The following is a 288,358-nucleotide window of genomic DNA, read 5'->3' on the forward strand; positions in this document are numbered from 1 at the left end:
TGTCAGAAAACCATAATGTGCCCAGGCCTTTAATCCCAGCACTCATAAGGCAAAGGCAGGCAGATCTTTAAGATCAAGGCTAGAGTGAGTTCCAGGACTACACAGAGAAACCCTGTCGACAGAGGGGGGTTGGGGGAAGAAGAGAGGAGAGAGAGACAGAGAGGAAGACAGAGAACCACAATGTGAAACCGAAAGCCAAAGAAATCTTTGTTTTTATGCTTCAAACACTGCCTTTCTCAACCAGCCCCTTTGTCAAGGTATAATTAAATCTTTCAAGGCACACTAATCAAGGGAGCTCTTTTTGTTGTTTGTTTTTTGAAACAGGGTCTCAGTATGTAGCTCTGGCTGACCTGGAACTCAGTGCTAACACCCATTTCCACCCAGTATGCATTTATGCCAGTATCCATGGATTTCCCTGTCTGGGCATTTTATGTAAACAGAATAATACGATATGTGGTCCTTTGTGGTTGCCTCAGTAGGGCATTTTCAGATGTGGAATTGTTCCCTCATATAATAATGTTTTACCGTTTGAGGAACTGTCAGGCTGTTTTCCAAGGGGCTGCCCTGTCTATATCAGCAGCACATGAGAACTCATTTCTCTAGCTACATCCCTGCCAACACCCTATGTTGTCTTTCTTATAGGCTATGAAATAGCATCTTTTCATAGACTTGATTCGTATTTCCTTGATGACAAAAGACGTTAAATAGCATGTCCTTATTGGTCATTGTATATGTTCTTTGAAAAAAAAAAATGTGTTGTCAGTCAGGTGTGGTGGTACATGCCTTTAACCCCAGCAGAGGCAGACAGATCTCTGTGAGTTGAAGGCCAGCCTGGTTTCCACGGTGAGTTCCAGGCCAGCCAGGGATATATAGTGAAACCCTCTTCCTCTCTCACACACACAGAGTCTCCTCAGAATCTGCCCATTTTACAATGGGTTTTACTGACAGCATAAGTACTTTCTGTATCCTGGGTGTCTGTCTCCCTTATCTCTGATTGGAGAAGTTCCTCCAGTCTCCTGAGGCCTCTTTACACTTCTTGGTAATTGAAGGGTCAGTCTCTGCTCAGATGGAGTCACTAAAAGTCAGGGAAGAGTCAACACCTCCTGCGGCTGTTTGAGCAGACCTGAGTGTCTGGAACACCAGATGACTCATAATGGAGTCACAGCTAACTGCAGACCCTCTAATTTGGCACCAAAACCCAGAGCGTTGCCTGCTTCCTGCCCTTTGTCTGAAAACACACTGCCTGGACATACTGAGCCCTCCCCCCCACTTTCCCCAATATCCTCACATAACAGGGGTTGTGTGTCATTCGGACAGATTGGACAGCAACTTGATAATATGACCTTAACTGATTGGGTAATGTATGTATATATGCCAGTGAACATACACATTAAACCAGATCTGCACATCGATGCTGGTCTCTGGCGTCTGCTTCCATGGAAACTTGTCATGGCTTTTTCTCCCTCCCCCCTACAGCCACCTGTGAGAGGGAGCAAAACCACACAGGTAATTCCTTTTGAACATGAATTTTTAGTGTTGATGAAGTCTAGTCTATCTATTATTGTGTCATCCTTGTATGCTTTCGGTATTCTATCTAAGAAAACTGCCTAAGCCAAGATCATGACTCTTACTTCCACATCCTAAGACCAGAGAGTTTTTAGTTCTTACATTTAGGCCTATGATTCCTTGAAACAGACTCTTCCGCTTTCAAACTTTATTTGGTGTGTGTGCCCTCTTGCATGTGCTTGCATCATGAACATGCAGGGATAAGAGGGCACTCTGCAGAGCTCTGTTCTTTCCTTCCACCTTGCAGGTCCTAGGGATTGGACTCAGTTCGTCAGGTTTGGTGGCAAGTGTCCTTGCACACTGAGACATCTTTCTGGCCCTAAAACAGACTTTTCTTACCTGAAAATAATAGAAAAATAGAAATACTTAGACATAATCTTTTGAATTTCACTGTTCTTGACCTTATTATCCTTGGATATTATAAACACTCCCTGTGATCAATAGTGTAGCTCATCATGGAGGGGAGTCTCCAAAGACATGCTGGTATTCACCAGCAATCCTCCCCAATTTCTCCTATCACTGAATAAAGGTCAGATTCCCAACTAAAATTCCCAACCAGTTTGAGAATTATTGCATAGTGTCATGTAGCTATGAGAGTCTCTTTTTGAAAACTATTGCATAGTGTCATGTAGCTATGAGATTCTCTTTTTCCATTCTTTTTTTTGAAAAAGGGCCTCTGTAGCACAGAATGGCCTAAACTCACCCTCACACAAGAGCATTGTGACAACGCTCTTGCCTCAGGCTCTAAGCACTGAGATTACTGACCTGAGTCACCATACCTAGCTCTTTATCTAACAAGGGCTACCTATATGTGATATATGCATGTTCGCATGTGCACATAAGTGTGTATGTGCTGTGTATGTTCGTGTTTGCACTTGTGCACATGTGGAAACTAGAGGTTGGTATTGGATGTCTTCCTCAGTTACACCCTGCCTTATTTTGAACAGGGTCTCTCTCTTTCTTGAACCCAGAGCTAGCCACCTATCCTAGGAATCTCCTGTCTCCACCTCCTGAGCACTAGGATTTACAAAGTGGCCTCCACGTCTGTCTAGCATTTTTGAGGCTGGATGCTGGAGACTTGGTTCACTGTTCTCTTGGCAATGATTTAAAGGATTATCTCTACCAAATTCAGCACTTTTACCTCTTCATCTTCTAGTCTCCACATTCAAGCTCGGCTTGTCACTTTTATGGAAACCGAAAGTTCCTTTCATTATGTCTCAGGTCCATATAATTCATGGGGACTTCTGGCTGAACCCTGTCTGTCCACACCTGATACTCTGTATCCTTCCAGGATGGCAGAAACATGTCTCTTGATCTGACTGGTAGTCACATAAGTACACACATATGTAAGAATTTACCAAACTGTGCAGTCAAGATCTGTGTACTTACTGTATGCTTAAAAAATTTACATCGAGGCAGGTGGATCTCTGTGAGTTTGAGGCAAGTCTGGTCTACAGAGCTAGTTCCAAGACAGGCTCCAAAACAATAGAGAAACCCTGTCTTGAAAAACCAAAAGAAAAAAAAAATATAGCTGAGTATGGTGTGCCTTTAGTCCCAGCACTTGAAAGGCAGAGGCAGGGGGCTGGAGAGATGGCTCAGTGGTTAAGAGCACTGTCTGCTCTTCCAGAGGACCCTGGTTTAATTCCCAGTACCCACAAGGCAGCTCAGGATCCAGCACCCTCATAAAGACATGTCTATAGGCAAAACACCAATAAGATTAAAATTAAAAAAAAAAAAATACCAGATGATCATTTTACTGAGCGGTGGTGGTGCACGCCTTTAAACCCAGCAGCACTCAGGAGGCAGTCAGGCAGATCTCTGTGAGTTCAAGGCCAGCCTGGTCTACAAAGTGACTTATGAGTTCCAGGATAGCCAGAGCTGCTACACAGAGAAACCCTGCCTCAAAAAAACAAAATAAAACAAATAAACAACAACAAAAAAAGTGTGTGGAGGGGAGGCCCTGGAGTGATGGCTCAGAGGTTAAGAGCACTGGCTGTTCTTCCAGAGGTCCTGAGTTCAATTCCCAGCAACCACATGGTGGCTCACAACCACCTATAATGAGTGCTCTCTTCTGGCCTGCAGGCAGACAATTGTATATATAATAAATGAACAAATCTCTAAAAAAGAAAGAAAGGCAAAAGTAGACATATCTCTGTAAATTTGAGGTCATCCTGGTCTACATAGCAAGTTCTAAGACAGAAGCAGAGAAAATAACGAACCCTGTCTAAAAACAAAATGAAACAAAACTTTAAAAGATAGAATGGATGGTAAACTACCTGAAACTGAGTGACCCATCTTGCTGAAAATAGAATAAAGGCATATCAGTCACTTGAGAACATTAAATTATGGAAATCTAGAGTTTCTCTTCCAGTGGGCCATTTAAATAGTAAATTATTTGCATACTACTCAGCTATCCTCGTAGAAGAGCACACAAAAGCTTATTTTGTTTTTTTTCCCCATATGTATGGTGTAAGTACATGTTTACATGGGTTTGGGCAGATGTTCCTGTGGAAAGCAGAGGCTGACATTAGGTGTCTTCCTCATGCTAGACTTTATTTACTGAGGCAGGGTCTCTTGATGAACCTTCAGGGATCCAGTGTCTCCCTCCAAAGTGTTGCAATTAAGAGTAGTCAGAGTAGGCAGGTCCCCATGCCTACTTAGCTTTTTCTGTGCATGTTGGGGATCTGAACTCTGGTCCTCATGCTTGCACAGCAAATGCCTTACCCACTGAGTCATCTTTCTAGACCCCATACAAAGCTTCATGATATGAATACATGGCCTGATCAGTAAAGTTAATGAGTGAAGTTCACTTTAAGCAGTTTAACCACATCTTTGAAAAAGAATTTTATTATGATCTGGAGAGATGGCTCAGAGGTTAAGAGCACAGACTGCCCTTCCAGAGGTCCTGAGTTCAATTCCCAGCAACCACATGGTGGCTCACAACCATCTGTTATGAGATCTGGTGCCCTCTTCTGGTGTGCAGATATACATGGAAGCAGAATGTTGTATACATAATAAATAAATAAAATCTTTAAAAAAATTAATTTTATTATAAACTATTATAAAGTTGAGCATAAGTCAAGTGGTGGTGGCACCCACCTCTAATCCCAGCAGTGGGGAGGCAGAGGCAGGCAGAGTCCAGCCTGGTTCACAGAGTGAGTTCCAGGACAGCCAGGGCTACACTGAGAAATCCTGTCTCCAAACAAACAAACAAAAATGAAAAAAAATTAAGGTGAGTATAAGAGAAATACAGTTAAAACATATACAATTTTATTATAAGCTATTACATGATAAATGTAATTCCCAGAGCTGGCAAGCAGCTGTTACCAAACCTGACTAGAGTTTGATCACAAGGCCCCACATGGTTGCAGCAGAAAGCTGCTCCCTGAAAGCTGTCCTCTAACCTCTGCTGCTACCATTACAAGCACATGCCCTTGCTCCCACCAATAAATAAATTAAAAATGGGGGTGGGATCCAGGCATGGTGGCACATGTCTTTAGTTGCAGCACTTGGGAGGCTGGGGCCAGCAGATCTGAGTTCAAAGGCAGCCTTAAGTTTTGGGCCAGTCATGGCTGCATAGTGAGACCCTGCCCAAAAATAAATAAATAAATAGGGGGGAGTTAAAAAAAATAAAAAAGAAAGAAAGAAAGAAAGAAAGAAAGAAAGCAACTCCAGAGCCAGTGTGGTAGTGCACCTGTAATCCCAGCACTTGGGAGGCAGAAACAGGAAGACTGCCACAAGTTCAAGGCCAGCCTGAACTTCATGAAGAGTTGGAGGCTAGACAAGGATATAGCAAGACATTGCCTCAGATAAAATCTAAAAACAAACAAAAAATGCAATCCCAACTCATAGAATTCAAAGTAATTCTTTATTGACAAACATTTATACTAGCATTAGAAATGTCAGTAGAAAAATAAAATTTAAGTAAGTTTCTAATGTACAAAGATTTGATCACTTGGACTATAGGAATTAAGTGCAATAACCTAATATAAAAAGTTGAGCTGATTTTGGTCATAACCAGCCTTACATAGTACACAAGAAAGAAATACAACTTCACAAAACCTTCTGCACATGGACCACTAATGACGCAGGGCTTCACATTCCAGGAAACAGTTCCTTAGGGAAGTTTGGCATGCCCTGCAGTGTCACAAGGACTTACTGAAAACCAGAGCAGTCAGGACATTGGAATCAAAAGCTAACATACAATTTAAAAACCTAAAGGACACGGGAAGGATGCCATTATTTGCACGAACTGATTCTCATTACTCCCAGCATTAAGTCCTAAGGAGTATCTTGCTCCAAAGGAAGTTAACAGCCCAGGGACACAGATTATTCACATAATAATCATTGCACTTTTGTACATGAACTTAATTTTTACCCCCAAATTCACCAAGGAATCAAGAGATCAACTTTTTGGTTGGGAGTTGCCTCCCTATCTCAGAATTTAAAAAGAGGGGGTGAGAAGCAGAAATATAAATTCAGGAATCAGGGTCCAAGAAAGTCCTTATCTAGAGAAAACTACTGAAGAAATTGTATAAGGTGATGTGTTGAACACAAATCATGGCAAATTAATAAATCTGCATTTGAGACAAGAGACAAGAGGAAGAAGACAAACAGGGATCAAAGTGGAAAGCATTCTTTGTTTAGCACTCAACTGGTTTCTCCCTGAAAGCACTCAGTCTGTAGAGTATACATTTATTCACAAAAGAATGCTTCACAGGCATTGAGATAGATGAAACACTCAGTAATTTGAAGATATATTTTACAGTTCAAGTTTTTGTTTTTTGTTTTTAAAAAGCAGATAAAACATAAGAAACAGATGGAAACAAACACACTCTAACTTTTGTGTCTTGGTTAAATTGTTAAAATAATTTAACATTTTAATCATGGATGAATATGTTCAGAAGTTATTAGTTAGGGGGGAAAAGTCCGCCACTCATTCATCTATGTGCTTACTGTGTGAAATTATATCCCAAGGAATGGTTAGCAAGCACTCCAAGGCGTCCTTCAGTAGACCCTTCCGTAGATGATGCTGTCATCTCCCAGATTGCAGGGTACAACGTTCCAATTTCTCTATCTGAAAGGATCTTTTCCCAATTCACAGCCCCTGAGACAAAAATGGAAATCTTGCCAGGCGGTAGTGGCGCACACCTTTAATCCCAGCACTCAGAGGCAGACAGGCAGATCTCTCTGAGTTCCAGGCCAGCCTGGTCTACAAAGTAAGTTCCAGAATAGCCTCCAAAGCCACAGTGAAACCCTGTCTGGGGGGTGGGGGGGGGGGGGGAGCAACAACAAAAAAAAAACAGAAAATCTTTTGTTGGAAGAAAGATTTGCTTTTTTTTTTTCTGGGGAATATTAAGGGCCATTTATCTGCACTTTAATTGCCTACTAATTTGAATTGTCACTACAGTTTTAACAAGTGGTGGTCAAAAAGAAAGAGCCAATTATTTTTGTGGCCACCCTTGCAATTTCCCCCGCTGCCATTCCTGGGCAAAATGACCCTTTGGGCTACTTTATCTCATTTTAAAAACTAAGTGTGTGTGTGTGGGGGGGGAGTGGCAGGGAGCATGTGCACATAAATGCAGGTAACCACAGAGGTCCTCTTGTTGACTTAAAAAAACGTTTTAGCCGGGTGTTGGTGGTGAACGCCTTTAATCCCAGCACTCGGGAGGCAGAGGCAGGTGGATCTCTGTGAATTCGAGGCCAGCCTGGTCTCCAGAGCGAGTGCCAGGATAGGCTCCAAAGCTACACAGAGAAACCCTGTCTCGAAAAACAAAATAAAACAAAATGTTTTAAATTACATGTATTAACTTATGTGTGCATGTGAATACCATGTGGAGGTCAGAGGACAATTTGCAGGGGCTGGTTCTCTCCTCCACCATGTGGGTCCGGAGAATCAAGCTCAGGTCAGAGATAAGTACCTGATGAACTGTCTTGCCGGTCCCCTCCTGACTATTTTTAACCAGAAACTGAAAGCATATTACTTGAAGATAAATTTATGCCCTCATAGGCTGTCAGCCTTAATCTCACAATGAAAATTGTCCTTTAAAAATGTCAGAGTTGGCCAGGCGGTGGTAGCGCACACCTTTAATCCCAGCACTTGGGAGGCAGAGGCAGGCAGATCTCTGTGAGTTCGAGACCAGCCTGACCTACAAGAGCTAGTTCCAGGACAGCCTCCAAAGCCACAAAGAAACCCTGTCTCAAAAAACCAAAAGCCAGAGTTAATTACCAGAAGCTACTTTGACAACAGGTATCAACAAGAACATTGTACTTTATACAAAACCGTTAAAATGACAAAAGGCACATACCTTTTTACACCCCTTTCCCTTCTGAAGGTCACAGTTTGCAGGCCTTTCTAATGAAAACCAAAGTTAGGCAGTCGAGTTAAAAATTAAAATAGCTAAAAATAAGTTAAAAACTATGTCTCTTTAAGGATATAAATTCTCTTGAATAAAAATAAAAAGGCCAGAGGAGTTGTATATGAAAAGGAAGTTGTAGGCACTTTCTGGGAGTTGATACTCAAATACTGCAAAGTAGGCTGATTAGCCACTGACAGGTAAACACAGAAGGAAACCAATAACCACTAACTCATTTCAGAAGCAGTCTACAAGTTTTGGAGTCATCAAATAAACTAAAATCAGCAAGAAAAACTGTAACACTCTTGCAAGTGTCTTATTTGTGCCTGAACGTCCAAAGAGTATATGCTATCTGGTTTTGAAGTTCAACTCAAGCCACTTAAGAAAGTCTCTGTATTTCCAGAGAAAGTAAATCAAATGGATAGCGTTAAAGGTGACAGGTAAAGGTATCATGCATATGCTTTGGAAAAAGAGCCTTAATTAGGCATGATGGTGGTGCCTATTGTCCTAGCTACTCAGGAAGCTGGGGCAGGAGGACCACTTGAGCCCAGGAGTTTGGGTCAGCCTGGGTAGCAAAGCAAGACCTCATGTCTTAAAAAAGAAAAAGAAAGAAAGAAAGGAAGGAAGGAAGGAAGGACAGAAAAGACATCTCAATTAGCTAGCTTATTTTGATCAAATAATAAATTCACATCTCTAAAAATATATTAAATAATCAGAGGTCAAGATAGTTATCCATAAAATGTCACATTGACAGTAGTCACCTACTTTTGACAGTGGAATTGGAGCTGTTACTTTGAATTATACTTCAGTTCTTCCTGTTAAGAGTCCACCAGTTTGTTCTCAGAGCGACACACCACCCAAACAAACTTGGCTTTACTGTGTTCCCTTCAAATTAAACAGCATTGTCCACTGTTTCTGTGAAACAGCAATGTTGCATTTTTGCAAATAATGATGCAAATTCTTGTTCGAAAGATGCAAACTTGAGGCATTGTTGGCTTAGGTGAAGATTGCATATAAAACTTAAGTGGCCACAAGAAAAGAAAGCCAAGGAGCTTGGTTTGGCTGAGAACGAGAGCTGTCTACAAGGGTCTTTGATTGCAGCTTCCAACTGAAGAAACAGCTGTGGTGTTCTTCCCATTCTTTGTGCCCCCAAGTTGCTTCCATTTGAGGAATGAAGAAACCATGACACTGCCCCTTCCTTTTGAGGAGTATAAAATGCAGGTGTGACATCACAGTGAACGGACATATGCTATAGGGTAGCCAAAACCCGCAAAAAAGAGACCACCACTACACAGAATGTCTGTCCAGTGCCCAGGGTGAGGGCTTCGAAGGGGATCATCTCCTTCCCTGCAGCTCGGTAAACCCCAGCAATCGCTGCACCTGGTTCAAATTGAATCATGTTAAAAGAGAAAAAAAAATTAATAAAACAAAATCTGAGATTAATGACATCACAAAAACGTACACTTAAAAATTTCACTGTTGGGAGACAGACTTTTTACATTTAATCATGAAAGACGTTTCATGCTCCCCGTCCTTTCTGGTGACCACACTGACTTTCTTTATGTGGCCTGCAAGTCAGCGTTTAGATTTGTGCTCCCTAAGACTGAGCACTTCTTACTGAGTGATCTGAGTGACAGTCAAGATGACAAGACAGCAATTCCGGACTTCTCTCTTCACTCCTGTGCCAATTAATCCCATGCCCATCATTGAACAGGCACCAAATACATTCTTGGTAATGAATGACAATCTACTGAGACAGATCAAGAAATGTTTCCGGGCCACAGGGACTCCCAGCTCCACCTTCCGTTATACTGAGGTTCCATGTGAGGAAGGAAGAAAGGAGTGAGAGAGCAACACAGGATTCTGAGCCATAAAGCCAGCTATTAAAAGGGCACCAGGGCAGAGAACTCAGGGTCCCTTCTGTTTCCCAGGTCACTGTTTTCCTTATTAGTCACCACAACCTCCTGTTGAGTGAAAACACAGCACAGAAACACCTGTGCGGACCCAGACACCCCCCCCATCTAACATTCTACACAAAAACCTGTGTGGGGGCTGGAGAGATGGCTCAGTAGTTAACAGCACTGACTGCTCTTCCACATGTCCTGAGTTCAATTCCCAGCAACCACATGGTGGCTCACAACATCTATAATGAGATTTGGTGCCCTCTTCTGGTGTGTAAGCATGCATGGAGAACACCGTATACATAATAAATAAATACAATCTTAAAAACAAACAAACAAACACCCTGTGTGGACCCAGCTACCCATCTGAGAGTCACAGAAACTCATAGAACATAGCTGACTCAATCAAATATCTACAGGCAGGCTGGGGGTGTGGGTCAATGATAAAATACATGCTTAGTATGCCCAAGGCCATGGGTTCCATTCTCAGCACCCCAAAACGAAAGGAAGACTACACATTTTTAAACTGCGACATGAGATATTTTAATGTGTTTTAACAAGCAAACAGTGTTAGATATTTGACTTTGCCTCCAGTGGCAATCAATACCACTAATGTCTCAGAGGGCTTGCCATGGCACCTCTGTCACTGAGCTTCCTTGAAGAGGAAAAAAAAGAAAAAGCCTGAGGACTAATCAGCATTCAAAGATGGGGGGGGCGGGCAGCTCATCCCTGCTTTACTGATAGGAAACCAGTCCCAGAGGCCAGAAACTCTGTGGGTACTGCAGCCGTAAGTAACACAGTTAGAACACAGAAACTAGGCTACAGTGCCTCAAAAAAAAAAAAAAAAAAAAAAAAAAAAAAAAAAAAAAAATGTCAAAGAGACCAATGCACATTTCTGCTCAGTGAGGGGTTTAAACTCACAGTGAAGCCGGGCAGTGGTGGCGCATGCCTTTAGTTCCAGCACTCAGGAGGCAGAGGCAGGCGGATCTCTGTGAGTTCGAGACCAGTCTGGTCTACAAGAGCTAGTTCCAGGGCAGCCTCCAAAGCCACAGAGAAACCCTGTCTCAAAAAACAAAAACAAAAAATAAAAAAATTCACAGTGAAAATAAAGTGACAAATTAGGAATGTTACATTCCTATGTTTTTATGATTATACATACATATATTTATATCCACAGCAAAATACAATCTGTGGCTGTTAATATACATATAATTTTTAATTTTATGATGCTTAAATTTTCATTTCTAGAAAATAATATGCTTCTATGAAATTATGAACTTAAAAGTGATTTAAGCTTATCATTTTGTTCCCTCTAATTGTGCTAGTGATATGAAACAAAAAAGATTAAAAAGAGAAGCAGGTTTGGGGCTGGAGAGATGGCTCAGAGGTTAAGAGCACTGGCTGCTCTTCCAGAGGTACTGAGTTCAATTCCCAGAAACCACATGGTGGCTCACAAGTATCTATAATGAAATCTTGTGCCCTCTTCTGGCCTGCAGGCATCATACATGCATGCAGACTGCTGTCTATATAATAAATAAGTAAATCTTAAAAATAGAAAAAGAAACACACCCTAAAGAGTGGAAGCAATTATCGAACCATTCTGCAAAGCCGAGTCAAGTCAAATTGGAACAAAAAGATGCTGAAGTTTCTGTGGCCAAACACTTCTATTTTGCTAGTGGCCTGTGGAAGCCAAAGAGATTAGCCAGGTAAGGGGCTTGAGAGTTTAAAAAACAAAGCAAAACCCCAAAAGGAATACATTTAAAAAAAAAAAAAATCCACACTTCAAAGCTCTTTAAAATTCGTTGTGTGTGTGCACACATGCAACACACACATACACACACTTTTTTTCCCCTCCCAGTGCTAGAGACCAAACCCAAGGCTTTGTGCTCACTAGGCAAGCATTCTCCCACTGAGCTGACTTCCCACCCACCCCAATCCACCCTTATTTCTAAAATGAGGTGGCCAACCACATTCCAAGCTTTGGACTGGTATTTGAATGCTAACATACTTGTCAAGACTCCAGCAGAAATTGGTCCCACGATGCCCATCATCAGGATGCCTACAGACATGAACCTACCATATTTGTGATGTCTGAGGGTGAAGAGGGCCAGGAGTCCAGCAGGGACATGAAAGAAGACAGAAGACACAAGTGCCCACAGGAACACACCATACCACATCTCTGTGAGGGTAGAGAAAGGCAAAGCTGGAGTCACACCATCTTCCCCAGTGAGGTCCTTCAAGGGGCCCAGTCCCAGCCACTGCACCCATGAGTCCCATTCTCACTAGCATTTAGTTGTACTCTAGTGGGTTCTGCTGTAGGTGTTTTTTGTTTTGTCTTTTTTCTTTTTTTCTTTTGGTTTTGGGAAACAAGGTTTCTCTATGTAACAGTCTTGGCTGTCCTGGAACTCCCTCTGTAGACCAGGCTAGCTTCGAACTCACAGAGATCCACCTGCCTCTGCCTTCCAGGTGCACCATCACTGCCTGGAGTTTGTTTTGTTTTTAAAAATAGGGAACCCTTTTTTTTAAATTAGATTTATTCATTTTATTGTATGTGTAAGTGTTTTGCTTGTATGTATACATATGAATGCATGTATGTACACCATGTTCCTGCTTGTTGCTCATGGAGGTCATAAGAAGGCACTGGATCCTCTAGAACTGGAGTTACAGATGGTTGTGAGCCACCATTTGAGTGCTGGGAGTTGAACCTGGGTCCTTTGCAAGAGTAACAAGTGCTCTTAACATCCTAGTCATCTCCCCAGTCCCTTGTTTTTGTGAGACAGGGTCCCATCATGTGGCCTAGAATAGCCGTACTCATATGTATCTAAAGCTGGCCTTGAACTCTGAACCTCCTGCCTCCTTTGAGTTGGTATTATAGGCATTTGCCACTATGCCAGGCTTTACTGATGATGTTTAAAGGGCTCACAAACTACCACTCACAGCTCATCTCTTGTTTCTGTATTGAGGACTTATTTAAGCTCATCTGTAGCACTTGTAGACATTGTAGAACCCACGCTTGCTCACTAAGTCCTGTCTATGAAAGCTCTCCAGATACATGGGCAAGGCTGTTATCAGTGGCCAACACCATAAACCCACAGAGCTTAGAAGATGGAAGTCTTCAGGCACTTTAAAGAAAAAGTTGACCAACCAAACAGGTTACATTTACTGTCAAACTAGAGGGAGAAAAAAAGGCAAGGCAATCTAGTTATTAGGTCAAAAGACCTAAATGATTTCTTGACTATGCTAACACAAGCCAATAAATATCTACAAAGTGAAACTGCTTCAAAATAAGTAAATAAATAGCAATTTTACCATCTCCTATTAATTAGAGCATCAAAAACTCTTTAAAATGTAAAATGAAAGCCTGGTCTGGCAGTGCAGGCCTGAATGTCTGCACTAGGGAGACAGAAACAGAAGGCTTATGAGTTCAAGACTAACCTAAGCTATATAGCAAGACCTTGTCTCAAAAAACAAGAACAAAAAAAACCAAATGTCTGGGTGGCTTGAACACAAATGGCAGGTAAGTGAAAAAGAAGGCTAGAAGAGCTGGGTGTGAACACACCTGTAATCCCAGCACTTGGGAAGTGCAGGCATGAGGCTAGAACTTCTAAAGTCATCTTCTGGGGCTGGAGAAATGGCTCAGAGGTTAAGAGCACTGGCTGCTCTTCCAGAGGTTTAGAGTTCAATTCCCAGCACCCACATGGTGGTTTACAACCATTTGTCATTAAATTTTGTGTCCTCTGCTGGCTTGCATGGATACATGCAGACAGAAAGCTGTACACATAATAAATAAATCTTTAAACAAACAAATAAAACAAACAAAAACAACAACAAAAAAAACCAAAGTCATCTTCTGCTAAGTTTCAACTTGGAGGCAAACCCCTGTCTCAGGTAAAACAAAACAGAGCTGGCTCCTATGGAGAACCACTATTCTTTTGTTTGTTTTTTTAGACAGGGTTTCTCTGTATTGCTTTGTAGCCTGTCCTGGAACTTGCTCTGCAGACTAGGCTGGTCTCGAATTCACAGAGATCTGCCTGCCTCTGCCTCTCAAGTGCTGGGATTAAAGGCATGTGCCACCAATGCCCAGCTCTGTTTGTTTGTTTTTTTGAGACAGGGTTCTTCTGTGTAATAGTCCTGGCAGTCAAGGAACTTCCTTTGTAGATGAGGCTGGCCTCTCGTATTTACAGAGATCTGCCTGTCTCTTCCTCCCAAGTGCTGGGATCAAAGGTTTGTTCCATCACCACCCATCGAACCATTACTCTTTTAAGATTTATTTTTAACTATGTGTATGTGTGTCAATATGTGCACTTGTTACATGGAGCCCACAGAGGCAAGAGGTGTCAAATTCCCCTGAAGCTGGAGTCACAGGCGATGGTCAACCACCTGATATGGGCACTGGGAACCCAACTTGGGTTCTCTGTAATAGCAGCAAGTGCTCGAACCCTGAGGGATCTGTCCAGACTTCAACCTTCAATCTTAAGATAACTCTAATTCAGATATTAACACACACACACACACACACACACACACACACACACACACACACACACTTACTTTCTGATGCTAGACATGGAACCCAGAGCTTCACGCATGCTTAGCACACACTGGCCAATAGTACTCAGTTCCCAGGTCTCCACAGAGACCAAACCAACCTGATCAAACATCACTGGCTTGACTGAAGCAGAATGTTTACAACAACACTGACAATGACAGTCACACAAGTGGATGGATTTCATCATGAGGAGCTCAGGTCTACATATGAAGTGTCCCTCTCAGGCTCAAACACTGAGGGCTTGGTCTCTAGCCAGTAGTGCTATCTCAGGAGATGGTGGAAAATAGGAGGTGGGGACTAGATAGAGGAAGTGTGTCGCTAAGGGTGGGTCCCTGACTTCTTCCTAGCCTGCTTCTTGGCTGCCACTGGGCAAGCAGCTCTGCTCCACCAGGCCATGGTGCCTCAACACAGGCCCAAAATTAGTGCATCCAGCAGACAACAGACAACATGTGGTCTCTGAAACCTTGAACCTAGGTCTTTGAGGGATGGATGACTTTTTAAAAATATTTATTTAATTTGAATGGGTGCTTTACCTGTATGCATGTGTGCAACATGCCTGGTACCCAAGGTGGCCAGAAGTCCCTGGTACAGGAGTAACAGCTGGATGGGAGCTGTCATGTGGATGCTGGGAATTGAACCTAGGTCCTCTGGAAGCGCAGCCAGTGCTCTTAACAACTGAACCGCCTCTCCAGACCCCTGGGTGATTCTTCAGAAAACCTCACAGATGCCCCATCTGGGGCTCAAAGCCTGTTGAGGATAACTAATAACCGACAGTGTTTGGTCTGGTGACTATCAGACAACTACAAAGGGTGCCAAAGCTTTCACAGGGACTCACACCATAGTCCCCAACACTTAGGGAGCTGAAGCAGAAGGATCACTATTAGTTGGAGGTCAGCCTGGGCCACAGATACTGTCACAAAACAAAGCAAAGCAAAATAAAACAATTAAAAAAAAAAAAAAACCTGTCAAACCATTTTTGAGATTTTTTTTTTTTTTTTTCTGCTAGATTCCCATCACTCTTGAAACTATAACTGCTAAAATACGGGGCCTGAGGGAAAGTTCTGTGAGGACTCTAAGAAGGCTGCTGCCCCACAGTGAACAAATGAATGTGAATCCACCTCCAGGAACTTACAGCAGTAACCACCCAGTTATGGTCCAGCACCACAAGGATGAGAATACCACTGACCTGAGGCTGGACCACTCTGTGCTGCTGCAGTGGGCGCTTCTTACTGGCTGCCCAGATCATGTGTGGTGAACATGGAGGCGAGCAGTGCCCTGATTCACCAGAGACAAAAAAGAGCTAGTAATTCCCTCATATGTGAGTCTAGCCTAGGTGTGGGTTGAATTGTTTTAACCCATATTCACACTAAATTTGAGAGCACTATTTTTGAGACAGGGTTTCATTATGTAGCCCAAGCTGACCTGGAACTCATACAGATCCGACAGCCTCTGCCTACTGAGTTCTGGGATTAAAGGTGTTCATCACCTTTAACTGTCTTATAAGAGGGAGATTACCCTCCCCCCACACACACACACCTTCCCCCACAGTAACAAGGAAGCTGCCTGAAAGGCAGGAAGTAAGTCCTCACCTTTACCTGACCCTGGTTAGCACCCAGATCTGACTTGTGGGCTCCAGACCCAAGGAAACAAGCGGCTGATTAAATGTCTAGCCTGTGGAACTGCTTTACAGCAGCCTGACTGAGACACCTACATACTCACTCATTGCTGCTTCCCTTGGAGCACAGCACCTTCCTAGGGAGGGCTACCAGGGTCCTGTTGACACCATTCTGGGCTGAGAGGCAGCAGCACACAGGGATGTACCACCCCATCACACCCTGAGCCACCTGTGTTAGCTACTCCAGTGCCCATGTATAGTGCTACTTAAAACACTGTGAGGGGAAAGAAAGGCTTTATTACATGAAATGAGTAGTTTATAAAAATACTCTCAGGGTAATTACAACACTTTAAAAGCTACAGCAAACTGAGATCTATAAAACACTTTAAAAAAAAAAAAAACTAAGTGATTTCTTTTTAATCTACTGCACCTCAATTTACCAACTGTTTAATGGCTATTTATTGATCGATGTGGAGTTCTTTTCATTCCCCTGGCTCAACACACGGTCAAAAATGTTTCCCTGTCTTACATTTCCTGTTCACTACTTCAAATGCAGCGCATTATCAGCTGTGTTTTCCTTGGCAGCTCTATTGTTGGGTTTTCTGCTGCTGTAACACAATCTTTTTGGCTCAAGGTTCTGTAAGCTGGGAAGTCCAAGACTGAAAGGCCATATCTGTGAGGGCCTTCTTTTTATTTTTTCCTTTGTGTGTGTGTGTGATCACATGTATATGGGCACATGTGTGGAGGCAGAGATTGCCATTGGGTGACTTCTTTGATTGCTCTCTTCCTTATATTTTGAGGCACAGTCTCTCACTTGAATGCAAAGCTCACCCATTCAGATAGTCTAGCTAGCCAACTTGCTCTGGGGAATCCCTTCTTCACCTCCCAGATGCCAGGTTTACAGGTAGGTCACCATGACCACACGACATCTATGTTGATACTGGAGATCCAAGCTCTGGTCCTGGTGGTATCAAAGCCCTGGGTTCAATCTTGAGATATATATATATATATATATATATACATATATATATATATATATATATATAGAGAGAGAGAGAGAGAGACAGACAGACAGACAGACAGACAGACACACAGACACACACACACAGACACACACAGACACACACACACACACACACACACACAGAGCTTTCAGACAATGGAAGAGCAAAGACTCATGAAGAGATGCATCCTCCCAGATGACACTGAATTAACTAAAGGGCTTGCTGATGGATAGATTTCTGCCTGAGCCATCTTGGCCCCAAGATCTCCAGTCTAGAAGAGCAGGAACAGGAGTGCCAGGCAGCCATCCTTTCACCTAGCTCTATTATGACCTTATGTTCCAGGTCAAACAGCTGAATAAACTCTGACAGCTCCTGGGTGGACCTTTGTAAAGCTGGGGCTGTAAGCAGACCACATCTGTCCTCCTGGGGACTACAGTCTTGTCCAGTGCTGTGACTCCCTGCTGGAACTAGGCTGCCTGGATGCTCCTCACTCCTTGCTTGCTAACTGTCTCCTAACCGCCAGGAGATCCATGAGTAGCCTCCCCTCCTCTCTAAAAATGACTTGCCCTCCTATCTAACAAGGACTACCAACTGTGGTCTGGCACACCTCTCCTGACACTACTTGACTTAGTAGGTATTCTATTGCTATGAAGAGACACTATGACCAAGGCAACTCTTACAAAAGAAAACATTTAATTGGGGGCTTGCTTATAGTTTCAGAAGGTCAGTCCATTATCACCAGAGTGCGAAGCAGATAGGCATGGCACTGGAACAGTAGCTAAAAGCTTCCATCCTGACCTACAAGCACAAAGCAGAGAGAAAGCACCTGATGTGGGGCTTTTGAAACCTCAGAGCTCACCCACAGTGACACACCTCATCCAGTAAGGCCACACTTTCCCAAAACACTTCCTTCCCAAAACAGTTCTACCAACCAGGAACTGAGCATTCAAACATATGAGCCAATGGGGGGGTGTGTGTGTCAATTCTTATTCAAACCACCACAATAGCCAAGGCTGGCTTTGAATTAGGATGTAGCTCAGGATGGTTGGCCTCAAATGCACAACCATCCTGCCTCAGCCATCCAAGTGTTATGTTTACAGGTGTGTGCTACCATAGCAGGCCGATCACCGTACGTAAAACTCTATCCCTTGACACACTTCAGCCACTTACTCTGCCACTCACCCTGTCTCATACTCATATGCTGTCCTTACTTTTCTCTATGTCTCTCCATTGGAATGAATGACCCATGTAACAGTGGCTTTGTTTTGTCTGTTAAGGCTTTTCTTACAGATACTACAACATAACCAGAAGGCTGGAGAGATGACTCAGCAGTTATGAGACAATGCTACTCTTGCAGAGAACCAGAGTCCACATTCTAAAACCCACATTGGGCAACTACCTGTAACTCCAGTCCCCAGAGATTCAATGTCCTCTTCTGACCACCATGAACATTCATATACATATGCTCATACACATAAGTAAAAATAAATCTTAAAAATATAAAAGCAGAGAGAGGCAGGCAGATCTCTATGAGTTCGAGGCCAGCCTGGTCTCCAGAGCCAGTGCCAGGATAGGCTCCAAAGCTGCACAAAAACCCTGTCTTGAAAAACAAAACAAAACAAAAAACAAAAACAAAAAACCAAAACAAAACAAAAAAAAAAACAGGGCCTGGAGAGATGACTCAGAGGTTAAGAGCACTGGTTGCTCTTCCAGAGGTCCTGAATTCAATTCCCAGCAACCACATGGTGGCTCACAACCATCTATAGTGGGCTCTGATGCCCTCTTCTGACACATGCAGGTAGAGCACTAATATATAAAAAAATAAATAAATCTTAAAAAGAAAAACAGGTACACCACATTCAGTAAATATTTGTTCAGTGAATGAATAACTAACTGACTTGCCTAAATTGGATCCATTCTTGACTGCAACAAAAATGTTGCTTAATTTGACATTACTTTAGTGAAATCCCTATCTTCAGAGAATGAATGTCATCCCTGATTGTGACAAATGACAAGTAAAAGCCAGTCATGGTGATGCAGGCCTTCACCTTAGCAGTAAGAAGGCTCAGGTTCTCTGGCACCCTCAGCTGCACAATGAGACCTTGTCTCAAACAAACACAAAGAGACAGCAAAAGAAATTTGAGCAAGTTAGAATGAGAATTTGGCAGAATCCTAAATGGCTAAATTGTAAAGGTGAGTTTTAAAAAAAAAAAATCAATTCAAAGCTTTTTAGTACAGAGAAACCACAGAATATTTTAGGGCAATGATCTGCCATGAGTTGGCATAAATTACAAATAACCCTTTCTGTGTGACCAAAATAGAGGAAATCAGCCTCAGGACCCTGAATACGATTCCTAGTAAGAGGTCTTTGGTATCTCAAACGAGGATCCAACTTCAAGTGCCCATTCTAACCAGAATTCCAAATAAAGAAGAGGCATTGCAGGAGGGGATGTATTCACGGCTGCTCACTGGTCAACTTGAGGTCAAGGGCTGTATGTACTACATTAGCCCTTATAATTAGCACATGAGGATTAATGAGGGCTTTACCCTCATTCATCTTTATGCACCCAGCCTGGAGCCCACACCGGACCAGATGGACACCTGATGAAGGAATGAGTCTAGGTAAACCATACTCTCAAGTCTTATATGCATACAAGGATAGAAGTAAATTCAAATACATATTGCAGATTAACATTTTCAGAAGGGAGTACGGAGGGATGGCTCAGCAGTAAAGAGCAGTTGCTGCTGTGCCAGGCAGTGATGGTGCATGCCTTTAATTCCAGCAGTTGGGAGGCAGAGGCAGAGGCAGGAGGATCTCTGTGAGTTTGAGGCCAGCCTGGTCTCCAGAGAAAGTTTTAGGATGGCCAGGGCTACACAGAGAAACCCTGTCTCGAAAACACAAAGAAAACAACAACAAAGCAGTTGCTGCATTTCCAGAGGACCCAAGTACAGTCCCCAGCAAGCTCCAGGTTATATAAAAACAAAAAGCTGAAGTAAAACACTTCAGCTGCCTGGTATAGCCAGGCAGTGGTGGCACACGCCTTTAGTCCCAGCACTCGGGAGGCAGAGGCAGACGGATCTCTTTGAGTTCGAGACCAGCCTGGTGTACAAGAGCTAGTTGCAGGACAGCCTCCAAAGCCACAGAGAAACCCTGTCTCAAAAAACCAAAAAAAAAAAAAAAAGCCAAACAACAACAACAAAAACAAACAAACAAACAAACAAAAAACACCGGTGTAAATGATACTAAAGAGTCAGGACAATCAAATGCAATGTGTAATTCTTTTTATTCCTGGCTGGCCTGGAACATGCTATGTAGACCAGGCTGACTTTGAACTCACAGACATCTGAGTGCTAGGGTTAAAGTTGTGAGCCACCACACCCAGCAATGATCAGCCCCCGACTTAGCAAAGCTTTTAACAGCCCTTTTCTCAACTCATTAGGCCATCTGCCTTTTTCTTTCTTAATAAACTGCCTCTTTCTCTCACCAAATGAAAACAAAAACAAAATGAACAACAACAAAAAAAAAAAGGAGAGATGGCTCAGAGGTTAAGAGTGACTGCTGTTCTTCCTGAGGACCCAAATTTGATTCCCAGCACCTACGTCAGATATCTCACAACCAATCACCTGTAACTATACCTCTGGCCACAATGGGAACCTGCACTCATGTCCACATAACAAAACACATACATATATTTAAAATAATATTTCTTAAAGAAAAAAGAAAGCTCAGAAAACAAAAAGAAGAAAGCTACTTGGTTAACTGGAGAGATTTAAAAAAGGTCTGTTTAACATCACTTTATCAGTGGTATTTTAGAAGTGGTGTGATTTGGGGGCTGTCCAAGAACACGTCCCTGCTTCAGAAGTTTTGAGCTGAAGAATCATACAATGTCATGACTTCTGCAGTACAGGAAGTTAAAATGTGATGTGTATACTCATGCACATAGGTGTGGCAGAGAAAGAGCAAGACCCAAAAGAGTCATGATTTGCATAATGAAATTTCCATCAATACAGGCCAAACATTCAACTGTGGCCCCGTAACTTAAAACAGCCTGCCATCTAGGCTTACCTAACTACGTGGGTGATGGTCTCACAATTACCTAATGAGCCCCAGTTTTTAAGCAGTGTGTGACTTTGACCACTGGACATAAGCATATGGGTATTGGTTATACTGTGTTCTAATTTCTCAGGTTTGGAAAATTCCCAAGTACTTGAAGAGAAGTAAGAAAACAAATAATAAAAAAAAAAAAACAGACTGATTTAATCCTTGGAGAGTAGGAACTCTTCTTCTTTTGGAAAGGGTCTCCAGAAAGAGGTTCGTGTGTAATTTTATTTAGTTTTTTTTTTTTTAAATCACTGTCAGGTGTGACACTAATACTTTTGGAAACAATCTGAGCATCCCAACTCTCGTTTTAGGCACAAGCTAACATCAGCTGCCTTAAAAATAGATAACCACTTTGTCAGCTACTACACAGGCAGGTCCCAGGTGTCCACTGTGAGGCGCCTGGCAGTCGCTGCCCAGTGGATGAGAATCACAGACGCCTGGCTTAACATGCAACCCTGCCCGTCTTCCTTTACGATGTCTCTGGCCCAGCTTCACGGTTTACGAAGTCCAAGTTTCAATTTTGCTGGGGCGCCCTAATTCCCCCTCTGTCGTACCTCCCACCCCAGTCGCCTAGCCTTCAAAAGTCCAAAACAAATAATCATGCTCTCCCCTGAAGGCCTCTATTATTGATCCCAGGGGAGGTAATTCTCCTCCCGTCAACTTTGTCAACTCTGGCAGCTCTACCGTGTAAACGTCACTTTGAAAGCTCTCCTGACAGGAAGCGGCAAAGCTCGGGTGGCAAAGTTAGAGCAATTCAGAAGTTGTGTCTAAGTTCAAGGTGTGGGTGGGAGAACCCGCAACAGGTCTCAGCAAGTGATTCCTACATAGACAAGCTGGAGGGGAGATAGATGGGTGTAGGACAGACTCAGAGGGCAGGGTCTCGGAGGGCGTCAGGGGCAGTCCCTTGCATAGGACTGGCGTCGCCCCAAGGCACCCGGGTACCACTCCGAGGCTGCCTCGGCCTCGCCCTGGCCGGGGCCGGCGACAGGTGCGCAGTGCGCAGGCGCGGGGCGGGGCGTACCTGGGAAGGAGCAGAGCGAAGTGGAGTTGGGGCACAGGGTCCCGTTGCCCACCCGCGGCACGAGCTTCAGGCTGAGGATCTGCTGCATGAGCCCGGCCGACCCGCTGCCGCCGCCGCCGCTCCCCTCGGGCTCCATCCCGCCGCCATCCACCGCCCGGAGTGCCGCGGGGCCCGGCACCTCCACCGCCACGGCGTCACCTTTGGCCGGCCCTCTTCTCCCGCCCACCCCAACGGCGCTACTAAGTAATCGTTTCCCCTTCCAATCACAGGGCGCCGCAGATGGAGGGGGCGGGGCGACGGTTGTTCCCGCCTCCTGGAGCTGCGTTCGACTGGAGACGACCCCCGCTTGCTGCGCCCCCTAGTGTCAAGTCTCTCCTGTTCCGTCTCGGTACGTTGGATTCTGCCCTCCACTTCAGTGTCATCTCTAAGTAGGACAAGTCCAGTGAGATGGCTCAGCCGCTAGATGCTCTTAACGGCCAAGCATGAGGGGGCTGAGTTCCATCCCTGGGACCTACATGACAGAAGGTGAGAACCAGCTTCCATGGGTTGTCCTTTGAACTTCACACGTATGTGAACTGTGCACATACACTTACATAAAAATACATAAATAAAAATGTTATAAAAATACAGCGCCAAAGATAAATACATAGATAAAAATAGTGAAATGGCCAATAATGCACTCAAATTTCTGTGTAGGGCTGGATATGTACTGACAGAGAATCAGCCTAGGGGCACAATAATACCCTGGATTCCAACCCCAGTTGCTTAGCATGTAAAAGGCTATAGGTTCAATTTCCAAACAACCAATAAACAAAAATAAGACGTTAACTGAGCGGTGGTGGCGCTCGCTTTTAATCCCAGCACTCAGGAGGCAGAGGCAGACAAATCTCTGTGAGTTTGAGGCCAGCCTGGACAAGTTCCAGGACATCCGGGGCTACACAAGAAACTCTGTTTCCACCCCACCACCACTACCAAAACAAAAGAAATGTGTTTTGGATTTTGAGTGTGTACTGGCTGGTTTTCTGTGTCAACTTGACACATGCTGGAGTCATCTGAGAGGAAGGAGTTAAGGAAATGCCTCCATGAGATCCAACTGTAAGGCATTTTCTCAATTAGTGATCAATGGGGGAAGGCCCAGCCTATGGTGGGTGGTGCCATCCTGAGCAGGCTGAGCAAGCCCTGGAAAGAAAGCCACTAAGCACCTCCCCACCTTGACCTCTGCATCAGCTCTTGCCTCCAAGATCCAGCCCTGTTTCAGTTCCTATTCTGATTTCTTCCAATGATGGACTATGATGTGGAAGTGTAAGCCAAGTAAACCCTTTCCTCCCCAACTTGCTTTTTGGCCATGGTGTTTCATTGCAGCAATGAAAACCCTAACTAAAACAGAGTATAGTATGTCTTTTCCCAGTCTCTCCCCTCCTCTCCTCTCCTCTCCTCTCCTCTCCTCTCCTCTCCTCTCCTCTCCTCTCCTCTCCTCTCCTCTCCTCTCCTCTCCTCTCCTCCCTCTCCCTCCCCTCCCCTCCCCTCCCCCTCTCTCTTTCTTACACACACACACACACACACAGAAAGAGAGAGAGATTTCAAATGGGGCATCAACTATGAATCAAGTTAAGAAACGAGTTTAGTGTGGACAAAAAAAGAAACAGATAAAATTACTTTAAAAGTTACACTGTAAAAAAAAAAGTTACACTGTGGCTGGGTGGTGGTGGTGCACACATTTAATCCCAGCACTCAGAGGCAGAGGCAGGCATCTCTGTGAGTTCCAGGCCAGCCTGGTACAAAGCTACACAGAAAAACCCTGTCTCAAAAACAAACAAAAAAAGTTACACTGTGAAAAATACTTGGCTCCCAGCTGGGCACAGTGGTCCATGCCTTTAACCCCAGCACTCAGGAGGCTGTGATCTCTGTGAGTTCAAGGCCAGCCAGGGCTACAAACAAGACAAAAGAATATGTAGTTCCTCATGACATAGAATTATCCCTGTTCGGTAGGTAGGCAGGGAAAGAAAGCTTACTTTAAATCAGAAAGCGTCATGTGCAGAATATACAGCATTTCCCTTCCAAGGACACTAGTAAGATGGCTGTTTAGCATCCTGAATCCTCCTGAAGATGAATTTTAGAATGCTTCCGGCCGGGCATTCGTGGTGCACGCCTTTAATCCCAGCACTCAGGAGGCAGAGGCAGGCGGATCTCTGTGAGTTCGAGGCCAGCCTTGTCTCCAGAGCGAGTGCCACGATAGGCTCCAAAGCTACACAGAGAAACCCTGTCTTGAAAAACAAACAAACAAACAAAAAAGACAAAACACAAAAACAAAAGAAAGCTTCCAATGCCTGTTCCATAATAATGCAGCTGTCAACCAGGACTCTTACCGAAACAAAATACTAAATATGTTAAAAGTCATGAACTAATTACTAAATGTTTGTTTTTTCCTTCAGTGCATGGACAAGGTTGCCAGAGTCCAGGTCAAGTGGTAGACCCCGTTATTTTGGGGTTACATGATAGCTGACTATGTACCAAAGCAGGAAAAACTATTTTGAATTTAGAATCCTATCACCAGACTATGACTGGAAGCTTATTTTTAAGGTTAACTTTATTTTTATTTATGTGTATATGTGTCTGTCTGTGTAAGTGTATGGCAGTTGTGTGCAGGTGTCAAATCTCCTGGAGCTGGAGTTACAAGTGATGGTGAACTGCCTGACTTGGGTGCTTGGAACTGAACCTGGATCCTCTGGAAGAGCAGCAAATGCTCTTAACTGCCGTGCCATCTCTCCATCACTGAGTTGAGAGATTCAAAGAAAAATACTAGATTCGAAGGATTCAGAAAATGTGTATTCTTATGCCTTTTTCTTTCTAAAGAAGTGTTTCATGAACTAGGGCAAAGGTTAAGAGTAGTGAATACTAAAGAGAGGGGCACAAGGCAAGAAATGGGGGATTTGGGGCTGGAGAGATGGCTCAGAAGTTAAGAGCACCAACTGCTCTTCCAGGGATCCTGAGTTCAATTCGTAGCAACCACATGGTGGCTCACAACCATCCGTTATGAAATCTGGTGCCCTCGTCTGGTGTGCAGATATACATGGAAGCAGAATGTTGTATAAATAATAATAATAAAAAAGAAATGGGGGAATTAGCCAGAATGTCACCACATCCTCTGTATAAAAGTCCCAGCAGAAAGAAGTGTCCTCAGGAGCATAATGAAATCACTTTCAGTCAAACAACGACATGGTTACTAAAATTTTAATGACTGGGAAAGGAAGGGAAAGAGAAAGAAAAAGAAATTGTGGGAGCTGATTGTTGGTACTCTCTCCTGTAATCACATAGAACTTAGGAGTCTGAGACAGGAAAGCCAACCAAAAGTTCTAGGCCAGCCTGGGCTCCATAGTGAGTTCCAGGCTAGCCTGGTCTACAGTGTGAGCCACTGTTTCAAAGAATAAATCGATGTGCCAGTGAGATGGTTCATTGGATAAACGCACTTGCCACATAAGCCTGATCAACTTGAGTTTGATCTCCAGAACCCACGTAAAAGTGAACGAAGAGAACCAACTCCACAACATTGTTCTATGGCCACACATGTGCCAATGCACACACACACACACACACACACACACACACACCTACACACTGTAATAATAGTTTGGTTTTGTTTTTGAGATTGGGTTTCTCTGTGTTGCCCTGGCTGTCCTGGAACTCACTCTGTAGACCAGGCTGGTCTCAAACCCAGAGATGCGCCTGCCTCTGCCTCCTGAGTGCTGGGATTGAAAGGCGTGAGCCACCCCACCTGGCTAATAACAGTTTTTTTTTTTAATGTGCATGAATGTTTTGTCTGTTTGTACGTCTGTGCAGCACATGTGAGCCTGATGTCCTAGAAGTCAGAAGAGGATGTCAGGTTCCTTAGAACTGGAGTTACAGACAGCTGTGAGCTGGCATGTGAGTGCTGGGAATCGAACCTTGTTCCTCTAGAACAGCAGTCTGCTCTAAACACTGAGTTATCTCTCCATCCCACAAATATTGGAGAGGGAGAGGGAGGGAGAGAGAGAGGGAGGGAGGAAGAGAGAGAGGGAGAGAGAGAGAGACAGAGACAGAGACAGAGAGAGAGAGACACAGAGACAGAGAGAGAGAAGCTGGGCCTGGTGACACAGGCCTTTAATCCCAGCACTTGGGAAGCAGAGGCAGATGAATCCGAGTTTGAGGCCAGCCTGATCTACATAGCAAGTTCCAAGAGAGCTAGGGCTACATGGAGAAACCCTGTCTTGAAGAAGAAGAAAAAGAAGAAGAGGAGGAGGAGGAGAAACCACTGGGAGAAATTAGTACTTAAAGCTAAATCAACTTAAAACCTATAAGGGAAAGGACAGCTCATCTCATTCAGGCATCCAGATCACAAAAATTGGTTGTAGTGACGCACACTCTTAGGATACTCTAAAGAAACAGAGGCAGGAGAATCACAAGTTTGATGTTATCCTGTGAGAAACATTTTGTGAGGCTTGGTGGCACATGCCTTTAATCCCAGCACATGGGGGAGGGGTCAAGGAAAGTAGATCTTTGGGAGTTCCAAGCCAACTTGGTCTACATAGTGAGTTCCAGGATAGCCAGTGATATACAGTGAGACCCTGTATGAATTTTTCTTTCTCAAGAAATTGTCCTGAGCTGGGCGGTGGTGGCCCACACCTTTAGTCCCAGCACTTGGGAGGCAGAGGCAGGTGAATCTCTGCGAGTTTGAGACCAGCCTGGTCTACAAGAGCTAGTTCCAGGACAGCCTCCAAAGCCACAGAGAAACCCTGTCTTGAAACACCTCCCCCCAAAAAGAAAGAAAGAAAGAAAGAAAGAAAGAAAGAGAAAAAAAGAAATTGTCCTGTTAATCCACTTCAGTGAAGTAAATGTGCTGGCTAGAAGATCCCCATTCAAGCTAAGTGTAAGGAACAGATCGGTCAGTAGAGGGCAGTGGGACAAAGGCCTTCCTGAAAAGGTAAATGTGAGTAACCCAGCTCCAGTCATTCTAGCCAAGATATAATTCCTTATAACTATGACTGCTGCTGATGGGAATTGATAAATTAAAAACTACTGGAGGGGCTGTAGAGCTGGATTAGGGCTGTAGAGATGGCTCAGTGGTTAAGAGCACTGACTACTCTTCCAGAGGAGCTGGGTTCAATTCCCAGCACCTACATGGCAGCTTGGGGTTGTCTATAACTCTAGTTCCAGCGGCCCCAACACCCTCACATAGACATACAAGCAGGCAAAACACCAATGCACATTTTTTAAAAAGCCCTGAAAGTAAGCATGAAGGCAGTTTATAATCTTGAATAAAGATTTCAGAGAAAAACACAAAATTCAGAAGCCATAAGGAAAGACTTTGCTTGGAACTTTGAAATTAGGTGACAGTTAATGGAATCTGAATGTGGAGATGTGGTGATATGACTTCATATATACAAATGTACCACCCAGTCAAATTTAATACTCCAAGTGCTCAGCTGGCATTTACCAGTTGAACCACAATATCACAATAGAGCTGTGAGAATTGCTCCTTTGGGTTTTGTTGTTTTGTTTTTTGTTTTCACTTTTTTTTTTTTAGCCTCTGTGAGCACAGCTTTATTGGGTAACATTGGCCAGCCCCGAGTGGCTCTGGATCACTAGTGTGACAGGATGAGATGTTGTCTCTCTGAAGATACGGAACCCTTCTTCATGTATAGGATAGTGACAACTGACACTAGATGACTAGAGGGCTTCCCCGGACCCACGGAAGAGATTACCTGTATCTGCCAGCATCAGCTATTGATGCCATTGCCCTTTCTTGGGTCTGTGGCTGTCAAGGAACCCACTGAGTGGGTGGGAGAAGTTTCTTGTGGAGACCAGTGAGGCTCACCTAGCCCCCAAACAGTCTCCCCATTGAGCTGCTTGAGAGCTGGAGGGCCATCAGAGGCAGGTTCATCACACTGTCACCCCAGTAAAGACAGACCCTGAGCCTATAGGAAGCTGAGTGCATCCACAGAACCCCGCGGAGCTGGCCTCAGGAGCCATCGTCACCTACCCATTGCTGTCCCAGGTGCCATCAGGACTGGAGCAGGGTCCTCTTCAAGTTCGGGCAGCCTGTGGGGGTCACCTGCAAAGTCCCAGTGCCTTTAGGATGGTGTCTTGCTGGGCGTGGCGACCCCCTCAGTCTTCTTTGATGCACCCTTCAGCAGTGTGAGCTTTTTTTTTTTTTAGACAGGGTTTCTCTGTGTAGCTTTGGAGGCTGTCCTGGCACTCGCTCTGGAGACCAGGCTGGCCTCATACTCACAGAGATCCGCCTGCCTCTGCCTCCAGAGTGCTGGGATTAAAGGCGTGCACCACCAACGCCCGGCTAGCAGTGTGAGCTTCTTAGGCAGGCTGGAGTTGGCTTTCATCACCACGTCATGCTCAATCCTCTTCCGGATCCCCACTTCCAGGATATTCTTCAGCTTTTGCTGCTGCACGATGCGCACCTTCTTGGGAGCAAATGACTCGACCGCCTTTCCTCGGCCCTCGGCTCCGCTCCACAGCAGCCACTGCCTGGCTTTTAGGTTTCTGAGCCTGGAACTTGCGCTGTCCCTGCACCATGTTTCACCACGAGCCATTGTTTCCACTTTTTAAAAAAAATTATTGTACATGGTGCATGCGTGTGTGTGTGTGTGTGTGTGTGTGTGTGTGTGTGTGTGTGTGTGTGTGTGTGTGTGTGCACCTGCCAGAAGCATTAGGGTGAAGGTCAGAAGACAGCTTTTAGTAGCTGGTTGTTTTCTCCTTCCGCCATGTGAGTGCTGAAAAGTAAACTCAGATCACCATGCAAGTGATTTTATTCACTGAGCCATCTGACATACACTTTTTCTAAAGATGTATTTATTTTTACTTTATCTGTAAAAGTAAAGTTTACTTTTGCCTGCCTAAGGGTGTACCGTGTGTATGCAGTGCCTGTGGAGGCCAGAGGACTTGAGATCCCCTGAAACTGGAGTGACAGACGGTTGTGAGCTGCCATGTGGGTGTTGGGAACTGAAGCTAGGTCCTCTGGAAGAGCAGCCAGTGCTCTCTCCAGCCCCCTACTAGGTAATTTAAAGCTATCCACTGGCCAGATTCCTAGACACATGCTACAGAATAAATACCAAATTAGCATGGCTCCAGCTGAAGCAAGGCAGTCTGTGGACACCGGGCTCTGGGAGCAAAGTGCCACTCATTGACTTAGGTGCATCAGCAATTGTAGCCCATTTACAAACTGGTCTATAGTAAAATGTGGTTTGAATAAATGGATTTTCCACACCAGGCACACAGGTGGTGCACGTACATCCATGTAAGTACTCACACATACACATGAAATAAAATAAACTCGTTTCTTTTTTTTTAAGATTTTATTATGTATACAACATTCTGCTTCCATGTATATCTGCACACCAGAAGAGGGCACCAGATCTCATAACGGATGGTTGTGAGCCACCCTGTGGTTGCTGGGAAATGAACTCAGGACCTCTGGAAGAGCAGTCGGTGCTCTCAACCGCTGAGCCATCTCTCCAGCCCATAAACTCGTTTCTTAAGTATAAAAATTAAATTTGAGCTGAAGGCAATTAAGACATGACAAATACCACCAGATGTGGTGGCACAGGCCTTTAATGCCAGTATTTGGGAGGCAAAGGCAGGTGTGGTGATATTTGTTTGTATTCTAACAAATAAAGCTTGTCTGAAGATCAGAGTGTGGAGCTAGCAACATTAGTTAGCCATAGAGGCCAGGCAGTGGTGGCACACACCTTTAATCCCAGCACTCCGGAGGCAGAGGCAGGCAGATCTCTGTGAGTTCAAGGCCTCCCTGGGCTACAGAGATTGATCCAGTCTAAAAGAGAAACAGAGCCAGGCAGTGGAGGCTCACACCTTTATCCCAGTGCTTCGAAGTCACAAGCCTTTAATCCCAGCACTAGGGAGGTGGAGACAGGAGTGATATGGCTGGGCAGAGAGAGGAATACAAAGGAGGAGGAGACAGGACCTCAGGGCATTTGGTCTGTGCTTTGTTGGGACAGGATTGCCCCTTTGGTCTGAGGATTCAGTAGAGGTTAGATGTCTCTCTCATGACTGGCTTCTTTACTTCTCTGACCTTTCGGCATTTACCCTGATATCTGACTTTAGGTTTTTATTATTAAGACCTATTAGAGGGGCTGGAGAGATGGCTCAGAGGATAAGAGCACAGACTGCTCTTCCAGAGATCCTGAGTTCAATTACCAGCAACCACATGGTGGCTCACAACCATCCGTTATGAGACCTGGTGCCCTCTTCTGGTGTGCAGATATACATGGAAGCAGAATGTTGTATACATAATAAATAAAATTTTAAAAAGACCTATTAGAACTTGTGCTATAGGCAGGTGAACCTCTCGGAGTTCAAGGCCACCTTAGTCTGCATAGGGAGTTTCAGGATATCCAGGACTACATTGTAAGACCCTGCCTCAAACAAACAAATGAATAAACAATGAAAAGAAATAGTAATTCCCACTGGGCCAGTGAGATGGCTCAGTGGATAAAGGAGCTTGTTGGGTCAGTCTGATGACCTAAGTTCCATCCTGGGATCAACACAGTGAAAGGAGAGAAAGGACCCCACAGCTGTCTTCTCAAAACTCCCTGCTCCACAAATAAATAAATGTAATAAAAATTGTAAATACCAGGAAAGCCTCCTTTACCCTCCCCCTTTTCTGCCTATAGACAGGGTCTCACTCCATAGCTCAGCCTGACCGGGACCTCATTAGGTCTTGAACTTGTAGCAATCCTCCAAACTCAGCTTTGAGAGTACTGGGATTCCAAGCATGAACAATGATGGACTCATGGGAATCTGCAAACAAACCTTACCCCATTCATTTCCTTCACAAATTTGTCTTCCCCAGAACCCCACCCTTGTAAGCCTGAAACTGTTTTTCTTAGGTCTGTCCTTTCTTTACAAATGCTTTTGTGGTTTCTAATTTCTATTGCATTTACTATTTGTGATAGTATGTATGTATGAAGGGGTCCACATGCCACAGGGAGCTTGTGGAGGTCAGTGGGTAACCCTCCAGAGTTGGTTTCCCCTTCCACTGTAGGATCCAGGGATGGAACTTACCAGGACAGCCTCCAAAGCCACAGAGAAACCCTGTATCAAAAAATAAAACAAAACAAAACAAAACAAAAACCATAAAAACAAACAAAAAACAGAGATGGAACTTAGGTTATTAGGCTTTGATGGCACATCCTCTTACCCACTGAGCCCACTTTGCTGGCTCTACAAATTTATTTTTTGTGGGGAGGTGGGAAGGAGATGTGGGAGAGAGATTCTAGGGCCTTGTGTAGACTATGCAAGTGTTCCACCACTAAACTGTAACCCGGCCCTAGCTATTCTTCTCAAACGAGCTAGCTAGTATTGTAAACTGACGCTTTGGGTTACCCCTTTTCTCCTCTGTGATATTTTCCCCCAGGAAATTGTTAATAACCTTATATCTTCATGTTAATCTGCCTTCTTGTTTATTTGCTAGACAGACCTTCCTATGTAGCCCAGGCTAGATTTTTTTTTTTTTTTTTGGTTTTTCGAGACAGGGTTTCTCTGTGGCTTTGGAGCCTGTCCTGGCATTCCCTCTGTAGACCAGGCTGGCCTCGAACTCACAGAGATCTGCCTGCCTCTGTCTCCTGAGTGCTGGGAGTAAAGGCGTGTGCCACCAATGCCTAGCGCCCAGGCTAGATTTAAACTCACTTTGCAGTCGAGGCTGGCATCAAACTTGAGGCAATCCTTTTACATCATCTCCCAAGTGCTGAGATTACAGGCATGCACCACGCACACTCAGCTTCATCTATCTTTTAACTACAGAGTCCCCAGCTGAAAATGTGTGATATCTTCTTTATAAGGTCTAGCCTGGGTACTGGTGTACTCGCCCTTATGCTATATACTGTACCAGCCAAAGCAAGTCAAAGCAATAGCCCAGATTCTGGATGTGAGTGGCAAGGTGGAGTAGAAACAGAAAGGCACATCTGCTTTGTAGCAGGAGCTATAGTCGTGTTGCAGACTGTGAATAGTCTCATTGCTGGTTATTCATTGGTTATGTTGTCCTTAACCATCCCACAGGGCACTGCCAATCAAGGCTGGGCAGTCTTCTGTGATGACTGCACTTTGGTAGACTGACAAGACACTTGTACCCAGCAACACAAATTTCTCTTTCTTCTGGATCCCCAGACTTGTCTTTTCTGTTCCTAGTCAGCCAGGCCACCTTTTGTCTTCATCCTGAACACCATCTGGGTTGATTTTGAAGGTTGTTTGGAACCTGCTGCTCACCCTGCGCTTGCTCTGAATTCCAGGGTTCACCCCAAGACTGTGGTGCTCTACGTGTGGAAAACTAAGCAGTTGTTGGGTATGTGTGGTAGCGTGCCCCAGTACCTCCAAAATCAGAGAAAAATGAAGGTGTCACATAGCTAAGCATGGAATACAGACGCTATTCATCATGTCATCACTAGAGCCTGTGACCTGAGCCATAGCAAAGAAAACACATGGGTTGCCACTGTCAGACGAGGTGCTGAACCGTACACTGGAATCTTCTGTTCTCAGCTCTGGCATCCTAAGATGCTAAATTACTTGTCTTACTGTGCCTGTGTGTACCATAACAACTAGGATGGTCTGTTCCTAGGCTGACTCTCTCACTTGGCAGTGGACTCCTTTAGGGCAGTGGTGCAGCTGGTTACTTTTTTCTGCAGTGGACAGCACAAAGCAGGAAGGCAGGTTGGGGAGGAACATGCAGTCAGGAAAGGGATTAAGCAGAGGGACGACTGCAAACAGCCCACCAGTAATTTTGGTTTTGGGGATATTTGCAGACAAGTGCTTGGGTGATTCTTCAAGGGACCATGCCACAGTCAAGGTCAAATGATATCACTTTCTAAGCCTATGGTGTGGTCCTCTGCTGTGGTCCACTTTCGTTCCTAGTATGGTTTACTTGCTGGGACCATTAATGTTGAAGTCAAAGCTGTGAGGGTTTTTTTTTTTCTTTTTTGTTTTTGACGTTTTGTTTGTTTGTTTTTTGGCAGGAGGGGGGAGTTCAAGACAGCCATGGCTGTCCTTCTGGAACTCACTCTAACCCATGCTGGCCTTGAACTCAGAGATCCACCTGCCTCTTAAGTTGTGGGATTAAAGACATGCTCCACTACCACCTGGCAAAGCTGTGAGTTTGAATCCCAGCTCATATATTGAGCTATATGGACCAAGTCTTTCTGCTGTGGACCCCCAAATCCATATGTTGCGGTCTTGTGCTGGGTGTGGTGGCCTGCACCTGTAATCAGGAAGTGAAGGCAGGAGACCTGAGTTTGAGGCCAGCTCAGACTACACAGTGAGCCATCAGAGAAGCAAAGAAAGCCAGAAAGAATAAATCCTAACTTCTAAGGTGATGGCATTAGGAAGTGGACTAAAAGGCTGAAGCCTTCACAATGGGATATGTTCCCTTACAAAGCAAGCCTGAGGCTGGGACAGTGGCACAGGCTTATAATACCGTTGCTTGGGAGGCATAGGAAGGAAGATTGCCACAAGCTTGAGGCCAACCTGGCCTACTTAGGTACGCAGTGAATTCCAGGCCACCTTAGGTGTTATTCTAATAAATTACAAGCCCTGATCTAAAAAATAAATAAGCCTGAGATAGCTGTCCTGTCCCTTCTGTGTCAGGATTACAGAACTAGAAGTACTATCTTTACGGAAGTGCTGTTCTTTAGACATTGCCAGAACCTTACCTGTGGTTTATAAATTACAGTCTGTGCTGATAGACCTTCATGGTCAAGTTGACTGGATTTAGGATTACCTAAGGGATTAGTAAAGCATGCCTCTGGGTGTATCTGTAGGGCTTTATCTAAGACCATTAGACCATGATGGCTCTGACCTAATGAATGGATGAATGACGTGAATGACTCCCAATGTGATGGAATTATTGGAAGGTGGTCAAAAGTAGGAGCTAGCTGGAAGAAGCTCATCGCCGGGGGCATGCCCTCAGGACTGTATCTTGCTCTGGCCCATTGTGTATCTCTCTTTTGTTTGTTTCCTGGCCACCACGTGAATTTGCTCTGTTCCACTGTAGTCACAATGGGATGGCACCACTGAATCCTAGAGCCATCTCTCCAGCTCTGGTTCCTTCCCCTGCTAAGTTGTTCTTTCTGAAGAGCTGTGAGAAAAGTGACACATATACAGTCTAAGGCATTTTGTTATGTTAGCCTAAGTAGACCAAGGCCATTTTTTGAGCAGCTCATTAATAAAATTGGGGTTTATCCAGTCTTTAATCCCAGCACTCAGGAAGCAAAGGCAGGCAGATCTCTGTGATTTTGAAGCCAACCTGGTCTATATAGTGAATCCCAAGACAGCTATGGCTATGTAGAGAGATGCCCTCTTAAAAAATAAATTAATTAATAAATAAAACTAGGGCTTTAAATATCATGCTAAAATTGTCAGTGTTGGAGAAACAGGTTTTTATGTGGCTTGAAGCTTCTAAAGCTTGAAAGATGAAGGGGGTGGGAGTGTAAATCTCAGTTGGTAACATGCTTGCCCAACATGTCTGAAAGTCTAGGTTCAATCCCAATACCACATATATGGAGGCATAAAACCTTTATCCCAGCACTCAGGAGGTGGAGGACGTGTAACAGGGCAAAGGTTTCTCCATCTTGTCTCAGCTGAAGTCATCTTTGGTTTCTGCCCCCTGACTTGAAAAGTCCTGTGGGAAAGCACATAACCCTGTTCTAGAAATTGGTAGTTAAAATGTCCCATTTAACTGTATATTCTTGGCTCTTGTTAGATGGCTTGCAACTGCAACTGCCAACTAGGCTGTAGTTTTCCTGTGTTTTTTTGTTTGTTTGTTTGTTTGTTTGGGTTGTTTTGTTTTTAAAAATTCCTTGTTTTGGGAGAAGTGTTTCTCTCCAGCCAGTGGCTGCCAGCGTAATACAGACTCTCAATTTGAACTTTGGTCATGCTGAGTTGTCTTTGGATCTCTACCCTACAACAGCAGGAGGATCATAAGTTCTAGGTCATACTTTGGAGATAGCTTAGTGGGTAAAAGCATTTGCTTGTGCTGAGGACCTGAGTTCAAATCTCTAGAACCCACATTAAAGCTGACCTATGTAGTAGGTGTGTGGTGTGTGTGTGTGTGTGTGTGTGAGTGTCTGGAATCTCAGGGCTCCTACAGTGAAATAGGAAGTGCAATCAGGAGACTCCAGAAGCTCACAGACTAGCTAATCTCATGTGTTCAGTGGACAAAACAAGAAAACAAGATACCCTGTTTCAAAGAAGATAGAGATGGCTCTGAGGTTAAGGGCACTGGCTTCTCTTCCAGAGGACCTGGGTTCAATTACCAGTATCTACATATTGGTTCACACACATGTGCATACCTATATTAGCAAGTACACATACACACACACACACACACACACACACACACACACACACACACACACACACACACACACACACACACACACACACACACACACACACACACACACACACACACGAACACTCCAGAGCTGAAGGTAAAACTCATGGAGTAAAGGCACTTGACACAAAAGGCTTATGATGTGAGTTTGATCCCTGAAACCCACAAAGTTGACCTCTGACCTCCACATGTGAGCTCCCAAACTCCCGTCATGCATACAGTGATAAGAAAGTTACATTAAAAAAAAAAAAAAGATGGAAAGAGAAGACACCCAAGATTGTCCTCTGATCTCTACATACATGCTCTGGCATGTGCGCCCACATTCATTCATGCACTTTGAATTGTGGTTTGAATGACAACGGTCCCATAGGTTCATACACATGAATACTTGGTGTTTCATGTTTGGGAAGGGTAACGAGTAGCCTTACTGGAGGAGGGTTGGGCTTTGAGGTTTCACTGTGTGGTGTGTGTGTGTGTGTGTGTGTGTGTGTGTGTGTGTGCGTGCGTGCGTGCGTGCGTGCGTGCGTGTGTGTGTGTGTGTGTGTCTGTCTGTCTGTCTGTCTGTCTTTCTGTTTCTGCTTTCTGGTTATGTCTCAAGAGGTGAGCTTTCAACTTATGTTCCTTGCTGCTGGAGACAGTGCTCTGTCAGGGACAGTGAAGGATCCCAAGATGGCTGAGTGTGAACTTGCTCTAAAAAACCATTGATTGGGCTAGGCAGTGGTGGAGCACACCTTTAGTTCCAGCACGTGGGAGGCAAAGGCAGGCAGATCTCTGTGAGTTCGAGACCAGCCTGGTCTACAGAGCAAGTTCCAGGACAGAGCTGGTTCCAAAGCTACACAGGGAAACCCTGTCTTACAAAAACCAAAACAAAACAAAACAAAACAAAACAAAACAAAAAACCATCGATTGGGTAGCTTCTGTGGACATCATACCCAAAACCAAAAGACAATTGCAAACTCCCTAAATCCTGAGATGAGACCCTCCATACCAGGTTGGCTAATCTGTCTGGGAAACCACCAGTGATTGACTGGGTTTATTACAAGGCCAATGTGGCCAAGGCTGGCTTGTTGGATGATTTTGTGTTTTTTTTGTTTTGTATTTCAAGACACAGTTTCTATGTGTAGCTTTGGAGCCTGTCCTGGAACTCACTCTGTAGACCAGAACTCACAGAGATCTGCCTGCCTCTCTCTTCTGAGTGCTGGATTAAAGGTCTGTACCAGCACCACCAGTCTGGTGGATAATTTTGGAAAGAAGTATAATGCCCTGAAGATCCTGGTGCCTAAGGATAAATACACCACCCTGGTGAACAATGAGGAAGGGGACCTGTGCTAGTTTGTGTCTGAACCCCAGGTCAGGATCCAGGAATATGAGAAGCAGGCTGGAGAGCATGAAGACCATCTTTGATCAGACGGCCATTGATCACTTGAATGAAATCCTCCCTCACCAGCCCATTGAGAACCTGTGGAACAGGCCAGGAGAGAGCAGCACCCCTGAACATCAAAATAAAACATTTACATAGTGAAAAATAAAAGGATGGGAGCTCTCAGCCACTGCTCCAGGGCTATGTCTGCTGCCATGTTCCCTGCCATGATGGTCATGGACTCTAACTCTCTGAAACCATAAGCCCCAAATTAAATGCTTTCTTGTATTGAAGAGGCCAGGTCCCCATTTTGGCAGCCATAACAGCTGAACTGGTACTTGCCTGACCTTGCCTTGGTTACTAGGAGGTCAGATGCCTGCCTCGTGGCAAGGAACCAATCAGAAGTTAGCTGGTGGTGCTATGCTTTACAGCTCTGGGTGTGTTTTACAGACAAGTGCACAGCAATGACTCACAGAGCATAGCAACCACCCTTGGGAGGACCTATGGGCCATAACAACCAGTTGACCAATTAACACAGGACAAATCCTCCGAGCCTGAAGGCACACCAATCCTGAGCCTGTGCTTACTGTACCTAGATACTCCCCTTACGCTGCCCTATAAGATCTCTATGCAGACGCTTTGAGCTGTCTTTCCTAGCTACCCACCATGGTGGGTGGATGAAAGACCCTAGCTAACATGTGTTTAGCTTGTTAAATAACTATAATAAAGCCTCGTGCTGTTTGCATCAAGCTTTCAACTCCGCCTGGTGATTGGGGTGACTACGGTCCTGGGCTGAGATCCTGGAGGCCTGAGCTTCCAGGGGTCTTTCAGTATAAGTTGCTTTGGTCATGGCAACAGGAAAGTAAGTAAGACATGAATGTATGCACAAATGCATACACATGTGTTTTAGGTCTTTTTTAGCTACATAGTTTGAAGAAAGCCTGGGCTACATGAGTCCCCCCTCACCAAAAAAAAAAAAAAGAGCCTAAAGTCTTCAAATCAGGCATTCTGCCCTTTGTCCTAAATTCCACCAGTTGTTGAAGGCCACACCTATGCTGAGAATCAGAAACTAGTAACCATGACGATGGTGACGTTGCAGCAACAATTAAGAGTTCTCGGATCAGTGTGTCCCTGTATGATTTGCAGTGCTCAGTGTGGACTCAAATCCACTTCCTTGTCCTCACCTTAGGAAGGAAGCCTGCCCTTCTTTTAAACATTTACTGTTTACTTTCTGGCTGTTGTTACCCGAGCTCAGGACTAAGCTTTCAGCATGTTCAGTGTCCCTTGGATGAGTCCTTTGCTGTCAGAGCTAGGTGTGGTTTGCCGGAAGTATGCTTATTCTGTCTTGAAGGACCAAGGCAAGGCAGAACCACCCTTTAAGCCATTGTTTCTTCTAAGGTCTTTGCAAGCCTGGGCTCCAGGAACCCCATGACCTGCCCCCACCTGCCTCCCAGACACTGACCCTGCCAATCTCACTCTGTTTGGCTTGCTGCGGAGACCTCCCTGGCTCCCTCCCTCCTCTTCTTTGTCTCCTTCTAGGCTCCTCCAGGTTACACTTGGGATTCTCAGCTCTGAACCCAAATTTTACCATTTCCTGTTTCCCTAGTTGTATTTTATATTGAACAAATGTCTAGGTATCATGCTGATAGGAAACGGATCAAAGCAACCCTGAGTCATCCCTTCTTACCACTGCACCCCCAGAGCAAATCCATTTCTCCTTTCTTCACCTTTAAAATGTGACCTTGGACAAGTCCTGTTACTTCTTGGGATGCTTTTCAAACATGGTAGGTTTTAAGCTATAAACTGGATCATACAGCTTATTTATGATATTTATTTCCATAATTAGGATTTTTACTTCAGGACAAATCAAAGACTCATTAAAAATTCATTATTCTCAGGCATGGGGTGTGTGCCTGGGCTCCTTCCTAGAAGGTCAGACAAAGACTCTAAGAGGAAACCACAAGAGGCATCCTCTCTGATTCCTTCTTGACCATGCACACAACTGTCCAAGTCTTTTATGGACCATAAGACTAGGGCCCTGCCACTAGGGAAATGTCTGAAGATCTACAAAGATGACACCAGCTAACAATCTAAGCAACAGAGGAGAGGCTACCTTAAATGCCCTCCCCTGATAATGAGATTGATGACTGACTTATATGCCATCCTAGAGCCTTCATCCAGCAGCTGATGGAAGTAGAAGCAGATACCCACAACTAATCACTGAACTGAACTGGAATCCAGTTGCAGAGAAGGATGAGTGATGAGCAAAGGGGTCCAGACCAGGCTGGTGAAACCCACAGAAACAGCTGATCTGAACAACGGGTTTCCAGACTGATAGCTGGGATACCAGCACAGGACTGATCCAGACCCCAGGAACGTGGGTTTCAGTGAGGAGACCTCAGAAATCTACGAGACCTCCTGTAGTAGTTCAGTACTTATTCCTAGCATAGGTGTAGACTTTGGGAGCCCATTCCACATACAGGAATACTCCCTGAGCCAAGACACACAGGGGTGGGCCTAGGCCCTATCCCAAAGGATATGAAAGACTCTGATGACCCCTATGGAAGGCCTCACCCTCCCTTGGGAGCAGAAAGGATATGTGAAAGGTAGGGTTTTAGTTGGGGTGAAGGAACCAGCTCCCATTTCGGCAGCCATAACAGTCTAACTGGTACTTGCCTGACCTTGCCTTGGTCACTAGGAGGTTAGATGCCTGCCTCGTGGCAAGGAACCAATCAGAAATTAGCTGGTGGTGCTATGCTTTATGACTCTGGGTGTGCTTTTCGGACAAGTGCACAACAATGACTCGCAGAGCATAGCAACCACCCTGGGAGGGCCTATGGGCCATAACAACCAGTTGACCAATTAACACAGGGCAAACCTTCCAAGCCTGGAGGCACACCAATCCTGAGCCTGTGCGTACCCCTAGACACTCCCCTTACGCTGCCCTATAAGATCTCTATGTAGTGGCTTCGAAGCGCCTTTCCTAGCCACCCATCATGGTGGATGGATGAAAGGCCCGAGCTAACATGGGGTTGTTAGCTTGTTAAATAACTTCAATAAAGCCTCTTGCATGTTGCATCAACTGGACTGGATATTGAGATCTTGGGCTACTGTCCAGGTTGGAGATTCCTCAATCTGAGGGTCTTTGGTGGGGGGGGTAGGGGAGGAGGGGATAGAGAGGGACCTGGGATTGACATGTAAAACAATCTTGTTTCTAATTCAAATAAAAATATTTCAATAAAATACCTATAATTAAAAAAAAAAAAGACTAGGGCCCTGGGGTGAGCAGAGATCTGGGTGAGCAAATGAGAGGCAGGTGCACAAATTTAAGTGCCAGCCTACAGCAGTACCCTTTCACTCCTGACAGGGCCTGGGACACCATTCTCAGCCATTGCATGGTATTACTAAAGAGAGGAGAGAAAGTAAAAAGGAAAGGTCATCTGGGTCTGGCTGCTCTCTGGCCAAAAGAAGTGGGCAGGGGTTTCATTTTCCGTAAGAGAGTGCTTAATGGGAACCCAGACCCTGGAGGACTCAAAGGAAAATCATTGAAGGGACCAGCCAAGTGTTTTGGCAGCCATGACAGGCTGCAGAAAAGACATGTAGGCCTCTGACTCAGCGTATGTCTGACCTTGCCAGGTCTACCCTAGTCATTAGGAGCTCAGATACCCTCCTCTTGGCAAGGAACCAATCAGAAGTTAGCTGGCAGGACTCTGGGTGGGCTTTAAGGCTCTGGGCTTGTTTTATGGCACAACAGTGAAGTGCAGAGCATAGCAACCACCCTGGGAGGGCCTATAGGCCATAACAACCAGTTGACCAATCAACACAGGACAGGTCGTCCAAGCCTGGAGCGCACTAATCCTGAGACTGTTGGGTACCCCCTAGACACTCCCCTTATAATGCATAATAAGCTCCCCGCCTAGCTGTTTCTCCAGCCATATAAAAGGATGAAGGGCCCGAGTTAATGCAGTTAGCTCATTAAACAACAATAAGAGACTCTTTGCTTTTGCATCAGAACAGGTCTCTTGGTGATTTTGGGATTCAGAATCTGGGCACAATGTCATAATCTGGGGAGGAAAAGAAATAAGGAATTTGGATTCAGTCCTTTCCTAATACAGGGCAAGACTATTATTCTTTTGTTTAAAAAGAAGAAAAGAGAAATGCTGAGACATGAGACATATTGACTATAAGTTTATTATAAGGCCCGGCAGAGTAGGGAGACTAAGAGGAGGAGAACAACAGGGTAAATGGCTGACCGCCATGGCCGGCTGTCATAGAGAGGCAGAGGGAGAGCGTGTAGGTAAGAGACAGAGTAGAGACAAAGCAGAGAGGAAGCCAAGAGGAAACAGAGAAATGGTCAGGGATCTGTCTTTTAAAGGGGTCCTCTGCACCTGTGTGCAGACTTAGTTCCCATGGAACCTTGGGCTGACCAGGGTACTGCCTGTTCCGCCAGGTAACAGGGGCAGGCCAGCATAATGCCTTTCAAAGACCACCCAAACACTCCCAGACACTGTTCCTCTGGTTTCTCCAAGCCCTTTTATTATCATACTCCAATAGGCCCTAATGTCAGAACAGGGACTCTCCACTAAGACTCTTAAGATCCTGGCTGTGCATCGGTGGAGGAAGCCCACTTGAATTTGTCCATGCCTCTAGGCAGCAAGAGGTCCAGAGAGAGGTCCCGCTGCTCAAGCTCAGAGTGCACAGGTCGGTAACCCAGCAGCTGCAGGGCTCCAGCGCACAGTTCCTGGACCTGCTGAATCTTGTCGAAAGGCAGTGTGAGACGCCAGGCTTGGGACACACTGAGCGCATCCCTGGATGAGGTCTTGAAGGCTTCACGGTGTGAGCCTGGCCCTGAGCCATGTGTGATGTTGTGGATCCAAGTCTGGAGCTTCTGCGTGAGGTTCAGGCCGGTAAAGGCGTAGAGCTCCCGGATCTGAGTGAGTGGGTCCCGGACCAGATCCTCGTAGCGCACTAGGCGGTAGCGATCTTGCAGGAAGGGTGGCGGCTTATGCAATGCGGCCTCTGCAATGCGCACATGGCTGCGGCACACTTCACTGACCACACGGAGCCGGGGGTCTGCCTCCACCCACGTGCCGTTGGTTCCCAGGATGATGCCATTGTCCCGGGCCAGCGCCTTGGCGGCCTGCTCTCGGGAGCGCAGCACCGCGCGCGGGTCGCGCACCAGGTGCACGATGTGCAGGTTGAGCGCTGGGTCACTGAGCAACGGGTAGAGAACTTGCAGGTTAAAGAAGCGTACCTCCTTGAGCACTACGTGGCTATAAGAGCTGCATGATTCCCGGGCCAGGCTGAAGGGGCGCGTCGCGCACAGAGACTTGCACACCTCCTCGCTGCTGATGCTGCGGCGAGCGTAGGCATTGCAGGCCGGTGGCGAGCACAAGGCGCGGCTCACGGCCCACTGGAAGAGATCTGAGATGTTGCGGCGCCACGGGAGGTAGGCATCAAAGACGTCCATGTCGCACAGGAATACTGAACGGACCAAGTCGCGCACGGCCATGTGGAGCGTAGGGGCACTGCCCTGCGACAGGGCATCCCACACGTGCCAAGCCGGCTCCATTAGGTAGAAGACATCTGGGTGTTGGCTGAAGACCTGGCCCAAGAAAGACGAGCCTGAGCGCCACGAGGACAGCACTAGCACGTGCACACGCTCCCTGTTGCCAGCCGTGGGGGACGACGGTGTTTGCCGGGAGACCAGGAAGACTAGGATGCAGGTCTGTACTATCAAGAGTGAAAGCACGAAAGCACTGGAGAAGCGGGGCAGCCGCATGCCTCTAGTTAGGGCCTATAAAAACGGAAGGACATGCTTAGGGACTGTGGCCTCACTCATATCCCAGGCCCAACTTCAGCCCCGTGCAGGTTGCATTCTATATGTAGCTGTAGGAGGACCCTAAACTTCTATCTCCATCTCCTAAGTGCTGGCTGAAGGGACCAGGCCCCCCTCCCCTTAGTAGCCATGACAGGCTGCAGAAAAGACATGTAGGCCTCTGACTCAGCACATGTCTGACCTTGCTGGGCCTGCCCTAGTCACTAGACAGTCAGAGACCCTCCTCGAGGCAAGGAACCAATCAAAAGATAGCTGGTAGGACTCTAGATGTGCTTTATGCTCTGGTAAAAGTGGCACAACAGTGTTGTGCAGAGCATAGCAACCACCCTGGGAGGGTCTATGGGCCATAACAACCAGTTGACCAATCAATACAGTAAAGACTGCCCAAGTCTGGAAGCGGACCAATCCTGGACTGTTGCATAACCCTAGCCCAATAAGTTCCCTGCCTCATGCTTCCCCTGGGTCCTCCAGCCGTCTACTTTGATAAACAGGGAACAGGCCAGAGTTAATGGGGTTAGCTGGTTAAACAATAAAAGACTCTCCTCTTGGTGATTTTGGGGGGCGGGGTGTTCAAAATTTGGGCACAACACTTACCACACCTGGTTTAGCAACTTTTTTTTTCTTTTTTCTTTTGTCTTTTCAAGACTAGCTGTTCTGGAACTCGTTCTGTAGACCAAACTGGCCTCAAAACTCACAGAGATCCTCCTGCCTCTGCCACCAGAGTGCTGGGATTAAAGGTGTTCTCCACCACCACTCCTGCCTTTTGCTTCAGAATCCCTTTTATGGGAGTCATTACACTCTCCTTCCTCTATGCTTTTTTTCAGTCATCCACCACAAATCCTGGAAGCCAGATGCCTGTATTATTCCCCTTTAATAGATGGGTAAATAGAGTCACAGAGAGATTGTCTGGTGCTAAGATCACAGAGCAGGATAGGCAGGATCCAACCTGAAAAGTCTGGCAGTCCTTAGTTATGGATCACCTAAAAGTAACTCCATAGCAGGGCGTTGGTGATGCACACCTTTACTCCCAGCGCTCAGGAGGCAGAGGCAGGCGGATCTCTGTGAGTTCAAGGCCAGCTGGTCTCCAGAGCAAGTGCTAGGACAGGCTCCAAAGCTACACAGAGAAACCCTGTCTCAAAAAACAAAACAAAACACCAAAACAAAAAAAGTAACTCCCATGATTGAAGATTAGAACTTTCTATGGTACAGTATGCTTCCATGTTGTATGATTTTTTTTAATTAACAAGTAGCATGATTTTTGTTATTAAACATTAACAATGTTATAGAATATTACTTTAAGATATGTTACATTTGTTTATTTAATGATGCAAAGATGTATTGCTTTTTTTGTGACAGGGTTTCTCTGTGTAGCTTTAGAGCCTATCCTGGCACTTGCTCTGTAGACCAGGCTGGCCTCGAACTCACAGAGATCTGCTTGCCTCTGCCTCTCAAGGGCTGGAATAAAGGCGTACGCCACCAACACTCAGCTAAAACTTATTCACTTATTATGTATACAGTGTTCTGCCTGCATGTGGGCCTGCAGGCCAGAAAAGGGCACCAGATCTCATTACAGATGTTTGTGAGCCACCATGTGGTTGCTGGGAATTGAACTCAGGACCTATGGAAGAACAGCCAGTGCTCTTAACCTTTGAGACATCTCTCCAGGCAGTACTGCATTCTTTTATGTTGCATTTGCGAAGTTGTGTTACTTTGCCTGTCTAAAACATCTGATTGGTTTAATAAAGAGCTGAACAGCCAATCACGATAGGCAGAAGAAAGGATAGGTGGGGCTGGCAGGCAGAGAATAAATAGGGGGAGTAAGCTGGGAGAAGATCTAGGAGCAAAAGGAGGAGGAGGACACTAGGGGCCAGCCACCCAGCTACACAGCAACTACAGAGTAAGAAGTAAAGAAAGTTATACAGAAATAGTAAGAGGTAAAAGCCCAGAAGTATAAGGTAGACTGGATGATTTAAGTTGGGAAAAACTGACTAGAAATAAGCCAAGCTAAGGCCCAGCATTCATAAGTAAGAAAGAATAAGCCTTTGTGTGATTTATTCGGGAGCTGGGTGGCAGCCCTCCCCCCAAAAGAGCCCAAAGAGCAAAGAAATAACCAGCAACAAACAGGACATTGTAAGATGGCTCAGCAGGTAAGGCCCTTGCTGCCAGGCCGGATGAGCTGAGTTTAAAATCCTGGAATATACATGTAAAAAGACAGAGCTGATTCCCCAAAATTGTTCTTGTCCCTTGACCTCCACATATGTACACCCCCAACACACACGGAATTGGGGTGTATGATGGGGAGGTCCTTCTGTGTATGTGATTGTCTTATTGGTTTATAAAGTACTGTTGGCCAATAGGAAAACAAGATGGGTGGGACTAGGAGTCAAGGAGGATTCTGGGAAATGTAGGAGGAGAAAGCACAGAGTCACCATGTGAGGACAGGACGCTTGCTGCTGGTTTCCAATAAGATTAGTCTTGCCAGGCATTGGTGGCACATGCCTTTAATCCCAGCACTCAGGAGGCAGAGGCAGGTGGATCTCTGTGAGTTCGAGACCAGCCTGGTCTACAAGAGCTAGTTCCAGGACAGCCTCCAGAGCCACAGAGAAACCCTGTCTCGAAAAACAAACAAACAAAAAAAGTCTTATAAAATATTTAGATTTATAATTAAGAGTGACCTAGCAGATGAGAAATCTAGTCATTGACCAAACAGCATTTGTACCTAATATAAGTCTCTATGTGTTTCTTGGGACCTTAACGTGGTGGCAGCAGGACTTGGGCGGCTTGGTGGAAAGACTTATTGTTACAGGTGTATATCTTAGTTAGTAAGCTAACTTAGTCTCAGACACAGCATGAGCCAGGCATGATAGTGCACACCAGTAACTCTAGCACTTGGTAAACAAGGGGGGAGGATCAGGAGTTCACAGGATCCTCAGCTACATAGTAAGTCTGAAGTAATTCCACATCACTGGTGACCCCTCTATCTATCTATCTATCTATCTATCTATCTATCTATCTATCTATCTATCTATCTATCTATCTTCCTCTCTCTCCAACAAGAAAAGAAGCAAGCTTTGAGGTGGTAATACAAGCTGGGTGGTGGCGGCGCATACCTTTAACCCTAGCACTCTGAGAGGTAGAGGCAAACAGATCTCTGTGAGTTCCAGGCCAGCCTGGTCTACAGAGTGAATTCCAAGACAGCCAGGACTTCAAACCCTGTCATGAAAAAAAAAACAAAAAACAAAAACAAAAAAACAAGAAGAAGAGGAGGAGGAGGAGGAGGAGAAAGGAAGAAGATAGAGTTCAGTGGTAGAGCTCTTACCTGGGATGTGCAGGCCCCAGGTTCAACACACACACACACACACACACACACACACACACACACACACACACACACACACACTCACACACCCAAAGAGACAGAAAATAGACAATATCATTGCCATCACTCTTCTGGACCTTTCTGAAGCTGGGATGGACTCCAGAACTGGGGTGTGATGGCCAGGCGTTGGTGGCACACACCTTTAATCCCAGCACTTGGGAGGTAGAGGCAGGTGGATCTCTGTGAGTTCAAGGCTAGCTTGATCTACAGAAAAGGGCACCAGATCTCAGTGCCAGGATAGGCTCCAAAGTTACACAGAGAAACTCTGTCTTGAAAACAAAACAAAACAAAACAAACAGAACAGAGGTGTGTTCTCTGGAAGTCATGAGTTTCAGAGGAGCCAAGGGAAGTGGGAGGCAGGATGGAAGTAGAGGAGCAGAGAGGCAGAGCAGAGGCATGCCCATAGCAGACTGCTGGCCCTTCCCCTGCTGAGAGGACTCACTGCTGTCCAGGACCGGGAGAGAGGCTTGTGTTGATTACAAATCTATGGGAGGTACCTGGAGGTTCCTTGAGCCTGAGAGCACAGGAGGAAGACTGGTCAGAGCCCCTGGAGGGAGACAGCCCCACTAAAGAAAGCACTCCAGGAGAGGGGCAGAGTAGCCCTGCCATTGGCAGTTCTCCAAATGAGTGTGAGCTGATGGGCTTTCCTGGTGCAAGGAGGCAAGAGGGCTGGCTTTGAGTCCCCAAACTGCCATACAGGAACTTTAAAGCCTGTGATTTGTTCTTGCTGCTCAGCTTTAATATCTTCTGTAAATGGAGATTGCAACCTTAAATTTCTGTGTTGAGGATGACCTTGAATGTGACATTTTGGTCTTCCTTCCAAATGTGATGCATGCATCCCCCCTCTCTTTCTTCCTCTCTCTCTCTCTTCCTCTCTCTCCGTCTCTCTTGAACAAGAAAATAAGCAAGCCTCAAGGTGGTGGTACAAGCTGGGCGGCAGAGATACCAGGGATCAAACCCCAGGCTTCATGCATACTAAACAAGCACTTTATTCACCAACCCCATCCTGTGGCCTCCAACTCTGTATCACCTTGTCTCAGCCTCCCAGGTGCTAGGATTACAGGCACCTGTTACCACGTCAGGCTGTAGGGGATGATATTGTAAACACCTGGGAGGAGAGGGTTTGGCATGGGTCTCGGCCAAGATGAGCCATCCTGAGATCATTTACATATCTTCTAGAATAGATTTACCTCTAATGTCTACCAACCCCTACTCCCTTTAATAGGTCACATTTGTCCAGCAGGTAGGAGCAACACTAGGCCCAACTTCCACACCCCAAGGTCCTAGAGTTTCCTGTCTGTTACCTTTTGCTTCCGCAAATGATCCCAGGCTTCCTTTCTTTCAACGGGAGAGACTGAAACATACCTCCCTGCTTTTGCAGCATGTATCTCCCACCTCACCTGCTTCCCTGTAAATATCACACTGAGAAAAGCCGAGGTCTAAATTGTGAACAGTCCCGTCTCTGTGCCTGCCTCTCATTAGGACTTGGGAGTGGGTAAAGAACACTTAAAAGCTGTCTTACCTGCCGACTCTGGAGGTCTTCCTGGATCACACACGCAGCCCTGGAAACCCAGAAGACCTGGAGTAACTATCTACCTGCTTGCATGAGTCACCACATTTGTCAACAAACAACTAAACTAAACTAGTTGCTTTATGTTCACCCAGTGATTTAACTTAGCAGCTGCTGCAGCGGGCCAACTGGTTTCAGTTATCTAGTTGGAGGATTCAAGTCTTGGAAAGAGTGTGGGGAGGCCAGGACTCTAGCTCACACTCCAATTTGTTAGTTCCTGGCACTTCTGATGGCAACCTGGTCTCTCCTCTCTCTCTCTCTCTCTCTCTCTCTCTCTCTCTCTCTCTCTATTTATTTATTATGTACACATTGTTCTGTCTGCATGACAGAAGAAGGCACCAAATCTCAATACAGATGGCTGTAAACCACCATGTGATTGCTGGGAATTGAACTCAGGACCTCTGGAAGAACAGTAGTGCTCTTAACCTCTGAGCCATCTCTCCAGTCCACTCTCCCACCTCTGATTGTTCCCTTGCTTGCTCCCAAACTGAAGGCAACTGCCTAGCCATGAGGAACTTCATCTTGATCCAGGCCAAGGTGTTTGTCACCCATGTTCTGGGAAAGCCAAAGGTCTTCTTAAATGACTCATGTGCTAGAGGAAGTGCCATCTGACCCTGTTACTGGAACTCAAGAACTAGGACAGTCACGCAGTGTCTCTCGGAGTCCAGGTCCTACCTGAGATTATCTCATAGGAACGTCAGTGTTCCCACACAGGTTAATTACCAGAGTGTTGGAAGCAGTGACCTGTATTTTTATCTTCATGGTCAAGTTTTACCTTCTCAACCTTCCTAGAAGGTAGAGATAATTATCCCTATCTGTTTTCTTTGAGGCAACTAGAGTTCAGACACTGGAATACTCAGTCAGCAAAGGATTGTAGCTTAGTGGTAGTGTTAGCCCCGTGCTGATGGTGGGTGGTGGAATGTGTGGGTTCAGTCCCCAGCAGCCCCTCCTATACTGGAATAAATAAAAACAAGGCCTGGGACTGGGGAAATGGCTCAGTGAGTAAAGTGCTTGCTGAGCTAGCATGAGCACCTAAGTTCATATGCCCAGAACTGACATAAAAACCGGTGCAGTGGCATGTTCTGTAACCACAACAATGGTGGGTAGACACAGACGAATTCCAGAGTCTTGCTGGCCAGTCACTCTAGCCAAATAGAAGCTCTCAAAGAGTAAGGTGGGATCCAGGTTCAATCTCCTACCCCCATAAACCAAGTAAGGTGGCAGATGCCTATAATCCCAGTCCTGAAGCAAAAAGAGTGTAAATTCAAACAAAAAACTAAAGGGGCTGGAGAGATGGCTCAGAAGTTAAGAGCACTGGCTTCTCTTCCAGAGGTCCTGAGTTTAGTTTCCAGTGACCACATGGTGACTCATTACCATCTGTAATGAGATCTGGTGCCCTCTTCTGGCCTACAGGCACACAGACAGACAGAACACTGTATACATAATACATAATCTTAAAACAAAACAAAACAAAAAAACCAACAAAAACAAAAAAAAACAACTGTGGTGGTTTGAATAGAAATGGCTCCCATAAGGCCACAATCCCAGAGAACCTAGGTAATAAAGAGGACCCCAAGAGAGATACACGTGATCTGCCTAGGAAGGAGAAAAAGACAAGATCTCCTGAGTGAACTGGGAGCATGGAGGGGGGAGGGAGCAGAGGAAAGGATGGAAGGGGAGAGGGGAGGAGGGAAAGGGAGTGGGAAAAAAATGTATAGCTCAAAAAAAAAAAAGAATACTGGATAATGTGTCAATCATGAAGGGTTAACATTCATTGAAGATATCACGTTCTTTCTAGATGAATAAAACTTCATATACACACACACGTACAAATAAAAATAAAAGAAATGACTCCTGTAGACTCACATGTTTTAATGTTTGGTCATAGGGAGTGGCACTATTAGGAGGTGTGGCCTTGTTGGAGGTCAGTGTGTCACTGTGGACGTGGTCTCATTTATGCTCAAGCTACACGCAGTGTGGCGCACAGTCTCCTTTGGCTACCTGCCTATCAAAATGTAGAATTCTCAGCTACTTTTCCTGCATCATGTCTGCCTGCACGCCACCATATTCCCCAACATGATGATGATGGTCTGAACATCTGAAACTGTAAGCCAGCCCCAATTAAATGTTTTCCTTTATAAGAGCTGCCATGGTCATGGTGTCTCTTCACGGCGATAGAAACCCTAACTAAGACACCAACCAAACAAAAACCCAGTTGTTAGATTTTCCATAATGAAGCACTGCTCATCTATTCGAAGAGCTTTAGGACAGCTAACTCCATGGTGGAAGTACCATTCAGGCTGTGAAACCCAGCATGTAGGTAGACAGCACCACCTGCCAAAACTAAAACAAAAGCCTAATCCGTAGAAGTCCATAGTTATGGCAAAGTCTCCAAATATGCTGACTTTACTTGTTGACTTCTGTAGTTCTGCTTTTGGCTAGCTGTTCTTGTTAATTGAAGTATGTCCACCCAGGGCATTTCTTTTTGTGCTTAAAAACTCACATTGACAAAGGCTCAGAGGTACACTGAGATCCTGAACACCCAGAGTGTAGTCACCAGCCAGCTAATACAGACTTTCTATTGGTTTAAACTCATGTCCAAGTAGTCTTCTCTGGTGAACATCCCATAATAGTTTGGAAGCAGATACTTCAGCACTCCTTGTTTGTTGAGGGGCATGTGTTCTTTGGAAGAAAATAGCCCCCAAAGGGTATTAGGAGGTGTGGCCTTGTTAGAGGAAGTGTGTCACTGTGGAGACAGGCTTGAAGTCTCTTTCGTTCAAGCTTCCCTTAGTGTGACTGTCAGTTGACTTCCTACTGCCTTCCAGTCAAGATGTAGCCAGCACCATGTCTGACTGCATGCACCATGATGATAATGGACTGAACCTCTGAAACTGTGAGCCAGCCCCCTAAATTACATGTTTTCCTTATAAGAGTTGCCATGGTCATGGTGTCTCTTCACAGCAACAGTAAACCCTAACTAAGACATGCTCCAAGACTGGCTTATCTACATACTTACCCCTTGCAATTCCTGACCTCACCTAGAAGTAGCTTAAGAATGGAACACCTGGGCTGTAGAGATGGCTTGTCTTGCAGAGGACCTGGGTTCGATTCCCAGCATCCACAAGGAGGTTCAAAACTATTCACAGCTACAGATCAAGGGGATCTGACCCCCACCCCTTGACCTTTGCTGGCACACATGTGGTGCACAGACATATGTGCGGGCAAAACATTTACATATAATATGAAGTAAGTAAATCTAAAAAAGAAAAAGGAAAAAAGATCAGAACACCTGCCAGTCCCCAACAGAGAGAGAAAGTGCCAACATAGACAAACACTGAACAGAGAAATAATGAAGTCCCAAGCAAGCAGACAGTACCATCTAAATATCTGGGTCCAGGTGTGCAGATTCTCCATTTCTCCATTGGAGAAAGCATTTCATTCCTGTTTAAACCAGTGCAAGATGAGTTTCTGTGACAACCAGGGGTTCTGGATTTAATAGTGGATACTGGTGGTACACAGAGCTTCTAGGTTCTGGTCATGGTATTTCTCCATGTGGGAGCTAAATACATAATGTATCAATGATAATTCATCAGTATGGTGTGGTGGTGCACACCTGTAATCCCAGAAGTTGGGAAGTAAAGGCAGAAAGGTCAGTTTAGTGCCAGCCCGGGCTCCACAGGGAGTTACAGGCCAGCATGGGCTAAATGAGACCCTGTCTGAAACAAAACAAATGCCATCAGGCCAGCTTGGTAGTACATGTCTGTAATCCCAGCATTTAGGAAGCAGAGGCAGGAGGGTCACGAGAAGTTTGAAACCAGTTTGCCCTACATCTAGTTGAAAGATTATCACACACACACACACACACACACACACACACACACACACACACACACACAGAGAGAGAGAGAGAGAGAGAGAGAGAGAGAGAGAGAGAGAGAGAAATATGTCCATCAAGATACTTTTTGTTGTTTGTTTGTGGGTATATTTACTTACCTATTTTTTGAGACAGGGTTTTTCTGTGTAGCCCTGACTGTCCTGGAACTAACTGTAGACCAGGCTGACCTCAAACTCAGAGATCTGCCTGCCTCTGCCTCCTGAGTGCTGGGATTAAAGGCATGGGCCGATACTGCCCAGCGTGCTCTGTTCTTTGCTCTTTTCTGAGTTGTTATATTTCAGTAAAACAATTTAATTAGACTGTGAGTATCATGTCAGGAAAAACTTTAAAGGCCACACAAGAGCCAGGTGCAGTCACTCATTCCTGTAATCTCAACACTCTAGAAGCTGAGGTAAGAGTACTGCTGCAAGTTTGAAGGCAGTCTTGCTCAATGATGAGTTCCAGGGTCGCCTGGGTTGTAGGGTGAAACCAATGAGAACATGACATAAACAAATACCTAATGAAGGAAACCAGACACCCCACCAACCAAGTCTAGAAGGAGTAATTAATTAGGCTCTTGCCTTGCATTTCTTTTTGTGGTGTTCCTTAAACATCCCTTACCATTTCATGGCCTGAGATATACTAGGAGTGCTGTTTTCTGCCTGGTTTGCAGATGTGGAAAGATGAGATACAGGACAAGGAATGTCTGCCATCACAGGCGCTGAGCTGGGTCCCAGGAACTTCCAGCCAAGCTCCACTAGACAACTCCTCTTGTCATTAGCCTGTCCAAGCCCTGGCATGGAATCTAAGAGAGTGAAACCTAATATTGGCAGGCTCAGATTTCTCTCAGTTTAGTGTCAACTGGAGGCCATCCCTGCTCAGGAATCCCAATGGCTGGGCACATTGGATTCTAGGTGAGGAAGTCCGTAAACGTCATGCCTCAAGGATGACCAGTGAAGTAAAACTGCTGTGATGGAGCCAGAGTGTTCCTTAGGGAGAAAGATGTGTAAGAGAAGGAACAGAAGAGAAGAGAAAAGGAAATTGAAAGAAAGAAATCAGGGAGGAGGAAATAGTCTTGTGATGGATCAAGAGGCAGCACAGTAAAGCAGCAGCATAGCAAATACGCTTGATTAGGGATCCCCACAGGCCAAGCCCTGTCTATTTGCTGATATGGTCCTTGAAATGAGGAAGTGGGCTCAGTTAGTGCCCCCATTTTACAGAAGAGGGAGATGAAGTTTAGGAAGAGTAAAGCTCGCCTTTAGGACCCCCACACCAGCTGAGTCAGAATTGGAATTCTAGCAGCCTACCACGAAGGTGCAGGAGGGTCGTTGCCTGCTCGGCCCACATTTCTTTCTGATGTGCACCTTGAGGTTACTCCAAACAGTACCAATTATGTTAAAAATGTACACATACCAAAGAGCGACAACAGATGGAAGAAAGCAGAAACAAACAACAGATTTCGAGTGTGACTTACACATAGGATATTAAAAAATTCCTGTCAGTGGGTAAAGGATTTAGGAAGACTTTTTTTTTTTTCCTGGAGAAGATACACAAATGATTGACAAGTACACTCTTTTTTTTTTTTTTTTCCCCCCGACAGGGTTTCTCTGTATTGCTTTGGAGGTTGTCCTTAGACCAGGCTGTTCTCAAACTCACAGAGATCCACCTGCCTCTGCCTCCAGAGTGCTGGGATTAAAGGTGTGTGCCACTAATGCCCCTCGGACAAGTACATTCTTAATAACTGGACAAATCACCCAGGTAGGACAGCTGTTGAGGACAAAGGGAAATGGAGGGGCTGGAAGGACGGCTCGTGAGTAAAGGGCACTGGCAGCCTGAGTTGGATCCCTGGATCATACAGTTGAAGAAGAGAAACAACTTCTAATACTTGTGCTCTGACTTCCATGGTGCACATGTCAGGCCATAAATGTACATTCTTTGAAAGGGGGAATGGGCATGGTGATACTCTATGAGTTTGAGGCCAACCTGGTCTACATATCTTGTTCCAGGCTAGCCAAGGCTACACAGTGAGACTATGTCTCATAAAAACAAAATTTTGAAAAGAGATGGTACAGGCTAAGGAACATGTGGCACTAAGCCAGATGGGGAGAGGGAAAAGAGGGAGGGAGGGAGGGACATAGAACTTCCAGTCCCCCACCCCCAAGGTCTCATGTAACTAGGCTGGCCCAGAAACTTGCTGTGTAACCAAGGCTAACTATGAGCTCCTGGTCCATTTCCCTGGTTCTGATATTACAAGTATAAGCCAGGATTTTTAAAAATTACAGGTGTTAGTGGAAATAAGAGAAACCAGAACCCTCATCCAGTACTGGCGAGAATGGAAAATGGTGCTGTGGAAAATCGTCTGCTAGTCTGGCAGTCCCTCAGAGGGCTAAGCAGGCTCAGCATATGATGCAATAATTCCATGCCAGACTATAGACCCATAATGGTGAAAACATATGTCCACTTAAAACTTGCTCACGAGTTTTCATAACAGCGTTATTTATAATACCAAAGCAGAAACATTCCAAGTATCTATCAATTGATAAGCAAAATTATTGTATACCTCACAATGAAAAAGTCTCTGCCAAGGGCCAAGGAGATGGTTCAGCAGGTAAAGGTACTTGCTGTGTATGCCTCAAATCCTGAGTTTGATCCCCAGAGGGATAGAAGGGTAGGAATGTCTCCCCAGAATTGTCCTCTGACCTCTATATGTGAGTTGTGGCATGCATGTGCCTACATTCAAACACATCACACATACACACACACACAAACACATACACACACACAAATGCACACACACAAAGACACACACCAAAAATAATAACAATTATTATTATTATTATTAATGATAATAATAAGTAAAGAGAATTATCTGGCATTAATGATAAATTGTGGATACATACAAAATTCAACATGTTTTCACTTGTGGCTGACTCACAATACTGAATACATTATACATTCTAAACAGCATTTGCCGAATGGTGGTGTGCACACCTTTAATCTCAGCACTCAGAGGCAGAGGCAGGAGGATCTCTGTGAGTTCAAGGCCAGCCTGGTCTACAAAGCTAGTTCCAGGATAGCGAGGCCTGTTACACAGAGAAACCCTAACTGGAAAAAACAAAACAAAACAAAAGAACAAACTTGAAGGTATGTGAATGATATCTTGATAAAGCTGTCAAAGAATACATAAGAAAATGGAAAAAGAAGTATGGAAGGGATAATATCAAATAGTAAGTAGTGTTTCCTTTTCTACGGGCAAGTTATAGGTGTTTCTATTTTGTTTTTTAGACAGAGTTTCATGTATCTCAGGCTGACCTTAAAATACATAGCTAAGGATGACATGAACTCCTGTTTCTCCCGTTGTCTCTTCCCAGTGATGGGATTACAGGCATGTGACACTGTGTGCAATTCTAATGGTTTTCTTTGGTAATCTTAGATTATGTTTAGTAGGTTAAAAAAGGAATGGATGACATTTGCTGGTCTCCAGCCTTTATTGCTGGAAGACATGTCTATAAGTCCATCTACAAGCTGACTTGGGTACCCACCAGACCAGGGAAGGTCAGGAGCATGGGTTTGGAGGATCTTTTCCTATTCACTGAAAGGTGTTTCCAAGCCCATCTTCAACTTCAAGACTGTTTGCTGGGCCAGACTGTGACAAAAGATATGTCTTCTCTGATATGAGGCCCTGGCCAATCAGCCATACCTGCCAGTTCTGACCATGCAGCTTCATGGTGACTGCCAGGACCAAGGAGCTTGCAGTTGCACAGTACAGACGCAGCAGGAGGAAAGAGATTTGCCTTCTGGAATCTATCCAACAGATAGGGGCTATCCAATAGTTAGAGTACTTGCCTATCAAGCATGAAGCACAGGGGTTAGTCCCTAGCACGCCATAAAACTGGACATTCTGACATATGTTTGTAATCCCAGCATTTGAGAGGTAGAGGCAGGAGGATCAGGAGGCCAAGGCTAGCCTGGATTTCATGAGACCCTGTCTAAAATCATCATCATTTGTTGGGGAAATGAATTAAAATCAGTCTGGAAAGCCAGGCCTGGTGACACACAGCTGCTTGGGAGGAAAATGTTTTGAGTTTTGATTTTTTTCTTCCTATTCTCATATGACAATCACCACTGAAGACCTCTGGGATCCCCAGAATTGTTGGGGAATTCTGTTAGGACGCAAGTGGTCAATTCTGCAGCATCTCTGTATCTTTTAAGTCAATTCAATTCTGAGCCAAGTTTCCTGGAGATAGTGTGTGACAGAGCCCACAGTTCAAGGACCATGTCCCCACCACCATTCTTTCTTCTATTGGTGTTAGTTAACAAGCCCAAGGTTGTTTGATTGGCCCAGCTAGCAACTGGGGTTCCCACAATTCCTTTGTGGAGTACAATCTATATACTTGACTGGCTTGCAGCACTCAGGGGAACACTTATGTCCATCATTTTATTACCAAGGATACAGATTAAGAGACACACAGGTGAGGAAGGAGGACTAACTTCCTGATCCCCTCCAGGTGCATGGCCCCAAAGGATTCTCTCTGACCTCTGCCCTTTTGGGTTTTTATAAGTACTACCCTGTATGTCTAATGATACACTGGTTGTGGAAAGCCAGCAAGGCCTGTCGGTCTACATTCTTCTTGACTTCTCTGTGCAGTATTCCTTCCTCCAGGGTATGGAGTATGGGGCAAGACCCCTCATGACACTGTCTATTTTAGACAAGGTAGGTCAGATAATTTCTGAACAACCAGCAGCTCCAAGGCAGGGGTGGGGTGGGGGTGATTTGAGTTTCTGTAACCTGACTTAGGGAAAAAATTCAATTCAATTTTATGTGATCTGCCTTAGAGACAGAGTTCTGAGGCAGGAACTGTCAATGAAAACAAAGTACAACAGCCAGGTGATCCTGTATATCTTTAATCCCAGCATTTGGGAGGCAGTGGCAGGTGGAGACCTGAGTTTGAGGCCAGCCTGGTCTACAGAGCAAGTTCCAGGACAGCCAGAGCTACACAAAGAAACCCTGTCTCAAAAAACCAAAACAAACAAAGAAATCATAGAACCATACAGATAGAGGGATCCTAAACTATGAAGGGTCTTTTCCCATAGCAACACAGGCAGGACATAAGGTAGGGATTGTACATTTAGCATATTTCTGTGCTTCTCTGCAGAGCATTGATAGAGAACATCTAAATGTTCTCTGATCATTTTATTAATATTTATTATTTACTTATTTTTGAGACAGGGTTGCAATATGTAGCCCTGATTGGCCTGGAACTTGCTATGTAAGTGGTCTGGCTTTAAACTTGGGAGACCATTTTTGTCTCTGGGACTAAAGGTGTGTGCCACCATGCACAGCCATGACTTCATATTCAAAAAATCAAATTATTCTCCTAAATCAATGACATAACTAAAAAAAAAAAGCATCAGTTGAGAAATTGAAAAACACACAATAATAGTCAAATGCTACCTTAGGACATATTCTGATTTGAAAAAATTAACAATTGCAAGAAGCTGTCTTAGAGACACTAGGGGAAATAACACCTTACAACATGTAGTAGACTTACAGCATTCAAGATTCTTCCAAAATCTGGGTCATAGCCACTGTCTGTGAACCTGAGAGGAATTCTGTTTGTAAGAAAAACCCAAGCACATCAGCCCTAAGATTTTGATGACCCTCTGACTCTAACAAAGATAGCAAGCACAGGAAGAGACAGCACAAGTGTACACAACACAGAATACAAGAAATAATGGTTGGAGGCCTAGCTTTTGGAGCCAGACTGGGTTCGTATCCTGTGTCAAGCCAGTCACTAAACCACTCTGGGCCAGGTTCCGTGGTAAAATGAGAGTTTAACCAGCCACTCCACCCATGGGGCTTTCACACAGCCTTCTATTCACAGTAGTGCAAGCACTGGCCTATATGCGTTCATGGCTTCCAGTCAACCAAGTTCTCCCTGCCGGTCAAGCTGCAATTTCCTCATCTTAAAAAGATGACGTTTTATTTTTTTAGCTGAGAGCATGGCAGCACACCCCTGTAATCCCAGCATTTAGGAACCTGAGACAAGACGATAGAGTTTGAGATCAGGCTAGCCTGGACTACACAGAGTAATCGGGCCTCAAAACCCCCAAACCTTAAGCCCTCCTTCTAAGTGTTTGCTTAAGTGACACTCAACTTTCTTGCTTCCTGTTTAAGAGGGAAGGGAAAGTAAAGTCAGCATTTGGGTGTGTGTGTGTTGGGGGGGGGTACATATACTGAGAGCCAAGAGAGCCCACTGCTGTGTTCAAGGCTGAGTAGCCAGAATCAAGCCAGCCCGACCCATTTTCTAGATCTGGTCCAAAACTTTTTTTTTTTTTTCTTAAGCATTCTGTGACAAAGCTCTTGATGAGCTTTTTAAAAACATGTCTTTTGAAAAGCACCTTTAAATTCATAAGTGATGCTCAGTAGATGGGAGAGGGGAAAGAGGGCCGAAGCTCCTGAGGACAGACTCTAAATACACAACATTACACCTTTCTACTCTCCCCACCAACCCCTCACTAAGCTGCCAGACCCACAAATGCCGCCAGCTGCACCCTTAGTTCAGCCCCAATCCCTCCTTGGAATGGAACACCCCACCTGGAGACCTAATCACCCATCTACCCAAAATCTTGGTCTTCTCTCACGAACTAGCCCTAGCGACACGAGCAGGACAGGACTGCTCTCTCCCCAGGCTCAACAAAGGCTCCTAGGACTGGTCCCTTCCGAATTCCATCCCACAGGCAGTCGTTCTTCCATGGGAATCCGTGGGGACTGACTCAGTTCTTATGATCTCACAGCAAAGAAGGGACATCCGGTGACATCAGCCCAGGACCCTAGAAGTTACCTGTGGGGAGCCAGGGGTGCTAACATATTGGAAACGACTGGAGACCCCCCAGGCAGTATGAATCTCGAAACTGGGTAGGAGTCCCAGCGGAGGATGGACAAACGGAAGAGCAGTAAGTAGATGTTGGGTGCAGGGGTCCTAGGGGTGCCACGCAGACACGGATCTCCAGCCCTGGAGCAGCCGCCCACGACCCAGCTGGGGCCCCGCTCTACCTGCGCTGCTGGCTGCGCTGCTCCGTGCTGACCGCCCGTGGCGCATACAATGAGCCGCTCAGTCAGAGTTGGTTCTTCGCCCAGGCCGCCAGGGAAGCAGCCAGTTGGCCCCGGGCTCCACAATCCGTGGACAGGACCGTGGGGCCACGCCTGGGGATGAGGGTAGGGGATGGCGAGGCCAGGAAGAGGAAGGACACAGGTGGGCTTCAGGAACCACACTGACCGCCACCACCACCACCCCCGCCCCCCGGGAGGTGTGGACGATCAAGCCTACTGGCAGAGCAACCGCTCGGCCCACTAATGGACCGAAAAATCTGTCCCCTGAGGAGAGAAGCTTCTGTTAGGACAAAAGGCCCTTGTGCAGGAAATTGAATCTTTATCTTGCCCCTCCTCTGAGGGTGGCATCTTTGCAACTATCCAAACATACACATTGATTCCAGGAGGACCCGACTGCCTTCTGGGCAACAGAGGAATGGGGAGGGGCCTAGAGGACAGGTGGCTTTTGGAGCAGGAGCCCCAGCTGCCATCCCCCCACCCCCACCCCGTGCAAGCCTCTATATAGAAGTGCAGGCTTGATAAAAAAAGGTGCAGATAAACACTGGACACGTTTCAACAAATAAAGCAGATTTTGCCACATACAAGTAACAGGGCAGAGCCCAAACATATGTAGAAGCTGGACTTTGTGGGAAACCTGTGAATCTGTGGCGGGGTCTGAGTCCCCGCTGGGGAGAGTGAATCAGTGCAGGCTTTCCGGGGTGCGGTTTGGCAAAATGAAATTAGCATCCTTAACCATGGCCACAAGCTTTCTTAACTAGTAACTCTTTTCTAGACCCCTCTTAAGGAAATAAACCAACAATGAAGATTTATACATAACGTTCAAAGACCCCGTATTTACCACAAGGAAAAAAGTTGCAAGGGATAAACAAACAAACAAACAAACAAACAAAAAACCCAAAACAAAAACCCTAAACAAACAAAACCCCAAACAAAACAACAACAGCAAAAAAAAAAAAACCCAAAAAACAAACAAACAAAAAACCCCAAAACTGTGTTCTAAGAGAATGCCAGCCATTAACTTCTGGGTAAAGGATTTAGATGGCTGTTATTTTCTTTAAAAATTTTAAGTCAGAGCCCATGGTGGCATATGACTTTAATTCCAGCAGTAAGGAGACAGAGGTAGGTGGATCTTTGTGAGTTCGAGGTCAGCCTGATCTACACAATGAGTTCCAAGGCAGCCAGGACCACACAGAGAAATTCTGTTTTGGAAACAAAGAAAAAACAAAACAAAACAAAACAAAACAAAACAAAAAACCCCTGGGCTGATGAGGTTGTTCAGAGGTTAAGAACACTGACAGCCCTTGGAGAGGTCGTGAGTTCAATTCCAAGGAACCACATGATGACTCACAATCATCTGTATTGAGATCTTGTGCCCTCTTCTGGCCTACAGGCGTACATGCAGGCAGAACACTATATACATAATAAATAAATAAATCTTTAAAAAAAAAAAACCCAAAAGTTCAACATCAGACTTGGTAGGTCATTCCTATAATTCTAGCACTTGTGAAACTGAGGCAGAAGAATTACCTGAAGTGTAAGGCCACCCTAGGTTACATAGCAAGACCCTGTTTCAATAAAAATAAATTTCATTAAGGCTTGTGTAATTTACACATTTCTCCAGTAGATAGGATTTACTTAGTCAAAAATGTACAAAACTTACTTCCAAATGCATGGTTGTGAAGAAGTAGAAGGAAGGAGGACACACACACACACACACACACACACAAAGAGAGAGACAGAGAGACAGAGAGAGAGACAATGAAAAGTGAATAGAGAGGTTTGTTAACCTAGGCCTCACCTTACTCACACAGAAACCGAACCAATCATTTGACAGAATCAGAGCCCTTTCCCTGTTCTCCCCACGATCAGTAATTAGCTCAAGTTCTGGCTGTCTGGCCCAATGGCGATTCTGTATATTTTCCACGATTTTCCCTCTGTGTGACTCAGGCCCAGAATTACCCAACCAACATCTGATCTGAAAATACCCAACACAGCTGTAATTTTCCAGCTCTCATTTGCCATGTGGGATTGGCTGACCAGATGTTCGCCGCCAAAGACCTAACCAAAGCTTCAAGGTCTTTAGGCAGAGCATTGTCAGAACACGGCTGTTGAAGAATCACTTAGAATCATGTGCACCCTGCCGGGCAGTGGTGGCTCACGCCTTTAGTCCCAGCAGGCAGATCTCTGTAAGTTCGAGGCCAGCCTGGTTCCAGGACAGTCTCCAAAACCTACAGATGAAAAACCAAAAAAAAAAAAAAAATCATGTGCAGCCTCCCTCCTTATTCCCCCTCCCAGGTCCCTGCCTTTCAGAAGCCACAGGAAACCTCTTTTCCAGACATTTTAATTAGAAACTTATAAAACGTCATTGAGTTCTCTATACAAATTTTGCATGGAATAGTTTGATGCAATGCAAAGTCGTCTGTATCTTTGGACATCTTTTGAATCTTGTTATCTTTTTTCCACACGGTATATTCTGGTCGTGTGCCCCACCACATCTCCTTATTTTATTTTATTGAGACAGGGTCTCAAGTATCCCAGGCTGGGCTCTAACTCAAGGATGGGCTTGAACTTCTAATTCTCCTGCCTCCACCTCCATGGTGCTGGGATTATTAGACTTGTGTCACCATGGAGTTTTTCTATGATGCTGGAGAAGGAACCCAGGGCTCTGTGCATTCAGGCAAGTGCTCTGCCCACTGAGCTACATCCCTAATCCCCTCACAACCTTTTTGGAATTGTATTCAGAGACCATTTTTTTTTTTCATTTAAATCTCCAGAAAAAAGACACGGGCCATATAAACATCTGTACATATGAAGTCAGAGAAACTAGTACTAGGGGAGTTTTTTCTGCTTGAATACTTTGTTTTCAAAACGCTTATTCTGCTTAGTCTGACTGAAAGGTGCTCTGGTAGTTAGAACTGATTCTCCAAGGTAAACTAAGACATACACTGATGAATGTGTTTGGGGCTAGACATGAGACATGGGTGGCAGCTTTCCAGGGCTACTGACATGGTGGAGTCATAAACAGAGCCACCTGTCCTTTAAGACTGCACAATTGCTCAGCACAAGAATGAGTCTAAATAACAGTTTTTTATGCAACATAGAAGCTTGTTCTGGCCATGTTCTCTGCCCATATTTCTTTAGATTAGAGGGCTGTCTGCTGGCTGCTTGTCATTCTGTTAGATGCTCTGCTTAGCCCTCTTTACTTGCTGCTCCTCATGCTTCCTCCAAAGCCTCCCCTCTGCTAAGTACCTTGTTCCTTGGTCAAGGGAACTGCAAGCAACTGAGTTTTCAGTTCAGCCTCCAAATAAACCCTGCAGTTGTCAGGCAATGGAAGCCAACACTACCACCAACCCCTCTGTCACCCATATCTTTTCAGAAAAGGGGAAGGCCATCAAAGATGAGGAGTGGCAAGTGGCCAGGCTGTTGGGTGAGGGCCAGAGAGAAAGAACCTGTTGTTAGAAGCTCGGCATCCTTCCCTGCTGCTGGGAATAGGGGGGCAGACAGAATCAAACAGCACTTCGGACTTCAGCCGTCATCCCAGGGGCACAGACAGAGGGCAAGAAACAGGGCACAGAGCCAGCCACGGAAGGGCAGGAACAGAGGGCTGTTCAGCTGAGCTGATGACAGAGCCCCATCTATTAGCCTGAGGGCAGGTGTCTGGTCCTCTTGCCCTTAAGTTACCCAACAGCATGCACATGTTTCTGGGACTCTTGTATTTAGGCTCTGCCCCGCCCCCTTCAGTTCTCCAGTTAAAGACTTCAGTCTTGGAAATCAAAGTTCTGAATGAGTGCTGTATAGAAACCTAGGAGTAGAAAGTACTAGGGATTGCATATTTCTTGTGAGAGCCCTGAAGAAGCTAATGTACAGGGCATCCCAGTTCAAAAGAGGTAAAGTCTTTGACTGACGGGAGATGGGACTCTTTCAAAGATGTATGAGCTGACTGCAATTTTCTCCTGAAATTCAAGGCCAAAGCAAAACCAAACAAACCAAAAATCATAGCCTCTAGTAACCCTGTGACCTTTCCACAAACTGGTCGCCGTCCTTGTAGATTTCCTTGGTGCTCTGAAGGCATAGGGTTTGTGCAGTGCAATGTTGAAAGAACCGTTCTTTGCCTCTGAGGAGAAAACATGTAAGCCTGAAAGTGTCCAGCAGGCTCTTTGCAGAAATGTAAAATGGTGGTTCTCAAAAGATGGGGATGAGGTAGCCATGGTCCCTCAGAGTCTCCTGATGTGGTCTTCTCAGGATAAATGCTCTTTACCCAGCTCTCCCTGGGGCACAGCTACAGGAATGGAGGTCACTACTTGGTTCTGAAACACGAAGATTTTGATTCTTTCAAACACCCAGATGAAGATGAGCAGGATGCTGACATACTGGACCCAGGCAAACTTTATCATCTCCCAGAAGCCTGGCTGGTATGTGCAAAATGTTAAGGAGGCAATGGCTACGTGTAAGAAACAGTTACCCCAGGCAGGGTGTGGGTAGCGCACGCCTTTACTCCCAGCACTCGGGAGGCAGAGGCAGGTGGATCTCTGTGAGTTCAAGGCCAGCCTGGTCATCTACAGAGTGAGGGCCAGGATAGGCTCCAAAGCTACACAGAGAAACCCTGTCTGGGAAAACAAAAAAACCAAACCAAAACAAAACAAAAAACCCAAAAAACAAACCAGTTATCCCAAAGTTCAGGTCAGATGGGAAATAGAAAGAATATTTCAAATATTCTTCAGATAAAATGGATAACCAGAGATTATTAAGATATAAATATGGATAATTCTGATTCAGAAGAGTTGCTTAGAAAGAAGCAGGAACAGGAAATGGATTTTCCTTTCCTGTGGGAATAGCAGTCATTTGTGTGGGGGCTACAGAGCTGCAACAATTTCCTATTTTGTGAGTCCCACATCTGTTCCTACTTGGGATAGCTAAGGAACCCTTCCTTTCTTAGTGGAAATGAGCCACCACTGACTGGCTAACAGAAAGGATATGAAATGACTTCCACAGGATATCGGATGACAGCATTGATTACAAAAGGAGCTTCGGCAGCCCTGCCCACCAGCCAGACTGGGTTGGGGTCACTCAGGAAAGTGGTAACTGCAACATAAACATTAATCATTAAACCAAAATATAAGTAGTCTTTGAATACAGAAGGATATTCTGCATTTCAGAATGCAAAGAAATAAAAAGAGCAATTGAATGTGCAAAGCTGCTTACACACTATTTAAAATACTTGTCAAAATACTTCTGCTACAATATGTCAAAAACTTGCAAAAGATCTAAGTGATCTACCATTGCTGAAGAGCTAACTGAAGAAATACTATGTTTGTAGAAAAGGCAGCCATTAAAATGGTGTAGCAGCTGGGCAGTGGTGGTGCAAGCCTTTAATCCCAGCACTCGGAGGCAGAGGCAGGAGGATCTCTGTGAGTTTGAGGCCAGCGTGGTGAGTTCCAGGACAGACTCCAAAGCAACAGAGAAACCCTGTCTTGAAAAAAACAAATAAATAAATAAATAAGTGCTGGAATTGCAAGCCTTCCACTTGGAAAATGTCTGTGGATATCATCTATAATGCCTTGCTGCCAAGAAACAGTTTTGATGCCTGTAGGGGAAATGTTAGCCCACCAGCCTGGTATGCTAAGTCAAGCATGGGGATGCTCCTTTAAGGAACAAATACTTTATCTGTAGTCAGAATGATTGGTGCTTCTCTTCTAGCAGGCTATGAATGTGAACTGCCTGACACACATCATCCACAGCTGTCTGGAAATTGAGGACAGTAAATGGTCACTGGGTTTTTGTTTTGTTTTGTTTTTAATTTACTTTTATTTATGTGTATCTCACAGAGGCTGGAAGAGGGCACCAGATCTCCTGGAGCTGGAATTATAGACAGTTGTGAACTGCCATGTGGGTGCTGGGAATTGAACCTGAGTGCTCTGGAAGAGCACCCTTTGCTCTTAACCGCTGAGCCATCATCTCTCCAGCCCTGTTGCTTTTTTTTTTTTTTAAATAGGTGTACTATGAGGGATAGCTCAATTAGGCTTAAATACACATTAATAAGAGGAAACCAGCTAAACCAGTGATGGGATAAAAAAAGGCGAGTGGTCCGCTAATTTGCCAGGCTATGGTAGGTGGCAAGTGGGAAAGGCTGTGGCTGGCTTTGAAGACAGGACATGGAGGACAAGTTCTGGTCAGCCCATCCACCTCCCTCCCATCACTGAGCCTCCACTGGGTTTGTCATTTTCATCATGAAAACCATTCCAGTTCTTTGTTTTCATGGACCCCATCACCTGGGAAGTCTGAGCAGTGGCCCAGTGGCCTCTACTGGTGACTCACCATTCCTTTCCTGATAGGCAGCAACAATGTGAGTGAGGTCGTAGTCATGAGCAAAAGGACTAGTCCCATTGATCACAGATACCTGGGGCAAGGCAGGAGGACAAGCTATGAGAGCTCCCCTCTCCCCCCTCCCTTCCACCCTGCTGCTCATCCAGGCTCAATCCTGGAGACCTCCCTAATCCCAGAAACCATTCTCATTCTTGTGACCTATTGCTGTTTCAGTAATCTTTTTTTTTTTCCCCCATTTTTTTGTTTTTTGAGATAGAGTTTCTCTGTGTAACAGCTCTGGCTGTTCTGGAACTGGCTCTGTAGACCAGGCTGGCCTTGAACTCAGATCGGCCTGCCTCTGCCTCCTGAGTGCTGGGATTAAAGGCATGTGCCACCACACCCCGGCTTCAGTAATCACGTTTTAGAGTTTTATTTTTATTATTTATAGTTATATGTGCGTGTGCGCGTGCGTGCGTGCGCGCGCGCGCGCGCGCGCGCGTGTGTGTGTGTGTGTGTGTGTGCGCGCGCACTCGTGCCTGTGAGTACAGATGTCCATGGAGGCCAGAGGCACTGGATCCCCCTGGAGTTAGAGTCACAGATGGTTTAATAAGTAACCTGATGTGGGTGCTAGGAACTGAAGATCTCTCCAGCCCTGTTTCAGTGATCTTTTCTTCAGGGGGAACAAACTCTCTTGTAACAATTTAAATCATTTTACTCTCAATTTTTCCTTTTATGGTGATAGAAATAAGAGCTGATGTCCACCTACGAAAGGTTTCATCTCACACACACACAAACACACATACACATGCACACATACTCCGGAGCACACATGCACAAATACACTTGTACATGCACACACACACACACACACACACACACACACACACACACACGCAGACACACTCACACTCACACACACACACACACACACACACACACACACACACACACGCACATATGCCACAGAAGGTCCCCTGAACGTGGCTGAATGAAGCAAAGGGAATGAGGAGAGGACAAGAGGCTGGAGAGCTAGGAGATGGCTAAATGTCCCCCCATGTATGCAGGTTGGCTTTTATATAAAAACATCCGTTTTTAGGGCTGGAGAGATGGCTGAAAGGTTAAGAGCATTGGCAACTTGTGCAGAGGTCCTGAGTTCAATTCCCAGCAACCACGTGGGGGGCTCACGATCATCTGTAGTGAGATCTGGTGCCCTCTTCTGGTCTGCAGGTGTACATGCAGGCAGAACACTGCATACATAATAAATCTTAAAAAAAAAAAAAAAAAATTCCTTCCATTTCTCTTCTGGAAAAACAGGTTAGCTAACCATGTAGTAGCCTTAAGTATGTTCCCTCCACTCCTAATCCTATTGGCGTGTGCCATGACTGTAGTGCTCTTGAACAGACAATGCTGAGGGCTGAGCCAGTAGGTGTCTCAGGAAGCCACCCTGGTGATTAAAAAACATGATATATACAAACCTCTTTTTTATTTCTGTTTGAGATGGGGTGTTGTTCACTTACACCGTGGAGACTGAAAAACATAAGCTTCTTCTTTTTTAAATTTCTGTTTTGAGATGGGGTGTTACTCAGTTACCCTGGCTTCAAGTGACCCTCCCACCTCTGTGTCCCAAGCAGCAGATTACTAGGGCAGGCATGCCACCACACCCATCTGTAAACTTTCTTGTTCTGGGCTGGCATCTGTCACCTGTTCAGTGTGTAGTGACTACTAATTTTTTAAATGTATTCACATAGGCATTTTACGAGATCATTTGGCAGATGTGATGGGCAATCTTGACGGTCAAATTGCTTGGCTTGAGCCAACACTTGGGAGATTTTAGGAGATCACACATCTAGGTGTAAGGCATTCCCAGAGAAGATTAGGACTGAGGGCTCAGACCTGATGGATGGTTTGACCCACTGATGGATTCAAATGTGAACAGATATTGGGTGCTTTGGGGGAGTGGAGCTGCTGAAGGTGGGGCCTGGTTAGAGGAAACAAGGCACTGGGAACTTGTCCTGGGGCTGCATCTTGCTCTGGCTCCTGTTTGCTCCACTCTGCTTCCTGATGGTCTTGCTGTGAGACACTCTTTAGCCCCCTCTCTCCCAGAATGGACTAAAACCTCTGAAACTGTGAGCTAAATAAATTTCTCCACCTTTAGGCTGATTTGTCAGGTGTTTGGTTGCAGTAAACAATAAACTAACACAGAATACATTTGGAAGATGTGTACCTGAGAGCAACAGACAATTAAGTTCTTCAGTAAGAGCATTTCCCCTCTTTCAGGGTATAAACCAAATCGTGTCTTTTGTATATTTTTAAAACTTCATTATTTTTTATGTGTATGTGTGTTTTGCCTGCATGTGTTTCTGTGCACTGTGGGTGTGAAGCACCTAAGGAGGCCAGAAGAGAGTGCTGGATCCGCTGAAGGTGGAATTATAAGCAGTTGTAAGCTGCCACCTAGGTGCTAGAAATCAACGTTGGGCTACCTGGAATAACAGCCAATGCTCTTAACCACTAAGCCAGCTCCCTAACTCCCTTTTCTACATTTTGAAAGAACTCATGATGGGGCTGGAGAGAGAGAGTTCGGTGGTTCAGAGCACTGGCTGCTCTTTCAGATGACCTGGGCTTGGATCCAGCAATGCACATTTGTGGTGCACATACATATATTTTGGCAAAACACTCATACACATAAAATGATCTAAATGCTATTCTTAAGCTTAAATTCCTCTTCCCTCAAAGGATGTGATAAACACAGGAACGAAGGAGCTACACCACAAGAAGCATCCTTACATTATATCTGACATCCAGGCCTCGGTAGCTCAGTGGCTGCTTCTGCTGCAGCCTCAAGTCACCATTCACATATAACTGTGACCCGGGAACAGCAAAGGAAGACTGAAGAAAGGCCATGCTCTGCATCACGAATGTTGACATCCTCTGAAATCATTAGAAAGAGAAATGCCATTTTCTGGTCTGAGGAACCTGGAGGATGGATTCCCAAGCCACCTGTCTGCAGCTAAACCTGACAGGTGTAGCATACCTGGGTTAGTCCACACAGGAACCTTTCCACCCAGAACCCTCTGACCTATTAATAGTTAATCAAATAATTTAATATTACCCCCAATGAAAAATATTCAATTTGTCTATGTTAAATCCTCAACACTATTCTAAGAGCCATCTGCGGCATGGCTCTCCCTAGAGAGGACGACTCACATGTAGCTGGTAGGAGAAGGTCAGGATGAGCTGCACGCCGAGAACGTGCTCTGTCGCTTGCAGGGGAAGTTCAAGTCTAAAATGTAGCACATCCATTTTCCCATCCTGGTTCCTGTCTTCTTCTCTGCTCTGCAAGGCCAAGGAAAGAGATTTACTTTTTTTTTTTTTAATTCCCAGCAGAGGCAGTTCAAGGCCAGCCTGGTCTACAGAGTGAGTTCTAGGACAGCCAGGGCTACATAGAGGAAATCCTGACTAAAAACAAACAAACAAAAAAAAAAAAAAAAAAAAAAAAACCAAAAAACCGAAAGAGTTATTTGTGTATATGTGTATCTGTAAATATGCATATGTACATGTGTGTGCCTGTACAAGCCAGAAAACATCATTGGATGCCCTAGAGCTTGAGTTAAGGGTGATTATGAGCTGCCTGATGAAGGTGCTGAAACTTAACTTGGGTTCTCTGCAAGAACAGTATGTCTTATTAATCACTGAGCCATGGCTCCAGCCCCTAGAGAGAGATTTCCCCCCCCATTCCTTTTGTTCTTTCTTTAGAGTGCTAAGGATTGAACCTAGGGCAAGTGCTCTCTTGAGCTGTGTGACAGTTCTACCCCTAAATCATCTTGTTTAAATGGAAAAACAAAATCTAATTCTAATCATTATGCATTTACCAAGCAAATGCTACAGAAATCCACCAAGCTCTAGTTATACATTCCTTTAAGATTTATTTTTAATTTATGGTTATAAATGTTTGCCTGCAAATACAGATGTGCGCTAAGTGCATGCCTAGTACCCACAGAGACCAGAAGGGCACTTTGGGAAGATGCCTTCAAAGTGTTGTGACAGATGGTTGTGAGCCATTATGCAGGTGCTGGGACCTGAACTCAGATCGTCTGCAAGAGCAGCCAGTGTTCTTCACTACTGATCCATTGCTCCAGCCTCTGTTTGTGCATCCTTAAACCACAAGTGTCTTTGCTTCAGATCCTTAACATCCACCTCATTATTCACATCAAGGCTCTAAATTTTATATCTCGTAGCATCAATCAATAAAATAAAAAAGGAAGCTGAGTAAGATCAGTAAGATACCAAGACTGCAAATATTTGACAAAAATTAGACAGGGCATAAAAAAAAATCACAATGGAGCCAGGTGTTGGGTGGCAGATGCCTTCAATCCCAGCACTTGGGAGGCAGAGGCAAGCTGATCTCTGTGAGTTTGAGGGCAGTCTGGTCTACAAAGCAAGTTCCAGGACAGGCTACAAAGCAATACAGAGAAACCCTGTCTAGAAAAAAGGAGGAGGAAGAGGAGGAGGAGGAGGAGGAGGAGGAGGAAAAGTCACAACCTGTAAATCCTATGTGGGCAGTTAAAAATCAGTCACTACCCAGTACTGTCTCAGCTTCATCACAGTGACCTGACAGTGGCCATCAGAAGAGGCAACACTGAATTGTAACCCCTGCGAGGAGTTCTTGACACTCACCTATGCCTCAATGCTAAGCTCATCCTCAAAGCATTCCCCCCTCAGCTCATTCATCTGTCTCCCACTAATACCACTCTGTGAAGAGTTTTTGTTTCTCAAGTGAGCAAGGTTGTGGTCAAGGGAGCTGCCTTCAGAGGCTTTCAGTGATTTCTTTCCTTCAGGACATGTCCTTCCTCCACCCACTACTACTTTCCTGGTAGCTGCCTGGGGAGGGGGGAACTGTGCTACCAGGGCTGCTGAGAGTCACAGAGGCGCTTATGCATCTGTCAAGAAGAATGGGATGCGAGAGCGGCTGCTGGAGCTTCAGTGAGTTAGCTTCTGCTGCTATAAGGAAGACACCAGGACCACAGCAACTCTTATAAAGAAAACATTAACTGGGGCTGGCTTTCAGTTCCGAGGTTTCCTCCATTGTCGTCATGGTGGAAAGGATGGCAGCATGCAGATGGACACAGTGCAGGAGAAAGATCTGAGAGTCTTATAACCAGATCTGCAGGCAGCAGGAAGTAACTGCCATGCTGGGTGCGCATCTGAGACCTGAAAGCCCGCCCCCAGTGACCACTTCCTCCAACAAGGCTACACATAATAGTGCCATAGCCTATGGGCTTATGGGGGCTATTTTTATTCAAACCAATATATTCCACCTCTCCCTTTATTCTGTAAGACCCTCAGAAAGCTGAGGCTTCCAGAATCTTAGCCCAGGACGGCGGCCACCCCAAACACAGAATGGAGGCGAAAGCTTGATGCAAACTGCATAAGGCTTTATTGTAATTTAACGAGCTAACCCCATGTTAGCTCGGGTCTTTCACCCACCCGCCATGGTGGATGGCCAGAAAGACGGCTCCTTGGGTCTCCCAAAAGATCTTATAGGGCAGCGTAAGGGGAGTGTCTAGGGGTACGCACAGGTTTACGCACAGGCTCACGATTGGTGTGCTTCCAGGCTTGGAGGGCTTGCCCTATGTTGATTGGTCAACTGGTTGTTATGGCCCATAGGCCCTCCCAGGGTGGTTGCTATGCGCTCTACGTCATTGTCGTGCGCTTGTCCGTAAAGCACACCCAGGGTCGTAAAGCATAGCGCCACCAGCTAACTTCTGATTGGTTCCTTGTCACCAGACAGGCATCTGACCTCCAAGTGACTATGGTTCCTTGTCACGAGACAGGCATCTGACCTCTAAGTGACCAAGGCAGGTTTATGGCAAGCACGTGTTCAGCTGTTATGGCTGCCAAAAGGGAAGCCGGTTCCTTCAATTCCACTTAGCGTCAGGCTTTTCTTTAATCTGCTTCTACTTTCTGGTGCCCCTTTTCTCCTTTAACTGTACATTTTACATGTTTTCCTTGCTCAGCATGCTCCTTTCCATTATGAATCTGCATGAAATGACTAGTAACCACACGACAGAGGCCATACTAGGCTGTTTTGAAATTTCCTCTTCCAAAGTCTTTAATCCTTAACTCTACAATTTAGACTCTGGAAGATTTTTTTGGTCAAGGACTGAAAGCAGCCGAATTCTTTGCCAAAACATCACAAAAACAGTCTCTAGACCACATACTAATATTCCTCTCCTATGACACCTCTTGAGACGAGCCCCTATAGTTCAAATCCCCCTCAGCACCACAGTCTTCCATGCTCCTACCAGTATGGCCCATTAATCCCCACTTAAAGCATTCCACTGCTTTCCTAACCCAAAGTCCCAAAGTCCACATTCCTCCAAACAAAAACATGGTCAGGCCTATGACAATAATGCCCAGTCCCTGGTACCAACTTCTGTCATAGTTTTATTGCTGTGAAGATACTCCATGACCCCAGCAACTCTTATAAAGGAAAACATTTAATTGGGACCGAGTTACAGTTCAGATGTTTAGTCTACTATTTTCATGGTGGTAAGCATAGTGGCATTCAGGCAGACAAGGTATTGGAGAGGTAGCTGAGAGTTTTATATGTGAATTGGTAGGCAGCAGAAAAAGAACAAAATACTAGGTCTTGCTTGAGTTTCTGAAACCTCAAAGTTTGCCCCCAGTGACCACTTCCAACAAGCTCACATCTTCTCTAACAAGGCCACACCTTCTAGTAGTACCACTCCCTATGAGCCTATGGGGGCTATTTTTATTTAAACCACCACAGACTGCCTCTTGTACATTAGAGCTGGACAGGAAGATAAAGACCACAAGGGTAAGGATATACATCATGTGAATGGAGTTGCAAGTTTAATGTAGGGTGAAAATCATGTTTTGTAGTTTACACCAGATCTAAGAAACAGGAACTTATTCTGTAGACCAGACTGGCCTCGAACTCACAGAGAGCCCCTTTCCTCTGCCTCCCGAGTTCAGGGATTAAAGGCATGAGCTGCCTACCTAGGAACTTACTCTTAATTAAATAGAAACCTTAACTTGTGGGAGCTGGAGAGATGATTCAGCAATTAAAAGCACTGGCTGTTCTCCCAGAGGTCCTGAGTTCAATTCCCAGCAACCATATGGTGGCTCACAGCCATCTCCAGTGGGATCTGATGCCCTCTTTTGTCGTAAAGATGTACATGCAGATAAAGCACTCATAAATAAACAAATAAGTCTTTTAAAACAGAAAAGAAACCTTAACGGCAAGGACTCAACACAGGACAGTCACTTATTCCTTAACTACAAACAGAACCCTTAACCTGCACAGGAACTTAATTTTAACTGACTTAGTTGCAAACAGAAACCTGTTTTGTTCTCACAGGAGGTGGAGAGTAAACTCATCAGTTAAGAATACTGTATTGCTCTTCCAAAGGACCTGACTTTGGTTCCCAGTACTCACATTGGGTGCCTCACAACCCCCTGTAACTCTAGGTCCGTGGAATCCAATGTCCTCTGGAACTTACACTCCTGTGCAGATAACACACACACACACACACACACACACACACACACACACACACACACACACACACACACATCAAAATAACAGAAAACAGTCTTAAAATAATAATAGGGCCAGTGAGATGGCTCACTTGGTAAAGGTGCCTGCTGCCAAGCCTAATGACCTGTGTTTCATCCTCAGGACCCACATGACGGAAGGAGAGAACTGACTCTAAAATTTGTCTTCTGACCTCCACATACACACTGTGGTGAGTACACACACACACACACACACACACACACACACACACACACACACTCACAAAAAATACAACAAAAACAACACCCCCAAAACAAAAACCCAAGATGCTGGGCAGGAAACATTATTTTGTACAAAGGTAGCATTCTACTGGGGAGAGTACCAAATAAATAGAAGACAAATAGATACATAACAGCACTTGGTAATTGCCCAGTGACACAAAGAAAACTTAAGCAGACTAAAATGGGAGAATGGAGGGGATGGAAATTAACAGAAATGTCTACGGAAAGTGTCTGGGATGACTTAACTCCTGGCACCCTGGCAGCAGATGCTCAGGAACATCTGGGGGTTGGGTGGAGGATGATCCAGGCCAACCAAGGGTCAGTGTGCTGAGTGTGGGTGGCATTAGGCCACTTTGGACAGTGAGGAAGGCTGAGGAAGAAGAGGCTCCTTGCATTTGGATGAGTCAAAGCTGGCTTCCAATGACATACTTCTGTCAGCAAGGCCACACATTTATTTATTTATTGTCTCACCTTTTTTATTTTTATTTATTTTTTATATTCCAATCCCAGTTCCTTCTGCCTCCTCTCCTCCCGCTCTCCCACCTCCCATCTGCTTCTTGGAAAGGGTAAGGCTTCCCCTAGGAAGTCTACTAAGTCTGTCCCATCATCTCATTGAGGCAGGACCAGAGAAGCTAGAACCCTCTTCCAGAAACAGAAGGAAGCAGATGCAGAAATCCACAACTAACCATTGGGCCAAGCTCCCAGAGTACAATCAAAATGAGGGAGGAGCAATAATATGAATAAAGGAGTCAAGACCATGATGGGGAAACCCACAGAATCAGCTGACCCGAGCTAGTGAGAGATCACTGACTCCGGTCTGACAAATGGGGAACCTGCGTAAGATTGAACTGGACTCCCTTAATAAAGGCTTCACCTTTTAAGGGTTCTACAACCTTCCCAAACAACGCCATCAACTGGGCATCAAGTGTTCAAACATGAGCCTAAGCTGGACATAGCATGTTCAAACTCTAACAGTGACTGATACAAACAGTAATAAAAGTAGTCATCCAGGGGGATTGAAGAGAGGGCTCAACTGTTAAAAGCACTGGCTGATCTTCCAGAAGACCCAAGTTCAATTCCTAGCACCCACATCGGGGCTTACAATAATCTGTAACTTTAGTCCTAGAGGATCCATTGCTGTATTCTGAGGACACTGGCTATACATACACGGTACACAGACATACATGTGGGCAAAACACCCACATACAAACTAAATATATTTTTTGTTTTTTAAAGAGTAGGCATTCATATAGTTAATGCCTCAATAATAATTTTAGCTCAGTTCCTAAAATCTGATTGTTATTTGGTTAAGAAAATTCATAAATCACACCACCTTGTTTTATAAAATACATGCATAATTTGGAACTTTAAAAATTACATTTATGGGACTGGAGAGGTGGCTCAGTGGTTAAAGAGCACTGGCTGCTCTTCTAGAGGACGTGGGTTCAAGTCCCAGCACCCACATGGTAGCTCACAACTGTCTGTAACTCTGGTTCCAGAGGATCTGTCATCCTCACACTACATACATGCAGGTAAGCCAACAATGCACATAAAATAAAAATAAGTAAAATTTTAAATTATTTATTTACGTGTGTGTGTGTGTGTGTGTGTGTGTGTGTGTGTGTGTGTGTGTGTGATAGGATCAGAGGTCAGAGGACAGCTTACAGGAGACAGTTCTCTCCTACCATGTGGGTGTCAGGATGAAACATGAGTTAGCAGGCTTGGTGGCAAGCACATTTGTCTGCTGGGCAAGCTAATTGGCTCAGCCTTTGTGGTTTTTAAAAGCACTCATACACATAAAATAAATCTAAAATTAAGAAAAGAAAAAAAGGCCAGTGAGGGTACACACCTTTAATCCCAGCACTCAGGAGACATCATTTTTTAAATGATAAAAGGTGGGCTTAGTCGGTAAAGTATTTGCTGAGCATGCATGAAACCCTGAGTTCAATTCTCAGTACCATATAAACCAAGTATGGAGGGGAATGCTCGTCATTCCAACATACAGGAGGTAGGAGCAGGAGGGTCAGAAGTTCAAGGCTGGTCTGGGCTGTATAAGGCCTTGTCTCAAAATAATAATATATATGTATAATAATAATATATATTTAATATATATAAATAATAACATATGATATATATTATAAAATATAAAATATATATATCATGTGAACAGTGTCCAGCTGGGCATAATAGTGCATGCGTGTAATGTTGCGTATTAATGGGGCTGTCGCAGGCGGGCCACAAGTTCAGCAAACCAGCCTGGAAATCAATACATAGAGAGCAAGACGCAGCTCGGAAAAAATTCATGTCTGTCTGACATGCTTAATCATACCCAGTGAATATATGTCACATTCATGCATGTATACACATGTGACTGGGGAGATGATTCAGCGGCTATGAAAGCATGAGGCACTGAATTTGGATTCCAGCATCCATGTAGAAAGCGCGTGTGTGTCTGTACACCCGTCACTGCAGGAAGTGAAGACAGGTGGCTCTCTGGGGCTTACTGACCATCAGCTTATATGGAGGTTCAAAAAGAAACCCTATCTCAAGGTAATAAGGTAGAGTGAATAAGTGGAACACCTAGCATCTTCCTCTGGTCTCTGTGCATAAGCACAGGTGTGCACACTTGCTATATATATATGTGCATATAGCCTATGTATACCAGAGACTCACATGCATGCATATACACACAGTAACACACAATAATGTATATAAAATATGTAACAGTAGATTTTAGTTTATCTACTAAATGTTAGGTTACATAGTACTTTTAGGTTTACCCTTTTTAAAATTAATTTTTATTTAAATTAAAAGCAACCTTATTTTACATACCAATTCCAGTTCCCTCTCCCTTCCGTTCTCCTCCTCCCATTCCTTCATTCCACCCAACCCTCCATCCCACCCCTTAAGTTTAGCTTTTGAAGAATTGCTATACTGTTTGTTTTCCCAAGTGACTTTACTATTTTATATATTTACTTGGTTTTAGACAGCTATGGTTTCTTTTAATTTTTGTTTTGTTTTTAGAGACAAGGTTTCACACTGTAGCACCTGCTGTCCTTGAAATCACTCTGTAGACCAGGCTGGCCTCGAACTCAGAGAGATCTGCCTACTTCTGCCTCTTGAGTGCTGGGATTAAAGGTGTGGGCCACCACTGCTCAGCAACAATAAAATAATAATAATAATAATAATAATAATAATAATAATAATTTTTAAAAATAGTTTTAAGGGCTGGAGAGATGGCTCAGAGGTTAAGAGCACCAACTGCTCTTCCAGAGGTCCTGAGTTCAATTCCCAGCAACCACATAGTGGCTCACAACCATCCTTTATGAGATCTGGTGCCCTCTTCTGGTGTGCAGATATACATGGAAGCAGAATGTTGTATACATAATAAATAAAATGAAATCTTTAAAAAATGTTTTAAAATAGAGATTTAGGAAAAGGAATTGAGTTTTACTTCTTTTAAGGCAGGGTCTCACTTTAGCCCTACCTGAACACTAGCCCAGGTTAGCCTTGAACTCATGATTCTCAAACTTTAGCCTCCCAAGTGTTGTGATTACAGATGTGAGGCACCACATCTAGGCTTTTTTGTTTGATTTTTGAGTGTGTGAGTGTGTGTATGTGTATGTATGTGTGTTTGTATGAGTGTGTGTATGTGTGTGTGTATGAATGTAAGGGATGGAACCCAGAGGTTTGTCCATGCACTCTACCACTGAACAACCACATCCCCAGCTTAAAGGCCCCTGTTTTACTAGCTGTGTAAAATCATCTAGGTTAGGGCTGTAGCTCAGTAGTACAGTGCTTGCCTAGAACATTTGAGGCCTTAGCATAGAGCTCTACCATTTCAAACAAACAAAACAAAATGAACACAGTACATCTATCCAGTACTAAAGAGAATTAATCTTGTCTTCTTAAATTTGCAACTAGACCCAGGTACCAAAAGTGGAGGAAGATGAGGAGCAGAGCTCTCAAGGGAGTGGCTTCTGGTTCTAGAGATAAGAAGCCAGCTCTAGCCCACCAAGCTACCAGCCAGTTGTAGTGAAAGAGTGAGTAAGTAAAAAGAAAGAAAAAACAAAGCCCAATATTTATTCTTGCTTTGGTGATTAACTTTGCATTAGTTTTTAGACTCAAATATCAAGAAGTATCTGAGAGAACAATGGAAATGTAAAGAGAAAAAAAGAAAAACCTTCTACCAAAAATGTAAGACATAAACCGTGCAGTGGTGGCGCATGCCTTTGGTCCCAGCACTCGGAAGGCAGAGGCAGGTGGATCTCTGTGAGTTTGAGACCAGCCTGGTCTACAAGAGCTAGTTTCAGGACAGCCTCCAAAACCACAGAGAAACCCTGTCTCCAAAAACAAAACAAACAAACAAAAAACAAAAGACATAAATACACTGTTTGCCAGGTGTGGTGGCACTTGCCTGAAAACCCAATACTTGGGAGGTGGAGGCAAGAGGATGGTCAGTTTTGAGGCCAGCCTAGGCTTACATAGCGAGTCAAGAGTTTGGCCTGGACTGTGTAGTGAGACTCTGCCTCAAAAAACAGACAAATAGCAACTGACCAACCAACCAAACAAACAAACAAAATATCACTGTCTTAAAGAAAAACTAGGATTAATTTTGTTTAAAGTTTTTTAAAAAAAGTTTGGATTGAGTCTGGGCCCTCACACACAGTAGGCAAGCATTCTCCAGTGAGCTATTCTTACAGCTTGAATAAAAATTGTTTTCATAAGTGTGGAGCTTGAGAAGTCCAGTAAGTACACAGGGAAACTTTGGCTTCTTGCCCAGTCAGTCACTACTCTCTAGATTAAGGGTTCTCAACACATGGGTCAAGACCCCCCCATCACATGTCAGATATTTACATTACCATTCATAACAGCAGCAAAATTACAGTTATGAAGTAGCAATGAAAATAATTTTATGGTTGGGTTCACCACAACACGAGAAACCATATTAAAGGATCACAGCATTAGGAAGGTTGAGAACCACTGCATTAGAGTCTCAAGAAAAAAAAAATGGGGACAGTTTGGTAGTCCTTGCTTGTAACCCTAGTACTTAGTAAAAGGAGGCAGAAGGATCACCAGTTCATGGCCAACCACAAAGCCCTGGGAGTGTTGCTTCGTGGGCAGAACACTTGCATAGCCATTTTGAGATCCTGGGTTGGCTCACCAGAACCACAGTAAGTAAGTAATAAAAACAGGCATGGTGGGCCCATGACTGCAATCTCAGCTGGGGGCAGGCACAGGAGCTCAAAGTCTTTAGGGTCATCCTCAGCTCCAAGCTACCCTGGGCTACATGCCACACAATCTCAAAATAACAAAGGGGGTATGTGTTTGTGTTGTGGGGGAAGAGAACTGGTCATTTAAAGAATAAAAGAGATCAGTGGTGTTATAAAAACCACATGATTTCCACAGCAAAACCTTTTACCTGTTACTTGATGAGTGTGTGTAGAAATGCTTTCCTAGGTGTTTGATAACATTTGTTTGGGTGTATCTCCATTTCTGTCTGGAGTATTCTCTACTGACACTCCATGAACAAAGCTGGAGCCTGAGTTCCCCTCTTCCTACCAACCCTCATCACATACATCCCTCTCTCAACCCTTCAATTGAGCTAGATTCATATTTCGGTCAGTCAGTATTCATTGTTGTAATCAGGACTTCGCCAGTCCTGTTCACAATGCCGACCGAATTTCCTGCTTTGCATTTTCTTGTGTTTTATTTCCCTGAAGTTAACAATTATTTTATTTGCTTGCTTCGTTTTCTTTGTGTGCATAAAATTTCAACGACATCTTCCATTGACATTTAAAGGTGTATGGTTTAAGTCTGGACAAGCGGTCATGCCTATAGCCCGCTTCTTAGAAGACTGAAGGGGGCTTATTGCTTCAGCCAGCTTGGGCAGGCAAGATAACAATAATCCATCTTGAAAAGAATGAAAAAGGCATAAGGCTTAGTCAAAAATTTGTTATTTAGATATTAATTCTAAGTTCTTTAATCCCAGCACTCAGAAGGCAGAGACAGGCAGATCTCTGTGAATTCGAGGCCAGCCTAGTCTAAGTGAGTTCCAGGACAGCCTCCAAAGCTCCAGAGAAACACTGTCTCAAAAAATAAAAAAATAAAAAAAGTCTAATAGTGAAAAAAATTAAATTGAGGCAAATTATTTAAAAAAAAAAAAAGGGTGGACAGTGAAATAGCTCAGCAGGTAAAGACCCTTGCAGCCAACCCTGAAAATCTGAGCTGGATTCCTGAGATGGTGGAAGGAGAAAACTGACTCCTCCGAGTTGTACTCTGACTTCACCTGCCAGGGCCATGGTTTTGTGAGACAGAATGAGCTTGTGCTTGCTGTGACAAAATACTTACCAACAAATAACTGGTTAAACTTATCATTCTGCCCATGTCATTAAATAATCTAAAGACTTTAAAAATAATAAGGTTGGTTAACAAGTACTGATACCTTTACTTTTCTGTCATCATGTATAAACCTGTACCTTTTTAATCTCACAATGAGTCTACAGGTTAGTGATCAGAGGGAACACACACACACACACACACACACACACACACACACACACACACACATTAAAGAGCAAAGTAATCTGGTTATATTTTGTGTATTGCTATTCACATGACCAACAAGACTTTAATATTTTAAAGCTCTTATTTAGCTGTTGGTGGAAAAGTCCGATTTTTTTCCCCCATCAGCTACACAAGTTTCCTTATAAGGCTAATAACCAGCCATATCTGAAAGGATTCACGTTTGAAAGGAAACTATTTTCAGAATACGAACGGAAAGGGATGCCTGTAAGGGAGCATTTGATTTACGTGAAAGTAAACACTAAACTGCAGGCAGTAAAATGCTTCAGCTTCATGGAGGACAGCTGCAAAGTGGAGCAGAGTGCGGTGAGCCTAACCCTGACAGGCATGGCTTGGCCAAAGCAGGAGCCGAAAACGCAACCAATCAGCGCTTGTCCCCGCCCCTATCCCCGCGTCCAGTCTGCATAAATCCGCTGGCACTTTCTGCCCTTACAGAAGTGGTGATGCTCAAACTCGGCTTTCAATTCCCTAAAGGGGCTTTCACTGCCTCCTTTCCATTCAGAAGTGACCACCACCAGAAACAGGCTGTGCTCTGGCATCTGGACTCTTGTTAGACAAACACCAACTACATGGCTGACTTTCTGGAGATATCTAGAAAGTTAAACATGCGCAGGCCAAAGACTGTGTTTCCAACCCCTGTAGCTCCTTGAGATCCAAGCAGTGAGGCTGGGAGTGTGGCTCAATGATAAAGTGCTCGCAGCGAAGCGCACAGCCCTGAAATCCCAACACTGGGAAGGTGGAGGCCGGAAAACCAGATGTTGAAGGCGGTCTTTGACTATATAGTTTAAGATCAGCTTGCGAGACTTGAGACCTCCCCCTTACTCCCCCCCCCCCGCCCCAATCCAACCTGGGATCCCTGGAACTCGCCCCCATCTTGTTCCCCAGAACCCCGGCGGGAACCACGCACCGACACGAGCGGGACTCGCAGGTGAACCCCCTGCAGCCGGTTGAAGGTGGGGAACGTGCTCCAGGCGAGGAAGGCTCCGGGCTCGGGCCCCAGTAGGGCCACGAGTAGCACCTGGTGCTGGAAGCGCACGCTAGGCTGCTCCTCGTAGCTGCTCCGCTTCAGCCAAAACCCTGCGGGAGACAAGGCGGGTTGGGGAGCCAGGTCAGGAAAGCCGGCCTGGGCCAGCGGGCCGCACCGAGCCATGTGGCTCTTCAAGCCCGGGCAGGCTCACCGTGGCTTCTGAAGGCCACTAGCAGAGGGGGGATGTAGGTGAGCACGGTGGCCAGCAGCAGGAAGAGCGCGGCCTTGGAGCAGAGCCCCGCGCGGTAGCCGCGCTCGGCCGGATGGGAGAAGAGCTGGTACAACGCCATGAGCGCAGGCCGCAGCGCCGAGTCTCCACGGCAACCCACAGCGGCCAGAGGAACCAATAACAAGTAAGCAGTCCTTTAGGAGGGGTGGGGCTAGCGGAAGGCTGTGCAGGATTAGATAGTAGATGCATTTTATGCGGTGCCTGAGGTCCCTTCAAGAAAACAACAAGAAAGAGCCCAGTACTTAGTTTGTTTTTGTTTTTCGAGACAGGGTTTCTCTGTGTAGCTTTGGAGCCTATCCTGGCACTCGCTCTGGAGACCAGGCTGGCCTCGAACTCACAAAGCTCTGCCTGCCTCTTGCTCCCGAGTGCTGGGATTAAAGGCCTGGGACACGACTGCCTGGCTGTATTCTCCAACGTTAGCATTTGCTGATCTATTATGTGAGTACTTACTACTACTATTATTTCAACATGGGAGAAAGTTGGTCTTTTGTTGTTGTTTTCAGTTTGTTTGTTTGTTTTTTTTGAGACAGGATTTCTCTGTGTAACCCTGGCTCTCCTGGAACCCTCTCTGTAGAGCAGGCTGGCTTCAAATTTGCAGAGATCCACCTGCCTCTGCCTCCCAAGTGCTAGGATTAAGGGTGTATGCCACCCTAACCCCCATCCCCCAACCCCTTAAAAAGATCTTAAAATCTTTTTAAGATTTTATTTATTTATTATGTATACAACATTTTGCTTCCATGTATATCTGCACACCAGAAGAGGGCACCAGATCTCATAATGGATGGTTGTGAGCCACCATGTGGTTGCTGGGAATTGAACTCATGACCTCTGGAAGAGCAGTCAGTGCTCTTAACCTCTGAGCCATCTCTCTAGCCCCTTGTTTATCCATTTTGAAATAGGGTTTTACTATGTAGCTTGGGCTGGCCTTCACTTCTCCTTCCTCCAGGTCTGATGCAGGAGCAATCAGGGCTCTTAACCATTGGGTCATCTCTCCAGCCCCCATCCCCCGGCTCCAAACATACATCTTAATTCTGGAAAGGCTGTCCTCTGACCTTCACATGCATGTCATGGTGCTTATCTGCATATGTAAATAAGTAAATAAATATAGTAAAACATGTAATAAGGAGCTGGAGAGAATGGCTGCTCTTTCACAGGATCCTTAAGTCCAGTCACAGGGGACCCAACAACCTCTCTGGGCACTGTATACACATGATACATACACATGCATACAGTCAAAACACCCATATGCATAAGATGAAAATAAAGGGACCAAGTGCTGGTGGCTCATGCTTTTAATCCCAGCACTCGGGAGGCAGAAGCAGGCAGAGCTCTGTGAGTTCAAGGTCAGCCTGGTCTACTGAGTGAGTTCCAGGACAGCCTCCAAAGCTACAGAGAAACCCTGTCTTGAAAAACCAATAATAAATAAATAAATAAATAGATAAATAAATACTGCACTAAAACAAGTGTTGTGCCCAAGTCTCAAAGATCCCCAAAGACCACCAGGGAGACAGACCCACTGAACTGTAAAAGCAAGGTTTTATTATTTATCCAACCATGAAAAGGACCCTGTCTGACTAGCTGATGCAACAGCCTCAAGAGGAAGCGAAGTTCCCTATCTACTGCTAGTTTTTTGGTTTTTTGTTTTTGTTTTTTCATCTTTAGAGAGTTCTCAGTTCCATGCTGCAAAACTGGAGCCTTTTCTTTATTTGGCTTCTTCTACTGCTAGGTTTTAAAGACAAAAGTTACTTTAGTAGGTACGGGTTGGTTTCTGATTGGTTGACATTTGGGAACAATTAGGAGAATTTCTCAAAGTCATATTTTGACATGAAATACCTGTGTACCAATTATTCTCATTGGTCAGTGCTGAGAGGGAACATTCTGTGGTTTCTATAGCTTTGTCTTGTTACTTGTAGGTGGCCTATTGTTCATAGAAACCAATAGTTTTCAGAACTGTATCCTGGAGACTACAGGGAAGGTTTTGGTCTCCCCTGGAGTTTCTTTTGTGGCCAACAGTTCACAGAAACCAAGTATCTAGGAGGCTAGTGGGGTCTGGAGTTTCTTTGAGTGAAACTCCTGGCCCTAGGCTCTGGGAGGCCAGAAGATCTGGAGTTTCCTTGTGTCAGAGGCCTACGTGTCTTCTCTATAGCCTGTCATGGCTGCTAAAGCAGGGGTCAAGTGAGTGTCTGGTCCCTTCACAACCATTTTGGAATGGATGTGGTGTAGTTTCCTTGGGGTGGTTGTTCTCTGAGTAAGAGAGTGTTTGCCTCCAAAGTGTCAACAGAAGGAAATGTATGACTCAATGATGAGACAGAGGGAGGTGACTACTAAGGATTTAGGAGTACTGAGGTTGGGGATTTAGCTCAGGAGCAGAGCCTTTGCCTGGCAAGTGCAAAGCCCTGGGTTTGGTCCTCAACTCCAGGAGGAAAAAATAAAAAAGAATTTAGGAGTACATAATGGTTCAGCCTTAGCTAGGTGTGGTGGTGTATACCTTTATTCCCAGCACTGGGGAGGAAGAAGCACAGGCAAAGGAAGATGCATCTCTGTGAGTTCAAGTCCAATCTAGTCTTCATTATGAGTTCTAGGACAGCCAAAGAGAACTTGTCTTTTATTTTTTTTTTTTTTTTTTTTTTTTTTGGTTTTTGGAGACAGGGTTTCTCTGTGGCTTTGGAGGCTGTCCTGGAACTAGCTCTTGTAGACCAGGCTGGTCTCGAACTCACAGAGATGTGCCTACCTCTGCCTCCCGAGTGCTGGGATTAAAGGCGTGCACTACCACCGCCCGGCCAAGAACTTGTCTTAAAAAATAAAATAAAAGTTTCAACCTTCCCTAAAAGGACATAAACATGGCAAAAGTAATTAGGAATAAATTGTGCTAGCCATTCCTCTTTCCTTCCTTGATTTCAGGAGGCTAGACTCTGTGGTTTTACTTCAGTTCTTTAAAAGAAAATGTTAAGCCGGGCATTGGTGGCGCACGCCTTTAGTCCCAGCACTCGGGAGGCAGAGGCAGGTGGATCTCTGTGAGTCTGAGACCAGCCTGGTCTACAAGAGCTAGTTCCAGGACAGCCTCCAAAGCCACAGAGAAACCCTGTCTCCAAAAACCAAAAAAGAAAAAAAAAAGAGGAAAGAAAATGTTAAAATGCTTTTTAAAAATATATTTATTGTGCATGTGTATGTGTGCAAGTGTGCATTTGCCACAGTTTGGGTTTGGATAACAGACACTCTCTGAGCCACCTCTCTAGCTCCTGAATATTATATCCCCACCTCCAACAGGGTTTTAAAATATAGCACTGGTTATCCTGGAATTCACTATGTAGACAAGTGTTGTGGAACAATCTTTTTGTAGACTGTGAAGATATGTTGCTCTCATTGGTTTAAAAAAGAGCTAAATGGTCAATAGCTAGGCAGGAAAAGGTTAGGTGGGACTTTCTGACAGGGAGAGAGCTCCTGGGATGAAGAAGGGCAAAGTCACCAGCCAGATGCAGAAGAAGCAGGGCATGTATGTATAAGATGAGGTAACAAGTCATGAGCCCCATGACAGCAAGTAAATTAATAAAGATGGGTTAATTCAAGTTATAAAAACTAGTTAAAAACAATACTAAGCTATTGACCCAGCATTTATAATTAATAATGTCTTAGTTTAGATATTGGGGAGCTGGCAAGAAAATTATGTCTACAAACAAGGCTTGACTTGAATTCTCAGACATCTGTCTGCCTCTGCCTCCTGAATGCTGGGATTAAAGGCGTGCATTAACACATCTGTATCAAATATTACATGCTAAAGTGCTAAAGTGTTGTGTATGTTTTCATGATTGAACACTGACTTTTCAGTGTTCATTACCAGAATGTTCTCCTGTTCCTGAAGTTTGCCTCAAAAGACAATAAAATCATTTCCCTCAACCTGCACAGTTTAGATGGGAATAGTGGCTGGTACCTAGAATCCCAGTGCCTGGAAGGCTAAGACAGGAGGATCAGGAGTTTAAGGCCAATCTTGGCTATATAGCAAGTTTGAGACCAGTCCGGACTACATGAGACTATCTCAAACAACCTAAACCCGGTTGGTTCACTAGGAAAGAGCACTCATAACACAACCAGGAGGAGGGCCCCAGTTCTAAATCCACCACCTTGAAGAACCAGATCAAGCCGAGCGATGGTGGCACATGCCTTTAATCCCAGCACTCTGGAGGCTGAGGCAGGCAGATTTCTGTGAGTTCAAGGCCAGCCTGGTCTTCAGAGCAAGTGCCAGGATAGGCTCCAAAACTACACAGAGAAACCCTGTCTTGAAAAACAAAACAAAACAAAACAAAAACAAACAAAAGAACCAGATCAGGATGTGTGTGCCTGTAACCTCAGGGTGACTGGGACTTGATGGCTGCTAGCCTAGCTCCAGAGTCAACAAGAAAATCAGCCTTAAGGGAATAAGGTGAGGTATGATAGGGAAGGACCCCTGACATTATCACACCTAGTCTGTTGTGCACCACCAGGAGGGAGAGAGGCAATTCTTATGGGTCCCAAGGATTTCAATAAATCACCACATAAGTGGGTGACTGATCCATCAGGGCTGCATGATAGGGACTCAGGAGTCTTGCTTTTCCTGAAAGCCCTAAGCAGGGGCAGAAGTGGGATTTATATGAGCAAAAATCACAAATATTTGTTGCCAAGTTAAAGTTATAATTTTCACCAATCAGGATTCAGGAATTAGGGGCTTTCTTTGTATGTTCCATCATATCAACAGATACTGAATGTAAGCTTTTCAGCCCAACCAATCAGATTCATTTGTTCTCTCCATTGTTAGGAATAGCTATGTTTTAGAGAACTAAGGGTCATAATAGATTATTTCTATTGTTTGAGGAGAGGGTTGGTCATCTATTGGGGCTCCCCCAGGGCTTGGGAACTTGAACTTTTGTCACCCTACAGGTAAATGGAGTTTGAAATCAAGATGGCTGTGCTTAGAACAAGGTGCTTTTGCCTGCTCCCTTCAATATCCTACTCTGACCATCACGTGGGCACAGGGATCCACATACATGTGTGCATACTTCACATACATAGGAATTCAAGGCCAGTCTTGGTTCAAAGTTGTGCTGGGCTAAATGAGACATCCTGCCTGTCTTACAGGTCTGCTGACGTGTGAGTGCATCTGTTCATTATCTGACCACTCCTCCTGACTCACCTCCTCAGTTCTCCACCAGCCCCCAAAAGGCATCTAGAGCCCTTAGAATGTTCAAGAAAGCTAAACGCAACACATGGATGCATATCATGGAAGATTAGAGGAACTAATTAGAAGGATGAACTGAAAAAAAAATAGATATCAAGTGAGCAAATAAGACAAAAAAGACATTGCTTGTCATCATAACTGTCAGAGGACATGCTTTTGAGTTGATGAACAGTGGATTTTCCTCCTGAGAAGTGTACATAGCTCTTACACACTTTTAAGTGATATACATGTGTCTTGGACTAGGACACAGTGACCAGATTTATAAAGAGAAGCAAATATGAATTCTAAGTCTGATTTCTTTTCTATTCCTCCCTCTTTCTCCCTTTCTGTGATGTTAGTGATTTGAACTAGGGATTCTGTATATAGAAGGAAAGTACTTCTACTACTGTGCTACATTTGTTTGTTTTTCAAGACAGGATTTTTCTGTGTAGTCCTGGCTGTCCTGGAACTCACTCTGTAGACCAGGCCGGCCTCTATCTCACCGAGATCGACCTGCCTCTGCCCGATCAGTTCTTTTCTTTCATCCTAGGGACCAAATTCAGATCCTCAGTCCTGGCAGCAAATATTTTTATCTGTGGAGTCTTCTCACCAGCCCCTGATAGATACATTTAAGACAGGGTCTCTAGACCAGACTGGTTTCCAACTCAAAGTGTAACTGAAGGTGTCCTTGAATTTCCTACTCTCCTACCTCCACCTCCTGTGAATTGAGATTACAGGAGAACAGGGTGAATTCAAGGCCAACCTGATCTACAAAGGGAGTTCCGGGACAACCAAGGCTGTTACACAGAGAAACCCTGTCTCAAAAGACAAAAACACAAATAAGATAAACAAAACAAACAAAAGGGAACGATTACAGATGTGTATCACCACCCAGCTCTTTTAAGTGTTTCTGGGGATTGAGTCCAAAGCTTCATGCACAAAGTTCTCTACCAACTGAGCTAAACCACTAGTCCCATGATTTTTTTCTGTCTCTTTTTCTTTCTGTGCAGGGAATTAAATCCAGGCCTGCACATGCTCCTTTACTGAACTACACTTCCAGGTTAGGCTGATTTTAAAAAGTCTGAGTGAACCAGGTGAGGTGGCAAATGTCTTTAGTCCAGGCACTCAGGAGGCAGAGACAGGAGGATCTCTGAGTTTGAGGCCACCTTGGTCTCCAGAGCAAGTTCCAGTATAATTATAAAGGCTTGCAACAGATAGCCAGGACTACATAGAGAAAAACCTGTCTTGAAAATAAAAAAAAAATAAGTCTGAATGAATTACAGAGCTTAAGAAACCTCACTTCTCATCACACTATGGTAAAAAACAAATTGCATGCAATTCAAAGAACCACCCAATTTGTTCCAGGTCTTTCTGATCTGTCTCCTAGCATACTCCTCTTTGTTTATTTAGTTCTAGTCACAAGGGGTGCTTTGTGTTCCTAGAATATGACAATTTGTCTAACAACCACTCCATCCCACCAGTACATCATGCTCTAGTCATCCACTGTTTTAGTTTTCTAAATATCACCTGTCATTACCTGACATTTAGTTTTTTGTCTTTTCCTATGAGAATGCAAACTCTGCTACAGCATGGGAATTATCATTATCAGTTTTGCTCATGGATTTCTCCCAGTTTCCAGAACACATTTTTTCCCCATTTTTTGAGATAGGGTTTCTCTATGTAGCCCTGGCTGTCCAGGAACTCACTCTGTAGACCAGGCTGGCGTTGAACTCACAGAGATCCACCTGCCTCTGCCTCTCAAGTGCTGGGATTGAAGGCATGCACCACCACCATGGCTAAGAACAGCATTTTTGTATGTAACATTGATGTCTAAGTATAATATTCAAAGGGTACTTCATTTCTTGAGAGACAAAACACCTAGTTCCTCAGTTTTTAAGTTACATTTTTGTTTATATTTACATTATTTTTTGTGCATCTGGGTGTGTACATGTACAGAGGCATGCCACAGTGCACACATTGAGGCCAGAGGATAAAAGTAGCTTCTCTTCTTCCACCACTTGGGTTCTGGGAGTTGAACTCAGGTTTTCAGGCTTGGCAGCAAGCACCTTTACCTGTTGAGCTGTCTCACCCATCGACTCCAATTTAAAATAACAAAAATGCTTTCAGAATGAAGCTATAGCCACAGCATCTGTCAGGAATTTCAACTGTAGGAAATGGTGGATGACAACTTTCAAACACAGGCTTGACAGATGTAGCAGAATCACAAGCACGTGGTCAGGTGCCCAATTAACTGCATATTCGTGTTACATGCTCACCAACGCATAAACAGATGGTGACCCAGAGAGGGTTGCTCCGATGACTCGGCTGTGGGTGAACCTCGTGGCTTATGCCCAGGCAGGTGACACCAGGGGCTCAGGCTGTGATTGCCGAGCCACTCCCACTGCTGCCTCCATCCGCTCGGCTGTCTCATGACCAGCTCTCCAGGGAATACTCCGTGCCCGACAGTCAGACTTAGCCTCTGACAGTTTCTGATAAAGGATCTCTGTGATAGGGGATATTCGGTTGACTAAATGCATACCCGGGATACTTGTTCATAAATGTTTATGACTGCTTAAATATGTAGTCGTGAGTAGAGGGAAATGAAATTTGTTTAGACTAAATTTTAGGTGCGAAAACTCCTATACTAGAACTCTAGATTGTCAGCAGTACTCATTGTCACACAGTGCTTGTAACTGGTTATCCCTCGATACTGAGCTCCCGCCTTGTCACCAGGCCAAACATTAATATTCGTATCTCTCCAAGGCCCCAGACTTCCCCTACCAGGTCCCTTTATCAGAGTTCTAAGCTATGAGCCATAACCTGCCCGTCACGCACAACCCAGAGACCCCATTCCAGTAACTAATTCTCCACGGTCCCTCACCGACTCCTCAGCCACATACGTCAGCCACCGTTCACAGGCGAGCTGGGTGTGTGTGTGTGAGGTGTTTATGGGGGGAGGGGGTCGCCCAGGCCCCGCCCCCTCGCGTAAGTTCATGCCCCCGGTGCATTTAGCAGGCGCGCCGGAAGCTCCGCCCGGGTGGTTGCTAGGCTCTGGCAGCCGGAAGTCCCGCCTGCCGAGTAGTCGTCGCTGCCACCGCCGCCGCCTCCGTTGTTGTTGTGGTCGCTTCTCCGAAGTCCGCGGCTCAGAGAGCCGGCTCCGTCGCCTCCCGCCGCCATGAAGTGGATGTTTAAGGAGGACCACTCTCTGGGTAAGCGCGGTCGGCCTTGCAGAGCCCCGGGCCGCGGCCCCTCCCCCACTCGGGCCACCCCGCAGGGTCGCCAAGGCCCCGCCAGCCTGGGCACCTCCCACGAACCCAAGTAGCCCCCTGCGGACCATGCTGGGAGTCTGTGAGGGGGGCGGCGGGCAGGGATCCGGGGCGAGGACGCGGGGCGTACTGCGCAGGTTGCGGGCGGCGAAGGGCGGACAGGAAGATGAGGTTCCGGGAACTGGGGGCCGGCTGGCTGGCTGGCAGGCAGGCAGGCGCGACAGTCACCCCGGTGTACTTCTCTCCTAGAACACAGATGCGTGGAATCCGCCAAGATCAGAGCGAAGTATCCCGACCGAGTTCCGGTGAGTGTGGACTCCCGGTCCCCTCACCCCTCTGTCACCTAGGAGCCGTGTCGGGCGGACGCGGTAGGCCGTGCAACAGTTGATAAGTTAAGGTCTCAAAGTGTAGCCAGAGACTGGACCGGCTGGCCTGGGGCCGACCCAAGCTTGGAGCGCAAGAGGGTGGTGCTGTTCAGGGGCATCAGTGCTGAATCTTCCCCGATCTAGGGCAGCAAGCTGCTTGCAGCCTCTAGGCTCCCTCGCCAATTATGTAAGGAACCGTGTTCTAGGACAGGGCAACAGGTCACTTCCACTTTAGGGAACGGTGGTGGAGGGAGACTCACTTGGTCTTGGATAGGGTACCCTAGCCTCAGGACATTCATCTTTAATTTTGATCCTTTAACTTCTAGTTTCTCTTCACCCTGGTGCTGTCATCCTTGCTTGAATAATCTGAAACGCCACCATTTTGTCTTTAATCAATAATAAGTATGATGCTATATTTCTGCCATAGTTGGGGAGATGGTTTCTGATATCATTATTGATTTTTTTTTTTTTTTTTGGTTTCGAGACAGGGTTTCTCTGTGTAGCTCTGTAGACCAGGCAGGCCTCAAACTCACATAGATCTGTCTGCCTCTGCCTCCAGATTAAAGGCATGCACCACCATCGCCAGAACATTATTGATTTTTGAAAGTCAGAGTCTTATTATTGTAGCTCTTTTGCTTGTAAGCAGTTCCTTTGAGGAGAGGATTGGGAGGACAAATGTTAACCTGTTTACAGAGAAGCAACAGGCTAATGAAAACCTTGGTTCTTGGGTGTCAGGGACTGTAGAGCACTGGCATTAGTTCATCCATTCTAACTCTAGTAGTGTGGATCTCTTCTGGGATAGTGGGCTAACAGACTGCAGATGAAACTCTGGCCAGATAATCTTTCACTTGCCTACATAAAATGTTAGGAAAGTAGTCTAGCAGTGGTGGCGGGTGCACCTTTAATCTCAGCACTCAGGAGGCAGAGGCAGAGGCAGGCAGATCTCATAGTTGGAAAGTTGGGAAGCTTTGCAGTTGTGTTTTTCTTATAGATGCTGAGATCAGAGATAAGGGGTGTAATTGACCAAATATAACAGATTTTTATCAGTTTTATTAGCCAGAGAGTGGCTTAGTAAGACAGGTGGATTTAATCATGCTGTGTAGTTTCCACACATTTCCTTGCTCACACTCCGCTCACCAGACTTTGAGGGCAGAGCTTTACATTAGGTAATCCAGTCCAGTGCTTGTGTGCACTGGTGCTCCTTCTCCCTCCCTTTCCTTCCCCTGTCTAGTTACAGTGCTGGGAATCAAGTACAGGCCTTGCATGCTGCACAAGTGCTGCTCTTCTGCTGAAGTGCAACCTCCCCTGCTGACATAGCTTGACTTTTCCAGGTGATCGTGGAAAAAGTCTCAGGCTCTCAGATTGTTGACATTGACAAAAGGAAGTACCTGGTTCCATCTGACATCACTGTGGCTCAGTTCATGTGGATCATCAGGAAAAGGATCCAACTTCCTTCTGAGAAGGCTATCTTCCTGTTTGTGGACAAGACAGTCCCACAGTCCAGGTGAGAGGTGTTTATTTGATGGGCCTCTGGCTTAGAAATCCATTTGTTGCTTGTAAAACTCAAACCTTGGGAAGTATAAAAAAGCTCTTAAGAGTTCTGACTGCAGCTCCTTTTTTTGTTTTTTTATCTTGTTGAGCATTTCTCTGTGTAGCCATGACAGTCCTAGAACTCATTTTCTAGATTGCACTGGTCTTCAAATTTAGGGAGTTGCCTATTTCTGCTTCCTTGGGATTAAAAGCGTGTGAAATCACACCTGGCTCTTATTGCAACTCTTAATTTGTATATCAGTAGCTTCAGGAAAAAATAGGGCACAATTATGTATTCACTCTGTTAAGAGAGTGGAACAATATCTGGAGTTGATGTAACATGTATGGATGTGTGCATGTGTGCATTTGTGTAAGCCAGAGGTCAGCGCTGGGTATCTTCCTCAGTTGCTTCTCTACCCTATTTACTTTTTTAGACTAATGCTTATTTTGTTGTTTACTTTTTAAAGATTGTGTGTGTATATGCATTTAGATCATACTGTGTGTGTGTGTGTGTGTGTGTGTGTGTGTGTGTGTGTGTGTAGGTGTGTAGGTGTGTAGGTCACAGGACAACTTTGGAGTTTATACTCCCCTTCCATCATTGGCAATGAGGTTGTAAGGCTTGCATGGCTAGTGCTTTTAGCTTATTAAGCACCTAACATGTATTTTGAGACAGGGTCTCCTACTGAACCTGGAGCTTAATCTAAACTCAGGTCTTCATGCTCACACAGAAGCACTTTACTAGGTCATCTCCCCAGCCACCAGATCTGGACTTAAAGGCACTGGTTGAAGCCTCCCAGAAATTGACTAAGATACCCAATGTTGGCCTCTGGCCTCCACATACACATGTGCACACCCCGTATCCTAGATAAATTATCTCAGAAGTTCTTTAAGACAGTTCAGTAGAACTGAGACCTGCAGTGAGGTTTTCATTTTGTTACCAGGAACCTGTAGGTCCCAAAGAAGCTCATTTTTACCTATCACTCTGCTTAGTTACTATGTTGAGACATAGTTAGCTCTTTGATCTTCTGAAAGTCAGTATCTACCTGATCCATAAGTCTGATAAAATGACTACTGTCAGTACCTATAGCTCTGGTGACCTTGTCATCCTTGGGTCAAGACCCTCTTACCTAGCCTTCCTTTACAGGCTTTTGGGAAGTATGTTGTTGGGTGTGTACTTTACCAAGGGATGAAGCCAGCTCAGGCATCTGTGGGGTCACTCTTGGCTCTCCTTCAGGTAATGGAGGATGTAACTCTTCCTTTATAACTTTCAAAACTTGTACAGCAGCTTGGTGATTCTGTTTTCTCCCTCCTGGAGATGGTGGCTTACTGGAAGGAAGTAGGAGACTAGGATCAATGGCACTGGGTTTATTTTCCTTAATGCTGATCCTCTGGCATAGTAGTCAGTGGTGGTGATCCAGTTCAGGGCCTTGTTGCTAGGCAGGTGCTTTACTACTTAGTCCCGTTCTCAGTCCCCAATACTTACTGTCTGAAGACATTAAGATTTCTCTGATGGTTCCACAGTATCTAGTAATTGAAAATAGCTTATAGGTCTCCTATCCCATTTCCTGTGTCTCTGAAGTATAAATTGACTTAGAAGTCAAAAGTGGTTCTCAGGGCAGCAGAGGCTGCTTCAGAGCCATTTTCTCTCCAAGTACTTTCCGGACAAACAAAAACTTGCATTTCTCCCGTTACTTTATAAAGAGAACACCAAGGCCCTTTGTGATTAAGGTTCCAGTTAATGACTTCTTGCTCTACACTTCATGCAAGCCAACCTGTATTCATTTGGGAGTTTTATTAAAAACTTATTTGTTGACAGGCAGTGGTGGCATACCCAGGTAGATCTAAGTTCAAGGACAGCCTGGTCTACATAGTGAGTTTCAGATTAGATAGGACTATGTAGAAAGACCCCGTCTTAAACAAACAAACAAACAAAAGGATTTAGAGCTGGGCAGTGGTGGTGCATGCCTTTAATTCCAGCACTCTTGAGGCAGAGGCAGTCAGATCTCTGTGAGTTCAAGGCCAGCCTGGTTTACATAGTGAGTTCCAGGATAGCCAAACCCTGTCTCAAAAGACCAAAAAACAAAACAAACAAACAACCCCCCAAACCCTAAAGCCCCAAAACGTATTTGTTAGCCAGGTTTGAGTTGATACACACTTTTAATTCCAGTTGTTGGCGGGAGAAATCCATCTGGGGGAATACAGTGAGACCTTGTCTCCAACAAAAATCAAAACTCAAACCCAAATTTGTTTATAAACAAAAGAGAATGTGACATCATCAGACCCATGCAAACACCACAGAGTCTCTTTCCTAAAGCTGGTGGTGACTCAGCTTCACTAGCTCTTCAAAGTCAGTTTAGCGCCTCTTTTCAGCTTTTTCCAGGCTCCTTCGGGAACCTGGAGCCTCCTTTAACCTTCATCCAGTGCTTGCAGTTTGCAGAGTGGCTGGGGAAATGAACACAGAATGAATCCAGGCTTTCCCTGTTCCATAACTGACTGTTGCCTGAGGTTGAACAAAGTACATTGCTTATGTGTCAAGCTGAATACAGGTGATAAGCATGGAGAGTGGCAGAGTTAGTACTAAATACAGATGCTGGGTAGACACCGAGGCGAGCCCCTAAGATTTTATTTCCTTCTTTTTAAGTTCCCCTAAAAAAAAAAAAAAAGGGAACAAAAAGGTGGTGGGGTCTGGATTTCAGCTGCCTTTTATTTCCTGAGGTTTTTTTTGTTTATTTGAGACAGGTTCTCTCTACATAGCTCTTGTGTCCTAGAACTCACAATGTAGATCAGGCTGGCTTTGTATTCAGAGATCTACCTGCCTCTTCCTCCCAAGTTCTGAGATTAAAGGCATGCACCACCACACTGCCTTTTTATTGTAGCATTAGAAAGTTGAATTCTCTGCCAAAGTGCTTACATCAAGAATCTGGCTCAACATAGAAGAGGAACTATCTCTTGGTGCAGATGGGGACATTGGTATAAGATTTTCTAGTCTGTGAGTTTAAGGCCAGCTTGGTCTACAGAGTGAGTTCCAGGACAGGCTCCAAAACAATACAGAGAAACCCTGCCTTGAAAAAACAAACTAGAGCCAAGCGTTGGTGGCACATGCCTTTAATCCCAGTACTCGGGAGGCAGAGGCAGGTGGATCTCTGTGAGTTTGAGACCAGCCTGGTCTACAAGACCTGGTTCCAGGACAGCCTCCAAAGCCACAGAGAAACCCTGTCTCGAAAAACAAAACAAACAAAAAGTTTCTAGTCATGATTAGAGAACCTAGGTCTGATAATAGTCTTTGTTCTTTGTTTAGAGCACAGACAAGAATGTTCTTAATTCTCTGTTTAAATAGATACAGGCTAGCCCTTGGTGGCATATACCATTAATCCTAGCATTTAGAGGAGGCAGAGGCAGGTAGAACTCTGTAAATTCAAGGCCACCCTGGGCTTCAGAGTGAGTTCCAGGGAAGCCAGGGCTACACAGAGAAACCCTGTCTTGAAAAACAAAACAAAGAAACCAAAATTTATTATTGAGTATGTCCAACATGTTGACAGTTTGGCGTGGAGAAACCAGTGCTGCTGAAGATGGTGGTTGGGGCATTGGTTGCTTCTCAAGGCCTTAAATGTGATGAGATAGATGTTTTAGGGTCCATCTTTTGTTGAGAAGTGTGCTTAAACGTAAGAATTTTGATCATTTCTGGGTAAATACTTCTTTCAGAAATGGCTATTGGTCTGGAGAAGCTAGCTCAGCAGGTAAAGGTGCTTGCCACCAAGCTTGATCTCGAACGCACATACTGGAAGGAGAAAACTGAGTCACACGGATTGTCCTCTGACAGTTTTCTTGAAAAGGTGTTCTAGGAATGGCAGAAGATTTGTATAAGAGGAACATCTAATAGGAAGGGAATAGTCAGCTGTGTGTATTTTGGTTTGGGTCCATTAGACTTGCACTTGACAACCGATGCCTTTCAGGCTCCTCAGTGGTGGTGGTGGTGGTGGTCATTGACTCCTACCTCACCCCATTGTCCTGCCTTGCTGAGAGATAGGGAAGCACATGAGCTGTACAGCAGATGGCTGGCCAGGTGTTCATCACTCCAGCTCGTTTATGATGCAGTGCCTCCATGCCCTGCCTCTGGTTGAGATTTGAAGGCAAACGCACTGGGGTTGTATGCCCACATGAGCCCTAGCTCAGCCTCCCCCAATCCATAGAGCTATTGAGAAGCAGAAAGTGAATGTTTGCCTTTGGTTGTCATAGCTAATCATGGGCCTGGTTCTTACTAGGACTTGGCTTTACTGTTGGTCAGTTCTTCCATAGGAGAAATGACTTTACCTGGATCTTTGACCCCAAATGGAGGCATGGGAGCAGCCTCCAGGGAACAACTGTGATTCATTTTACTCTGCACTTGAGAGCTTCATCTCAGCTTAGATCGGCATTTTCCATTTCTTTACTAGTCAGAACCAAGAGCAGGGTTCTTTCTAGATGCCTTCATGTGGTACTGGATGCTACAGCATTAGAATGTAGTGTACTAAAGGCTTTGAGTGTGTTCTACAGACACCCCCAGTAGCTTAGGTAGGAAGCCTTGGAATTGTGGTCTGACTTACTTGATCTAACTATCCAGCAGGCTTGGGCAGTTTGTGTGTCAAGATATAGCGGGGCTCTGTGCTTTAGGACTCCTGGCCATTCTGACAGGGCCTGCTCAGTGCAGGTGCTCAGGCCTTGATTCTGAGAGGGAAACTCATCCACCCTGAGGTTTATAGATACAATCTGTCCTAAACTGACATAAACCTGCCTCTGCTACAAACTCTCCTGTGCAGGGTCTGTTTTGCCTGCCTGTGCTTCCTTTGAGTAAACTTTTAATGGAACGTTTGCTAGTACATGTATGAGAAGCACTTTTCTGAGGAAACAAGATCCTTGCCAAGGTAGAAAGATCTAACGCTAGCTCATAGGGACAACCTACCTGTGTGTTCACTTGGAGGCAGTACAGGGTAGTGATGAGAATGTTTTCCTGTTTTGTGGATATATTATTATCTCTCCATGCATTAGGTTTTACTCCTTTGAATTTTGGGTTGTGGTAGTACTGATGAGATTGCTGTGATGATAAAAAGTGACTGTGTACAGTACTTAGAATAGAGCTTAGAGTTTTAGGATAGATAAGATTTTTATTGTCAGCCTCTGTAGCTGCTTGGGCACTGTTAAATCCATGGACACAATGTTTTCTTAAAAGACAGGAACTCAGTTCTGAAGAGCAACTTCTCTTGCAGAGGACTGAGATTTGGTTTCCAGCATCCATATAGCAGCTCACAACTGTGTTCCAAGGGTTCCTCTGCTGACATCAGTCACTCACACGCACAGATATACATGTAGGCAAAAATGGGCGCGTGCACGCGCACGCGCACACACAAGTTTTAAAAAAGCAAGGAGAAACAGTGGAACCCAAACAGAGAAAGGAACACAAGCCACATGATTGTGGCCTCTCCCCTGTTAGAGGTCAGGACTGGGTCTCAGGCCACTCTTGCTGCTCATGATTCACTGTGGGCAGTTTGTAGAGTCAGCAATAGACCCTGGGAGTGGTTCCTGAAGCTCTTTAGGTATTTGTAATTCAGCAGTGGGGTTAAAGCAGGTTTCTTCAAGGGCATCCTGACACTGGACCAAGTAGGGTAGGTTTGTGCACCATTGTACTTTTTTCCTGTTAGCTTTTTTCTGAGAAGTCACAAAGAAAAGTGGGGTTTCTCTAGTCATTCCCAGCCAGCAGTGTAAGAACTTCTGGAGGATCAGCTGTATATTTGAGTCCTGCTAACCTGCTGGCTTTTCACTCATTTTTGACTCATCACCTTACTTCATAATCAGATGAAAACTCTCTGCACCCACAAAAGGACAGGTGCCTTTGCTCTTAATATGGCCACACATAGACACATCTTCGGCATTTTAAAACGTGCCTGGAGCCAGACAGTGATGGTTCATACCTTACATCCCAGCACTTGGGAGGCATAGGCAGGTGGATTTCTGTGAGTTTGAGGCCAGCCTGGTCTACAGAGTGAGTTCTAGGACACCAAGAGAAACCCTGTTTTGAAACCCCCTGCCCCCCAAAGAAGAAAATATGCCTGTGAAAACTAGAGAGGGGCTCATGATTTAGAGAAAACCATGAGATAGTGAAGCAAGTAGTGAGGCTACTATGGGGCAGAAGGGTGCAGTGGTGATGGAGACACAGGGAGAAGGGGGGTAGAATCAACCAAAAATATAAATAGGCATGAGAATGCCTCAAGCAGACCTGTTCCTTTGTATGCTAATTTTTAATACATGCATCCCACCAGTCTGGTTTCATTTCATTCAGAGATGCTTGTAAAGCTTTCTAGAGATCCTGAGGGCAACACAGGTTGGAAATGAACACAGTAGGTGTTCTCATGATCAGCTTCCTTCTGCACCCTGACTTGTCAGTGGAAATGACATGCAAATCTTGTGGGTTTTAAAAATTCTAGTAGCTTTTTAATATTCAGCAAGTTAAAAACAAGTAAAACTGCTGGGTGTGGTGGTGGACACCTTTAGTCCACGGCACACAGGAAGATCTTTGAGTTCAAGGCCAGCCTGGTCTACATACGGAGTTTCTGGACAATTAAGACTACATAGAAAGACCTTGTCTCAAAAAAAAAAAAAAAAAAAAAAAAAAGAAAGAAAAAGGAAAAAAAAAGCATCAGCAAAAACAGGTAAAATTAACCATTTATTTAACTAACTTTTTTGAGACAGGGCTTCTCTGTGTAACAGCTCTGGTTGTCCTGGAACTTGTTATGTAGACCAGGCTGGCCTTGAACTCACAGATCTGCCTGCCATTCCGAGTATTGGCAAGATCTTGTGTTTTTATACTTAGTACACTCAGGTCAGATGGCACATGTCAGTTGCTGAATAGAGCTGGTGATTTGTTTTAGTAGCAGCCATAGAGGATATTCCTTAACAATAGGGATTTTGATTAAACAGTGCTATTCAGAGGAGTCCGCTTGTTTTCTTTTTATTTATTTTTTTAAAAGAGTTATTTATATGCATGAGAGTTTTATCGGAATGTATATGTGTGTATGTGAGTGCATGCATATACCATGTGTGTGTCTGCTGCCCACTGAGGTCAGAAGAGAGGGTCAGATGCCCTGGAACTGGAATTGTGGATGTTTGTGAGCTGTCATATGGGTGCTGGGAACAAACCTGGGTCCTGTGTAAGAGCATCAGGTGCTCTTAATTGTTGAGCAATCTCCAGCCAGTTCAGAGAGTCATTCCCCAAATTCCAAATGAGAACCTCACAAGGAGAGCTGTTGTGATTGCAGAAGATGACAGGCTTCTTATTCGTACTCATCCCCCACATTATTACTTAATCTGCCCACACAGCCTTCCACAAGAAACATGCAAATGGGGAGGGAAGTGAAATAGGAAAGCAAACCTCCCCCTTTTAAATGTGGCCTGTGTCCCAGGTTCACATAGTGGTCTTAGTCATACAACAGCAGCAAAACCAGTGAGGAATCTCTACACAAAGTTGAGGTCTTGGATCCATCATTTAGGTATGCTGTGTAAGCACTATACCAGCTGAGCTACACCCCTGCTATGTCCATGTTTAAACAACTGTTGTGACCAGGACTTGTTCTTGGATCAGCATCTTGCCGCTGGCTCTGGTTGACCCACCAGTTGTGGTCATACTTCATCAGTGTGGCCACGTGGCCAGAGCTTGCATGAAGTTGTGGTAGGTGTTACTACTCTCACTGAGACAACCCAGTTTTCTGGCAGAGAAATAGATTTATTTCTCCACTGCAGTCTGTTTCACAGCACAGGAAAAGCTGATTTTTTTCCCCACCCACATGTTTAGTTTAAGGAATCTTATTTTTGAAGGCTCTTTGAAAGCTTGAGCAATCTTTTATTGTATTTTATTTGTTTTGCAATAGTGGGGATCCAACCCAGGGCTTCACCCTGGGAAAGCACTCTACCTTTGAAGTATATCCCTGGCCTAGGGAAGGTTTCTTTGGATCCCAGATACAGTGGGAACTTTGGGCATAGTGCACAAGGGTGTCTGATCATACTGCATAGCTCTCTGGGGTCTCAGATGGTGGCCTGGGAATGTTCATAATAAGTGTATCCACCTGTACCTTTGATATAAAATCTAAATAATAAACATTCAAATAAATACCCAGAAGAGAACGAAGCATCTTCTTGCTTACAGGGGTCTTTCATGGGGTGGTCCTTTTTACTTTTTACTTATGTTGCCCATCATTCTTGTCATTTAAGTTGGCTTCTTGAAAGGCTTCAGAGTGAGTGTGGGGATATTAGGCATGTGCCTGTCACTGTACCTGGCTCCTGATTTGATGTAATCATCTCTTTTTTTGTTGTGCTGGAGATTGAACCCAGGACCTGTGCTTGCTGTAAGGGCTGTACCACTGAGCCATCCCTCAGCCCCACCTTCATTTTTTCATGCTTTGTGTTCTTTCAGTAGAACAGATTGCAGGTCACAGCAGGTACCTGAATTATTTTTACCTCCCAGCCACCACCCACAAAGCTCCTCACCCTTAGGCCTTATTTTTCCACTTGATACCTGGACTCAATTTTCAATGATTTTTTCTTTTTTCTCTTTCAAGCCTTACTATGGGACAGCTTTACGAGAAGGAAAAAGATGAAGATGGATTCTTGTATGTGGCCTACAGTGGAGAGAACACTTTTGGCTTCTGAGGACCAGTGCTGGGCTAGGTGCACCGTTCCTGCTTGTGTATCTTGTAAATAACTGGCTGTTTTCAGTTACTTTACCAGAGCCTCTTCACATAGACCTACTAGTACATTTGTAACTGGATTTATTTCTTAATATATTGGAAGGGTTTATTTCCTTAGATTAGTAAATTATACAGAGTTTTATTTTCAGTTTTCTTTTTGTGCACTGTCCTCATGGCTATATATATGCTCCAGGGAACCTGTCCTCTGGGAATCATATTTAATGAAGATGTTTCCATAATCAAGGGAGGTAGGTGTGGCTTTGAAGTGAAAAGGAGGGGGTGATTCATTATTCTGGATTATGTTCCAAGTGTTAGATGGCTGAGTATTAAAAGCACCCAAATTAAATCCTTAGCAGTCAGAACACACTTGCTTCACTAGATTTTTGCCAACTGCAAATCATGTTGGACTGAGCTAATCTGTTCTTCTTTCTGAGACTATTAAGGTAAATAATTAACAATAAAACTTTCTCTTCTAAAGGCATTATAGTGTGACCATGTCTTTTATTCACCTTCTTTTGGATGAGTCAGAAATGGGTCTGTTTGTCAGGCCTGGAGAAGGGCTTATGGGCTATGTCAGCGCAGCCTGGGATGGGAAGTGGTGGCTGGTATCATAAAAAGGGATTATTTTTTTCAGTGGATACTATAGTCACAATGTTCAGATACCAGGACTATGTAAAAAGGTATATAATACATATATAATACATATACATATCAAAGTCTCTCTACCACTGTTTTCTGATCTCTACTGCTTGTGAGAAATTTACTTGTATGGGCTATTTATTTTAGTAGCATAATTATGAATATATGCATATGCATTAAAAAGGTTTATTATTTATTGATGTTTTGCCTTCATTTATGTCTGAGTGAGGGTGTCAGATCCCCTGGTACTGCAGTTATTAGACAGTTGTGAGCTGCCATGTGGGTGCTGAGAATTCTACCTAGGTCCTCTAGAAAAGCAGTCAATACTCTTAACCACAGAGCTATCTCTCTAGCATCAGGATTGCATTTTTGTTTACATAAAATAAAACAAAACATATATTCATACATTGCATTTTTCGTTTTGAGACAGTTTAATTTTATAGTTTACCAACATGACATACATACATCCTTTTTATGTACTTGTGCCCTTATGTTTGAGACAGGGTCTCTCTAACTGTCCTGGAGCTCTCTATGGGACCAGGCTGGCCTCTGCCTCCTGAGTGCTGGAATTAAAGGCATGTGCTACCACCACCTGGCTTGTACTTGTGTTCTTTAAGGTGTTTCTCTCTAGGCCCTTAAATCGAGATTAGATTTCTCCTGACTGAGTTTCAGTTTTCTCACAAGTTAGCATAGATGTGTATGCTTGTCAGGACACAAATGCATCTTTGTGAACATGGCTTCCTATCTCAATCTTAGGTAGATGGACTGTTGGTAGCTATAGCTGTTAGAAATGAAGCTTGTGGGGGACCTTGGTGGATTCCATGGCAGGTGAGGGACAAACACAACAGGCAGACAGAGCTTAAGTGAAAAGTTTTATTAGAAAGGGAAGGGTAGGGGAGAAAAGAGATAAAGAGACACAGAGAGGGGACAGAAGAGAAGAGGGAGACAGGAAAAGTCCTGTCTGCCCCAGTAGAACAGCACGAAAGAGAGCAAGAAAGGGAGTGGGAAAGAGAAAGAGCATAAGTGGGTGGGGTCTTTCTTGTAAAGGAGTCCTTTGCACCTGCTACCAGCCTAGTAGTCATGGAACCCTGGGCTGACCAGGGTACTGCCTGAGTGCATTCTGCCAGGTGACAGGGGCAGGCCAGCATAATGCCTGAGTCCTTACAGTAACATTATACTAATCATCAGAATAAGGAAACCAGCCAGGTGTAATGGTTCTCACTCATCTTTAGTCCCAGCTCTTGGGAGGCAGAGGCAGACCAATTTCCTGAGTTCAAAGCCAATCTGGTCTACAGGTTCCAGGACAGCCAGAGCTATATAGTGAGACCCTATGTTTTGAAAACAAAAACAACGACAAAAAGGAAAGTATCACCAAGTGATGTAAGGACATGTAGTTAAAATAATAATCATAAACTTTAAAATTTTTTATTTGTGTGTGTTTTGCCTGGATGTATGTCTGTGTACCATGTATATGCCTGGTACCTGTGGTGGCCAGAGAGGATATATCAGATCCTTTAGAACTGGAGTTACAAATTTTAGTTATGGAGGAGTCTTTTTTTTTTTATGGTCATATGCACTTACCCGAGCCTGGCCTAAGCAACAGAAAGACATTTTATTGTTTGAGCTAGCATAGGATGGTTCACTCACTGGCTGTAGGCATTACATGATAGCATAACCTTGTTTCTTGGTTTTGTTTTCCTATATGTTGATTTCATTCTCAGGCAGATTCTTCGCATGTTATGGCAAAGATGCTTCCATCAGCTTAGCATCTCTAGTGAGGGAAGAACACTTTTTGTTGTTTTTGAGACACTTTCTCTGTGTAGCCCTGGCTGTCCTGGAACTTCCTCTGTAGACCAGACTGACCTTGCAACTAAGTGATCTGCCTGCCTCTGCCTCCCTGAGATGAAAGTGCTGGCATTAAAGGTATCTACCACTACTGTCATGTAAACACTTCTAGTACAAACAAAAGTCCCTTGGACTGGGTGTGGTAGCACACACCTTTAATTCTGGAGGCAAAGATAGGCAGATCCCTAAGTTCAAGAACAACCAGGTCTACAGATCTGGAGTTCTAGGCCAGCCAAAGCTACATAGAGGAACCTTATCTCATGGGGAGAAAGGGCCCTGGAGGAGCTAGAGCTAGGTGCAGCTTGTCAACTCAGCTTCTGGGAGGCTGAGGCAGAAGTATCACTGGGGTCAAGTTGAAACAACAGACCACTTCTCAAAAGGAAAGTCCCTTGAAGGACTCTGACCTTGGGCCACAAACAGCTTTGCCAGGGCCGGTAGGCAGGAATAGTAAGTCCATTGGAACAGAACAGGACAAACAGAAAGGAGAAGAAGTATCGTACCCCAGACCTTTTGATCTATTTCTGTTTGTAACCACAAACCCACAAATGCACCTGAGAAGAAATAGCAAGAAAAATCTCAAGGCAAGTCACTGAAGCTGACTGTAGGTTTTTTAAAGCAATCTCATATCCCAGGTTGGTCTCCAACTTAAAAAGTAGCCAAGGACGACCTTGAATTTTGATCTTCCTGTCCCTCCTGAGTGCTGGGATTACAAGTACCACCATCATACCTAGTTTTGTGTCTTGCTGGGGATGGAACACTGGGCTTGCACATAGGCAAGCACTCTTCCAGGTCAGTTATATTCCTAACCCTGACTGTGTTTTTAAGTAGTTCATGGCTAGCATTTATGGAACACTTAGTGGATACCAGATAATTTACACACATTACCACAAGAGGACCCTAGATCTCACTACAGATGGTTGTGAGCCATCATGTGGTTGCTGGGAACTGAACTCAGGACCTCTGAAAGAGCAGTCAGTGCTCTTAACCTTTGAGCCATCTCTCCAGCCCGAGAGTGTACTACTTTTGTAGAGGACTCAAATTTGGTTCCTAGCACACGTTAGATGTTTCACAGCTGTCTAACTCTAGCTTCTCACCTCGGGACTCAAGTCACCTGCACTTATAGGTACATACATATATACATAACTAAAGTAAAAGATGAATGTTTAAAGAAAGTGAAACAACAGAATATCAGCTTCAAAACCCACCATTGGAGTTGGAGAGGTACCTTAGTGGTTAAGAGTAAACACTGCTCTCAGAGGATTCAGATTTGGTTCCCAGTACCCACATAGGGCAGCTCACAACTGCTCTTAACTATCCCCAGGGCACCACAACAAACCCCCCAATACACATCAAAAATGAAATCTTTAGGGGAAGGAGAGATGGTTCAACAGTTAAGAGCACTGACTGCTTTTGCTGAGGACCTGGGCTTGGTTCCCAGCACCCACATGGTGGGTGTTTCAGAGGTTCCAGATCCCCTCTGGCCACTGCATATAGACATAGTGCACAGACATAGGCAAAACACCCATATAGGGCTGGAGAGATGGCTCAGTGGTTAAGAGCACCAGCTGCTCTTCCAGAGGACCCAGGTTCAATTCCCAGTACCCACATGGCAGCTCACACTGTCTGTATCATCTGTTACAGGGGATCTGACCTGTCACACAGACATGCATGCAGGCAAAATACCAATGTACGTAAACTAAAAATAAATTACTTAAATAAAATACCCATATACACAACATTTTAAACCATCTGGGCTCTGTCTAGTGCCTAGGGGCTGTATTAATTCCAGCTACTTGGGAGGCTAGGGCAGAGGGTCACAAGTTCAGCCTGTATGCATAGAGTGAGGCTTTGTCTCAAAATTATTTTTAAAAATAAGAGTTCTGGAGATACAGTTCAGATATAGAATGCCTCCAGGCATGAAGCCCTAAATTCAATTCCTAAATTTAAAAAAAAAAAAAACTGCCGTTACTACACCTCAGTATCCTGATAGTAAAATCAATACCATAGGAGAGGATGGGGAGGCAGCTCAGTGTTTAAGAACATTTACTGCTCTTGTGGAGGACCTGGGCTTGGTTCTCAGCACCTACATGGTGGCTCAGAGCCATCTGTAACTCCAGTTCTAGGGTATCAAACATCTGGTCTCAGGTACCAGACCCCCTCAAGGTGTACGTATATACAAGTAGGCAAAATGTTTATACACAAAAAAAAAACATTTTTTTAATGTGTGGGTGGGTGGGGTGGGGCGTGGGCAGCAAGTTGAGGTGTGTAGGATCAAAAAACATTACATGAATAATGAATAAACTGAAATAAAAAAAAACAAACCTGCTGTTAATAAACTGACACCAGTACAAAACAGACAAATACCCAACAACAACAAAAAGGAGGATGATACATGAAAGGCTTCATTCCAATGCATAGCTTGTTTCAGCAGCTCATTCCAAGAAGCTAGAAAAACACAGCTCAGCACAGCAATCAATGCAAAGAAGTCTGGGAAACATTACTCATTTCATACAATAAATACAAAAATAAATAGGATGTGGATGAAGAGCAAACCTTGTATGCAGACTACAACTGTTTTTTGTATTTTAAATATGGAAAAGCTATAAAAGTGGGGAAGAAGGGGCACATGCTTGCTGAACAGCAGCTCAGTTGTACGGTGCTAGGAGCAAACACAGGGCCTCACATTGCTTCATAGGTACTCTGCCATAGCCTCTGCCTCCTGAGTGCTGGGATTAAGGCGTGCGCAACCAACACCCGACTGGTACTCTGCCACAGCCAACTCCAGCCCACAGTTACACACTCTGATGTTTTTATGTACCAATTATAGCCAGTTAGAGGACAGAAGAAGAGAAATATTTTGTTGGTAACAGGAGCAAAATCTGTTAAATAGGAATAAATTTTTTAAAGATTTTATTTATTTATTATGTATACAGTCTTCTGCCTGCATGCCAACAGAGGCCACCAAATCTCATTCAAGGTGGTTGTGAGCCACCATGTGGTTGCTGGGAATCGAACTCAGGACCTCTTGAAGAACAGTCAGTGCTCTTAACTGCTGAGCCATCTCTCCAGCCCCATATATTATTAAATAGTAGGTTATTTATTTATTTATTTATTTTGGTTTTTTTCAAGACAGGGTTTCACTGTAGCTTTGGAGCCTATCCTGGCATCACTCTGTAGACCAGGCTGGCCTCGAACTCACAGAGATCCGTGTAAATAGGAATAAATTTAACACAGATTCACTCCTAAGACCTTCAGGGACAAAAAGAGAAAAGTGTTGGGCTGGAGAGGTGGCTCAGAGATTAAGAGCACTGTCTGCTCTTCCGGAGGTCCTGAGTTCAATTCCCAGCAACCAGCAGCCAGAGGTGGCTCACAACCATCTGTAATGAGATCTGGTGCCCTCTTCTGGTCTGCAGGGATAAATGTAGACAGAAAACTGTACATAATAAATAAATTAATCTTAAAAAAATAAAAAAGTGTTGCAGGAGGTTTTAAAAGTAGACCTAGACTAAAGGATGCAGTGCACATCTGAGTATGTAAAGACGTGTGCCATCTCCAGATCATGAGTCATTAATACCATTTCAATAAAAACTCCAACAAGGATGTAAGAAAAAGAAGCTGGAGAGATCAGTTTCAGTAGACAGATCATGACAGTATCCTTAGTAACAGTAATAAAGAGTACTGTAATGAAGTAACTCAGAGGCTGAGGCAGGAGTTTGAATTTGAGGCCGGTCTAGGCACTTGAGGACAAAACAACCCAAATGGAGTGGTGTGTGTGATACAGAACAGAATACATATTTACGTGTAGACAGCACATTTACAATATTTACAATAGACAGCACAGAAGCTGGGTGTTAGGGTACATGTCTGAAAATCTAGTCACCTTGCATCACCTTTGGTACCATGCCTTGCTTGGTGTGCCTTGATGCTGCTTGTGTGTGTGCATGCTTGCGCACAAATGTGTGGGTGTGTGTGCATGTGCTTATGGAAGCCAGGGCTGGACTTCGGGTGTTGGTTCTCAGGTACTATCAGGCTTTGCTTGACCAGGGGGCCCAGGGGCCCTCCAGTGTCTGCCTCCTCACTGCTGTGGCTACTGGTGTGCACAGTCACACTGAGGGTTACTGTGCTTGGCTTTTTTATGTGGGTTCTGGAGGTTGAACTCAGGTCTTCGTGCTGTGTAGCAAGCACTTTATGGGCTGGGGCTATAAACCCCAACACTTAAAAAAATTATATCATTGGGTTAAATAAGGCCATTTTATTATGCAAATATGTAAAGTACCTTGAGTGTATTTTCCCCCAGTCCCTGCTACCCTTTCCCTTTAGTCTCTGTTCTCCTAGGCAGTGTTGCTTCTACTTTGTCTTCTGCACCTATGTTTGTGATCTTATAGAGAAAAATCATTCATTATGATTATTTCTGTTGAGTATTGAGTATTGCGTGCTGCATGTGCTCAAAGATGATCGGTAGTCCGTAAGGCTAAGATTTCTTTATTCAGATAAACACCAACCCAAACGCAAGCCAGAGCATGCCCAGAGGCCGCAAGCTAGCGTGGCCAGAGAGAGGGGGCATACACGTGTGTGTGGTCCCTTAAGAATTGTCCCCAAGTCATCTTTGACCTCCCCTGACCACGCCCTCATGGGTGTGGCCAGGCACACCTGTAGGGGCTACTAGGAGGCGGGGCTACAGTGTCTACCTACAATTCCCCTTTTAGTCTAAAAGAGGATTAAGACTTAATAGTGTAAAACATCCAAAATTAACAATCATAAAGGTGAAATACAAGAAGATACAATAATCTGCTATTACACATCCTAACTACGTCTATTCTGGCTAAGCTCTAAAGTCATGTGGAAAGGGTGTCTAACTTGAACACCTCCATTGTAGGGAGACGCTGTAGCCCCGCCTCCTGGTAGCCCCTACATATTTCCAGTTGTACCCATCATCTTGCAAATGACATACCTTTTTTATGGCTGAAGAAATTTATGGACACAGGTTGGTTTCATAACTCTGCTACTGTGAGTACTGTAATAAACACGTGCAATTACTTCTGCTATGTTGACTTGGAGTCTTTCTCAGTGAGCTTGTCAGTTCCCTCAAGCCACCATTGTCCTCACCTCACCAGTTGTCTTCCAGTTACTGCTGTGCGTGCTCTACCCCTCCCCCCCCCTGAAAAAAAAGCATGGCATCTTGGCTATCATCCCTGCCCTGTAGTCCATATGTTTATTACAGAGGACGGTGAGCTCCCTAGATGTGATTTCTATCCCATGACCTTTCCCCAAATCTCCAAAACACTGAGTTGTCAGCATAAAACCATTCTCCCTTGTGGGACATTCTCCTCACTGACCCGAATGCATGCATGGTCAGCATCCTCCCAAAGCTCTCCTAGGCTCTGCTAGTCTGGCCATGCTGTCCTCAACTCTACCCTGATAGATGATGCCTTCTACCTCAAATGCCTCCCAATGCTGCTGTGTGCGCCTCTTGCTAACCCCCATTCCTTCCCTGAGCTCAGTACTCCCAAGGTTACTGTGTCCGTCTCTCAGGTCTCTCAGTCTGGGTGCTGGCTTTCATCACAGTCACCTCCCACTGCGCTGTCTCTGTGGAGTCCCTTGTCGTCTTCCCTAGAGTTAGGAGCATCATGAAGAGAGTCTTGTACCTCAGATGCAGTGCTCTCCTCACTTCCTTTACTCTCCCTCTCCCCTTCTCTTCCTTGTGAAGATTTCTTTCTAGCAGCATTTGGAAAAAGCCAATAGAAATGACCCTATTCTCAAAAAGACTGCATTGGACTGGATTCTAGAAAGATTTAAAAAAAAAAATGCAGCCAATTCTCCTTCACATCTTTATTTCTTAGGGAGTAGGAAGCCAGCCAACAAAACAAAACAAAAATCCCTGTGGGTGGCATGGAGGCAAAGCCACTGAGTTGAGTAGGAGGCTACATGGACCTCTGATTGGCAGCTTTGCTCCTCCTCCCTAGGTCCTGGAGGAAGCAGATGTGGGCCAAGCAGTACTCCCAGCACGTGTGTCGCTGCCTCCACAACCATATTCCTCCAGTAGGCTTCCACTGGAGTAAGGGTAAGCTTTTAGGTTTGTTGGGGAAAGCTCTGCAAGTCTAGACAGCAGATTGGATACAGTTGCTTCTGAGCTGAAAGGCAGACCCAGACTGGAAGCTCCCTAATGCAAGTCACTGTCAGTGCAGGGGACAGCTCTCCCCTCAGACCTATGCTGTACATGATCCCAATGCATCCCACAGACAAAGCTTCTACGGATACTTTATTACCTTCCCAGGACCACAAGCCAGCACATCCTGGACCACAGTCAACTCTAACCCAGTGTCAAACTCCCCCTTGTGTTGCTAAGTCAGATGGTGAGGAGGCCTGTGCTGTGTGCCTTCCACAGAAATGCATGTATGTGTCTTCAGATCCAGCATATACTCAGCTGGGACAAAATGCCTCTGCTTTGGACATGGAGTACATTCCAGTTTGATCAATATGAATTTTACTTTCTTATGTGAGGATTTGTGAGCCTTGCAGAATTTTTATACTCCTTTGTTTTAGAATTTTGCTGAAATAGATGAAGCAGAAAACTAAACTCCTGTGGAGCTCTGGCTATCCTGGAACTTTCTCTGTAGACCAAGCTAGCTTCAAACTCACAGAGATCCACCTGCCTCTGCCTCCTGAGTGCTGGGATAAAAGGTGTGCACCACCACTGTCCAGCTACAGTCCTTGCCTTAATCTAGTTGGTTGTTATACCAAACTACGGTAAGGCAGGTGGTTTATACACAACAGACTGATCCCTCATAGCTGGAAGGAAGCTGGGAAAAAACAAGATTAATATGTGGGTAGAGTTAGTGAGGCCCAATGCCTGCTTCAGAGATGGCTACCTTCTCACTGCATTCTGCAATGGAGAGAATCTTCTTGAGGTTTTACTGAGTTTATACAGAAAGAGTCTGGTGTAACTCAGGCTGCCCTTGGAACCTGGTCCTCCTGGCACCACCTCCAGAGTGCTAGTCTACAGCAGGTGCCATCACACCTAGCTTTCCGGAGCTTCTTTTATAAAGGCATCAATCCTGTTCAGGAGAGCTTTGCCTGATCATCTTAGAGAGGCAGTCATGTGCCAACACCATCATATTGGGAATCAGGATTTCAATGTAAGAACTGGGGAGGAGAAACACACAAAGCAAAGCAGAGCTGGACTTTCAAGTAGAATTTGGAAGGTAAATAAATTTTCCTAGCAGAGCTCTTTTGGAGCTGGTTTAGTCTGTCCTATCATTCTCTCACACCCTTCACTCTCTGCCTGCCAGTCTTTCAATGCAGCAGTTACTATGCTATATGCTAATACAGAAGGACATTCCGGGTGGCACTGGATTAAACAATATTATTACTGCAGGAAAATGCCAGCGGGAAGGTCATTCCCCAGAGTCCAAAATAACCCACAAGAGGCAAAACCAAAACCAGAAAGTTGCTGAAACCTTGTATAGGAGGAATGGGAAGTGTAAATATTGGAAGTAGAACATGCTTCTTTCTCAACAAAACCTAACACATGGCAACCGAGACAAGCTTGCATGTTAGTGTGATTGAGCTGCTCGGTGTCCTTTCTCAGTGTGTCCCTGAGGGGTCACAAAAAGGTCTGTTGTTGAGCTGAAGACAGATGCTGGGAAAGGGCTCTGTGGTCCTGCTCCATTGTCAGGTTGGTTTCCCTCTCCCTTGGAGACACTAGGTTTCAGTGTGCTTTTCATTCTCCTAGCCGCCTGAGCAAATGGCCGTCACTGTTTCCATTGTGAGGTCTTCTCTTTGGAATGGAGCCAATTTCAGGGAACATGTATTTGAGACCAACATTTGGCAATTTGGGTTCCTACTTGGACTGATTTTCTGCCTCTGCCTTTTCTCCCACAGTGACTCTGCCAAACAGATTTGATTTGAAATGTTGATTCGTAATCCTTGCTGGCTCATCTGGATTAGGGCAAAATACCAAATTCAAACTCAGAGCCCCTAGGTTGCTAGGTTAATGGAAAAGTTCTCCCCAAACACCACTCTCAAGTGCCTGTTCCCTGTCACTAATTTACTGAGGCCATATGCATGTCACAGTATTAATAGATTAAAGAAAATATCTCATGCTTTATATATCCAATTATAAGGTTTATTTTGCTTTTTGTTTGTTTTTGAGAAAGGGTCTTACTATGTAGCCCTGGCTATACTGGAACTCACTAGACCAGGCTTGCTTTGAACTCACAGACTATCTGCCTACCTCTGCTTCTCATGCCCAGATCAAAGGTATGTGCTACCACACTTCACCCAATCAAGAGTTTTTTGTTGTTGTTGTTTTGTGTTTTTAATGGGACTGGGGTAATAGCTCAGAGGTAGAGAGAAAACTTGCTTAGCATGTGCAAGATACTGAGTTTGACTCCTGGCACCACATACATACACAATTTTTTAAAATGAGAAATCCTAGCTTACACTTGAAAGAAAACAAACATCCTAATTGTTGCAACTTTATTTTGTAGTACAGAATGGAGGTCAGAAGTCAAAGGTTAGATTCCTTCCCTACATACAACTAGAAGTTGATGGCAGAGGTGGCACTACAATGAGATTGCTTCAATGTCTGCTATCTCAAGTAATTAATAAGGCCCTTTTTTCTTTCACATTCTAATTAAGGTAAAATTACATTTTAAAAAGTGCATAGAGGGCTGGAGAGATGGCTCAGAGGTTAAGAGCACTAACTGCTCTTCCAGAGGTCCTGAGTTCAATTCCCAGCAACCACATGGTGGCTCACTAACCATCCGTTATGAGATCTGGTGCCCTCTTCTGGTGTGCAGATATACATGGAAGCAGAATATTATATACATAATAAATAAATAAAATCTTAAAAAATAAATTCTTTAAAAAAAAGCCACAGAATGTAACTGTGGACCTTAATAACTTCCACAAGATATGAATTCCTGTATTTAATACTTCACTTAAAACCCAGATTGTTAGCCAGGCGTGGTTGCACACATTTGTAAGAGCATTCTGAAAACTAGGATGGGAATATCAGGAGTTTGAGGGGACCCTGGACCTCCACTCAAAAAGTTACCAACCAAACAAATTGTCAAAACAGCCAATTTCTACCCTCTAGAGTTCTGTTGAGTCTCTTTCCATGAAGCCATCGCACTGGGCACAACCACCATTTATATTCCTTTCCATTTGTTTTGACGATATAGTTTTGTTTTTTTTTCCCAGTGTTTGAGATTGAAACCAGCCACTTGCTGGTTAATAGGTGCTGTGTCCTACACTCTGACATTGAATTCAAAGGTTTGCTACAGCTGAAGTACCTCTGACTGACTCCCTCTCTCCTTTGGGCTACAGAACCACTGGAAAATGGTTTTGAGCTGGGTGGTGGTGGCGGCACCTGCCTTAGTCACAGTACTTGGGAGGCAGAGGCAGGCACATCTCTGTGAGTTCCAGGCCAGCCTGGTCTACAGAGAGAGAGTTCCAGGACAGCTAGGACTGTTTCACAGAAAAACCCTGTCTCAAAACAAAAAAAAAACAAAACCAAAAAGGTTTCTATCTACTTGGAGTGCTTTACAGGGTAACAGGCTGGCCTGATTACAGATAAAATTAGTTTCAGTTTCAGTTTTTTGAGACAGGGTTTCTCTAGGTAGCCCTCGATGTTCTGCAACTAGCTTGGTAGAGCATGCCAGCCTAAAACTCAGAGATCTGGCTTTCAACTTTGATCTGCTGGGATTAATGACATGTGCCACCACTGCCCAGTTTTTTGTTTTTTTATAATTAGTTTAAAAGAGATTCACATGTATAGGAAGTCAATGCCAACTATGATTCCTCAAAATGAGGTACCTATAAAATAAACTACTCTGCTCAGAAAATAGGACACTTTCTCCAAGAGGTCTGCCTCCCCGGCTCTGAGATCTGGCACTCCTGATACACACACACACACACACACACACACACACACACACACACACACCTTTTTGTTTCTACTTGGAGGCCAGTTCCTACTATACTTTGTGCTGCTGTGGGGCTTTCTCATTATACAAGAGCAAGTGATACTTGGAAACTTAACTAGCCAAAAGAGAGCTGGTGCTTAGAAACTGGGAACTCTTGCTTTGGAACATTGTCTTAAGGCCAAAAATGTCTCAGTCTGGGTGGGGACAGCTTTCTAGCAGCCACAGACACAAGCACATTAAACAAGGCCTGCGCTTCTCCAGCGAGGCACTGGTGGCCAGGGCGGCCGTTTCTCCACAGCAGCTTCATTTCCTCAGACAGTGAGCTCATGCTTGGCGATGGTGCACTAGATAAAACAGGGCATTTAACCCTGTCCTGGAGCAGGACTACAAACATGTGCACTGTGTGCCTGAATCAAACTGAGAAGAACACTCACACACAAATGCAGTCATAACATTAGACCTTACTTAGGAATACAGACAAAAAAATCCACAATGGTGAAAGTGAGATCTTCCTTCCATAGCCAATTTAGGATTTTTTTTTTTTAAATGAAGACACAGTTTTGCAGAATTATGGGTAGAGCAGCTTAAGGTATGCTATGACTTCATTTCCTACGCAGCATCACTTCTGGTGTTTAAAAATACAAAATCCTCGGCTGGGTGTTGGTGGCACACATCTTTAATCCCAGCACTCGGGAGGCAGAGGCAGGCAGATCTCTGTGAGTTCGAGGCCAGCCTGGTCTCCAGAGCGAGTGCCAGGATAAGCTCCAAAGCTACACAGAGAAACCCTGTCTCGAAAAACCAAAAAAAACCCAAAAACCAAAAGCGAAAAAAACCAAAAAAAAGAAAACAAAAAAACCAAAATACAAAATACTTTCTATTGACTAAAAAAAAAAAAAACTGGGGTGGGGGTGGGTAGGACACTTGCCCAACCCGTATAAGGCCTCTAGGTTCCTCTGCCTTTCCTAGACTCTGATGATTAGGACAAACTGTTCTGCTGCTTGTCCTGTCCCTGGTGTTGGTCTACGAACCCCAGTGAGGTTGGTGGGTGGGTGTCAAGGACATTCATGAATGTGAGGGCAATGTGACTCATATCCTCTGACTTCACTAAAGAAAGCAGCTTGCTGCAGCTAGAGTCTGGAGAGGACCATAACAGAGACACAAGTCAAATGACGATCTAAAGCCACTTTAGATCTCGGTGTTCACGGGATTGGCACAAGGTTTTGGGTGGGGATAGACAAGGAGGAGCACAGGTTTCTGGCTTGGGATTTTAGGAAGAGAAGGAGTTCAAGGGCAACCTAGGTTTCATGAGACACAGTCTGAAAGGATTCAAGCACCTGCAAGTACTAGACATGTCCATACAATCCTAAACTTGGGTTTTAAGAGCATAAAAAAGAAAGTAAGCTGTTGGATGTTTAAGTACTACCCTGAGCTCTTGAGAAAGCAGGTCCAAGTCAAGATGAAGCTGCCTCTAGTGTTTAAGTGTCTAGCCTTTGGTGCTTTCTACCCACATTCTAGCATCTAAGGTTTTTAGAATATATTTAAGTTCTCCCTCCCTCCCTCCCTCCCTCCCTCCCTCCCTCCCTCCCTCCCTCCCTCCCTCTCCTCCCTCCCTCCCTCCCTCCTTTCTTTCTTTCTTTCTTTCTTTCTTTCTTTCTTTCTTCAGTTTCTCTGTAGCCTTTAGAGCCTATCTTGGAATGCTGTAGACCAGGCTGGTCTCGAACTCACAGAGATCCTCCTGCCTCTGCCTCCCAGAGTGCTGGGATTAAAGGCGTGCGCCACCACCGCCCAGCCAAGACTATACTTTTTATACCGTGTAGTTGCACATAGGATTAAATGGAGAGGGCATGTGAGCTGGAGTGTGGCTTGAGGAATCTAGCATTGACCTTGAGAATAGGCACTAGTCATATCTTAATGGAAGGGCCACAAATTCCTCCGGCTATAAATAAGGAGTGCTTCATCAAGCAGGAACTTTCCTCAAGCTCCCAAAGGAATGGAGACCCTTATCCAAATGCCTGACCTTGGGAAAAGGACTTCTGGGGAGCAGACACTATACTACAATTTCTTTTCTTTTCCAAGACAGGGTTTCTTTGTGTAACAGCCCTGGCTATCTGGAACTCACTTTGTAGATCATGCTGGCTTTGAACTCACAGAGATTCACCTCGCCTGCCTCTGTCTCCTGAGTGATGGGATCAAAGGTGTGCACCACCAACTTATATTAGTGTAGTATATAGTGTAGTATACTACAATTTCTTAGTCTTATTATATGGGCCTGTTTCCCCTCACACACTCCCCAAAGGGAAGGTCCTGATGTCTTACTCTTTTCCCATGGATACCAGACCATTCTGTTTTCTCTATATTTATTAACTGAACTCTTGCCCTTAATGGCCTCAGGCTCTGGCTCTGAATTGTAGGCATTTCATCCTTGGGATCAGGTGTGTCTAGTAAATCTATAACTTTCTGTTCTTGGTTAATTAGGAGAGCACAATGGAATTCTTGGTTCCACTATGGCGGGATTTTTTTCCAAAGAATTTTGTTTAGCGAGGCTATCATTGTACATTGTACATTGTAAAGGTTCTTATCCTTTAACAAAGTCTGAACAAAATTTCCCAAAGCAAAAGGCATTAATATTGAGAATCATTAAACATGAAAGTAAAAAGTTGCTGGAGAAGTGTGGTCTGCAATGTTGAAATGCTGGAATGTTGTCAAGCAGTAATGGTTGCCTTTATTCTCAGGGGCTGTCTCTATGTGGTAGGAAAAGATGGTGACTACTGGCAGTTAAAAGATTATAGTGACCCGGGCTGGAGAGATGGCTCAGAGGTTAAGAGCACTGACTGCTCTTCCAGAGGTCCTGAGTTCAATTCCCAGCAACCACATGGTGGCTCACAACCATCTGTTATGAGATCTGGTGCCCTCTTCTGGTGTGCAGATATACATGGAAGCAGAATGTTGTATGCATAATAAATAAATAAAATCTTAGAAAAAAAAGATTATAGTGACCCTACAACCCTGATCAGAAGAGATTCCTAGAAACAAAGTATAGTGTCACACTTGGAGCCAGAGATAGGAAGATCAGAATTCAAGGTCATCCTTGGCTGCATAGTGAGTTCAAGGATCATGTCTCAAGAAGAGGTAGGAAGAAGAGGAAGGAGAGGGAAAGAAGGAGGGAGAGAGAGAAGGAGACTATTTTGGGCTAGTTATGATGGTGGCTTATGCCTATCATCTTAGCACTTGGAAGGCTGATGCAAGACTGAAAGTCAAGGATAGTATAGGTTACAAAGTGAGACTGTGTCTCAGACAAATCAAACCACAAACCCACCTTTCTTGACAGGTCTGACAACAGAGCTTCCCGAGGCTAGTCCTATGCTGAGCCTGAGAGTGAAGTTGATTTCAACCTTGTCTGATTCCCAAGGACTGGGAAATGGTAGTTCCCAAAGGCAGGCTGGACATATAAAATACATGTTCACTACTCCAGGAGCTACGAAGTATCCAGACACTCTTAACACAATTTCAGCCCAATACATACTTGCCAAATCAATGTAAGACCACGTAAGTTGCTGCATATTACTTTAAAAAGCATCATGTTCCAAACTTTGATGTTGTATTTGAGAACCAATGAAACATAACTCAAGGCAGATTCCAAGGTCATTATTGACAGGCCATTTTTGCAAGGAACTACTCCAATCAAGTACAGATTGATAAGGTTCCGGTTCCATCTATATGACACCAAAGAGGTGCAGCACTCTGGGAGAAGGCAGGTCAATATGAATGGTCCTGGTAGCAGCAAGAGTTCATTTAAACTGGTGGTAGTCAGGTGGGTTTCTGATCCAGGATGCAAACGATGGTTTCTTCCGGAGTGCGCTCCAGGCTTCCTGGTAGGCAGATGCAGCCTCCTTGTACTCCTGATAGGTGTCCAGCTTCTGCACCCTAATACACACATGTCATCAAGCACAGTTCTCACTGGAGTGCTCGCTCACCCTTAGAGCAACTGGACAGATTCAAACAGCAGAGCAGGAGCAGAGGAGCACTCTGTTCATTCCATAGGGAATTCATGTTAAAGCAATACATGCTTAAGCAGGTTGGAATCACAGAACACTAGTTTTGTATGGCTCCTGTACAATCAGATAAACATTTTCTTTTCTTTGTGGTGTTGGGGATCATACATGGGTTCATATATGCTAGACAGTCTCCTCCTACTATCACTGAGCTGTCTACCCCAGTCCTGACTTAAAGTTTCCACCAGAGGATCCAGAGATTAAGAACTTCCTTGGCTTTGTTTCTTATAAGAACATTAGGTGCCAGGCAGTAGTGGCGCTCTCCTTTAATCCTAGCACTTGGGAGGCAGAGGCAGGCAGATTTCTGTGAGTTTGAGACTAGCCTGGTCTACAAGAGCTAGTTCCAAGACAGCCTCCAAAGCCACAGAGAAACCCCTGTCTTGACCCCCCCAAAAGCCCCCAAAAAACAAACAAACAGAAAAACATTATGTAATATCCACCCTCTCCTGCTATATTCTGCCAATCCACACCCTTCAGTCTGACAGCTGAAAAATGCTGGACACTCTGATACTCTGAATAGTTGTAATTTGTTGTGGAATATTATTTTATGAAGTGTTATGCTGTGAAATATTTATTTAATGATGCAAAGATGTGTTGTATTCTTTTATGTTGCATTTGTTTAACTCTATGAAACTGTGTTACTCTGCCTATCTAAAACACCAGGTTGGTCTAATAAAGAGTAGAATGGCCAATAGGTAGGCAGGAGAAAGGAAAGGGTAGGCGGGGTTGCCAGCAGAGAGAATAAATAGAAGGAGAAAAAGGGAAGATTGAGGATGGAGAAAAAGGAGGAGAGCGGATGCCAGGGGCCCAAAGTTACACAGCAAGTCCTGGAGTAAGAAGTAAAGAAAGGTGTATAGGATAGAGAAAGAGAAAAGCCCAGAGGCAAAAGGTAGACAAGATACTTTATATTAAGAAAAGCTGGATAGAAATAAGCCACGCTGGGGGCTGAAGAGATGACTTAGAGGTTAAGAGCACTGGATGCTCTTCCAGAGGTCCTGAGTTTAATTCCTAGCAATCACATGGTGGCTCACAACCATCCATAATAAGATCTGATACCCTCTTCTGGCCTGCAGGCAAAACACTGCATACATAATAAACAAAAAAAATAAGAAAGAAGACAAGCTAAGGCCTGGCATTCATAAGAAAGAATAAGCCTCCATATATTTATTTGGGAGCTGGGTGGCAGACCCCCAAAGGCTAAACAGTAAATAAAAAAAGAAACAACTACAGTTATTCTTTTTGGGGGGCAGGTTTCTTTCTTTCTTTCTTTCTTTCTTTCTTTCTTTCTTTCTTTCTTTCTTTCTTTCTTTCTTTCTTTCTTTCTTTTTTTTTTGGTTTTTCCAGACAGGGTTTCTCTGTGGCTTTGGAGGCTGTCCTGGAACTAGCTCTTGTAGACCAGGCTGGTCTCGAACTCAGAGAGATCCTCCTGCCTCTGCCTCCTGAGTGCTGGGACTAAAGGCCTGCACCACCACCGCCTGGCAACTACAGTAATTCTTATGAGATTTTCTTTGGATAAGGACTGGGACTAAAATATGGGTCAGAGTCCTCTTGAGTCCTCCTCTTGACTTGGCCTTGATTTCTGCCCTGGCTCTCTAAGTCCAGTTTCAACTAGAATTCTCCTGAGTAAGTTTAAGCAAAGCTCCCTGCTCTTGTCCTTTTGTCACCTTCAATATGAATCCAGTTCTTCACTGTGGGCTAGGGACATAGCTCAGGCAGTAGGGTGCTTGCTTAGTTTACATGAACCCCTCCCTGGTTTAATCCTCAGAACTGAGTAAAGCAAGTGTGGTGGCATACTTGTGATCCCAGCACTTTCGAGGCAAAAACAGGATCAGAAAGTTCAAGGTCATCTTTGGCTATATAGCAAGTTTGAGGCTAGTCTCGGTTATATGAGACCCTATCTCAAAACCAAAACTAATAACAAGTTTTTTACTTCTACCCTTTCTATCTCATCACCCTGGCTGCCTTCAGCAGGAATCCTGTGTAGTAGGTCCACTAAGAATTCCTCTAGCCTAGCTTAGAAATCAACTTAGAAATTTTCTTTTTTGGTTTTTCGAGACAGGGTTTCTCTGTATTGCTTTGGAGGTTGTCCTGGAACTTGCTCTGTAGACCAGGCTTGCCTTGAACTCACAGAGATCTGCCTGCCTCTGCCTCCCGAGTGCTGGGATTAAGGTGTGTGCCACCAATGCCTGGCCAAGTTAGAAAGTTTTTCTATCCACAAACCACTCCAACCAACTCTGCTTCTGGCTATAAGTCTCTGCTTGTGCTTGCACTTGAGAGTTGAGCTCAGTTTCTTTCCCTACAGCATCCCCTGAATAGTTTTCTTTACCATCCTTGACAAATGTCTAAATGAGTTGTTCCTTAACTGGGTAGTGGTGGCACACACCTTCCCAGCACTCAGGAAGCAGAGGCAGGTGGATCTCTGAGTTTGAGGCCAGCCTGGTCTAAATAATTAGTTCCAGTACAGTCAGGGCTACACAGAGAAACCCTGTGTCAAAAAAAAAAAAAAAAAAGTTTTCAAGTACTTCTGCTGCACATATATCTCATTCATAGAATAATTTTTTAAAAAGATTTATTTATTTATTATGTATACAGTATTCTGCCTGCACTTATGACTGCATGCCAGAAGAGGGCAGCAGGTCTCATTACAGATGGTTGTGAGCCACCATGTGGTTGCTGGGAATTGAACTCAGGACCTCTGGAAGAGCAGTCAGTGCTCTTAACCTCTGAGCCATCTCTCCAGACCCCCAGAATAAAAATTTTAAATTAAAACTTTTATTTTATGCATGAGTGTTTTGCATACAAGTATGCAAAACATGTGCAGCATGTTTGTGCCCCAGCTCATAGGGTCCAGAAGAGGGTGTTATATCCCCTAGAACTGGAGTGAGCCACCCCTAACACCTATGGGTGTTAGGACCTGAACTCTAGACCTCTGGAGGAGGAACAAGTGCTCTTAATCACTGAGGCATCTCTTCAGCTCCACCCCCCCATAGATTTTTATCAAATAAAATTAGTTTCTGATTATCAAAACCAAGTATAAACCATGCCTGGGTCAAGCACTTTTATATGCAATATTTTTACTTATATTCTTCTTAGAGATCTTGTGATATGGCTAATGCTACTATTCTTACCATCAAATAAATAGAGACTGTGATGATTAATCTTCATTGTCAACTAGACTGGAGTTATAGTTAGAATCACCAGGGAAACCAGCTTCTGGGCATGTCCACGAGGATGTTTTCCAGGAACGTTTGACTGCTGTGGGAAGACCCACCCTGAATGTAGGCAGTGGCATACATAGGCCAGGGCCCCAGACTGAACAAAAAGGAAAAACTGCACTAACCACCAGTGTTCCTCTCTCTGCTTCCTAGTTCTGGATGCAATGTAAACAGCCACTTCATCTTCCTGCTGCTATGGATTGCACCCTCCAACTGTGAACCAAAATACATTCTCCCTTAAGCTGTATTTACCAGTGGTTTTTGTTTTGTTTTGTTTTTCTGGTTACAACAAGAAAAATAACTAATACAGAGACTTGTCTCACTAATTCAATTTTATCCTGTTTCATTCCTGGTCTTTATTATTATGAATTATTTTATGTGTAAGGTCATTTATTTTGCTTGTTTATCATGTGTATGCAGTACCTGTGAAGGCCTGAAGAGGGTGTCAGATCCCCTGGGATTTCAGTTACAGATGGTTATGAGATACCACATGGGTGCTGAGAGTTCAACTTGGGTCCTCGTCCTCAGTAAGAGTAGCCAGTGCTTTTAGCCTCTGAACCATCTCTCCAGCCCATATTTTTATTATTTTTAATTGTGTGTGTGTGTGTGTGTGTGTGTGTGTGTGTGTGTGTGTGTTCACATGAGTTTGTAAGAGTACAGTGCTGTAGAGTTCAGAGGCATCTGTATAAGAGACAATGCTTCTTGCAGTAAGTACTGATTTAAGTTTTATTTTAATCATTTTTTTTTTGTTGTTAGTAAAAAGGCAGGATCCATGAACTTGATAGCTTTAAACTGTATTTGAGTTCTGTGCTCCTGGAAAACAGGTGTAGCTTCCCAACAGAGGCCCTGGGTCCCATTGCCAGCATTATAAAGTCAGCCAATCAGTCAAATGAAAAAATGGAAAAAACAAAACAAAACAAAACAAAACCAAAAAACCCAGGCCTGTAATCCTAGCATTTGGGAGGCTGACGCAGGAGAACTGCGTATAAGTTTGAGCTTAAGCTGCCCTGCATAATGAGTTTCAGTTTCAGGCCAACCTGGGCAGTGAGACCTTATTGAAAAATAAGTAAATAAATGAGTAAGTAAGTAAAGCTAAAACCGAACTTTCCCCTTACCCCTTTGTGTTCACTGTAACAACAGCCTCTCCTCTATAACTCAGGTAAGACTCAGACACAAACCTACAAGTTCCCATTCTCTGTAAAAAGTAGTAAGTGCCCACTGGCTTGCTGAGTGGATGAGTAGTCACCTGCCAGACATATCACCATGCACAAGCCAGAACCAGAGCAGAAGTCTTTACAGACAGGAGGACAGAGGGATAGGCAGTGTCACCTGACAGAGTCTGGTTGCTTGTCTTCTGTAATGCTGCTTAGCAGCTTCTGGAATGATCTAAAGAGTTCCACCTTGCTGATTCGGGATCTGTTCAGAAAAAGAAAGAAAACATCACTGACTAATAACTAGGTGCCAGGCCACTAGCAAGACACCAGGCTTATCACAGCGCTTGGTGTGAGGGTGCCAGGTAAGTGTAGACTGACCTGAAATGTCTCATCAGTCTCCCCTCCTTTCTCCCTCTTCCCCCTCCCACTCCCCTGACAACACATCTTGCTATATTGCCCAGGCTGGTCTTGAATCATGAGCCTCGTGCCTCAGTTTCCCAAGTGTTAAGATTATAGGCATAGGTTGCCACACCCTGCCTCTCTAGAGAGATCTGTGTTGTGACTGCTGGCAAGTGACACTAACCTATTAGCCACATGACTGAGCATTTTTAGAATTAAATCCTCTGGCCCCACTCAAGCTTTCAGGGGACTACAACCCCAGATGACATAATTATTGACCTCTCAAATCCCAAGATACAACTGCCTATTAAATTCATTTTTTATTCCAAATCAGCAGAAACTCTGAAGAATGAGGTTTATTGTTATTTAAAGTTGCTATTTTGTAGATAATCTGTTAAACATCAACCGATAACAATGTACTTTCATAGAATAAATCTAATGGGGATGTGAAACATGTATATAAGGGAATTATAAAAAATAAAAATAATTTAAAATAATAAAATGAAATTATAAAGATTTATTGAGGGCTGGGCTATTGCTCAGGGTTAGAGTATTTACCTTGTACATGTATTAGGTTCTATGTTTAATCTCCAGTACTGTTAGAAAAACAAACAAACAAACAAACAAACAAAAAAACGGGCTAGGCAGATGGCTCAATGCTAAGGTGCACTTGCTACCTTGCAGAGAACCTGAGTTTGGTTCCCAGCATCCATATTAGGTGGCTCACAACTGTCTTGTTACTCCAGCTCCAGGGGATCTGGCCATGCTCTTCTGGTCTCTGCAGGCACCTGCTCTCATGTGCACACAACTCAGAAACAGAAACACACACATATACAAATAATTAAAAAAAAAAAAAACAACCTTAGAGCCGGGCGGTGGTGGCACACACCTTTAATCCCAACACTTGGGAGGCAGAGGCAGAGGCAGGCGATCTCTTGTGAGTTTGGGGCCAGCCTGGTCTACAAAGTGAGTTCCAGGACAGCCTCCAAAGCCACAGAGAAACCCTGTCTCGAAACCTGCCTCCCTCCCCCCCAAAAAAATACAAAGTGAGGCTGGGTGGTGGTGGCGTACGCCTTCAATTCCAGCACTTGGGATGCAGAGGCAGGTGGATCTCTGTGAGTTCCAGGCCAGCCTAGTCTACAGAGTGAGTTCTAGGACAGGCTTCAAAGCTATAGAGAAACTCTGTCTTGGAAAAAAAAAACAAAACAAAAAAACCAAAAAAGAACAGAATTTGTCTGGCAGGAAGTCGATAATGCAAACAGGAGTTTTATACATAACTAAGTACCAAGTGACTGCAGGTGTACCAGAAGGATGCCCAAACCTCACGGAGCTCAAAAAGTTTATTTCTCCCACCTGAATAAAGTGGCCTAGCAGAATCTATGCATCAACAACTAAAACTTCCACTGAGACCTTGCAGCTGAGACAGTCTCCTGGGACTGAAACAAGTTATATAACTAAATAATAGCACATGTTTATGTGACAGTGTTAGTCAAGCCCAGGTTAATTAATTACTACTCAGAAAATTAATACTCAAGAATAAAGTCACCTCTTAAACATTAGAGAGAACATACCCAAAGGGTAGGCACCAAGGGCAACAAAAATGTTACCTTTTCCTCTATCTAGTAATTTTATTGTAAATATGATTTTATCATTTGGCTATATGTATTTACTAATAAAATAATTAATCTCAGTCAAGACTTCCGACTGAAAAATATTTGCCTCCTGGGTGTTGGGACTAAAATCATGCACCACCAAGCCTCGTTTATTACTATTAATGAAGTATATTGGGACACTTTATTCACACAAATAAGAAGCCCCTACCATGTCACACTCTACTGCTTGGACAACAGATTCACATTAAGGCTCAACATGTTACCTCATTATTGGAAGGAGGCCTACTGGGATCTATTTACCTCCATCATGGTAGCACAATGCCAAGGCTGGTACGGAGGGAGAGTCTAATACCCTCTTGGGAACATACCTGTAAAGGTTCTCAACAGTATGTTCTCTGGAGAACCAAGAGGAAGAACTTTGAATGTTTTTCCACTTAAGTCATCTCCTCAGTAATGGTAAGATGTTGTGAGCACATACTCAGCACTCAGGGACTGAGGCAGGATCCAGACCAAAGCCTGCCTGAGCTATATCATCAGCCCCCTCCCCACTCCAAAAAAAAATGAGTTATGCCTATAAAGCAAATTAGAATCTGGGGGTACAGCTCAGTGGTAGAGTGATTGCTAGCATGTACATAGTTTGGAAATAAATCTCTTCTCTATTTGGGAACTTGCTCCAGTGAAGTAAGCCTTTCTTTTGATCTTTTTCTTTAGTTTTTTCGAGACAGGATTTCATTGTGTAGCCCTGCCTGTCCTGGAACTCACAGAGATCTGCCTGTCTCTGTCTTTAATCCTGCTGGGATTAAAGGTGTAAACCACCACCGCCTGGCAAACTATGCCTTTTGTTAAGTCTTATTCCACAGCAGAACACAGTAGCCACATGAGTAATGTCTCTATCAGGGAGAGCCACACCCAGTAGAAACTACTGAATTATCTGAGGAGTCTAAGAATCTTCCAGGTGGCTGCTGCTTTCCAAGAGACCTGGGTCCTTTTAGCTGAGAGAACCACATGCTAAGAGATTAAGCACTTCCTTATGAGCTGGATAACACTGCTGATTACTACAAAAAGAAAGCACAGGAACTTTTAGATTGTATTTTCTTGGGCTGAGCGTTGGTGGCAGACACCTTTAATCCGAGCACTTGGGTGGCAGAGGCAGGTGGATCTCTGTGAGTTTGAGGCCAGCCTGGTCTACAGAGCTAGTGCCAGGATAGGCTCCAAAGCTGCACAGAGAAACGCTGTCTCGAAAAACAAACAAGCAAACAAAAAGATTGTATTTTCTTTAGTTTATTTTAGACTTCTTTTTAAAAAATCCTTCACCTGGGAGTTGGGGGAGGGGGTGTTAATTTGATCAAAATACACTGTATGAAATTCTCAAAGAATTAATGAAAACACTATTAAAAAAATATCTAGCTGGGTATGGTGGTACACACTTTTAATCCTAGCAGTCTGGGAGGCAGAGGCAGGTGGATTTCTGAACTCAAGGCCAGCCTGGTCTACAGAGCAAGTTCTGTATTGAGATAGCCAGGGCTATATACCCATTTCCAAATGCTGTCTCCAAAAACAAAACAAAACAAAACAAAACCCCAAAACAACAGAAAAATTCCTTATTTGACATTGTCTTCCCCCATATACATAGTTGACTAGCTTAAAAAAAAAAATCTCTTGATGGGCAGTAGTGGCTCAAGCCTTTAATCCCAGTACTCGGGAGGCAGAGGCAGGTGGATCTCTGTGAGTTCAAGGCCAGCCCGGTCTACAGAGTGAGTTCCAGGACAGGCTCCAAAGCCACAGAAAATCTCTGTCTCGAAAACAAAACAAAACATCTCTCACTGAGTTGGTGAGATGGCTCAGTAGGAAAGATGCCTGTTGCTTAGACTGGTCTTGTAGAGGACCAAGTCTGCTTCCCAGCACCTGTAAACGGTGGCTCAACCTCCAAGGGATCCACCCTCTTCTGGCCTCTGTGGACATCTTAACTCAAGTGTACAGACTCACATAAAGACACAAATATAAGTAAAAACAAATAAACAAAAAACACTATTTATGATTTTATTTTCAATTCAGTGAGCTGTTTCTTGATCTTTCCAGGATATTCTAGTATATCAACTGACACAGAGGATTTTTTTTTTCTTCAGGATAAAGAGAATTAGCCTTTATAAAATGGAGTAAAAAAAAAACAAGATTCTTAAAATAAACATCTTTTATGTGATTCCTGTTATTATCCCAGTGTTTGCAAACACAGCCTTCATGCGTCTCTCACAATGCCATCTGAGATCCCCAGTTTCCCAGAGCCTCACAATGCAGCCACTAAGGGATGAGCAATGAGGAGCCTGCTTCTCCCAGCAGCTGATGATCTTAGTATAAAGTGAGCTCTAGTTCCTGCATACAATAATGTTACAAAGATCACTAGATGGTTCAAAGACAAGTCAATTTTAACAGGATGCCATTGCAAGCCAGGATATAACATCGGTCCCTTCAATCCACCCTGCAGTCTCCTTTTAATTCATACTCTCCCCCCCCCCTTTCTCAGTCTGCCTGCTGCCATCTTCCCACTATGGTGGCCATGAACTGTGAGCCTCCATTAAATGCTTCCTTCTCTAAGTTGCCTTGGTCATGGTGCTTTGTCACAGCAGTACAAATGCTAACTAAGACCGTGTCTATCCATAAAACCTCACTTTACAGGGAAAAGCACACTGCAGCCCACAGAGCAGCTGGCCTTGCCCCCAACTCACACAGACAATTGGAGACAGAGCCAGGGTTAGAACCTGAGGCACTGGAGATTACACAGGGAACAGACATACTATGACAGGAATCTAGAGAGAATCGATGCTTTTGATTCAGGAGGAATTTAGAGTTGAGCTGGGCTTTTAAAGACTCTGTGCAAAGAATAGCCCGTCCCCATTCTGAGCAAAGTAGCAAGTGGAAGCCACAGTCAGCTGAGTGGGGTCACTCCCCACAGAGCCAGAGTGCAGCAGGAAACCTGCATGCCTAATTTCCTGTGACCTCCTCTGCTCACACATCCTACTCTCAGGCTGACTACAGGTTTCCTAACAAGTACAAAAGATGGCTGGAAGCTGGGCATTGGTGGCACATGCCTTTAATCCCAGCACTCGGGAGGCAGAGGCAGGTGGATCTCTGTAAGTTCGAGGCCAGCCTGGTCTCCAGAGCGAGTGCCAGGATAGGCTCCAAAGCTACACAGAGAAACCCTGTCTTGAAAAACCAAAAAAAAAAAAAAAAAAAAAAAAAAGAAAAAAGAAAAAAGAAAAAAAAGATGGCTGGAAACAAAACAAAACAAAAACATTGAGTACATTTTTGTAACTGAATTACATAAGATTCCTTAGGTCAGATATCAAAAGTACAACCAAGTTTTGACTTCATTAAAATTAACAACATTTGTGCTTTGAAGGGCACCATAAAAAGTAAAAAAAAAAAAAAAAGGGAGCTGGAGAGATGGCTTAGTGGTTAAGAACACTGGCTGATCTTCCAAAGAATTCAGGTTCAATTCCCAGCACCCACAGGACAGTTCACAACTTTGTAACTCTAGTCCCATGGACTCTGACACCCTTTTCTAGTTTCTGGGAGCCCTGAACACACATGTTGCACAAACATACATTCAGGAAAAATACCTATACACATAAAATAAAATGAACAAAATCTTTTAAAAAACAAAAAAGTATGGTGGGCACATACCTAGGTGGACTGGATCTCTTGAGTTCAAGGCCAGCCTGGTCCATACAGACCTGAGTTTGGTCCTTGGGACCCACATGAAGGAAACAGAGAATTGAATCCCATAAAATGTCTTCTGACCTAATACATAAATTTAAATATGTAATATTTTTAATTTAAAAATTAAAAATAATGACAAACCAATTATAAAATGGGCAAGGAATGAGAAAAATATTTCTCCAAAGAAGATACACAAATGACTAGTAAGCACATAGCAAGATGCCCGTATTATTCGTCATTGGGGAAATGCAGAGTAAAACAAGAAGAGAGCACTTCATGCCTGACAGATTGACATTACAAGTGTCAGACAGGATGTAAAGCCACTGTCCTGGGACCTGTTCCTGGTAGAGCTGCTAGGAAAATGGTTCCCTCATTCCTAAAAAGCTATCCATGTGGCTACCACACGACCTGCAATTCCACTTCTATGTACATTCCTAAGAGAAATTAAAGTATACAAAAATAGGCACCCAGTTGTTCACACAAGCACCATTCATAATAGCCCAAAGCAAAACATCCCCAAAGGCCATCACTGATGAGAGGATAAGCCAAATATGACATACCTATATAGATACTACTTAGCCACACAGGAAGCAAGTACCGATCCATACTGCAGTGATATCTTGTTTATACTCTAACAAATAAAACTTGCCTGAAGATCAGAGGGGTGGAGCTAGTCACTAGTTAACCATAGAGGTCTGGAGTTCTATACAGAACTCTATGTGAGTGAGATGGCTGGGCAGAGAGAGGAAGTGACAAGGCAGAAGGAGCTCAGTCTCTTTTTGGCTAAGTGAACTGTGGAGGCATGCTAAGTGGATGAAGCAGACACAAAGAAGCACATAGTAAATGATTTCATTTATATCAAGTATCCAGAAGACAGAAATATATGGAGGAAGTAAATGAAGCAAATGAGCGATTTCTAAAGGCTAGGGAGGAGGAGCAGGCAGTTTCTTTTGGGGGAAATGAAGAAGTCTCAGAACTGGATAGGAAGGAGTGAGTTCATAGATACCATGTCCCCAGCCCCATTAAGCTGTACCTGGCCCGAGGGCTCCCGATTTCTTTCTTTGTTATTCCCTGTGGAAAGCCATTGGCAGTCACATCCAAAGGATGCTCAGGAACAGCACTCCAGCTGATAGCTACGAAGAGAGGAATCCTGGGGTTAAAATGCTTCCTACTTATAGATCAGTGCTGCCCTCAATCTTGACCAGAGAATTTTCCCTCTGCAGCGGGCAGCAATTAGTACAGACTCCTAACTGGTCACGTGTTGAGAGTAAGTATCTACTGAGTGCTCATCCTCAGTGGGGCAGTTGTATCCATCCCCACCCCCAAGGCTCAGGGAACATCAGAGGCAGAATGAAGAGGCAGAATGAATGGGAGAGCTGGAGGATGGGGAGGAGTGCTGTGAAATGTTGTTCTCTGGACACTGGATGGCTGTTGCACTCAGGAGCTTACTGTAGCTATGGTTACCTGCAAACGATCCAGCTAAGATGAGCCAACATTTCAACAGACAGCATTGATTGGACTCAGTAGTCTACAAAACAACAACAAAAATAAAACAAAAACCCCAAACCAAACCAATGAGAGAGAGAGAGAGAGAGAGAGAGAGAGAGAGAGAGAGAGAGAGAGAGAGAGAACACAAACACATAAACACATACATGAAAGAGGGAGGGTGACATGTTGGGAGTGTCTGGGGAGAGGTGGGGTCAAAATAAAAGATAAAAACCTGTTTATTTTCCCATGAATGTTACAACACTTTGACAAAAATATTTCTCTGACTCTAAAGCACCAAGAAGGTTGGATATGACATCAAAAACAAGTTGGGTCTGATGCTTGGTTCCTCAGGGTTCAATGATATCAAATGGCTTGTGATTTTTTGTTTTTTTTTTCTAAGACAGGGTTTCTCTGACTGTCTTGGAGCTGGCTCTGTAAACCAGGCTGGCTTTGAACTCAGAGATCCGCCTGCCTCTGCCTCCCGAGTGCTGGGATTAAAGGTGTGCCCCACCAATGCCTGGTGCTAAATATAATTTCTTAATTCTCATAATAGCCATGACAAACAATACTCTTGTAATCTGAAAATAAAGAAGGCAAGACAGGGTAACTAACCTGGCCAGGATCTCACAGGGCATGCACTTACCCTTATGTGAGTGTCTTCCAAGGAACACACTGGAGTTACCAGTGTCCTCCTAGGACAGTCTGTCAAAGAAGTGACTCCAGGTCAACTAACGTGAATCCCTTACCTGCCCCACAAGGAACGAGCCGGCCTGGTATGTCAGCTCTTTGCATTTGCACTGCACAGCGGCTCTGTTCAAACAGTAAACTCGACTGCTCTATTTTCAATTCAGGAACTCCAAAGCCTCTGGGTAAAGCCAAGACCTCCTGACACCTAAATATGGGGAAAATGCATTTAGTTCAGATGTACCTAGAGAAGAGGACTCATCATCCCTAAGCCTTAGGAGAGACAAAGGTCCTAGGAACCGAGTGAATCTATGTGTTTACTTATTGAAGGGGAGAGAAGAATGCCAGGATACCACATAGGAAGAACCTTTAATTTTATTATTTATTTATTTGTTTGTTTGTTTTGCAAGACAGGGTTTCTCTGTGTAGCCTATCCTGGCACTTGCTCTGTACACCAGGCTGGCTTTGAACTCACAGAGATCCACCTGCCTCTGCCTCCCGAGTGCTGGGATTAAAGGAGTGCACCACCAACACCCAGCCTTTATTATTTATTTATTTGAGACAGGATCCCATTTAGCCTGGAGTGGTCCCAAACCTGAAATACAGCAGAGGATGACCTTAAAATTCTGATCCCTCTGCCTCTACCTCCTGAGTGCTGCAATAACAGGTGGACACTATGACCCTCCCCTTGGATGTCCTTGGATGTCCTTATGAGGTGCTGGGGATCAAGCAGAGAGCTTTATGCCTGCTAGCAAGCAGTTACTACCAACTGAGCTATATCCCCAACCCCAGCAGGAATTCTATGGCTTGAAAAAGATTGCACCTTACCAGGTCTGAAGGCATAACTAAAAACTGAGTTAATACCCACCAGTTGTGTCAGAAATCTCAAGTGTCATTCTTCACTTGAGAAACTTAAACTTTACCTTGTTCATACAGGCTTCCTAAGAAATACTTTAAACATACCCAAAACTAAAATCACCCCATACTGTAAGTTGGCTCCCGGCTCCCCTGAACAAGCCAGGTGTTCATATGATGCAAATTCAATGCACAGATAGGAACTTCCAATCTCAGAAACTTTATAACCATTATCAGCCTTCACTACTCTCCATTCCCCTTTCCAGGCCCTGGCAACCACCAACCCACCACGGATCTCTATGTACTTGTCTTTTGTGGTTATTTCACATCAAACATGCATGGCTTATTTCGCTTACTGCCGTTTTTAATGTTTCACTCACCCTGTGGCATATTTCATACTAGTCCCCCCCCTACCCCAGCACACTAGTCTTTTTCTTTTAAATGGAACTCATGTAGCCTTGACCTTAATGTAACTTCTGATCCTACAATCCAAGTGTTGGGATTACAGGCTGAGTGCCACCATGTTTGGTACTCCAATCCTTTCTGAAATGAACAGTATTTGCTTATTTGTTTGAATACACTGATTTTCTTTCCTTTCCCCCTTTTCTTTTCTTCCTTTCTTTTTCTTTTCTTTTTTTTTTTTTTTTTTTTTTTTTTGAGACAAGGTTTCTCTGTGTAACAGAGAAACAGTTCCCGGCTGTTCTGGAACTCACTTTGTAGCCTAGGCTGGCCTTGAAGCTCACACAGATCCAACTGCATCTGACACCCAAGTGCGGAGAATAAAGACCTGAACTGTTACACCCAGAGATACACTGTGTCTCCACACTGATAAGCATTTGGGCTGCTTTTGTCTGGGGCTGCTTCCAGCATGCTGCCTATAAATGCCTGTGTGTATGTTTTTGTGGGAATGTACATTTTCACTTCTCTTGGGTGCCTGCCTAGGAGTGGGAACACTAGGCTCTGTCTGGGGTGTCACTTTTGGAATCTGCTTCCCAGGCTTTTATGTCCCCATGATACCTCTCTAACCCTCATTTACTATAACACACACCAGAGTGGTCATGTGTACAGCCATCCTTGTTTATCTTTTTTTTGAGACAGGGTCTTTGTTTATTTTGCCAAGTTTTAGAATCTTGCTATGAAGCCCAGACTGGTCTTGAACTCAGAGCCCCCTTTCAGCTTTCTGAATATTGGAATTAAAACTAATACTTGTTTTTTTTGTTTTGTTTTTTTGAGACAGCTTTTCTCTGTGTAACCCTGGCTGTCCTGGAACTCATTATGTAGATCAGGCTGGTCTCAAATTCACAGAGATACTTAGTTTTTTTTTTTTTTTTTTTTTTTTTTTTTTTTTTTTTTTTAATAATGGCAACTATACTCTATACTGTTTCTTGTTTGCTTGCCTGCTTTTTTCTTTTTGAGACTGGATTCATGTACCCTAGGCTGGCCTCATACTCCCTATGTAGCTAAGGGTAACCTTGAACTTCTGATCTTCCTGCTTCCTCTTCCCAAATGCTAAGATTAGAAGTCTATGCCTTCATGGTCAGTTTTATGCAGTGCTGAGATTCAACCTAGGATTTCATTCAAATTAGGTAAGCACTCTTTCAACTGAGATACATTCCCCAGCCCTGGCAATTATTCTGCTTACTGTAGAAGTACACAGTAGAAAAATGATAATGTACAGCATTAACAAAGAAGAAAAACAGCCCACAACACCATGACTCAGAGATAATTATCGATACACAGCCTCCTACAGCTTTTGGTGCACATACATATTTTAAGACCATGATGGAGCTCACTTCATCTTCTAAATTGCTCTTTAAACATCATAAACATCTTTATACATTAAATATTCATCAGTACTATTTTTAACAAAAGAAATCACTTAATTTCCAACTGCAGAGCATTTCTGGTTTCCTTTTCTTTTTAGTTACTGTATATACTAAACCTAAGACTTACACTTCTTAATTATTTCTTTAGAAAAAAATGCCAAGATGTGTAACTGCTGAGTCCAGGGTGGGGACTCCTTTGGTTCTTTGCATACCTTCTACTGCCCGCCCCACTGCCTCTCACCTGCCAGTCAATGCTCTCCTCATGGCTTCCTGGCTGTATGGGCACTTCCCAATGACCACAGCAGACAGGTAGATAGGCTCTTCCAGGAAGTGCATTAGCAGTGCACCCTGGCATCCAAGGACATTCCACCTTGCCATCTTGTCACTGCAGGACATGGAGCATGTCCTGTCTCCCCTGCCGGGCTTTACACGAAGCAGCCCCACCTGGTGGTAGGCAGCCCCTGGCTTTCTCAAGTCTCCAGTTTCTCCAGGAACACACTTGGCTCCTGTTCTATACACATCCACCACTTTGAAACTACCTGGAGCTATTCCATTGGCAGTGTCCAGTTCTTCCTTGGTAAGATTGGAGCTGCTGACATCTGGTTTGATTGAACCACTTTCCTGTGTCTCATGGTGAGCTATGGAGTTGGACAGTGTCATGGCAGGAGTTCCAAGCCTCATCTTTTTGGCTACAGAACTGCCAGGGTCTTCACAATCCCTTTTATTTTTGGAATCCTCTAGATTGTTACTCTTTTCTACAGGTGAGTTGATGGCCCAATTTCTGATGACAGGACAGCAAGGTTGTTCTTCAAACTCAAGCATTGGAATGATGGAGGCATCCCCACCTGCATGAGAAGGAACACTTCACCAGTAATTCTCAGAATGAGCCTTCCCAACCCGTGAAACTAATGTCCCTTACGAATTAGAAATGCAAATTATGAGGCTGGAGAGATAGCTCAGTGGTTGAGTGATTGCCCTAACATGCAACATGCAATGAGTTCAATCCTCAACTGTGTGTGTGTGTGTGTGTGTGTGTGTGTGTGTGTGTGTGTGTGTGTGTTTGTGTAATGGACATGCTGAATCATAAACTCTGGAGGTAGAGCCCAGAACTCTGATTTACTAAACTGAGTAGGCCATTCTGAATCATGGCCTCAAACTGAGGTCAATTTGTTTTCCCTGCTGAGCTGAGATGAATAAAGAGGCAGATTGGTGATAAGGTTAGTGGTAGATCATAGATAATGAGCATAAAGCCCAGCCTTGACTGCAACCACCTTTAAAAAAGAAACAAACACAAAACCAAAAACCACACACACATACACACACACACACACACACACACACACACACACACACACGCAGGCACGCAGGTATGTACATACTGTGGTACATGTATGGAGGTTAAAAAACAGCTGCAGATGTTGGTACTCACTTTCCTCTTTGTGTGACCTGGGATCTTATTCCCTGCTACATATGCCAGCAATCCATTTGATCGTTAAGTGCTAAAATTACAGATGCTAGTGTGCTAGTGTGTCTGGCTTTATGAGGGTTCTAGGAATTCAAACTTAGGTTGAATGCTTGTATGGCAAGCACTTTACACATGAGACCTCCACAGACACTCTTCTTTTTTCAATACTTAATTAACATTAGAGCTGGAGAGATGGCTCAGAGGTTAAGAGAGAGCACTTGCTGTTCTTCTGTGGGTCCAGGATCAGTTCGAAGCACCCATGTCAGGTAAATTATAACCTCCTATAATTCTAGTTTCAGGGGGTCTGACACCCCTGGTCTTTGCTGGCACTTGCATGAAAGTGGTACACATAAACTCACATAAGCACACACATATTCACATATAACAGTAAGTAAATACATCTTAAAAAATTAACTAGATATGCATATATAAACAAACAAACAAAATCCCATGCATGTGCTAAAGTTCTAATAAAAATTGCTGAGGTCAGCCAGGCAGTGATGGTACACGCCTTTAATTGCAGCACTTGGGAAGCAGAGGCAAGTGGATCTCTGTGAGTTTGAGGTCAGCTTGGTCTACAGAGCGAGTTCTAGGAGAGCCAGGGCTACACAGAAAAATCCTGTATTGAAAAACCAAACCAAACCAAACCAAAACAAAACAAAACAAAACAAAAGCCCCAAAACAAAACCTGTTGAGGTCTTGATGAAACCTCTTTCCTAGAGTTAAAACTTCTTGATGAATTAAGGAAAACTGAATATTTAAAAAAAGGTCTCAGGTCATTTCTACCACAAACACTGGTTTAGACCGGGGTTTCCCAATCTCCACACTCATGAAATTTTTTTTCTCTTTTGAGACAAGACCTCCTGTAACTCAGACTGGCTTCAAACTCCCTATTAGATGAGGATGGCCTCAGATTCCTGAACCTCCTGCCCCTGCCTCCTAAGTCCTGGGATCACAGTGTTTCACCATGCCTGGGTACAATCAAACTGTGAGTCAGGTAATTATTTGCCATGGAGGTGATCTTGTATGACAGCCGCTATGATAGTCTCTGGACATGTGTGGAGGTCAAAGGACAACAAGTGTTTCCAGAGCCAGTCTGGCTGCACACACATGTAATTACAACACATGGGAGTTGGAGTGAAACTATCCTCAGCTAAGAACTACAGTTTTAAGGGAAGTCTTTTAAAACAGGCATTTTTAAAATGTGTGTTTGTCTCACATTCACGTGTGCAGGTGTCTACAGAGGCCAGAAGAGGAGGGTCTTGGATTCCATGAAATGGGATTTATAGGCAGTTTTGAGCTGTTCAACATGGGTGCTGGGAACTGAACACATGCTCTCTAGAAGAGCAGTAAGTGTCCTTCCTTAACCATTGAGCCACCTCTCTTGCCTTGGACAAAGACTTGTTTATTGAAGTTGGAGATTACAACCAAATCTTACCCATACTGGGCAAGCACTCTACCAGCCTTCGAACTACTGATTTGCAATGAGAAAAGTTTCTCAAGGGCATTTTGTAGACTGGTATGCTGTAAAATGCCTTGGAAAACAGTACTGACTTATTTCATGGCTGAACAAATTTGACAAACATTCTTCAAAATCATCATAGGGATTTTATGCTGTATAGTACCTCAGTAATTCCCCCACCCCACACAAAAACTGCAAAGTTCAGTCCACACCAGTGTTTCCAAAACCTCCAGTGCTTCCCTTTGCTGGTTTATAGACGTCTGATCTCTTCTGTGCCCACGGGAACAAAAGAAAATCCGAGGTCAGGGGAAAGCACAGCACTCCCTTGAGAAGGGAGTTATTTCTTCAAACACTAATCCAATGTGTGTTGCTTTTTCAATGTGGAAAGAATATACTTTTAGTCATTATAACCAAAGAGTGGGAAAGGCAAGAGAGATACAGAAGGAGAAATGTCACATGAGAGGCTGCCTGGCTGACTTCCAGAGACCTTACAAGGTGACAGCAACTTTGCAGAATTCACTGGGGTCCACCTCCTACTCTGTAGGCTCAGAGATGTGATCTCGACAGAAAGCCTGAATACAAGAGGCTGACTCACACTAATAAAACACAAAAGTAAGAATCTAAAGTAGCTAACCAAGACACTTAATTCTAATAGTAATAAGAAGTAAATGTCAAGGGAGCCAGAGAGTCACATTTGCTAGGCAGTGTGCTTCCTTCCTACAGATAAACCACGGGTGGGGTGGGGGTGGGGTACCACATTGTAAAAGATTACTCATGAGCGAAGGGAGTTATATCAGTGATTGAAGATTTTTTCCAGCAAAACAATTTCCAGAGTTTTTAAGATTAATGGAGGGTTGCCAACTTATTTAAGATCTTTAAAAACAAAAAGCCAATTACCGAAATTAACAAAGAGAGAGCCTATACCCACTCCACAGCTTTTCTTTCTCCCACTTCTTAGCACACAGTGCCATCATTTTTTCCAAAGCCCTAAGGAGACACCTGGAAGTCATCTTTGCCTCCCCCTCCTCCTTCACAATTATGAAGTCCGAGCAATTGCCCTCCTAAATCTCTCTTACATCCACTCAGTTGTCTATTGCTCATTAATGACCTCTACCCTCCCCCAAACCATCCCTGTCACTTAAAAACAAAAAACCTCTCACAACCTTTACTTTTGAAGTATCTACTACACAGTCTTGATTCTCCTTGCTTTGCAGATGCTCACAGATCAGCAGTACATCCCTGAGCCCCCTGGTCGGTGTCATTTGTTAGAGGGCTGGCACCCTGGAGATATTGTCCAGGTCTTTACTCACCTTAAGCAAGCACATTACCACTGGACTCTCTCCCCAGTCCCTTATTCATTGCTTTATACTTAGTATGCTCTGTTGTGTCTGAGTAATAAATACCTGGTCATGACAGACATGGTGGCACACTCCTGTAACCTTGAGCGTTCAAGGCAAGATAGACTAACAGCAAGACCATCTTAAAAAATACAAAATCTCCATGGTGTGTGGAGCATGCCTACATTACCAGTACTTGGGAGACCAAGGTGGGAAGTTTGCTGAAGGTCAAGGCCAACGTGAGCTACATATTAAGTTCAAGGCCAGCCAGGACAACTTAGCAAAGCCTGTCTCACTGGCCAGTGACATGGCTCAGGATGTAACGGTGCTTGCTGCCGAGCCTGATTAGTTCCACCTTTAGTCCCACCTAGTGGAAGCAGAGGGTTAACTACTACAAGTTGTCCTCTGACCTCCACATATATACAGTGGCACATGTACATACACACAGTCTCTCTCTAAATATACAAATTAAAAAAATCTGTCTCCAATGAATAGATGAATGAATGAAATGGGCTTTAGGATAAGTTACTATGGTAAGTCTTTGGGCTTTTTTTGAGCCCCATTAATTATGATGTACTTTGTAGGGTTAAACCTTAAGCTGCCCAATCTTGACTTTGAGAATTAACAGTATGAGACTCCACACCTCCCTATATCTGCTTTCTGCTCTCCACCAGTAGAAAAGTGAATATATATATATATATATATATATATATATATATATTATATATATCACTACCATTAGTTATAGCTATGTTCAGCCAGAAGTTTTTTGAAGAAATATCTCTATGAGCAAGATAAGCATAAGAGGGCTGGAGAGATGGCTCAGAGGTTAAGAGCACTGCTTATTCTTCCAGAGGTCCTGAGTTCAATTCCCAGAAACCACAGGGTGGCTCACAACCATCTACAATGAGATCTGCTGCCCTCTTCTGTCGTGCAGACATACTTGCAGGCAGAACACTGTTTACATACTAAATAAATCTTTAAAAAATATATAAGCATAAAATATATATATGCATAAGAAAGCAATCAATGTAACATTACTCCTAAGGCTTGACTATACTTACAGGGTGTGTGGCTAGAGAAAAACACAAAAGACAGGTCAGGTCTGAGCTTCCACAGTCCTCTTTGAGTCCCTGGCACAAAGACACTATCTTCTTTCAGGACGGCTGCCAAATGGAGCTGATGGAGAAGGTATCTGAGGGTTGCAAGAGAACAGATGTAGCTCCGGTTACTTTACATACAAACTGAGGGCCTAGCATATGCAACACCCTTGGCTTGACTCCCAGCACCATCAAATTAGTTAAATGGAGGGAAAAGAATAAACAAATTTCTGGGTTAAAGAGAGCTCTCTGGCTGGGTGATTAAAGGAAAGGATTACAGTTGAACAACGAGACTGGTAGTGATCTGGCATCATGGTGTCAGAAATGAGTCCTTTGTAAGGGTCAGGAAGATCTCAGGCTTTGCCCTGGACCCACTGAAATCAGCCATCTTGTCCACTCCCATCCTGTGCTGGGGTTTGAACCCAGAGGCCTGATGTGCTAGGCAAGAGCTCCATTACTAAGCTTACACCCTGCCACCAGAAACCTGGAGTTTTCTGTTTGTTTTGTTTTTTGTCAAGACAGGATTTCTCTGTATAAAAGCCTTGGCTGTCCTGGAACTTGCTTTGCAGACCAGGCTGGACTCAAACTCACAGAGATCCACTTGCCTCTGCCTCCCAAGTGCTGAGATTAAAGGCGTGCAAAACCACACCTGACAAGAAACCTGAGTTTAAACAGGTGATTCTAAGACATTCTCAAGAATCACAAATATGGAATCTGGTATTTCAGAGTGATGCAATCTACATTAGCTTTGAGCTTATTAGAAATCAAACCCCACCCCCCAGACATGTTCAACCAAGACTCTTTGTCGAGGGGCGGGGGTATGTCTTTACCTCTGGAAACTCCTTCTGGCTATGATCTCAGCATGGCTGTCATTGAGGATGTCTCCTATGGCAAAGACAGGAGATATGGAATGAATGAGGCCTGGGATCTGGAGAGGCTGGCAGAAAATAGCAGTACCCCGCCAGCACTCAGGATGGCCATGTTATCTCCAGGAGGGCTTTGTGAGAAAGTGTCACAGTCATTAGTGGCGATGTACTTGCAGCTTGAGTTTCTCAACATTTGGGACCATAAAATTCTTTGTTGTAGGGGGAAAGCCTATAAAATATAGGACAAGGGGTGTGTGGTGGTACATGTCTTTAATCCCAGCACTCAGGAGGCATAGGCTGGTGGATCGTTATGAGCTCAAGGCCAGAGTAGTCTACACAGTGAGTTCCAGGTCAGTCAGAGGTACATAGAGAGACTCTGTCTCAAACTCTCAAACACACACACACACACACACACACACACACACACACACACACACTTATTCTCTCTCTCTCTCTCTCTCTCTCTCTCTCTCTCTCTCTCTCTCTCTCTCCCTCTCTCTCTCTCTCTCCATAGAGAGACCCTGTACAGGACCCTTTATCCAGAAGATGCCAAGAATACACCATCCCATGTGGTGATGACCAAAAATACTTCTGGACAATGCCAAAGGTACCTTAGGTACAAAATTGCTATTGGGTGCTGGATCCATGGTAGTGCTTGTAGTTCCTGGCTTAGGCAGGGATACTGTGAATTTGAGGCCAGTCTGAACAACATAGCAAGTTCTAGATGAACCTGGGCTACATATTGAGATCCTATCTCAAAATGGTAAACAAACAAACAAAAACAAAATAGACCAAACAAAACAAGAACTATCTCTAGTTGAGATGTATTTTTTAAATGATTAGGGATTGAATCTAGTACCTTATGCAGCTAGGCAAGTGCATTGCCCCTGAGCTATATCCTCAGATTCTTTTGATTTTTTTTAAAAAAGGTTATCTTATTACATTTTCATTATTTAATTTGTATATATGTGCCATGATGTATGCACATGTGACACAATATGCCTGTGGATAGAGATCAGAGGAAATTCAAAGCAGTCATTTTTCTCTTTTTACCATGTGGGTCCTGGGAATCAAACTTGGCGGTGACAGTCAAGATCTCCCAGTACAGCTCTGGCTGGGGTGGGCTTATCCACAGAGATCCACCAGTCTCTGTCTCCCAAATGCTGGGCTTAAAGGCATGAACCACCAACTCTGACTATTTATGTACTTATTTATTGAGCAGGCTTTCTTTGTATAACTCTGGCTGTCCTGGAACTAGTTCTATAGGACCAGGCAGGCCTTGAACTCAGAGATCCACCTGCCTCTGCCTCCTGAGTGCTGGGATGACATGGAGATTCACTAAGCTGGTTAAGCTCTTCAACTCTATCTGTAGCCGAAGGGATTGCAGGCTTTTGCCCCCTGGCTACAGAAATCCTCCGTCTGTAAATCAGGGATGGAGATACCTTATGCCATGGTATTGTATTCATGCTTATGGTGACACATCTCCATAATGGGTCTGAGACAGTTCCCTCATTTACGGGAGATGTAGCATGGAGAATGGGACTTCCACATTCTTGTTGATACCAAAGGTCTATTTAATTCAAGATTGCTTTGTGGGGCTTCAGAAGCTACTCCGGCTGCTTCCTACCAGCTGCTAAGTCTTAATCCCTCTAGATAGAATATGGAACTACTAAACCCTGGGAACCTTTGATTTAAACATGAAAATACTCGCTGACTTTGGCTTTCAGAAGCATGTTCCCTATGTTTTTGCACTGATTTGGATCTCCCCCATCTCCTATGCTACTCTTTAACTTCTTGCCACAGCCTCTGGATTGTGTTGGGATTACAGGTGTGCACCACCAAGTTCAGCTCTGAACTTTCATTTTAAAAAATGGACAGTCTTCCAATTGGCAGGACAATCTATAGGAAATGAGGGGTCAGCCACTCCAACCAGCATGGTCCCGTTTTGTTGACAAGGGGACTACAGGTCAGCATGGACGCAGGCACAGAGGTAACCTTTGAGAGCCCCTCCTTGCTTACCGCTCTTCCTCATCTTGGACTGGCCTATACATTTCGTTCCTGTTCCCATTGAGACAACTTCCTTTGTCACTGAGAGGAAAAAAAAAAAAAAGAAAGAAATCATTAACTGAACTCTCAGAGGCCCAACGATTCCTAATGTTAAGGTTTAATAAGTCCACATGTCTCCTTTCCCCAGAGGACTCCCACAGGTGGACTCAACCAGGAGTGCAGTTCCCTTGGGATGGTTTGCCACCACCAGGAGTAGTGCGCCACTTGGTGGAGATAATGGGAAACACCTAACACCATAGTTCACATCCTGTGCAGCACTGTCTGAACAGTCTATGGTTGCTGACAGGGAGAAAAGGTCTCACCTGGCACTTCCTTATCAGTGGCGTCACAAACTTGGTTAGCTGGAGACTGTATCTTCACCACGGCTGCCAGCAAAGTCCATTCACGGTTTGGCTCAGGCTTCCCCTGCTTGGGCAGTTTGACACTATAGTGTGCATAGCACAATTGAGCAATTTCATCTGCTGTCCACATAGTTGGAGCTGGAGCTGAGGACATGAAAAAAGCCAAAACTATCAGAATAGAAAGGAAAAGCAGTATGCTTCAGCAGACTCGAATGTAGCCGAAGAGTGCTCAGACTAAGGCTCATTTTTTTCCTACCAATCTCCCTTCCCCCACATCTTTAATAAAGAGAGAGTCACAACTCCCACAAGACATGTTATTGCTTCAAGATTAAAACAAGTTATGCTGTAACAGTTAATGAATCTGGATTTACTATGTTTTACACTGTCCTTTCAAATGTCACGCTTTGGGCAGATCTTCACCCTACAAAGTTACTTTCTGGACAATGTTCTTTTCCTCCTTTTTCCCCAACAGAAGAGTCAATCTACCTCACTCCAGCAAATTTCCGAAGTCTCTCACTGATGTTTTCACAATGGTTGTACTTAAGGGTGTGGGCATAGAGTTGTACTTTCTAGGTTTCAATTCCAGATTTACCAGATTAACTTTGTGATTATTGGGTAGATTAATTTTCACATCTGTTAAGACATGGATAATAGTTGGGCAGTGGTGGTGCACGCCTTTAAGCCCAGCACTCAGGAGGCAGAGGCAGGCAGATCTCTTAGTTCAAGGCCAGCCTGGTCTACAGAGTTAGTTCCAGGGGGCACCCAATGCTACACAGAGAAACTTGAAAAACAAAAACAAGACCCAGAAAAAAACATGATAATAAATAGGACTTAACCTTTTTTCTTTTTAAAAATAGGGTTTCTCTGTGTAACAGCCATGGTTGTCCTGGAACTAGCTCTGTAGACCAGGCTGGCTTCAAACTCACAGAGATCTACCTGTCACTTCAAACCCCCCTCCCCGACCCCAGGAGTGCTGGGATTAAAGGTGTGTGTCTCTACCACCTGGCTAGTATTTAGCATACTTTATAAACACAAAAGCAAATGTCTTTAACAATGTTGAATGTGATTAACATTACAAAAATACATCAAGTGGTGATCTGGGAAATTTGAGTTGGTGGGGGAGAGTAAGGATTGTAATGGGCACATAAGCCATTTATATAAAAACAAACAAAACATTAAGTGGATCATATCTTTTAGGCCCGAGACATTTGCAGAAAGGCTCCCACTCTTGGCTGTTAGTGCTCAGTGGATATATCTTTACTTCACCTGATTATATGAGCTCATATGATGGATAGACATAGCAGAGCATTTGTAGCATAAACAATAGAGTAGTTTTTACTGAGCTCAGATGTGATGTTTCTGCAAAGTATTTCTACAATTTCTGCAAGATGCAGGCCCATTTTTGCGGAAATGGTAATAATTATTCTGGCAGAGACTGACAGTTAAAGTCTAACGCAGAGAGGTCTTATATTTTTCTTTTTCCTTCCTTCCTTCCTTCCTTCCTTCCTTCCTTCCTTCCTTCCTTCCTTCCTTCCTTCCTTCCTTCCTTCCTTTCTTTCTTCCTTTTTTTTTTTACGAGATAGGGCTTCTCTATGTAGCTTTGGAGACTGTCCTGGAACTAGCTCTTGTAGACTAGGCAGATATGGAACTTCGCCCGCCTCTGCCTCCCAATCGAGACAGGGTTTCTCTGTGTTAACAGTCCTGGCTGTCCTGGAACTCACTTTGTAGACCTGCCTGCCCCTGTCTCCCAAGTGCTGGGAAAGTCTTGTATTTCTAGGAATATAAACATGAGAGATCCTAGAATCCTTTGTTCCAGGAAGGCAGCACAGAACAGTTTATTTTATGGAGTTAGAAACCTGCCATCATCGTGCAATTAAATCAGAGGCACATATTACAAATTACAAAAACCAAGGGGAAGGGAGCAGCCCAAACTACATCACGTCATCTAGGCAGCCGACTGAAGGACCACGCACGCGGTAGCTGAATGTTTCGATATTCTGGGTCCGCTGTAATTCTTGTCTACAACTCCCATTTAAAGACCTTGAAAAATTCCTTCATACGAAGCAACTCAAATAGGCAATTCTTTGACAAATAACAATCGCAAAAAGCTGAAAAACCCACTTCTTTTCCCACTCTTCCTACCCCGAGGAGGGGTTCCGCGGGACAGGAGCGCCTAGGAGGACCGTAAGACCCCTCCCCGTGGGAACAGAGGTCACGTGTCCTCACAGCCTCTTCCCACACGAGGCCAGCTGTGTAGACCTGGCCCCGAGATCCCGTTATCCACGCGCCACAGCCCACGCCTCCACACGAACAACCAGCTAGCGCCACAGAACCCGGTTGTGCGGCGGAAGTGACGCTAAACGACAGCTTGACTCAAACTCTGCCCGCAAAGCACCCTGGCTTTTGTAGTCCTTGGGTGGGAGCGGAGCAAATTCGGAGATGTGCAGTGAGATAAGGTTTCAAAACTCAGTTTAGCTCTGATTTTTGAACAGCACTATGATCAGATTCTCTATCTCCCACCTCACTCATAACAATTCCTGCACGACTGACATGGCTCCTCATTCTTCAGGGGTAACATTAGTTGTTACCCTATGTATATATATGAATACATATACAGCCCTTTGTCTATTGTATGTAAAATATCATCACAGTCCTCTAACCCCCTGATCAATGTTTTTTCTTGGTGTGCACCTCCAAAAAAAGAACATGTACTTGATCTTGTCGTGTTCTCCCTCAACTTCCCTCTCAAGCCCTAAAGAAAATAGTAGTTTTTTTTTTGTTTTTGTTTTTTCAAGACAGGGTTTCTATGTAGTTTTGGAGCCTATCCTGGCACTCGCTCTGGAGACCAGACTGGCCTCAGACTCACAGAGATCCGCCTGCCTCTGCCTCTTGAGTGCTGGGATTAAAGGCGTGCGCCACCAATGCCCAGCTAAGTAGTAGTTTTCATGGAAGTAGTGAGTTGATTTTTGTTTGCTGCTGTTTTCAATATTTCAGAACAATGCCTAGTATTGAACTGACTATATAACTTTGTTCAAAGACTACGACTGCAGATGAGACCGCGTTGGCTCAGGAGTTAGTGCACATCTTGCTCTTGCAGAACTGGACTTTGGTTCTCAGCATTCATGTTGGACAGCTTACAACTGCATGTAACTCTAGCTCCAGAGGATCCAACCTGGCCTCAGAGGGCACCTGTACTATAACATGCACACACAGAATTAAAAATAAAAATAAGCCGGGCTTTGGTGGTGCACACCTTTAATCCCAGCACTCAGGAGGCAGAGGCAGGTGGATCTCTGAGTTCGAGACCAGCCTGGTCTACAGAGCGAGTGCCAGGATAGGCTCCAAAGCTACACAGAGAAACCATGTCTCGAAAAACCATAAATAAATAAATAAATAAATAAAATAAAAATAAAAGTAAATCTTAAAAAAAATTATAAGCTGGGTAGTGGTGGTGAACACCTTTAATCCCAGCACTTGGGAAGCAGAGGCAGGTGGATCTCTGTGAGTTCATGGACAGCCTGGTCTACAAAGTGAGTTCCAAGACAGCCAGAGTTCTTACACAGAGAACTGCTGTCTCAAAAAGCAAAATGAAACAAACAAAACAAAACAAATGTATAAAAACAGAGTCCTAAACATTCATTAGACCAGTAGTTTGGGGGAAAAAAATGTAACATTACATAGGTAAAGAGAGAAATGGTTTATTTGGTAATAAGGAATAAAAAGAAATCCTTTAATTCTTCTCTCTTCTGGTGGTTGAATTGCAGTGGCCAGAGGGATGGCAACACTTAGACCAGGTCTGCTGAAATGCAGAGAAGCCAGAGTTTCATTTATCTTCTAGACAGAGGGGCCGGCTGTTGTGCTTTCTAGTGTTTCAGTGGCTGCTGCAGTTTCCTTCTTGTCTTCAGGCTTCATGGCAGGAAACAGAAGTACTTCCTATAGAAGAGCAAAACATACTTTGAAATTAAGAAGCACCATGAGCTTGGTATAGTAGCACAAGTCTTTAATCTCAGCACCTGGGAGGTAGAAGCAAGTGGATCTCTACAGAGTGAGTTCCAGGGCAGCCTCCAAAGCCACAGAGAAACCCTGTCTCAAAAAACAAAAAAAGAAAGCAAAAAACCCAAAACAAGAAACCAAGAATATGTTTTTTTTTTTTTAAACAGCTATTCTACTATTGCTCTATTTATTTATTTATTTATTTATTTATTTATTTACTTACTTACTTACTTATTTATTTATTTATTGAGACAGAGTTTCTCTGTCTTGGCACTCGATTTGTAGACCAGGCTGGCCTCGAACTCACAGAGATCCACCTGCCTCCACCTCGTGAGTGCTGGGATTAAAGGCGTGCGACACCAACACCCGGCTATTATTAGTTTTTTAAAAGTGAACTTCCTCCTAGGCACACATCAACACAATCTGAGTTCTGGAAGTAGAGAGGCAGGAATATCAGGAGTTCAAGGTCACTGTACACTACGGATGGAGTTCCAAGAGAGCCCTGTTGTGGGATATTTGTACACTATATGTTGCTGTAACTGTGTAATAAAAAGATGAATGGCTACTAGCTAGGCAGGAGGTATAGGCAAGACTTCGGGGTAGAGAGAGGAAATAGGATGGGCAGTACTGAGAGATGAAGTATCAAGGCACGTGACTGAAGGTAGATGAGCCCAGCTACCTGAGACAGTCTCAAAGACAGTAATGATAAATGAACAACAAATGGATTTCCTTCTCTATAAAGTACAATAAAAACAGTGTTCACACCTTACAGAACTGACTGATATGAAGCAATACATTTGAGAGGACTTAGCATTCCCCTGGATATTAAAGAAAAGCAAACTATTAGTTACCCCCCCCCCCAAGTAGGACAAACTAAAATCCTGTAAGTCTTTATCTAAAACCCTTTAGTCTTCTACTGTAGAGTGGGTTATGGAACTTCTTCAGCGTTTCCTTTATTTCCCAGGCCCTCCATGTTCTGTGCAGTGGAGTTCTGGGGAAGCATGTATTGGGAAGTCTGTACATACCTTGATATTGTTGGAATCTGTGAGAAACATGGTGACTCGGTCGATACCCATGCCCCAGCCAGCTGTTGGGGGCAGTCCATATTCCAGGGCAGTACAGAAGTTCTCATCTATGAACATGGCTTCATCATCACCAGCAGCCTTGGCCTAGAATAAATAGTCAAATGTAATAATCGTCTAGCCAGTGGTTTTCAACCTTCCTTATGCTGCATCCCTTTAATGCAGTTCCTCATGTTATGGTGACCACCAGCCATAAAATTATTTTCATTGCTACTGCAGAACTAACTTTGCTACTGTTATAAATTGTAATGTAAATATCTGATGTGTGACCCCTAAAGGGGTTGCAACCCACAGGTGGAAAGCTGCTGTTCTAGATCATCTCAGTATCCACACAGACACTTTCAAAAGAGGTACCAAAAATGCTCCTGACATTCAAGACTCACTGGGAACTGATTTCCTGGTAACTCTAGGTTAGGATTGATGAAACCTACCTCAGAGATGAAAGCCATATTTTAAGTGAATGTGATTGGACATACCTGTAGTTCCAACACTTGGAAGGCTGAGGCAGAAGGATTGACAAGAGTTGGAGACTAGTGTGGTTTACATAACTAATTCCAGGCCAGCTAAATAGTGAGATTTTGTCTCAAAAAGCCAACAGGGGCAGGTAGCCCTCATTATTTTATAGAAATAATATACAGCAATTAAAAACCTTTTTTTTTTTTTTTTGGTTTTTCAAGGGTTCAAGGTTCTGAGTTTCAAAACCAGCCTGGTTTACAAGAGAGAGTTCCAGGATAATCAGGACTGCCCCCCCCCCCCAAAAGAGGCATAATATAAGAAAAAGTGTGTTCTTGCTAAATGAATGTGTTTGTAAGATGAGTGCCTTTCTCCATAGAGTCGATCTTAAATGCATTTTACAAGTCATATACTCAAAGCCCCAAGTTTCAGCTTGGTGTGGTTGTATGGCGCTAATCCCAGCCCTAAAAGATAGAGATAAGAGGATCAAAGAATTCAAGGGCAGCCTTGGCTACCTGAGACACTGTCTCAAAAACTTCTTCCTATAAAACCTCTTTATGGGCTGGAGAGATGGTTCAGTGGTTAAGAGATCCTCTTCCAGAGGATCCAGGTTCAATTCCCAGTGTCCACACAATGGCTCACAACCATCTGTAACTCCAGTTCCAGTGGATCTAACTCCCTTTTCTACCCTCCTTGAGCACTGTGGGCACGTGGTATACGGAGACACATGCTGGCAAAACACCCATACACTTAAAAAAAAAAAAATAAATAAAAATAAAAAGCCTCTTTCGCTTTGGTTAAAATGCTAAGAAAGTGTGTATCAACATAGGGTTAAGGCCAGTGCTTCTTGGTATGTGAGCTCAGTGGTGAAACAGATTCCATTGCTCACTCTCCTTCATTACCTTGGCCTGTTCTTCAAACAGCTGTCGCTGCCGCATGGGATCATTCAGCTCAGTGTAGGCATTGCAGATTTCCTTCTTCATGACAAACAGCTCAAAGCGTTCAGTTAGACCCTCTTTGGAGCGGTGCCTGGGAACACGAGACCACAGAGGATGAATATTCAGGGCTCTCATAATGTAATGCCTGACTCAAAAATTGAAACGTGAAGCCTCATCAGTGCTGGTACCAGAGTGAAGGTGAGAGAGGCCAGAAGTTTGATTATATTCCTAACAAGCAGAGCAGCTGACTGAAATCAAGCCTTCTGCTTTGCTCTCATACTCTAGGCACCCACTTGCTTTGGTCAGGGAGCTATCAGCAAAGGTCTAGCATATGTTTGCTTGTTGAGACTTTTTCTTCTAGAATGCCTGCCTCGGGAAACCAACCGCCATGCAGATAGACAAAAGCCAGACTGAGTTAGTGTATCAATACATGGTGCAAAAAGACCATGAAGTCAATCAGAGCATGATCACTTGTGTAGGTACAGCCCCAGCCCTACTTGAGGGGTTTTTATGCAGCAACAAACTGTATATTACCATTTGGCCAGAGGGCTCATAATCTGTGGGTGATCGCAGATGAATGTAGGATTGATGCATGTCACTTCGAGGAACTCACCAACAAGCTTAGTGAGAAAAAAAAAAAGCAGAATTAGATATGGCATCTGAATATCACTCACAGTCCCAGCCCAAAGGGAGGCCTTAGCTCTGGTGCAGATGGGACAGAGGACAGAGTATTAACATAGATAATATACATGAACTATTGGGCACAGAGCATATTACAGCTCAAAGTTTCTTTTTGCTTGGATTTCATGGGCTGGAGAGTGAACCAGCCCCTTCCCAGGTCTTGACTTGCTAGGTGAGTACTCTACCACTGAGCTACATTTCCCAAGCCCAGTTCAAAGTTTCTTAATTCTGTTCCTCTGTTAAGATTTTCCTGTAAAGCTGCAGGAAAGAATTCTCCTCAGTGAGACCCATTTCCTAGGGTTCAGGGTACTTACTGGTCAGCACGGAATGAGCACAAGTGTGGCGTCTCACCTTATCAAGGAGCCTGGCTGTGGTCCGAGGTGGGGGGCATTCAACAGCTTTTGCAACACAAATATCATCAAGAATTTTTCGAGTTTCTGTGACAGAAATCTACAAGTTAGGACAGGCAATATCACTATGGTCTAAGGAAATCTCTATCTATAAATACAACATGTGGGGCATTTTAGCTTTGACCCAACCAATTCAGAGATGACAGGAAGGAAGCCCACATAGTGGAGTGTAGTATTTCACCTTCAGTTTCAAAGAGGCTGGTCTCTGGCAGCTTCACACCCAGTGCTTTCTCAAGCTCTTCTACCATGCTGATTCTTCGGAAAGGTGGGGTGAAATCAATCTCATAGGCTTCACCTTCTGGCCCATCTGGGTGGTAGGTGATCTTGTAACTACCTGTAATGCTTTTCACCATTCCTGGGAGAAAAAGTAGTCATCTCAGGGACTGAAAGCAGGAAGCTCTCCTCTGAAAGCAGCAGACATGAGCTACAGACAGTAGGACTCACCTGACAGCATCTTCTCTGTGATCTCCATGAGGTCGTGATAGTCTGCATAAGCCATGTAGAACTCACAGGTGGTGAACTCAGGGTTGTGAGTCAAATCAATTCCTTCGTTCCGGAACTGGCGTCCAATTTCATAAACTCGGTCAATGCCACCAACCACCAGCATCTACCAGAAACACAGGGCCACATTCATATGTTAACTCCTGATAAGTTCCTATGCACTAAGTGGTTTTCATAGCTAGTACCCTGATGTCTTCAGATTCCTGTAGTAGACATCATTTGGGTTTTATTTGGCTGTGCAGGACTCCTGAGTCTCTAATGTCTTTGTTATTTCCTATTTGATGATCTGAGTTGCTTTAAAGCCTCTTCTGGGGTTAGGTGACCCTGCTCCACCTGCCAGACACACTAGTGACATGTCATAGAAGCTACTAAAGGAAGGTGTAGGTATTACACAGAATTCATTCTGGTGAAGAGGCCCAGAGGTGGCCATCTTTCGAACAGACTACAGAGATCCCAGTGCAGTGACTTGTGCCTAGTAGGAGGTGGTGTTTCCTACGACAATAGCCCAGTGATAGGAGCTGGCATCATTCCTGGTCTTGATTTCACGCATGATTATTCTCTGACCATCAAGGTAACTGTGGCTTCCTACCTCAGGTAAGTTTGGTCTTGCTTTAACATGCTACATGTCTGCAACTAAGAATCCTGGATGACAGCCTTTGGAATTTACAATGCTATTATGAAGGGATTTATTTTTAATTTCTAGAAAGAAGTCAAAACCAAGAAGTCCTCCTCCTCCTATAGGGTCTCACTGTATAGCCTTGGCAGACCTAGAATTCACTATGTACACCAGGCTGGCTTCAAAACTCACAGGATCTGTCTGTCTCTACCTCCCAAGTGCTGGCATTAAAGGTGTTTGCCTCCATGCTTGGCCAGTTTTTGAAGAAAAAAATAAAACAATACAACTAAAATTAGATCTAATCTGAGGAAGACTGAAGTTAAAGCTCTTGGGGAACCGGAGGAGAAATGTGTGTACACTTGTATAATGCTGTCACTCCTTAGCTGCTTACAAGGAGATTCTCCAAGAATCACAACCAACAACTGGAAGAACCAGAACCTGTCTTTGATATTCCTAATTTCTGACTGTACTAGGTTAGCCAGTGATTCTTCCAGCCTCCTGCTACTGGAAGGAAATGGGGTGTGTGATTAGTGACTACCTTATGGTAGAGTTCTGGAGCAATTCTCATATATAAGTTCATGTCCAACTCATTGTGATAGGTGATGAAAGGCTTGGCCACAGCTCCTCCTGGAATGATGTTCATCATGGGAGTTTCAATCTAAAACAGAGAGAAACAAACAGTTCTCAGATAACCAGAGGCCTTGAGGACAGTTCATTCTTTATATGTAACATAGTATAGGCCTGTCACATACCAAAGTAAAACTTTGTAATATAAGTGTTTGACAACAGACTGCTTGGCTTTCTAGAACTGCATATCCATTTTTATTAATAACACAGCATTGATGTCGGGTAGTGGTGCATGCCTTTAATCCCAGCATTTGGGAGTCAGACGCAGTTGGATCTCTGTGAGTTCAAGGCCAGCTTGGTCTGCAGAGCAAGTTCCAGGACAGCCATGACTACACAGAGAAACCTTGCCTCAAAAAACAAAACAAATAACAAAATGAAAAAACAAACTGTACTGTAAATGCTGACAAGCTGTAAACAGTTTATTTACTGAGGTCGTTAAATGATAATGGCCCCCATAGGCTCATATATTTACATGCTTGGTCCCCAGTTGGTGGGACTGCTTGGGAAGGATTAGGAGGTATAACCCTTTTGGAGATGTGTCACCGAGGGTGGGTTTTGAGGTTTCAAAAGTTTATGCCAGGCCTAATGTCAGTCTGTCTGTGCTGCCTTCAACTTGTGGACCAGGATGTAGTTTTCAGTCCCAAGCCAGCCTGCCTCCCTGCTGCTATGCTTCCTGCCATGCTTAAAGGGTAAGAAAGCCACCAATTAAATACCAAGAGTTGCCTTGGTCACAGTGTCTCTTCACGGCAGCAGAACAGTACCTGAGATGTTTACAGTATTTACTATCTAGATCCTTTAACTTATTGTATGCTTAGAAATTCAAACTATAAGCCAGGTGTGGTGGTCCTTGCCTTTAATCCCAGCACTCAGGAGGCAGAGGCAGTCAGATCTCTGAGTTCAAGGCCAGCCTGGTCTACATAGTGAGTTCCAGGACAGACAGGGTTATACAGTAAGAGTCTGTCTGAAAAACAAACAAACATAGAAATCCAAATTAAAAATATTAGCCCACATGTACGATATTCACTGAAACATTACAAAAAGAGAATCAGAAATAATCCAAAGTATCAATACAGGAAACAAAAATACTCTTTAAGAAGCAGCAGAGAGAGCTGGAGAGATGATTCAGAGGTTAAGAGCACTGGCTGCTCTTCCAGAGGTCCTGAGTTCAATTCCCAGCAAACACATGATGGCTCACAACCATCTGTAATGAGATCTGGTGCCCTCTTGTGGCCTGCAGGCACACATGCAGACAGAACAGTGTGTACATAATAAAACAAATCTTTTCCCCCCTACTCTGTATTGCTTGGTGGTGATGGTGGTGAATAAATAAATAAATAAATCTTTAAAAAAATAAAAGAAAAACAAGCAGAAGCGCGTTGAAGAGATGACGAGCGATTAAGAGCACATACTGCTCTTGCAGAGCACTTATGTGGGGTAGCTCATAATCAGCTATGACTATGTGATTCCAGAATATGTCAAAAGAGCACTACACATCACAGTACACACAGCACGACTACAATTTGTGTAAAAATAAAACTCCTCCAAAGCATTTACATGTAGCAAGCATACATATGTATGCAGTGTATTTGTGTGTGCATATATGTGCATAGTAAATAGTGAGGGAGGGCGTGTATCAAATTCTAATTAGGAGGGGAAGTCAGGTGAAAAAACACACAGTGCTTTCAGTTTTGTTTGTATTTATTTTTTTCTTACCCAAGTCTGTGAACTACATGTACTTGCAGTTTTTATTTTTCATACAACTAAAAGGTGTGTGTGTCTGTGTGTGTGTGTGTGTGTGTGTGTGTGTGTGTGTGTGTGTGTGACATAGCATTACTATGTAGCCCTGGCTGGCCTGGAGGTCACCATGTAGACCAGGCTGGACTTGAATTCAGAGATCAGCCTGTCTCTGGCTCCCATGCTAGGATTAAAGGTGCACACTACCATGACTAACTTCTAAAGAATTTTAGGGGGCCAGAGGACTGGGTTGAGGCAGGTCTCACTATGTATCTCTGGCTGGCCTTGAACCCAGAAATATGCGTGCCTATGCCTCCTAAGTGCTTGGATTAAGGGCGTGTCCCAGCATACCTGGCTTCTACAGATTATTATTGAAAATGGTATCATTGGCACATGGGTAGTGCACTGTTTAGGAAGCACTAAACAAGATGGAACATTGACAAGGCAGTGTTTGCCTAAGGCATGAAGGACAACGGCAGGAGATGCTGTGTAAAAGAGAGATGGACAGCAAGAGACAAGCATAACAAGGCAGGCACCATTCCAGGTAAAAAACCCTTGACCCTTGGTTACCTCTAGAAATCCCAGCTCATCCAAGAAACTTCTTATATATGTGATGATCTTAGCTCGGACAATAAATTTCTGCCTCACAAAGTCATTCAATATCAAGTCCAAGTACCTCTGACGATACCTTGTCTCCTAAACCAGAAGCAGCAGTTAGAAATCAGTTTTATGTGGTAGCCTGACACAGCAGGGGCACAGCTGGCACAAGTGCAAACTTACCTTGTCTTTGAGGCCAAAGTGAAGATGAGGCAACATATGCAAGCAGGGAGACAGGAGCGTGATTTCATAGGGGATGATGCTCAGCTCACCCTTCTTGGTTTTCCCAGGGTTCCCTTGAACTCCAATTATATCTCCCCGCCGCAGCTTGTTATTGATACGAACAAATTCTTCCTCTGATTTATAATTCCTGAATGAAAGGAAAAGTAACTTAGTGTACAGTTCTTCAGACTACTGGCTTACTCAGGAAACCTTCACCAACTGTTACTATGAGCCCAAAAGGAGTCCCTGCTTCAGGGACAACTGCTGGATTCCTTTTATGCTTACTGTCCTACAAGTAAGAACAGTCATTCATTTCTAGGCCTTTTCACCTTGTACTCAACCCTACCCAACCATGTCCCACTCCTTGCTACCTTAACTCTAAATAGCAATGGGAAAAGAGGATCACACTGGCTTGTGTCTTCAACTGTCCCTCTGTTACTCTTCTTAACTGGCTATTTCTATGTACCTTGAGTTAGCCATAACTTGTAACTTGACCCCCTCTCCTCGAAGGTCATAGAAGATAAGCTTTCCCCCAGACGCTCTCTTAGCATGGATCCGACCTAGAAAGAAAACAGCAAACAAAGATCCGGATGGAATGAGATCCTTTACGATCCCTAAGCAATAGCAATCACAACAATCTGGGTGTGACCGAGGTCTATGTTATCCCCTCTTCTTTATGTCAGTAATTTTCATTAAGCCAGTCAAGGTTGTACAGGAAGACCTCACTTCAAAAATGGTCAGTGGTGGTGACAACACCTCAGCATGCCAGGGTGGTGATAGGAATTTGAATCCAGGATCCCACATAAAAAGCAGGATTTGGTGGCTCAATGGTAGGCAGCAGAGGTAGGAGAATCTGACAGAAGCCTGTTGGGTCAGCTGGCTTAGAGTACACAGTGCAGTGAAAAAATAAGGGAGGCCCTGTCTCAAAACAGGGAAGAAAGGAAGAGACTCCAGAAAAGGTATTCTCTGACTCTATGAGCAAGGCTTCATTCTTACACACATGAAACCAAATATATTTTTTAAAAATGATAAAAAAAAGTCACATTTACTTTAAAGAACTGACAATCCACCATCTTCCAAAGAAATCCAAAGCAAGAAAAACAAAAAAAAAAAAAAACCTAAAAATTATATCCAAGAAAAAGATCTGAATTAAGAAGGGAGTGAATATAAGGAGAATGCCGGGGAGGCTGATCAGCAATTAAGAGCACCTGAGCTCTTCCAGAGGCCTGGGTTTGGTTCCCAGTACCCACATGATGGTTTACAACCACCTGTAACTCAGTTCCAAGGGAACTAACTCCCTCTTCTGACTTCTGCAGGCCCAGACATGCACACAGTGCACACACATACACGCAGGCAAAACATTCATAACCATAAAATAAATGTAGAAACAAAACAATTTGAAAATCATCTGTCTAGTCTAAAAGCACATTCATATAAATACTAAACCAGAACAACTAACATCAAAAAAAGTTTTGGTTGGGACTGGAGAGATGGCTCAGTGGTTAAGAGCACCAACTGCTCTTCCAGAGGTCCTGAGTTCAATTCCCAGCAACCACATGGTGGCTCACAACCATCCGTTATAAGATCTGGTGCCCTCTTCAGGTGTGCAGATATACATGGAAGCAGAATGTTTTATACACAATAAAAATAAATAAAATCTTAAAAAAAAAAAAGTCTTGGTGGGCATGGTGGTGACACCTATAAACCCAGCACTTAGCAGGAGTTCAAAGCTAGCCTGAGCTACATGAGACCCCATTTCAAAAACCAAAAAAACACAATATCAGAGCCTAAAGAGACAGAAAGCTTAGATTACAAAGTATTTGCCTTACTTACAAGCATGAGGACCTGAATTCAATACTTAGAAATCACGTAAGAGGGAAGGGTACACTAGAGAGATGCTTAGCAGTCACAAAGACTCATTGCTCTTCCAGGACCTGAGTTCAGTTCTCAGCACCCATACTGGGTGGCTCATGACTGCCTGTATCCCAGCTGCAGGGGATCTGACACTCTCTTTTAGGCTCTGTGGGCACCTGCACACATAGTGACATACACACATATAAAAAACAAATCTTAAAAATTAATTTAAAAAATATGCCAGGCGATGGTGGCGCATGCCCTTTAATCCCAGCACTTGGCAGGCAGAGGCAGGCAAATCTCTGTTGAGTTTGAGACCAGCCTGGTCTACAAGAGCTAGTTCCAGGACAGCCTCCAAAGCCACAGAGAAACCCTGCCCCCCCCCCCCCCCCCCCGCCCCAATCTAGGTGTGACACTCACTTTTAATACCAGTACTGTGGAGGCAGATAGCCAGCCAGTCAACTTAGCCTACTCAACAAGCTTTAGGCTAGTGAGAGGTCTTATCTCAATGAAAATGTGACGGCACCTAAGCCTGAGGAATGACAATGGAAGTTGTCCCCTGACCTCCACATGCATGTGCGAACATGAGCTGAACACATGGACAGACACACACACACACACACACAGACACACAGACACACACACAGACACACACACACACACACACACACACACACACAGACACACACACACACACACACACACAAGAAAAATTAATGGGCCTTTGACATTTTGGTATTACAAAGGTTCTACCTATGTAGTAGGATTACAGGTAATTTTTCTTCCCTTTTTATTTTCTGTGAATGTCCTACATTTTCTCCAACTAGTAGTTTTACTATTTTGGGAAGAAGGCAAGAAAAAGACATTAAAAATCTCACAAATCCATAAATAATATTCTAGAAATAAATGTCTGAGAGTAGAGACAAAAAATGAAATGGCTTGGGGGATAAAAGGAAATTCTTCCTGGATTATAAACCAGCAGCAGTATCCAGCCAGAGGTCCCTCAGAGATCATCCCTTCCACAGAAGTATGGCTTTATCTAGGATGCAACCCATGTCTCAAGCCTGCTCTGCTTCCTGTGAGTAGATATAAAGGTACTGTCTCCAGTAAAGCAGCTTCCACACCACCAGGAACAGTGCGGCAGGGTGACCCAAGTTCAAGGTCAGCCTAGGGTGTACAGCAAGATCCTAATGCCAAAAATCAAAAGGGGCAGAGGGAATAAGACCAACCAAGGCCTTCCTTGGTGTTAGCAAAGAAGCTGTCTGTCGAGATATGAGAATGGCAAGTGAACTGTCAGAGGATCTTCCTACCTGCCACTTTTAAGGTGATGTCAGTCAGGTGGTCCCCAGGTTGCAGTTGACTGTATTCTTGGATGAACTGAGTGAGTGAGATGTCCACATGGAACTTGTGTGGGTAAGGGTCTTCCCCACTGACCTTCAGCTGGTGGATTGCTTGACTACGGATCTTGTAGTATTGCTATTAAAAAAAGAGGGGCAGTACTCAGAAGTGGAACATGGCAGGCTGTGTTGTCTCTTGCTGAGTACTGTATCTGTAACTTTCCCTGTGACAGAATACCTTACAGAACAACTCAAGGGAGGAAGGAGGTGTTATTCTAGCTTAAGAAGGTATGGTTAGGCAGAGAAGGCATGGCAGCTGGAGCAGCTTGTTCAGACCATCAGAGACTTATGGAACAACTTCATCCCTGTACATCAGTCAAGACAGACAAGGTCCAGATGAATGGGACTGAACCATAACCCATCAAGACCCACCACCAGTGACCACCTCCTCCAGTAGGCTCCACCTCCTAAAGCTTCCACAACCTTCCAAAGCAGCAGCACATCTGGGAACTAGAGGACATGCAAGCCTGCAGGAGGCACAACTATAACACCAACCAAGCCCTGTGCATCCTTGAAATAGGACTGACTATGGAATGGGATTTGTATGAAAAATATGTAGAGCCACAGAATAAATTCAAAATACAAGATTCAACAGATTGAAATAAAAAAGTGGGGTTCATCTAAAATAATAGAAGTTAATTGTTACAGGTGGTCTTTTTTGTGGACTGCATTTGCATGGTGGAGTTGTTTTCTTAACTACTCTTCAGGTCACACATTGAACTCTTAACTTAGGCAGGCTCATGGAACCTGTATGGTACAAATATGGAGTATTCTACCACAGGGGTTGGATATATATATATATATATATATATATATATATATATATATATATATTTAAAATTTATAATAAGTGTTCTATTTGCAAGTACAACTCTATGCCAGAAGAGGGCATTAGATCCCACTGTAGATGGTTGTGAGTCACCATGTGGTTGCTGGGAATTGAATTCTGGAAGAGCAGCCAGTGCTCTTAACTGCTGAGCCATCTCTCCAGCTTCCTATAAGATTTATTTTTAATCGTGTGTATGTATGTGTATCTGTGTGCACACAAGTGCTAATGCCTGTGGAGGCCAGGGAGGAAGTTGGATCCTCTGGAGCTGGAACAATAGGTGGTTGTAGCAACCTGATATGGTCGACCTCTGGAATACCAGGATACAGTTTTAACCACTGAGACATCTTTCCAGCTGCTGACAACCTTGTTCTTGATGCAACTTTCTAACTCTGCTGGTTTTGTTTTTTGTTTTATTAGTTATTTATTATTTTTATTTTATGTGCATTGATGTTGTCCCTGCATGTATGTCTGTGTGAGGGTGCTGGATCCTCCAGAACTGGAATTACAGACAGTTGGGAGCTGTTACATGGGTGCTGGGAATTGAACCCAGGTCCTCTGGAAGAGCAGCCAAAGCTCTTAACCAACGAGCCATTCCTCCAGTCCCCCCAACTCTACTGTTAATGGTGGAAAATTAGCCTTAGAGTGTCACACATGGGCATGACTGTGCTTATGTACAAAACCAGGAAGGGAGGATAGTGAGAGAGTGGAGAGGTGGATTTGGCATGTGGAATGTATTTTGCTAACTAATATACACTCTGGTTTATCCTGAGGGAAGACACCTCCTCTGATGTTGCTACAGGCTCAGTTACTTCCCAGAAGATAAGTTGTTACTCAGGAGTATTGGCCTCTCCAAATTGTCTATTTGGAGTTGACAATAAAAATCCAGGGCCCATGTCTATAACCAATTAAAAGAGCAGACACTGCCCTCCCTAATCCAGGGCAGTGACCCTTTCTGGTTCAAGTTCTTATTTGTCTTGTTAGTTACTTGGTCCCTCCTGCCTCTCAGAAGCTTTCCTGTGTCGAGTCACAGCAGTGGCCCAGGGGAACTCACGTTTGGGTCCAGAGTCTCCTCCTCAGCACCCACGCCATTATCAGCAGTGTGGTTGGTGGCAGCAGCAGCAGCAGCTTGGCTTAGTTGTTTCTCAATGAGCTCTTTCTGCTTGGCCTCTTTCTCTGCCAATTTCTTCTCAGCTTTTAGACGTCTCTTTAGTTCACTGTTGGGAAGATAACAGCACCCAATGTGAAAGTTGCCCAAAGAGCCTTCTATCAGAAGCTCCATTGCCACTTTTCAAAAGATTCAACAGCCTGTGGAAAATGTTCTGCTCAGTCCCACAGCCTTAAATAATGTTGCTCCCCAAAGCTAACCTGTTAGTCACTAAACTTAGGTATGTGAACAAGACAAAACAAAAATCTGGCCAGGTTGGGAGGCAGAGGCAGGTGGATCTCTGTGAGTTTGAGGCCAGCCTGGTGTCTACAGAGTGAGTTCCAGGACAGCTAAGGCTACACAGAGAAAATCTGTCTTGAAAACAAAAAACAAACAAACAAACAAACAAAAAAAAAAGAAAAAAGAAAAAAAGAGAAAACCTAAGCTTTGGACAAAGATGCAACAGGTCATTTCTAGTCTCTGCTTGGCATCAGAAAACAACTAGAATCCAGATGCATAAGGGCGAAGAGGCCTGGATGTAACATTAGTGGTTAGTCCTGGAACAGAGATTTCCCAGGAAGTCTGCCGGATAAACGTTTCATCTCCCTGATGCCAGAAACTTCATCTTGATAGTCTGGTGTCCCTGGAAGAAGTCCCTACAGTACCAGTGAAGGCTATGAGAAAGTGATACCTCCACCCCCGTCAGCCCACAGCTGTCCCAGAGAAGGGAGTTAGGCTGTGGAGAGAGCTGGTCTTCAGAGCTTGAAGAGATTCCCTAGTGACAATTTCACTCAGAGCAGCTGTCAAAGACTGGTCTGGAGGCTGGGTGTCACCTGCAGCTACATAGTGAATTTGAGGCCAGTCCAAAACAAAACAAAATTGCTCTGACTTTAAAACCAGAACGGAATACTATACAAAGCAGCATTATATAGTGACTATCATGCCATGTTTGCAGTCAAACTGCCTCTCGCTAAATTCTAAAACACTAACCACTTGAGTGGCCTTGAGCAAATGACTCCTTATCATCTAGAAAAAGGAAATAAGATGTCTTCTCACCAGTTGTGAGGCCTGAGATGTTAAAAAGGAACGATCCTGTCCCAGAGCTTAGTTAGCGCTCAAAAGTGAATTCTGGAATCTTTTACTACTTAACTCTTCACATTCTGCCGCCTGGACAGAAACCAGACAAATGTGGATGTATTTCTCATCAAGTCTCTCATTATCTAAACCTCATACATGTTACGTGAAACTCAAAAACCAAAACAATGGGGGAAACTCTGTGACCCTTATGATCTGAACTTGCTACCTAAATCCAGGAAAAACAAAACAAAACAAACAAACTTATTTGGATAGACAAGAATATCTTCATTATTCAAAGAGAATTCATGGATCATTCTTTCCAACTGATAACTCTTTAATAGTTAAAGATTCTAGGCTATGCTTGCATATTATCTGGCTTTATTATTTTTGTTGTTGTTTTGTTCTTCCAGATAGGGTTTCTCTGTGTAGCTCTGGCTGTCCTGGAACTTTGTAGATCAGGATGGCCTTGAACACACAGGGTTCAGCCTGCCTCTGCCTCCCAAGTGCTGGGATCAAAGGTGCATATCAATACGGCCAGGTGTCTGGCTTTAAAATACACCCTCCACTTTCTTTTGATTGTTTTGTAGTATTAGAGGTTAAACCCAGGGTTCTAAGTGTGTCAAGCAAAAGGTCTAACACTAGATACCCCCAAGCGCCTTTTTTTTAAATTTTGAAATGGGATTGTTAAATGGTTTAATTGAACTTGAACTTGCAAGCCCCCTCTCTTGGCCTCCTGAGTTCTTGGGATTATAGATATGCACCATTGTTCTTTGCTGTATACTTCACTTTCAATATGGATTTAGTGAAATAAAAAAAAAATAAAAAAGAGAGCAAGAACTTGGAGTTAGGTGGTGGCAGCAGCAAACGTCTTTGACCTCAGTACTTAGGAAGCAGAGGCAGGCAGATTTCTGAGTTGGAGGATAGCCTGGTCCACAAAAGCCAGGACTACACAGAGAAACCCTGTCTGGGGCAGAGGGGAAAGAACTTGTAAAATGATTGTGATGGTTTCAAAATAGACAACTCTTTCTAGATGCAATATGTCTTGTAGTTTCCTTTCTAACAATCCGCTAGGTCTATCATACTGTAATTCATTGAGCAAGGCTCCCCTCCCCCAATATTAAGACAAATCTGTTTTCTACTTCACTCAGATTTTGCTCTTGTAGATTCTAAGGACAGCCCAAAAAAGACCCTAATGGTAGCACAAAAACTAGGACATGGTTGATAAACAAACCCCAGAAAGAAAAGGGAGAAAAACTAGCATTGGAAATTCCTTATTTAAGGCAGGGTGATGTAGCACATGCCTGTAACCCTGTAATGGGAATAGAAAGCAGAAAGACCGTTAGTTTAAGGCCAGTCTTCATTACACGGTGAATTTAAGGATGGCCTGGCCTATATAATAATACCCGGTCTCAAACAAAAAATAGTCAAAGGACTTAAGAAGAAAAAGAAAGGAGAAGGGACTACAAGGAAAGGGGCTCTGAACCTGTAAAGTAGGAAGAGAGTCTTGGCTTGGGCAATAGAGATCTGTTTCCTTAACATGTCCAAAAACTCAGCCAGCTATAGACATCTAAGGAAAGATTCTGCTCCCAGAGCAATAAAGAAGGTAATGGCACCAACCTTCTTCTATCAGAAAGTGGCTTGTCCTTGTGGAGCGTTGTGAAGGGAGCCAGGTGACCCAGTCGAAGTTCCCTCTGACCCCATTCTGCCCACGAGGTTTGGCGCAGGGACCCCCTAACAAGCCTGACAGCAGCTTGCATCAACATGGCACCCTGGAACTAATGATTACCACCACCTAGCAGGAAACAGAGATGTGTAGTCAGAGGGGACAAACAGTATACACACACTCAACTTGCACTCCTGAGGAGGGGAGCCATGATTTGTACTAATGTCCAATGTCCCTCTGAACTTCAGTCCCTCCTGACTGACATCTGCAATGTTCTCAGAAATGGAAAACAGAAAGCGTCTATCTGGGATTAAAAACTCAAAGGCAAGCTTATATTAAAAAATGCTCACAACATCCTAAAATATAGAAGGCAAAATGTGGGGTTCCGAAGTGCAGTTTCTCCCCTTAGGAAGGAATGCTGGCTACTGGATGACAATGAAAACAACAAATGCAATTTTAGACAGCCCCAGCTACTCAGCAGGTTGAGAAGGATCATTTGAGCTTAAGAGTTTGAGAACAGCCTGGCAAATAGTGAAATCCCATCCCAGAAAATAAATAAACCACATAAATACTAGCTACACGAAAGCATCTCGGAGACAAAGGAAAGATCTGTGTGGAGTTTTAGAACAAAGAGGAAAGAAAGGATAGGTCCTTAGACAAGACCATGTTTATGTATCATTAACACTAGATGGCATCAGATCTATCAGGACCATACTCTACTGTGTTTAAATAATTTGAAGAGGAATCTTTCATTTGAGAATGAGTGATTTGAACAGATAGCCCATCAGTGTTTAACTTTGGGGACAGTATCAGGCATAAAATGGTCCTCAGTAAAGATTTCAGACCAAGAAATTCCAAGAACAATTAAGGAAAAAGAGAGAATGTTAATCACACACAAAAAATTATTTTAGCCCATGATAATTCCAGAACACACATCAAAACTGTTTATTTTGCTAGGCGGTGGCAGAGGCAGGCAGATCCTGAGTTTGAGGCCAACCTGGTATACAGAGCGAGTTGCAGGACACCCAGGGCTACACAGAGAAACCCTATCTCAAAAAACAAAAAGAACCCCCACCAAACAAACAAAAACACCTGATTTATTTTAGACAATTGAGGATTACAGACTTGACATAGACATCAATTTAGATTTCTGTTCCAGTACTTCAGATCAGTGCTAGAAGACACGTCAGGAACACACACTTTTACTATTAGGGACTTGTGCATGGAAGCAAGCATTTTACCACTAAGCCACTCTCCCAAGCCCTAGGAACACACATTTTTTATATAAAAATGATCACCCAGGGCCAGTTTGTGAATTTGAAAAGTGGACATTAATATTTCTCTTGCAAGATTACTACTGAGATTAAACAGTTTGTATAGTGCCAGCATGGTGCTTAAAGGTAAATGTGCCCCCAAACACAAGGAAAAGTCATTTGAAAAGAGCTGTAAGGCTTTCTTAATTTACCTGAAAACTGAGGTACTTTCATTGAATGCTCAAAATTTCAACTATGATTTAATAAACCCCACCCAACTTCCTCTAAGAATCCTTCAAATCATTCTCAACAGTCTGTTAGGGAGCTAGCCATAAATTTAAACATTTCCCTTGAAATCCTTCTAAAAACACAAAGTAGAAGCCTCTACGTAAAAGTAAAAAAAAAAAAAAAAATCAGTTCTTATCTAGAATGTCTCTATTATTTCCCTCAGGGCTCAACAAGAGGATTGATTGCTAGTGCACTAACTAAAGCAGCAATAGTATGTAACAGGTTAAACAATGTCCTACAGTTCTGGAGGGCACTAACTTCCCGGCCATTGCTTGTGTTCTGTGGTTCAAGTGCCCAACCCTGGACTAGAGAAAGTGTAGTATTTAGACTCTAAAAAAAGCCAGTTAAAGGAAGGTTGATCTGTCTGTCCATCTTCACCTACACAACTCTCAGATCTGGAGTGTTTTATGAGGATACATCCAGCAGTGTAAAGTGGAGCCTGGTGTATCCCGCAGAATAGGACCATTTTTGCTCACTTGTCTCAGACCCTTGAGTGACGCATATGAGTAGGTGCACCACAGTTTCAGAATGGGCCCCTTTTAACAAATAAGGTGCAGAATACCTTTGATAGGCCAGGAAACAAACTTTAAGGTTCTTGCAACAGGGGTTCCAGCAGAGCATTGCAGCTGGTCTGATTCCTGTTTAAAGTATGTAAAACTCTACCGAGTGCTTCCCAAAAGGTTCAAAGCCTATGCAAAACTTGGTTGTGGGAGGGCACAAAAAAACTGAGAAGTCCTGTGACCGGGAATCGCTTTGGCATTTACTGTTTGGGAAGCTTCAGATAAGAGGTTGTGGTATGCGGAAACTGACTTGCTAAGGTTAAATTGTATAACAATAAAAAAGCCTTTTGAGGAGCTATAGTGAGTTCACCAGAAGCTGACTCCCCCGTGGCCGCCCTGTTTCTTCCACCGACCCGCGTGAACCGAACAGACAACATCACAGGTCCTTCTTTGAAGAGCTAAGATATTTGGCCATTTTCTAATCTATTCATTGGGGGAGTGGCTCAATTAAGAAAAAAAAAAGCATTTCTTAAAAGGTAGAGGAAAAGTTAGTTTCACTTTTCTTTCCTGTCATCTCCCAGTTTCTGTGCCGGCTTCCCCTCCGCAAGTTCGTCCCTACAGTTAGGACCAGGGAACCCACCAGCCAAGGACAGCTGACCCCAGGGCATCCAGGAGGCTGTGGTTTCCAGGGCGCCGCATCTCTGTCCCAACATGTGCTCACCTACCGGAGAGGGCAGAGAGGCCCCCGGCACAGTCGCCTTGGGGAAAAGACTCCAGGTACCTTCCCTCCCATCGGGCCACTGCGACAGAGACACTTAACGACCTTCAGCGACACTTACTTCTTACTTAGTTTCGGCTCGCCATCCACTTTTACTTTACACTCCTGCAGCGTGGCCATCTTCCCCACCGCCCAGCTTAAAAAAAAAAAAAAAAGATGACCGGCTTAGAGCTAGAACTTCCAGGTCAGGGCCCGAAGCCCCGCCTCTTCCGGGGAAGAAGGCGGAGTCTCGGCTGGGCTCTCGCGGCGCAGGCGCAGTGCTGGACGCCGCCGCCCCCTCCCCGGAGTGTCAATCTCCTAGGCGTTCTCGGAGCGCTGTCTGTGGCCCGCTGTCTTGCATCGGAGTGACAGGTATGGCGGAGGCAATGGATCTGGGTAAAGACCCCAATGGGCACACTCATTCCTCCACTCTCTTCGTGAAGGGAGACGGCAGCTCTATGTCGTTTTACGTGCGGCCCAGTCCGGTCAAGCGCCGGCTGTCGACGCTCATCCTGCACGGTGGCGGAACCGTGTGCCGGGTGCAGGAGCCCGGGGCCGTGCTGCTGGCTCAGCCCGGGGAGGCGCTGGCCGAGGCCTCGGGCGACTTCATCTCCACGCAGTACATCCTAGACTGCGTGGAGCGCAACGAGAGGCTGGAGCTGGAGGCATACCGGCTGGGACTGACCGAGCAGGCTCCAGACACAAAGCCCGGGGCTTCCACCGAGGGCTCCTCGGAGCTGGAGCCGCAGCCTCTGACCGGGCGCCTCACCTACACGAACGCGGACGACGTGGCCATCCTGACCTACGTGAAGGAGAACGCCCGCACGCCCAACTCGGTCACAGGCAACGCCTTGTGGAAAGCGATGGAGAAGAGCTCGCTCACGCAGCACTCCTGGCAGTCTCTCAAGGACCGCTACCTCAAGCACCTGCGGGGCCAGGAGCACAAGTACCTGTTGGGAGACGCCCCGGTCAGCCCATCCTCCCAGAAGCTCAAGCGGAAGGCGGAGCAGGACCCCGAGGCCGCGGATAGCGGGGGTGAGGCTTGCACTCCCCAGGACCTGGGGGGCGGGCTGCCTGTCCATCAGCGTGCGTTTTGTTGCCACTGGCATAGCTCAGCCGTTCCTTTGTTGAGGTCCGGGTGAAAGTGCACCGTTTTCTCTTATCCCTTGCTCTCTGGTTTTCATTTACCTTTTCACTAACTTTTCCTTCCCATTGACTGAATGTTATTTGTTTATTGGTTTGGGTTTGGGGAGGTCAGGGAACTTGAGGGCTCTCTGTGTTGCTCATGCTGTCCCCGAACTCTGTGATTGAAATGTTCTGCCTCAGCCTCCGGAGTGGCTGGGACTGCCTGACAGTAACTAGTTTATAATAACGGTTCTGCGTTCAGAAGGACTGAGCCACCACCGCTCGGTGGGAAGAGGGTTTCAAACAAAAGAAGTAGCAAGTACAAGGGCCCTGATGTAGGAGTGTGGCTTAATCACAGGGTGTTAAATAGCTTGGCTAGAATGACTTAAAAGATACTTCTAGTTATGAGGTTAGGGGCGTGTCTATGTGTGGTCATTATTTAGGACCCTCTTATTAAAAATCACTTAGCCTGGGTGGTGATACACACCTGTAATCCCAACACTCAGGAGGCAGAGGCAGGAGGATCTCTGAGCTTGAGGCCAGCCTGGTCTACATAGGAAATTCCAGGTGAGCCAGGACTACACAGAAATCCTATTTTGAATAATCCACCCACCCCACCCTCAACAAAAGGAAAAAGATGTTTGGGGGTTGTTTAAAGAAAAATTGGAGCCAGGTGGTGGTGACACACACCTTTAATCCCAGCACTCAGGAGGCAGAGCTAGGTGGATCTCTGTGAGTTTGAGGCCAACCTGGTCTACAGATCGAGTTCCAAGACAGCCAGGACTGTTACACAGAGAAACCCTGTCTCGAAAAAACAACAACAAAAAGACAGGATTTTCTCTGTAGCCCTTGTTGTCCTGGAACTTATTCTGTAGACCAGGCTGGCCTCTGCCTCCCAAGTGCTGGGATTAAAGGTGTGAAAGGTGTGAGCCACCACCTACTGGCTAAAAAAAAAAAAAAGTTTTCTTAAATGGTATTTGTGCTTTGAGTAATTTATTCTAAACTTAGTGCATAGTATTATTTATTATTATTATTATTTTTTTTTTTTTTTGAGACAGGGTTTCTCCTGTGGCTTTGAAGGCTGTCCTGGAACTAGCTCTTGTAGACCAGGCTGGTCTCTAACTCACAGAGATCCACCTGCCTCTGCCTCCCGAGTGCTGGTATTAAAGGCGTGCGCCACCACTGCCCGGGTGATTATATTATTATTAATTATAAATGCTCAACTGATAGCTTCGGCTTGTTACTAACTAGCTCTTACAACTTAAATTAACCCGTATTTCTTACCTACGCTCAGCATGAGGTGGTACCTTCTTTCAGCACAGTATGTTCATCTCTTCCTTCCTCTGCCTCCTGTTGTCGACTCTGCCTCCCTTCTTCCCTGTGCTCTCTTTTTGTAGGAAAGTCCTACCTAACCTCCACCTGCCTAGCTATTGATCACTTAGATCTTTATTAAATCAAATGAGAGCAACAAATATTCAGTGTACAAAAAGATTGTTTCGCAGTACCTCCCCTAGTGCTAGGATTAAAGGCATGCATCACTGCACCAAACTTGTTTTTTAATTCACTGAACTCTGTGTATCTGTATATAGCTTTTTCTTATTTTTCCCATCATTTGCATCTTACTTCATTGTGTGACTGCAACATAATGGGTTTCCTTTTTTTCCCTCTTGGGTTCGGCCAGCACCTCACATGCTCTGTGTTTATGCCCCCCACCCTGTTTATCCCAGAAAAGCACAGACATTTGATAAATGCAGAGTAGTATGATGAGCTACACCACATGTACTCATCATACAGTTTTACTGTATTGCATGTTTATAGTTCATGGTCACTGTAGTCATTTATACCCTTCTTCCCAATTTACTGGGTTGTGGAACAAATGTCAGACATTTTTAAAAAGCACCTTTTCATACTTATTTTATGTTTATGAGTTTGACTTGTATGTTTGTCTGTGTCTCATGTGCCTGGTGCCTGTGAAGATCAGAAGCGGGCATCAGATCCCTAGAACTGGAGTTACAGACAGTTGGGAACTGCTGTGTGGGTCCTAGGAATCAAACCTGGGACTTCTGTAAGAGGAATAAAAGCTCTTAACCACTGAGCCATCTCTCTAGCCCCAAATGTCAGCCATTTTTATCTTCCATATTTTATATTTAGTGTTATGTTCACATAAATATATGCTATTTTGTTTTAAACTGTTTATTTATTTATTTATTATGTATACAATATTCCGCCTCCATGCATATCTGCACACCAGAAGAGGGCACAGATCTCATTACAGATGTTGTGAGCCACCATGTGGTTGCTGGGAATTGAACTCAGGACCTCTGGAAGAGCAGTCGGTGCTCTTAACCTCTGAGCCATCTCTCCTGCCCACTATTTTGTTTTATAGTGTGTTATTGTATTCATTTAAGCCTATATCTGTTTTAGTTGCTATATTGAAAGTTTAGAGTAAAATTGAACTTTTGCTGTGTAATTATATACATTTTAGAATTTTTACTGTAAAGCATGTAAAATTTATCATTGAACTGTTTTAAGTATTCAGCTTTGCCAGGTAGTGGTGGCACAGGCCTTTAATCTCAGCACTTGGGAGGCAGAGGCAGGCGGATCTCTGTGCGTTTGAGACCAGCCTGGTCTACAAGAGCAAGTTCCAGGTCAGAGAAACCCTGTCTCAAGCCCCCCCCCCCAAAAAAAAGTATTCAGCTTTGTGGCAGTAAGTGCATTCAGATGTACAGTTATCACCACTACCCCTCTTCAGAACTTAGCCATTTTCATTCTTCCCTCACCTCAGCTCTACCATGGTACAATCTCTATGTACTTCACATAAATGAAACCATACAACTGTTCGTTTGTTTCTGGCTTACATCATGTAGCACAATATATGTTGTAACATCTGTCAAAATTTTATTTTATTGTTTTGGTAGGGTCATGCAGTTCAACCCTGGCTGGCCTATGTTAGGTCTCAAACCTGGGACAAATGGCTAACTTAGGTGTCTATTTAACATATCAAAGCAGATGCTGGCCTCTAGGTTCTCCCAGCATCTCTCATTACCTTTTAAAGAGTCATCCTGGCTGACATTCTCCCTCCCCTTCCTATCCTCAACCTCTCCAGCCCACAGGCTGGGCTAGATGTCCCTTCCCCCAGCTGCTCTGATTCTTATATAATCCAGCCATTTTGGCTATGCCAGCCTCTTGGCCTCTGGGTTCCCTAGGTGTTCTCTTTGTTCCTCCAACCTCCCCCCATGGTCCCTTCCAGATGCCTCTAACTATGCTCTCCCTCGAATCTACAATAAACCTTCTCCTCCATACCTAGAATTATCATGTCCTCATTCGTTATTTCATGTGGCCTAGAACTCACTTTATAGTCAGTCCTCCAGGGTAGCCTAAATCTTCCTTTATCAGGCTCCTGTGTTGGGGTTGGGGTTGGGGTTGGGGTTGTAGGTTATTTTTGGAAACAAGTGTGAGAACTATTGGGTATGCATATCTTGTGCTCGTCATACTGAATAATAAACAGGTGTTTTCTGAAACAAAAACTGCATGCACAGAACTGTTAGAGATGGTCTGTGCAGATAAGCCACGCTGACCTGCTGTTCTTTTCTTTAATAGAACCACAGAACAAGAGAACACCAGACTTGCCTGAAGAAGAGTGTGTGAAGGGAGAGACCAAGGAGAATGACCAATCAGTCAAAAAACTCTTTGAGGAAGCCACTCGGGAGTTTGAAGAAGCCGTGGTATATTAGCTCAATTTACTCATCTTTCCCTCCTCCCTCCATTCTTAATTTTTTTTTTCGAGACAGGGTTTCTCTGTGTAGCTTTGGAGGCTGTCCTGGAACTAGCTCTTGTAGACCAGGCTGGTCTTGAACTCACAGATCCGCCTGTCTCTGCCTCCTGAGTGCTGGGATTAAAGGCATGCGCCACCAATGCCCGGCTCTTCCCTCCATTCTTGTTTGGTTGTTAAACTATGTTTTCTGTTCATCGGAGGCCAAGAACTTAAGAGAGAAGTTCAAGGTAGAAGAGGAGAGAAAATAGATGTGATCTGGCTTTAGGCTTCACAATGTTTTTAGTATTTGGAGGATAGTATGAGTGGTGGAGAGGAAAAGATCACACTGAATAGGAACAGTTATTTTTATTTTTTTCTTTTGTTTTTCTTTGAGTTAGGGTCTCACTATGTAGTCATTGATAGCTTGTAATTTGCTATGTAGACCAGGCTACCTTGAGCTGACAGAGATCTGCTTGCCTCTGCTTCCTGAGTGCTGGGATTAAAAGACATATGCCAAGGAACAGTTGTGTTTTAACGGTGTAAAGTACCCTGCTTTGAACACTTTGATCTCAGTGTGTGCTTTTCAAAGTTAGAACAGTTTATTTGGCCATTTTAGAATGCTTCTCAGGAGCATAAAACTAACTTTCAAAAATTTTCCAGTAATTTTGTTTAAACATTTAGGTTTCCAAAGGAAATTTTGTTTTGTTTTTTTGAGACAGGGTTTCTCTGTGTAGCCTTGGCCATTATAAAACTTGCTCTGTAGATCAGACTGGCCTCGAACTCAGAGATCCACATGCCTCTGTCTCACGAGTGCTTGGATTAAAGGTGTGCGACACCATTGCCTTACTCTTTGGAAATATTTTTGTTCTTTTATATTCAGTTTCTCTTTGATTACTTTATTGGAATCCCACAATAATAGCTTTTGAGAAAGGCAGGTGCAGCAAAATTATGATGATGACTAATCTTTTTATCTAAATTATATTTGTGTATCTTCTCTAGGAATGAAGGTCTTATGAATTAACTTTTTAAAAGCAGGGTGGTGGTGGTGCCCTGTCTTGAAAAAAAAAAAAAAACCTAAACCAAAAGAACCCAACAACACCCCCCCAAAGAAACAGAACAAATGTTTAAAAATGTTATTACAATTTTATTTATTGGGCAGTAAGTCTGTCCTCTCCTTCAGCTATGTAGCTCCTGGAGACTGAACTCAGGTGTCAGGATTGGCAGCAGGTGCTTTAACCTGCCCAACCGTCTTGCTGGCCCTCCATTGAGCTGGCTTATTAGCACAAAAGAAAGTGGTTATGGAAAGTGGTACACAGATCTCTGTGAGTTCCAGGCTAGCCTGGTCTACATAGTGAGTTCTGTAGCCAGAGCTACAGAGTGAGACCCTGTCTTCAAAACAAAACAAAACAAAAATAAAGATGTGGTTATAATTCACCCTTGGCTATATTATTTCTGAAGCTACCCTGGGCTACTTTGTCTCAAATTTAAAAAAAGGAAGTTAAAGGTAATAGTAAATTCAAGGCCAGTTGGACTACATGAAACATTGTCTCATTGTATAGCCCAAACTGCCCTGAATTTATGGGTAACCCTTCTGTCAGGAATGCTGAGATTATAGGTACATAGCACCATACCCATCTCTAAGCAAAGTCAGGTATTTAACAAGTGATCTACTATCATACAGGTTACACATGCTCTCTCTCTCTCACACACACACATACATCACACATACACGTGTACAAATCAGCATGAGTAAAGCTATATGAGAGTACCTGAAGGGAGCAGACCCGTGTAATGTTGTGTGAAGAGCCAGGGAATGGTAGTTGGGAAGATACATATTGTAAGAGTTCAAGGCTATATAAATACAAACTGGTCTCCCTCCTTGACCTTTATAGGTGGGTGAGAGTCCTGACTTTGAAATCCATATAACAATGTGTGATGATGATCCTCCCACACCTGAAGAAGATTCTGAAACACAGCCAGATGAGGAGGAAGAAGAGCCAAAAGTTTCCACACAAGAAGTGGGAACTGCCATCAAAATCATCCGGCAACTAATGGAAAAGTTTAACTTGGATCTGTCGACAGTTACACAGGCCTTCCTGAAAAACAGTGGTGAGCTGGAGGCCACTTCCTCCTTCTTAGAGTCTGGTCGGAGGTCTGATGGTTATCCAATTTGGTCCCGGCAAGATGACTTAGATTTGCAAAAGGATGATGAAGACACTAGAAATGCGTTGGTCAAAAAATTTGGAGCTCAGAATGTTGCTCGGAGGATTGAATTCCGAAAGAAATAATGGACAAGATAATGAAAAAGGTGTAGCAGATGATGATATAAACATCTTGTGACCATGGAAACCGACCAGTGCTGCTGTTCTGTGAGCCCCAGACTTTGTAGCCAAGCAATGTTATGTAGCAGGATGAAACAAAAGAAACTGGATCTAGGGTGGTCCATGGCAAGTAGCTCTGTGTTTATGATAGGGAAATCTAAACCAGAGAGGCTGGTCTGTACAAAAGTGATCCTTTGTTGGAAGGCAACCCCTGTTGTATTGTGACAGGAGCCTGGTGACAAAATGAAAGTTGGAAATGAAAAGGCATGGGTCTTTTCACTCTTGATGAGTAAATAACCGTGTCTTTTGGTAGAAGTTGTTTTAGATGAAGAGTTCCAAACTGAGAGTCTAGAAATAAGATTTAATTGCAAAGCTTATAACATGGACTGCTCTAAACTATCCTCTCTATCCCAGGAGCTCTGATTTCTACTGTGTTGAAAAATCTCATATTCAGCTTGCTAACGGTATTTGTGTACAATAAAACTCTAGATTTGTGGGCATGTCCAGTCTTTTGACATTATAACAGATGTCATATGCAAACTTCAGTCAAGAGTCAAAGAAAAAAACATCAAGTTACACACACACATCTCAAAAAAACTTCTATGCTGTAATTGTATGATTCTGTGTTTCTCTTTTGTAGCTATCCTCAACCACATGCAGGCTGCTGGTTGAATACTGTTAATTGTGATGTGTTGTTTTTATATTTTATCAAACATAAGTTTTCTGCTGACTAGACTTAAAATTTAGCAGGTTGGTCCACTTTTGTGTTGCTTTTAGCATTCAAAATAAATAGAATTTTGTGTTTGAGTTTTGTTCTGACTTTTTTTTTTTTTCAAGACAGGGTTTCTCTCTGTTAGCCCTGGTTAGTCCTGGAACTCACCCTGTAGACTAGACTGGCCTCAAACTCACAAAGATCCATCTGCTTCTGCCTTTGCCTCTGCCTCTTGAGTGCTGGGATTAATATCAAAGGTGTGCACTACCAATGCCTGGCTTGTGTTGAGTCTTATCAACAAGTGTTTCCTTAGATATTATGCAGGAAATAGTTATGGTAAATTTTCAGTTAAAATTAATGAACCATGAAAAGATGATCCTTCTGGGTGGAGCAAAGGAAAATTCGCATCAGAACTGTGGAGAGTGGCAGAATTGGTTGAAATACTGAGTCAAAGGGAAGAGAACCAGAGGTGTGTGTAGCAGGTGTGAGGGCCCTCCCTATTGCTCTCTGGATACTCATACTTGCAGTGCCTTCCACCAACAGGAGTCTGTATCTGTGTGATCCTTTCTACTTGAAGCATTGTAGAGTCAATGTTCTCGGGAGCAGTCACATGGCTGGCCATTAGAGGATATAGTATATATACTCAGCTTGGTCTCACTCTGTTTACTACCTAGATGTATTTTGGAATCAGCTGCACTGAAAAAAGAGTGTTTTTTGTTTGTTTTGTTTTTTAAAGAGAGGAGCTTATGTCTCAAATACTTTCCATATAGTAGCTTACTTCTGGTAGAATATGGTGTAAATGAACTGTTTAACTTTAACCCCCTTCTGAGGATGTTTCAGGCATATGACATGCTTCCAGGAATATGATTCTGATTACAGTAGTGACTGTTAGATGGGAATTAAGAGACGTTATATGATAGAATTTGTTTAAAAAAGTGTATTCTCTCTCTCTCTCTCTCTCTCTCTCTCTCTCTCTCTCTCTCTCTCTCTCTTTTAATATTTAAGTAGCGTTCTGCCTGCATGTATGACTACAGACCAGAAGAGGGCACCAGATCTCATTACAGATGGTTGTGAGCCACCATGTGGTTGCTGGGAATTGAACTCAGTGCTCTTAACCGCTGAGCCATCTCTCTAGCCCCCATGTGGACTCTCTTAATAGAACTCTAAAATGGTTAAAAATTACTGCTTTAGATATGTCATTTAGGATGTCAATACCTTAGTAAAGTTGTCATCTACTTGTTTTACAGAGCTAGAATTCCAGTTTTGTCAAATATTATGCAGAGATCTAATTTGTTTTACCCTGAGTCTCAAAAGACATTTAAACAGAAACACAAAACAGTTTACAGCTTACTATATGTTATATATTATGACAGTTTATCTGTGTTGTCAACTTAATTGCATCTGGAATCAACTAAGAGACATGCCTCTGGATTGGTTTGTGAGGTCATTTCCAGGAAGGATTAATGGAAGGGAAAGACCCTCAGAGTGGGTAGCACCATCCCCTATAGTGGCCAGGACATAAAGAGGTTTGAGAGGAAACAAGCAGTGCTGCTTATTAGCCCGCCTTGGCTTCTTGCTGGTGAGTGAATCTATCCCATTGTTGCTATTGTTGCTGCCACTAGAACTCAGCTTCTTTAGCCTTCCAAGCTGGACTGAAGACCATCAGCTCTTCAAGGAATACTGGGACTGCTGAGACATCCAGTTTATGGACTGAACAGCTACAGGGCTCTGAGCATTCAATTATCCAGCCCCTATTGTGTAAGTCAGTCGAATACATTGCCTTGTATAATACACATTCATCCTATTTGGTTCTGTTCCTCTGGAGAAACCTGATTAGTACAGGCATAGTACTGGATTTCTACTTGTGTCCTTCCTCTAGGAATATGGTGGAAACTCTCCCACCAGTAATAAGCCCACCGCCATCAGTCTTTCTTCTGAACCTGTAGTCTGTCTTTTGATGCTGTCTGCCACTCCCCCTTGTCTTAGTTTGCTAGTGGTGTCTAGATTACTACAGATTAGATTGAATAAACAGTAGAAATTTGTTTTCTAAGTTCTGGAGGCTAGACATCCAGGATCAAGTTGTGAAAAACTTTTGTTTCTTCTCTGAACTGTTAGATGCCCTCTAACTTTGTCTCCTAGTATGCTCTGGTTTCTTCTTTTAAGGACATCTGTGAGATTGGAATAGGGCCTACCTTAATAGCTTCATTTTACATTATTTACCACTTTAAATACAGTACAATGACATTGTACTGGGGTGAAAGACCTCAGAAGAGGTACTTTCGTAGAAGGAGACCTGCACCCAGGAATCAGCGAAACCACGAACTCTGGATGCAAGAGCAAGAGGGTTTATTGATGGCGCCGGGCACCCGGGGACTTAGCTTTTTGTTAGGCTAAGCCCTGAGCCCCGGAAGGGGAGTCCTTTTATAGGGGAAAAAGGCACCGTAATAGTCAGGCGAAATGGCCTTTATCTTTTGCCGGTCCAGATGGCTGACCTTGGGACGGAGCGCCCCGGCCCCGCGGCGGAGAAGTGCCGGCAGCTGTGGGGATCAAGGGTCGGGGGGTGCAGGGGAGGATGTATTCCCCACGCGCTCCGCCAGCTGCACGCTCCGCCAGCTGCACGCGGGGAAACTTAAAAGAGAAAGCTAAGGGCGGGGGTCTTTCAGGGGAGGTTCTGAGGGTTTTCAAAAGATGAATTGGGAGTAGGGGCATAATTGAGGCCATAACATTTCTCCAAGGGTTAATTTGGGGTTTAATCTGATGTTTAAATCCCCTTGATTGCCATTAGTGTCATTCCACAACCCACATGACTGGGACTGGAACTAGCCCACCTAATTATGGACCTCATTCTTGACTCTTCAGATCTGTGCTTCCCAGGCACCAGAGTTCTGGGAAAGCAGGTAGAAAGAATTTGTTGGGTCTCCTGGTGCGCTACCTTTTGTCAACTTGACACAACCTAGACATATCTGTGGAAAGGGAATCTTAATTGAGAAAATGCCTCCATCAGATTGGCCTTGTAGGCAAGTCTGTTGGACCTGTTCTTGATTAATGATTGATATGGGAGGGCCAGTCCACTGTGGGTGGTACCACCCCACTGGGCAGGTCTAGGATGGTATAAGAAAACAGGCTGAGCAAGCCAGTAAGCAGTACTCCTTTATTGTCTCTGCATCAGAACCTGCTTCCTTTTCCAGCCCTGACCTCCATGGACGATGGACTACAAGCTGTAAACTAAAATAAACCTGTTCTTCCAAGTTTATGGTGTTTATCACAGCAATAGAAGCCCTAGGGAACCTGGGTCTTCTGGTGAGAGGGAATGGTTGTGTAGATGAATCTGATTGCTCTGAATTCCACCACCACACCCTCCACTATTTGCATATATAAAGCAAGGACTTGGTCAGTAAGGAACATGCCTGGCTGAAATCTAGCTAAACCAAAATGCTGTCTGAAGTGTACTAGTTTTCTGCTTTGGCCAGATCTTCTCTAAATACCTATTCCCCAGAGCTTGTGTCCCAGACATGGGAACTGTTTGTGCAGTGACAAGACCTCCCCCCCTTTTTTTAATAGGTTAAAATGTCATGATTAAAAGCAGATCAGGTATCTAGAACTCCCAGATTAAAAAACAAAAAACAAGGGCTGGAGAGATGGCTCAGAGGTTAAAAGCAATGAATGCTCTTCCATAGGTCCTGAGTTCAATTCCCAACAACCACATGGTGGCTCACAACCATCCGTTATGAGTACTGGTACCTTCTTCTGGTGTGCAGATATACACGGAAGCAGAATGTTGTATACATAATAAATAAAAAATCTTTAAAAACAAAAAACCCCCAAACAAACAAAAACCAATCAAGCAATCATCCCAAAAGGTAGCTTTGTGGTACCTCTGTTGACCCTGGCTGTGACCTGGGCTGTCCCTATCCCTTCCCTGTCCCTATAGCAGCCTGGGAATCAGTCCAGCACTGCTGGGCTGGGCCTTGGCTGGATGGCTGGGCCGAGGAGAGGTGTGCTGGGGCTGGCGCCCTAGCTGAGACACTATTTCCGCAGATAGCGCTGTGCTAGGATGGCTGTGTCCAAGGAAGTCATGGGCTGTGCGTCATGACCCAGCAGTCACACTGGTGGCATGGTACCAAACTGCCGCTGGGGCACCCATGTCAGGGCCTCATGAATGGAGCTTTTCTCTTCAGCAAGCAGCAGTTGCTGTCGCATGTAGTTCTCGAACTCGTACCGGGAGCATTCCTCTGTTACCTTTGCCTTCTGGGAGCTGTCAGAGTTGCTCATTTGGTCATCAATGTCAGGAACCACTTGTAAAGGCCCACTCAGAGAGGACAGGGACTGCCATGATGCAATGATGGCACTGAGAGCCTCTAGGACATCCGCAGCGGCCAGGCGTTGCTGAGGGTCAAGGACCAGCAGTTTCCGGATAAGACACACTGTATTCTCAGAGACCCTCCCATCCTCGGGGGATAGTGTATTCCGCAGCCTTGATCTTGCGGAAGAGCTCCTGTGGGATGCTGTCATAGAAGGGGAACTGGCCGCAGAGCATGGTGAAGAGATGCTCTTCACCCAGAGCCCACATGTCACTAGGCTTGCCCCTCCCTCTACGGCCGGTCACTGATGTAGGCAAGGGCTCCCCCTCTGGTCCTTCAGCAGGTCCGCCTCACTCACAAGGTGTTTCCCAAGGCAGAAATTGGTGATAATTATCCGATGGGTCCTTTTATTGAGCACCATGTTCCCAAACTTCAGGTCTCTGTGCACGACGTTTTTCTGGTGCAGGGCTTCCACCACTCGGACCACATCGCAGAAAATGACCACGGTCTCCCGCTCGCTGTGTCTCTTTTCCTTGATGACATAGTGCTGTAGGTTGATGAGGTCGGCAGTCTTGTCGCTGAAGTCATGTGCACAGAGGCAGTCAAGGACGAGGCAGATGCGTTTCTTCATCTTCTTCACCATCCGACCGGACTCTGTGTCCTCTACTGCTTCACAGGTGCGGTCCTGGAAGAGCCCATGGTGGTGGACCATGCCGTCCTGTGTGTGCAGCAGGGAGAGCAGCGAGTACTCGGTGTGCAGCAGCATCTTGCCCTGCCTTTCCTCTTGGCTCTCTATTCCTTGCTCCCCTCTCTCCTCAAGGGTGCGGATCTTCAACTGATAGAAGTCATCCGTGCCATCTTTCCTTGCCAAACATTGCACAATGCTTGGTACGGGTGAGTTGCCCAGACAGGGACCCGGGATGAATGGCCCTGCTCTCTTGGCATTATTTTCAGCAATGCCAAGCCTTGGCCTTGGCCGACGTTTCCCCAGCTCCTCTGTTTGAGACTCTCCACTTCATTCTGGGCTCTCCGTTCCGGTGGCAGGCCAGGGGCGTGGGAGCCACTCACCGCCGCCTCCCAGCGCAGCCACCTGAGCCACATGAGCGACAGCCGCTGCCACTGTCTCCTTCCATGGCTGCGGCGCCGCCACCTCACAAGACCTCCCTATTAGAGTGCATGTAGATGACTGTTTTAGAAGACTTTTGTGGAAGGAGACTGGGAATCTGCCATTGGGTGCCTGAACACCAAGCCCTCCTCTACAGTGCCCTAGTATTCTACCCCAGAGGAATCTTTGACTGTCAACTTCTCCCACTCTCCCAGGAAATAATATCCACATTCACTTCAAAGCTGCCATGCTACTGTTAGATAGCTGGTTAGAAATTAGCAGGCTTGATGGCTGCTGGTGGCACACGCATTTAATCCCAGCACTCGGGAGGCAGAGGCAGGCAGATTTCTGTGAGTTCAAGGCCAACCTGGTCTGTTGTGCCAGGTTAGCCGAGCCCAGAGACTAACCCAAGGAGTCGACAATCTGATGCAAAAGCGAAAGGTTTCTTTTTATTTCAAGCTGGCCAGCTAGGATCTCACTGCATGGCTGCCAAATGAGATGCCAACCAGTCAAAAAGAGAAGCTTTTAAAGGGTCAGACCATAAGGTTGAAGGCCACAAATTACAGAGTTACCTGGCAAGATGTTGGCAGAGAAGAGGACAAGGTTAAGTTTAGAAATAATTTTTTCTTAAGTCCTGTCACTTGAGGGGAAGATTGTAAGATGAGGGAGGGGTTCCCGAGGTGTCCCAACATTAGTGAAGGGAGTCCTGGGTCCAGGGAAAGATTGGATAACTGGAGTAAATCTGACCTGTTTGTTTGGATCCAATTCAGCTCCCTGGAACTTATAAGAATCCTTAGAGTTTGTGGAAACATAAGTATTAGACATATTAGCAGCATATTTTGTTAGAAGCAACTTGGCTAAAAGCATTAATATTTTAAAATTGACAGATATTTTTAGGACAATGAAAAGCATCTTAATCTTGACCTAGTAGTTATGATCATATAGTAGTATTGTAGAACTTTACTATGAACAGTAGCATGAGAAATAGAGAAATCTGGAACATACTTCAGTCTTTTTAATGTCTCAACTTTATCATCACTTAAGCCTTTTTATCCTCAGACCTTCATAACTTGCATTTATCCACCATCTTAGACCTTTCCATCCTCAGACCTTTATAACTTGCATTTATATAATTGAAAGATTCAGGCATTATGCTGGCCTGCCTCTGTTACCTGACAGAATCCACTCAGGCAGTACCCTGGTCAGCCCAGCTTTCCATGGGAACTAAGTCTGCATGCAGGTGCAGAGGACCCCTTTAAAAGACAGATCCCTGCCCATTTACACTCTCTCTACACTCTCTACTCTTCTCTCTGCTTCTGCTCTTCTCTTCTCTCTATCTCTTTTCTCTGCCTCTCTATGGCGACCGGCCATGGTGGTCAGCCATTAACCATGTTCCTCTTCTTTCTTAGTCTCCCTACTCTGCTGGGCCTATAATAAACTGGTTAATATGTCTAATATGTCTCATCTTGTGCCTTCCTCCTCTTTTCTTCTTTATTTCTAATTTAAGCAAAAACTTAACACTGTCTCCAAAAACCAAAAAAAAAAAAAAAAAAAAAATTAGTAGGCTTGAGGAGTATAAGATGGCTCAGTGGATAAAGGTGCTTGCTACTAAGTCTGACGATCTGCTTTCAATCCTTGGAACCCATATGGTGGAAGGAGAGAACCAGTTTCCTAAAGTTGTCTTCTGGTCACTATGAGTGCTCTCTCTCTCTCTCTTTCTCCCCGACCCCCCACGCTCACCACACCCTAGCAGTTAACAGCATTGGCTACTTTTCCAGAGGACTGAGATTCAATCTCTACTATCACATTGTGGTTCATTCACAACATCTCTCTATCACTCCAGTTCCAGGGGATCCAGTGGGGTCTTCTGGCCTGTGCAAGCACTAGGCACACATGTGGTGCACAGACATACCATAGACATACGTGTAGACAAACACCAATACTCATAAAAAAGAAAACCTGCCTGAAAAGGTAGATTGGCACTACAGTGTCTATGGTCATTGACTACCTCCTGTTGGGAGGCCCTGCTGATCAGAGGTTGCTGTCTACCAGAGTCTGGCAGCTCTCTTTGAGCTCAGCAACATGGAGGACTTTCTGCCCCTGAGGGGTGGGGCTTCCTGCTCTCTACCTGACCTTATCTGGAGAATGTCTATCTCTAGGCCCAGACGCCTGACTTATTTCTTTTTCCCTTTCTTTCCTTCCTTCCTTCCTTCTTTCCTTCCTTCTTTCCTTCCTTCTTTCCTTCCTTCTTCTTAAGATTTTACTTATTTATTATATATACAGTCTTCTACCTGCATGCCAGCAGAGGGCACCAGATCTCATTCAAGATGGTTGTGAGCCACCATGTGATTGCTGGGAATTGAACTCAGAACCTCTAGAAGAACAGTCAGTGCTCTTAACCACTGAGCCGTCTCTCCAGCCCAGCCCAGCCTGGAGAGACTGCTGTGTCAGCTTGCTAGATGGGGTTCCTGTCGTGGTTGGATGAACAACCAATAAAACCTTGCTTTCACAGTTCAGTGTGTCTGTCTTCCTGGTGGTCTCTGGGGATCTTTGCTACTTGGGCACAAAACTTTCCTATTAAAATGAGAATGTTTATCCTGTGCTATTATATTTTGGAAGTACATAACTTTGTTTGTTTTGCTTAGGAGTGAGCTCATATAGTTAAGAGACTGAATTTTTGTTTTTAATGGTTGTTTTTGAGATAGAGTTTCTCTGTAGCTTTGGATCTTGTCCTGGAACTTGCTCTGTAGACCAGGTTGGCCCTGAACTACAGAAATCCTCCTGCCTCTGCCTCGAGAGTACTGGATTAAACACATGAGCCACCACTACCCAGCAAGAGATTGGATTTTTAGCTGGGCGGTGGTGGTGCACACCTTTAATCCCAGCACTTGGGATGCAGATTTCTGTGAGTTTGAGACCAACCCTGGTCTACAAGAGCTCCAAAGCTACACTGGGAAACCTTGTTTCAAACAAACAAACAAACAAAAAACAAACCCCCAAACCAAACCAACTAAACAAAAAAAGACATTGGACTTTTAAAGTATCATAATTTTATTAAACTATGGAGATTTAAAAAAATTGAACTGTATTTTACATTATGAGAGAAACATGAGACTTTGGGGACAAAGGGTGAAGATGTGTTGTGATTCTTAGTATTAATCGTCAACACGACACAGTTATAACTCACTTGAGAAGAGTCTCAATGACATTTAGATCAGGTTGGCTTCTGGACAAGTCCATAGGGAAGAGCCCATTGTGGGCGGCACCAACCCAAAGTGGGTTTGGGTCCTGTACTATATTGAGTCTAGAGAGGGATTGAGTCTAGAGAGGGATGCTGAACATAAGCACGTATGTATTCACTCTTTCTGTTCTTAACTATGGATGTGATTAGCTGCTTGTTCCTGTTTAGACTTCCCCTCAGTGACATAATATAACTTGGAATTTTAAGTCAAATAAACCCTTTATTTCTTTGTTTTCTTTTTTTAAAGATCTTATTTATTATGTCTTCTGCCTGCATGCCAGCAGAGGGCACCAGATCTCATTCAAAGTGGCTGTAAGCCACCATGTGGTTGCTGGGAATTGAACTCAGGACCTCTGGAAGAACAGTCAGTGCTCTTAACCGCTGAGCGGTCTCTCCAGCCCAAACCCTTTCTTTTTTAAAGATGCTTTTACAAGAGTGTTTTTTATCACAGCAATGGAAATGCAACTAAAACATCAGCTAAGTTCATTATTCTTTACATTGGTTAGTATTGTTTTGGTTGGGACTTGGTTTCATGTATCCAAGGCTGGTCTTTGTGATGATATTTTGTTTATGATCTAACAAATAAAGCTTGCCTGAAGATCAGATAAGCAACTCCCATCCACTAGGGAGTTGTCACCTCTACCAATGTCAGATGGAAGGAGCGATCCACAGAGCCTCAGACTGCCCTCAGCTCCTGTCTCCTCCTGCCTTATATTCCTCTCTAGTGCTGGGATTAAAGGTGTGGGATCCCAAATGCTGAGATCACCTTTGTGTGAGCTCTGTTTCTCATACTGATTCACTCTAGTGTAGCCCAGGGTGGCCTTGAACTCAGAGATCCATTTGCCTCTGTGTCCTACATCCTGTGATTAAAGGTGTGTACCACCACTACCTGGCCTCTATGGCTAACTAGTGTGGCTGCTGGGATTAAAGGTGTATACTGCCACTGGCTGATCTTTATGCTGTACTGGATTAAAGGTCTGTACTGCCACTCTGATCTTCAAACAAGCTTTGTTTGTTATATCATAAACAAAATATCTCCACAGGTCTTGAAATTGCTATGTAGCTGAGGATGACCTAGAAGTCCTTTTTTGTTTTTTTGAGAGATAGGGTTTCCGCTGCGGCTTTGGAGGCTGTCTTGGAAGTAGCTCTTGTAGACCTTGGTCTGGAACTCACAGAGATCTGCCTGCCTCTGCCTCCCAAGTGCTGGGATTAAAGGTGTGTACTACCACCTCCCGGTGAAAGAAAGGTAGATTTGTTTTTCTTTTGTCTTTTTAAGATTTATTTATTATGTATACAGTTTTCTGCCTGCATGTTTGCCTGAACTGCATGCTAGAAGAGGGTACCAGAACACATTATAGATGACTGGATATGGTTGCTGATTGAACTCAGGACCTCTGGAAAAACAGTCAGTGTTCTTAACCTCTGAGCCATCTCTCCAGCCCCTGACCTTGAGGTCCTAATTCTCCTATTTCCACCTCACAAGTGCTGACATTATAGGTATGTGCTACCACACTGGGTTGTTGCTATGTGACAGGGTCTTGCTGTGTATCCCAGTGTAGCCAACGCGAGCACCATTTTTAAATATTCCTGCTTCAGTCTCCAGAATGCTGAGATATGGGCCAGAACCACCAATACCCAGTGAGAAAAGCTTTCAATTACTCTTCTTTTGTTTTTGGCTTTTTGAGACAGGGTTTTTCTGTGTAGTCCTGGCTGTCTTGGAACTTGCTCTGTCGACCAGAATGGCCTTGAACCCACAGAGATCCTCCTGCTTCTACCTCTGGAGTGAGCAATGGAATCAAAGGTGTGCATTGCCACCGCCACCGCCACTGCCACCGTCGAGCTGGTTGATTACTATTCATAAATAAAATTTGTGTTTTTCAGGAGAAAAAAAAGAACTAACATTCATTAAAAACAATTCATTATTGGAGGGGAATAGGGGTTGGACTTGATCAAAACACATGCACGTATGAAATTCTCAAACTAAAAGATTAAATTAAGAGCTCAATATAATGATATACATCCATAATTCCAGCAATTGGAGAGCCCGACAAAACCTAACTGCCACCCTAGATCCAACCCTCAGTGACACATATTAAATTACCACAAGACCCAACATTTACACTTCTGGTTACATAGATCTGATAATCACAATAATAATAAATAATAAAACATGCCCATGCAAACACTTGTGTCCAAACGTTCATAGTAATAGTCAGGCCCTCATTGTGGAACTAACACAAATGTCTCTCAAGTGCTATAGGGTTACACATAAAGAAAGGACCTGAGGAACTTAAGGCTTTGGTGAACCTCACAGAGTAAACTATGTCTCTTTCTGAGGTTCCCACTTTGCAATGAGCTCCAGGCGGCCCTTGTCCCACCACTGCATAACATAAGATATGTCGATGTAATCTGGGTCCTCAGGTTGTTGTTTCTCATGCTCTGCATCAGGCTGAGAACAGAAAGGAGCCTGGGTACCTGAGAAACCCTGTTCTATAATTGGCTGTTCTGGTGAGTGACTCATGTAAGTCAGAGGGGCATCAGGGTTCTGTCCTTCCTGCATAGCTCCTGTGGCCTGCAGGGTCGTAGCACCTGGTCCCAGGCTCCCAAAGACCCTAACAGAATCCAGAGGAACAAATCCCTGGGATTCCAGTGGGGGAGGTAGAGACATCTGTTCGTTGCAGCAGAGCTTTGAGGAAGGGGAACAACAGGCCGGGGTAGGGACCAGATGGATGTCCTGGCTCTGAGAAGTGGGATGTGGTCCTCCATTTGTCCCATCTGATAAATTCACAGGTTCTTTTCTATGCTCAGGAAATAGAATTCTTTGCTTCTCAAACCATGTCTGAAGAAAACAAGATATAAACATCATAAAACAAGTGATTCTAACAGTTGCAAAATTCTATCCCACAAGCAAGGAAGTCACCATCTTCAGGGCTGGAGGATGCCAAGGAAACAAGGCTTTCTGAACACAGTGGGACCATTGCACATATGAGCTCACAGAGACTGTGGCAGCATGCACAGGCCTGTGCCAGCACTGAGAGGTGAAGTGGATACAAGTCCTCATCCCTAACCCAGAAACTACCTCTAATTCATAACTGCTCACAAATGAAAAAATTAGTTTTCTTCAACCTGAGTCTCACTGGGGACACAAACCACTCTTAAGAGCAGGTACCATGCCCAGCAGCAGATGGCCTGCACATAGTGAGTTCAGTGGCATCTTTGTCTCAGAATATGTCAGGGCAATTTTTTAACTTTAAAAGTACTTTTCATATATATTATGGCAGTATAACAAAAGTAACACATCCTTATACAGTTAAAGTAATATTCTACAGCATAAATAAATGTAACACATCTTTGTCTAGTTAAAATACTATTCCACAATAGAAACCCTCAAAAGGAAGTTACCTGGCAAGGAAAAAAAAAAAAGAGGGAGAGATTTAAATTACACATTTCCCAGCTCCCTTGTTTGTGATTCTGTATGGATGCATTTCAATTTCGAAAATTCTTCCTTTGCTGGGATGTGACATTCATTGCTGTGTGTTTAACACCCAGAACCTTGCCTTCTCTGTGTACACCCAAGATAGCACAAAGCTTCAGTTATGTCTTTAGGAGCAATGTTACTTACAACAGTGACTCAGTACCACCTACTTGAATGCAACTTACTTGAATTCTTGATTCCTCGATGCCTAATTTCATAGCCATTATTTTTCTGGCAGCACAGTCAGGGAGCCTGTTCTTCTGAAAGGCCTTCCTTAGGAAGCTCCCTTGAGCTCTTGTGAAGGGTGCTTGGTGTGGTCTGGCTTAAGATTACAGGAACAAAAAGGAGACTTTCAGTTTCATGTTCATACTGGAACATGCTCACAACAGTTATTCCCTGAGTCTCCCTGGGGTGGTAGAAAAGAAGGCTTCATCAGTAATCCAAAGCCTTGCTTACTAAGAATCTGCCTCTTCCAGACTCCTGGGGAACATTGGGATTTGTTTTGTTTCTTGAGATGGGGGCCTTAATTTTGTAGCTCTGGCTGGTTAGAAACTTGCTACATGGACCAGGCTGTGGTTGAACTCACACACAGATGCAGGAAGGCTACGATTAAAGGTGTGAGCCTCCATGCCCCACAATTAATGTTTTCTTTGAAATTCCAGTGCCCAGAGCAAGCTGTAACAAGGGCTCAGATGGAGAAATCTTTAGGAGAATTAGATGACAGAGTCAGTTTTGCTCTCAGTGGGACCCTTGGGACTGTGCCTGTCCAGTGAGTTCTTACTTTCAGGATGAACTTGCTCCAAGATCTTCTGTTTCTGTCTGTTGTTTTTAAACCAAACCTAAAAAAAAAAAAGATGTGAGCTGGCTGTTTTTATTTCAGAGTCAGCAGTAGATGAGACTAGATATCTCAAGAAGATTTTTAGTTATATACAATTATGTGCACTGGTATGTGTACCTGTGTACCTCATGCCAAAAGGGAGTGTCTGCTGCTCTGGAGTTAAGAGTTCCAGGCTACTGGGAACCACATTTGGGTTTTTCTTCAGGAGCAGTATGCTTTTTATTAATGGCTGAGCCATCACTTTTGCACCTAATTATATTCTTTTTGATGTGAAGAAATTTAACTTAGTTTCATTTTCACGTAAATAATTCTTATCAAAGTAATTGCATACGTGTATGAATTACATTTGGGATATTGAAGAGAAAAAAAAACCACTATCTTGAGAATTGGTTATTTAGGGGTGGGGTTAGCGCTCACTTGGTAGAATACTTACCTACCATGCATAAGGCCCCGAGTTCAGTTCCCAGCACCCATGTCCTGCAGTTCAAAACTGCCTGTATCTCCAGCACCAGAACTGGGGTTTCATTCTGGCCACCACAGGCATTGCACTCAGGTGCACATAACCGTATAAACACACATATACATGTAATTTAAAACAAAACATTAAATAAACAAAAAAACACTGAGAAGGCAGAAGCAGGCGGAGTTCTGTGAGTTTGAGGCCAGCCTGGTCTACAGAGTGAGTTTCAGGACAGCCAGGTCTACACAGAGAAACCCTGTCTTGAAACACATCCCTCCCCGCAAATTAGGAGTGCTTGAGTCCTTAGCTTACAGTTCCCTTGCAGTTATATATTAAGCCTTTATTCTGCAGTATGTATTCTACTACTTTGGTATACCATTGTCATCATGTATTTCCTGTATTTGCTAAATCTTAAGACATATTTCACTATGTCAAAATATGATCTAACTGAGCCAGCCTGAATACATCAGTGTAGTCTCCCTTTATCTTCAACACAAACACATCTCTGGTGAAGGAAGTAGGTTGTTTTAATTCCAGTTAATTGGAAAAGCCTGTTCAGTGAAGTCCAGACATTAGACCCCACCTTTTTCTGAGCTTAATCTTTGTCTTTATGTTGATTCTGACAATAGAGATGAAATGTCTACCTGGACTAATTAATTTATTTTTGTATCCAGATAAGGTCTCATTGTGTAGCTCAGGATGGCCTTCAGCTCACTGTCTAGTCAAAAGTTGGCTCAACTATCAGCAGTCTTCCTGCTTCAGTCCCACAACAGTTGTGATTCTAAGCATCAACCAGCATGTCTGGCTGTTTTTTTTTTTTTTATTTTTAATTGACTTTTTTTCTTTTTAAAGACAGGGCCGTCCTCTGTAGCCCAGGCTAGTCTGGAACTCACTATGTAGCCCCAAGTGACTTAGAACTCAGCAATGAGTTCCTGCCTCTTGCGCCAGCATTCCGAACACGGATATTACTGTCATGTACTGTCATCTTGATTGGCTTCCTACCTTTATTTTAGCTACTGGAACATGAAGAATTTTGGCCAGTTGTTTCAGGGTTTCTGCATCAGGATATGGGTTGTGTTCATACCATTCTTGGAGGATATTCTTTTGGCTCTCGGTGTAAGTCACTCTTGGTTGCCAGGATTCTTTTTGTGGTTTACCAGATAAAGAAAAGAGAGTCGGGGAGAAGTGCAAAGAAAATACGAGTTAAAAATCGTAGTGTGAGCATGTGTCTTATACTGACTCCAGATTGAAAGCCTATAGATCCACCCAGGTGTTGTGGTGTCTGAATACAAATCTAGCTCTTGGAAGACATGGATGGGGATATGATGTTTGAAGTCAGCCTGTGTTACACAGTACTTTTTAGGCTCACCTAGATTATATAGTGAGACTTGGTCTCAAAACACCAGCCAAACCACTTTACCTCCAATTATTGCTCTGTGTTTTTACCTTCGACATATAGTTAAGTCATGTTAAATGAACATAGACATATTTAAATATATAGAAAGTGAGGCAGGAAAGGAAGATAGGAGATTAAGGAGATACAGGAGGGGAAATGAGGCTCTCATTCACAGATCTCTGTGAGGTTGAGACCAGCCTGGTCTACAGAGCAAGTGCTAGGACAGGCTCCAAAACTACATAGAGAAACTCTGTCTTGAAACAACAACAAAATAGTGCCATTCCCCATGAGCCTATGGGGGTCATTTTCTTTCAGACAACCATACCCAACCCCTGATGTTTCTACCAATATTTGAAATATTTGAAAAAGTATTTTGGTTAAAGTCATAAACCAAAGTTCTGTTACTATAACAACTTCATGAAATTGTTACCATGTTGGAATGTAAAATTTGGATTCACCTATATCTGTGTTCCTGGGTCATTGTCATTCATATTTGGCTTTAGAATAAACTATCTCACCTCATTGAGGTGAGAGCTGTGTTTTATGTTAACAGTCGTTTGTTGGGGCTAAAGAGATGGTTCAGTGGTCAAGAGCACTGACTGCTCATGCAGAGGACCCTGGTTCCATTTATGGCACCCACATGGTGGCTCACAACTGCCTGTAGCTTCAGTTCCAAAGGATCCTTACACTCTTCGTTGGCACCAGGCACACACATAGTATACAGATATACACTCAGGCAAAACATGGATACACATAAAATAAAAGTAAAATAAGTCATAAAAACATAAATATGCTACTGCAGCAGCTTGTGGTGGTTAGCGTTCATCACTGTCCTGGTTATATTGTCTTCTTGGCACAACCCAGAATTGCCAGGAATGAGGAACCTCAACTGAAGTATTGCCTTAAACTAGTCTTGTCAGAAGCCAGCCTTGGCGACCCCATACCTAGTTAGACGCCAGAAAGTCTAGCTTACCACAGGAGATTCCGGATACCTGCCCTAGGAACAACTAACACCTATCCCCTCCCCCATTTCCTTAGCTAGTGCCTGAGATAAACACAGGAAATTCAGAACACCTGCCTGAGAACAATTAACTCATCCCTGCCCCCACTTCCTTTTTCTCTGCTCCTCTCTTCTCTTTAAAAAGCTCCTTGGTTTCAATAAAAATTGGCCTTGACAAGAGAATTTGCTTGGTCCGGCTCTTTCTTTCCCGCCCATTATTTACAGGCGTGATCCACCTCGGACCCACGAATTACTGGAGCCCCGCGGGCCGGGGCAGGTGGCGCCCGAACGTGCGGCTCGAGGTACGGATTCTTCGTCGGAACGGAGACCCCCGCCCCAAGGAAACCTCGGTAGTGCACACCGACAAGGAAGTCTGCTCGTCGGATTGCGACGGACGCTGGTCTGGGAAAAGTTCTCACCGCTCATGAGTGACTGATTCCCTGGTAAGTCCCCCCCATTCCGTTCGATAATATGGGCCAAATTGCCTAAGGAAGTCAAACACTTCCTTTTGGGAAAGAGGAGTTTGAGTAAAATGTAAGGATTGATTCAGTTTTTTGCCTTTTTGTTAAAAAAAAATGTCCATGGGTCATTTTAGAAAGCCCAGACATTCAACCCTAACTTGGAAAAAGGTCGGAGAAGGACCTTAACAGATTGCTCATAGAAAAGGGACCTGAGGCAGTTCCCTCACAGACTTTTAGTTACGGGCCTTGAGCCTCATTCTCCTAAAAACCTTAAAAATTACCCTGTCTTTAGTTCAAACCCCAAACCAGAAACAGATAGTTGAAGCTTAGACTACTTAAGTACAGGAGATTTCAGAGTTTAAAAGTTTTAAAAGGATCCTTCCCGCTTACAAAAGCCACTGCCATGATTCAACATTTGAGTTGTGCAGGGGCTTAGGAAGACTAGGTGCGGCCTCGCACACACGCAGGTCCTCAGGAGATATCTAGGAATGTAATGGAGAACAGAAACCTCCGTGCCTACTTAGAGATGGCTAGATAGTAAAGAATATACAGGACAAATAATTGGGATGAGCAGGGAGAGAGAGTTAATAAGTACCAAAATGGAGAGCCTTCACCTCCTTCCTTCATTTTAAGCTGGAAATACAGAAAGGCAAATACTCAATGGTAAAATTCAGCAAGAGCTAAGAGACTTAAAAATTTTAACAAAATTGCTTACAAGAGATAAGAAATTTACAGGTTTCTTGGGTCAGAGAAAATGGCTCAGGGGAACATAGCAAGATACATGTGCCAATACCATTCGAACAGCTCTAGGAACTATTAATGGCTTGTGTCCAATATGGACCAACAGAGGCTGATAGGGAATATTGCTATAGAAGCCTCACCCCTAGGAAATTAAAAGCGGATGACCAAGGCCTGCCGGTCAGGAGGAGGATATTTGTTATAGAGACCAGGCAGGGACCTAGGGAGTTAATTGAGAATTGATTTCTAGGCCTATATAGAATTTTACAAAAATGTTAGAGACACAGATTTTGGGAACTTTGATTATAAAATAGCTAGCCTATGATAATGTTGGTAACGCCTCACAGGAAGAGGACTGATGTGAGTTCGTTAAGAATTTTTCAGATATGGACCTAGCTTACACTCAGGGATTATCGATGATGGCTGCCTTACAGGAAATTCAGTTAAAAATAAGTTATTCCTACACAGAAAGCAAGGCACAGGGAGGAAAAAATGCACAGAGCCTTCGAGAGGTTGCTTTGGGCATTTTCAGAAAGAGCTCCAGGTCAGACAGAGTCCCAACAAAAGAAAGAATAAGAGATCATGCTTATGCCCAAAATACAGCCACAGATTTTTCAGCGGCCCAGAGGGCATGGTCGAGCTAAGGCCAAGGTCAGCCAGCCATGGCAGCGGCCAGGGTCTGCCGGCCCTCAGCCAGCGGCTTGGTACCACCTCATGCTGGCATCTGCGGCAGGCTAGACAAAATGGCTGCCGGGCTGGCGGACAGCCTGCCTCCACGTGGTAACTTCCAGCCTTGGGAGATGCCGCCATAGTTGATGGCTAATTAATACATATATAAATACTATTGATACAGCCAGACAGAAACTTTTTGAGACTTATAGAGAAAAAAGGACAACATATTTAAGCTTAGAATTGTTCAAATTTTAGATGCTCATATTTCAATGATTGGCTATAGCTGCTATATTAGAAATTTCAATTAGGGATTTTTCTTTTCAACAAACTGATCATAACCTAGGCAAAAGGAGAAATGTGAGACGTATGCAAGTTATGAATGAACGGTGTGGCCACACCTGGATGCATGATATGATATGATTGTAAATTTATGAATGCGGATAAATGAAAATGCCTAAATTGCCTTGGATATGATTAGAGAGATATTTACATTGCCTCAGATATTGTTTTAAAAATATCAAAATCATTTTAACATTGCCAAAAGGAGCATCCAATCAGTCAGTTAATGTCTTAGCAGGAAAAATTTTGATTTCAGTCCTAGGAGACAGTCAATTAAAAAGTTAGCAAAAGCCTATAGCGTTAGCTTAGAGGCATGAGGATTCTATGGATGATTCTGTAAAATTTGACAGATGAGAGGATACAGGTCTTACTAAATTTTTATGGTTAAAAAAGGAAATCTAGAAAATTAAACTTAAAACATGATTTTAAAAAAGGTTTATAAAAAGCCTCAAAAAAGAGCCAACCTGTTAGATTCATAGCTTAAATGTTTTTTCATATGCAAATTTAAGCCAGGACAGCCAAGATGCAAATGAGATTTTATCAGCTTGTCAGCCTCAAAGGTTAGATTAGAAAAGGCTACTCAAAAACTCTAAATAAATCTAGAAAATTGTTAAAGATATATGTTATATTCTTAAAAAAATTAATTAAGGCTTAATAGATAACAATTAGAAAAGATAGTTTAAAAGTCTTTAAATTTTTAAAAAATTGTTATAAAATATTCATTGGTTAAATGCCTTTTTGGGGACATCTAATGATGATTTAAATCCTTTAAGTAAAATTCTATAAGGAGATAATGATCCAGATATACCCAAACAGCTAACTAGAAAGGTAGACAAGTTCTATTATTGGAGGAGGCGATTCAGCATCATCAGATATATTGACTATGCAAAACCATTACTATGGTTCACCAGCCTAAATATTTTAAACCCTTATTTTAAAGCATTAGCCTACATGGTACAAAAATGCCATATAGATTTTAAAAAGTATTTTAGGAAAAAACCAAGTATGATACCTGTCTCCTACTCTAAGCAACAGTTTAACTGGTGGTTTCAGAACAATGAGTCATAGGTGATTGCCTTTGCTCAATTTTCAGGAAGAATTGATAATCAGTTTCTAGCTCATGGACTGTTACAATTTACACTAAATTCTTTTGTATTTCCAAAATTGTAAAAAGCAGTCCTTTAAAAAAAATACTATGTTAATTTTTACCAATAGTCTATTGGGAGAGTTACTGACAGTCACTATATATTTAAGGCTTATAAGGTAACAAAAACAGTCCCATACACAGGGTCTAGTAATAGTCAAGTCAAAATATTATTTAAGCAAATTCAAAATGATATTCACCTAAGAATCATGTTTATGGGTCACAATGGGAACCTATTAAATAGGCCTTTCCCTGATTACTAGCCAAATGAAATGAATTATCTGATTAACAAAATCAGTTGATTTGCCTTAAATAAAAAAAGCTCGACAGGCTTGTAACTTTTCTTCATCATAATAACAAAAGTCTAAGTAAGAAATTTGGCTTAACCAGAGAGACTGCTGGTCAAATCATCAAACAATATAAAAAATGTCCACAATATGGCTATGGCTAATTTAAGGGTTCATCCTCAAGGCCTGCCCCCCAACCATTTATGACGAACAGATATGCCTCACATTACAGAGTTTGGCAAGTTAAAAATGTGCCACTCCACAAACAGGAGAAGCCACCAGGCATGTTATAAGTCACTGTTTAAGATGTTTTGACTGCATGGGAATGCCAAAAGTTATAAAAACAGATAATGGGTCTGGATATACTAACAAAGCTTTCCAGCAATTTTGTGCTTAATTCCCGAGACCGGTGCTACCAGAACAGCCCATATGGCCTAGTCCCGCCCAGTGCGCGTGGACCTGCCTGCCGAGCCCGAGCCCCTAGCCGCAGGGACGGCTGGGCCTTTGGGCCCTTGGGGACGCAGCATGCCGTTGACTTGGGAATGAAGTGCCTGCCTCCGTGCTTTTATAGTGGCGGTGAGACATGAGGCGAGCCCGCAGCTCGGGCAGCGGCGGCTCCTGAGCCGGCGGGACGCACAGGCCAGGCATTGATGGTGCACGCCTTTAATCCCAGCACTCGGGAGGCTGAGACAGGAGTTCTAGGCTGTAATGCGCTATGTCTGCACTAAATTCGGCATCAATATGATGACCTCCAGAGAATGGGCGGCCACCAGGTTGCCTAAGGAGGAGGAATTCTATACCATACATTGTCTGTGCTAAATTTCCTCATGTATGATCCTACAGAAAAATCAGCCTCAGATCGCCTCTGGCATCCATAAATGGCTCAAAATTATGCTTAAGCCTTATAAAAAGATCCCCTAACTTACAAATGGCACGGACCAGATCCGGTCCTCATCTGGGGAAAAGGACATACATATATTTTTGATACTCAGGCCAAATATGCTAGGTGGTTGCCTAAATGCCTTCTTAATCCACCCAGGGAAAGCCCCTGAGGAGCCTTCTAATTCTGCTTAATTCTAGATAAAAGATGCTGTCTTTTTGGCTACTTGTGTGTTCCCGCCTTCGATTGCCATTGCCACTGGAAGCCCTTATCAGATCTACAACTACACCTGGATGATCATCAACCCTGCCAATGATGCTGCCAACTGATGCTGTCAATGCCTTCACAACTATTGCGACCACCCCCTCCTTTCCCCCCCTAATAGTTGACTTATATACTTTAGCCTTAGGGGCCTCTCCAGACTAGGGAACCCCTGACCATTTTCCCCCCAGGAGCTCCCTTTTCCGCTGACCTTATTCTATCCTTAATTAACCCTACTGTTCAGGCCCTCCATCAAGCCAGCCACTCCCTTATAGAGGACGGTTGGGTCTGCTATTCTTCCACCCATCCCTTTTCTGAGGGAATTGCAGGCATTTAATTTCTACCTTGCCAGTTATACTAGATTGACTACTTAAACTGTCACCTTTACCTTTTCAGAAACTAACCAGATTCATTAAGCACCAGATTGACACCATCCTCGAAAAACCGGTTTTGGTTTACTACCATCGCCTAGCAGCATTAGATTCTGAGCTGCCTGACGATAATAACCCTCCCCCCAGTCCTAAAGGACTGGATTTTTCAGGCCTTGAACATCGAACCTCCCGATTTCATTGGCCTTGGAGCCGTCCATGACGGGAAATATCGTGGTGCCCCAAGCCAGATGCCGACCCTTCCCAACGGCTGTAGCGTCCTCCATGACGGGTTTAGCGTGAGACTGACCCCCAGATGCCCACTCCAAAGCACTCCCGAGCTGCTAGCCTTATGAAAGGCCATCGGAGTGCTGGGGACAGGTGCATCTCACGTAGCCTAAGACAGAGGCACTACCCCTCACTGTCATATAAATGACAATATCATAAAACATAGGGTCCTGGATACGGGTGCCCATCACGTAGCCTAAGCCAGACGCTCCATTTTATTATACTTAGTAGGGGGAGATGTCAGAAGCCAGCCTTGGCGACCCCATACCTAGTTAGACGCCAGAAAGTCTAGTTTACCACAGGAGATTCCGGATACCTGCCCAAGGAACAACTAACACCTATCCCCTCCCCCATTTCCTTAGCTAGTGCCTGAGATAAACACAGGAAATTCAGAACACCTGCCTGAGAACAATTAACTCATCCCTCCCCCCACTTCCTTTTTCTCTGCTCCTCTCTTCTCTTTAAAAAGCTCCTTGGTTTCAATAAAAATTGGCCTTGACAAGAGAATTTGCTTGGTCCGGCTCTTTCTTTCCCGCCCATTATTTACAGGCGTGATCCACCTCGGACCCACGAATTACCGGAGCCCCGCGGGCCGGGGCATAGTCTGTGAGAGATAATCCAGCTGACAATGTGGCACTGGGCAGCCCTGTCCCTAGGCAGTGTTAAGTCTCTTACCCTGGGACCAAACGGCTCAGGTGCCTACTTAACATATCAAAGTGGACCTAGCTGCCAGATCCTCCTGGCATCCCTCAGTCGATACCTATTCCAGGGCCCTCCTGGCTGGCATAGCCTGCCCTGTACTCTATGAAGCACAATCCTAATTAGTCTTAACAGTAAAAACCTGGAGTCAGATATTAGGGTGAAAGCTGAAAAATCAGAGAAGCAGAGACTACTTACCTCTACGAAATCTCCTGCCAAATGGTGTGGCAGTCATCTTCTCTATGAATTCTCAGACTGAATGGGCAAGATCCTGTCTCTGGAAATCCTCAGACTGAATGGGGTTAAGTCCTGTCTCTACCCACTTTATATCCTGTTTCCACTTCCAGAGTGCTGGGATTAAGGGTGTGTGCCTCCCAAGTAGTAGAATTAAAGGAATGAGATCCCAAGTGCTGGGATCAAAAGTGTGAGCCATGACCACCCTGATTTGTTCCTCTTTTAGATAGGTTCAATCTCGTCTGGCCCCAGGTGGTTTGGAATTCCTGAGCTTCCTGCTTCCTCCTCCCAAGAGCTGGGATTAAAGGTATATGCAACCACGGCCTAGTCTCTGTGGGTAACTAGTGGCTAGCTTTGCCCTCTGATCTCCAGGTAAGCTTTATTTATCAGAACACAGACACAATATCATACAACAACCCTAAACTTCTTCAGTCCAAGTTTTGGCCTAGGCTTCCCTCCCTTGTAAGTGCCCTTCCCTATTTAATTCAACCATTTTGTTTATCCTGCTCTCTTTTGGGTCCCCCTGGCTGCTGTACCTGTTCCCCCCTCCCCTCCTGACTCTCCTCGAATGGCTCAGGGTCATGTCCACTCTGGATTCTCCGAGATGTCTCTGCCTCTGGCTATGTTCTCCCCCACATCTATAACAAACCTTATTCTCTAGCATATCTAGGACCAGCCCTTTCCTTTTTATTATTGTTTTCAGAAGGGCAGGTGGTCTGGGCTGTCTGTAATAGTTACTGAGCATGAGCCAGTGAGCAAGCTAGCATTCCTACATGGTTTCTGCTTTAGTTTCTGCCCCTGCTTCCCTCAATGCTGGACGATGACTTGGAAGTGTAAACCGAAATAAACTTTTCTCTCCTTTGTTGCTTTTTGTCATGGTGTTTATCACAGTAACAGAAAAGCAAACTAGAAGGAACAGTCGTCAGCCTGGCAGAACCTGGAATTACTGGGAGACAGGCACTTGGGCATGCTTGTGCAGTGTTAGTTTGCTTACATTACTTGATGTGGGGAGACCCACTTTACTTGTGGCAGGAGCATTCTGCAGGCGGGGATCCTAAACTGTATACAGTGGAGAGAGTGAGGCAGCACTCACAGCAGGCAAATACTGGCTTCCTGACTTTGACTGCAGTCTGATGATCTCTTTCAAGTCCCTGTCAGCGTGACTGCCCTGCCTTGACTTTCTGTCAGGACCCACGAAAAGGAGTCCATTCCATCTTGCCTCAAATTCAGAGAGCTCAAATCTGTCTTATTATCCATAAGACATTAGTTTGGCAGCTACTGGAAGTTTTGGCCTTGGTAGTCGTTGTCTCTTATCTAAACAATAGACTTGGGCCCAGGTGCTTTTACTCTTGACTCTGAAGGCAGGATGACAGCTGTGGCTACCACATACTTGGAGGAAGTAAATCTCTTTGCCCCTCTGGGTGGTGGTGATACATGCCTTTAATCCCTGCACTTGGGAGGCAGAGGCAGGAAGATCTCTGTGAGTTAGAGGCCAGTCTGGTCTATAGAACAAGTTCCAGGACAGCTAGGGATGTTAACACAGAGAAAACCTGTCTCAAAAACAAAAACAAACAAAGAAGAAAGAAAAATGTCTTATAGATGTAGGTTATTTATTTTTGCTTGTTTTATTTGTAGCAGGGTCTCATGGAGCATAGTCTGGCCTTGGAGTCTATGTGGTCAAAGCTGGCCTTGAACTTCTTATCCTTGTTACCTTCTGAGCACTAGGGTTACAGGCATGTGCCACCACACCTGGCAATACATGTTTATCTCCTTAAACATGAATGTGATTTAAGTCATATGTTACATATCTATATGATTGTGTTAGCATAGAACGAAGGCCCTGGTGGTCCTTGGCTTAATATTGCTACTAGACAGTCTCTGCTGAGTCTTGGATTGACAGCAGATGAGGCTGCCAAGTGAACCTCATTATGTAGAAGGCCAGTGATGTGGGTAGTTAAGTTTATTTATATGGGTTTACTAGGCTTACTTATATAGTATGGATAAGGGTTTGTGTAGATGGAGTTTTCTGTCCCACCAGGCCCTGCAGCTGTTTAGTCCCAAGTAAACATATAGAGGCTTATATTAATTATAAATTGTTTGGTCAATGGCTCAGGCTTCTCTCTTTTAATTATTAGTAATTTCTATTAATCTATGTATTTCCACATTGTCTTGGGCTTACCAGTGATGCCCGGACCCCTTTCTTCCTTGGCAGCTACATGGCGTCTCTCTGGCAGCTCCTCTCTGCTTTTCTCTCCCCAGAATTCCCCTTGTCTGGTAGCCCCACCTATACTTCCTGCCTGGCTACTGGACAATCAGTGTTTTATTCATCAACCAATAAGAGAAACATATATACAGAAGGATGTTCCCCATCAGGTTTGCTTACAGAATATGGATGAAGCCAAAGAAACATCACCCACAGTCTCCTGCCTGAAGAGGCCCAGATGGAGTCCCCTCTTTAGCTAAACTTCCACACTCTGTACCCTTTGATACCACTCAAGGTCACAAGACCATATCCAGTGGGGAGAATTTCATACAGCTGACAGGAAGCCTTCTGTGCCCTTTGTGGGGTCTTGGTTCCATGCTCCGCTGGCTTTTCCTTGGTGAAGTCATAGTGTATTAACGCCACCTGATGGTCAGATTTCTGTGAACAAATGCACTGTTTGTGGAAGCTGCATCTCTTTCAATGAAAGGAACAGACGGTGTTACTATTAACAGAGTTAAAAATGATCTGCAATATTTAATACTATTATTTGACAGTCTGTGAGTGTTTTGTTACTAATGCGTGCATACATATGAGGTGCTCATGGCAGTGTGTGCATGCAAGTGCAACGGGGGGGGGGGGGTGGGTCAGAGGGCAACTTTCAGAGTCAGCTCTCCCCTTCACCATGTTAGTCCTGGGGATTGAACTCAGGTGAGACTCCGGTCATCAGCCTGCCTGTACCCAAGGGACCATCTTGTTATTTTAGGTTTTCGATCGTTTAAAGTGAGAAGTCAGAGGAACATCAAAATTTAAATTTAAATTTCAAAAGTGATTTTTTTTTTTTCTTTTCGAGATAGGGTTTCTCTGTGGCTTTGGAGGCTGTCCTGGAACTAGTTCTTGTAGAACAGGCTGGTCTCAAACTCACAGAGATCTGCCTGCCTCTGCCTCCCGAGTGCTGGGATTAAAGGCATGTGTCACCACAGCCAGGCCAAAAGTGATTTTTTAAATAAAAGATTTATTTATTTATTTATTATGTATATAGTGTTCTGTCCACATGTAGGCCTGAAGGCCAGAAGAAGGCGCCAGATGTCATTACAGATGGTTGTGAGCCACCATGTGGTTACTGGGAATTGAACTCAGAACCTCTGGAAGAGCAGCCAGTGCTCATAGCCACTGAGCCATCTCTCCAACCCTTCCAAAGTGAATTTTGTTGTTGTTTTTTGAGTCAAGGTTTCTCTATGTTACAGCCCTAGCTGTCCTGGAACTAGTTCTGTAGACCAGGCTGGCATGGAACTCCGAGATCTGCTGGCCTCTGCCTACTGAGTGCTGGGATTAAAGGCATGGGCCACCACTGCCTGACCTCCAAAAGTGATTTTTGACATTTACAAATTTAGCTTTTTCAGGGGAGAGGGACTTGAAGGACAGGATGGGGGGGAGCTTGGGCCAGGAAGAAAGGGGGGAAAAAAGAAGCACTTGGGAGGCAGAGGCAGGCAGATCTCTGTGAGTTCGAGGCCAGCCTGGTCTCCAGAGTGAGTGCCAGGATAGGCTACAAAGCTACACAGAGAAACCCTGTCTCAAACAAAACAAAACAAAACAAAACCCCAAATTAACTTTTTTTCCGTTAAATTTACTTAAAATTGCATATATTGGTAGGGTACTGATGAGATGTTTCAGTTTTAACATTTGTTTTTATTTGATACAGGGTATTGCTATGCAGCCCAGGCTGCCCTGGTGCTCACTATGTATCCTAGGATGGCCCCAGACTCCCAGAAGTCCTCTTGCTTCTGCCTTCTGTGTGCTGAGATTACAGGTATCCATTATCATACCTGCTCTTGACAGTTTTTAAAAACTAAATTCCTGGTAACTAATGGAATAGTAACACAATGTAGTGTGTGCAATGACAATACTAATACTGAGTCACCATTTACTTCTGGCATTGTTTTATTTCAAGAAGCTACATACAACACAATCCTTTAATTGGCATGTGTCTTTATTTGTTATACTTTCTCTGTGTGTGGTATATGTTTACATACATTTCCTGTGCGTGTGCCTGTGCGCAGAGGCCAGAGGAAGATGTAGAATGTCCTGTTCCAGCACTCTCTGCCTAGGTTTCTCACTGAACCTGGAACTAGGCTGGCCACATGACAGCCAGTAATGCTCCTGAATCTATCTGATCCCCACTGTGCTGGAGTTACAGGGTCCCCTGGCCATGGCTGACTTTTTACTTGAAGGTCTTCGAGCTCATTCAGCAAGAGCTCTTACCCACTGAACCACTTCCCCAACCTAGCCTGTGTAATTAAAGTTATTTTTTTATTTGCATGCCACAGATTGTATGGAGGTCAGAGGACAGCTCACGGGAGTCAGTCTTCTCCTACCATGTGGGTCCTGGGGGACTGAACTCAGGTTGTCAGGCTTGGTGTCAAGCATCTGAACTGGCTGAACCATATTGCCAGCCAGGTCCTGTATAATTTAGTTGTTTTTGGAAGTCAAGCCAAAGAGGAGTTAGTCTCCTGGAGTGAGTGAGCACAGCATGACAAATACTGGCTGATGGTTCCTAAGTTAGAGCTGAAAATATACATTTTTTTTTTTGTTTTGTTGTTCCTTGGACATGTGAAGCTATGCATTTCTACTTGACTTGGTGAGGTATGACATTAGGATTAAGAAGCTCATTTATATTTTAGTTCCAGTCCCCTGGTTCTCTATGAAATGAGCCATACAATTGCAAAATCAGCCTTTGATGTAATATTATTTCTAAACTTGATAATTTAGACTTAGTAACATGAAATAAATAGCCCTATATTCCAGCTTTATGTAAGAGGAAGCATACATTAGTTTTAGTGGTTGTTAACATTTTTTTTTTCTTGAGGGCGGTGCAGGGGAGGTAATTGTTTTCTGTCTCCACGATTTTGTTAAGTAACTATAGTATGTGCGAGGATAGAACACATTGCTATATCCTCTCCCACACGGCAGACTTTGTGGCTAACACAGAATAAAAGAACAAGAGAATCTGCAGATTATCAGAGCAGGAGAAAGAGCATAGGAAATAACAGGTTTCATACAAATGGTAAAGGACAGTTACAACTAGGTTCCATTACTCTTCTCTCTAACTCAATTCTACAAAATAAACTCCAACTATATTGTCCTGAGAACTCTTAAGAATGCATCAACACTGTGGCCAAGACAAAATGTTGTCTTTAAAAGTTTATTTATTTATTTAATGTATATGTATTTTTTGTGTGTCTGTATGTATGTATTGCATCACATGGGGCCCTGGTGCCTGAGGAAGACAGAAGGTGTTGGATGTTCTCCCAGTGGGGTTGGGGAGAGGGCAATCTGCTGTGTAGCCGAGATCCCCAATTCTTAGGGAGCTGGGGATTTTATGAGATGAAGGGAAATCTTACCTAAACCTTTGTACACACAATTGTGGGACTTTCTGGGAATTAGGAGACTGTTTCCAACATGATGAAGGAGTGGGTTGACCAAACATGGAACTTTCAGGACCAACATGGTGGTTTGAGAACAGGCCTGTTCATCAAATGGCAGCTACAATGAGATGTTAGTGACAGCTCTGGCTGAACCTTGAAGTCCCAGAGCCCCCTGCACTGTATAGGTGTTTCTGCAGAGCACAATAGAAGGCATTAGGATGCCATGCTGTTTGTACCCAGTTAAGGCCATAACTCTGAGTGAAATTTCTATTTCATTGTTCCAGTTCCTGTCTACCCATGCCAAACCCACTGTATAGCAATGAGAGTGTCTCAGACAGTCACCAGGGACCCAAAGTGTGTCAACTGAGTTTTTGTTGTTGATTGGAGACAGGCTCTCACAGTGTAGCCCAGACTGGCTTCAAACTTGGGATCTTCCTGCCTTAGCCTCCTCAGTGCTGGCGTTACAGGCATGAGCCACTATGCCTGTTGACTCCACATATATGCAATGGTGTCTCTGCTCAGTAATATACTTAATAGGCACCTGACCATTAAGCAAGTTTCTTGAAAGGCCTGGCACCAATGTATCTTTCCTTCAGGGCTCTGTGTGGAGGTTGAGTCATGTTTCAAAACCAAGACAGACATGTTGGTGCATGCTGTGGTGATAACTTGTTTATGATCTAATAAAGCCACTGGAGATCAGTTCACAAAGCCAGCCACACTAGTTAGCTATGGAAACTAGATAGTGGTGGTACACACCTTTTTTTTTTTTGAAATAAATTTTTTATTATTATTAGAAACAAGTTTCTTTTACATGTCAATCCCAGTTCCCTCTCCCTCCCCTGCCCTCCCTCCCAACTCCTTTCTGCTCCCCAGGGAGGATGAAGCCTTCCATGGGGGACTTTCAAAAAATCTGTCCTATCATTTGGAGCAGGGCCTAGACCCCCTCCCATGTATCTAGTCTGAGGGATTATCCCTCTATGTGGAGAGGGCTCCCAAAGTCCATTTGTGTACTAGGGATAAATACTGATCCACTACCAGAGGCCCCATAGATTGCCTAGACCTCCAAACTGACATCCTCGCTCGGGCGGGGGGGGGGGGTCTGGAACAGTCCTATGCTGGTTTCCCAGCTATCAGTCTGGGGTCCATGAGCTCCCCCTTGTTCAGGTCAGCTGTCCCTGTAGGTTTCTCCAGTCTGGTCCTGACCCCTTTGCTCATCACTCCTCCTACTCTGCACCCAGGATTCCAGGAGAAAGGCAGATGGATCTCTGAGTCCAAGACCACCCTGGGCTACTGGAGAGTGAATCAGAGTTCACACCTTTAATCCCAGGATTTGAGAGGTATAAAAGGTAGGGACATTCAGTCTCAGGAGTCTCTAGCCATGCTGAGGAGAGCCTAGCAGTCTGAGCGAATCTGAGGAGCAGTGAAGTTGGGAGCAGTCTGAGGATTACCCCTTTCACCTGAGCATAGGTAGAGGTAAGAGCTAGTGGCTAGCTGCTTTGCTTTTCTAATCTTCAGCTTAAAGTGTGAACCTCAATATCTGTCTCTGGGTCTTTTGTTTATTGTGTTACAGCATGCCTGTTATCTAGTCACTCTGGAGGCTGAGGCAGGAGAAGCACAAGTTTGAGGCTAGCTTGGGCTATATAATAAATGACAGGCCAGCCTGGGCTGCACAGAAAGAACCTTTTCAAAACAACAACAACAACACCCTCCCCCCCAAAAAAAACCTAGCTCAAGCCAGGCATTGGTGACATACACCTTTAATCCCAGCACTCAGGAGGCAGAGGCAGGCAGATCTTTGTGAGTTCAAGGTCAGCCTGGTCTACAGCTCAAGTTCCAGGACAGGCTCCAAAAACAATACAGAGAAACCCTGTCTTGAAAAACCAAAACCAAAACCAAAAAAACCCAAACCCCAAACCCAACTGGCTTACTGATGGTGGAGGATTTCCTTCTATATGCTGTGAATATATGTTTTTCTTATTGGTTTATTAATAAAGCTGTTTCAGCCAATGGACAGGCAGTATTTAGCCAGGAGGAAATCCAACAGGGATAGAGAAATATAGTAGGCTGAGTCAAGGAGATACCATGTAGCTGCCGAGAAAGCAAGAGGTCCAGGCAACACCAGGTAAGCCAAGACCAAGTGGAGATACATAGATTAATAGAAATGGGCTATTAATTAAGAGAGAGCTAGGCAATAAGAAGTCTGAGCCTAGTTCTGCTTCTCTCCACCTTGTGTGCTTCTTGGTTCTGCCATCTTTTTCCAATTCTATGAAACCATTTTTTAAAAAGGCATCTTCCCAAAACACCTGCTTGCCTTTTTTTTTTTTAATTGTGTTGTTCCAGAGATACTGTGGGCTCTGTAGCTCATACTCCTCTGCCCCAAGTCTCCGTGTGTTCTCAGATTCCAGGAGGTGCTGCCTGCTGCTGCCATCTTGAACTCACCCTCCCTACCCCCTTTAAAAAACATTTATTTATTCTTTTGTGTGTGTGTGTGTGTGTGTGTGTGTGTGTGTGTGTGTGTGTGTGTGTGCGCGTGCGCACGCACACACACAAGAGCATGGAAGTTAAATAAAAACTTCAGGAATCTGTTCTCTCCTTCATCAAGTGGGCTCCAGGGATGAAAGTCAGGTTGGACTTGGCGGCAGGCACCTTTACCCGCTGAGCCATTTCATGAGCCCTGCAGGTGAGTATTTTTGTAAAGCCTGTTTCTGATGGAGAATGGCCTGGGACCAGGATGTCTTAGTGTTTCTATTCTCAGTTGAGCCTCCCTCCTCTCAAATGACTCTAACCTGTGTCAAGCTGACATAAACTAGCCACCACAGTTTCTTTCTGGAACGCTTTGCTGACTGACCCCTGTGGAAAATTTGGATGGCATCAGCAAAACCAGCAAAGTGAGTGTTTTCAAAAGTGTGAATTTTCCCTATCCATGAATCAACAAAAATGAGAAAAAATGATTAAAATTGTTAGAATCAACTTTTTAGATTTTCAGACATAAATAAAAGGCTAGTGTTGTACAGATAGCTTATTCAAGAAAACTGGCCAGATGGCAGGTTTGTGGCATTCTAACTTATGTTGTGTGCCGGCTAGTTTTATGTCAACTTGACACACACTAGAGTTGTTTGGGAAAATGCTCATACCAGATTAGCCCATGGGTAATCCTGTAATGAATTTTCTTGACTGATGATTGATGTGGGTTGTGCCACTCCTGGGCAGGTGGGCCTGGGTGAAAATAAGAATTCAAGTTCAGATACAAGCCTGTAAGCAGTACCTCTCCATGGCCTCTGCATCAGCTCTTGGCTCCAGGTTCTTGCCCTGTATGAGTTCCTTCCTTCTATGATGAATAGTGATATGGAAGTAAGCCAAATAAACCCATTCCTCCCCGAGTTGCTTTTGGTCATGGTGTCTCTTCACCTTGTAAGACCCCTGGAAAGCTCAGGCCTTTGGGGTCTCAGCCCAGGACTTCGGTCACCCCAATCACCAGGCGGATTCGAAAGCTTGATGCAAACTGCATGAGGCTTTATTGTTGTTTAACGAGCTAACCCCATGTTAGCTCGGGTTTTTCACCCACCGCCATGGCGGATGGCTAGAAAAGACAGCTTGAACCGGCTGCATAGAGATCTTGTAGGGCAGCATAAGGGGAGTGTCTAGAGGTACACACAGGCTCAGGATTGGTGTGCCTCCAGGCTTGGAGGGCTTGCCCTGTGTTGATTGGCCAATTGGTTGTTATGGCCCATAGGCCCTCCCAGGGTGGTTGCTATGCTCTGTGTGTCATTGCTGTGCACTTGTCTGTAAAGCACACCCAGAGCCGTAAAGCATAGCACCACCAGCTAACTTCTGATTGGTTCCTTGCCATGAGGCAGGCATCTGACTTTCTAGTGACTAGGACAAGGTCAGACAAACAGGTGTTCAGTTGTTATGGCTGTCGACAGGGGCAGGCATCTGACCTTAATGACTAAGACAAGGTCAGACAAGGTGTTATGGCTGCCGAAATGGGGAGCTGGTCCCTTCAACCTGTCTTAATTAGGGTTGCTATTGCTGTGTTGAGACACCATGACCATGACAACTCTTATAAAGGAAAACATTCAATTATGGTGGCTTGCTTACAGTTCAAAGGTTAAGTCCATTATTGTAATGGAAGAGAGTCGAGCATGGTGGCTGGGAGTTTGGCAGTTTGCAGATGAACATGGTGCTGGAGCGGGAGCTGATCATTCTTAAATCTTGACTCAGGCAACAGGAAGTGGTCTGAGACACTGGGTATGGCTTGAATATAATTGAAACCTCAAATCCTGCCTCCACAGTGACACACCTCCTCCAACAAAGCCACATCCCCTAATAGTATCACTTTCTTTGGGGATCATTTTCTTTCAAACCACCACATTCCACTCCCTGGCCCCCAAAGGCGTGTAGTTATATCATAATGCAAAAATGCATTCAACCCAACTTCAAAAGTCCCCATAGCCTATCAACAGTCTCAACAATGTTTAAAAGTACAAAGTTCAAAGTTTCTTCTGAGATTCATCCAATCTCTTAACTGTAATCACCTTTAAAATCAAAATCAAAATAACAAGTCATATACCTCCAAAATAAAATGGCACAGGATATACATTACCATTCCAAAATGCAGGAAAGGGAGCATAGTGAGGAAATACTGAACCAAAGAAAGACTGAAAACCACCTGGGCAAACTCCAAACTCTGCATCTCCATGTCTGATGTCAAAGTGCTCTTCAGATCTCCAACTCATTTTAGCTTTGTTGACTGCAACTTACTTCTTTCTCTTGGGCTGGTTCTGTTCCCTGTTAGCAGCTCTCCTCAGCAGCTATCCCACAGCTCTGGTGTCTCCACCATCTTGGGGTCTCCAAGATAATCCAGGCTTCACCTTCACAGCTTCACACAATGGCCTCTCTGGCTCTCCATTCAGGGACACCCTTGATATATGCCTGGCCTCAGCATCTTTCCTTAGTCTCAGAGGGAGATTCCACAATGCTTTCCTTCTATTCTTGACTCTAAAGCCAGAACCATGTGCCAAAGCTGCCAAGTTCTGCTTCTTGCTGGGGATGGAACATGGATGGACCCCTCCTTCAATTACATCTTCACCAGCTTTCTATTTTCCGTGGTTTCCTTAACTGCCTAGTCTTGGCTGTCCTGGAGCTTGCTCACCAGGCTGGCCTCAAACTCAGAAATCTGCCAGCCTCTGCCTTCCAGGTGCTGGGATTAAAGATATGTACCACCACACCTGGCTCTAACCTTTCTTTAATTCCTTTTTACAAGTTGTAAACTTGGCTGGGTGGGAACTTGTCCAGAGGTCACCACTCCCTTTATTCCATTTCTTAATCTGTTTATCTCCCTGAACACAGGATTTAGCTCTATTCTATTTCTTGGTGCTCCTTTTCTCCCCAGTCTGTACATTTTGCATTTTTGTTTGTTCAGCTTGCTCCTCTTCATTATAAGTCTGTGTAAGAATGACCACTAATAACCACAAAGTCTCTAGGAGGCTGTTTTGAGATTTCCTCTGCCAAGGGAATTAACCCAAAACTCCAGTTTAGCCTCAGGCAGACTCTTCAGACCAGGGGCAAAACACAGCCACATTCTTCAATATCATAAAGATGTATCTAAAATATCAGAAGAGCCATTTCTAGACAACATACTAGCATTCTTCTCTTCTCAAACCTTTTGAGCCAGCCCCTACAGTTCCAATCACTCTTAGTACCACTCTCTGTCTTCCATGTTCTTACTAATACGGCCCATTAAGCAGCCCTTAGAGAGTACCACTGCTTTCCTAACCCAAAGTCCCAAAGTCCACATTCCTCCAAACAAAAGCATGGTCATCCCTGGTACCAACTTCTGTCTTAGGGTTTCTATTGCTGTGAAGGGACCCATGGCCATGGCAATTCTTTTTATTTTATTTTATTTGCTTTTTCTAGATAGGGTTTCTCTGTGTAGCCTTGGGTGTCCTGGAACTCGCTCTGTAGACCAGGCTTGCCTTGAACTCACAGAGATCTGCCTGCTTTAGTCTCCTGAGTGCTGGAATTAAAGGTGTGCGCCACCACCGCTGGTTCCGGCTATGGTAATTCTTATAAGGGAAGAACATTTAATTGGGGTAGCTTAGCAGCATGGTGGCATGCAGGCAGATGTAGTGCTGGAGAAGTAGCTGTGCGTCCTACATCTTGACTTGCAGGCAACAGGAAGTGGTCTGTGAGAATATATGAGACCTCCACAGTGGCTTGAGAATATATGAGACCTCCACAGTGACACACTTCCTCCGACAAAGCCACATCTCCTAATAGTGCCACTCCCTTTGGGGGCTATTTTGTCAGGACAGAGGCTAAGTAGCTAAGTCCTATTTCTGATCTCCATCTTTGTAACTGCAAAGTTGGTTTGGATTACCGCGCTTTGAAAGATGAACACTAGGTGGCAGTGTTGTACAGCTGAGATACTTTTCAGAAAAAACGGAAGGTGGCAAGAGTGTTTCTTTCTGGGTTAAGAGATACTGTGGGTGAGATGATAGATTTGGTCTCGGTTTGGGTACCCAGGTCTGTTTCGCTGAGCTCCGTTTTACTGCTATGTCTGTGGAATTGTAATGTCAGTGTAAGATTTATTAAGATATTTTGCCTAAAATAATATACACTTTAGATGGAAATGATTTATGGCTCACTCTTCATTAGGTTTAGTAGTAGAAATGATACAGTTGCTACGGAAAATTCCAGCTTTCAAAGAGATTGAGATCTATTTACAAGGGCACTGATCTGTTACAAAGGGCTAACCCAAGGAAGAGTGATAAGTGATATCTGTCTAGTCCCTTGGGCTGGCCGGGTGGCTCATCGGGTAAAGGTTCTTGCCATGCAAGCCTGACAACCTGAGTCCCACCCCAGGATAGAAGGAAAGAACCAATTCCACAGAGTTGTCCTCCGACCTCCACATGTATGTATGCTATGGCATGCACGCAATCCCTCCCCCCACAGCATATACACACACAGAATTAAAAAAAAGTGTCCCATATCCCAAGTAGGTTCCTGTCTTCACTGGGGGACATGAGTGAACCCCTAAGGACAACATGAGCACAACTGTCTGGAGGAGTGTGGAAGCCGCTGAGAGTGGGTAAACACAGAGCAAGGTCTGGAAGACATTTTCCACTTGAGAAAACTGGTGGATAACAGTCTTTTTCTACACTTGATCTTAGCCCAAAGACAACGAAGTAGTGGCCGTCCCTCCTAAGGAAGCTTGTGTCACACAGAGGGAGAAGGGACTTGCTGTGTGGATACATGCACCTGTGGGCCCAGTTACAGGGGAGGGCTGTTTTCGTACAAAAGTTCGGGGTCAGTCTGGGTAACATAGGACCCTCACACTTAGAAGATAAGTCAATCAATTATCTGTCTGTCTGTCTGTCTATCTATCTATCCATCCATCCATCCCAGTTAATACAAGGGAAGACAGTTCATCATGGGGCCAGCAGGAAGGAGAAGCCTAGTCTAAAAAAAACCCAGCACAGTTAGGACTATGATAAATAACAAAAATATACCACTTTAGCCTCCTTTTAATTATTAAAATAACATATGGCAGAGACAGGCAGATCTCTGTGAGTTTGAGGCCAGCCTGGTCTACAAAGTGAGTGTCCAGGACAGCCAGGGCTGTTACACAGAGAAGCCCTGTCTTGAAAAATAAAACATAAAGCGAAACAAAACAAAGTAAACCACTTTCCTTTATATATTTTTAGTGTTTTAAAAGATTTATTTATTTATTTATTTATTTATTGATTGATTGATTTATAGAGAAATGCTGTTTAATGGTAAGGCTTAGCAGACACCAGCACCAGGAATGGCATGGAGTAGAAGCAGCAGGCATGGCTGGCTGACCCCATAGAGCCTCACATGGCTAAGAGGATGAGGAAGACAACCATCAGACAAAAGAGCCCCATGGCCTCAGACAAGGCAAAGCCCAGAATGGCATAGGAGAAGAGCTGTTGCTTGAGAGATGGGTTCCTGGTTTAGCCAATAATCAAGCTACCAAACACTGTTCCAATGCCAGCCTCTGATCAGCCACACTAACTGTGGCAGCCCCAGCACCAATAAACTTGTCAGCTGTGTCAGTGTCCCAGGAAACAACACTGGTCTGGAATTCCCATCTGGCCACCTGGAGATGGGAGCTGCTGCAGGAAGGCTGTTTAGATGGGGCCTCTGGTCTACTCAAGAGGGAGGCAGATAAAGGCCTGATTAGACCCCTGGTACAGGAGCTGATCAGAACTGGAGTAACGAGCAGTTCCTTGGTGGTCTGCATTTTTCAACATCCCAGCTTTAGCCCTTGGTCTCAGAGCTCAGCTTCCCCAAGACTTATTTTATTATTTTTAATTATATATTTATGGAGAGATGACTCAGAGGTTAAGGTACTGGCTTCTTTTCCAGAGGACCCAGATTGGATTCCTACCATCCACATGTCAGCTCACAACTGTCTGTGATTTCAGTCCAAGGTGAATCTCTTATGACCTCTGAGAGCACTAGGCACGTACATGGTATTTGGACATATATGCAGGCAAAACACTCACATGCATTAATTAAAATTAAAAAAGTATGTGTATATAAAAAAGTGTGTGTCTCTGTGTGGGTATGTATACATGTGCAGGTAGGTGTTGGTGTCCCTTGGAGCTGAAGTTATAGGTGGTTATGAGACATTTGGTGTAGGTGCTGGGAACCAAACAAGAGCAATGTGTTCTTAATGGCTGAGCCATCTCTCCAGTACCAGTTACTGTTTCCTTTTAAAATTTTTTTATTTGAATTACAAACAAGATTGAATTACATGACAATCCCAGTTCCCTTCTCCCTTCCTTTCCTACCCCCTCCCTCCTTACTGTTTTCTGATACAAGGTCTCAGGTTGGCTTTGAATTCCTGATCCTCCTGTCTCTATTTCCTAAATACTGGGATTTTTTTAAAAAAATCTTGGCTTTTTGAGATAGGGTTTCTCTGTGAGTCTTGGTTGGTTTGGTGCTAAGTATGTAGACTAGGCTGGCCTTGAACTTGTGGCCATCCTGCTTCTGCCTTCCAGGTTCTGGGATTACAGGTGTGTACCACCATATCAAAATGCTATTTTAGTAACAACACTAGACTTTGAGTTGCTTTTCTGACTCTCATTATAGCTAACTGTGCTGTGGAGTTTGCTAGAAACCATGAGGTATGTAATGAAAATAACACCCATAATTGGGGGGCAGGTAGAACTTGATGGACCTAGCTAGGATGTACTAGAAGGGATGCCTGCCAAGTATAAGGGGAACATTTGTTTCTGTATATGTGTGTGTGTGTGTGTATACATATATATATGGAAAAATACACACACACACACACATATGATTTTAGCAGACTGCAGTGAAGCATCTGGAATGGTTCATGTTCCCTCAGGGGACTTAGTATAGTAGCCTCACTAGGTTTTGGAGGCACACAATTGCTCCGACAGTCTGGCTGCTCTTTCCTTGTACTTTACTGAACATTTGGAAACAGCCCTGACATTTCACTATTCAGCTGTGTTTTTTTTTTTACTTTCTTCCTTTCTTCCTTCCTCTTTCTTTCTTTCTTTCTTTCTTTCTTTCTTTCTTTCTTCTTTTATTTTTCAAGACTGGGTTTCACTGTGTAGCCTGGCTGTCCTGGGTTTCACTCTATAGACCAGGCTGGCCTTGAGTTCACAGAGGTCTGCCTGTCTTCCAAGTGCCGGGATTAAAGGTGTGGGCCACCACTGCCCAGCCAACTGTATTTCCCCCCCCCCCCAGCATTTGGCTTTTTTTGATATTATCTTATTTGCTCATGCTGTTTGCTTTCTGTCTCTTTCTAGAAACATCATTGTTATTGTGATGAAACACCATGACCAAAAGCAACTTGGGCCACGGGGAGCAAGCCAGTAAGTAGCACCCCTCCACGTCTCTGTATAAGCTCCTGCTTCCAGGTTCCTGCCCTACTTGAGTTCCTGTCTTGGCTTCCTTCAGTGATGAACTGCAGTGTGAAGGTGTAAGCCAAATAAACAAACCTTTCCTCTCCCTCCAAAAAACAAAACAAAACAAACCCCCTCGCCCCCCCAAAACCCAAAACAACAAAACAAACCAAAAAAGCAACCAAAACCAACTTGGGAAGGAAAGTGTTTATTTGGCTTGAATCTCATATCTAGGCCTGAGCCACATATCTTGAATCATACAGTTTGTTGAGAGAAACCAAGGCAGAAACTCAAACCGGATGGGAATCTGGAAGCAAAAAGCTGAGGCAGAAGCCACAGAGGGATGCTGCTTACTGGCTTGCTCAACCTGTTTCCTTGTAGCACCTACAACCCAGAGATGGCACCACTCACAATTGTTTGGTCCCTCCCATATCAATCACTAATTAAGAAAATGCTCAACAATGCAGGCTTGCCTTCAAAATAGTGGCATTTTCTCAACTGAGGCTCCCTCCTCTCAGATGGCTGTAGCATGTGTCAAGTTGACACAAAACTATCCAGCACATTTCCCTTCACCAAAATGTATGCCTGCCTGAGACCGGGAGCTCTCTCTTTTTCTTCCTCCTCTTGTCCTTCCCTTTCCCCTTCTTTCTCTCTCTCTCCCCCCTTTTCTCCCTTCTTTACCTCTTTCTTTTCTTGCTTCTTCCCTCCCTCTTTCCCTCCCTCTTTCTTCCTGTCTCTTTCCTTCTCTGTATGTCACTAGAGATTGTGTATTTTAGGCAAGCACTCCAGCAGCAAGCTACATCTCAGCCCAGGGACCTAATCTTTCTTGTTCATCTGTAGCACAAATAATAAAAACCCAAAGACAGATACTGGGATTCAAGCTGAAGACCAGAGAAGCAAAGCAGCCAGCCAGTAACTCTTACCTCTACCAAGGCTGAAATGGAGATCCTGTCTTCCCTGTGATTGGAAAGTAAATCTCATGTGAGACCATATGCTTCTCCCTTATATATCCCTCTACTGCTGGGATTAAAGGTGTGAGCTGTTTCTCTTTCAGACTGATTCACTCTGTGTAGCCCAGGGTGGTCTTGAACTCACAGAGATCCATCTGCCTCTGTCTCCTGAGTCATGGGATTAAAGCTGTGTACCACTACTGCCTGGCATTTGTGGCTAACTAGTATGGCTAGCTTTGCATTCTGATTCCCAGGGAAGCTTTACTAAATCATAAACAATATCACCGCATTCATCATTGTATCACAGGTGTTCAGAGAAGACCTGGTACACATTGAATGATCAAATACAAAATCACTGATCACGTGATTAAATAAGTATTCACAAAAGAATTTGATGTCATGTCCATGGTCATTATCAGTGTCAAGGAGCATTCACCAGGCTCCCAGTGGGCTCTGCCTGTGTGGTACAGGGAGAGGCCCTGAACTCAAGAGGTTCAAGCAAAGGAAAAACTGATCAAACAGATTTGCTGACAGTGTTGCTTCTGGGTAATACGTCAGTGGATTCCCTTATGTTTGAAATCTTCTTACGGTGAGGATCTCTGAGTAGTTCAGCAAATAGACACCTTGGGGTAGAGATCCCCACGGACTCTCCCTAAACCGTGTATAAACACTGCTGCACAACAAACTACATTAAAAAAGAGAGGAACTTTCCGCATAGAAATAAGCATATGCACAAGATAATTAAAAAAATCAAGTTGGGATTAAAAGCTATCTAAAACTAATTTAGACACACAGTTATATTTAATTGACTGATTTGGGTAGGATAAAATGGTAATAATTGTTTGACACAAATTACACTTCATTACTTGAATTTGTATCGCTTCTTTTCATGTGGGAATTACCTTTGCATACATGGCACAAGAGCAGAAAGCTTCTCCTTGCCTCGCTGAGGTAGGGTTCTGGTGTGGTGTTCTGGGAGCAGAGACCTCGAAGGGCACAACGAGGAGACGGATGCTCCTCACCTTCGAGGTATCTCAGCGCTGGCTTTGTTCTTTCCCTCTGGCTGAGCGTGGTGAATATAGAATGTCTCACCGTTGAATAATTCGGCTGCTTTTAGGCAAGAATTTTTGTGATGTTATAAAAATCGAGATCTAAAAGGAAACTTAACCTTCAGTTCATTCTTTTGATGTATTTTGCCTGAAGCGTGGCGCTGAGACCTGTTATCTCAAATAGGCGATATAAAAATATCTTTCTAATTCACTCCTACAGTCAAAAGATCCTTCTGGATTGAAATTACTGTGATCTGTCAAAATTCACTGTGTTGTGAAAATAAAAGCAAATCACATGTCAGCTGAGGAATGATGACAGCCATGGCCCATCTTATCATGGAGCTGAAAACGAAAATATTTCATTGATGGCAATGCTGGACTTTTAAAGAATTGAAATCTGTGTCAAAATTAGGGGAATTTGTGCTTTCTCATTCTTACCGCTGGTGGCCTCATTCTGAAGGTTTTAGAGTCAGTAGCAATATTTGATTAAATTGTAACTATTTTAAAAACTGGGATACAGGTCACATACTCTAAAATTCACCAGGTTACAGTACATAATTTGGTGATTTTGAATTTTTTTTACAAGGTTATGTAACTGCCATGACTACTTATTTTAGAATATTTTCATGTACTCAAAACAATGAAACCACAGCTGCTCCTCTCCCTTCCTCCTCCCCCTTCCCTCCCCCACCACACTTGCCAAAGACCTTTTTTGCTTTTGTGACTACTAGTTTTTTCTTTTTTTTCTTTTGAATAAATGCTTCTTGGACTCCAGCCTTTGGCTAATCTGTAAAGTTCTGAAAAAGTTGATTCTGTCAACTTTTGTCAGTTTTCTTCATGGCTTTCCAGAGAGCTTGGCAAACCTGCTCAGGTTCCTGCTTTGACATTTGAGCTGACATTGCCACTTTGTTCACTGTCCCTACATCACACTGGGTGACTGAATCTGGGTGAACTTTATTTTGTTTTAATACTGTGGAGATCATGGGAAGATTAACAAGAATCTTTAAAAATATATTTTATTTATTTATTTTTGATTATGTCTAAGTGTGTGGATATGTGCATCTTAAGAGGCCAGAAGAGAGTATTGGAACCCTTGGATCTGGAGTTACAGGTGCTGTGAGCTGCCTTTTATAGGTGCTGGGGGACCCAAACTTGAGTCCCCTGGAAGGGCAGCAGGCACTCTTAACTGCTGAGTCTTCAGTCCCAACAAGCAGGTTTTTTAAAAGATTTATTTATTTATTATGTATACAGTGTTCTGTCTGAGTGTGCTCCTGCTGGCCAGAAGAGGGCAGTAGATCTCATTACAGATGTTTGTGAGCCACCATATGGTTGCTGGGAATTGAACTCAGGACCTCTGGAAGAACAGCCAGTGCTCTTAATCTCTGAGCCATTTCTACAGGCCACCTCCCATTTTTTTCTTTTTCTTTTCTTTTCTTTTTTTTTTTTTGAGACAGGGTTTCTCTGTGTAGTATTGGCTGCCCTGGAACTCACAGAGATCTGCCTGCTCTGCCCCCTGAGTGATGGGATTAAAGGTCTGTGCTACCACTGCCCAGTGCAATAAGCATAATCATTTTATTATTATTATTTTTTGAGATAGGGTTTCTCTGTATTGCTTTGGAACCTGTCCTGGAAATTGCTCTGTAGACCAGGCTGGCTTCGAACTCACAGAGATCCACCTGCCTCTGCCCCCCGAGTGCTGGGATTAAAGGCGTTTGCCACCAATGCCTGGCTGCAATAAGCATATTTTAAGTCCATCATCAAAGATCGATTTATCTCATCATATAGCATATCTTGGAACTTCCCCTCCTCCCTCCCTCCCTCCCTCCCTCCCTCCCTCTCTTCCTTCCTTCCTTTCTTGTCTTGTGTAGCCCAGGCTGTCCTGGATAGTCAAGGGTAGTCTTGAACTCCTGTTCTTCCTGCCCCCACCTCGAAAGTGCTGGAATTATAGATGTGTGCCACTACTCCTGTCCATCTTTCAACATTTATAATTTTGGAAGCTGTGGTGGTTTGAATGAAAATGGCCCCCATAGGCCCATAGGGAATGGCACTGTTAGGAGGTGTGGACTTGTTGGAAGAAGTGTGACACTGGGGGTAGGCTTTGAGGTTTCAGATATGCAAGTCAGGCCTAGTTTCCTGCGGCCTGCCAATCCAGATATAGAATCTCAGCTCTTTCTCCAGCACCATGTCTACCTGCATGCCGCCATGCTTCCCACCATGATGATAATGGACTGAACCTCTGAGCTGCAAACTAGCGGTAATTGAATGCTTTCTTTTATAAGGATTGTTCTGGTCATGGTGTCTCTTCACGGCAATAGAAATCCTACTAAGTTAGAAATCATAGGATTTAGAGACTGTGATCTATCCTTTCATTCTATACAAGAAAACTGGCACTCCTCACCAGGTGAGATCCCTTGACGACTCTTCTCCCTGGTTAGGAGTTTGAGGCTGGAGGAGGGGCAGGGTCTGAATGCAGGTGGTAGTTCCGTAAGACTGCCATGCTCACAACCTTCTTAGCAGGTGTCCAGAACCCCATCTTCTAGCCCACTGGACACAATCTCTCCCCACTGTTTCCTTTCCTGTTTTGCACCTTGGGGATTAAATCAAAGGCCTTGTGTGTAGCAAGTGCTCTAACCACTGAGCTGCTTGTCCAGTTTCACGGCTTCCCTTCAAGTCAGGGCTTGTGGACCAGTCTCCAGGACCTTGGAAGCAAGGAGACACCATAAATCCCCCACACAGCCCCAGGGCTGGTCGTGGGTGTGGTTTTAATGGGCATGCTGGGGAGAGTCCTGAGGGAGCAGCCAGCAGCTGCTCTGGCAGCAGGCACACTTCAGTTTACCACTCCCTGCTTGTTAGCACATCATGCCTGGTAGGATGGCCTCAAGGGTGGTTTCTGCATATCCCTGGGGGGAAAATGATAGTTTAAAAATAAAAATTTTGGGGGTTGAGGAGATAGTTCAGTTGGTAAAGAGTTTGCCATGAAAACACAAAAACCTGAATTCAATTCCCAGAACCCACAGGGAAATAAGGACACGGCGGAATGTGCTTTTAATTCCAGCACATAAGCTAGACTGCACATGTTCACCCTACTACAAGAACACACACACACACACACACACACACACACACACACACACACACACACACCACATCCCAAAGTTTTGTACTGAAATTGAGTTGAAAGTGAACATTTTGGAAGAACTTGTTTGCAAGTCCTCAGACACATCTTCTGATTGTAATTTGTGTTAGTCTTCGAGAGCTGCATAAAGAAACAGTACCACTATGGAAGTACAGGGCTTTAGGCCTGCTCTTCAGCACCCAGGAGGGAAAGGCAGGAGAACTACTGAGAGTCAAGGCCAGCCAGGTCTGCATAGCAAGTTCCAGGCTAGCCAAGGCTTTGCAGTGAGTTCTTGTCTCAACTCCCCCACTCCACCAAAACCAAACCAAAGGAAACCAAACCAAAATTCTGCATACTGGTTGCCTGAGTAACAAAAATGTATCTTTTTAAAATTTTGAGGTTAAAACTGACATCCAAGTATCAGATTAGTTTCTTCTGAGGCCTTTCTCCTTGGCTTGTAGCTGGCTGTCTTCTCAAAGTGTCTTATAGAATCTGCCCTCTATAACAACCTTCATCCAAATTTAGTCCCCCCCACCTTTTTTTTTGTGAGATAGGGTTTCTTCGTATAGCCCTGGTTGTCCTGGAACTAGCTCTATAGACCAAGCTGGCCTCGAACTCACAGAGATCCACTTACCTTTTGCCTCCCAAGTTCTGGGATTCAAGGTGTGCACTGCTGCCTCCGCCACCACCACATCTGCTACAACCTGACTCTAATTTATGCTCTTTCTTTCTTTCTTTCTTTCTTTCTTTCTTTCTTTCTTTCTTCTTTCTTTCCTTTCTTTCTTCCTTCATTTCTTTCTTTTTTTATTTTTTTAAATTTTTTTTGGGGACAGGGGCAGGGGCAGGGGCAGGGGCAGGGGCAGGGGGGCAGGGGCAGGGGCAGGGGCAGGGGCAGGGGCAGGGGCAGGGGCAGGGGCAGCTTTGAAGGCTGTCCTGGAAGTAGCTCTTGTAGACCAGCCGGGTCTCGAAGTCACAAAGATCCACCTCTGCCCTCTCTAGTGCTGGGATTAAAGGCGTGCACCACCACCGCCCGACTCTAATTTATTCTTATTACAAGGATATCAGCCATGCTGGATTATACTTTCCCTAATAGCCTCATTTTAATGTAAACATTCCTCTTTTGTTTGTTTTGAGACGGGGTCTCTTTAGCCTATGCTGGCCTCAGCCTGTGTAGCTGAAGATGCCCCTGAAGTGATGGTCCTGCTCCACCCCCTCTCCCCCAGGTGCTGGGATTACAGTCCAATACCATTGCACTTGACTCCTAATTGTGACTTTAAAGGCTCTATCTTCAAAAGCACTTATGTCGCACCAGAAGTTAAGATTGTAACATGAATTTTGGGAAGATACATTTTAGTTCTTAGCAGTGTTAGAATGGGAAGGATCGATGAATAATTAAAAAGTACAGGAGCATCTGTCTACACAGACATGTCACAGATCATACCTGTGACAGCCAAGTTCACGGCTGCTTCCATGGCATATTCACAACCCAGAGAGACAGGCGATTACAGGGAACCCAGCCAATATCTGATTCAGTGGGAGCCACTAACCAGTAGGACTGCTTGCATAATTAGCCAATTACTTAGAGGCTGAATGTGGACTAGCTTGAGAGTCAAAAGCTTCATGGTAGCTAGGCATTGTGGTACATGCTTTTAGGCCCAGCATTTAAAAGGCAGGGACAGGGGCGGGGGCAGGGGCAGGGGCAGGGCGGGGACAGGGGCAGGGGCAGGGCAGAAGCAGAAGCAGATCTCTGTGAGTCTGAGGCCAGCGTGGTCTACATAGGAAGTTCCAGGCCAGCCAGAGCTACAAGAGACCATATCTCAAGCAAGCAAAAACCAGCAATATATTCCTGATGACTAAATCTTAGGGAACAGGGTACATGTTGTTAAGTTTTGCCTCCAAGGGTCCAGCCAGGTTGTCAGCATGAGAACTGGAGAAAAATTTCTAGTGCTTCCTGCATGGGGAAAAGGAAACTGACCATGTTGAAATACATCTAGAACTTTCTGTACAAGGACCTGTCATCAAAGGGCCACTACTAGACCAGTACCTTGCCTGTCTTGGAAGGATCATTAAATTACCCTGGTTTTCTAGCCGTCTTGTCCCACATAAAGACAAAAAAAGGCTAAAGCAATGCTTCTGGTGGTCACAGTCTAGGGACTTGGGCTCTCAGTACCGATGCATATGGTGACAGAGGCTTTCCTACCTCAGCGCCTTGGTGCTATTGCCAGGGCTCCAAGCATAGTGACAGTCAGAGCTGTGAGGCACACACTCTATTTAAAAAGGTATTGTTTGTGGAAACCCAAAGACAACAGGGGAGATGTGAACAACAGAACAGAAAAGCCAAGCTGAGCAGGGGAGCCAGAGGAAACGAAGGCCCGGAGTCCGACATGCATGGTTACAGCAGACACAACCCATAGCCCGACTCCTGGTCTGATCATCATAAAACCTCATGCTGAAAGCCTGGTTGTCTCAGTTCCATCTTTTTTGCATTCAACAAAAATCTACCACACTGGAAGGCAAGAAAAGCGAACAAAAGCAAAGCACACCATGATGAAGAGTCAAAGTAGGTTCCAGGGTCAGACTCTCACACGGAGCCAAAGCTTTGCATGTGCTTCTGGAAGGTGCTGTTGATTTTCACGTCGTGGGTGTGCACACACCACCAACAGAGACTGCCTCTGTGTTAATCAATGGACGACTGTCTAAGATGGAGTGTGGCTCATCTGTGCTGGGGAAGAGTAGGAGATGGTGAAGTCCTAATGAAGAACGAAGTTGCTATTGGTGTGTGGGTACCCGCTTCCAATAGTCACTTCAAAAGGAATAGCAGCAGTAGGAAAGAGACTAGAATGGAGTGCAGAGAACGAGACTGTATGTTTAAAACATGTGGTTTGTGTGTGTGTGTGTGTGTGTGTGTGTGTGTGTGTGTGTGTGTGTGTATGTGTGTGTGTGTGTGAGAGAGAGAGAGAGAGAGAGATTGAGAGAGAGAGAGACAGATGTGTAAGATTTGAAGTAGTTTTGCAATTAACAGCCAGTGTTAGTGTACATGTTTGTAATCCTGTCATTTGAGTGGTAGAGGCAAAAGGACTGTGGTGATTTCCAGGTTAGCCATGGCTATGTAGTGTGACACTGTATCAGTCTGCAAGACTTTGGTTTCTTTTATTTTTTAAAAACTATTTTTGTGCATGCTTATGTGTCTATATGTTCTCTCTCTCTCTCTCTCTCTTTCTGTGTGTGTGTGTGTGTGTGTGTGTGTGTGTGTGTGTGTGTGTGTGCGCGCGCGCGCGCGCGCCTGCTTGTAGCAGTTAGAAGAGTAGAAGTGGGCATCAGATCCTCTGGAGCTGAATTAACAGATGTTGTGAGCCATCCAATATAGGTGCTGGGAACCAAACTTGGGTCTCTGGAAGAACAATAATGGCTGAGCCATCTCTCTAGACCACTGTAACAGAAATTGAACCAGGTGAAAGACCTAAATGTAAAACTATAAACCTTCTAATAGAGTACATAGGAGAGCTTGCATTTGACACCAAGTCTTTAAATATAATTCTAGAAGTACAGTCCATGAAAGAAAATTGGACTTGTTTAAAATTCCATTTTGTTAAAAACATTTTCCTTTCCTTTCCTTTCCTTTTATTCTTCTCTCATATAACACATCCCAAGGAGAATGAAAAGAGGCCTCTGGGCTGACGACATGGCTTGGTAGGTAAATGTGCTTGCTGTCAAGCCTGATGACCTGAGTTTGATCCCTGGTCCCACATGGTGGAAGGAGAGAACTGACTGTTGTAAGTTGTCATCAGGACTCCATGGCCCCTCCATGGCATGGATGTGCCACTCCCCAGTACATAAATGCAAAAAATATAAAAGACTAAGAGAAGCCACATATTGAGAGAAAATATTTGCAATACACAGACCGAATAAAGGACTTGCTTCCCAATAACAGAGAATTTAAATATAAAGAAAATAAACAACTCAGTTAAAAAGGATGGGCCAAGACCCAGACAGACACCACATAGATGTGCAGATGGCAATGAAGCCTATGAACACACACAGCATATGGCATTGGGGAATTATAAATTAAGACAGAGAGATACCAGTATGCACATCTCAGAATGGCTAAAATCCCAGGAGAGTAAACGTTGGTGAGGACATGGAACAGAGCTTCTCATTCATTGTAGGTGGAAACAAAAAATGGCAGAAGTCACCTTTGTTTTGGCAATGTGATGGTCAATCTTGGTTATCTACTAGACATACCTAAGAAGAAGGAACCACAACTGAGGAAATGCCCCCATCAGGTTGGCCTGTGGGTGTGTCTATGAGACATTCTTGATTGCTCATTGATGTAGGAGGGCTCAGGCCATTGTGAGCGGTGCCAGCCCTAGGTAGGTGGTCCTGGGCTGCATAGGAAAGATAGGGGCAGACCAGGGGAACAAGTCACTAAACAACATTCCTCCACGGTCTCTCTATGCTTCAGTCTCTGCTTCCAGGTTCTGGCTTGAGTCCTACTGTGACTGCCCTCAGTGATGGGCTGTGATGTGGAAATGTTAGACAAAATCTTTCCTCCTCTAAGTCATAGCCACAGAGATCAAACCAGGAGAGGCAGTTTCTTATGAAGATGAATACAGTGTTCTCAGATGGCGCAGAAACTACACTTCCGATTATCCAAATGAATTGAAAATTTATGTCCACAAAACACCTTCACACAAATGTTTATAGCAACATTAATCATAATTGCTCCAAATAGGAGGCAACTAAGATGTTCTTCCACAGATCAATAAACTTTGGTATATCCATACAATGGAATAGTAATGGAACAGAGATAGGGCTGGGTAGATGGCTCAGTGGATAAAAGACTTGTTGTGTAATCACCAGGACCTTGTAAAGGCTGAGTGTGGTAGCAAGGAACTGCAACTCTAGTAGTGTTGGGGGCAGAGTCGGGGAGATCCTGGAGTACATTGGCCATCCAATTTAGACAATTTTGAGGACTTCAGGTTCAGTGAGAGATCCTATCTCAAAAAATAAAAATAGAGGGAGATACTCAGTATTGACCTGTGTCTTCTACATATGTATGCGTGGGTGAGCATGTATGTGTACACACACACACACACACACACACACACACACACACACACACACACACACACTTTTATGTATCTATAAAAAAGTCACACAAAAAAAGAAGCCAGGCATTGGTGGCACATGCCTTTAGTCCCAGCACTCAGGAGGCAGAGGTAGGCAGATCTCTGTGAGTTCAAGACCAACCTTGTCTACAAGAGCTAGTTCCAGGACAGGCTTCAATGCTCACAGAGAAACCCTGTCTTGAGAAACAAAACAAACAAACAAACAAACAAAAGTCAAGGAGCCCCCAAAAAGAGAAAACATGCAATGCTTGTCTTTCTGAGACTGACTTAATTGATTATGTAATGGTCACCATTTGAATCCATTTTCCTGCATGTGGAGGTTTGAATAGGTATGGTCCCTATAGACTCATGTGTTTGACTGCTTGGCCTATAGGGAACCGCAATATCAAAAGGTGTTGCTTTGTTGGAGTAGGTGTGACTTTGTTGGAGGAAGTGTGTCACTGTGGGAGTGGGCTTTGAGGTCTTAACACTGAAGCTACGCCCAATGTGGTACACAGTTCACTTCCTGCTGCCTGTGAATCAAGATGTAATGCTCTCAGCTCCTTCTCCAGCACCATGCCTTGCCTTCATGCTACCCACTAAGATGATAATAGACTATACCTCTAAAACTATAAGCTAGCCCCAGGAAATGTTTTTCTTTATAAGAGTTGCCATGGTCATGGTGTCTCTTCACAGTAATAGAAAACCTAAGACAGAAGTTGGTACCAGGGACTAGGTTATTGCTCTGATAGACCTGACCAAGCTTTTATCTGAAGGAATTTGGACTTTGGAAGTTCGGGTTAGGAAAACAGTGGGATGCTTTAAGTACTGCTTTAATGGACCATGCCAGTAGGAACATGGAAGACAGTGTTGCTGAGTGTGAATTGAACTGTGGGGGCCTGGCTCAAGATGTTTCAGAGGAGAAGAATTTTAATATGTTGCTTAGAGATCTTTATTGTCATATTTTGACAAAGACTGTTACTGTTTTTTTGTCCTTGTCTGAAAAGTCTTCCTGAGGCTAAAGCAGAAAGATGTGGATTAATTGCTTTGGCAAAGGAAATCTCAAAACAGCCAAATATAGACTCTGTCATGTGGTTATTAGTGGTCATTCTTATGCAGATTTATAATGAAAAGAAGCAAGATGAATAAGTAAAAAGACAAAATGTACAGATTGGGGAGAAAGGGGCACCAGGAAGTGGAATGGAGCTAAGACCTGTATTCAAGGAGATAAACAGATTAAGAAATGGAACAAAGGGAGTGGAGACTTTGTGGCAAGAGCCCACTCAGCTAAGTTTCCAACTTGTGAGAAGGGATGAAAGGAAAGCTCAGAGCCAGGAGTGGTGGTGCATGCCTTTAATCCTAGCACTCCAGAGGTGGAAGCAAACAGATCTCTAAATTTGAGGCCAGCCTGGTCTACAGATCAAGTTTCAGGACAGCCAAGATTAGGCAATGAAGGAAACCATCAAAAACAGAAATACAATGAAGATTTAATCAAATGAGGGGGGCCATGTTCCAGCCCAGAAAAAGCATTAGAACTTGTCAGGTTTAGCCGTGTGGTCCTGGCTTTAGAGTCAAGGATAGAAGAAAGGGGTTATGGGATCTCCATCTAAGACTAAGGAAAGCTGCTGAGGCCAGGCATGTGTCAGGGGTGTCCCTGAATGGAGGCCCAAAGAGGCCATTTTGTGAAGCTGTGAAAGTGAAGCCTGGATTATCTTGGAGACCCCAAAATGTTGGAGATACCAGAACTGTGGGGTGCCAGGCGAGGAGAGCTGCTAACAGGGAATAGGACCAGCCCAAGAGAAAGAAGTGTGTTGTAGTAAACAAAGCTAAAAGGAGTTGGCGATCTGAAGAGCATTTTGACGTCAGACATGGAGTTTGCCCAACTGGATTTTCATTTTACATTGGTCCAGTATTTCCTCACTATGCTCCGTTTTCTCTATTTTGGAACAGTAATGTCTATCCTGTGCCATTATATGTTGGAAGTATGTGATCTGTTTGTTGGTTTTGGTTTTTACAGGGGATTACAGTTAAGAGATTGCATGAATCTCTGAAGAGATTTTTGAACTTTGGACTTTTAAACATTGTTGAGACTGTGATAGGCTATGGTGACTTTTGGAGTTGTATTAAATGCATTTTGCATTATGTTTTGAAAACGTAACTAAGACATTGCAAATGGTATAATTTCATTCTTCCTAATGGTTGAATAAAATCCCATTGCACATACACACCATGCTCTCTCTGTATAGCCCTCTGTTGACAGACACCTCAATTGGTTCCATAATTTAGCTGTTGTGAGTAGTGCCATGGTAAAGAGCAAGGTGCAGGTGTCCCTGTGATGTGCTGACTTGGAATCCTTTAGGTAAATTCCCAGGAGTGCTGTGGCTGGATCATGTGGAAGATCTAATTTTAGTTATCTGAGGAACCTCCATATGGGATTCTGTAGTGGTGGGTCTAGTTTACCTGCCACCCTCAGTGTATAAGTGTGTATAATTTTTCCACATTCTAATCAGCATTTGTTATTTGTTTTCTTGATGATTTTCATTCTAATTGGGTTGAGATAGAATTTCAACATAGTTTTCATTTCTCTGTTGGGTAGAGTTAACTTTTCTTTTTATTCTTTTTCTCTTCCTCTCTTTCTCTTTTCCTGAGATAGGTTTCTCTGTGTAGCCCTGGCTGTCCTGGAACTTGCTCTGTAGACCAGGCTGGTCTCTAACTCAAAGATATATCTGCTTCTGCATTCTGAGTGCTGGGATTAAAGGCATGTGTCACCACATTCAGTTTATTAGAGTGAACTTCTCCTTTACATGTTTATTGGATATTTATGCTAAGATATGAAGGGCTCTTTAAAAAAAATATATATATTATATTGAATTATATATACATTGAATTTCACATCACACATCCCAATCACACTCATTTCCCAGTCCTCCATCCTTGTGACCTTCTCCTGTAAAAAAAAAAAAAAAAAAAAAAAAAGAAACCAAACAAGTCCAATTTGTATTATCTGTATACTCACTGTAGCATGGTCAAACTGACAGTGGCCTACCCCTTAAATAGAACTGCACTGTCTTAGGGTTTCTGTTGCTGTGAAAAAACACTATGGCCACAGTAACTCGTATAAAATAAAACATTTAATTGGATGGCTTACAGTTCAGAGGTTTAGTCCATTATCATCATGATGGGACATGGCAGTATGCAGACAGACATGATGTTGGAGAGGTAGCTGACAGTTCTACACCATGATCCACAGGCAACAGAAGCCACTGTGTGTCACACTGGTCATAGCTTGAGCATATGAGACCTTAAAACCCACCCCCACAGTGACACATTTCCTTCAACAAGGTCATACACACTCCAACAAGACCACACATCCTAATAGTGCCATTTTCTATGGGACAAACATTCAAACACATGAGTCTAGGTGGGCCATACTTATTCAAACCACCGCATCCCACTCCTTGCCCCTATAGGCTTATAGCAACAACATAATGCAAAATGCATTTAGTTCAACTTCAAAAGTCACCATAGCCTATCACAGTCTCAACAATGTTTAAAAATCCAAGGTTCAGAGTCTCTTCTGAGATTCATGTATTCTCTTAACTGTAATTTCCTATTAAAAAACCAAACAATCAAAAACAGATCACATACTCCAACTAACTCTGCGTCTCCATGTCTGTTGTCAAAATGCTTTTAGCTCTCCAATTCCTTTTAGCTTTGTTGACTACAACACACTTCTTTCTCTTGGGCTGGTTCCACTCCCTGTTAGCAGCTCTCCTCACCTGGCATCCCACAGCTCTGGTATCTCCAACATTTTGGGGTCTCCAAGATAATCCAGGCTTCACTTTCACAGCTTCACAAAATGGCCTCTTTGGGCCTCCATTCAGGGACACCCCTGACACATGCCTGGCCTCAGCAGCTTTCCTTAGTCTTAGATGGAGATCCCATAACCCCTTTCTTCTATCCTTGACTCTAAAGCCAGGACCACACGGCTAAACCTGATAAGTTCTAATGCTTTTTCTGGGCTGGAACATGGCCTCCTCATTCGATTAAATTGTCATTGTATTTCTGTTTTTGATGGTTTCTTTCATTGCCTAATCTTGGCTCTCCTGAAACTTGATCTGTAGACCAGGCTGGCCTCAAATTTAGAGATCCAATTGTAAGAATTCAGGCATTATGCTGGCCTGCCCCTGTCACCTGGCAGAATGCACTTGGGCAGTACCTTGGTCAGCCTGGGGTTCCATGATTGTGCAGTCTGCAAAGGACCCCTTTAAAAGAAGGATCCCTGTTATGATTAATCTTTCTGCCAAAAGCCGCCTAAGCCCCTCTGCCACGTGTGGCTTTACGCCAGCCGCCCGCCTGAGTTAGGGCCCAAATGAATACACAGAGAGACTTGTATTAGGTACAAAGCTGCTTGGCCAATGACTAGGATTCTCATCTGTTAGCTCAGTCTTAACTATCATAAACCTATATATTTTATGACTTATCTTATCGGACACCTTATTGGCGTCCCTCCTTGCCAGTGGATCACATTGCACTGCTGGAGGAAGAAGCAGAAAAGAGGACACTTCCTATTTCCTCACTTAGATATGAGTCTCCTTGTTATGTCACTTCCAGCCTGGATCACCACTTATCTACTACATTTCCCAGAATCCTCTTTGACTCCTAGTCCTGTCTAACTTGCTGTCTCATTGGCCAAACAGTATTTTATTCAACAATCAATAAGATAAACATACACAGTACATTCCCCATCAGATCCCCACCCACTTATACTCTCTTTCTGCTCTCCCCCGCCCCATCTCTTTCCCGATGTTCCCCTGGACCAGACAGGACTTTCCTGTTGCCCTTTTCTCTTCTGTCTTCTCTCTGTCTCCTTACCTCTCTTCTCTTTCCTGCCTCCTTCCCTCCCTTTTCTAATAAAACTTCTCACTTAAGCTCTGTCTGCCTGGCATGTTTGTCCCTCTGCCTTGGTCACCCTCCCAGGCCATGGCATCTGCCAAGGTCCCCCCTGTGCTTTATCCTAACACATCTGCCCCCACCTCTGGAGTGCTAGGATTAAAGGCATGCACCACCACACCTGGCTCTGAGCTTTCCTTTAATCCCTTCTCACAAGTTGGAAATTTAGCTGGGTGGGATCTTGCCATGAAGTCTCCACTCCCTTTATTCCATTTAATTTGTTTATCTCCTTGAACACAAGTTTTAGCTCTATTCCACTTCCTGGAGGTCCTTTTCTCCAAGTGAACATTTTTTTTTTGTGTGTGTGTTTCCATGCTGAGCTTGCTCCTTTTCAAAATAAATCTTTATGAATATGAACACAAGTAACCACACAACAGAGTCAATACTCAGGTGTTTTGAAATTTCCTTTGCTAACAGACTTAATCCAAAATCTTCAATTTAGCCTCAGGCAAATTTTTAGACAAGGGCAAAAAGCAGTAACAGTCCTTGCCAAAATATCACAAGAACAGTCTCTAGGCCACATAGTAACATTCTTCTCCTCTGAAACCTCTTGAGCAAGGTGCCCACAGTTCAAATCACATTCAGCACATCTGTCTTCCATGCTCCTACTAATATGGCCCATTAAACAGTGCTTAAAGCATTCCACTGTTTTCCTAATCCAAACTTCCAAAATCCAAATTCCTTCAAACAATAGTATGGTCAGCCCTGTCAGAGCAACACTCCAGTCCTTGGTACCAACACCTGTTTTAGAGTTTTTATTGCTGTGAAGAGACACCAGGATCATGGTAACTCCTATAAATGAAAATATTTAATTGGGGTGGTTCGTTTATAGTTTCAGTCCATTATCATCATGGCTGGGAACCTGGAGGCATGCAGGCAGACACGGTGCTGGAGAAGTGGCTGAGAGTTCTACATCTTGCAGGAAACAGGAACTGGATTGAGACACTGTATGGTATCCTGAGCATAGGAAACCTCAAAGCTCACACTCACAATGACACACTTCCTTCAACAAGGCCATGCCTATTCCAACAAAGCTTTACCTCCTAACAGTGCCACTATCTATGAGATTTTGGGGGCCAATCACATTCAAACTACCACAGTCATCATGGCAGATGGCATGCGGGTAGACATAATTAATGCTGGAGAAGGACCTGGGAGTTTTACCTCTTGATCTGCAGGCAGCAGGAAGTGCCACACTTGGCATAACTTGATCATTTGAGACCTCAAACTCCACCCCCACAGTGACATACTTCCTCCAACAAGGCTACACCTAGTCTAACAAGGCCATACTTCCTAATAGTGTCACTCTTTATGGGCCAAGCATTCAAACACATGAGTCTATGAGAGCCATTCTTATTCAAACCACCACATGAGTTTGAGTTATTTACCTTCTTTACCCCCTGCCAGAAGCCATCAATTGTAGAGTGCTAACTTCAGCATGTGTTCTCTTAGATGGCTTCCTGTTTAGGCTATTATTTTTTTGGGGGGGGTGAAAGGTGGGTGTAGGGGTTGTTACAGAAATCTTCCATGTACCTCTTTCTCAATTATGCATCTGCAATCATTGATATTACTTCAAAAGTAGCTTCCTTGCTCTTTACAGTCAGTGTGTTAGACCCCCGGAAAACTCAGGTATCTGGGGTCCCAGGCCATGACCGCGGTCACCCCCATTACCAGGCGGATTCGAGAGCTTGCTGCAAACTGCATGAGGCTTTATTGTTTTTTTTTTTAATGAGCTAACCCCATGTTAGCTCGGGTCTTTCACCCACCCGCCATGGCAGATGGCTAGCAAAGACAGCTCGAACCGCTGCAGAGAGAAATCTTGTAGGGCAGTGTAAGGGGTGTGTCTAGGGGTACGCACAGGCTCAGGATTGGTGTGCCTCCAGGCTTGGAGGGCTTGCCCTGTGTTGATTGGCCAACTTGTTGTTATGGCCCATAGGCCCTCCCAGGGTGGTTGCTATGCTCTGTGTGTCATTGCTGTGTGTTTGTCCATAAAGTACACCCAGGGTCGTAAAGCATAGCGCCACCAGCTAACTTCTTTTTTTAAAAATTTTATTTATTTGTTATGTATACAACATTCTGCTTCCATGTATATCTGCACACCAGAAGAGGGTACCAGATCTCATAACAGACGGTTGTGAGCCACCATGTGGTTGCTGGGAATTGATCTCAGGACCTCTGGAAGAGCAGTCGGCGCTCTTAACCGCTGAGCTATTTCTCCAGCCCCACAAGCTAACTTCTGATTGGTTCCTTGTCACAAGGCAGGCATCTGAGTTTCTAGTGTCTAGGACAAGGTCAGACAAGCATGTGTTTGGCCATTATGGCTGCCAAAAGGGGAGCTGGTCCCTTCAAGTGGGAACATGGATCATGGGCTTCCACATGTTTTCTGGTAGCAGGAAAGACCACAGATACAGCCCCCTGCTTCAGTAGGACCATTGACTTAGACAAGACCTTTGGAGGCAGCCGGGACCACAGACATCAACCTGGCCCAGGGTGTCAGTGCTTTTCACTCATGTCAATATGGTTCCCAGGGGCAGCACTGCCTATGGACATCAACATGGCTTTAGGCAGCAGCCCAGACCACAGACATCCACATGGCCTTCAGGGGTAACATGAGATATGGACACCAACACAGATCCCTGCTGCTGTAGAACCATGGATCCAGACATAGCTCTTGGTAGCAGCATTGGCCCAGATGTCACCGTGGCCTCAGGTAGCAGTGCAGGCCACTTAGACCAGCCTGCTCCGCATTGCTCTCTTGTGTTCAGTTTTGCCTCTCTCCGCAGGGTATGCGTAGTAAACTTTCTTCTTCCTACCACATACATGCTCACCCATGCTGTGAGGTGATGGGCAGGCCCTTCTCATGAAGGACTCTTAAATGGATATGTTAAGTGAAATGAGTTTTATAAGGTTATATTTTGTTACTCCACAACATGAAAATTTGAAAGGCAACATTAAAAAGATAGTAAAAAGTGGTGATTGCCAGACTCTGGAAAAATAAGAGAGAGTGAAGAGATGAAATGCGTGACTAAATTTTTTGAAACTTTGTAATTATTGTGTGTGAAAATGCACATGTGTACATGTGTGGCTTTCAGAGTACAGCTTTGTGGGTCTGTTCTCTTCTTCTACCTTTGTGAGGGTTCTGGGGACCCCAGACTTGCATGGTAAGTGCCTTTACTGGCTGAACCATCTCCATCTTCTAAAAGAGGTGACTTTTAAGGCAGTGGAACTATTCTTTTTGATACTATAAGGGTAGATACATGAAATTCTTCACTACTCATGGAAGCATGCAACCTTATACTATATGTACTTTCTATCGACTTCAGTCAATAATAATGGGTTAGTATTGTTTCATTAACTTTAACACATATGACCCTAGCACAAGGTGTTAATAATAGGTGAAATTGCATGAGGGAGAGAAATAGATGGGCTTGGTACTGTTTAGTCTTTCTGCAAATCTATTTGTTTGTTTGTTTTTTTGTTTTTTTTTGTTTTTGTTTTTGTTTTTTTGAGACAGGTGTTTCTCTGTGTAGCCCTAGCTGTTCTGGAACTAGCTCTGTAGACCAGGCTGGCCTCAAATTTCAGAGATCCACATGCCTCTGCCTCCCAAATGCTTAAAGGCATGCACTACCACTGCCTGGCTACAATCTTTGTTTTGTTTTCTTTCTGCAAATCTAAAACTCGTGTAAAAATAAGTTTAATAAAACCCTCCAAATCTATATCTATCTGTATCATCAACATTTGTGTCTGTCTCCAGGTGCCCAATTTCAATTTGCTGGCAGCATACTCAGAAGTGAAACATTTCAGTTTTGAAATAACCATGTTGTCCAAAAGAGGGTGCCAAAGGCTTACAAAGATATCTTCTTTGTTCATGCAAAAAAGGAACTAAGCAATAAGATGGAATTAAGGGCGGGGATCCTAATTTAAGAACACATGTGTCTCTTTCCTAGGGCTTCCGTCTTTCTTTAGAGTGGGTAAGTCCTCTTCTCTATTTATTTTATATTTTTGAGTCAGGCTCTATAGCTCAGGGTGACCTTGAACTTGCCATGGAGCTGAGGCTGGCCTAGAACTCCTGATGTTTCTGTGTTCAGCTCCCAAGTGTTGGGATTATCAATGCATGACATCACACCTGACTTCTTTGGGAGGTGTAACAGCATAATTTACCCTGTTGATACCAGTGTTGGTGTCAGTGGTGATCCTGGCTTTAAAGAGACTCATAGGTTGGAGAGATGGCTCAGTGGTTAAGAGGATCCTTAGTTCCTAGCGCCTATGTCAGGTAGATCACAGTTGCCTGTAATTCTAACTCTAGGGCATCTGATGCCCTCATCTGGCCTCTACCAGCAGCTGCACACAGACACACATGTAAATAAAAATTAAAATAAAATTAAAAGGATGAAAGGAAATCTGTAAATAAAATTTAAAAAATTAACACACTCAAGAATTAAAAAAAAATAAAAGGAAGAAAGGAAATCCCTTTGTACTGGCTCATTTTTGTTAACTTGATACACATTAGAGTTGTTAGAGAAGGAACTTCAATTAAAGAATTGGCTCTATTCGATAGTCTGTAGGCAAGTTTATGGGGGCATTTTCTTGATTAATGATTGATGTGGGAGGACCCAGCCCACACTGGGCAGGGTCACCCTTGGGCAGATGGTCCTGGATGCTATAAGAAAGCAGGCTGAGCAAGCCATTGGGAACAAGCCAATAAGCAGCATCCCTCCATGGCCTCTGCTTCAGCCCTTGCCTTGGGTTCCTGTTTTGAGCTCCTGTTCTGGCTACCCTCAGTGATGAATTATGATTCAGACATGTAAGCCAAATAAACTCTTTACTCTCACAAATTGCTTTTGGTCATGATGTTTATCACAGCAACAGAAGGCAAACGAGGACACTTGTTGAAAGAGGGAGGGAGAGGTGAATAAATACACTTAGCTTTTCTTTAAAACAATTTGAGACATGACTTGTTCTATTGGCTTTTAAACAGGAAAGCTTATAATTCAAATTCCAATTTCCCAGGAAAGCTCATAATTCAAATTCCAATTTCCCAATTTTATTTATTAAAATATTTACATTTATGTAATTTTATGTGTATGAGTTCAAAAGAGGGAGTTGATCCCCTAGAACTGGAGTGAAGCATGGTTGTGAGCCACCATGCAGGTGCCAGTAATCACCCTGGCCTCTACAGGAGCAACAAGTGCTCTTAACTACTGAGCTGTCTCCCTAGTTGCAAATTCCTCATTTTTAAAAATTAAAATATTTTCAACAATGCATTAGAAATTCAGAGATATTCTTAGGTCACCCATTATCTTCTATATTCTGTCATCTGTCTGTCTGTCTGTCTGTCTGTCCATCTGTCTATCTATGTATCTTCTATCATCTATCTATCACCCATCTATCCATCTATTATCTATCTATCATCTATCTATCAGTCCATCATCTTTATTTCTTTCTTTCTTGAGACAGACAGGGTCTCATTTTGTACTCCAGATGTTCTGGAACTCTCTGTGTAGACCAGGAGATGGTGCCGGATCCTTGGACTAGAGTTATAGGTGGTTGTTAGCAGCCCAATATGGATTCTGGGAACTGAACCCAGGTCCTCTGCAAGAGCGGTGAGTACTCTTAAACTCTGGGCCATCCACCTAGCCCTCCAGTGATTTGTTGCCACTCCTTCCCTGGCACAGATAAGCACTAGGGGAACCTGGAATATTAAATGCTCTGAGGAGTCCAGAAGAAGTTGTAGAATCCCCTAGAACTGGAGTTATAGTTTGTTGTTAGCCATGTTGATGCTAGGAATCAAAGCAGTGTCCTAGCTAACGTTCTTAACTGCTGAGCTATCTCTCCAGCCCTCTGTTAAAAATTATTTATTTTTATTTATGTGTATGTTTGTGCCTTTGTGAGTTTCTGTGCACCACATGTGTATGGTTGCCTAAGGAGACCAGAAGAGGGCATTGGATCCCCTGGGCTGGGATTACAGGTGGCTGCTAGCACCCTATGTGGATGCTGGGAACTCAGTCTGGGTCTTTTGCAAGAACAGTAAGCACTCTTAACTGCTGAGCTATCTCTCCAGCCCGATGGTCATCCTGCTTTAATTTTGTTTTTTTTGAGGGGGTTTCAAGACAGGGTTTCTCTGTGTCTGTCCTGGAACTAGCTCTTGTAGATCAGGCTGGTCTCGAACTCACAGAGATCTGCCTGCCTCTGCCTCCTGAGTTCTGGGATTAAAGTTGTGTGCCACTACCTCCCGGCTTGCTCTAATTTTTTTTTTATGGGGCCTCCATGCTATATTCTATAATGACCATTCTTATTCATATTTTTACCAAAAGAATTCATAGGTTTTTCCACTTAAAAAAATATCCCCATAAACACTTAATCTTTTGATAGTATTTCAACACACACGAGGCAGTACTCATTTATGGTTCCAATTTTCATTTCCCTAGATGACTAGTGATGTTGAACATTTCCCCATATACCCAGTGAACATTTGTATGTCTTCTTTTGGGAAATATCTACTTGGGTCCTTTATAATAGCACCCTCTTTTGAGAGAGTGTCTCTCTCTAGCTCAGGCTGGCCTCAAACCTGAAATCCTCTTGCCTCAGTCTCTCTCTCTCTCTCTCTCTCTCTCTCCTCTCTCTCTCTCTCTCTCTCTCTCTCTCTCTCTCTCTCTCTCTCTCTGAGACAGGGTTTCTCTGTGTAGCTTTGGAGCTGGGTTCTGCCCTGTATGACTTCTACGCTAAAGAAGCCATCTATTTTGGACTGATGTCTTTGGGGCTGTGATTGAAGCCATCTGAGCAGTCCCAGGTCTGACACTGAGTGGGGGAGTGTGGATGAGGGAAAGCCTAGCTACCCAACGGTATTAAGGATGAGACAGAGACATATCAGGAGGGCTCCCAGGCAGTACTGGAGAGCACAGTTTATTTAAGCATCCTCTTAAATAGCTTTCCAAAAGTGGGGGTGCTGGTAGAAGGCATCTATTATGTACAGAGATGATATCAAATATTTCCTTTAATCCTCAAGATAGTCCCAGAAAGCACGTACACAAGCCCTCAGACATTCTCACCAGTCTCAAGATGGGTGTGGGTTCACCCAGGGCCTAGGTCTATTGTTATACAAACTAGGAGACATTCTTCAACAGTGACCAGGCCATCTGGAGGTAACCAACCAACATCTAAAAGACAATAGTATACTTGAGCTCCTAGAATTAAGCTGAGGCCTATATCCGAAAATATTATATTCGGGTCCCGACACTACTCTAACTGTGGGCAGCAACTTTCTATGGACTGGGGTCCTGGGATGCCTGAAAAAGCAGAATATGATCTGAGATGCAGAATTCCTGTCTCTCTGCTCCCTGGTGTTGGATCAGTGTGACTGACCAGATGACTCACATCCCTAATGCCATGAGTTCTCTCTCTTCCTTGAGAACTCAAAATAAGAGCCCAAATAACCCCTCCCACCCCTAAGCTGCTTTTGTTAGATATTTTGCAGCACCAACACAATGCAGATATAAGATAATGTCCTACATTACATCATTTTGTTAGACCTCATTTATTTAGTTCTCTTTCGTTCTGCTATTGAGCATATTGATTGAAATTGTGTATGGTGGTGCACACTTGTAATCTCAGTTTTCTGGGAAGTGAAGGCAGGAGGATGAGGAATTTGAGATCTTCCTTGGCTATCCAGTGAATTCCAGGCCAGGCTGGGCTACAAGAGCTTCTCTTAAGAAAGAAAAACAAACAAACAAACAAACAAACAAACAAGAGTATTGATTAGAGAAAAAAATCTTATGGATACATGTTTGTTTATGTATTTGTGTCAATGGTTGAATTGAAATTCCAAATTTGAATGTAAACATAACTTGCATTTTGTTAAACATCAGCATAAGTGGTCTGATGAGTTTAAAAATAGAAAACCCGTTCATTTGCATGTTCTTGGGGGAGGTTCTTAAACCATTCTCCCAAGAATGAGGCATTTCAGTTCAGTGATGTCCAGCATGGAATGTCCGAGGGCCAGGAAGCATCTCAAACAGCATTTACCTCTTCTGGCACATGCTACAAAAGAATTGTCCCAAGGATTGTTCCGATTTATGCCCTTGATGTTTTTATTTTAACAAAGACATCCTTTGACTGGAACCGTCTCTTGCAGCTCTCAAAGCCAGCTGCATGTTGCTGCTTGGCTCTTCCGGTGATCTAGCTATGTGCATTTTCTGATCTTGAGCTGCCGATGCGCTCCGTGAGAAGTGACATCTTAAACTTCAGGAAGGCTTTCTTCTCTGTGGGTAGGAAGACTGGAGTGATGCAATTATACTGCCAGAGCACATTTCCTCTCAATTCTGTCCTCAAAATATTTCTTTTCCTGAAAGAAAGAAAGAAAGAAAGAAAGAAAGAAAGAAAGAAAGAAAAAGATAGCCCTGGGATGGGATGGGATGAAAGAATGGCTTTCTTCATTTCCTTCTATTTCTTTTCACAAAGTGTAGCCAAACAGGGTTTTCTAGTTGTTAGACCCCCGGAAAACTCAGGCCTCTGGGATCTCAGCCCAGGACCTCGGTCACCCCAATCACCAGGCAGATTCGAAAGCTTGATGCAAACTGCATGAGAGGCTTTATTGTTGTTTAACGAGCTAACCCCATGTTAGCTCGGGTCTTTCACCCACCCGCCATGGCGGATGGCTAGAAAAGACAGCTCGGACCTGCTGCTGAGCGATCTTGTAGGGCAGTGTAAGGGGAGTGTCTAGGGGTATGCACAGGCTCAGGATTGGTGTGCCTCCAGGCTTGGAGGGCTCACCCTGTGTTGATTGGCCAACTGGTTGTTATGGCCCATAGGTGGTTGCTATGCTCTGTGTGTCTGTCATTGCTGTATGCTTGTCCGTAAACCACACCCACACCCAGAGCCGTAAAGCATACCACCACCAGCTAACTTCTGATTGGTTCCTTGCTACGAGGCAGGCAGCTAACCTCTAGTGACCAAGGCAAGGTCAGAAAAGCATGTGTTACTGTCATGGCTGCTGAAAGGGGCAGGCATCTGACCTTAGTGACTAAGACAAGGTCAGATAAATATGTGTTCGGCTGTTATGGCTGCCGAAATGGGGAGCTGGTCCCTTCATTGTCACTTGTATATTTTTAAAATGAGGGCTGGTGAGCATGTATTATTTCTCCAGGTGAAGAAATTACAGCAAGTACACACTCTTCCACAAACTTTTCCCAACTGTAACAGCACCAACATCATTAAAAAAAAGTAATACCATTTTCATTATTTACTGACTGTGAGATCTTGGTCAAGTTGTTAATTTTTTTCTTTATAATGATAGTAGTAATTGAAAGGCCCGCTGCCTCTCTGTCTCCCCCCGCCTATGCTGATGCTGGGTGTTCTCTCTGGAGCAGGGCAGAGCCAGGATACCGCCAGGGGCTGGAGAGTGCAGCGCGGGCGAGCTGCCGCAGAGCCGCCCTGCTTCCCCTTTATCCTGCTGTCCCTGCCCCCGCCGGCCTCCACTTCCCCCGGCTGCCGTTTTCCCTCCCAAGCCGGTTCACCCAGGCGGGGCTGCCCTGGCACCGCGCCGGGGCTGGGGCCGAGCAGGGAAAGGGCACCCCTCGCCCCCACGCCCCCCCCCGTTGAGAAACACTCCGTCCCAAGGTCTCCGCCCCCAAGGTCAGCCACCTGGGCGCGGAGGGAGGAATCAAGTCTGTTGTACCAGACACCAGACCTTGAGAATATGCTGATCTGGAATGGCTCTGTGCCTCATTTGAACCATCAAATAGAATCCCTGCTCCTAGCTTGCGCCTTTTTCCCTATATAAGGACCCCTTTCCCTTGGCTCGGCGCGCTTGGCCTCAGAAAAGCTAAGTCGCCCCGGGTACCCGAGTCTCCAATAAAGCCTCTTGTTTTTACATCCAGTTCGTGGCCTCGCTGATTCCTGGGTGTGAGTCTCCCTCTACAAAAGTACCTCTTCGGGGGTCTTTCAGTAATAATAAAATTTTGATGTTTTTGAGACATGTGGCCCAGGCTGGCTCTGTGCTTGCTGTATAGCTGAGGATGACCTTGAATTTCTCTGTCTCTGTCTCTCTCCTTTCTTCCTTCCTTTCTTGTTTCTTTTCTTTTCTTTCTTTCTTTCTTTTCTTTTTTTTTTCTGAGACAAGGTTTCTCTGTGTACCTCTGTCTATCCTGGAACTCACTTTGAAGATCAGCCTGGTCTTGCACTTCTGCCTCCTAAATACTGGGATTAAAGGTGTGAGCCACCACTATCTGGCTGACCTTGAATTTTTGGTCTTCTTGTTTCTACTTCCCTGTACTGGGATTACAGGCACATACTACCATGCCTGATTTTATTTGGTGTTGGTGATTGAGTCCAAAGCCTTGCACATGCTAGATGTGCACTCTACTGACAAAGTTGCACCTAAGTTATTTATCTGTTCAAATATAAATTAGAATATTGCAAGTAGGGCTATTAAGTGAAATAATTCTAGTACATTTCCCCCTCCCACCCCCGCTTTTTTTTGAGACAGGGTTTCTCTGTGCTGTCCTGGTACTCCCTCTGTAGATCATGCTGGCTCTGGCTTCAGAGATCCACTTGCCTTTGTTTCCCAAGTTCTGGGATTAAACTCGTGTGCCACCATGCCTGGCTTGTATCAGAATGGTTCCCAAAGACTCATATATTTGAATGCTTGGTCCTTAGTTTGTGGAACTATTTTGTTAAGGATTAGGAGGTGTGGCCTTGTTGGAGAAAGTGTGTAACTAGGGGGTGGGCTTTGAGGTTTTAGAAGCTCACACCAGGCCCAGTCTCTCTCTCTTCCTTCCAGATGAGATGTAAGCTCTCAGCTACTGCTCCACACCATGTCTGATGTCTGCCTGCTTCCTTGCTTCCAACCATAAGGATAATGAACTCACACTTTGAAACTGTAAGTGAGACCCCAATGAAATGCTTTCTCATAAGTTGAATTGATCATAGTGTCTCTTCACAGCAATAGAATGGTAATGAAGACTACAAGCTTGCCAGGATCCAGGTGTGGTGGTCAGATGACAACTTTTTTTTTGGGCGGGGGGGGGGGGCAGTGTTTCTCTGTGTAACAGTACTTGTTGTCCTGGAAGTCACTTTGTAGACCATGCTGGCCTTGAATTCACAGAGATCCACCTGCCTCTGTCTCCTAAGTGCTGGACTTAAGTGTGTGTGCCACCATCACCTGGCTGGTCAGATGTCAATTTTTAAGAATTGGCTACTTTGTTGGGCGTTGGTGGCGCATGCCTTTAATCCCAGCACTGGGAGGCAGAGGCAGTCAGATCTGGGTGAGTTTGAGGCCAGGCTGGTCTCCAGAGTGAGTGCCAGAATAGGCTCCAAAGCTACACAGAGAAACCCTGTCTCGAAAAACCAAAAAAAAAAAAAAAAAAAAAAAAAACACCAAAAAACAAAAAAACAAAAAAAACCCCAAAAAACCAACAACAAAAAACAAGAATTGGCTGCTTCTACCATGTGGGTCACAGGAGTGAGACTCACATCCCCAGGCTTGGCAACAAACATCTTTACCTGCTGAGCCATTTTTCCATCCCCATAACAATTGTTTAAAGTGAATTTATTTTAGTGAAAGCTCACTTATCAGTCATATGATATATATTTAGATTGGATTCTTCCCAAAGCAGACCCTGAGACAGGGCAAGACATTGGGACAGTGAAGGGAAGGAGGGGAACCCTATAGGACAAGGTTGGGAAATCAAAAGAGTTTTCAGGCCAGCTGCTGCTACAAACTACCGGGACATCATCCTATGAGGGAATCTCTGAGAAGCCAAACAAAGCTCACACCTTAGAATTGGCAATGAAATGGGACCACACACCTGAGGTGTGGGCACAGCCACTCCAAAAAAAAGGGGGCTAATTGTCCTGCATGAGTTCCCATGGTTTGAATTTTACTGGTTGCCTCTGTTGATGTCATGCAATTTGCTCCTCTGCCGACTCTATTCCTAGAATATTGGTAATTATATTCAGAAGCGTGATTTAACTGAGACTCAGTTTTTTTGGCAAGAGTTTTTACATAAGTGGTGCTGGGCATTTTCGTCATTACTGCAAGATGTCTGACTGTCTCTTCTAGAATGCTAGGAGCCATTTATAACCATTGCCCACCTTCCTTGGGGCTTGGCAAATGTCACCACCCAACAACCCCTCCCCCCAAAAAGGAACTTTTCTTCATCAACTATTTGGTCACTTTGTAGTATAGTTGTTGTGTGGAAATCAGATCAAATATTTGATTTCTTTGCTTATTTTCCAGTTTCCATAAAAATGCATGGATTCCCTAGTTACTTTACTGGTGGCTAATGAAGTTTATTATTTTTCTGTTTCATTCACATTTAAAATGCATGTTTTAAAAATATGTTTGATGTGTGTGCATTCTTTGAAGTTATTATTCTTATCAATTGCTTTAGCCAGTTTGGAACCTCCTCAAGTTGTCCCTTTGTCCTTGTGATTTGTGTCCTGGGAGTGTTACAATCTTTCTGCTTCGGGTGTTGTAGGGTATCATCTAGTTTTATATATTCCATGCCCTAGATTTTACAATTAGTCATTTTCATGAAGCGTTTTATGTTTTAAATAAAAACATTGCTGTTTATGCTGATAGTGATTCAGGGCTCCGAATCTTAACACTTGGAGGGGAGGCTGTAGGATCAGGAGCTCAAGGTCACTCTTTGGCATACAGAAAGTGCGAGTCTGAGGCCAGCCTGAGATCCTGTCTCAAAGAAAAAAGCAAAAATTGATAGTTTCTTCTTTTAGAGAACAAAATTTGTGTGCTTGGAGTATTCTGTACTGTTGCCTGGGTCTTTGTTTCTACATTGTATTTTCCTGGATAACTCATTTTTCTTTTGTTAGACCCCCAGAAAACTCAAGTATCCGGGGTCCCAGGCCACGACCGTGGTCATCCCAATCACCAGGCGGATTCGAGAGCATGATGCAAACTGCACGAGGCTTTATTGTAATTTAACGAGCTAACCCCATGTTAGCTCGGGTCTTTCACCCACCCGCCATGGTGGATGGCTAGCAAAAGACAGTTTGAAGCCTCTGCGTACAGATCTTTATAGGGCAGCATAAGGGGAGTGTCTAGGAGTATGCACAGGTTCAGGATTGGTGTGCCTCCAGGCTTGGAGGGTTTGCCCAGTGTTGATTGGTCAACTGGTTGTTATGGACCATAGGCCCTCCCAGGGTGGTTGCTATGCTCTGTGTGTCATTGCTGTGCACTTGTCCGTAAAGCACACCCAGAGTCATAAAGCATAGCGCCACCAGCTAACTTCTGATTGGTTCCTTGTCCCGAGGCAGGCATCTGACTTTCTAGTGACTAACTTCTGATTGGTTCCTTGTCACAAGGCAGGCATCTGACTTTCTAGTGTCTAGGACAAGGTCATAGAAGCACGTGTTCGACCCTTATGGCTGCCAAAAGGGAAGCTGGTCCTTTCACTTTCTTCTTTTCTTTCTATTTGTGTGTGATGTATACCTGTGCTCATTCAGGAAGGCAGGTGTGAAGGTCAGAGGTGTGCGTTGGATGTATTCCTCTCTTGCTGTCTAAATTTTTGAGATAGGAACCCTCACTGAAGCTGGAGCAAATCCATGGAGCTAGCTTAGCTGGCTGGTGGGCTCCCTGGAGCCTCCTGTTTCTGCTCTCCAGTGCTGGGGTCACAGACCTGCACAGTCATGCCTTTTGTTTACTGTGGGTGCAGGAGATCTGAACTCAGGTCCTCATGCTTTTGCAGGATGTGCACCACTGAGCCATTTCCTTAGTACCCCCATGTAGGGGATGCTGTAGCCATACTTGCTTAGGGGCTGGCTACTCGTGTGCCTGACCACGCCTTCAAGGGCATGGTCAGGGTGACGTAGAGTGAGGGACATTCAGGTGGCGGGTTGCAGTACAGACTAGACTGCTGCCCGCCAGCTGGCTAGGTCGCTCTGTAAGGCTTTTCCATATTAAAATCCCTTGTATTTTTATCTGGCTCCATATTGGTATTTCCCCCCAATACCCTCACCTCCTTCCTTCCCCCCTCCCTAACTCCCTTCTTCCCCACCTCCCTAATTCCCTCCTCCTCACCTCCTTACCTCTTCCTTTCTTCCTTTATTTTGGTATGGGATCTTACTATATAGCTGGTGCTGGCCTTGCTGGCCTTGAACTCATGTCAATCCTCCTGCCTCAGCTTCCTGTGTGCTGCCATCACAATCATATGCCCCACATCTGACTTAGTAACTTAGTATATAAATTTTTTGGAACAGGGTTTCTCTGTGCAGCCTTGGCTGTCCTTGAACTCAGTAGACCAGTCTGGCCTTGAATTTAGAGATTTGCTTGCCTCTGCTTCCTGAGTGCTGGGATTAAAGATGAGCTACCACTGCCTGGCCTAATTCTTTTTTTTTTATTTAAAAAATTATTTTTCATTTTACCTACTAACCCCAGTTCCCTCTCCCTCCTCTTCTCCCACCCCCACCTCCCTCCTTTCCCACCCCCATCCACTCCTCAGAGTAGGTAAGGCCTTCTTTGGGGAGTCAACAAAGTTTGGCATACCAAATTGAGGCAGGACCAAGCCCCTCCCCACTTTATCAAGGCTGAGCAAGGTATCCCGCCATAGGAAGTGGGCATGAGATAGGTCCTGGTACCACTGCCAGGTCCCTCCCACCCCCAACATATCAAATCACATATCTGTCACCCACATTTAGAAGTTCTAGTTTGATCCCATGTTGGTTCCCCAGCTGTCCATGAGAGCCCACTAGCTGGGGTCAGCTGTCTCTGTGGTTTTCCCCATCATAGATAGTCTTGACCCTCCTTGTTCATAAGATCCCTCCTCCCTCTCTTCAACTGAACTCCAGGAGCTCAACCCAATGCTTGGCTGTGGGTCACTGCATCTGCTTCCATTTAGTCACTAATCCGATACAAGGGGAAGGCCCGTTCTGACAGCCTCTCCACTATTGCTAGAGTCTCAGCAGGAGCAATCCTTGTAGATTCCTGATAATTTCTCCAGCACAAGGTTTCTCCATAGCTCCATAATGGCTCCCTCTATCAAGATATCTCTTTCATCGATCTACCATTCCATCTCTCCCCAACTAGATCTACTTGATCTCTCAGGTTCCCATTCCCCATCCCCTCCCTTCTACTCCCCTCCCAGTTTACCCAGATCTTAACTGAGGGCTTCCATGTGTGTCCCTCTTATGGTCTCCCTTTTTACCTAGTTTCTCTGGGGTTGTGGACTGTAGCCTGATTATCCTTTGCTTTACATCTAATAGCTACTTATGAATGAACAATATAGTGTTTGTCTTTCTGGGTCTGGGTTACCTTACTGAGGATGGCTTTTTCTAATTCCATCCATTTGCCTGCAAATTTCATTGTTTTATTCCAACGAGTAGTACTCCATTGTGTAAATGTTCCACATTTTCTGTATTCATTCTTTAATTGATGGGCATCTAGGTTGCTTCCAGGTTTTGGCTATTACAAACAACGCTGCTATGAACATAGTTGAGCAAATGTCTTTGTGGTATGATTGAGCATCCTTTGGGTATATGCCCAAGAGTGTTATTGCTGGGTCTTGAAGTAGATTGATCCCCATTTTCCTGAGAAACCGCCATACTGATTTCCCAATTGGCTGTACAAGTTTGCATTCCCACCAGCAATGGAGGAGTGTTCATCTCACTCCATATCCTCTCCAACATAGGCTGTCATTGGTGTTTTTGATCTTAGCCATCCAGACAGATGTAAGAAAATATCTCAGAGTCATTTTTATTTGCACTTCCCTGATGGCTAAAGATGTTGAGCGATTCCTTAAATGTCTTTTTGGTCATTTCAGTTCTTCTGTTGAGAATTCTCTGTTTAGATATGCACCCCATTTTTTTAATTGGATTACTCGGTGTTTTGATGTCTAGTTTCTTGAGTTCATTATATATTTTGGAGATCAGTCCTCTGTCAGATGTGGGGTTGGTAAAGAGCTTTTCCTATTCTGTAGGCTGCTGTTTGACTTATTGACTGTGCCCTTTGCCTTACAGAAGCTTCTCAGTTTCAGGAGGTCCTGTTTATTCATTGTAGCTCTTAAAGTCTGTGCTGCTGGTTTTATGTTTAGGAAGTGGTCTCCTGTGCCAATGTGTTCAAGGCTACTTCCCACTTTCTCTTCTATCAGGTTCAGTGTAACTGGATTTATGGTCTTTGATCCATGTGGACTTGAGTTTTGTGCATGGCAATAAATATGGATCTATTTTCCATCTTGTACATGTCCATATCCAGTTATGCCAGCACCATTTGTTGAAGATGCTATTTTTCATTGTTTAATTTTGTCTTCTTTGTCAAAAATCAGGTGTTCATAGGTGGATTATTATCAGGGTCTTTAATTCAATGCCATTGGTCCATGTGTCAGTTTTTATGCCAATATGAAGCTGTTTTTATTATAGTAGAGCTTGAAGTCAGGGGTGGTGATGCCTCCAGAGGTTCCCTTATTGTATAGGATTGTTTTGCTTGGCCTAATTCTTTTTTTGTAGTTGTTTTATTTATTTTTTATTTTTTGATACAGAGTTTCTCTGTGTAGCTTTGGAGCCTCTCCTGGCACTCGCTCTGTAGACCAGGCTGGCCTTGAACTCATGGAAATCCACCTGCCTCTGCCTCCCAAGTACTGGGTTTAAAGGTGTGTACCACCACTGCCTGGCTGCCTGGCTTAATTCTTTAAAATAAAAAATACACTTATTTAGTCTCTCTCTCTCTCTCTCTCTCTCTCTCTCTCTCTCTCTCTCTGTCTCTCTCTCTCTCTCTCTCTGTCTCTCTCTGTCTCTCTCTCCTGCCCATGTGTGTGTCTGTGTGTACGTGTGCAGGAGTGCCATTCCATGGTCCATATGTGGAGGTCAGAGAGGACAACTCTTCTTCCACCATGTGGCCCCCAGGGATTGAAGCATCATTATCTGCTGAACCGCCTTACTGGCTCAATACATAGTTCTTAAACTGTCTTAAAAAGAGATTTATTTTCATTTATGGGTATGTCTGTGTGATTGTATGCTACATGTGTACAGATGCCCTAGGAGGCCAGAAGAGAGAGTCAAATGTCCTGGAGCTGGAGTTACAGGTTGTGAGTCCCCTGACATGGGTTCTGGGAACTGAACTCAGGTCTTTTGAAAGAGTAGTAGGTGCTGAGTCAGCTCCATTTTGACAATAACCTTCACCAAGCTTTTTGAATGCCCTTACTTCCAAAATGACAAGTATGTGTTATTGTCCTTGATGATAGTGATTTATCCTCATTCAGCATTAAATTAACAGGGCTATACATAAAGGAAATTGGTTCGGATCACTTTGGACTGAAGAAAGAGTGTGAACAAACAGCAACTTGGCAAAGGCAAGAGATCCAATTTGGATAGAAGTGTGGTTACAGGGAGGAATGCAGTAGGTGCTAAGTCTAAGGAAAAAAAATGTGTGAAGCCTGTGAGGAAGTGCCCAGCGCTGCCAAGTTGCTGAGCGCAGAGTATCACATCTTAAATTAAGGAATCACAGATCTGTTAGTGAATCACAAAGATGATGGGCAGTGAGCAAGCTGATGTGACAGCATTAGAATCAGGCAAACCTGGGTTCGAATCTTGGCTTCGCCACTTACTGGCTATCAGACTAACTTTATGTAGGTTAAATTACATGCCATTCACTATCAACTTGCATGTTTTAATTGTTTTCTTCTGCGATCTTAGTATTGAACCTAGGACCTTACATACACTACGCAGACACTCTGCCCCTGAGCTGTAGCTCCAGCCCTCTTTGCTAGGATCTGCATTGTGTGTTTGTGTGGAAGAGTGAGTGTGTGGAGGCTGAGACAGAATCTCACATAATTCAGCTTTGAACTCACCGTGTAGCCTCTGTGTGAGTGTGTGTGTGTGTGTGTGTGTGTGTGTGTGTGTGTGTGTGAGAGAGAGAGAGAGAGAGAGAGAGAGAGAGAGAGAGAGAGAGAGAGAGAGAGAGAGAGATCTAACATAATTCAGTTTTGAGCTCTCTAAATAGCCAGAGAGAGTGTGTGTGAGAGAGAGTGGTGTGTGTGTGTGAGAGAGAGAAAAGAGGTGTGTGTGTCTCACATAATTCAGTTTTGAGCTCTCTAAGTAGCCAGAGTGTGTGGGTGTGGGTGTGGGTGTGGGGAGGGTGAGATAAGGTTTCACATAATTCGACTTTGAACTCACTGAGTAGCCAGATGGCCTTGGACTTATTTTCCTGTCTACACCTCGAAAGTGCTGTTACCACAAGGTTGCACTACTACACTCAATTCTAGCCCCATTTTTACTTAAAATATTTTAATTAATTAATTAATTGTGTATGTGTACTAGGTCAGCCTTGGATACTGTTCCTCAGAATCTGTCCACATTGTTTTTTGAGACAGGGTCTCTTACTGGGACTGGGGCCTCTCCAAGTAGGCAAGGCTGGCTAGCCAACCAGCTCCAGGGGTCAACCTGTCTCTGCCTCCCTGGGGCTAGGATTATGAATTATTACCCCTGTGCCTGGCTTTTTATGTAAATGTTTGGACCAGATTCAGGTCCTCAGGCTTTGTTGTAAATGCTTTACTGACTGAGCTATCACCTCAGCCTGAGGAAAATCTTTCTATTATTCCACATGTGATGTTTACTTTAGATCTGCTCTTTTTTTTTTTGTGGTGAGGACAGAACTTTATTTCTTATCCTTTATATCCTTGGCCTGCTCTGTTCTATTTCCTCATAATAATTGATTTAAAATTATTTATTAGCCTTTAATTCCAGCACTTGGGAAGCAGAGGTGGGCAGATCTCATGAGTTCAAGGCCAGCCTGGTCTACAGAGTGAGTTCCACAACAGCCAGAACTACACAGAGATACCCTATCTTGAAAAATAAAAAAAAAAGTTTGTGTGTGTGTGTGTGTATGTGGTGATGCTGGTGATCAAATTCAGGCCTCACACATGCTAGGCATTGAGTCTGCTACTGAGTTACCCCCCAGCCCTAGATTTGATCTTGGTGGAATTCTGGGAAGGGTAGTTATTCCTTTCTCCTAAGGAGAGATGCCTTCATTTCTGGATTGATCACTTTGGCATCCATAGACAAGGGGACCATAGACAGCCTCTAAATTTTATTTTATATCTTTTTCTTTTTTCCCCATTTATTGAAAATAGACCTTTCCCCCTCTCACATACTAAATTCTGATTATGGTTTCCCCTCCCTCTACTTTCAGTTCCTCCCCACCTCCCCTCTTTCCACCCCCCTTTCAGCTTCTCATTAGAAAACAAACAAGCTCCTAAGGGATACTAATATAATATAAAATAATACAATATAACGATAAAATCCCAACACATTGGGATAAGACAGAACAAACAGAAGGAAGAGAGCCCAAGAAAAGGCACAGGAAACAGATACAAACTCAGAGACCATGAAAACACTAAACTGGAAGCCATACTATATACACAAAGGACCTGTAGGATAAAAAGAAAGAAAAATATATAAAATAAAAAATATGATTATAAAAGAAAAAAATCTGGGCACACCTTCAATCCCAGCACTTGGGAGGTAGAAGCAGGTAGATCTCTGGATTCAAGGCCAGCCTTGTCTACAGAGCTAGTTCTAGGACAGCCAGGACTACACAGAGAAACTCTGTCTTGACAACCCCTCCAGCTGCCAAAAAATAAAAAGCCCGGGCATGACATTTTGAGACAAGGAATCTCCAGAGATGCCATTGAGTTTTATTCCTTTCTTTGGCCATCTACTGTTGGGCATGCAGCCTACACTTAAGAGTAGTTTGTTTCCCCAGTGAGACTTCCTTGGAGAAAACTAAATTCTCATTTGTAAGTGGTTATTGATGGGAGATAGCTTCTGGGTTAAGGATGGGATTATAGATCCATTTTCCCATTTCAGCCTTAGGATTCAATCTAGTGCAGACACATGCAACCCTGCGCATGGTGCCTCAGTCTCTGCTATGAATATGTGAATGGATAATGTTGATTTAGAGTGACTCATTTTTCTGGCATCCTCTATCCTCTCTGTCTGTCTTTTTTTTTCTCAGATTTTTTTAAAATTTAAGTTAGAAACAAGATTGTTTTACATGACAATCCCAGTTCTTTTCTCCCTCCTGTCCTCCCCTACCAGCCCCCCAACTAAAACCCTACCTATCACATATCCTTTCTGCTCCCCCTGGATGGTGAGGCCTTCCATAGGGTGTCATCAGAGTCTATTGTATCCTTTGGGATAGGGCCTAGGCCGACCCCCCCTAACTAAAACCCTATGTATCACATATCCTTTCTGCTCCCCCTGGATGGTGAGGCCTTCCATACAGAGTCTATCATATCCTTTGGGATAGGGCCAAGCCCCCCCCCCCCCTCGCCTCTATGTGGAATGGGCTCCCAAAGTCCACACCTATGCTAGGGATAAGTACTGAACTATTACAGCAGGTCCCGTATATTTCCGAGGTTTCCTCGCTGAAACCCATGTTCCTGGGGTCTGGTTCAGTCCCATGCTGGTATCCCAGCTATCAGTCTGGGGAGCAATAGTTCCCCGATGTTCAGGTCAGCTGTTTCTGTGGATTTCGCCAGCCTTGTCTGGACCTCTTTGCTCTTTACTTGTCCTTCTCTGCATCTGGATTCCAGTTCAGTTCAGTGATTAGTTGTGTTGGCTTCTACTTCCACCAGCTGCTGGATGAGGACTATCGGGTAGCTATAAGTCAGTCATCAATCTCATTATCAGGGTAGGGCATTTAAGGTAGCCTCTCCTCTGTTGCTTAGATTGTTAGCTGTTGTCATCTTTGTAGATCTCCAGACATTTCCCTAGTGCCTGATTTCTCTGTAAACCTAAAATGTTTCCCTCTATTATGGTATCTCCATTCTTGTTTTCTTCTATTCTTTGCCTGATTCAACCTTTCTGCTCCCTCATGTCCTCTGCATCCCTCCTCTTCGTCCCTTCTCATTCTCCTAGCTCCCTCTCCCCTCTTCCCGTGCTCCCAATTTGCTCAGGAGATCTTGACCCTTTCCCCTTCTCCAGAGGGGGAAATGTATGTCTCTCTTAGGGTCCTCCTTGTTTACTAGCTTCTCTGGTAGAGTGGATTGTAGGCTGGTAATCCTTTACTCTATGTCTAAAATCTGTATATGAGTGAGTACATACCATGTTTGTCTTTTTGTGATTGGGTTACCTCGCTCAGAATGGTTTCTTCTAGTTCCATCCATTTTCCTGCAAATTTCAAGATTCCATTGTTTTTTTCCGCTGAGTAATACTCCACTGTGTAAATGTACCATATTTTCTCTATCCATTGTTCGACTGAGGGGCATCTAGGTTGTTTCCAGTTTCTGGCTATTACAAATAGTGCTGCTATGAACATTGTTGAACTGATGTCCTTGTTTTATAAGTATGCTTCTTTTGGGTATATGCCTAAGAGTGGAATTGCTGGATCTTGTGGTAGACTGATTCCCATTTTCTTGAGTCACCATATTGATTTCCAAAGTGGCTGTACAAGTTGGCACTCCCACCAGCAGTGGAAAAGTGTTCCCCTTTCTCCACATCCTCTCCAGCATAAACTGTTGTTGGTATTTTTGATTTTGGCCATTCTCGCAGGAGTAAGATATTGTTTTGATTTGCATTTCCCTGATGGCTAAGGATGTTGAACACTTTCTTATGTGTCTTTCAGCCATTTTAGATTCCTCTGTTGAGAATTCCTCTGTTATTGAGAATTCCTCTATTTAGTTCTGTGTCCCACTTTTTAATTGGATTGTTTGATGTTTTGGGGACTAGCTTTTTGAGTTCTTTGTATATTTTGGAGATAAGCCCTCTATCAGATGTGGGGTTGGTGAATATCTTTTCCCAGTCTGTGGGTGCTGTTTTGTCTTGCTGACTGTGTCCTTTGCCTTACAGAAGCTTCTCAGTTTCAGGAGGTCCTATTTATCAATTGTTGATCTCAGTATCTGTACTATTGGTGTAATGTTCAGGAAGTGGTCTCCTGTACCAATTAACTCAAGGGTATATTCCACTTTGTCTTCTAATAGATTCAGTGTGGCTGGGTTTATGTTGAGGTCTTTGTTCCATTTTGACTTAAGTTTTGTGCATGGCGATAGGCTTGGGTCTGTCTTCAGTCTTCTAAATGTATGCATCCAGTTATGCCAGCACCATTTGTTGAAGATGTTCTCTTTGTTCCAGCGTATATATTTGGATTGTTTGTCAAAACTCAGGTGTTCGTAGGTGTGTGGGTTAATATCAGGGTTTTCAATTCTATTCCATTGGTCTACCTGTCTATTTTTGTGCCAATACCAAGCTGTTTTCAGGACAATAGCTCTGTAATAGAGCTTGAAGTCAGGGATGGTGATGCCTCCAGAAGTTCCAGAAGTGAACAGGGTTGTTTTGGCTCTCCTGGGTCTTTTGTTTCTCCATATAAAATTGAGAATTGTTCTTTCAAGGTCAGTGAAGAATTGTGTTGGGGTTTTTGATGGGGATTGCATTGAATCTTTAGATTTCTTTTGGCAAGATTGCCATTTTTACTATGTTGATCCTACCTATCCAAGAGCATGGGAGATCTTTCCATTTTCTGGTATCTTCTTTAATTTATTTATTTAGAGACTCAAAATTCTTATGGTACAGGTCTTTCACTTTTTTGGTTAGTGTTATCCCAAGGTATTTTATGTTGTTTGTGGCTATTGTAAAGGGGGATGTTTCCCTGATTTTTTTCTCCACCAATGTCTCATCAGTATATAATAGGGCTACAGAATTTTTTGAGTTAATCTTGTATCCTGCCACTTTGCTGAAGGTGTTTATCATCTGTAGGAGTTCCCTGGTAGAGTTTTTCGGGTCACTTATGTAGACTCTTACATCATCTTCAAATAGTGAGAGTTTGATTTCTTTTTTTCGGCTTTGTATTCCTTGATCTCCTTTTGTTGTCTTTTTGCTCTAGCTAGAACTTCAAGGACACTATTGAAGAAGTATGGAGAGAGTGGACAGCCTCGTCTTGTCCCTGATTGTAGAGGAATTGCATTGAGTTTCTCTCCATTTAATTTGATGTTGGCTGTTGGCTTGCTGTATATTGCTTTTATTATGTTGAGATATGTTCCTGTTATCCCTGATTTCTCCTAGACCTTTATCAGGAAGGGATGTTGGATTTTGGCTTTTTCGGCATCTAGTGTGATGATCATGTGTTTTTTTTTTTTTTCCTCAGTCTGTTTATATGGTGGATGACATTAATGGATTTTCACATGTTGAACCATCCTTGCATCTCAGGGATGAAGCCTACTTGATCTTGGTGGATGATTTCTCTGATGTGTTCTTGTATTCGATTTGCCAGTATTTTATTGAGAGTTTTTGCATCAATGTTCATGAGGGATATTGGTCTGTAGTTTTCTTTCCTAGTTGTGTCTTTGTGTCTTAGGTATCAAGGTTATTGAAGCCTCATAAAAAGAGTTTGGCAATGACCCTTCTGCTTCTATTGTGTGGAATACTTTGAGGAGAATTGGTATTAGCTGTACCTTGAATTTCTGGTAAAATTCTGCACTGAAGCCATCTGGCCCTGGTTTTTTTTTTGGTTGGGAGACTTCTGATAACTGCTTCTATTTCATTTGGGGTTATAGGCCTATTTTAGTTGCTTATCTGTTCTTGATTTAATTTTGGTAAGTGAAATCTATCCAGAAAATTGTCCATTTCCTTTAGATTTTTGAATTTTGAGGAATATAGGTTTTCGAAGTATTACCTGATGATTCTCTGTATTTCCTCTGTGTCTGTTTTTATGTCCCCCTTTTCATTCTTGATTTTAATAATTTGCATGTTCCCTCTCTACTCTTTGGCAAGTTTGGATAAAGGTTTGTCTATCTTGCTGATTTTCTCAAAGAACCAACTCTTTGTAATATTGTGTTTTTGTATTGTTCTCTTAGTTTCCATTTTATTGATTTCAGCCCTCAATTTGATTGTTTCCTGGCGTCTGGTCCTCCTGGCTGTATTGGCTTCTTTGTGTTCTAAAGCTTTCAGTTGTGCTGTTAATTCTCTAGTGTGATTATTCTCCTGTTTCTTCATGTAGGCAATTAGTGCTATGAACTTTCCTATTAGCACTGCTTTCAAAGTGCTCCATAGGTTTGGGTATGTTGTGTCTGCATTCTCATTGAATTCTAGCAAATCTTTAATTTCTTTTTTTATTTCTTCCTCGACCCAGGAATTGTGCAATTGGGTGTTACTTAATTTCCATGAGTTTGTAGGTTTTCTCTAAATGGTGTTGTTGTTGAATTCTAACTTTAAAGCATGGTGGTCTGATAAGATACAGGGGGCTATTTCGATTGTTTTGTATCTGTTGAGGTTTGCTATGTTGCCAAGTATGTGGTCAATTTTAGAGAAGGTTCCATGTGGTGCTGAGAAGAAGGTAAATTGTTTTGTATTTGGATGGAATGTTCTATACATATCTATTAAGTCCAATTGTGCCATAACTTCTATTAGTTCCTTTGTTTCTTTGTTAAATTTCTGTCTGGTGTTCCTGTCCAGTGGTGAGAGTGGGGTGTTGAAGTCTCCCACTATAATTGTGTGCGGTTTAAAGTGTGAGTTGTATTTTAGTAATGTTTCTTTTACAAATGTGGATGCCTTTGTATTTGGGGCATAAATGTTCAGAATTGAGACTTCATCCTTATGGATTTCTCCTGTGATGTGTAGGAAGTGACCTTCTTCATCTCTTTTGATTGATTTTAGTTTAAAGTCCAATTTTTTAGATATCAGGATTGCTACCCCCACTTGTTTCTTGGGTCCATTTGATTGGAAAATCTTTTCCCAAACTTTAATTCTTAGGTACCGTCTGTCTTTGAAGTTGAGGTGTATTTCTTGTATGCAGCAGAAGGATGGATTCTGTCTTCTTATTCATTCTGCTAATCTGTGTCTTTTTATAGGTGAGTTAAGACCATTAATGTTGATGGATATTAATGACCACTGATTGTTCATTCTTGTTTGTTTTTGATTTGGTTATGTTGGTGAAATTGTATGAGGGATTCTATCCCTTTTTCCTTTTGACTGTTGGTAAAGTGGGATTATCTATTGCCTATATTTTTCTGTTTGTAGTTAACTTCCTTTGGTTGCAGTTTTCCTTCCAGAACTTTCTGTATGGCTGGATTGGTGGATATGCATTGTTTGAATCTGGTTTTGTCATGGAATATCTTATTTTCTCCATCTATATTGATTGAAAGCTTTGCTGGGTATAGTGGCATCTGTGGTCTCTTAGTGTAGGTAGAATATCTATCCAGGAACTTCTGGCTTTCAGAGTTTCCATGGAAAAGTCAGGTGTAATTCTGATAGGTTTGCCTTTATATGTTCCTCGTCCTTTTTCCTTTGCTGCTCTTTTAATATTTTTTCTTTATTCTGTATTTTTGGTGTTTTGACTATTATGTGGTGAGGTGAGGAGACCTTTTTTTTTTTTTTTTGGTTGAGTCTGTTTGGTGTTCTGTAGGCTTCTTGTATTTTCATTGGCATGCCTTTTTTTAGGTTGGGAAAGTTTTCTTCTACGATTTTGTTGAATATGTTTTCTGTGCCTTTGAGTTGGATTTCTTCACCTTCTTCTATACCTATTCTATACCTATTATTCTTAGGTTTGGTCTTTTCACGGTATCCCTTATTTCCTGGATATTTTGTGTTAGGGATTTGTTGGACTTAAGATTTTCTTTGGTTGATGATTCTATTTCTCCTAGTGTATCTTCAATTCTTGAGATTCTATCTTCCATATCTTGTATTCTGTTGGTTATGCTTGTGTCTGTAGTTCCTGATCATTTACTCAGCTTTTCTATTTCCAGCATTCCCTCAGATTGTGCATTCTTTTTATTTTTAAAATTTGTTTTATTAGTTCAAGTTAGGGAACAAGCTTGTTTCACATGTAAGTCCCTTCTCCCTCTCCCTCCCCTCACCCCCATCCCTCCTCCCCCACCCCCAACCTACCTCCCACCCCATCCACCCACCACTCCCCAGGCAGGGTAGGGCCTTCAATGGGGGCTCTGCAGTGTCCACCAAATTTTCCTGTGCTGGGCCTGGGCTCTTCCCCATGTGTCCAGGGCCAGATTGTATCTCTTCATGTGGGATGGGCTCTCAAAGTCCCTTCTTACACCAGGGAAAAATACTAATCCACTACCAGAGGCTCCCTGGAGTGCAGAGGCCTCCTTATTGACATCCATGTTCAGGGGTCTGGATCAGTCTTGTACTGGCCTCCCAGACAACATCTGGGGTCGATGTGCTCTCCCGTGTTCAGGCCAACTGTGGATTTCTCCGACCTGGTACAGACCCCTTCGCTCTTCATTCCTCCCTCTCTTCAACTAAATTCCAGATTTCAGCTCAGTATATATCTGTGGATGTCTGTCTCTGCTTCCATCAGCCACTGGATGAAGGCTCTCGTTGTGGATCGGTCGGCGGAAAGCCAGATTGTGCTTTCTTTATTGTCTATTTCAGTTTTTAGGTCTTGAACTGTTTCCTTGAGAGATTTGTTGATATCTTGTATTTTTTGGTTTGTTTTTTCTTCCATTTCTTTAAGGGATTTTCTCATGTCCCCTTCGAGGTCCTCTATCATTTTCATGAAGATGTTTTATGGTCTTTCTCTTCTGCTTCATCTGCATTGTTTTGTTCAGGTCTTGGTTTATGGTTCCTAGTCTCTGGTGGTGTCATGTTGGGTTTTCTGTTGTTGAATGTGCTTTTATATTGTCTTCTTCTCATCCTTTCTTCTGGTGGGTGTAACAGGAGTCTCTTCCTTTCCTGGTGGGTATGGGACCAAAATTCCTTTCTGGTAGATGCAAACAGTTCCAATACTCTGATGTCTGTCCTCTTGTCATGGATGGAGGTGGCACTGTTACGGGGCCTTGGCAATGTTTGGGTGTGTTGGATCCTGCTGCCACATTCAGGTCTTGTGAGCAGACCCCTGGCATCAGATGCCTCCAAGCAGGGTTGCTGAACCTGAACCGGAAACAGCCCCTGGCCCTCCCGGGCTGGTGGATGGATGCGGAACTGCCACCGGGCCCTCAGCAGTGTCCGGGTGTGTTGGATCCTGCTGCGATCTCCCTCTCTGTCTCTTATACTCTTTCTGCCTCTTCTTCTTCAGGGTTTCCTGAGCCCTGAGGAAGGGGTCTAATGGAGACATCCCATTAGGGCTGAGTGTTCCAAGGCCTCTCACTCTGCATTATGTCTGGCTGTGGGTCTCTCTCTTTGCTCCCATCTGCTGCAGGAGCAAGCTTCTCTGATGATGACTGAATGAGGCACTGATCCATGAATTTAGCAGAATGTCATCAGGACTCATTTTATTGCTACTTCTTTTGGTTTAATCCTACGTCCCTGGGTTATCTAATCTCAGGTTTATGATCACCCAAGCAATGTTGGGTATGGAGGTCATCTCTTAGAGTGGGCCTTAAGTCAAATCAGGTATTGATTGGTTACTCAATCAATAACTAAAAGCTTTGTACTACTATTACCCTAGCATTTCTTGCAGGTAGGACACCATTGTAGATCAAAGGGTCTGTGGCTGGTGTTGACATTTCTCCTTTGATAGTATGCAGAGTATCCTGTACCAAAGACATTAGCATGTAGGAGTGAAGGCTCTATGTAGGTGCCAAACTGACTTCTCCATATTCAGTGAGCTGTGTAGGTGTTGTCTTCAGTGTTGGGGCCTTGCTGTCAGTTTGTGGAGAGCAACCTATAGTCTTGGCAACAGCCTGGGTTGTTTGGGGGTTCCCTTGGGACCCCTTTGGCCAACAACTCAACTAGATGTATCTATTCCCAGTACTGGAAGCTTTATTTGGTGACAAGAGATGTCCAGTTGGGACTCTCCCTTCCCCCATTATTTGGTGATTTCTTTTAGATTGCCTTTATATATGCATAAATTTTAGGAAGCTTCTACTGTACTATGTTTCCATACTACCCCTCAAATGGCCCTTAGTTTCAGCTGTCTGTTCCTGTTTTTCCTCTCTCATTCTTCTCTTCACTACCCCCCTGCATTTAATCTGTCCATTCTAGCTTACCTCCCCATCTATCCATAACTATTTATTTTATTTCCCTTTCCTAGGGAAATCTATCTATACACCTAGTCCCTTATTCTATACCTAACATCTGTGGTTCTATGAATTGTAGCTTGTTTATCATCATTGACTTAACAGTTAATATCTCCATATAAGTGAATACATACCATATTTGTCTTTCTGAGTCTGTATTACCTCAACCAGAATGTTTTTTTCTAGTTCCATACATTTACCTGTGAATTTCACGATTTCATTTTTTTTAAAGGCTAAGTAATAGTCCATTGTGTAAATGTAAATGTTTTCTGTGTCTATTCATCTCTTGAGAGACATCTAGGTTGTTTCCAATTTCTGGCTATTATGAATAGAAAAACATTGAATATGGTTGAGTAAGTGTCTCTATGGTAGGATGAGGCATCCTTTGAATATGCCTTTGAATATATGCCCCAGAGTGAGCCTCCAAATTTTAGAGCAAGAAGAAACTTAGAACTAGTGTAGTGAGCACATATTTTTAATCTTGCTACTTGGAAGGCAGAGATAGACAGATCTCCATGAGTTCTAGGCCAGCCTGGTTCATATAGTTTCAGGTCATCCAGAACTATTTAGTGAGACCCTGTGTTTAAAAATAATGAAAAAGCAATATAGACTCCTCAGTGTAAGCCTTTTGCTTCACAGATGGGGCTACTCATGCCTCTAGCAATTTATTATCTCATGTCAGAGAATTAAAAAATTGAAATAATTTAACAATGATGCACAAGGGCATGGTATTAAGTATTCTATTTTGTATAATTTGTAGCTTTGGAAATCCAGATCTTTTGCAGTTGAAGCAAATGGGCACATGGAGAGAAGACAGAGCCTTAATGTTACTGAGTGGATAAGGCAGGACAAGGCTTTATCTGTATGATTATGGGTCTAATATTGTTCCAGGGAATTAAGGACTAGGAGAAAAGCACCCCACCAAACTGAGGAAATCCAAGAAAATGCACAAGTGTGATACTCATGGCTTGTCCAACAAATGGTGAGCAGGAAAGCAAAAAAGCACATCTGCATAGTTTGAAACCAGTGTATGGGGCTGGGAAGTCAGGAGAAAGAACCTAGACCTCCAGTAGATGATAGCTGTGTCTCAGTGGGCAAGTTCAAACTTGTATTTCAGAAAGGCCAGCTCAGTAAGGATGGAATCATGCTGGAATGTTGATAATAATCAGCCTGTCCCCAGAGAGACCACATTTTAGAGAACATACACTCAAAAGACCAACTTCACTGTTAATCTACATGAAAAGGAATTCGCAAAGGCAAATTGTATAAAAGGATTTTTAAATAGGAAATCTCAACAGTTTTATCCTAATTAGTTGGTAGAAATATGGTCATGAGAATTTAAATTTTAATATGACTCCTGTTTTGATGATTCAAAACTCTACTTGTACACATTCATATTGCTAGGTGCCTTGTAAGAACAAGTTACAAAGACTGTTTATCTTAAGAATTATGAGTGATCCTGTTAGACTGTCAGCACCCTCAGAGCATGCTGATTGACTGTGCTATTTGACTTAAAAAAAAAAAAAAAACATCAAAAACCAAAACCAAGAAAAAGAACCAACAAAAGATAAAGCAATGGACACATTTTCATTATATATATAGAGATCTGTGTGGTACTGTTATATATGCTTTCTTTAGACTCTAAGGGCACCCTATGCTCTTGGCCAATGTGAACTAGCTCATATTTCCCTCTGTTTTATGTCCTGGGACCCTGAGTGGTGCAATGCTCTTGGCTTATGAGTTCTTTATGACTTCGTACAGAGGATGTGGTTTTCTAGCTAATGTTGTTAAGAGCTATTTGCTACCCAGTGACCTTTCTTTCCGCAATTTATTTTGTGTTCTGGTGAACATTTTTGACCCATAAAGGCTGGCAAAACTGCGTAAATGATAGGAGTAAACTTACCCTAAAGGAACAAAGAATGCTATCATGCAAGTTCAGTAGACTATAATGACCCAATGAAATGAGAGACTAATGGAAAGCCTTACAGAGGTCATAAACATTGCAGTAGCCTAGAGGGGTTAGGCCACAGTTTGCACAGGCACCTGGAGAGATCTATGGCAAGAGGCATGGCAAGGTTCCAGTGAACTCGGGTGGGTCTTTGCTTGTGGTCACCCTGAAATGCAGTTCTGTGGGATGTCTGTAGTGTGGTGGGTTGAGGGCTGAACTTGAAACAAGCATTGAGGTTGTGGGGACAAGCCTGGAATAGCTTAGTGATTGTTACAAAAAGATGTGTGTGTGTGTGTGTGTGTGTGTGTGTGTGTGTGTGTGTGTGTGTGTGTTTGTACATGTGTGTGGAGGTCAAAGAACAACTTGAAGTAGTCAGTTTTCCTTTCATTGTATGGGTCCTCAGAGTTAAACTCAAGTCCCCAGGCTTGGTGGCAAGTACCTTTATCTGACGAGCTGTCTCATTCCCTCACCCAACCCCATTTTAATCTCTCCTACTCAATCTTATAAAGAAGGAAATGTGTCCCTCCAGGAGTCCCGTAATGAGTGTGTTTATAGACCAGAGTTGAGTGACAACAATCCCCCCTCTCCAATAAGGAGAGCCGAGAGAGACGATTTTACAGTGTTTCCTCTCATCAAAGTAACGCAGGCTTGTCTCTCGCTTCCTGACACAGAAAATTGCATTTTGTCACCCATTTGTCAGTTCTTACAGATTTTAAGATAATTAAAGAACATTATAGCAGGTGACAGCTGTTGCAGAATGCCGTGTTCCTAGCTCTTCTGCTTGTTGGCCGCCCATGAATCTGGGATGATGATAGCTGACTGCACCAGGTTTAATTAGCTGCTTGTTTTGAATCTGTCTAGGCTCTCAGGTGTGGGGTTATCAGGCTTACAGCTTGTCGAATCTAAGCCATGTTCATCACTGCCTGGCAGACCTGGGTCTGACCAACCCAGAGATGAGCCAGCTGGGGGTCCTTTGACCCTTATCAGACAAGGGCACCGAAGGGATGAAGATGTTGGTTTTTGGTGATGGCTATTAGGAACATCAGGTGCTGATTGGTTTCCAGATGCTCTCAAACCAAATTGTGCTCCTGATTTTGAAATTTATCCTCTGATTAAGTCTCCTTCAAGGCCACCTCTTCTATTACACCGCACTGCAATCCTAATCCATTGAGATTCATTTCCAAGTTAGCCTGCCGAAGATTCTCTGACATGGGGGAGGAGATCTGAGTGTTCTCAGCGCTGGCTTCAGCAGTATAGAATATTTGCTCTCTTATTAGAGGATTTGAGTGCCATTACCCTACTTCAGAGACACGGAACTCCACTGCCAACCCCTTGCTTCCTTTCTTGTCACTCTCCCTCGGTGGAGTTAGTTTTTGTGTGCCCTAATATTTTGTTCTTAAAAAAGTGTTTATTTCAAAAAATAGTACACAATCTTATGGTTGCATCCTCAATCATACATTTTTTTATTTTTAAATTTTAGCTAATCTTAAAACACAAAAGTGCTTTTAGGAGCAATTAAAGATTAATAATTATAATAATTATTTCTAAAAGTTTTTTTGTTTTTAATGTGTTTGTGACTGTGTGTGTGTATACTGATATAAGACAGAAAAGGGCATTGGATACCCTGGAGTTGGATTTGCATACGATTGTGAGCTGCCGGCCATAGGTTCTATGAACCAAATTTGGGTTCTCTGGAGGAGCAGGAATGCTCTTGGCCACTGAACCTTCTCTCCAGCTCCTTGTTTATTTTTGAGATAAGGTTCCAAGTAGTTCAGGGTGACGTATAAAGTGTTGTGTGGCTGAGGCTGGTCTTGAACTTCTGCTCCTCTTACTTCTACCTCCCATGAGCTAGGTTTATAGGTGTATACCACCATGTCCATAAAAAGTATTTTCTATTGGTACATAATAATCATACTCATCGTAGGAATAGTATGGTAATTCAATACATACATACACAGTGTAATGACCAAATTAAGCTCATTAGCATTTCTAGCTTCTTATATATACACTTACAATTTCCTTGTGTTTGGAGCCTACAAATATTTAGTCCTTTGTAAAAATATATAATAAGGGGCTAGAGAGATGGCTCAGAGGTTAAGAGCACTGGCTGCTCTTAGAGAGGTCCTTCAAGTCTCAGCACCACATGGTGGCTCACAACCATCTATAATGAGATCTGGTGCCTTCTTCTGGTGTGCAGTCAGGAACAATATATACATAATAAATAAATAAATAATTTGATTGATATATATATATTTATGTATATCAACACCAGAGTATATATATGTATATATATACATATATACATATATACGTACATACACACACACACACACACACACACACACACACACACATATATATATATATATAACACCAGAGTCATTCTGCTGTGCTGTATACACTAGACCTTATTCTTCCTGTCTCCCTGTATTTTGGTACCCACATTCCAACCTTCCTGTACCTACCTCTTTTTTATTTAAAAAAATTATTTTTCATTTTACATATCAACCCCAGTTGCACCTCTCTCCTATTCTCCCACCCTGCCTCCCCCTTTCACCTCTCAATCACTTCTCACAGGGAGTAAGGCCTTCCCTGCGGAGCCAACAAAGTCTGGTGTACCAAGTTGAGGCAGGACTAAGCCCTCCCGCTGTATCTAGGCTGAGCAAGGTATCCCACCACAGGAATGGGCTTCAAAAAAAGCAGTTCATGCCACTGGCATAGGTCCTGGTGCCACTGCCAGGCTCCCCACCACAACAGATCAAGTACCTACCTCTTAAAATGAATCCTTAACTTATGTGAAAACTTAGTGGCCAAGAATGTCCTCTGAGTTGCTAAAAGTACTAAAGTAGAATGCATTGATTTTGTTTTGGATCTCTGTCTCTCATCTGTCACTGTCTTTTGTCTGTCTGTTTCTCTCTCTCTTGTAAACTAGGCAAACTTCTGCTCATTTTAAAGGTCTTTCCAGAAAGACAATCTCTTCTTTTTGTTTTTTCCTTTTTTCCCTCCATTTTTTAATTTAAATTAGAAACAAGATTATTTTACATGTCACTCCCAGTTCCCGAGACAATCTCTTCTTTGAAGGCTTCTCTGATTCCACATAGCAGTCTAGACTCTTCCTTCTTTGGTTCTGCATCATCTACTCTTTGCCCAATGAGACTCTGTCATCATTAACAAGACTTTATTACTTCACTGTCTTCAATAGAACTTGAGTAGTCCATGAGATTCCTTCCCAGGAAGATATAAGTTCTGACTTAGCTTTTCATTCAAGGGCTGATAAAGTCTTAGGAACTCGCAGCCATCAGTAGGAAGTTTACACAAGACTCTTGGAATCCTTCGCCTTAAAATTCCTTCTTATGGTTTCTATCAATTCTAAACTATTATGTATAATGTTCTCTAATTACTTCTCTCCTTTGTCCAGAATGGCCTCGAACTTGTGATCCTTCTGCCTTAGCCTCTTGAGTAGCTGGGATTACAGGCCTGCAATTGCACTTGGCCTCCTATTCAATCCCAATCAAGGTTACACAGTGGAAGACATGCCTTAAACCAGATTTTAAAATCTCAGTGTGTATCATAACCTTGGTCTTCCCTTGCTGGGGATATCACTGTTGATCTGGAATTTTCCTTTATAGTGACAAGCAGTGAGCTTGGCTTTATTGAGTTAACACATGCTTTGGTGGCATTTTTGAAGGAACCAGCATCTGACACCTTCATAGCTCATGTTACTTCATTTATTGCCTCCTGCTTCTCTCTTCCTGCACAAAATCTGAGGGATAAGATTTCTTTTCTTTGCTGGGCATTGGTGGCACACACCTTTAATCCCAGCACTCGGGAAGCAGAGGCAGGCGGATCTCTGTGAGTTCAAGGCCAGCCTGGTCTCCAGAGTGAGTGCCAGGATAGGCTCCAAAGCTACACAGAGAAACCCTGTCTCAAATAACTGAAAAAAAAAAAAAAAAGAGATTTCTTTTTTTTACCATTGTGTGTGTGTTGTGTGTGTGTGTGTGTGTGTGGTGTGTGTGTGTGTGTGTGTGTGTGTGATATGTATGATTGTGGAAGCCTGGGATTTGCTGTCTGGAATCATCCCTGACAGCTTTCCCCCTTTATTCATTGAGGCAAGGTCTTTGTTCAGCCCAGAGCTTGCCAATATGGCTAGTTCACTAGTCAGTTTGCTCTGGGGGAACGCTGCTTCCACCTTTGAGGCTGGAATTGCAGGTAGGCCTTCAGGCTCATCCGGCATTGATGTGGTTTCTGGGGATCTGAACCTGGGTCCTCATCCTTGTGCATCAGGTGGTTTAGCTGCTGAGCATCTCCCCAGCCTGAGGGTAAGATTATTTCTTTATCCTCTGGCTCATCCTGGGCTCTTATGTCTAATACACATCATGAGAAAGAAATATTCACTTATCTTTTGGAAAAATGGGCTGGTGAAATGGAGAGGAAGCTAATGACTTAATAGCAGAAAAAACAAATACCCGACTTGGCCGCCCAGCATGCTTGGTGCTTTTCTGAACTTCTTTCAACTTGAATTTTAATGCTGTTCATATTTTGGCCCTAAACCACCCATCTAACTATTTCTCACACAAGATCCAGTCCAATAGAGTCATTTTACTTATTGGTCCATGTTCCTTGGAACCTGCCAGTATTATGTGTTACGATCTGAGTGCCAGGAATGGCATTTCTCTCTGCCTGGTGATAAGCTTTTCTTGAAAACTGAGGTCAAATTAATTCTGGTTTCCCCTCTTTCTTTCATTTCCCCTTTTCTACCCTCCTTTATGTCTCCTCTCTCTCCTTCCTTCCTTCCTTCCTTCCTTCCTTCCTTCCTTCCTTCCTTCCTTCTTTTGAACACAGAGTCTCATGTATTCCAGGCTGGTCTTGTCAAACTCACTCCATAGTTAAGGATGACATCTACTTCTCATGTTTTGAAGTTTCAGGCTTGTACCACCATGCCCAGGTATTCCTAAATAGTTTTCTCCAAATTACTTGATAATATTTTTTTCAAGACAGGGTCCATTTACACAGCCCTGGATCTCCTGGAACTCACCATGTAGACCAGGTTGATCTTAACTCACAGAGATCCACCTCCTTTTGCCTCCTGACTGCTGGGATTAAAGGTGTGTGCCACTACACCCAGCTCAAATTACGTTTTTGCTGCTTTCTTGTGATAGGGTCTGCTACAACCCTGCTGGCCTCAAACTCACTATGTAGTCCAGGATGACCCTGGACTGCTGAGCTTCCTGCCCCCACCTCCCAAGTGCTGGAATTATAGGTATAGGCCCCATACCTGGCTTCTACAACTTTTTCACACAATTTTTCCTTAAATGTTACAGTGTTTACAGAGATAGTACTTTACAATCTTAAAAAGCAAAAAGCAAAGGCAAAACTAAACAAAAAGTGTCAACTAAAATATATAGGAAGGTATAAGAATGAGCATTGACCAGTGTAGACATAGAAGGAGAAACAGGAAAGGACAGAGGTTATACATATGATAAACAAAGGCTGGGTTGTCTTCAGATAATGTGCCCAAGTTTCCATAGCATTGTTGATGAGAAAAGGGGTGGGAGTCTTCAAGCCAGCCACTCTGTTGTACAGGGTATCTTGCTTGGACCCTGTGTTGTTGAAAATATTCATAGTAAATTGGTATTTCTAACAAGGCTCTCAATACAGACCTTTCTTGAGACCATGTTGAATTCTCCAGGTGTAAAGTCTGGCCTCTGGGAGAAGGAGGCAGGCAAAGGTGGGGGGAGGAGTTGGCTGAGTTCGTCATTAGAAACATGTTCACATAAGAAGAGAACAGAGGGCTGGAGAGATGGCTCAGAGGTTAAGAGCACTCATTGTTTGCTCTTCTAGAGACCCTGAGTTCAATTCCCAGTAACCACATGGTGGCTCACAACCATCTGTAATGAGATCTGGATTCTCAAACTCCCACATCCCACCCCCCCAAGTAGAGAGAGAGATCTGGTATCCTCTTCTGGTGTGCAGACATACATGCAGGCAGTGTATATAATAAATAAATCTTAAAAACAAAAGATAGCATTAAAAAAAAAAAGAGAACAGAAGGACCCTAGACCCTCCAGGGAAGACCGAATATAGTCAGGAAAAAAGATAGTGTCTCCCCCCCTCCCCCGTGTGTGTGTGTGTGTGTGTGTGTGTGTGTGTGTGTGTGTGTGTGTATGTAAGCCAGACAACCTTGGTGTTACTACTCAGGTCTGGTCTACATTTAAAATGTTTAAATTACATTTTATTTATTTTTTTGATAATTTTATATACAGCTCTAACATGTTTGGATCAAATTCGTTGCCATTTCCATAATTTCCCTTCTCAGCTTCACATATATCCTGTATTTAAATTTGAGAATTTATTTATTTTTATTTTATGTGTATGAGTGTTTGCCTGAGTATATGTCTGTGTGCCTTGCTTGTGCAGTGTTCAAGGAGGCCAGAAGAGAGTACTGTATTCCCTGGACTGGAGTTATAGATGATTGTAAGATGCCATTTGAGTCCTGGGGATTGACTTAGGACGTCTTGAAGATCAGCAAGTGCTCTTAACCACCGAGCCACCTCTCCAGCCCCTCATTTACTCTTTTAAAAAGCCATTGAATCCTTTTAGTGCTGCTAGGATGTGCATGGGTATAGGGCCATTCACTGGAGCAATGGCAGCCGCTGTTCTTTCTTTTCAGATTGTAGGAGTTTGTAGCCCTTGTCATCCCTCCCTCTTTCCCCCTTCCCTCTCTCCCCTGCCCTCCTTCCCTATCTCTTTTCTCTTTCTTTCTGAATCAAGGTTCCTCACTGGCCTAGAACTTGCTCATTATGCTGAGAGATGGTCTACACGCAAGCTCTAGGATTCTACTGCCTCTGCCTTTCCAGTGCTGGGATTACAAGGCCCACCGTGCCTGCATCTTTCTTTATTCTTTATTTCACTAGGGTTCTGGGGGGTCAAACACAGGTCCTTAGGCTTGAAAGGTAAGCACTTTACTGACTGAATTGTCTTCCTAACTCCACTGTTACATTAAGAAAGGATTTATTTTAAGTTATGTCATGTGTATGAGTTTGTGTGTGTTTATGTGTACATGATTGCAGGTTCTTGAAGAGACTAAAAGCATCAGATTCCCCTGGATTTTGAGTTACAGGTGGTTACAAGATGGGTTCTGGGAACCTGAACTCCTGGGTCCTCTGTAAGAACTATATGTGCTCTCAACTTGTAAGCCATCGCTCCAGTCCTCCATAAAGACATTTTTTTCTTTTTTAAATATATATTTTTAAAATTTTAGAAGCACTCTTATTTATATATCAACTCCTCCATTCCCTCACCCTCTCATCCTCCTGTGCTTCCAACCCATCCCCCAGGGATAGTGAGGCCCTCCACAGGGGACCACCAAAGTCTATCACATCATTTGGGGGAGGGCCCAGAAGATATCAACTAGGAGGGCACAAAAGAAACGGTCAGTAAATAGATCTAAGATTCTTGGATTGGGGAAGCTAGACTTGGCACCATCTGGCAATTGATGGTGTTATTGACATATATTTGGTAAGACATAACATGGTTGGTTCTGAGCACACCATCAGGAGAACTCAAGGTAATAGGCTGGTAACTGAGAACATCTAAATATCATTGCTATTCAGAACACTAGCCTAGCTCTCTGTTTTTCCTCTCTTCACACTACTAGAACAGCTTACATTATTTTGTCTTTCTTCTTATTTGGAAGGTAGAGAAATTAATTAACTGTGAAATGACTAAAGGCAGAAATAAAGATCAAATATGAAGGAAAAAGCATGCCAATTCCTGAATATTCATAGTTAAAAAAAGCTCTGGGAGCTATTTTGACGACAAAAGGGCATGCAGGCAGAAGATAAGAATTTGGATCAGTCTTTACAGAGACTCGCCCCCCACCCCCACCCCCACCAACATACAATAGAGCATCTAGCAAAGATCAATACACAGTCATTGAAGCAGAAGTTATTAGAGGAAAATAGCACAAATTGGAAAATTCAAAAGAAAACCTGTATTACAGTTTCTCTATCATCATATGCAAACCTATTAATGCACAATTTGCAGCTTTCATTTAGGACAGCATTGGTCCCACACACAAACAGGCAGCACAGGAATTCGGGCACATTAACCACGTTCTGAGTAGTGTTGAGTAGTGTTCATTTATTTTTCCTCGTATCTCATTTGCCACAGTGAATTCACTTTGATTTAAAAACGCAGAGTTCATCTTAATTTTAACAAATAATTTAATTTAAAACAACTACTTACTAGATCCCACTAAGTTACAGGTTTTTACACCCATAGAAAATGGCCATGTAAAGTTAAATTACCTGTCGTGGCCCAGCCCATCTCAGCCCCAAGCCACGGTAGCCATGACGTTCGGCCTGAGTGGGGGAGCATGGACTTGGAAACTAGCAACCCAACCAAGCACAGGCATCTTGTCATCTTTAGAGAGCTCTCAGTTCCATGCTGCAAAAGTTGAGTCTCTTCTTTATTCAGCAACTTCCTGGCTTCCTCCTAACCATGCTTCCAAAGCCATGAGGCCATTTCTGTCTCCTTCAGTTGACTCTTCTCTGCTAGATCGCTCCTAACTCTCTTTCCTCACTTATTACTCACACATCTAGCCCTCCACCCAGGTGCAGGCCAATTCAAATGCTTAGTCCTGTAGAGATGCAAACTAGGAGGCATCTATACTGAGGCTATGCTATATAATAGCAGACTTGCTTGAATTAGCAATACAATTGTAGGCCGGAGCTCCTGTTTACTGAAACTGGAGGCTGGACCTTAAGACATTACATAATGGAACTTTCTTGGTCCCCAACAATTATCAAGCCTTGATTCTGGCATTTTCCTTCTAGGATTTTTTTTCTTTTGAAGGAACCAGCTTCCCTTTTGGCAGCCATAACAGCCGAACACGTGCTTGCCATAAACCTGCCTTGGTCACTTAGAGGTCAGATGCCTGTCTCGTGACAAGGAACCCATCAGAAGTTAGTCACTAGAAAGTCAGATGCCTGTCTCTTGACAAGGAACCAATCGGAAGTTAGCTGGTGGCGCTATGCTTTACGACCCTGGGTGTGCTTTACGGACAAGCGCACAGCAATGACACACAGAGCATAGCAACCACCCTGAGAGGTCCTATGGGCCATAACAACCAGTTGACCAATCAACACAGGGCAAGCCCTCCAAGCCTGGAAGCACACCAATCGTGAGCCTGTGCGTACCCCTAGACACTCCCCTTACACTGCCCTATAAGATCTTTTGGGAGACCCTAGGAGCCGTCTTTTCTAGCTATCCGCCATGGCAGGTGGGTGAAAGACCCGAGCTAACATGGGGTTAGCTCGTTAAATTACAATAAAGCCTCGTGCAGTTTGCAGCAAGCTCTCGAATCCGCCTGGTGATTGGGGTGACCTCGAACCTGGCCTGGGATCCCGGATACTTGAGTTTTCGGGGGGTCTAACACTTTCTTGTATTTGAAAGAAGCAATCTTTTTCTTAGATTTCTCTTTCTCTCTCTCTCTCTCTCTCTCTCTCTCTCTCTTTCTCTCTCTCTGTCTTTCTCTCTCATTTTATTTTTCTGAGAAAAGTCTTACTGTGTTGCCTTCAATTTTCTATGTAGACCAGGATGGCCTGGAATTCACAGAGATCCTAAGTGCTGGGATTAAAGATGTGTGCCACTACACAGGCTCTTTCTTTCTTTCTTTCTTTCTTTCTTTCTTTCTTTCTTTCTTTCTTTCTTTCTTTTTTCCTCCCTCCCTACCTCCCTTCCTTTCTTTTTCTTTTTCCTTCCTTTCTAATTTCATGTGTGTTGGGGTTTTGTCTGCATGTATGTCTGTATGAGTGTCAGATCCCCTGGAACTGGAGTTATAGATAGTTGTGAGCTGCCATTGGGTGCTGGGAATTGAAGCTAGATCCTCTGGAAGAGCAGTCAGTGCTCTTAACTGCTGAGCCATCTCTCCAGCCTCTCCTTCTTGGATTTCTAATTGAGTGTACTTTATCTACAGCTGATCAGAAGACAGTGATGTTATTAGTAAATTGAGGGTAGACAATCACTTAGTTACTGAGACACTAAATGGATGAATTAGTTCTTAATCACAACAAACTGTTTTAACTCATGTTGGTCATGTCTGATTTTTTTTAAAGATTAAAATAATTGTTATATTTTATCCATATGTATTTGCTTGCATGTACATATGTGCATCACATGCATGCAGTGTCCTTGAAGGCCAGAAGACAGCACTAATTTGTGAACTGCCATGTGGATGCTGAGAACAGAACCCAGGACCTCTGCAAGTCTGTCAAGTGCTTTACCATTGAGCCATCTCTCCAGTCCTTGTCTGTTAACATATGTATCATAGTTACAGACAGCTCAAAGTAAGAGATGCCACTTGGCTGTCAGAAGGCAATACAGTCTCTCTCATTATTATTTTAATTATTATTATTACCATAATAATGTTTGTGTGTATGCACATGTTTGGTATGAGTGTACACGTACCTCATGATGAGCTAAACAATTGATGCCAGGTTTCTGAGGTCATTCTCAACCTTATGTATTTATGTATTTATGTATTTATTTATTTATTTTTGAGATGGTGTCTCTCACTGAACCTGGACTTTACTGACTTGGTTATGTTGCCTGGTCAGCAAGCCCAAATGATTCTGTATGCCACCTTCCCAGCACTGGGATTATAGATGTGTGACATTAAACCTAGCTTTGTTTTTTTGGTTCTGGATATTGAACTCCGTTCTCCATGCTTGCATGGCGGGCCCTTCACTGACTGAGCCACCCTTAGCTTTCTTGAATAGGATAATGCTCCAGTGTCCCAGAATGCACTCAAGGATTGTGGAGTAGTGCTTGGTCAGTTTTAGAACAGGTCCAACCATTTGGTATGATGGCCTGAAAAAATGACTTTGCTGGACTAGCAAGATGGCTTAGTGTGTTAAAGAACTTGCCACTAGGCCTGAAAACCTGAGTCCTACCTACAATACCTATATAGTAGAAAGAAAGAACTGACCCCCACAAGTTTCCCTCAGATGTTCATATGACTGTGAAATTTTGAAAATCTCCTTCCAGTGCTGGCATCCTATGATTATGGCATTTTAAGTAGTTATTAATGGGCTTGATCAGACACAGGTATAAAGTTGTTCAACCAGAGGACGTAGTACACCTTCACAAGTTCCTTAGTGGTTATGCTTTTAACTGCGCCAGTGAATACACAGCAAGACTGGCTTTGTCTTAGTCTATTGCTATGTGTTCTGTGAACATGGCCACTGTTGTTACTGAAAGCATACTATGGAGAGGGACCTGGAAGTGATGCTTGTGACAGTGAGAGGCTGCAAGAAGCAAGGCACGGAGTGTAGCAATACAGACTCCTACAACCCCTGACACCGCTCTCTCCCACTTTGGATTAAACCCACTGCGCCTGTGCTGATTAAGGTCCCACTAAACTCCTGGGACATCTGCTAGCACCAAATGTTAGTGGCTCATAAGCATTGCACAGCAATAGAAAGTAGGGGAGTGAAACTCTCTACTTTATATCTGTGAAGCGAGTACCTTTATCTTTTAGTTTCTTGCCTCTTACTCCTAAATTGTCATCAAGTGCTACCTTGAATAGGGCTTTTATTCACTTACCAGCTTTATTAGAATGAAATATGGAGTCATTTATCACTCGGTCAGGGTCAATACATTTAAGAATTCTGTTCCTCCTTGCCTCACAAGGCTGCTGACTGACAGCAATACAGGCAGGCAAGGTGGACAGAGAGAGGATTTGAAAGGAAGGTAACAGCTCCACCTCCTTGTCTGCTGCTTACAATCAGAAACGTGGGTAGAGTTAATTAATTAGCCCTAGTTCTGTCACCTATAAAATAAGGACACCATGATGTAGTATATAATATTTTCATAGTAGACATACAGGCATAGAAAGTAAATAATGTGTCTCAGAGTTTGTTCTAGGGATTTTTTTAAAAATTCACTTTGGAATATATTATTAGTGTGTGGGTCTGTGATCACAGTGACATGTGGAGGTCAGAGGACAGCTTTGTGGCATCAGTGCTCTCCTCCTTCCTACACGTGGTTCCTAGTGATTGAATTCAGATAATCAGGGTTCCAGGCAGATACTTTCATCTGCAGAGCCATCTTGCTGGACCTCCACTCCATGTTTTGAGACGAGGCCTCTGATTGAAGGAAATGCAAAGTGCTCTATTTGGCTAGACAAGGTATTGGTGAGTCCCTGGCATCTTTCTCTCTCTGCCTCCCTGGCACTGGGATTGCTATGTAACAACATATACCCTCACTATAAGCATTGCAGCTCAGATGGAAAGGTATTCTGGCACTCGGGAGCCAAGGAATACCACAGGTCACAATAAGCCTAGCAACTTACAGCCCTGTTCCAGGGAAAGGCTTCCCCAGTGTATCAGCTCTGCTCTGGCATGGGAGAGCTTCCCCAGACAAGCTGTTAGTTTGGCTCCAGCTGGCTAGAGTGTAACAACTCCGCTTCACTAGGGGAAGGTTTCCCCAGCAAAGTGTTACAGCCATGCTCTACTGGCTCCACTCTGCTCTGCTGTGGGCGAAGGAAGGTCTCACCCAAACCTCATTCAAGAGATTTATTGGGAGGGAAGAATCTAGGAGAATGACTGCCCTTGCCAGGGTAGCAGAGGACAGTAGGGCAGCCACAAGCTGAACAGCACAAGGTTTATATAGGGCTTCTTAGGGGTGGAGTTTTTCCAGGGAGGAGATTTCCAGGGTGGGGATTGGTCAGATTTCAATCTTGTGTTCAGATTGGCTAGATCTCGTGCTCAGGGATTGATTGGTTTTCTGCTCAAGGTCAAGGGCAGATTTAGCTCTGGTTTTACAGCCAAATGGTATTTCTTTCACTGGCTGTGATTCCAGGGACAAAGTATGTTTCTTTGGGACTGGTTTCAAGGTCAGAGTGCATTTCTTTGGTTCTGGTTGCAGGGTCAAAGTGTGTTTCTTTGGCTCTGTTCAGGGTGTGTTTCTTTGGCTGGCCTTTTCCCCCTATACTCATTACCCCAACCCATACTACCCCAGTCCTCACCACCCCAGTCCTTACCACCCCAGTCCTCACCACCCCAGTCCTCACCATCCAGTCCTCACCACCCCAGCTCTCACCACCCCAGTCCTCACCACCCAGTCCTCACCACCCCAGTCCTCACCACCCCAGTCCTCACCACCCCAGTCCTCACCACCCCAGTCCTCACCATCCAGTCCTCACCACCCCAGTCCTCACCACCCCAGTCCTCACCACCCAGTCCTCACCACCCAAGTCCTCACCACCCCAGTCCATCCCATTACCTTCTTCACTTTACCTCACAGCCTGAGGAGATCAAAGCCATGACATCTGCATTCCCTTCAGATCTTAAAGAACCATGCTCTCACCACTCTCCCTTTAATTACAAACTCTAATTGAACAGCCATGCCAGATACTCATTTCCTCCCATCTCCAGCACTCTGCTGTCTCTTAGAAGAATTTCTTTCCTTTAAACTAGTAAACGACTCATTCTGGCCAAATTTGTAGAAAAAAAGCAAGATCAATCAACTTTCCAGTCAAATTGATTTTGTTTCTTATGTACACTGTTTTCAAATTCTCTCTTGAATCATCTATGAAGCCAACATGTCAGACTTTTATCCATTTTATTATGGAATGTCCTTGTCAATATCTCCATTGACTCCAGAGTGCTAAATCCAGTATGTGTGGGGGGGGGGGGAAGAGGAGGAGGAGAGGAAGGAGAGGGAAAAAGAGAGAGATGTTTGGTCATATTGTTATTCATTGTACCATCTGTAATTATTTTTCTTTTTTTTTTTGAGAGATGGTTTCATCTGTGTAACAGCCTTGGCTGTCCTGGAACTCACTTTGTAGACCAGGCTGGCCTCAAACTCACAGAGACCTATCTGTCTTGGTGTGTGCCACTATTGCCTGGCTTCATCTTTATTTAAAATTTTTTTGTTTTGTTTTTTTGTTTTTGTTTTTTTTTTGTTTTTCAAGACAGGGTTTCTCTGTGGCTTTGGAGGCTGACCTGGAACTAGCTCTTGTAAACCAGGCTGGTCTCGAACTCACAGATATCCACCTGCCTCTGCCTCCCGAGTGCTGGGATTAAAGGTGTGTGCCACCACTGCCTGGCTAAAATTTTCTTCTTTGAAACACTTTCCTTGAATTAGCAGAAGGCTGATTGGTTTTCTACCTACCTTACACCTTCTCAGTATCTTTTGCTGCCCCTCTTTTTCTAAAATTTTAATTATGAGAGTTCCCATTATTTATTATTTTTTTGAGATAGGGTCTCTTGTAGTTCAGGCTAGTCTTTTTAATTTTTTATTTTTTTGGTTTTTCGAGACAGGGTTTCTCTGTGTAGCTTTGGAGCCTATCCTAGTACTCGCTCTGTAGACCAGGCTGGCCTCGAACTCACAGAGATCCGTCTGCCTCTGCATCCCAGTGCTGGGATTAAAGGCGTGCGCCACCAACGCCTGGCTACAGGCTAGTCTTAAACTTGTAGTTGAGGATGACCTTGAACTTCTGATCCTCCTGTGTTCGTCTGTTGAGTCCAAGGGTTATAGGTATGTGCCACCATTCCTGGTTTACCCAATGCTGGGATCAGACCTAAGGCTTTGTGTGCACTGGGCAAGCACTATACCAACCAAGCTACCATCCCAGCTCCCATTTACTTGGTTTACAAACATCTGTTCTTTTGGTTCCACAGCCTCTCCCATAATGACCTCCTTCAGGACCAGGGCTTTAAATATTCGGTCAATCACCCCAAATCATAGCTGCCATATGAACCAGATGCTAGTCTCTGGATCCCTACATTGAATTATTCTTCCAAAATATCCTCCATTTTCAGATGGAGGGATCAACATTTCATGCTACCACAAGAACACCCTGGACCAACCTGGACCATCACTGCTCATGTGAGTTGCTTCAGCAGTCTGTTTCCTTTTCCTCATACTGAATCTCCTCAACACTGACAGAAGCTTCCCCAGATCTACTCTGGGATTTCCTTCCGGAGCCCATTTCCCCAACAGTCATTTCACTTCAGTATTTTTTACAATTGGATAAGCTGAGATATTTTCCCCCAGCTTATCCATTCCTAGTTTACTTTTTTGTTTATTGATTCTTTTTCCCATGTGTCTTTCCTCTAGCACTTTAGTGTAAACAATAAGAAAAAAATCAGGCTGTATCTTTAACACTCTGCTTAAAAAAAATCTACTTAGCTAGGGCTTGAGAGATGGTTCAGCAGTTAAGAGTGCTTGCTGGTCTCCCAGAAGACCTGGGTTCAATTCCTAGCACCTTGTTGTATGCCTTACAACTACCTGTTACTCCAGCTTCAGGAGATCTGATGACCTCTTCTGGCCTCAGTGGGTTCCTGCACACACATGGCATGTACTCACATAAACACATAGATAAAAAATAAATCTTAAGAAATTATTTAGCTTAATTATCATTTTTGTTTACAAATTCTGCTCTCTACACCATGACAGGTCACAGTTTTGTGAGGTTCCAGTTTCTTTTATCATTTTTGAGCCTTCTGAGCAGCATACACACTGTTCATGTCTCTGTAATATTCTGTTTATCGTAATTCATGCTATTCATCTAGGTGTTCTTCATTAGGCTCCTGTCCTGCCTCCCCCCTATGCCTCGTTTTTGGTTTTTCAAGAAAGGGTTTCTCTGGGGCTTTGGAGGCTGTTCTGGAACTCGCTCTGTAGATCTTGAACTCGAAGAGATCTGCCTGCCTCTACCTCCTGAATGCTGGGATTAAAGGCGTGCACCACCGCCTGCCCTACCCCCTTTTTGAGACAGGGTTTCACATAGCCTTGAGCTTCTGATCTTCTTGTTCCACCTCTTGAGTGTTGGGATTATAGCCTTGCACCACCGTGCCAGGTTGTACAGTACAGGGGACCAAACCCAGGTCTTTGTGAATGCTAGGCAAGAACTCTGCCAACTGAGCTCATCCCTAGCTGCCGGGTTTCTCATTGCTTCCCACCCAGCAGGGCCTTAAACATCCATGTTTCCATCAGGAGTCTGTTTGAAGCACTTTATGTACCATGTGCCTTGAATTCTTCCAGCCTTGGTCTATCACTAAATTCCAGTCACTAGCACATCTTTATTTGTTTGTTACAGAAACATCACACTTCTTAGTCTAATATCTGCATATGTTTTCTGTGGCTACTGTCACAAATTAACACAAACTTGGTGGCTTAAAACAAAGGAAATTTACTGTCTTAATGTTCTGGAAGCCAAAGTTAGAAATCAGCATTACTGGGTCAGAGTCAAGGTGGAACAGGGCTTTACCCAGGAGTCCTGGGGGAGAAATATTTATCTTTTCTAGCTCCTAGTGCCTACTGACATTCTTTGGCTGTGGTTCTGTTAGTCTTAAGGCAAGGATCTTCACCTGATTTTCTATTTTATCTTTACCTTTTGGTCTCTTCTCTGTAAATTTCCATGCTTCCCTTGTTTAATGAACACTTGGCTGCATTTTGACATCACCTGAATAATCCAGGATTGTCTTTTCAAGATTCCTTAAGTTGATCACATTTGGAAAGATCCTTTTTGTCTTATAAGGTAGTGTTGACCATGAATGTCTTTTGAGGGATCAATGCTTGTTCTGCTATAACTACCAGGCCACTTCACTGGCTGTTTGGATCTCTGTGTTTCAGCACAGTGTAACCAAGAATCAGAAAGTGCATGTGATCTAAAACTGAGAGGCCTCATGCCATTTCGTTGACTGTTCCATTTTCTCCCCACTCTGGTAGCCCAGGGTGGCCTGGAACTTGCTAGCCAAAGTCATCTTCTGATCTTCCTCTGTCCAACTCCCAAATGCTGGGGTTATAGTGTATATAGCACTGGTTATGGTTTCTATTTTCTTTTCTTCAAATTTATTTCTTTTAATTTATTGATATGTGTGTATGTCTCTCTGTGTGTATGTGCACTTGCATGTGGGTGGTCCTGAAGGCCAGAAGAGGGCATTAGATCCCTGAAGAGGGAGTTACCTTTGGTAAATCTCTCATGCCAGTGTTGGGAACTGAACTCCAGTCCTCTGCAAGAGTAGCCAGTACTTGTCACCACCTAGCCATCTCTTTAGCCCCTTGGTTTCTATTTTCTTGAAATGTACCACCCCAGCCCTACACAATTTGTCTTCTTCCTGTTTTCTGAGGGGTGCACATGCATGTGTGTGTGTACTTGTATGTGGAGGTCAGAGGTCAGTGTTATCTTCTTCAATAATCTCCATCTTTTTTTTTTTTGATAAGGTCTCACACTGAACCTAGAGCCCACTGGGCCAGTTAGGCTGGCTGGCCGCCAAGCTCCAGCGTTCTCCCTCCCATTTCTGCCTCTCCAGCACTGAGATGACAGGTGCACATGGATGGCTGTAGTTGGCTTTTTTTTTTTAAATGTGGAATCTGGTTGATTAATTTTGGGTTCTCTAATATGCTAATATGGCAAGCACTTTACTAACTGGGTAATTTCCTCAGGCTTCTTCTACCTCAGGTTTTTTAAGGATTTATTTTTTATTATTTTAAAATGATGTGCATCAGACTCAGAGCTACAATTAATAAATGTAGTTACCAAAGGTAACTCTCTCTTCAGGGATCTAATGCCCTCTTCTGGCCTTCAGGACCACCCACATGCAAGTGCACATGGACCTCCTGAAACTGAGAAGCTTCTTAAAGCAAAGAACATGGTCAACAAGACAAAACAGCTCCCCACAGAATGGGAAAAGATCTTCACCAACCCCACATCTGACAGAGGGCTGATCTCCAAAATATACAATGAACTCACGAAACTAGAAATCTAACTACCAAATAATCCAATTAAAAAATGCAGTACAGATCTAAATAGAGAATTCTCAACAGAACAATCTCAAATGGCAGAAACACACGTAAGGAAATGCTCAACATCCTTAGTCATCAGGGAAATGCAAATACAAACCACTCTGAGATCCTATCTTACACTGATCCAGAATGGCTAAGATCAAAAACACCAATGACAGTCTATGCTGGAGAGGATGTGGAGAAAGGGGAAAATTCTCCATTGCTGGTGGGAGTGCAAACTTTTACAGCCACTGAGGAAATCAGTATGGTGATATCTCAGAAAATTAGGGATCAACCTACCTCAAGACCCTGCAATACCATTTCTGGGCATATACCCAAAGGAGGCACATTCATACCACAAGGACATTTGCTCAACTATGCTCATAGTAACATTATTAGTAATAGCCAGATCTTGGAAACAGCCTAGAGGCCCCTCAAGGGAAGAATGGATAAAGAAAATGTGAAATATTTACATTCATTGCATTGTTGCACAAGCAACAATGACATCCTAAAATTCGCAGGCAAATGGACAGAACTAGAAAAACCATTCTAATTGAGGTAATCTAAAACCAGAAAGACAAATGTATTATATACTCACTCATAAGTGGATATCAGTCATAAAGCAAAAGGTACCCAGCCTATAATCCATAACCCCAGAGAAGCTTGAACCCTCTTTCAGAAACAGATGGAAGCAGATGCAGAAATCCACAACTATCCAATGGCTCAAGCTCTTGGAGTACAATCAAAGTGAGGGAGGAGTGATAATATGAACAAAGGAGTCAAGACCATGATAGGGAAAACCACAGAATCAGCTGACCCGAGCTAGTGAGAGATCACTGACTCATGTCTGACAAATAGGGAACCTGCATAAGAACAAACTAGACTCCCTTAATATAGGTGACAATGGTGTGACTGGGACAATATATGAGGCCACTGGCAGTGGGTTGCCGGGATCTGGCCTGTATCAGTCCCATCCTACGGAGGCCATCTATTCCAGACTGATATCTTTGGGGGCTACGATCGGAACCAGATGAATAGCTCTGGGTCTGACCCTGAGTGGGGGGAGTGTGGATGAGGGAAGGCCTAGCTACCCAATGGCGTTAGGGATGAGACAGAGATATCTTGCCATCTCAGGAGGGCTCTCAGTCAGTAATGGAGACCATGGTTTTTTCAAGCATCCTCCTAAATAGCTTTCCAAAAGTGGGGTTACTGGCAGAAGACATCTATTATCATGTATAGAGCTGATATCAAATATTTCCTTTAATCCTAGAGACACCCCTAAAACTGCATGTCCTCACTAACCTTCCGGCACTGTGTGTTTCACTAGCCTTCAGGATAGGTGTGGACCCACCCAGGGCCTAGGTATATTGTTATACAAACTAGGAGACATTCTCCATCTTGGCCAGTCCATCTGGAGAACCAGCCAACATCTAAAAGACTAAGGGAGATTCGAGTTCCTGGGATTGAGCTGAGGCCTGTATCCGAAATACCATATTTGGGCCCTGGCAGTGGGTACAAGATCTAACACTAATGCACAAACTGACTTAGTGGAGCCCATTCTATATGGAGAGATACCTTGCTCAGCCTAGACACAGGGATGTGGGGGTAGAGAGGTGCCTTAGTCCTGCCTCAACGAGATGATGGGACAGACTTAGTAGACTTCCTAGGGGAGGCCTTACCCTCTCTGTGGAGCAAGTTCCCGACATTCTGCAGTGTCTGGGTCACTTTCCTCCCTGTCTACCACAGTACTAAGGGGAAGGTCATAGTAGCATCTTGGCATCTAGTGCTGGGCTTCCAGGTTTCATATTTGTTCAGAAATGTAATGATATTTTGATAAGACCAGATTGAAATTCCTTTAAAAAATTCAGGGAGAAATCATGTTATCAAAACTTGAGTAGCTCCCAATTTTTAGATGATACTAAATATAGTTTCTGCTTTCTCTAAAGAAAAGTACTTTAAAGATCATACACAACTTTTAGGTAATATATAGCATTAATACTTATAAAATAGACAATACTGACCAAGGTAACACCAATCACTAAGTTGTGATATGTATCAGTTTCATTTATATTTCTTTCTTCTTATGACAATTGCATAATGTGGGAGAAACTATTAATATTTCTAGTATAAGCTGTGTTGCTTGATTTTTGTCAGTTTTACACAACATAGACAAATGGAAATAGGGTATCTTAATAGAGGAATGACATCCATCATCTTGAACTGTAGGCATTTATATAGGGCATGTTCTGAATGAATTGTTGGTGTGAAACTGCCCAGCTTCCTGTGGACAGTGGATCCTCTGGGCATCTTGTTTTGGGTGACAGGAAAGAGGACTGTAGACAATATAGAGAACAAGGAAGAAAAAAGAATTTTTCCATGGACTCTGAATTAGTTCCTGCACTCAGGTTCATGCTTTGGCTTCTCTCAAAGAACTGCGACCTGGTATATGCAAGCATATAAACCATTTTCTCTCATATTGCTTTTGGATATGGTGTTTTGTTACAGCATCAGAAGCTATGACATTTGCAATATGGTATGTAGCCTCAGCTTGGATTTGGAATATCATAGACTACTGATACAATGAGAAACTGATTTAAAAGAGGAAACTTGTAATGTAATCAGAGTATAGAGCAGAGTGATAGCATTGCAAACTGTTCTTAGATCTCAGAGGTATTGAATTTTGCTCAGTTTTGCAATGTACTCTGACAATATTAAGAATCTTAGATGCCATACTAAGGACATCTTTTTGTATTTGAAAAGGAAAATGGGGTTCAGATTGTGTCTACAGTTTTATTCTTGAACTTTATGTGAAAACACACCATATTATTCAGAATTGGAAATAGTGAGAGAAATTTGTAGTGAAAATAATGGCTAAACTAAACCTTTATTAAAATAATGCCATTGAACTCTTGGATCTAGCAACTATTTCACTGTGTTTTTTTCCCAAACATTATAGAGTCTAGAGTGTAATGGTGTTTATACTTCCAAATATAACTTTAATGCTGCCCTTTTAAGATTAAAAACCTTCCAGGCATTGGTGGCACACAGTCTTTAATCCTGGCACTCGGGAGGCAGAGGCAGATGGATCTCTGTGAGTTCGAGGTCAGCCTGGTCCACAGAGTTAGTGCCAGGACAGCTCCAAAGCTACAGAGAAACCCTGCCTCGAAAAACCAACCCCCCCCAAAAGATTAAAAACCAATTTTTTTTAGGAAAAAATGATGTGCGTGTGTGTATTTCTGTGTATGTGTGCACATAAGTAAGGTAGCTGAGGTGGCCAGAAGGTTCCCTGGAAGTAGAATTAAATACAGGTGTCTGTGAGCCATCAGACATGGGCACTGGGAACTGAGCTCAGGTCCTTTCAAAGCTCAGGCAGTGCTCTTAAATAGTGAGCTGTCATCTCTGCAGCCCTGGAAACTTAGGTTTTTAAAAGCTCTTCTATTTACTCACTGTTTCATTGGAGTTAAGATTGGTCTGTCTTCCCTATTTCAATAGCCTTGAGCTTTGCTTCAACTTTGTTCCTGATGTTCTTTCTTGACAGGAGCTCCAGACAGTTACACCATCCTTCAGTCACTTTGTTTTTGAGGCAGGCTCCCATATAACTTGGACTTAAACTTTGAATCCTCTGCCACAGCCTTCTAAATTCTGGGGTTACAGCTCTGTGCCACCATACCAGGTTTTTCTACATTCATTCCTGTCCAGACTCCGATATGAAGGTGGAGATGATAATTAGAGAAAATTACTTCATAATTTCAGAGGAATCATGGCATGTATGCTTGGGAGAACATTGGAGACCACGGTTGATTTCCTGTAGTGATAGCCACCTCCGCACCTGTAGCACTAACCACGCCTTTTTGGGCGTGGTCACAGGTGCAGACAGGACCAGTTAAAATGAAAAGGATTGGGGATGGGAAGCTCCTTCTTCAGGTCGTGGAGAGCATCCGGGTGTCAGGCATCCTTGGAGCAGGAGCCTGAGACAGTCACTTGTTTCCTGTGTAAGTTCTCCCTCCCACCCCGAATAAACTCCACTGCACTTACACTGAGTCTAGTGAATCCTGATTTCCATGCCTATAATTTCCTCTTGTTGATCTAGCTCTGTCTTCCTCTCTTTTTTATAGTTTTCCTCGTCAGTACCTTAGTTATTACCCCTCCCCATTTGCAGCAGTTAAATGAGAATTTATGAGGATAAAAAAAGTCCTATAGAAATATAAAATGAGGTCTTTATTTAGCTGGCCAGTCAATAAGGGAATTAGTAGATGTTTAAAATGTGCAACGGATGGCCTGGAGAGATGGCTCAGTGGTTATGACCACTGGCTGCTTTTGCAGAGGACCCAGGTTTGGTTCCTAGCACCCACATGGTGGCTCACAACCACCTGCAACTCCAGATCCAAGGTATCTCATGCTCTCTTCTGGCCTCTGTGAGCACCAGATACGCGCATGTTACGGTGCACATACATATATGTGTGGTGTACATACATAAAAGAAATACAGCTTTTAAGATTTTTTTTTTTTGAGACAGGGTTTCTCTGTGTAACAACCCTGGCTGTCCTGGAACTTGCTTTGTAGACTAGGCAGGCTTCGAACTCACGGAGATCCTCCTGCCCCTATCTCCCAAGTACTGGGATTAAAAGGTGTGCACCATCATTGTCCTGCAAGAAATTAATGCATCTTAAAAATCACAAAGAGGATCCTGGCTTCTCTACTCTGGGGGATAGAAACCAATTTTCTCTTAGAATTTGTATGTCTATAGAGAGGAATTCTTTTTCATTTACAATTTATAGAGACATAAAATAGCTCCTATAGAATTTTAATTCTAGCCAGGACAGTGGCCCAGGCCTGTAATCTATACACACGTGTGAGGAGGGGGCAGGAAGATTGTGAGCTTAGGGTCAGCCTGGACTATGGAGCAAAACCCTCCTAGATCAAAACAAGACGCTGAAACCAACCAAACAAAAAGAATGTTAACTCTGTTCATGTTCAGATAACACATGTCTTTCCATTGAATTCCATTCCCCCCATAGAGCCTGAATTCATTCTTCCATTCATTTCTTCTTTTTTTGGTGTATGATACAGAGTTAAGACACTTTTAAAATGTCTTAGGGTTGATGTTTGAATAGCTAATTTATTTAAAATTAAAAAGTAAAAGAACTCAAAGGGAAACAGAATATTTTTAATAGAAGCAGCCAATGAGCCTGAGAAAAGATTTGATGAAAATCCCATTACAAAGGACTAGGAAGCTCAGAATCCCAAGATGGAGAGAGTTACAACTTTTGTGCTACTGATATGTAGGAAGGGAGAAAATGCCAGTTGGCCAGAGCAGATGAGATAGTTTTCTGTTGGAAATGGAGTTGGCCTGATGGATAACCCATGAGCCCTTGGAACCTCTGAAGTGTGATTTTGCTAATAGGCTCCCAAGACGAAGATAACCAAGCCAGACAGCTGTGGGAGGAAGCTGCAAGAACTTAGGCAGGGGACAGCTCTACAGGGAGAAGTAGTATGTACAAGATATAAGGGTGCTAAACTGTCTCGTGGTTCATCATGACCCTAAAAGTCCTCTATGCCAACTTTCATCAGCTTGGAGTGATGTTTGCCATCAGTTTAGTGTGCAGCATCATGAGGCATAAAGTAGCGATTGTTCAGTGTCCTCATCACAGGGACAATAGGAACAACATGCAAATTAACCATGGATAATGTTTCTGGCCATATACAATTATGGCTGTTTAACATTTTTAGATGCTAATTAAACCCAAAGTTCCTTGTGAATAGCGCCAATTTGCCTCCAAATAACATGTTACAGAGATAGAATAATTTACCACAAGCGACTGCACCAGCAACAGTGTCTGGCACATCATCAGAGGCAAGTTGATAAATGTATGTGGGATCCACTGACTGGACAGGCATCTAGGAAGAGTCTCCCTTTTTCTCTGACAGAACACACCTGATGTTCAGTTACTGAAAGAGAAATGGTGGGCTTGAAACAATGATGGCAAGACTGACTCTGTGCTGCTGTCATGTGTGAATGTAACCTCCATTTTCCTGTGTTCTTTATGTGGCATGATCTTCAGAGTCTCTCTTCATCACCAGATAATCATATCAGAAAATTTTCGGATACAAGTATGAAAAGGGGTATGCATTTCATGAAGAAATTCTAGCTTAGGGATAAATGTGGACTTGTATAATCATACTGTAGGCATCTCTACATTTTTGTAATCATAGTGTCTAATGTGTCTTGGTTTGTAAGTAAATAATAGGCCTGTTGCATTGAGCTACATGGAGATGAGACATACTTACCTTTGGTCATAGAAATTCTATGAACTGTATTGTAAACCTTGAGGGACTCCCTGTAGTGGGTGCTGAGTGCAGCATCATTGACTGTCCCCGCCTTTGTTTTAGTTCGCTTCCTATAGCTGTGAGAAAAAATCATGACTCTTTAGGGTTTCTATTGCTGTGGTGAAACACCATGACCAAAAGCAACTTGGGGAGGAGAGGGTTTATTTCAGCTTTCAGTTCCATATCACAGTCCACATCCAGGGAAGTCAGGGCAGAGACTCAAACAGGGCAGTTACCTGGAGTTAGGAGCTTATGTAGAAGCAATGGAGGAGTACTGCTCACTGGCTTGCTCCCCATAGCTTGTTCAGCCTGCTTTCTTATACCATCCAGGACTACCTGCCTGGAAGTTGTGCTGCCCATAGTAAGCTGGACCAATCCCACATCAGCCATTACTCAAGAGAGTGCCCCCATAGTCTTACACACAGGTCAATCTGTTGGAGGCATTTTCTCAATTGAGGTTCCCTCTTTTCAGATGACTCTAGCTTGTGCCAAGTAGACAAAAAACTAGCCAGTGTAAGTAGTGACCAGAATGACTGATGTTTAGTGAAAGTCCTGGAGGAAATTACCACATACTATGTAGAACCGTGACAAAAATTTCCTATTTAGTAGTTACAAGGCTTATTTATTTATTTATTTATTTATTTATCTATTTATTCTGAAAGGAGAATAGAACAAGGCCTTACACAGGCCTAAGCTACTCTTAAATTCCCTATGTAGCCAAGGATAGCCTTGAATTTCTGAGCTTCTGGTCTCCACCTCCCAAGTGCTGGGATCACAGATGTAAGCCCTCTCCTGTTTTCACAGTTCAGGGAATCAAACCCAGTATCTTATGTATATATACTAGGCAAGCATTCTGCCAACTAAGCTACATCCCTAGCCCCTCACCAGATTTTTATCAAGAAATCTTTTCTTGCCCTAGAGAAACACTTAAACCAGAATTCTTAATTCATATTCATCTTTTCTCAGAAATTAGTTGCTCTTAGCAAGCAGTGATGTTCGGGAGGAAAGGGACCTTTGATTTCAGTGTAGTCTCTGTGGTCTAGCTCTCTGGGCCTTTGTCCCCTCCCAGCCTGGTGCCCCTGCACAGTGGAGACCTGAGCGAGTGCCATGTTGCTAAGCAACTCTGAAGGGCACTTGGACAACATAGCCATGTCCTGTGACTAAGGAGAGGCAAAATGTTCCACATAGCAGCAGGGCACAGTCTGTAGGCCAATCATAGTAGTTGCCAGGCAGACACTACTTGCATGGACAAGATTTCTTTAAAGGAGACAGGGACACAAAGGGGCAAGAATCAAAACCAAAGCCTGCAGAAGTGACTCATTCTACAGACTGGTACAGATGGCACTGTCCTGGTAACTCCTCCCACCACCTGCACTCTGAAACACCATACTGGGCAGGAGGAAAGTAATTCTGTAAGAATCAGGCATTCAGTTTCTTTCTGAAGCCATTTTCAGCAAATACTCTTAGCAGACTGGACACAAACTGATGTCCTTGCTGCATAGTTCCATAAGGCTAAAGCCAACAACTTCATACTGTTTCTGAGAGTTCCACTAACCCAAAACACCACCTCACGAAATAGCTTTCTTAAAAAAAATACCCTTTCTATGCAGATATGCCAAGCACAAAGCAAACTATGATCAGGAAAATAGGTAAATGTTAGCCTCTCTAATGTTGAAGATATGATCAGTGCAATGATGGGCAGGCTGTTTTGGCTTCCATGTAAAGGTGATTTGGGAGCCACATAACATTTCAAAATATGTGCATTTCCTTAGACTTCTTATAAATTCATTTCATAAAATTTTCTTCTCTTCCAAGAGTAGAAGACTCGTTGCTCTTGGCAATAAATTTAACATTTAACACACAGATTTCTAAACCAGGAAGTCAACAAGAGAGGAAAGATTCACACTTTTCTGGCTAGTATAAAAGTGGGAGTGAAAGTTTGGGGAGGAGAATACATGTATACAAATATTAATATTCAATAAAGTTACAGATATTAGATATTCAATGCAGACTTTGAGCTGCTTGTCTTAAAGAAGTATAGACTAATAATGAACATATTTGCAAGTATTCAGCTTATATCTAATTATACCCACTGTGTGGGGGACTCTGTTAATACCAAGGGCCAGTGAATAAGATAAAGAGACTGGCATTAATATGATCTAAGCAGAATGGAAATGAATGGAAATGGGACACTGGGAAAGATACTGAAATCATTTCGGATTGTCAAGGATTTAAAATGTTTGTAGAGCATAGATTTCCTGGTTGATAGTCTAAAATAAGATAATTATGGACTATTTCACAGAGTCTATGCTATGACAACTTTAAGAAAAGGAATGTCACCATTGCTAGCCTATTTCAGCTCTCATTAATTCACTCTGTCATCTCTAATAATTATTTGTAAATACCCAGGACTCAAAACACTTAATTATCACAGCCTTTCATTACTGTCTTAATGTTTCCCACTCTAAGCTATATTGTCCAGTATGGCAGTTATATGTAGACATTTAAGTTTAAATAACTATTAATTAAAAATAAAATTCATGGGCTGGCCAGATGGCACAGCAGGTAAAGACATTTGTTGCCAAGACTGGTGAGCTGGGTTTGAGTCCCAAGACCCAAGTGGTGGAAGGAGAGAACGGACTTCCGGAAGCTGTTTGCTGCCCCCACACATAAATAAATAAATGTAATAAAAGTTCTGAAATAAAATAAGTTACTCTCATAGTTTTACTATTCTCATTTCAAGGGCTGAATAGCCTCTGTATTATAAAATGTTTTCTTACCAAGCCCTACTGGGTAGAAGTAATTTATTGATTTCTAGTATAAAATAACCTTCCATCTGAACTTTATCATGTTGCCCTGCACTTGTTTATGTTTTTATTAATAAGTTAACATTTTTCATTAAAGCAGATTTATTTATTTCACAGATTTATTCATTTCATTTTATGTGAATGAGCATTTTGCCTAAATGTATGTATGTGCATAACTCATGTGCCTGCTGTCCACAGAAGTCAGAAGAGGGTGTCAGATCCCCTAGAGATGGAATCACAAGTGGCTGTTACCCATTTGATTTGGGTGCCTGGAACCAAATTCCTGTCCTAAAAGATTGGCAAGCACTCTTAACTGCTAAGCCATTACTCCAGCTTCTAAATGTAATTTTTAAATGTATGATCAAAATAATGCAAAAGATAGTAGGTGATATACATGGCATCAAGTGTCCTAATGTCCCACATTACTAGGCTAGAGGTATAAGAATGTATATTAGAAGGTAATAAGCTGAAGATTAGATGTCATAATCTCTAAAATAGCCATTAGAAAACAGACCCCCCTTTTTAAGTATAGCAAATATATTAGCCACAGAGGATGGAATAATGAAAGCATGAGTTTTATCCTAAACCAAAGATCAAATTATAATTATACTTAAGCAGTTTAAGGAAAGCATTTATGAAATAGGCAGACACAAGGGCTAAGAGAACAAAATTCAGAACCTAAAAGTAAACCCGTGGAACTAGAGCCAACTAAGTGTGTGTGTGTGTATGCATTTGTGTTCACGTGGTCACTTGCATGTTACAGTACATGTGTGATTAGAGGAGAATCTGCAGGAGTCTTTTCTCTCCTTTTGGCATTTGGGTCTGGGGGATTGAACTCAGGTTGGCTTTGTGGAAATTGCCTTTACCTGCTGAGCCACCCCTTGACCCACACAGCTGTGTAAATTTTTTTTGACAAAGTTACTAAATACACTGTGAAGAAAGAATGTTCTTTTCAGTAAGTCATGGAAGTTGAATGTCTATGTGTAGAAGAGTCAAACTAAACTATCTCCCACAAACAAACAAAGAAACAAACCTCAAGATGCATCAATGACTTAAGGTAAGGTGTAGAACTACTAGAATAAAACGTAAGGGAAATAAATAAGAACATTAAAACCTTCCCAAAACAGGCAATAAAGGCAAATGAGATTATTTTAAGCTAAAGACTTCTATCTAGCAAAGGAACAAAAGGAAACAGTGGAGACACCTGTGAGATAGAAAAAGAGTATTTGCAAACTATATATATCCAACAAGAGGTTGGTACCCAGAATATATACACACCTCCAAAAGCTCCCCCTGCAAAATTTTAAATGGGCAATTGACCTAGATAGATGTTTCTCAGAAGATGTGAGAATGGCCAATATCATGCTCATCATCACTAAGCAATGGGGAAATGCAGGTCCAAAATAAATTACCACATAATTCTAGCATTGGTATTATCAAAAGACTTGTTACAGATGACGGCAAGGATGTGGACACAAAGGGGCCTTCAGGACGGCGATGAAGCTCTGTTGTTAGAGTGCTTGCCTAGCATTTTCAAGGCCCTGGGTTCAGTTCTCAGAACCACATTGTACATTGTACATTGTAATGTACTCCATAGTCCTAGCTGGGCCTAAGGGTGAGTAAAGGCAGGGGGATCAAGAGTTTAAGGTCATTGTTAGCTATGTAGTCTCAGGTCAGTCTGAAATTTTATTTTAAAAAGTAAATGAAGAAAAAAAAAAGCCAGGTGGTGGTAGTGCACACCTTTAATCTGAACACTCAGAAGACAGAGGCAATTGGAACTCTGTGAGTTCAAGGCCAGCCTGGTCTACAAAGTTAAGTTCCAACATAGGAACAGTTCCAGGACTGTTACACAGAGAAACCATGTCTTGAACCCCCCCCCAAATGAATAATAAAATGAAAAATACCTTGCACCAGGTATGACCTCACATGCCTGAAATCACAGCACTTGGGAAACAGTGGCAGGAAGACTGCTGTAAACTCAAGGTCCACCTGGTCTATACAGCTGGGCTGGGCTACATACTGAGATTCTGTATTTCAAACTATTTTAAATCAATAGTTTGAGGGTTGGAGCCCAGCATAGTGGCCCATGCCTTTAATATCAGTACTTGGGAGGCAGAGGTAGGTAGATCTTGGTGAGTTAGAGGCCAGCCTGCTCTATATAGTGAATTCTATGCCAGCCAGGGCTACATAGTGAGAGACTCTGTCTCAAAAAAGGGGGGAAAAGTTGGGGGTGGATGTGGGGCTGGTGAGATGACTCAGTGGTTAAGTACTGCTCTTACTGAGGACCTGAGTTCCCAGCACCCATACTGGGTAGCTCCAGGGGATCCAGTACCCTCTTCTGACCTCATATCAACACCCCAAACGCATCACACTCACAGACACACATGGAAAAAATAAATCTTTAAAAAAGTTAGGAGGCCTAGAGAGGAGAAGCAACTAACAGTATATACTGCTCTTACTGAAGACCCAAGTTCAGTACACAGCACCTACCCGGCAGCTCACATCCAGTTCCATGGGATCCAATGCTCTCTTCTGGCCCTATGGGCACTGCATGCACCTGCTAAACATACATACAAGCAGGCAAAACACTCATAGACATAAAGTCAAAATAAACAAATCTTAAAAAAAGGGGTGGGGTGGGGAGATGGATTAGTAGCTAAAGCACTTGCTACCCAAGGGCGAGGGTCACAGTTCAGATCCCCCAAACCTACATACATGCCAGTGGGTATAGCAGTCTGCCTATAGTCCCGGTGCTCAGAAGGTGGAGACAAGAGATCCCAAGAGCAAGCTGGCTAATTAGACTAACTGTATGGGAGAGCCCTGGCTTCAACCAAGAGATCTTACTTCAGTGAACAGGTGAGAGCAGCGGAGGTGACTACTGATGCCAACCTCAGGCTTCCATTCGCATGGGCACACATATGCATGAAAAGAAATAAAATAACACTTAAAACAAAAAAAAATGAAAGGAAAGCAATGCCACCTGATATCACTCATATGGGAGACTATTAGTTAACCATTTAGCTAATTTCTAGGAAGCCGAGACTAGAGTAGTGGTTACGAAGAGCCTGGGTAGAGTAGAGGGAGGAGCTTGGGAGAGCATCAGGAGCTACTAAGTTGTATTCAGGGAGAAGAGGGAAGCTTGGTGTGCATTTCCACGGAGGAGTGACTACAGATAATGACAATGTACTGCACTTTCTGAAAGCTAGGAGAAACGACTTTGGCTGTTTTCACTGTAAGTGAATGACAAACAGTGGAGGGTGTGCGTAACTCAATTTAAACATTGCATAATGTATTCATATACCACACATCACAAGAAGCCTATAAATACATATGATTTTCCCGTTTTTAATGTAGTGATTTAAAGAATAAAGCAACTTTTTTGAAAGAAAGGAATCAGTGCAATTGAGTTTTACCTGTTGGCAGCACTGAACAATGGAGTCTTGTGAATCATTAAATGTCTGATCTAAGGATGAGTTAAACCTCACAAATGCCGAGAAAACTCACTTTCAAAAATACTTTCACAAGTATTGCAAGACGCCAGTGACCTTCAGTTCCCTTTGAAGCTCTGGGATAAGGCCCCAATCAGAAGCCACCTAAGAGTGGCCACAAACAGTATGGTGTGTATCTATACTTATGTACAACTCCATCACAAACACTCCCCACGGTGCCCCTGATTGATATCCATGAAGTGTGCTGTGCAATGGGCAATCGTGCTCCCACTCAGGGCTGATCTTCCTTTTTGCACATAAATGTCCACATTGATCCCAGGGCATTCAAAAGGAGAGCAATCATTGACTGTCCATCTTTTTATATGAGGGTAATAAAAACTCTCTCTATAATCCTCAGTGTAAGGTGTTGTGGTGCTTAAGCTAACTAGCAATTTCAAGGAAAAACTCACCCATAATGATGTACAGAGAGAAGATTGAGGTGTCTGTCCTACACTATATCCACCTTGGAATATGACATGTCAGATCAAAACTTAATTTAAGAGAGTAACTAGGATATATTATGGGTGTGTTTATAACTGCCAAAGGACTAGCTTAATAAAATAAGAACAACAGGGCTGGCAAGATGGTTCAGTGGTTAAGAGCGTGTAGTGCTTCACAAAAGGAGACAAGTTTGGTTCCCAGAACCCATGTCAGGCAACTCACAACCACTGGCAACTCCAGCCCCAGGGAGCTCAGTGCCCTCTTTTGTATCCTGCAGGTATATAAACATATATTTTTAAAATAAAATGCATGTTAATAATAATACGTTGTTTAAAAACTTAAGTAAAACAAGTTCATTTATTTTTACTCTATGTACTTTAGTGTTTTGTCTACATGTGTGTCTGTATGAGGGTGCCAGATCTGGAACCGGAGTTACAGATAGCTGTGAGCTGCCACTTGGGTGCTGGGAATTGAACCTGGGACCTCTGAAAGAGAAGCCAGTGCTCTTAACCACTGAATCATCTCTCCAGCTAATGCCATATTTTAAATATTGTATAGCACTCCTAATTCATAGAGGTAAAAGGCTTCTGTCCCCAATCTTGGATACCACAGAGTTAACAGAGTCTCAGCTGGACATAGAGGGATGCTGGGAAGAATTTCACTTCTTTTGTGGAGTTTTATCTTCTTAACCTAACATCTTTATAATTCTCAGTTTTAAAAAAATAGTCTGCTGATAATTGAAAAAGTCTGTCATGATCCAGGGACCTTTGTTCTACTGTGCCTCTCATAGTATACTTTGTCCTCTTCAGATCCAAGCAGACACATGCAGAGATCAAACAGAAAGTCCCCTGATCAAAATAGCCAGCATTCTGCCACTAGACTGGCTCTCCCCGTCTCTGCCAAAGGGTTGGGATGATCTACCTGTCAAAGTTGTCAAATAGCTCTTTGAAGGTGTCCATCAATTGCCAATGTGAGGTCTGCCAGACATGAGTCCTGCCTTCAGGAAGGAAGTGGAAACTTGCAGGATTGTACTATAAAGAAAGTGAGACACTGAGCCTCCTACTTGAATCTGCCCGAGTCTCAGGTCTGTATTTCTATAAGATATAGAAACATAAGAAGGCTGTTTCTACAGACACTTTGAAAGGAGACTGGTCCTTTGTTTCCAAAACACGATCAATGACTCCTTAAACTTAAGCATGGTAGAAAGAAGTCCTAATGAATTTAAATCACATTTCTTACAGATTTCGGAGAACTGGAAAGCTTTCTGCTAGGGTTTTTTGAGACTGTTTGAGATGAAAGCTAAAAGAATTTCTTTTTTGTTGACTCATCTGTATAGAAGGCAAAGCAGTTTTTAGGGTATGCTGTTAAATATGGAAGTGGAGATACTCAAAAGGGTTAGAGACATCGCAGCATCTAGAGGTCTCCATCTTGACCCCTTTTCAGAAGAAGGCAAGTGCAGATCTCTGAGTGCTGGTCTTCAAACATTCCAGTTCAGCCACCACTCATCAGAGATTTCTCTTGCTGTGTGCAGGGACTCTGTCTGGCAGAAGAAAGTGGTTCAGCAATTACAGTTCAAATTGCTGTTTCTATCTTTCAGGTCCTGTATCTGTAGAGGCCCTACAGAAAATGGACCAACTACTCTCCTTGCTATGTCCTTTTGTACTTCCTAGAAGGATCTACAGAGACACATAGCTTGGGTCTGTATCAACCACTTGAAAGACTGAGAGAACAAAACAGAGGGCCAGTGAGTTGGCTCTCAGGTAAAAGTCCTTGCTGCTTAAGCCCCAGGACTCTAGTTCATCCTTAGAAGCCACATAAAAATGGAAGGAGAGAACAAACTCCACAAAGTTGTCCTCTGACCTTCACATATGGCTGTAGAATATGTGTCTACACATATTACATAGACACAGACAGACAGACAGACAGACAGACAGACAGACAGACACACACACACACACACACACACATAAATAAAACATTAAAAAAAGAATGGGATGGCTGAAAGCTTATGTCATGTACACTTAGGTCTCTCTTCATCACTGTTCTCAAGATGTGAGTTCTCAGCTACTCCTCCAGTGACATGCTCAATGCCTGCTGCTATGTTTCTCACCATGGTAGTTATGGACTCACCCTATGGACTGTAAACTCCAATAAAATCTTTCTTTTATAAATTGCCTTGGTTGTAGGGTCTCTTCAAAAAAAAAAAAAAAAAAAGAATGGGATGGTCCTGGGTATATATGAGGGAAACTGAGCAATCCAGGGGGAACAAACTAATAAGCAGTGTTACACTCTATGGCCTCTGCTTCAGTTCTTGTATCCAGGTTCCTGTACTGCTTGAGTTCCTGCCTTGGCTTCCTCTGATCGTGGACTGTAACCTCTAAGCCAAATAAACCCTTTCTTCCCCAAGTTACTTTTGGTCATGGTTCCTTATCACAGCAATAGAAAGCAAACTCGGACACTACCTTAGTTTCATTTCCTGTTACTATGATAAAATACCCTGACAAAGCAACGTAGGGGAGAAATGTTCATGATTACAGGTGTCTATCACTTTGGGGGGAAACCAAGGCAGAAGGAGCCTGAAACATCTGCATCCATAATCAAGAGCAGGTAATAATAAATTAATGCATTCATGCTTATTCTCAGCTCCCCACTTTACTCTCAATACAGTCTTAATACACGAGGGAATGGTGCCACCCACAATGGGCAGATCTTCTCATGTCAGTTAACACACTCAGGACAACATCCCAAAGACATGCTTGTATGAAGGCCAACCTGATCCATAGAATCCTCATCATGAGTCTCCAGGTTATTATAGATTGTGTCAAGTTGACAGTTAAAACTGTAACACTATCTCACAAACAATTGAGTGGGGTGGGCAGTTGGATATGAACCAAGCAAGTCTTAGATACAGCTCTAGTTCTGAGGGATGAGATTCATAATGACTGGAAAGGGAGAAGAGGGACTGGAAAAAGGCAGAATGGAGACGATAGCTTCCAGAATAACATAACCCAAGGTGCCTATGTGGTAGAGGCACACTTAAGTATTAAATCTTTGAGTTCCTTGGATTGCATTACTACAGGGGAAAATCTCTCTGTATCGGAGTCAATACTGAGATGTTTCACTTTCTGTGGTAACAAACCAGCCAGGCTGTGGCTCTCCTGACCTCCTGTGTTCCTCCTTTGCAGAAACTTCTTAGCCCAATGGTTCTCAACCTTCCCAATGCTGTGAACCCTTATCACAGTTCCTCATGTTGTGGTGACCCCCAACCATAAAATTATTTTCATTGCTACCTCATAACTGTAATTTTGCTACTGTTATGAGTTGTAATGTAAGTATCTTTGTTTTCCGAGTGTCTTAGGTGACACCTGTGAAAAGGTTGGTTGTTGGACCATCAAAGGGGTCATGATCCATTGGTCATGAACCACTGTCTTAGACTGATGGCTTGGAGTTTTCAGCCCATCAAGCGATTGAAGCTTCAAATGCAAAGATCTGTTCAAAACAACTTAGTATATTGAAAGAAAAAAATTCTAAAGCACAGAGAGAACCTCCCCTTTAACATACTAATGGGAAGCATTAGTCAACCTGTTCTTTTCTTCAAACTGAAGACATGTTTTGATGATTCTTTGTTTAAAAGGCAAGGCTGACATTAAAGATTCAAGATTTATGAAGCCATTGAAATAATTACTTGTTTTTCTCAACTTTCTACTGGGATACTAATAGCAATAGTCAATCTTTGTATACTTGAAATTAACTTGAATTAAAATAATATTTAAAAATGTATTTGAGACCGTGTGTGCGCGCTTGAGTGAGTGTGTGGTGCACGCATGCACATATGCATGCACATATACAACTTGCAGAAGCTGGTTCTCTATCACGTGGGCCGGTGGAACTCAAACTCATGCTTTTGAGCTTAGTGGTAAGCGCCCTTACCCGCCCAGCTATCTTGTTTCCTGCTTTGCTTATTTTGCACATGCTCTATGCGCATGCTCCATGCACTCTGTGGAAAACTAATGATTCAGGGTTTTGGCTTTGGGATTGTCTTTCTCCCGTGAAGAATCCTTGGCAGCTGTGCCTGCATTAAGAGGCAGTAAACAGGCTTGCTGGTGGGTTCAGATGGAGAATGAACCCCACATTGTTCAGCTCTGCCATGCTTCTTGCAGTTGTGCCAGTTGAAGGTTGTTGCTTTGAACCATAGAAGGAACAGAACTATTGTGACAATATTTATTGACGGAAACATCTTGCTTAACTTTCTTGCTTTTCTAAAATTTTATTTTGGAGCAGGTCAAACATAGGTTTCTTAAGAAATAGCGAGAAAAACTCACTAGACGGAAGAATACCCTTGCTTAACTTTTAGAGAACTAGAGTCCCACCTTTGGATTAGTTGATTTTCTGGGATCAATTGGTTCATTGTTAATGGTTTCTTGTATAACACAACGATGAAGTTCAGACTTGATATGTGGCTTAGAGCTCTGTTCAAGTTCTAATCCGAGAGGCAGGTAAA

The 288,358-nt window shown here is 43.7% G+C and overlaps 7 protein-coding genes and 3 pseudogenes across 29 annotated transcripts; 2 read left to right on the forward strand and 8 right to left on the reverse strand.

The window, feature by feature from the left end:
- Positions 1-5,415: 5,415 nt before the first annotated feature.
- Tmem170a (transmembrane protein 170A) lies at positions 5,416-22,335 on the reverse strand. Of its 7 annotated transcripts, XR_004769285.1 has the most exons (5): positions 22,115-22,330; positions 11,832-12,002; positions 8,688-9,302; positions 7,875-7,921; positions 5,416-6,673 (listed from the first exon to the last, which is right to left on the reverse strand). XR_004769285.1 is itself a non-coding variant. In XM_027406055.2 (3 exons), the coding sequence occupies exons 1-3, from the start codon at positions 22,248-22,250 to the stop codon at positions 9,172-9,174; spliced, it is 369 nt and encodes a 122-aa protein (XP_027261856.1). In that variant the 5' UTR covers positions 22,251-22,334; the 3' UTR covers positions 7,820-9,171. The 7 variants fall into 7 exon arrangements, 2 of the variants coding, with proteins under 2 accessions (XP_027261856.1, XP_027261854.1); XR_004769286.1 differs by lacking the exon at positions 7,875-7,921; XR_004769283.1 differs by having other exon boundaries at positions 7,875-9,302.
- Positions 22,336-28,221: 5,886 nt separating this feature from the next.
- On the reverse strand, positions 28,222-28,685 carry LOC100767994 (annotated as a pseudogene).
- Positions 28,686-41,043: 12,358 nt separating this feature from the next.
- Positions 41,044-60,646, reverse strand: Chst6 (carbohydrate sulfotransferase 6). Its single transcript, XM_027406056.2, has 3 exons — positions 60,436-60,646; positions 58,581-58,730; positions 41,044-42,658 (listed from the first exon to the last, which is right to left on the reverse strand). Exon 3 carries the CDS (start codon positions 42,641-42,643, stop codon positions 41,453-41,455), a length of 1,191 nt encoding a protein of 396 aa, XP_027261857.1. The 5' UTR covers positions 42,644-42,658; positions 58,581-58,730; positions 60,436-60,646; the 3' UTR covers positions 41,044-41,452.
- A 315-nt stretch (positions 60,647-60,961) lies between these two features.
- Tmem231 (transmembrane protein 231) lies at positions 60,962-80,707 on the reverse strand. Its single transcript, XM_027406057.2, has 7 exons — positions 80,525-80,707; positions 80,254-80,423; positions 68,145-68,273; positions 67,725-67,868; positions 64,953-65,034; positions 63,614-63,719; positions 60,962-63,053 (listed from the first exon to the last, which is right to left on the reverse strand). Exons 1-7 carry the CDS (start codon positions 80,661-80,663, stop codon positions 62,876-62,878), a joined length of 948 nt encoding a protein of 315 aa, XP_027261858.1. The 5' UTR covers positions 80,664-80,707; the 3' UTR covers positions 60,962-62,875.
- A 94-nt stretch (positions 80,708-80,801) lies between these two features.
- Gabarapl2 (GABA type A receptor associated protein like 2) lies at positions 80,802-119,656 on the forward strand. Of its 4 annotated transcripts, none has more exons than XM_035442693.1 (7): positions 80,802-81,040; positions 88,803-88,999; positions 89,306-89,361; positions 90,753-90,925; positions 108,113-108,210; positions 115,407-115,624; positions 119,499-119,656. In XM_035442693.1, the coding sequence occupies exons 2-6, from the start codon at positions 88,966-88,968 to the stop codon at positions 115,616-115,618; spliced, it is 573 nt and encodes a 190-aa protein (XP_035298584.1). In that variant the 5' UTR covers positions 80,802-81,040; positions 88,803-88,965; the 3' UTR covers positions 115,619-115,624; positions 119,499-119,656. The 4 variants fall into 4 exon arrangements, with proteins under 4 accessions (XP_035298584.1, XP_035298585.1, XP_035298586.1 ...); XM_035442694.1 differs by having other exon boundaries at positions 88,806-88,999; XM_035442695.1 differs by lacking the exon at positions 115,407-115,624 and having other exon boundaries at positions 80,873-81,040.
- Adat1 (adenosine deaminase tRNA specific 1) lies at positions 115,640-142,068 on the reverse strand. Of its 12 annotated transcripts, none has more exons than XR_004769288.1 (11): positions 141,841-142,068; positions 139,681-139,863; positions 139,331-139,399; positions 137,276-137,330; positions 136,410-136,540; positions 131,323-131,926; positions 128,463-128,608; positions 127,262-127,361; positions 120,675-120,761; positions 119,259-119,385; positions 115,865-116,002 (listed from the first exon to the last, which is right to left on the reverse strand). XR_004769288.1 is itself a non-coding variant. In XM_035442685.1 (11 exons), exons 2-10 carry the CDS (start codon positions 139,847-139,849, stop codon positions 119,285-119,287), a joined length of 1,515 nt encoding a protein of 504 aa, XP_035298576.1. In that variant the 5' UTR covers positions 139,850-139,863; positions 141,862-142,068; the 3' UTR covers positions 115,865-116,002; positions 119,259-119,284. The 12 variants fall into 12 exon arrangements, 11 of the variants coding, with proteins under 11 accessions (XP_027261860.1, XP_035298579.1, XP_027261862.1 ...); XM_035442685.1 differs by having other exon boundaries at positions 119,259-119,438; positions 141,862-142,068; XM_035442684.1 differs by having other exon boundaries at positions 119,259-119,438.
- A 1,329-nt stretch (positions 142,069-143,397) lies between these two features.
- Kars1 (lysyl-tRNA synthetase 1) lies at positions 143,398-162,568 on the reverse strand. 2 transcript variants are annotated; one of them, XM_027406064.2, is made up of 15 exons: positions 162,418-162,549; positions 159,492-159,666; positions 156,705-156,867; positions 154,738-154,903; positions 152,040-152,133; positions 151,535-151,721; positions 151,325-151,450; positions 148,932-149,051; positions 147,721-147,883; positions 147,458-147,631; positions 147,218-147,303; positions 146,720-146,805; positions 146,150-146,276; positions 144,738-144,881; positions 143,398-143,652 (listed from the first exon to the last, which is right to left on the reverse strand). In XM_027406064.2, exons 2-15 carry the CDS (start codon positions 159,635-159,637, stop codon positions 143,554-143,556), a joined length of 1,881 nt encoding a protein of 626 aa, XP_027261865.1. In that variant the 5' UTR covers positions 159,638-159,666; positions 162,418-162,549; the 3' UTR covers positions 143,398-143,553. The 2 variants fall into 2 exon arrangements, with proteins under 2 accessions (XP_027261865.1, XP_027261866.1); XM_027406065.2 differs by lacking the exon at positions 159,492-159,666 and having other exon boundaries at positions 162,418-162,568.
- Positions 162,569-162,599: 31 nt separating this feature from the next.
- On the forward strand, positions 162,600-170,342 carry Terf2ip (TERF2 interacting protein). 2 transcript variants are annotated; one of them, XM_027406067.1, is made up of 3 exons: positions 162,600-163,370; positions 167,061-167,182; positions 169,107-170,342. In XM_027406067.1, exons 1-3 carry the CDS (start codon positions 162,710-162,712, stop codon positions 169,500-169,502), a joined length of 1,179 nt encoding a protein of 392 aa, XP_027261868.1. In that variant the 5' UTR covers positions 162,600-162,709; the 3' UTR covers positions 169,503-170,342. The 2 variants fall into 2 exon arrangements, with proteins under 2 accessions (XP_027261868.1, XP_027261867.1); XM_027406066.2 differs by having other exon boundaries at positions 162,602-163,370; positions 167,061-167,185; positions 169,107-170,115.
- A 3,931-nt stretch (positions 170,343-174,273) lies between these two features.
- On the reverse strand, positions 174,274-175,567 carry LOC100766042 (annotated as a pseudogene).
- Positions 175,568-205,918: 30,351 nt separating this feature from the next.
- Positions 205,919-206,349, reverse strand: LOC100765750 (annotated as a pseudogene).
- Between the last annotated feature and the right edge of the window lie 82,009 nt (positions 206,350-288,358).

Source organism: Cricetulus griseus, chromosome 3 (assembly GCF_003668045.3).
Source record: "Cricetulus griseus strain 17A/GY chromosome 3, alternate assembly CriGri-PICRH-1.0, whole genome shotgun sequence".
NCBI classification, from domain to species: Eukaryota; Metazoa; Chordata; class Mammalia; order Rodentia; family Cricetidae; genus Cricetulus; species Cricetulus griseus.

Excerpts from the sequence above, each read along its gene's own strand:
- Tmem170a (XM_027406053.2), bottom strand. The coding sequence starts at position 22,250 with ATGGAGCCCGAGGGGAGCGGCGGCGGCGGCAGCGGGTCGGCCGGGCTC. Across the intron at positions 12,003-22,114 it reads TTCGCTCTGCTCCTTCCCAG|AGATGTGGTATGGTGTGTTC; the intron begins GTACGCCCCGCC and ends CTACCCTCACAG. Across the intron at positions 9,303-11,831 it reads TTCTGCTGGAGTCTTGACAA|GTGCAGCGATTGCTGGGGTT; the intron begins GTATGTTAGCAT and ends AATTTGAACCAG.
- Chst6 (XM_027406056.2), bottom strand. The coding sequence starts at position 42,643 with ATGCGGCTGCCCCGCTTCTCCAGTGCTTTCGTGCTTTCACTCTTGATA.
- Tmem231 (XM_027406057.2), bottom strand. The coding sequence starts at position 80,663 with ATGGCGTTGTACCAGCTCTTCTCCCATCCGGCCGAGCGCGGCTACCGC. Across the intron at positions 80,424-80,524 it reads AGTGGCCTTCAGAAGCCACG|GGTTTTGGCTGAAGCGGAGC; the intron begins GTGAGCCTGCCC and ends TGTCTCCCGCAG. Across the intron at positions 67,869-68,144 it reads CCTTCTCCTACCAGCTACAT|AGGATGTCAACATTCGTGAT; the intron begins GTGAGTCGTCCT and ends TAATGATTTCAG.
- Gabarapl2 (XM_035442693.1), top strand. The coding sequence starts at position 88,966 with ATGAAGTGGATGTTTAAGGAGGACCACTCTCTGG. Across the intron at positions 89,000-89,305 it reads TAAGGAGGACCACTCTCTGG|AACACAGATGCGTGGAATCC; the intron begins GTAAGCGCGGTC and ends CTTCTCTCCTAG. Across the intron at positions 108,211-115,406 it reads AGGCTTCCACTGGAGTAAGG|GTCTGACAACAGAGCTTCCC; the intron begins GTAAGCTTTTAG and ends CTTTCTTGACAG.
- Adat1 (XM_035442685.1), bottom strand. The coding sequence starts at position 139,849 with ATGTGGACAGCAGATGAAATTGCTCAATTGTGCTATGCACACTATAGT. Across the intron at positions 137,331-139,330 it reads GTCCAAGATGAGGAAGAGCG|GAGACATCCTCAATGACAGC; the intron begins GTAAGCAAGGAG and ends TCTTTGCCATAG. Across the intron at positions 128,609-131,322 it reads AGGAGAGCATTGACTGGCAG|GTGTCAGGAGGTCTTGGCTT; the intron begins GTGAGAGGCAGT and ends CCCCATATTTAG.
- Kars1 (XM_027406064.2), bottom strand. The coding sequence starts at position 159,637 with ATGTTGATGCAAGCTGCTGTCAGGCTTGTTAGGGGGTCCCTGCGCCAA. Across the intron at positions 151,451-151,534 it reads ACTTTGGCCTCAAAGACAAG|GAGACAAGGTATCGTCAGAG; the intron begins GTAAGTTTGCAC and ends CTTCTGGTTTAG. Across the intron at positions 149,052-151,324 it reads ATGAGCTGGGATTTCTAGAG|ATTGAAACTCCCATGATGAA; the intron begins GTAACCAAGGGT and ends TCTCTGTTTTAG.
- Terf2ip (XM_027406066.2), top strand. The coding sequence starts at position 162,710 with ATGGCGGAGGCAATGGATCTGGGTAAAGACCCCAATGGGCACACTCAT. Across the intron at positions 163,371-167,060 it reads CGAGGCCGCGGATAGCGGGG|AACCACAGAACAAGAGAACA; the intron begins GTGAGGCTTGCA and ends TTTCTTTAATAG. Across the intron at positions 167,186-169,106 it reads GGGAGTTTGAAGAAGCCGTG|GTGGGTGAGAGTCCTGACTT; the intron begins GTATATTAGCTC and ends TGACCTTTATAG.